General features: G+C 45.1%; 1 protein-coding gene across 3 annotated transcripts; it reads right to left on the reverse strand.

The window, feature by feature from the left end:
- Positions 1-7,350: 7,350 nt before the first annotated feature.
- On the reverse strand, positions 7,351-205,290 carry SLC2A9 (solute carrier family 2 member 9). 3 transcript variants are annotated; one of them, XM_054484722.2, is made up of 12 exons: positions 205,036-205,289; positions 202,702-202,800; positions 180,572-180,732; positions 164,244-164,368; positions 158,069-158,214; positions 119,909-120,041; positions 99,031-99,215; positions 86,637-86,747; positions 69,078-69,179; positions 66,008-66,083; positions 17,109-17,236; positions 7,351-8,809 (listed from the first exon to the last, which is right to left on the reverse strand). In XM_054484722.2, exons 1-12 carry the CDS (start codon positions 205,183-205,185, stop codon positions 8,525-8,527), a joined length of 1,701 nt encoding a protein of 566 aa, XP_054340697.1. In that variant the 5' UTR covers positions 205,186-205,289; the 3' UTR covers positions 7,351-8,524. The 3 variants fall into 3 exon arrangements, with proteins under 3 accessions (XP_054340697.1, XP_054340698.1, XP_054340699.1); XM_054484723.2 differs by lacking the exon at positions 202,702-202,800 and having other exon boundaries at positions 205,036-205,290; XM_054484724.2 differs by lacking the exon at positions 17,109-17,236 and having other exon boundaries at positions 8,591-8,809.
- Between the last annotated feature and the right edge of the window lie 61,660 nt (positions 205,291-266,950).

The raw sequence follows: 266,950 nt of genomic DNA on the forward strand, positions 1-266,950 counted from the left end.
AATCTCTCTGGAAGCCATGGGTGACTCCATCCTGTTCTGCAAGAGAAGCAGACAATCCCTGCTGCCAGAGGCCAAGCTCGACCAATCACTGGCTTTGTCTCTCTCTCCTGTTTGCTGGTGTTTAGCAGGGCAATTGTGTCACATTCTTGGATTGACCAGTGAGTATGTGGCTAGGCACTATTTTGAGTGACTGCCTTCCAGTGATACATTACTTATAGTTTCCCAAACTGTAAGACAAATTGGGGTTGAGGATTATAGGTTCACTAGTCACCTCCTTGTCAGAGGCCCAGCATCTTCAGTTCCCTTTATTGTCTGCACTCCAGAGATGGATGCTGGATCGTGGATGACCCTAGCCATGCTGAGCGGGTGTCCTTTGCAAGACTTTCATCTCCATCTGACACTGTGTATGGGGCCAACCATTATGTCCTTCTCTTATTTCTTCCTGGATCTGTTAAACAGGAACTTCTGCCCTTTTTACTCACTCCTGCCCCAAGCAAGGAGGACTGATCTTCTGGCTCAAGTTTTTGTCTGGATAAAGTATAGAGCTGTGAGTATTGTCGAAGAAAAATTTCACTGGACAGACTGAAACAGGTAAGGGGAACTTTATTCAAAACTATTGCAGTAGGTGTCAAGACTATTGCAACAGGGGAGACAGCTTGAATTCAACTACTCAACTCTGATTACAACATGGCCAGCTGGGGATTTATAGCAAGGAGCAGGGTGAGGGAGTCAGTGAATGGAAAATTACTGAGAGAGCCTTGGTTAGGATTCAGGGGCAGGGGGTTTTCACTAAACTGGCTTAGCAGGATTCTTGCTAACACTGGGGCTGCAGGCCAAGGCTAAGGCCTAGTGGAGAAGAGTGCTCAGAGGAGCTGGGCTAGAGTTTGGTCAAGGAGGAAGTCCCTGTCACGATTATTATTTTCTCTGTTCTGGGAATTGCTTGCCACAGGATTGACACAGTCTCTGTTCCTCCATCCAGGGATGGGCTAGCCCTTGTGAGTGTGTGTGGGATGGGGGCAGGTGAAAAGTATACAGGTCTTGGGCTGGGCAAGGTGGCTCATGCCTGTAATCCCAGCACTTTGGGAAGCTGAGGTGGGCGGATCATAAGGTCAGGAGATCGAGACCATCCTGGCTAACATGGTGAAACCCCTTCTCTACTAAAAATACAAAAAGTTAGCCAGGCGTGATGGTGGGGGCCTGTAGTCCCAGCTACTCTGGAGGCTGAGGCAGGAGAATGGCATGAACCCAGGAGGCGGAGCTGGCAGTGAGCCGAGATCGCACCACTGCACTCCAGCCTGGGTGACAGAGTGAGACTTCATCTCCAAAAAAAAAAAAAAAAAAAAAAAAGGTATACAGGTCTTGGTGGGTACAGTCAGCTCAGGGGTTCAATATTAGGAAATATGCCTAAGATGTTTTCTCCAGTACAGCTTCAGTCAGTAATAGAGACAATATTTTGATCACCACTCCACTAGCTGTTTCTGTTTTTCATTCCCACCAGCCATCTATGGGAGTTAGTTCCCACTGCTCCACATTCTTGCCGACACTTGGTACTATGAGGATTTTTTATTTTAGCCATTGTAATAGGTTTGGGGTATCTCATTGTGATTTTAATTTTGGTTTCCCAAATAACTAACCATGAACCACTTTCTTCATGCTTATTTGCCATTTGTATATCTTGTGCCTGTTCATAGCTTTTGCCCAGCTTTTGAGTTGTTTTCTCATTGTTGAGTTTTGAATGCTCTTCATGTATTTTTGATACAAGTTCTTTGGTGGATATGTGTGTGAGAAAAATATGTGAACACATTTTTATTCCAGCCTGTAGCTTGTCTTTTCGTTCTTTTAACAGTATCTTTTGGCCCAGCGTGGTGGCTCATGCTTGTAATCCCAGCACTTTGGGAGGCTGAGGCGTGTGGACCACCTGAGGTCAGGCATTCAAGACCAGCCTGGCCAACATGGTGAAACCCCATTTCCACTAAAAATACAAAAATTAGCTGGGTGCAGTGATGCGCGCCTGTAATCCTAGCTACTCGGGAGGCTGTGGCAGGAGAATCACTTGAACCCGGGAGGTGGAGGTTGTGGTGAGCCGAGATCATGCCACTGCACTCCAGCCTGGGTGACAGAGCCAGACTCCGTCTCAAAACAAACAACAACAACAACAAACAACAACAACAAAAATCCCCAGTATCTTTCAAAGAACAAGGTTTTAAATTTCAATGAAGTGTAATTTACCAAATTTTCTTTTATGGATTGTGTTTTGGTGTTACATCCTAAAGCCTTTGCTTAAATTTAACAAGAATTTCTCCTAAGTTTTTTTTCTAAACTTTTTCTAATTTTATGTATTATATTTAGGTTTATGATTCATTTTGAATTCATTTTTAAGGAGTGAGATATAGCTTGGAGTTTATTTTCTTGCACTATTTCAGAACCATTTTAAAAAAGATAATGCTTTTGCACTTTTGTCAAAATTCTATTGATCATTTTTGTGTGGGTCCATTTCTGGATGCTCCATTTTATTCCACTGATCTTTGTGTCTATACTTTCACCAATATTGTAGTGTCTTGACTGCTGTAGAATTATAATAAATCTTAAAATCAGGTAGTATGAGTCCTCTAACTTCATTCTTTGTTTAAGAAACTGTTTTGCCATTCGTATACATTTTAGAATAAGCTTGTTAATTTCTACAAAATTTCTTTTCGGATTTTGATTGAGATTGTGGTAAATCTATAGATAAATTTAAGAAGATTGATCTTTTAACTTTAGTAAAGTCATTCATTCAATGAACACAGTATACCTTCCCATTTATTGGTTCTTTGACTTATTTCATCAGTGTTTTGTAGTTTTCGGCAGAAAACTAAAGAACATAAATATGTTTTGTTAGATATTTAACCAAGTATTTCTTGTTTTTGGAACTATTATGAATAGCAACATTTTTTATGTTTTAGTTTTTAGTTGTTCATTGGTAGTACAGAGAAATACAATGAATATTTGTGTGTTGAACTTCTATTCTGTAACCTTGTTAACTTTTTAGTTCAGGTAGATTCTTTGAGATTTAATATGTAGACAATAATGTAGGTGAATAGAAGGAGTTTTATTTTTAATGTTTTGCTTTTCAATCTGTACACCTTTTATTTATTTTTCTCACCTTGTTACATTGACTTGAACTTCCAGTATGATGGTGAATAGAGGTAGTGATGGAAAATATCTTTACTTTGTTCCTGATCTTAGGGGAAAAGCATTTAGTTTTGCACCACTAAATATGATGCTAGCTGTATGTTTTTTGTAGATACTCTTTTTCAGGCTAAGGCAGCTTTTTTCAATTCCTGGTTTGGGAAGTGTTTTGAACACAGAGGGATGTTGAATTTCGTCAAATGTTTCCCCTGTATCTATTGATATAATCATATGTTCTTTTCCCCTCAGTCAGTTAATATGGGGGATTAAATTGACTGATTTTGGAATATTGAAACAGTTTTGCATTTCTCCACTTTGTTGTGGTGTATTATCCTTCTTATATTGTTGATTTAACTTGCTAATATTTGATAAGAAATTGTGTGCCTTTGGATGGATGAAGCTGGAAACCATCAATCTCAGCAAACTAACACAGGAACAGAAAACCAAACACTGCATGTTCTTACTCATAAGGGGGAGTTGAACAATGAGAACACGTGGACACAGGGAGGGGAACATCACACACTGGGGCCTGTCAGGGGTTGGGGGGCAAGAGAAGGGAGAGCATTGGGAGAAATATCTAATGTAGATGACAGGTTGATGGGTGCAGCAAGACACCATGGCACATGTATACCTATGTAACAAACCTGCACGCTCTGCACATGTACCCCAGAACTTAAAGTGTATCTAAAAAAAGATATTTTGTGCCTTTGTTTATGACAAATGTTGGTCTGCAGTTTTATTTTCTTGTACTGTTTCTTGTATTATTTTGGTATCAGGCTTGTGTTAGTTTCATAAAATGAGTTAGGAAGCATTTCTCCCTTTTGAATTTTCTGGGATAAATTGTGCCGATATTTTCCCTCAGTATTTGGTAGAATTTTCCACTGAAACCATCTGGACCTGGAATTTCCTTTGTTGGAAAGTTTTAGCTAAGAATTCTGTTTATTTAAGTGAATATGGGACTATTCAGGTTATCTATTTTTTCTTGAGTGACTTTTGATAGCATCTTTTGAAAATTTATCTATCTCATTTAAAGTTGTTGGATTTACAGGCAGGGTTAGTAATAGTATTTCCTTATTACCCTTCTAATATCTGTAGGGTCTGTAGGGATATTGTCTCTTTCATTACTGCTCTTGGCAAGTTGTGTCCTATCTTACTTATCCTCTCTGTTTCTCCCTCCATCTCCCTCCCTCTCTCCAACATCACTTCTTCCATACTCCCTCTTTTGGTTAGCCTGGATAGAGATTTATCAATTGTATTGATCTTTCCAAAGAACCAATTTTTGGTTTCATTGATTTTCTTATCTTGTCCTGTTTTTGATATATTTCCATTTTTGATTTTATATATTTTATTATTATCTTTATTATTTTCTTCCCTGTGTTTGCTTTTTGAATAGTTTGCTTTTATTTTTCTAGTTTCTTAAGGTGAAATTTTAGATTAATTACTTGAGAGCTTTCTAGCTCAACTGACCCATTTATAACTACATAATTTCCTCTTTATCGTGGGTAATTCCTCTTGTTTCAAAGTCTACTTTTTCTACTACTAATACGCCAGCTTTCTTTTGATTTGCATTTGCATACTATATCTTTTCTCACTCTTTTACTTTTAACCTATCTACATTATTATGTTTAATGTGGGCTTCTTGTAAATAGCATATAGATCGGCCTTCAAAAAATTCAAACTGGATTGACAGTTCTTTCAGTATTTAAAAAAATACTGAGATATTGTTCTAGTCTCTTCTGGCTTATTTGGTTTCTGATGAGAAATCTAAAGTCATGCAAATAATTTTCCACTCTATGTAATGTTTTGATTTTTCTAAGGTGCCTTTCAAGATTTTTTCCTTTATATTTGATTTTCATCAGTTTGATCACATTTTTTCCCCCAAGGCCATCCCTTTCCTGTCACTCTGGGAAGGGATCGAGGCAGGAGATGTCTCCTGCAGCATTTTCAGTCCATGTCCATTGCACAGTTTCCAAAACTGCCCTATCTTGGAGTATAAGCCAGGAGATACTCACTGCTATATTAACCATCCTTTGGGTTTTGATTTCTCTCTTCAATTTGCCTGATATAATTTATTTTTCTGAGTCCTTACATGTTTGCATTATGATTCTGTCCAGGGTTGCTAGTTATGATCAGTGGGAGAAATAGGGTGGAGTGCGCTTACTTAGCCAGAACTAGCAGCTGGAAGAGTTACTTTTAGTGAACCTGAAAAGAAGAAATATAAACCTCCATGGCTTGGAGGTGAGAGAATATGTAAAATAGTAAGACAAGGGCCTAATCCCCAACTACTGGTCAGGAATTAGGAAAGGAGACTTGTTAATTTGACTAGAGATTCTTTTAGGGTCTGTGAATGGATACAGGGTGCTGTAAGCGGCTAGTACCTTTCAGCCAAGAACCAGAGCCTGTGAAGCAAAGCTTACGAAAATGTCTGTCTCTCTGACTCGGCACTCCCCATTACATTTGGGTATCTGGAAAACAACTTTTTTTTATGTCACATGTATTTTATTTCATTGAATATCATATGAAAATCGGGAAAAATGTGAGACAACAAATCCTAGATTATCAACATAGGTAACAGAGAGGAGAAAGGCCCAAGCAAACATAAGAAAAAAGTTCTGTACTGAAACACAGCTATTCCAGTCTACTCATTTGTAAAGTTAAAGTGTGAATATTAGAAAGTAATACAATATTAAGGACACTAAAAGAAAGAATACCCCCTAGATTTGTGGTACAAGTATGTGGCTGTGAAAAACAACTTTATACATGAAGAATTCACTGGAGTGAATATCAGAGTATAAACAAAAGGGTTTGGAATTGAGATGATGCATTTGATTTAATATAAAGTGGAAAAAATAGAAGATAAGAGACAAGATGATTGTAATTGTGTTTCATGTATTCTGTGATTCCAACTGGATGAATAATAAGCAAGAAATGGACAGAACTGTCTAAAAATTAAATTGCTTATGTTGGGGGAGTAAAGGATATGAGATTGTGGGTGTCTTATTCTTTCATTTTTCAAAAATTTCCTTAATGTGGCTGCTATGGTTTGAATGTCCCCTCTAAAAGTCATGTTGAAACTTAATCCCCAATGTGGCAGTATTGAGATGCAGAGTCTTTAAAAGGTAGTCAGGTCATGAGAGCCCTCATGAACTAATGGATTAATGAGTGAATGAATGAACGGGTCATCATGGGAGTGGGACTGGTGGTTTTATAAAGAGAAGAGAGACCCCAGTGAATACAGTTAGCCGCCTCACCATGTGATTCCCTGTGCTACCTCAGGACTGCAAGAGTCCCCACCAGTAAGAAGGCACTCGTCAGATGTCCCTCTGACATTGAACTCTACAGCCTCGAGAACTGTAAAAAAAATAAGTTTATTTGTCTATAAATTACCCAGTTTCAGGTATTCTGTTATAAGCAGTAGAAAATGGAGTAAGAAATGGCTCTATGAGCTTTTCAAATAAAATAACATGTAAGAATAATTCCTGGCCTATTGCCTGACGGTCATAGTGTTCCCCATTCTATTTCTGTCACTTATTTGGGAAGGTTTTCCTGATTCTCACCTCTCACCCCAGTCATCCCTGTGGCATGTTTCTATATCACTGTATTGATGACAATTTACTGTACTGTAAAGTACAGTACTGATGACAACTTTACAGTTAATGCTTTGATTTTCTACCTTCTCTGGTAGACATGGGCTTTTGCAGGTGAGGGCAGTATATTTTCTTGCTTACTGACACATCTTTAGCATGTAGCTAGTGCCTTGTCTATGATAGGTACCTAGTAAATATTTATTGCCTAAATTCTCAAGTCTCCAAATAAAATAGAATACCAAAAAGCTAAGACTTTTATTTTACACTGTCTTTGGCTCTTTTGGTCTCAGGCACTTTTGGAACCCACACCTCACTTTCTCTTCATCTTGACAAACACTGTCCAAATTTTTCAGCAAACCCAAAGCTGGATGGCATGGTGCATTGAGTTGGCAATTAACCAAAGGAGTGGCCCAGTGATGAAAGAATACTCCACAGAAAAGGAAAACAGAACTCAAGTTTTGGCTAAGGCTGCCATCGTCAAGAATGATCTGAGGAAACCCAAGGGATTATGGCCGAAAGGATTCTAGTGGTATTGTTAAGTCAAGTCCTCTCTGGCCCCACTCCTATGAGATACCAAATTCAAACACACTGGTGCTAATTCAAGTGCACTTTACTTTACTTTAGGACACGTTGTTTCATTTTAGAAGCAAGTATAGGAAATCGCCCAAACCACAAGCCACACATTACGATGGCAGGCTGTAAGTAGATCTTACTCAAACAACCCTAGCATGTAAGAGTTAGAAGTGCCCTTCAACATATCTATTCCAAACACCTTCCTCCAAAGTTGACACAGATTTTCTTGGCAACAGTCAAGATGAGTAATCACCCAGTCTTCCCTTGAGCACTTTGAGTGATGGTGAACTCCCCATCTTTCAAGACAGCTCATTACCTTTTCAGAGAAATCTCTTGTAGACTTGGTAAACATGAGGTACATGTGCTGACACTCTGAGCCCCACACTTGTGGCAGAGATCACCAATTAATCACAATGTTTTTTTTCCCCCACTAAGCCTAGGTTTAGCTTTAGAATCATCCTCAACATTGTTTTTCATTTGGATAGAGGTCAATTTTCAGTCCCTGCTGCAGTTACGAGAAAGTTAAGTCTTCCACACATTGCTCTTCTTCATGTTCTCTGTGAGCACACAGGACTCTAATAGTCTGGGGTGAGGACAGCGTCAGCCCTGAAGTTTTGAGCCCATTCCTGGAACACAGTTTGGGAAAGACAAAATCTGCAGGCTGGTGGGTTGGCATTAGGATCTCCAAAACCTGAGATCCACAAGGTCAAATATTGGAAACAGGCATTTCTTAGGCACTATGAATAATCTTTCCACTGACTTCTGAAAGCCTATATCAGGGATGGAAGCCTAGGGTCATTGAGGCACTGGGACCCAGGTTGAGGGCAGGTCAAGGCTGCTTGTGGTAAAGCTGGGACTAGAACCTCAGTCTGTGATCTCTAATCCATTGAGTCCCCTATCAGACCAAATTTATTTTTCTTTGATAAAGCATTAACATACTATTTCCCCAATTTCATTTTGAAATCATGGGTTGAGTCATGAAGAAGGCAGGTCATCAACCTATATGGAAGAACGGTGGGTCTACTGAAACACAGAGTGATTCCTTGCAGCTTCCAGAAGAGTTTGGGAGATTCAGTTGTGAATAATGCTAACATAGTTGCAATGTTAGATTAGTACAGGTTTACTTTTAAATATTTAATAATATAAAAGACTTGCATAGCTTCAATTCATTTAAGCCTCCCAATAATGGGTAAATTTTAAGTTTCCTGAAAAGTGAGATCATCCATGTAGACAATCCTGTTTTTGACATAATTGTCCAACGTGGAGGAGGAAACTTGTTCAGGCCTTCCTTTTGTCTTACCATCAGTGACAGCTGAGTCAATTTTCTCTTCTGGTGGGTATGCTTTGTTCCTTTTGGAAAATGCCTGGCTGATTTCTGCATAGGTTCTGTTTTTGGTCTCAGGCAGCACAAAATATAGGTAGATAGCACCTGTCATACAAATTGTAGCAAAGACTAGGAAACAGTAGGTGTCCAGACTTTTCTGTGGAAAGGCAGAGACAAAAACCATCAAATAGATAATCAGTAAACTTGCTGTTAAACCATCTCTACACAGATTTTTAAAATAGCTCCACATTCATATACCAATACTCCTAGACAAAACACCATGTGTGATGTTGGCTCTATAAGGCAAGTGTGCCCTACATGAAGTGTTATCACATAAGGCTTGAATAAATCAGCTTCAAACTCTCGGAAAGATGAGAAAATGGCACTTTTTTGTTGTTGTTGTTGCAAATTTGGCATTTAAAAATTAATCATCATAAAAGCAAAATGGAATGCTTGCTGAATATTAGCTTAAGCTTATATTTACAATTAACCACATTGTCTCCATGCTTCTACTATACACATGAGACAAGAATGACATCAAAAGGGAAGAGAAATGCCTTAGTTCATAGGAAGAATGTGGAGCATAGAATAGGCCAAGGTAATGCCAGTTTTTCTAATATGCAAATGATCTAACTCACTAATTGATACTCTGAGACGGCCTTGCACAAATAAGAGAGATGAGAAAAAATAGAAATGTTCAATGCAATCACTCTGTTTTATGTATCCTGATTAGTGCTTGGACTAGAATAACCCTGCCAACTGCACTAGACCTTGAGCTTCTCAGTGACTCAGTCACCTCTGTAGCTCCTGTGCCTTATAGGAGGTACTCAGGACATGTTTGTGGAATAAAAGGCTTGAAATTCTAGCCTGAATCGATCTGCTTGCTTTGGTCTCCCAGGTACTGGGATTATAGGCATGAGCCACCATTCCAGAAATAAAAGACTTTCTGGGTCCCAGCTGTCAGGATTGTGACTATTATATGCAACAAACATCTACTGATCCAAAGATAAGGTGACACTGTCTTTGAATAATATTTCCCAAGAAGCAATATCCAGATTTTAGTCAATTCCATTCTATTCTTTGATTTGACAAACATTTATTTTTGGAGAATGGCAGAGTGCTTAAGCTTGATCCCTGGATCACATCCTAGATCTACCATTTACTAAATCTGAGACTCTTTGTCCCTCAGTTTCCATGATTGAAAAAGAGGATAATCATGGTACATGTAGGGTTGTTGTATGAATTAAATGAGACATTCCCTTTAAAGTGCCACATGCAGTAAATGTTCCACACCTGGGGGTGCTTAGCTCTTGAGACTGTGCCTTCTGCTCGTACAAAGACTTCAAGAGTAGTGTGGAGAAGGGGGAGAGTATGGGCTCTGAAGCCAGTTGAGTGGGATTCAAATCCTGATCCCATTACTCACATGTTGTTCTAACACTTATGATGTGCCATTTAAGATAGAATTTCAATCCACTGAGCATCTGTTTCCTCATTTGCAACATGGTGATATATACCCACATATTGTTTTGAAGATGAAATGAGACATATCAATTTTTGCATTCAACATCCTCCACACCCCCATCTGCAGGCGGAATGGACATCTGACTTATCAAGTCCAAAGTGGAGCCTCTAAAACTGCCTGCTCTAGCCGTCCTCATCTCTGCTGATGGCACCTCCATCCTTCTGATTGATTATGCCAACAAAAACACTTGGAGGCAGGCTGAGCTTCTCTCTCTCTCTCCCACCCACATCTGCTCCATCAGGAAATCATGTTGCTCCACCTTGAAATGTATTCCAAATCTGAGGGTTTGTCATCACTTCTATTGTAACCTAATTTTGGTGCAAGCCACCATTATGTTTTGCTTGGATTTTTGCAATAGCTTGTCAACTGATTTCCCTGCTTTTCACTTTAAGCATAATCTTAAGATTATTCTTAACAGACAAGCCAGAGTGATCCTGTTAAACAAAGGACAAAACTTGTCACTCCTCTGCTCAAAACCCACCATGACTTCCTAAGTCACCTGCAGGAAAGCCAAAGTCCTCACCATGGCCTCCAAGGCCACCGACCATGTGTCCCTCTTATTTCTCTGATCTTTCTCTCCTCACTTTCTTTGCCCCAACTCCACTGCCTTTATGATTTCCCTCCAGTATTAGGCCTCAGAATCTTTGCACATGCTGTTCTCTCTTGCTGGAATAATCTTTGTTTAGGCCTCTGTGTATCCTGCTTTCTTTCTCCTCTTCATCCGACTTAAAGGTCATTTTCTCAGAGAGGTTTTCTTTGACTCTCATTTCGAAATAGCCCCTCCCAGCCCTGCTTCATTGCCTTCAAAAACACTCATCACTATGCAGCATTATAGTGTGCAACTGCCTGTTTATTAACCTTCTCCCTACCAAGAGGTAACTATCTGAAGGCAGGAGTCATCATTTTTCTTGTATTCCCAGAGCCCGGAGAATGTCTGATATACAGTAGATGCTCTGAGTATCTTAGTGAGTGGATGGATGGACTGAGGCTCAGAGAGGCTTCCTGCCCTATCCCAGGCCACACACAGGGCTTCCTAGGACCTCTCTGACACCCACACAGCTGCCTCTTGCTTGGCTTTCTTTTCCCAAGGGACCTGATGGGTGTCGTGAGGATTATTCTCACAGCTTCACAAAATTCAGTCAAGAACACGTGGCTCAGCCAAGCACAGTAGCTCACGCCTGTAATCTCAGCACTTTGGGAGGCTGAGGTGGGTGGATCACTTGAGGTCAGAAGTTCAGGACCAGCCTGGCCAACATTGTGAAAACCCATCTCTACTAAAATTACAAAAATTAGCTCGGCATGGTGGCAGCCGCCTGTTATCCCAGCTACTTGAGAGGCTGAGGCAAAGATTAAAACTGGATCCCCTCCTTACACCTTATACAAAAATTAACTCAAGATGGCTTAAAGACTTAAATGTAAAACCCAAAACTATAAAAACCCTAGAAGAAAATCTAGGCAATACCATTCAGGACATAGTCACGGGCAAAGATTTCATGACAAAAATGTCAAAAAAAAAAAAAAAAAAGAGCAACAGAAGCAAAAATTGACGAATGGGATCTAATTAAACTAAAGAGCTTCTCCACTGCAAAAAAAAACTATCATCATAGTGAACATACAACCTACACAACGAGAGAAAGTTTTTGCAATCTACCCATCTGACAGAGTTCTAATATCCAGAGTCCACAAGGAACTTAAACAAATTTACAAGAAAAAACAACCTCATTAAAAAGTGGGCAAAGGACACAAACAGATGCTTCTCAAAAGAAGACATTCATATGGCCAAAAAACATATGAAAAAAAGCTCAACATCACTGATCATTAGAGAAAGGCAAATCAAAACCACAATGAGATACCATCTCATGCCAGTCAAAATGGCAATTATTAAAAAGTCAAGAAACAACAGATGCTGGCGAGCTTGTGGAGAAAAAGGAATGCTTCTACATTGTTGATGAGAGTTTAAATTAGTTCAATCATTGTGAAAGACAGCATGGTGATTCCTCAAAGACCTAGAGGCAGAAATGCCATTTGTCCCAGCAATCCCATTACTGGGTATCTACCCAAAGGAATGTAAATCATGGTATTATAAAGATACATGCATGCGTATATTCATTGCAGCACTATTCACAATAGCAAAGATATGGAATCAACCCAAATGCCCATCAATGATAGACTGGATAAAGAAAATGTGGCATATATACACCATGGAATACTATGTAGCCATAAAAAGGAATGAGATCATGTCCTTTGCAGTGACATGGATGGAGCTGGAAGCTGTTACCCTCAGAAAACTAACACAGGAACAGAAAACCAAACACTGCATGTTCTCACTTATAAGTGGGAGCTGAACAATGGAACACATGGCCACATTGAGGGGAACAATACTGGGGCCTATCGGGGGGTTGCAGTGGAGGGAGAGTGTTAGGAAGAATAGCTAATGGACTCTGGGCTTAATATTAACACCTAGGTGATTGGTTGATCTGTGTAGCAAACCACCACGGCATGTGTTTACCTGTGTAACAAACCTGCACATCCTGCACATGTACCCCCAACTTAGAATAAAAGTTGAAGAAAAACAAAAAGCTCAGAAAAAGTTTGACTAGCCCTGCCCGTCTCACTCTGCTGAGGCACTCAGGATATGACCCAATATTCTTCAGGTTGAAAAGAATAATTTGCTCTTTTCCAGAATTTATTGAACTCAAACTGCATTTTACAACTCGAGTAGAATCAAAGAGGCACACATTTGCATGCAATTTTCTCTGAATCGGAAAATATTGGCACTCCACACTGGAGACCGTTTTTCGCAGGCTTTATAACAAATGGCCCAAGCAACACTGATGCTGACCACAGCAAATGCTGCCAACAGGATCCCAGCGCCAGAGTGTGGAGGTGAGCATGAAGGGATGTGGGCTCCTCCCCACAACCACAGTGGCCTCCTTTCTCTATTGGTGATGAGAGGGCTAAGGATTTTCCCTGTTTTACAGGTGAGGAAACTCAGGCTTGGAGAGGAAACCCATGCTTGAGGAGTATGCCCAGGGCCCTCCGCTAATACATGGGCTTCAATACAGGCGTGATTCGTGCCGTTGTCTGTGGCTCTACTGGTTCAGACATTTTATTCTGAGGAAGAAGTCCAGGCTTCTTAGGGGTCTGTTTGGGGGCTGGAATACATTTGCCACTGACACTTATTGGAATAAGTGAAACAATCAAGATGTGTGAGTAGTTTCTCTTGGTGGCTGCTGTGGGCTGAACTGCGTCCCTCCTGAAATTCATCCATTGTGTCCTAAGCCCTAGCACCTCAGGATGTGATTAAGTTGAAATGAGGTCATTAGGGTGGGCCCTAATCCAATATCCTGCTGTTCTTATAAGAGACGAGATGAGGACACAGATCGACACAGAAAGGAGACCATGTGAGGACACAGGGAGAAGACAGCTGTAAGGAACATGTTTGTGCTTTGGTCAAGGGTAGGCTGAGTTAAACATCCAGAGTGACTTAGTGAGTTTAGAGGGCAGGCGTATAACTCCACCTGTTATCACAGCCATGTAGCCATAACATGGGAAGGGCATCCCTTGGCCCTACACCACTGTTGTCTGTAAAAGGTATAACTGCCCTGCTGACACTGTACCAGCACTCTCGCGCTGGCGCCCAGAGAAAGAGAAAGAAAACAAGAGCTGTCCATCTGCAAAATGGAAACAGGGGAGCTAGGACATAGCTCGAGTTCCGGTGCCCAGAGAAAGAGTTAAGCTGATGACCTTGAAGGGCAAGCTGGCAGTGCAGCCACATGTGGGAGCTGCTGGACTAAGCAGCCAAGACAAGGTGGACAGTGTGAGAGAACTAGTGTGAGTGAGCTGCTGAGAGACTACACTGCAGCTGCCTGCAGCCCCCTGAGTGTTCTTCCAGCTGTCTGCTCATCCACCCACTGCCTTCAGACCTCAGCATAAGCTGGAACCTGACCCTGGGAATAGCAATTGGTGTAGTTGTGAACTTGACAACAGCCATTTACAAGCCAAGGAGAGGGGCCTCAGAAGAAATTAACCCTGCTAAGCCCTTGAGCTCAGACTTCTACTTTCTAGAATTGTGAGAAAATAAATTTCTGTTGTTGAAGCTCCCTAGTCTGTGCTATTTGGTCATGGCGGCCCAAGGCCCAAGTAGATGAACATAGTAGCTCTTGATTGTGGCTGAGCTGGTTTTCAGAAGGGAGGTAGGTCAGAAATGGTTCATGTATGGCATCTACAACACATACATGTTGCTCCCGTGGGCGGGTATGGGTGGGGCTGTGGTGGGCTGGGGTTGGGGGATGTGACTTAGAACTTGTTAGCCCTGTATTTCTCTAATGCATTGATCATTGCTCATAGCAGCCCCCTAAGCCCAGCTCTCTAACTTGCTAAGCTCCTCTCTAGAAAGGAAATTAAGCGTGGCTGCCTTCTTAGGCTTGGGTCAGGAAGCTGACATTTCACAAAATACTAAACGTAGCTACCTGCCCAGCGTCTCCATCTGTATGTCCAGCCTGGCTCTTCCTGCTCCGATGAAGGTTCATCAACAGTCACACCTGCAATGTTTCCCGAATGACCCCTGAAAACCCAGACACCCTGGACATACCCAGCTGCTCAGGAACTGTTTCCAGAGGGGATTTGTTTCGAAAATGCCCACAGGCATAAGAAAAGGCTCATAAATGACAGGCAAGAGAAGCAAGAATAAAGCAAAGAATTGATCCTAGTTTTTAGAAATACAAAAAAATCTAGGTTTGGAAGTGCAGTGACCTTGGAAGTTACTACATCTCTCTGAGCTCATCCCCTTGCCTGTCAAAGGGCGTGATACAGGCACTACCTCCTAGCACAGGCAGTGGTAGAGTGCTCTGGGCACACAGCAAGCGTTCAGTGAACACTATGCTAAAGTGGCACGTTGGTGCTGTTAACGCTCAAACTGTGGCAGGCAAGCAAGGTCTTTCACACCCCACACCCCCGAGTGGCTCAGAAGATAGTGGCCTGCTTCTCGGACATACAAATCTCAATACTGGGCCATGTGAAGGTGCTGGAGCTTCTCTACTTAATTTATAAATGTGATGGGGGAACCGTGTTGACAGAAGCAGCTTGAAGTTAACTTTTGCCACAATGACGACTTTACTGACACCTGGCTCTGCTGGCTTTGAGCCAAACTGTAAAAAGCCACTTGAGGTTTAAAGTCAATTGAAAAGATAACTTGTTATGTTCTGACTGCAGCCACGTGAAGGTGTCCCAGGATGGGAGTAAATGGGTGTGGGATCTTGAGTAACTCCATGGCTCATGGAGCCCCCAACAGCACTTATGTTTCAGAAATAGAGTGGTTGTTGCTAAAACACAAAGATGCCTTGAAAGTTCTGGGTGTGGCAACCTTCTAACCCTCCTCCGAGACGAGGAGGCTGTAGCAAGTGATGGATGGAGAGGGAAGTTGAGCACGAGGTGGTGAAGTGGAGAAACTGGGTTTGATGCTGATTGTGGGAACTGGGCCGACCATGTCTGCTTCCTGGACCTCCTTGCCTGTACAGTGGCAAGGATCAGAAACTCCACCTCAGGACTGTGTGAGGGTGATGTGGGCACAGAAAGACATGCATGGGGGAGGGGGGTGGCACAGAGCAACTGCTCCGTAACTGTGAATGTGGGAACAGCCACCATGCAGGCTTGGAGCTGGGGTGGCTGGTGCCTGGAGTGCCCCATACTGGGAGTTGGGTATTGGAGTGCAAATACTGACCTTCGGCTCACCTAAGCTGGCAGCAGAATCTCTGGGATGTGTCGGGCTTGGCACTAGTAAATTAGCAGGCAGACTTAGAACTGAGTGTCCAGAACAGTTGGTGAGGGGAGGAAGACAGGTTTGAAATAGCTCCTGAGAATGGATGGTGATGTATCTGACGGATTCTCACCTCCTCCAGGTGGTACCACCCAGCACTGAGGGCAGCAGGGAGCCCTGGTGGGCATTTGAGCAGGGACGCTTCATCCTCCTTCTGCAAATGCTTCCGGGCCCCTTGCTCTGTGCAGAAGGCTTGCAAAGCCTTTTGTGTTCCTGCTCCCAGATAACCCTCTGATCTGATCCTCTATCTTGCCCATCTTTCTTGCTCACTCTGTTTCAGTCATATAGGCCTCTGGGTGGTTTCTTACACAGGCCAAATATAGCCCTGCCTAAGGGCCCTTGCACTTGCTGTTTTTCTAGCCAGGACTTCACCATTCCCAGACAGCTCTGCTCCCTCACTTCACTCAGGCCTCTGCGCAACTGTCACCTCCTTCCAGAGCCCTTCACGACTGCCCCATTTAAAATAGCACTTCTGCCTCTTTTGTTTCCCCGTTCAGCTCCAGGACCAGGAAACACAGGCTTTGTTACCACTGTATCCTCATTGCCTAGAATAGTGCCTGGCACACAGCTGGGACTCAACATATATATGTGTTGAATTAGTGAATCCAACGAATAGATTCTTTCCCTACCCAAAAAGACTTGTATCTGATTCTTGAGTATGTGGGCATTTTCCTACTGATCACTGTCACCCTTGGGACAATGATCCCATTAGCTGTGGTTATGATGATGACAATGAGCATGCTAAATGGGTGGTGGTTTGCAGTGTGCACTGGAACTATTAGATGGAATTTGTTTTACACAGTGATGAGCACATTGCAAAAATGATAAGTAGGCTGTAGGTTTGAGTTGCTAACCTAGGAGTCCTTGCATACCGTCAGCAATGGGTAGTCCATGCCCTCTGAAGCAGCCCACAGCATTTAGGGAAGCTCTAGGAAGGCATAGGAAACAGAAAGGGATGAAAGGTTTTGCCCGAAACATAGTTTCTTCCTTCCTTAGGAAAATAGCATGAGTTTCCAGTTGAGAGGACAGAGATCAACCTCTGCTCTATGAATCACCCCTCAAGGGCTGCAGAATCAAAGGGAACCCCATGGGCAAAAGACTCCTTGTCAGTCATACCTGAATGAATGGGAAGAGGAGCCCAACAGCAAAGTTGGAGAGCCAGTTGACGGTGCCTGCGATGATGAAGGCAGCCGGCCGCTGAGATTGCTGGAAGAACTCACCAGTCAAGATGAACGGAATGCCACCTGCAATGTGTGAGCCAGGACACGGAATTAATCACTCTGAGGAGGTCATGCCTCCAGCATCCATCTCCATCTGCCACACTTTAGAGCCCCCCGCTGCCCCTTTACTGGATGTGTAGTGGGCCCCAGTTCCTGAGTCGCCCTTGTGGCTTAGTGTTACTCAGTGGAGATATCATTGATATTGGGGTGGGACAAGTCTTTGCTTTGAGAGACTGTCCTGTGCAATTGCAGGGCATTTATTACCCTTTACTTTCTGATGCCAGGAGAGCCTCCAGTCACCACCACAACCCAAGCTACCTCCACACATTTCCAAACTCACATGTGGTCTGAGGTCTATACCCTTCCATTCCTCCATATCCTGTACAGTGAGACCGGTGATCGCGCCCTGTGCCCAGACTGGGACCTAGGACTCAGCATGATTGCTGGGATCCCACTTGAACCTCCTCATCTCCAGCTGGAGTCACCACTCTGCCAATAAGATCTACACCTGGGTGTTTCTCAGACAAGACAGAGTGTGTACTGGATGGGAAATCCCTCAGGGACTTTTACTAAACTCTAGAGAGACACTGAACACAATTTGGAAATTACTAGGCTGGAGCCATTCATTGTGTCAACATCCAACAATTATTTATGTGCTGGGGCTGTTCCTACAGTGAGGTCAAAAGCAACATGTCTTTGCTTTCATGGGGAACCCTTGTCTGCTGGGATGACTTGTTCATTAAAATGGGAGTGAGTCCAGGAATGGAAAACCAAACATCGTATGTTCTCACTCATAAGTGAGAGCTAAGCTACAAGGATGCAAAGGCATAAGAATGATACAACTGGGGCCAGGAGCAGTGGCTCATGTCTGTAATCCCAGCACTTTGGGAGGCAGAGGCCGGTGGATTACCTGAGGTCAGGAGTTTGAGACCAGCCTGACTAACATGGTGAAACCCCATCTCTACTAAAAATACAAAAATTAGCTGGGTGTGGTGGTGCATGCTTGTTATCCCGGCTACTCGGGAGGCTGAGGCAGGAGAATCGTTTGAACCTGGAAGGTGGAGGTTGCAGTGAGCCGAGATCAAGCATATTGCACACCAGTCTGGGCAACAAGAGTGAAACTCCCTCTCAAAAAAAAAAAAAAAAAAAAAAAAGATAAAGAATGATACAACAGACTTTGGGAACTCGGGGGAAAGGGTGAGAGGGGGGTGAGGTATAAAACACTACAAATTGGGTGAATGTATACTGCTTGGGTGATGGGTGCATCAAAATCTTGGAAATCACCACTAAAAAACTTATTCATGTAACCAAACACCACCTGTTCCCAAAAAAACCTACGGAAATGAAAAAATTTAAAAAGGGGAGTGAGCAAATGAATAAATAAATATAAATACAAAATGTGATAAGCATTCTGGAGGAGATGCACTGTCTATTTTGGCAGTGGGTGGAGAACGATGCTCTGGGGAGGAGATGGTGGAGATGTGGATTGAAGAAGGAAAGGTGGCTCCTGAAGATCTGGGGAAGATCATGCCGGGTGGAGGGAGGGGCCAGCACAGGTCCTACAGGTGAAAAGATTGGGCCAAGGTCTACAACAGGGGCCAATCTGTCCAGACACCTGAAGGAGGCAGAGATGCATGGGGTGAGGTAGCAAATGAGAGCAGGGCCAGTGAAGCAGCCTCTTGTAGATCAGAGGGGTTTGCAGTTGAAGAAAATCACTTTGGGCTGCTATGCAGCAGTTGAGGTGATCAATTTGCATTTCACAGAGGTCACTCTGTTTGGAGAAAAGCCTGGAGGGTGTAGCAGTGGATGCAGTGGGCTGTTGGAGCAGTCCAGGGAGGAGGCAATAGTTGTTTAGGGGGGCTCAGATCACGGCAGGTGAGATGAAAGGAAGGGGCTGAATTTGGAGACAATTGTTTCATTGAGGTAAAGCTTTCAAGGTAAAGCATTGCACATACACAATCACTTAGCAAGCTGACCCAACCAAGCAGCCCAGGGTGACAAAGCCACAAAGCCAGGGCCAACTCAAGTCTGAATCTCTCCAGACCTTTCACTGTTATCACCCCACTATGTTGCCAGCAAGGCTTGCACTCCAACAAATCAAAAACGACTTGGAATGGACCGTCCCCTCACCTCCCACTACGCTGTGAGCCCCACTGAGCAGGCACTATTTCCATTTGCCTGGCATTTCCCACAGAGTAGATACTCCATCAATATTTACCTACATAAATTAAATGCTCAGAAGTTGATTTTGATAAGATTTGATATGCTGTTCACTACAAAAATACTAGACTCTGTATCTTAAAGTTATCTATTGAACTGTGTGAAACAATGGTTACATGCTGAAAAGTAATGAAACCAGCCTTTGGGTCTGCAGAATATTTCATTGTCAGAAAGTGTTTGTGTCACACACTCAGTTGGTCCTGCAGCTAACACCACTGGGAATCAGTTCACAGCAATTCCGAAGCCTGAACAGGGTTAGGTGATGATGTTTCACTTTCTGTGTCTTTCCTGGGTGTGTTTTTGGAAGCACCTGTGGATAACTCAGTACTTCTGATGCTGGTACAATGGAATGCGGTACAACAACGTACAATGCAGTAGAACACTGACAAATTGCCTCCTGGTACATCTCTTTGTTTCTTCAGAGCTTGAGGCCATGACTTGTTTATTGGTTAAGGCTCCTGATCCTAGCACAGTGATGAACACATACCAGGTGCTCTGTAAGTGTTTGCAGGATTGATGAAAGAATAAATGATTAGGATGCCAGGGAATTCGTGGTACATTGATATCAGATCCTCTCTTTCACTAGGCCTTCAGACCAAGCCCTAAGCAACCATGAGGAGCCTGCACAACGCCATTGTACACAGGTGTTTTCATTCCTGTTATCTCCTTTGATCTTCACAATCAGAGAAGGTGGTAAAGCACAGTGGACTGGAGCTTGGGCTTTGGTGTTAGTAAGATCAGGTTTAAGTCCTATCTCAGCTAAATCTTTCCAGAAAGGAATTCTCTCACCTGTAAAGTGATGATAGTAGGAGCTTACTACTGGGGGTATTTGTGAGCATGAAATGAACTACTACTAAATGCAAACACTTAGTATAAGTCTTGCACACGAAGGGCACTCAATAGGTGTTAGATACTATAATAATAATCATCAAGACTCCTCTGTATTATATCCCCCATTTTATGATTAGTTAGCTGAAGCTTAGAGAAGGGGAGTGATATATGCAAGGTTTCTTAGCAAGAAGTGATGGTGATGAAGAAGATGATGATGGTAATGATGATGATGATGGTGCTTCTGTAGCTGCTGGTGAAGATGATGATGGTAACTGTGACAGGCATTATGAAAAGCACTTTACCAGGTCTCTAGAAGGAGAACTACAAACCACTGCTTAAAGAAATCATAGATGGCACAAACAAATGGAAAAACATTCTATGCTCATTGATAAAAAGAATTAATATTGTTAAAATTACCCACAGCAATTTATGAATTCAATGTTATTCCCATTACACTACAATTGACATTCTTCACAGAGCCATAAAAAACCATTTTAAATTCATATGGGAACCAAAAAAGAGCCTGAATAGCCAAGGCCATGCTAAGCAAAAAGAACAAAGCTGGGGGCATCATACTACCTGACTTAAAACTATACTACAGAATTATAGTAACCAAAACAGCATGGTACTGGTACAAGAACAGATACATAGATCAATGGAACAAAATAGAGAACCCAGAAATAAGACTGTGCAACTACAACTATCTGATCTTTGACACACCTGACAAAAACAAGCAATGGGGAAAGGACTGTATTCAATAAATGTTGTTGGGATAAATGGCTAGCCATTTGCAGAAGATTGAAACTGGACTCCTTCCTTACACCATATAGAAAAATACACTCAAGATGGATTAAATACTTAAATGTAAAACCCAAAACTATAAAAACCCCGGAAGACAACTTAGGCAATACCATTCGGCAAATAGGCAGAGGCAAAGATTTCATGACAAGAACACCAAAAGCAATTGCAACAAAAGCAAAAATTGACAAATGGGATCTACTTAAACTAAAGGGCTTTTGCACAACAAAAGAAACTATCAACAGAGTAAACAGACAACCTATAGAATGGGAGAAATTTTTGCAAACTATGCATCTGACAAAGATCCAGCATCTATATGAAACTTAAACAAATTTACAAGAATAAAATCCATTAAAAAGCAGGCAAAGGACATGAACACTTTTCAAAAGAAGACATACATGTGGTCAAAAATCATATGAAGAAAAGCTCAATATCACTGATCATTAGAGAAATGTAAATCAAAACCACAATGAGATACCATCTCACAACAGTCATAATGCCTATTATTAAAAACTCAAAAAATAACAGATACTGGCTAGGTTGTGGAGAAAAACGAACATTTATACACTGTTGGTGGGAGTGTAAATTAGTTCAACCATTATGGAAGACAGTGTGGCCATTCCTCAAAGATCTAAAGACAGAACTACTATTTGACCCAGCAATCTCATTACTGGATATATACCCAAAAGAATACAAATACAAAGATACATGCATGTGTATGTTCATTGCGGCATTATTCACAATAGGAAAGACATGGAATCATCCTAGATGCCCATCAACGATAGACTGGATAAAGAAAATGTGGTATATATACACCATGGAATACTATGCAGCCATAAAAAAGAATGAGATCATGTCCTTTGCAGGGACATGGATGGAGCTGGAGGCCATTATCCTTAGCAAACTAAACGCAGGAACAGAAAACCAAATATTACATTTTCTCACTTATAAATGGGAGCTAAATGACGAGAACAAATGGACACACGGAGTGGAACAACACACATTGGGGCCTACTGGAGGGTGGGAGAACAGAGAGGATCAGGAAAAATATTAATAACAAATAGGTACTAGGCTTGGTACCTGGATGATGAAATAATCTGCATGGCAAACCCTTATGAAACACATTTACCTATGTAACAAACCTGCACATGTACCCCTGAACTTAAAAATAAAAGTTAAAAAACGCACTTTATATATATATTATTTTATTTAATTATCACTATGATATGATAGTTACTGCTATTATTTTTCCATTTAATATATAAAGAAACTGAGGCTTGTGGAAGGTAAGTAATTTTTTCAAGAGCACATCACCAGTAGGCTGCAAACTCAGTGACTCTGGGTAACTCCACAGCATGAGTTTTAACTACTCCCGTGGGCCCCAAGCAAGTCTAAGATACTAACAAAACTTAAAATACTTGAAAAGAACTTAGCTATCTTCATAGTTTTATCTGAATGCTCTCCCAAACCCTGCAATTCATTTGTCTCTTTTACTGAAGGCATTGGCGGCCTGATTTCCTAAGAATCTCTCAAGGTCTCTTTCTTCCAATCCAAGGTAAAATGAGAAAGAATGGGGTTTGATAAAGAAACAGAATGAATTTCAGTCAGGCCTTCTTTTATTTTTATTTTATTTTTCAGAATGGAAATAGTTTTATTGTTTTTTTCTGACTTTCATAAATAATATTTGCTCATGTAAAAAAATTTTTAAAAGCATGCAACTTGACAAAGTATAAAAAGGAAACAAAAATTACCTCTAAGCCTTCCACCTAGAGATGATCTCCATTTGTATTTTGGTATTTAGCTTTGAGGTTAAATGTTCTGTGAAGAAGATTGGGGCTACATGGGATATTTGTCTTTTAGGTGTTTGCCTTTTTCTACCCAGAGCCCTGAGGAAATTGTTCTTTATCTTTGAAATTCATTAACTTAACTATGATGTTTTTGATTGTATTAGTCCATTTTCACACTGCTATAAAGATATGCCTGACACTGAGTAATTTACAAAGAATAAAGATTTAATTGACTCAGAGTTCCAAATGGCTGTAGAGGCCTCAGGAAACTTACAATCGTGGAGGAAGGCAAAGGGGAAGCAAGACACATCTTACCACATCAAAGGAGGACAAAGAGAGAGAGCAGGGGAAACTTCCACTTTGAAACCATCAGATCTTGTGAGAACTCCCTCTCTATCACAAGAACAGCATGGGGGAACCACTCCCATGATTCAATCACCTCCTACCAAATCCCTCCCCTGACATGTGGGGATTACAATTCAAGATGAGATTTGGATAGGGACAGAGAACCAAATCATATTCTGGTGTTGATTTTCCTATAACGACTTTTTGTAGAACATAGCATATCCCTTTGAGCTGCAGATCCACTCTTTATTTACTTCTTATGTTATACCTTTGAAAATGTCTTATATTCTACATGTTGGATTCTTTGCTTTAGCGACACCAATTATCCTTGTGTTGGATCAGCTTTGTTTCCCTTTCCTATTGGTCATCTCGTGAGCGACTTTGTTCTCTTGTTTTCTGCATAGATATTGTATGCTCTGGGAAATCTCTCTCTTCCTTCTTCTCTCCCTTTCTTTCCTTTCTTCTTTGTTCTAGTTTCCCAGGTTGGCTCTTTCCCTGTGCATTTTCCCCCATTTCTCTTATCCTTATTGGAGTGAGCTACTTTGTCCAGATTTCCACCTGCTGTGATATGGTGGAAGACCCATCTTTGACACCTTTTCTTTTTATTATCTTCTAGTTTATCTTGGCTTTCACATCACAGTTTGAGATCTGACTACTATCTTTCAGTAAGTTTTCAATGAATTGAGGGAAAATGTGGCAGGGGTGGGTTGGGTAGAAAAATTGGTTAGGGCTGTCAGCAGCCCTTTATGGAGGATCTGGGTTCTTCTCTCTCTCTCTTCTTAGATTTTGTAAAGTGACATGCACCAGAACCCATTCCATGTGGTCAGGGGCATATTCTACTCCAGTGGCCTTTAACTGGTTTCCTCAAATTAGGACATAGTCTTAGGAAGTGGCAATCCCCAGGACCCTTTCAGAGGGCTGCTTGGGGGGAAGGTATCTTCTTGATCTTTCTCTGCAATGGCTGACGCACCTGCTCATTCTGTCTCCCCCATAAAATCAAGGTGGTAGCGAGAGTTTTTAGGGTTCATAAAATCTCCTTCTCTGGTCAGTGATGTTTTCTTTTTTTTATTATTATACTTTAAGTTCTAGGTTACATGTGCACAACATGCAGGTTTGTTACATATATATACATGTGCCATGTTGGTGTGCTGCACCCATTCACTCATCATTTAACATTAGGTATATCTCCTAATGCTATCCCTCCCCCCTCCCCCCACCCCACAACAGGCCCCGGTGTGTGATGTTCCCTTTCCTGTGTCCATGTGTTCTCATTGTTCAATTCCCACCTATGAGTGAGAATATGCGGTGTTTGGTTTTTTGTCCTTGCGATAGTTTGCTGAGAATGATGGTTTCCAGCTTCATCCATCTCCCTACAAAGGACATGAACTCATCATTTTTTATGGCTGCATAGTATTCCATGGTGTATATGTGCCACATTTTCTTAATCCAGTCTATCACTGTTGGACATTTGGCTTGGTTCCAAGTCTTTGCTATTGTGAATAGTGCCGCAATAAATATACATGTGTATGTGTCTTTATAGCAGCATGATTTATAATACTTTGGGTATATACCCAGTAATGGGATGGCTGGGTCAAATGGTATTTCTAGTTCTAGATCCCTGAGGAATCGCCACACTGACTTCCACAATGGTTGAACTAGTTTACAGTCTCACCAACAGTGTAAAAGTGTTCCTATTTCTCCACATCCTCTCCAGCACCTGTTGTTTCCTGACTTTTTAATGATAGCCATTCTAACTGGTATGAGATGGTATCTCACTGTGGTTTTGATTTGCATTTCTCCAACGGCCAGTGATGATGAGCATTTTTTCATGTGTCTTTTGGCTGCATAAATGTCTTCTTTTGAGAAGTGTCTGTTCATATTCTTCACCCAATTTTTGATGGGGTTGTTTGTTTTTTTCTTGTAAATTTGTTTGAGTTCATTGTAGATTCTGGATGTTAGCCCTTTGTCAGATGACTAGATTGCAAAAATTTTCTCCCATTTTGTAGGTTGCCTGTTCACTCTGATGGTAGTTTCTTTTGCTGTGCAGAAGCTCTTTAGTTTAATTAGATCCCATTTGTCAATTTTGGCTTTTGTTGCCATTGCTTTTGGTGTTTTAGACGTGAAGTCCTTGCCCATGCCTATGTCCTGAATGGTATTGCCTAGGTTTTCTTCTAGGGTTTTTATGGTTTTAGGTCTAACATTTAAATCTTTAATCCATCTTGAATTAATTTTAGTACAAGGTGTAAGGAAGGGATCCAGTTTCAGCTTTCTACATATGGCTAGCCAGTTTTCCCAGCACCATTTATTAAATAGAGAATCCTTTTCCCATTTCTTGTTTTTGTCAGGTTTGTCAAAGATCAGATAGTTGTAGATATGTGGCATTATTTCTGAGGGATCAGTGCTGTTTTCTAAAGATTGGAGACAGAATCTCCTATGCTAGAATTATCCTTTATTAGCTGCTAGTTTTCTAGGTATGTGATATATTTCCTTGTTTAATTACTGCTGGCCATTTTTTTTTTTCAATCTGTGTAAAGGTTTGCTTTGTTGGTATTGTTACTGTTTTTTAATGACTCTTTTCCTGCTCATTTTCTTAGGTATTTGCAGGAGGAAGGTTCTGTAACAAGTCTATGCATGACCACATTTACCTAAAATCACTTGATTATTAGCTTTTCAAAGGTAAGTTATTGGTATTTCTTGTGGTAGGTGTGTAGGTGCTGCTCATCTGAAAATTATATCCTTCAAAATTGAAGAGCAGGAGAAAACAATCCCTTCTTATAAAGGATTTTGCCAAGAGAGTGCCTTCTTTAAAATTCTGTGGTTTGAGACCTTTACTTTTGTGGACTTTTTTATTCATAAAAATACTTGGCACACCTTATCTCATCAAATCTTTCTTCATGATCAAACTATGAATTATGAATTGTAATTACAGATTAGGAAACTGAAATTTCAGGAAATAGAGGGCCTTGCGCAATTACTAGTCCTTCTTGTGACTGGAAGAGATAGGACATGAAGTTGGGTCTTCTGACCATGTCTTTTTGACGGCACCTCTCATTTCAAAAGAACAGAAAGATAGGGAAGGTGTCATGTCTGTATCCAATGTATCTTGCACAGGGTCCTCTCCATATCACAGTTCTCAATATATGTTGCCCAACAGTCCAATATAGCTTAAACTTTGAAAATTAGCCCCAAATAATTATGTATGTGGGTCCACTCATCTTGTTATCTTATTAGAGTCTTCTTTGCTATCTTGTTTGAGTATCCTATTCTGGATTGCCTCAGAAGCAGACCCTGAGAAGCAGTTTATGTGCCAGTTGATCCCAGGAAATGCAGGAAAGAGTGCAGGAAAGTGAAGGAGGTGGACAAGGGGTATGTTATTAGCAACACCACCATGGGCAGCCACATCTTAATCCAACTGGGATCCTCGGGAAACTGTGGAAAACACATCTCAGACTTAGCCAATCTGAGGGGCAGGAGGGCTGGGTTATTTATCCACCATGTCTCATCAGTCACTCACTGAGTGTTACACTTTGAGCAGTGCTTTTGGCCTGCCACGGTGTAGGCTGAGAAGGCTGGGGAAGTCCTCAGGCAAAAAGCCACATACAGGAGCAGTTGCAGGTCTGTCCAGGAATCACAAAAGGGTGTGGACAAGGGGATTTGGGGAAGGTAACAAGAATCTTTGCTACTGCCATCTATTCCTTAAGTGTTTAACTTCTCAGTGACTATTGCAATAATCAGGTAGCCATTGCTAATAACAACAGTGAAGAAAATCTTTATATCATATACACCTAAGTACTAGTTTCAGGAGTTGGGGTATAACACTAGGGTTAAGAACATGGGGTGGAGGTCCCACACCCTAATTAGGAGGGTGGAGTGGGGGTCTTACCCTAAAGTTAGGGGCCTGGGGTGAGGGTATAACACTATAGTTAGGGGCCTGGGTGGGGGTCTGATACTATAGTTTGGAGCATGCTGCTTGAATCAGACCATCTGGGTTAGAGTCTTGGCTCTGCCACTTGCAGGCTCTGTGTGACCTTGGGCACATTAGTTCACCTTTCTGGCTCGACTTTCGTCCTCTGTAAAGCAAGGACACTGAAATTGATTTTATGGGGTTATTGCAAAGCTTAAAGGACCTAATGCAGATAATACACATTGAACTGTGTCAGAGGTGTGATGAACACTCAATAGCTTTTAATGATGATGATGATTATTCAGAAGAAGCATAATCCTGTGATCTGAGTAAGCTTCCTGGCTCCTGGATCCCATGGACACTGAGCCACACTGGTTGACTAACTGTTTTTCCTGAGTGGGTGGTTTGCCCGCCAATTTGCTTTGGCAGAAAAGGGCTTCCCCAATAACATATAGTTGCTCTTGCCTTAGTAGCACATGCACTGTAGAAAAGGAAACCAGATTTGAATCCATGCATTTGAGGCACAGAATCCTAGGATACTGCCTAGGACTCTAGGTGAAATAAAAACTCTTATTTTACAGGTTAGGAAAATGAAGCTCAGAGGGGGAAATGTATTTGCTCAAGATCATGAAACTTGGTGGAAGAGCCAGATTTAGTTAAAAAAAAAAAAAAGTCCCTCTGACTCCTTTCTTTACAGAATATCAAGAGGTGATATGGATTGAGGTATATGTCCCTCACCTTGAAATTATTTTATTCCCCTCTTTCTTTCTCCCCATCTCTCCTTCCCCCATTCATTTTTCTCCCTTCTTGCCAGGAAAATAGAAAATATGTGCTGATTAATTGAGTATTCTATGTAAAAACTTGCCAAGTAATTTAAAAAATTCTGTAGATATCCTAAAAATATTCCTAATAATTTTGAGACATTTATCTACTTCATTAATAATGCCATTATTTTTCCTTCAGAAATGTTCATAAGCAAAGAAATATTCTTCCACCTCATTGGTAAATTCCTAATAGTTATATTTAGTTATGTTCAAGTGAAAAGGAATTGAATTATGCACATTCTTCATATAAAAATTACTTTTTGAAAATTGCCTTTTCCTCCAAATCTCTGTTTTCTGTGAATCTGTGCTCAAGCTCCGCTTCTTCATATAAGAATTACTTTTCGAAAATTGTCTTTTCCTCCAGATCTCTGTTCTCTGTGAATCTGTGCTCCAGCTCAGCTGGTCTAACAACCAAGCCGTCTTGTGGCAACAGCTCCTTGGTGTCTATAGTGAGGAACAATCTGCTACCTTTCTTTCTCCAGAGATGAACCTGATATAAATTCCCATCACTTTACCTACTAGCTATGTGACCACATGTATCTATGGTTCTCAGTTTTCTCATCTATGAAATGAAGATAACAATAGTTCCTACTTAGTTTTGTTTTGTGCATTAAATGAGACTGTGCTTAGCAACGCGCACCTGTGGTATTTCTCTAAAGCCAGCTTTGTTATTTCTGCTTCCAGCAATGTTTCCTACATATTATCTTTAGGCCCTTTCTCCCTCCTCTCTATTTCCTAACTCTTTCCCACATACCCTAGAAAAGTTCAATTTTAATTTTATTTTTGAATAAAAGAAATAAAGGGCAGCTGCCCAAACTTTTCATTAATTCACATTTATTAAAGTGCTTCCAATGGAACCACGATCATCAATTTCTGAAGCCCTTCAAAATATCTATAAACCCCCTTAGAAATTTCCTTAAGTGTGTCCATATGTCACTTAATCCTTTAAATAAATTTTCTGTTAAGCACCAGGTTTAAAAATAGCTCTCTTCTTTTATTGAAATATAATCATTTTGAAAACTCTTCATGGCCATTCTGCTTTGTTTATGTCAATAGACTTAATCTTGTTCATCCATTCATTCATCCATTTCCATCCGACATTTACATGTCAAGTCCTGTGCTAGGCATTTGCAGACTCTACTAGTTGATGTAAGAACTATCTTGGGAGGCAGTTATTCTAACTGCATTTAACTGGTGAGGAATTTGCGACCCAGGGTAGAGAGTGACTTGCTCAAGGTGGCACAAACAGTAAATGATAGACTTGGCTCCGAAACCAAGAGATCCGGAGTCAGGTAAGAGACTGTCTCCTCTGCCCTTTCTCTAGGAGAGACATTTGAGAATTTGAAAATGCACAGGCTCCCAAACAGATGTGTTCCATGACAACAGCCAAGATATATCAGCAATTAGAACTCATGCCCTGCAGTCTGTTGGAACGGGTGGCACTGGAGTGCACACAGGAAGCTCTTCCCCTCACAGGATGTATGCAAGGTCTGTCCTGTCATTTCTGAGAGGGGCTTAGACACCCACCTCCTCAGGCATGTGCTTCCTAGGTAGGGAGGCAGGGGAGGCTGCTAAGCAACCAGGGATGAGGAGGTATGGCAGATGCTTTCTGGGGGCTCCTTGCAGAGCCTTGACTCACCCTGACTCTCAGTGGGCTCCTGTGGCTCTGCTGACCACCAGGTGGGAGGCTTTGGTCCTTCTCTAGACCTCAGTTTCCTTGCCTATAATCTCACTTAATGAGCTATTTAAAATCTCTGTAAAGTCGAAACCTTGATAGTGCTTACTTGGCACATGGCAAATTATTACCATGTGGAGGTGACCAGGCTAGTAGCTAAGACCACTGGCACTAACTCTTGCCCAAGTAACCAAGAGAAAGCTCAATTGTAATTTCATTTTTACATAAAAGAAATAAAGGGCACAGCCCAAACTTTTCCTTAATTCATATTTATTAAAATTATTCTAATGGAACCACTATCATCAATTTCTAAAGCCCCCCCAATCTCCTTAAAAATCTCCACAAGTGTGTCCATATGTCACTTAATCCTAGAGATCTCCTTAAAAATCTCCACAAGTGTGTCCATATGTCACTTAATCCTTTAGATATATTTTCTCTTAGTCACAAGGTTTAACCCAGTTTAAATTCCCACCTCTCCACTTCCAAGTTGTGTGACCACAGGTAAGTCGTATCTCTGGCTCTTCATTTTCTTGTATATAAAATGAGGATAGAACAGGAGTTCCTGCCTCTTAGGTCTGTACTGGGGATTAAATGAGATAATGTTTAGCAATGTATTTAATGTGTGGCTGTATTAGTCCATTTTCACACTGCTGTAAAGAACTACCTGAGACTGGGTAATTTATGAAGAAAAGAGGCTTAACTGACTTACAGTTCTGCATGGCTGGAAAAGCCTGAGGAAACTTATGCTCATGGTGGAAAGGGAAGGGGAAGCAAGTATATCTTATTGTGGCGGAGCAGGGGAGAGAAAGTGAAGGCAGAGATGTCATACATTTTTAAACCATCAGATCTCATGAGAACTCACTCACTATCATGAGAACAGCATAAAAGAAACCACCTCCATATCCAATCACCTCCAAACAGGTCCCTCCCCTGACACATGGGGATTACAATTTGACATGAGGTTTGGGTGGGCACACAGAGCCAAACCATATTGGCAAAGGCCCAATCAATATCAATGATTACGGCGATTCCTCTTCTGCTTGTCATTAATCCCCTCAGTGTTTGCTGGGAACGGACTACGTGCCAGGAACCTATGCTGGGGCATCAATGGTGGCAGAAAGCTGATTCAACTTCTGTCTTCAAGGAGCCATCAGCATCTGAGGTCCACTGAGTCAAGAAAACCAGCCCTGAGCACAAGATTAACGTTCTCCTTCATTGGGCAGTAATAATAAAAATAGTTAAAATTTATTGAGCACTTTCTATGTGTTCTTGAAAGGTTTTCCCTTTGTAGGGTTTCTAATTATTTTAGAAAAGGAGTGATAAAATGTCATCAGATATGGCATCGGACATTGTTGATCTTGGGCAAGGAAGATCAAATTATCAGGAATCATTGGTCTGAACTGAAAGAGCAAAGGAATTTTCCTCCTGTTGTATCCAGAGACACTGCAAAAGTTAGAGGCAGAAAATATCTTAGGGACCCCCTAGGCCAGCCCCAACCCAATATTTCAGGTGGGGAAACAGAGGCCAGAGAGGTGGAGTGAGACTCCCAATGTTTCTGCGGAGCAGGATCCAGGACTTCCAAACTAGCCTGACTGACTGCTCTACTGTGTCCTCCCTGGGAATTCCTGGTGCCCACCCATGCTTAGACTGTTCCCACTCTTGGAAATGCCCCTGAGCTTTGGAAAGATTTCAAGGCACACAAGGATATGGGTAATTTGCTTCACATGAGCTTGGCTCCCAGTATAGGATAAAGAAGCAATGGTGCCTTTCTCCCCTTCTACACAGCCCAACCAGGTAGCCAGCATAAGTATCTATGCAAGCCTGTAGTCTCACCACATGGGATGTGTTTTCTAAAAAAAAAAAAAAATTGAAAAGAGACTTCTCCAGGAATGGGCATGAGACATGAGCATGTATTTAATTAGGCAAAAGGGCGGGGGGGTCCCTCCACCACTATCTTATTCTCGATCACAGCCTCATGTTTATTTATTTCCATGGATTGCATCATCATCTTTGCATTTATCTTTTGCTTGTTCATTGTGCTCCTTGAGGGCAGGCATTTTGTCTCTTTTTCTCACTGTTGCTTCCGCCATAGCAAATCATGTCTGTCTCTTGGGTGTTTGACAGATGTTTGCTGAATGTGTAGATGAAGGGAAAATGATGATAGTTAAACAGATCTTTTAAGGATGAGTGGAAATTCTTTTTTTTTTTTTTTTTTTGGAGACCGAGTCTCGCTCTGTCGCCCAGGCTGGAGTGGAGTGCAGTGGCGCGATCTCAGCTCACTGCAAGCTCCGCCTCCCGGGTTCACGCCATTCTCCTGCCTCAGCCTCCCGAGTAGCTGGGACTACAGGTGCCCGCCACCACGCCCGACTAATTTTGTATTTTTAGTAAAGCCGGGGTTTCTGCATGTTGGTCAGGCTGGTCTCAATCTCCTGACCTCGTGATCCGCCCGCCTCGGCCTCCCGAAGTGCTGGTATTATAGGCGTGAGCCATCGCGTCTGGCCGGAAATTCTTTATGCAGTTGAGGAGATGGAGGGCTAACCAGGGTGCAGGTTCGGTGAGAGCCCCGGCTGCGATGGGAAGGTGGGACAGCAGAGGCGTCTTGTGAGGGGCCAGCAGGGGTGGATTCTAGGGTGTCTAGGAGGCCATGCTTGGGGCAGGAGTTTGCAGGCAGAAGCTGTAGGCCCGTTGAAGGGTTTTAGGAGGAGAGAGACAGGATCAGATTTGTGATTTGAAAAGTGTCCCTGATGCAGAGTGGGATATGGGTCAGCAGAGGGACGATGTGGAGGCAGAGGGGGACACTGGTTAGGAAACAGTAGTCCAGAACTCCAGAAACAAAAGGGAGGATGTTTGTGAAAAGAAGTTCCTGCCTCTCAGCATCGTTAACAACCGTACATGGTGATTCTAACTTGAATTTGTGTAGGATCAGTCATAAGACTTAGATTGTTTGCTGAACTCTGCTCTAGGGAAATGTAAAGTGGTTCTTCCTCTTGACTATCAATTAGCATGTTTTGACATAGACTTTCTTCCAGTGGGATTTAAAATCTGTGTTCTTTAGTTGAATCAATAGGCTTGAACATTACCATCCTGGACTGTCTGAGGGAGAGGATGTTTTTGAAGAGTCTCAGGAGCAAACAGGCCATGTAAGGCCAAACTGACTGTTAATTCTAATTAAAAAGAGGAAGCTGCTACAGCATAATAATGAGTGCGGACAGTTAATTAGCAGGTAGGAAAACACAATTAAAGTCTATCAGAACAAACCCACAGTGATTCTAACTGGTGGTGAGTTAAGCACACTCAGATGACCTGTTTCTAAGCTTGGTGAGGAGTTTCTGTTTCAATAAAGACGGAGGTCAGCAGTCTTGCTGGTAGGTTCTCATGGGCACATTTTAACATTCTTCCTTTTTGGATGAGCACGGGCTGGTGGGGTTGTTGAATAGAAAAGCAAGGGTGACTAGATAAAAGAGGGTCGAGCTAGGAGGAACATCTCCCACCGAGAGACCGGGACATCAGGAAGACTGGCACACTCAAGCCACATCCTCAGAGAGAAGGCATTGAGAGTGGATAGAGGGAGGATGCAGATGCTGGGCTGAAGCGGAGAAGTCTGGGAACCCTGCACAGGGCTGCTGAGCAATGGGACTTGTTTCCTGGCCCCCAGTGACTCCTGGGGAAGGGATGAGTTGAACAGGTGAGGAATGACCTGCTCTCACCATGGACCTCCAGAATCCTAGCAGCAGGAGACTCCACAACCCCCACAGACACTTGAGATGACAGGGAGAACTGCTTAGACAGGTGGCAGGGGCAGGACTCCAGCCTGTATGTTGCCCAGAGTGTTTGGTGTGGGAACATCTGCAGTGAAGCATGGCCAGTAATGTCCATTCCCCAAGGCTTGCCATGCTCCTCTAGGAGCATGACTGTCAGACCTGGACAGAGCAGGGTGGCCTTGCCTGTGGGATGAGGCCAGTACATTCTGAGTGCCCCCCATCTGCTGGACTCTCTTGGGGCCCCAGCCTGGCTGTGCCCATGTGTAGTGCAGTGTCAGATGCCCAACCAGGGTGCTTCCCCGGGGCCCTAATCATGGCTCCTTTGCCAGCAGACCATGTCAGACCATTGGAGAACTCTAGCAGACTGGCTCCCACTGGTGTGCACCAGTCCACCCACAGCCTCCCCTCACCACAGCCTCCCTTCACTGGCACACACTCGTTCATGCCCCACTCCCCCACCACCCCACCATCGCTTTGCCGGTGCACTGTGAGTGGACCTTGCCTCCCCCTCTTCCAGCACATGTGTGTGCATGCACCACATAATGCCACCACTGCTGGCATGTGCGTACCCTACTGTGCCCCCTACTGATACATGGGTACCCTGCCATGCTGCCACTGCCAGCATGAATGCACAAATGGACACTGGCAACCCTGCCCCTGCCAGTGCCCCACCCCCACTGGTGCAAGGGCTAGCACAGGTGCTGGCAACCCCACCCCCACCAGTGTCCCACCCCTGCTGTGCTGCTGCCATCACTGGCACAGCTACGTGCAGGAACACCACCACCCAACTCCTGCTGGTGCCCCACCCCAGGCAACGCACGTGCACCCCACTGCACTGTTGCAGCTGCTGGCACACGTGAGCGAGCATAGATCCCACTGCCGAAGTGCTTTGGCTGGCACACCCATCAGAGTGTTGTGGCCAATGGGCTGGGAACACCTCGGCCCGTTCAGCGTAGCAGGTTCCTAACCTTGAGGGGTCAGAGAACAAATCTAGGGGCCCAATGTCAGTCCCCCAGAGCCAGAGCATGCAACCCAGGAGTGCTGAGCTGAGCGTTGGCTCCCTAAAATCTTCCTGAAATGAAGACAGTCAACTGAACCCACCTCATGCTGCAATCAAACCCCCAAAGGCATCAAAGAAAATAAAAGCAAAAAACCCTGTCTAAAGGTCAGCAGCCTCAAAGATTGCAGGACCATCAGTCAACACAGATGAGAAAGAACCAGTGCAAGAACTCTGGCAATTCAAAAAGCCAGAGCATCTTTTTATCTCCAAATGACCACACTAATTCCCTAGCAATGATTCTTAACCATAGTGAAATGGCTGAAATGACAGACATAGAATTCAGAATATGGATAGGAATGAAGATCACTGAGATTTGGGAGAGTCAAAACCCCCAAGGAATCTAAGGAATTCAATAAAACAATACAGGAGGTGAAAGACGAAATAGCCATTTTAAGAAAAAACCAAACTTATCTGATAGAGCTGAAAAACTCACTTCAAGAATGCATAATATAATCACAAGTACTAGCAGCAGAATAGCCTAGGGTGAAGAAAGAATCTCAGAGCTTGAAGACTGGTTCTCAGAAATAATTCAGTCAACAAAAATAAAGAAAAAAGAATAAAAAGAATGAACAAAATCTCTGCGCAATATGGGATTATGTAAAGAGACCAAATCTATGACTCACTGGTGTCTCTGAAAGTGAGGGAGAGAAAGCAAGCAACTTGGAAAACATATTCGAGGATATTGTCCATGAAAATTTCCTTCAGGAAATGCAGGGAACCCCTGCGAGACACTATATAAGATGAACATCCCCTAGATACATAGTCCATCAGATTCTCCAAGGTCAAAATGAAAGAAAAAATGTTAAAGGCAGCTAGAGAGAAGAGGCAGGTCACCAACAAAGTGAACCCCATCAGGCTAACAGTGGATGTTTCAGCAGAAACCCTGTAAGCCAGAAGATACTGGGGGCCTATATCCAGTATTCCTAAAGAAAAGAAATTCCAGTCAAGAATTTTGTAGCCAGTCAAACTAAGCTTCACAAACAAAGGAGAAATAAGATGCTTTTCAGATAAGCAAGTGCTAAGGGAATTCATTACCACCAGATCAGCCATATAAAAGTTCCTGAAGGGAGTGCTAAATTTGGAAAGGAAAGACCATTACTGGCCACTACAAAAACACACTTAAGTACACAGACCAGTGACACTATAAAACAACTACACAATCAAGTCTGCATAATAACCAGTTAACAATATGATGACAGAATCAAATCTGCACATACCAGTATTAACCTTGAATGTAAATGGACAAAATGCCCCAATTAAAAGGCACAGAGGCCAGGTGTGGTGGCTCATGCTTGTAATCCCAGCACTTTGGGAGGCCAAGGTGTGCGGATCACTTAAGGTCAGCCTGGCCAACATGGTGATACCCCATTTCTACTAAAATACAAAAATTAGCTGGATGTGGTGGTGTGCACCTGTAATCCCAGCTACTCAGGAGGCTGAGGCAGGACAATCACTTGAACCTGGGAGGCAGAGATTGCAGTGAGCCGAGATTGTGCCACTGCACTCCAGCCTGGGTGACAGAGTGAAACTCCCTCTCAAAAAAAAAAAAAAAAAAAAAAAAAAGGCACAGAGTGACTAGCTTGATAAGCCAGACCCAACTATATCCTGTCTTCAAGACACCCATCTCACCTTCAGTGACACCCGTAGACTCAAAGTAAAAGGATAGAGAAAAATTTACCAAGCAAATGGAAAACAAAAAATCAGGGGGTTGCTATTCTAATTTCAGACAAAACAGATTTTAAACCAACAAAAATAAATAACACAAAGAAGTGCATTACATAATGATAAATGACTCAATTCAACAAGAATGCCTAACTATGCTAGATATATATGTACCCAACATGGAGTACCCGGATTCATAAAACAAGTTCTTAGAGACCTACAAGGAGACATATGTAACCACACAATAATAGCAGGAGATGTCAACACCCCGCTGACAGTATCAGACAGATGATCAGGGCAGAAAACCAGCAAAGATATTTGGGACCTGAACTTAACACTGACCAAATGAACCTGACAGACATCTACTAAATTCTCTATCCAAAAACAACAGAATAGACATTCTTCTCATTTGCACATACTCCAAAATTGACCACACAATTGGCCATAAAACAATATTCAGCAAATTGAAAAAATAATAAAATTATACCAACCACACCCTTGGAACACAGTGCAATAAAAATAGAAATCTTTACTAAGAAGATCACTAAAAACCATACAATTACATGAAAATTAAACAACATGCTCCTGAATGACTTTTGGGTGAATGATGAAATTAAAGCAAAAATAAAGAAATTGTTTGAAATTAACGAGAACAAATATATAACATACCAGAATCTCTGGGACACAGCTAAAACAGTTTAAAAAAAAAAGTTCACAGTGCTAAATGCCCACATCAAAAAGTTAGAAAGATCTCAAATTAACAACCTAACATCACACCTGGAGGAATTAGCAAACCAATCCCAAAGCTAGCAGAAGATAAGAAATAACCAAAATCAGAGCTGAACTGAAAGAAATTGAGACACACACACAAAAAATACAAAATATCAATGAATTCAAGAGTTGATTTTTTTTAAAGAATAAATAAGACTGATAGGCCACTATCTAAACTAATTAAAAAAGAGAGAAAATTCAAATACACAATCAAAAGTGACAAAGAGACATTATCACTGACCCCACAGAAATACAAAAAGCCCTCAGAGACGATTATGAACACTGAGAAGAAACTGATAAATTCCTGGAAATATACAACCTCCCAAGATTGAACAAGGAAGAAACTGAAACCCTGAACAGACCAATAACAAGTTCTGAAATTGAATTGGTAGTTAAAAGCCTACCAACCAGAAAAAGCTCAGGAACAGATGGATTCACAACTGAATTCTACCAGATGCATAAAGAAGAGCTGGTACTATTCCTACCAAAACTATTCCAAAAAATTGAGGAGGATGGAATCCTCTTCAACTCATGCTATGAGGCCAGCATGATCCTGATACCAAAACCTGGCAGAGACACATACATACACAAAATAAAACTTCAGGCCAATATCCTTGATGAATATAGATGCAAAAATCCTCAACAAAATCCTAGCAAACCAAATCCAGCAGCACATCCAATAGCTTATCCACTATGATGAAGTAGGCTTTATCCCTGGGATGTAAGATTCCTTTGACATATACAAATCAATAAATGTGACTCATCACATAAACAAAAGTAAAAACAGAAACTACATGATCATCTCAATAGATGCAGAAATGGCTTCTGATAAAAGTAATATCCCTTCATGTTAAAAACCCTCCACAACTTGGCATTGAAGGAACATACCCCAAAATAATAACAGCCATCTATGACAGACCCAGAGCCAACATCAATCATACTGAGTGGGCAAAAGCTGGAAACATCCCCCTCGAGAACTAGAACCAGATAAGGCTGCCCACTCTTACCACTCCTATTCAACATAGTACTGGAAGTCCCAACTGGAACAATCAGGCAAGAGAAAGAAATAAAAGGCATCCAAATAGGAAGAGAAAAAGTCAAACTATCTCTGTTTGCAGACAATATAATTTTATACTTAGAAAACCCCATAGTCTCTGCCAAAAAGCTTCTTGATCTGATAAACAACTTTAACAAAGTTTCAAGATACAAAATCTTGAAATGCACTAAATGCACTAAATGCACTAAAACCAGTAGTATTTCTGTACACCAACAACATCCAAGCTGAGCACAAGATCAAGAATTCAGTCCCATTCACAATAACCACACAAGCACACAAAATAAAATTCCTAGGAATACAGCTAACCAGGGAGGTGAAAGATTCCTACAGTGAAAATTACAAAACGCTGCTGAAAGAAAAGATGACACAAACAAATAGAAAAACATTCCATGCTCACGATAGGAAAAATCAGTATTGTTAAAATGGTCATAGTGCCCAAAGCAATTTACAGATTCAATGCAATTCATGTCAAACTATCAATGACATCCTTCACAGAATTAGAAAAAACTATTATAAAATTAATATGAAACCAAAAAAGAGCCCAAATAGCCCAGATCCTAAGCAAAAAGAACAAAGTGGGAGACAACATGGTACCTGACTTCAAACTATACTACAAGGCTATAGTAACCAAAACAACATGGTAGTGGTACAAAAACAGACACATAGACCAATGGAACAGAAAAGAGAGTCCAGAAAAAAGGCCACCTACCTACAACCATCTGATCTTCAACAAGCTGACAAAAACAAGCAATGGGGAAAGGACTTCCTGTGCAATAAATGGTGCTGGGATAATTGGTGAACTATACGCAGAAGACTGAAACTGGACCCCTTCCTTACACCACATACAAAAATCAACTCAATATGGATCAAAGACTTAAATGTAAAAACCTAAATCTATAAAAACCCCGGATGAAAACTTAGGAAATATCCATTCTGGACAGAGGCCCTGGCACAGATTTTATGACAAAGAGGCCAAAAGCCATTGCAACAAAAACAAAAATTGACAAATGGAACCTAATTAAACTAAAGCGCTTCTGCACAGCAAAAGAAACTATAAACAGAGCAAACATACAACCCAGAGTATGGGAGAAAATACTTGCAAACTATGCATCTCACAAAGGTCTAATATCCAGAACCTGTAAGGAACTTAAGCAAATCAACAAGCAAAAAGCAAACAACCCCATTTAAAAATGGGCAAAGGACATGAACAGACACTTTTTAAAAGAAGACATACACGCAACCAACAATAATAATAAAAAATGCTCAATATCAGTAATCATTAGAGAAATGCAAATCAAAACCACAATGAGATATCATCTCACATCAGTCAGAATGGCTATTCTTAAAAAGTAAAAAAATAACAGATGCTGGCAAGGTTGCAGAGAAAAGAGAAAGCTTATATACTGTTGGTGGGAATGTGTTAGTTCAGCCACTGTGGAAGCAGTTTGCCAATTTCTCGAAGAACTTAAAACAGAACTACCATTTGATCCAGCAGTCCCATTATTGGGCACACACTCAAAGGAATATAAATTGTTCTGCCATAAAGACAGATGCATGTGTATGTTCATTGCAGCAACTATTCACAATAGCAAAGACATGGAATCAACATAAATGCCCATTAACAGTAGACTGGATAAAGAAAATGTGGTACATATACACCATGGAATACTATGCAGCCATAAAAAAGAAAAAGATCATGTTTTTTGCAGCAACATGGATGGAGCTGGAGGCCATTATCCTAAGTCAACTAACATAGGAACAGAAAACCAAATACCACATGTTCTCAATTATAAGTGGGAGCAAAACATGGAGCACACATGGACACAAGGGAACAATAGACACTGTGGCCTACTTGAGGGTGCGGGATGGGAGGAGGGTGAGGACGGAAAAAGCAGGTACTATACTATGCTTATTACCTGGGTGATGAAATAATCTGTATATCAAACTCCTGTAACATGCAATTTACCTATATATCAAACCTGCACATGTACCCCTGAAACGAAAATAAAAGTTAAAAAAAGAAAAAAGTGTTCTCTGTATGGGTGCTGGAGTTATAAGGCTGCCTGAAATAGGGTCAAAGGATCCAGGGGACATAGCTCAGAACCTGGGTTCCCACTCATTCCTGTGATTTGAGGCCATCGCACCCTCAGCCTAGGTCTTGGTTTTCCCAGCTGCAGAGCATTTGTTTGTTCATTCAGTGAACAAAAAGTACTGAGTTCCTGCTTGGAGGTGGCGCAGGGTTGGAGACTGAAGATAGAGCCCGGAAGGAGCCACAGTCCCTGGGCCAGACAGTGTCTTAAATCCTGTGCAGTTCTGTTGTTCTCCAGCTCAGATCCTGGAATGCTGGGGCAAATGTGGATGACTGGTTCTTTACTCCATCTTCCCTCACCATCTCAGGCTGTCCCACATCCACCTGCCTGCTGGCATCCCTGGCAGAGGCTTTTGTTGGCTTTTCACAAGCCAGAAGGGCTGTGGAGCTGACAGAGCTTCTCTCCAGGATGGACTGAAGAGAGCTGGTGCCCTAATGCTTCCTGTGAGATGATGCAGTTGTCTTCCCCCACAGTCTCCCAGAACTCCCCAGAGGATCGCACTGCAGGTGCCCACAGCAGGAATTTGCCCTGAAATGCACTCCATGGCTGCCTGCCTGGCCCTGCCCTGACTCAGTGCCCACTCCCTCCTGATGTCTCCTGGGATCACCCCCCAAACAGACTGCCTTCACTGGAATCTGTGTCTTAGGGTCTCTTGGAGAAACACTTCCCAGCTTTTCAAAGTCCTGCTATCCCCTCCACTGAAGCCTACTCTGACATGCCCTTTACTGAACTCCTATTGGTTTCTAATCTACACTGCCACAGTACCTAGGGGAACAAACTTATTGTCCCAGCTTTAAAAATAGAATGTCCCATGTCTCAGAAACCCCTTCAGAGTCAGCAAATCAGAGCAGTTGGTCACTCTAATAGTATCACATTTAATTATTTCTTGATTACCTAAAAGGGTTTATTGTATTACGATATGGGGAGAAAGAACATACTGAGTTGTAAATGGTTCTGAGACACTAAATTGATCTGCATAGGGAAGCACTGAGTAGAAAGAGGGGAGGTGAGAGATGGAAAGGTACAGAGGTTCGAATATGAAGTAGACCTGGGGGCATGGAGTGGGCAGGAGCTGGACTTTGGCGGTAGCTTGATACTTTAGCAATGCTGAGGTTAATTGATGCTGTGAATGCATTTCCACATTAGTGTCTTTGTAACTGTCTGGGGTAGAATATAAATTTCTGCTTCTCTTTGTTAATGGACTGATGTTTCCATGCATGCACTTTATCAAGGCTGCTATGGTGGAAAGCAGTGGTATTTCCATGTTTATCAGGGTTTTTCCTTTGCATTCCCTTCATTCTCCCTCATAAAAGTCCTTGAGTGTGGCACTGTCCATTTTATTGATGAGTAGAGACACTATGCTGTTTACTTTCCAAAATCAGACATTTTGAGAGTGTAAGGGGGGGTGGTATTAATAATCACGTCAGGATGTCAGGCATAATCTGAGAGTGTCCCTGGCAAACTACTGATGAGGGCACAAGGTAAAAACTCTTAGCTAAGGTCCCACAGCTAGTAAGGCAGAGGCAGAGGTGGAATGATGGTTAATATTGAGTGTCAACTTGATTGGATTGAAGGATGCAAAGTATCGTTCCTGGGTGTGTCTGTGAGGGTGTTGCCAAAGGAGATTAACATTTGAGTCAGTGGACTGCGAGAGGCAGACCCACCCTCCATCTGGGTGGGTGCCATCTAATCAGCTGCCAGTGCTGCTAGAATAAAGCAGGCAGGAGAAGATGGAAGCACTGACTTGCTGAGTCTTCCAGTCTTCATCTTTCTCCTGGGCTGGATGCTTCCTGCCCTTGAACATCAGACTTCAAGCTCTTCACCTTTTGGACTCTTGGACTTACACCAGTGGTTTGCCAGGGGCTCTCGGGTCTTTGGCCACTGACTGAAGGCTGCACTGTCGGCTTCCCTACTTTTGAGGTTTTGGACTTGAACTGATCCACCACTGGCTTCCTTGTGCCTCAACTTGCAAATGGTCTATCATGGGACTTTACTTTGTGATCATGTGAGTCAATTCTCCTTAATAAACTTGCTTTCATCTATACATCTATCCTATTAGCTCTGTCCCTCTAAAGAACCCTGACTATTACAGGTGGGATTTGAAGCCAGGTCTATTGGGCTGTCCACGGGGTCCTCTCCGTCAAGGTGAACACCTTAAACAAACATATCTACCATGTGCTGACCACCTACAGTGTGGCCTTCCATGCAGAGCTATATTGATTGGTAAGACTCTTTCCAGGTAGGTGGTATTATCTCCAATTTACAGATGAGGAAACTAAGGCACAGAAAGATGGATTGCCTAAAGTCATTCACCTAATTTGTGGTAGAGATAGAAATTGATGAATGGTTTTTCTCCTATACCAGCCATGAGGCCAAGTGAGGGAGCATAGAGACTGAAGCCGTTGTTCAGATTAAAACAGGAGATCCTGAGGGTGATGGAATAGGTGAAGCGAGGCCTGCTTTAAGCACTCTGCGCACATGTGACCTCATCAGACTTTGCTACTGTTTCTGACTTCTCTTGGAACTTTCTTCCAGCGAAAAGTGAGCTTATTTTTCTTTTCCAGGTGTCTTCCTCCAACTTGCACAGCCTGCAGCTCCTATTGCTGCCACATATATTAATGCTGATATCAAAGCCCCTGCTGGAAGTCAGGGAGCACCTGCTCTCTTTGCAGAACCGGCAGTCCCAGGTGTGCTATCTTTCCCCAGTTGGCTGTGACAAGCAGCCTCTGCAAGGCCAAACCATTTCCAGATCCAAAAGCTGAATGCCCCTTGGCTGCACTCAGCCCCCAGCTCCTGAGGGTGTGGAGAGCAAAAACCTTCCTGCTGAGCCCTGACCGCTGCTCAGTCTGGGCCCCTTTCCACAGCCTGGCTTCTTCCTGCCAGGAGAAATTCATTTTTCACAGCAGAGGGAGTGAGGACAGCCTGCAGTTCCTGTTGGATGGCACCTGCTATCTCTCTGCCCCCTAGGTAGTACCAGGTGTTCTCCTCTGTGGGAAATGCCCTTCCTCCTCCTTCTCCTCCCTCCCTGTCTGCCTGAAAAATGACTCAACTTTTACAATTCACGCACATCACTACCTCTTCCCCGCCTTCGAGGCTGTTGGGGTCTTCCTCTGTTCCCACAGCCCCTGCCCAGCCATCTGGCACAGCCTCCTGCACACAGAAGGACACTACCTGTCATCCTTATGGATTCATGAGTGATGAAGCAACAGACCTGGCACAGATGAGGTACTTGGTGAGGGTGTTGAATGAAGATGGGGAGATGAATGGATGGGTGTGTGAACAGATGAACAGGAGTATTTAGAAATGAATTAATGACTGACACAGTAAACAAACAAACAGGTGAAGGAACAAGAACTGATGAGCTGAAACCCTGCCTTCCCCAGGACAGGACTGAATTTGAACTTGGCTTCAAGACTCATTCATTTCGTCCCTTTAGGAGTGACGTTGTCCCCTTCAGGGCCCCACCTTTCCCATCTAGGGCTGGACTCCAGGCCAGCCTGGCTCCCTTGTACACCTCAATTGATGGGCAACTCACTCCTTTTTGACAGAAAGAGTCCAGTTTTCCGATGGAGCCCAAATCTGAGTCTCGATTGTCTCCCAGGCCCCTGATCAGATATCACAACCCTGGGAAGTCCTCCCTGAAGCCTGAGGCTGATGCATGCACCTTCGGAGCTGCGATCATGAATGCTGAATGACACACGGGGCCTTTGCACCAGCTGCTCCTCTGCCTGGATTGCTCATGTGCAGATGTGTGCGTGGCTGCCTCCTTCTTGTCTCCCGATCTCTGCTCCATGATCAACTCTGTGGAGAGGCCTTCCCTGGCTACCCTAAGATAGCATCTTCTCCAACATTCTCCTCCTCATTTTGCATGACTTCTCTTCAGAGCACTTATTGCTACATGTATTACTCTGTTCTCCCATTGCTATAAAGAAATACTGGAGACTGGTAATTTATATAAAAAAAGAGGTTTAATTGGCTCATGGTTCCAACAGGCTGTACAGGAAGCATGATGCTGGCATCTACTCAGCTTCTGCGGAGGCCTCAGGAATCTTCCAATCATGGTGGAAGGCAAAGGAGAAGTGAGGTGTCTCACGTAATGGGAGCAGGAACAAAAGAGAAGGTGGGGAGGTGCCACACACTTTTAAATGATAGGATCTCATAAGAACTCACTATCACAAGGACAGTACAGGGGGGATGGTGCTAAACCATTCATGAGAAATCCATCCCCATGATCCAATCACTTCCCACCATGCCCTACCTCCAACACTGTGGATTACAATTCAACATGAGATCTGGTGGGGGCACAACTCCAAACCATATAATTACAGTATATTTTCATGTGTTTACAATAAGCCTCCCTCAACAGAATGTCCATTACTTGAGGGCAGGGATTTTTGTTTGTTTTGTTCCATGCACTGCTCCAATTTCTACAACATTATCTGCCATATAGGGGCTCCTCTTGGCATATTGGGCCTCTGTACCAACAGTTTCTGGTATAGGGGCTCAATAAATATGGATAAGTGAATGAATGAATGAATGAATGAATGAATGAATGAATGAATCTGGCTGTGTCCTCATCAGGAGAGTCTTATTCATCTTTGCATCCCCTGGGTCTAGTATGGAACCAAGCATGTCATAGGTGCTTAAAAACTACTTGCTGAATTAATGATTAAAGTATAGACACATCTTTCACATTTTGATCAAATCCTTCCTCTGCTTCAAATCTCCAATGGCTTCCCGTGGTATTGAAAGTAAAATTCCTGATTCCTTACCACGGAGTTATGAGATCTTCTATCCTCCGGCCCCTACTATCCTTCCAACTTCATCTCTTTCCTTTGCTAATATGGAACATCATAATATTCCACCCCAAAACACGAAGGGCTGTTGAGCTGAAGGCATTTAAAAAGAAGTAGATGCAGGAAGGCTCTCTGCCTTCCCTCTATTTGCCTAAAAGCAGGACATAGATTTACAAAGACAAGAGATATTCTGCTCCCACCCTCTTCTGCCAGGGAGAACAAAGGGTAACCACTGAAGACAACTTTGGATGCTTATAGGTCTGGAGCTTACACCAGAGGAACCTACATGAACCAGTTTCCCTAACCCACCTTGATCTGCTACTTATTTGTTTTCCCCCAAGTTACTGTCACTAGAGACTCAATGTTCTTTTCCTTTGTCTTGTTGCTTCTTTCAACATTTACTGTTCTTTCTCAAAGCTGGAATTTAAAGCCACTTCTTTGAGCACTACTCATTCCCTGGGTGTCTCCCATGTATATGTGAAACATACATGTTAATAAGCTTCTGTATTTTTTTCTCGTGTTAGTCTGTCTTTTGTTACGGGGTCTGTTTCAACTAAGGACCTGCGAGGGTTGAAGAAAATATGTTTTTTATCCCCTATGCACTGCAGCCTTTCCTGAGCCTTCCAAGCGAGTTCTGCCTCAGGACCTCTGCACATTCTTCCCCTACATCCTCACAGGGCGGTTTCCTTCTTAGACCCAAGTCCTGCCTGCAGTGCTAGCTTCTCATGGAGGCCCTTCCTGTCCACATCACAAAAGCAGTCCTCTCCTCCCATCACCCTAGTCCCTTACCCTGTTTATTCCTTCCTAGTACTGGTCAGTAATCCTCAATATTTATTAGCTTACCAGTAACGGTTCTATAAATATACATTCGCAGTGGCCTGTGTCATGTAGTGGGGTATCTCCTGTGCCTGGATCAACATAAGAAGTGCTTGATTAATACTTTCAATTAACAAATGTTCTTGCCTATCAACCTTGCTTTTCCAGCTCCTCTCTATTGCACTGGACAATAAAGCACAATGAATGTGCCCCACCCAGGAAGGCCTACTGTTATCAGTGGATATGTCTCCTTAATTGGATTATGAGCTTGACAGGGACTGGGAAATGTCTCTGACTCTATTTCTGTGTCAGAGTATAGTACCTGGTCCATAGTATGTGTTCAAAAAATTTTTTTGTTGTGAGACAGGGCCTTACTCTGTCACCCAGGCTGGAGTGCAGTGGCATGAACATGGCTCACTATAGCCTCGACCTCCTGGGCTCAAGCCATCCTCCCACCTCAGCCTCCCAAGTAGCTGGGACTACAGGCATGTGCCACCATGCCTGGCTAATTTTTAAATTTTTTGTAGAGATGAGGTCTTGCTATGTTGCCTAGGCTGGTCTTGAACTCATGAGCTCAAGAAATCCTTCTGCTTCAGCCTCCCAAAGTATCGGCGCCACTGTGCCCAGCTAAAATCTTTTGTTGAATGAATTAATTTGCGGCATGACTGAGAATATATAAAAGAGGAAAAATGACTGTGAATGATCAGCATATATTTCAGAAAATCCTGCACTAAAGCACATGCATTAGTTTCCTCATTAAGACAGCCTCCCCATAGGCCCTCTTAAGGCATAATTCTGACAAGCTTGATTTTATATTTTAATCTATATTTTGTTTCAAGAGAGAAGTTGGGCATGTAAAGGGAAGCACCTAAGGGGTGAGAGAATGTATGTCCGCTGATCACTCTTTTGCTCACTAGACCTGACGAATGAGACTTCACAGTGGGGTGAGAATTTCCATCAGAGGCTACGTGGGAACAAGAGTGACTTTATTTTAAATGCTAATCCACCACATAACTTCTGACTAACCCCAGGTCCAGGAATGCCTCCAAGAAGTCGAGTTGATGTATTGCTCTTTATGTAGAAACATCTATTCACCGCAAGTTTCCTCCAAAACAACTCTTGATGCTGTTGCAGAAATCGAAGACTGTGATGCCTGCAGCCACCTACACATTCCTCCCAGAGTACATACACCTTTTCCCCAGATCTAGGCCCTGGGACTGGGGGGTTGCCATACAGAGATCTACCTGTCTTGTGGCTGCCCAAGACCATGCTTCAGTCTGCAAATCCCCCTAACAAAGCACCCTATACCATCAAACTGGACTTGTCTGCCCCTTTCTTTGGTTTCTTGGCTTCTTCTTTGCCATTTGGGGATTGCTTTGTGTACACAGCCGTTTCAAGAAACAGGCTGCCACTGTCTTAGAAAAACAACCCCTGGCACATCCGGTGTGATGCCCTCTCAGAACCAGTTTTCTTCTGGAAGGCTGGTTTGGTTTAGCCAAGACACTCATGTCCCCAAAGCTTGTTGACAGCAAAAGTGACCTCCTGCAAGTGCCCAGAGCTGTAGAGCTGGAGGGTAGCTGCCCCAAACAGCCTTCTGCTCTCCAAGGGTGACTCCATCAGGGTTAGTTTCCCTAAGACAGAAGGCAGAACCACAGCTTAGGGAAATTCTTATCATTGTCGCCATTTCTTGAGTGCTTTCTATGAGTTGGAAGTTTATTGTCCACCTTACAGAGATTTGTTTTAAACTCAGACCCTGCAAACTGTGCATCATCTTCATACTATAGATGGGACCTGCTTTAAGGTCACACAGCTGTTAAGCAGGGTCCCAGCTCTCCAAACCCAAGCCTGGAAGAGTACAAATTCTGCAGCTTCTCTACAAGCTATCCATCTGGGAAGCATAAAAGAGAGAAAATGCCATTTCATATTTCCATTTTCTTCCTCTCCTTGTATACTTAGAGCATAAAGGATGCTGTGGTAGACAGAATAATGTAACCCCAAATCCTGTGCGTGTGTTGTCTCTCATGGCAAAAGGGGTTTTGCAGATGTGGTTAAGTCAAGGATCTTCAGATAGGAAGCTTATCCTTGATTATTCTGGTGCCTTGGACATGGTGCCTTGGCCAGGTCTTGGCTGGAAGCCAGGAGAAAGGTTGGAGTATCAACTGCTTCCACCTCTTCTTAGCTGTGAGCATAGACACTTGAGTACCCCCCTTTTTGAGTCACAACCCACAAGGTTTGAGACCAACTTGCCCAAAATCACAGTAAGTAGGAGGTGGAGCCAGATTGGTCTGAGTCCCAAGCCTATGCTTCTTCCAAAACACCAGGTTAGAACAGCAGTTCACAGCCAGGAGCGATTTTGCCCCCAGGGAACATTTGGCAATTCTGGAGACATTTTTGGCTATTACAGCTAAAGGTGGGTGCACCTATCAGCTAATGTGTAGAAGCCAAGAATGCTGCTCAGCATCAGACCATGCTCAGGACAGCCCCCAACAACAAAATACTTTTCAGTTCCAAATGCCAGAAGTGCTGAGGTCGAGAGACCCTGTCATAGAATTTTCTCTAGTAAGTCACGTAATGGCATCATTAAATTATCACATGCTCATCCTTTTGGTGGGTTTGTGAACAAAACAAATTTGTATGAGACCATTTATCATTTATTTCTAGAACTATGAATTTATAATTTATATTGTTACAGAGTATATTTAAATCTGCCTTAATAAAGGCAAGGAGGCAAAGAAGGAAATTCAAACTCACTAAGCACCTTCTGTGTACCAGGCACCATACATATCGCTTAGCAGTCTTTAAATAGTTCTTCTTGCATAATAGCTCTCAAGGTGGAGGCTTAGGGAGGCTGGTGACTTTCCAAAGACATCACACATGGCTGGAGGTGTAGCCTGTGTCTGACCCAAGCTCATGCCTTTCTCTCGATGCCACATGGCAGGGCTGGGTTTCCTACTCTTTCCAGGACATAAAGGAAGGGAGTGGGCAGGAGCTGGTTTTGTTTGACGGTCTTTGAAGATTTGCCACAATTGGATTGATGAGACAGCCCAAGGTCCCTGCAGTAACACTGGTTTGCAGGAATCTGGCCCTGGGGCCCATGATTTGCCATTTTGGCAAACAGAGCATTTCAAAGCACATGGCTCCCAGACGCAAGGATGTGATACAGAGAAGTGAGGCACAGCCGAGCACTTCACCCAGGACCCCTCCGCCTCCAGGTAGTGGTTTCATCCCTCAAGCGATTCAGGAGGGCAAGGAGGGACTTGTGGTATGGGGGAAAGGGCCCCAGTCCTTGCTTTGATACTAACTGCAATATGCAGGGCCTGTTACTTATTACCCAGCTTTCTCATCTGTAAAATGGGTGATCCAACAGAATGACGGATATGAACATGGATGCTAATTACTATTGTATTATCATTATTATACTATCATTATTATTATTATTATTATTATTGAAAGATCTGCCCCAGGGCAGCTCCCCTCTGTTGAGAACACTCTGGGCACACCTCCTCCAATATGTTAATCCACACAACAGCCCATGTGATCATTTGAAATAGAATTGAGATGAGGTCTGTCCTCAGATGCAAACACGCCAAACGTTTCCCATTGCACTTGGAATCCAGCTGCTGAACTGACCAAGCTCTGTGGCCATGGAGTTTGCTTCCTTCCTGCTCTCTGACTTGGTTTTCCTTCACTTTGACCCTGTTGATTCCATTCCAGTCACACGTGCCTCCTCGTTCTTTCTAGAACTGCCCAGTCTTCATGCTCAGGTCAGCGACAACCTGAGAACTGGGGAAGGAAGATGGGGCTGAGACCTGGGATCCCAGGCAAAATGGCACATCCATGGATACAGGGACGATGCTGCCATTACTCCTCCTCAGGCAGGAGCTGTGAGGAAGGCAGTGGCAGCCAGCACCTTGGACATACTCCGCATCCACGCGCGTCGGCTGCATCTAACTCGCTTCATGTATGTTGTCTCCTCACAGCACCTAGCGCCCATTTTACATGTGGGTAAACTGATGCACGAGGGGGGGAACAGGCCAGCACCACTCTACTGGTTGCATGGGGAATTCCAACCACGGTGGGTGGACTCTGAGCTCACAGTCCTCCCCACTTCATGTTGGCTCTCCGGGAAAATCATCTTTTGTTCTTTACACATCCACTTTTGGAGCCTAGAATCTCCTGAATGCTAGTCACACTGCTCCCAATACGGGGAGACGAACAGTAGTCCTTCACGAACTTTTTGTCAGCGTGAATCTTGCCTTTCCTCAGTTTAACAGAAAAACAATAGGCAGCGTGTGAATGCAATGGGCACGTTTCCATCCTAGCAGTTTATTTTTGACACCTCACAGAAGTGAATCATTGTCATGTAACCACATCCCATTTGCAAAAGTACAAATTAAAACAGAGTTAATGCCAATTCCCTCAGCTTCCACAAGAGCTTGGTAATTAAAGCTGCTAAAGAAGAAAGAAAGTGGAAGCAGTGTTTCCTTCAAGGCCTGGTTCCACCCCCCAACCCAGCCTGCACTCTCTGCAGCCACGTGGGTTTCTCATGTCAGCTGAGGCGGCTGGAGTGGAATGCCTCCCTTTCTTTCTCAACCAACTCTTGAGTTTCTTGTGAAAGGAGATAATGCAGGTAAAGTACTTAATTCCATGCTTGGCCTATAATAAGTACTCAATAAATAGTATTGGTGATAATGATGATAATGATGAAGAAGATGATAATGATGATTATTTTGACATTAGGAATGGAAGAGAAAGTGGGGAAGCAGAGAAGATTTCTGTAGAGATAGAGGGGCGGCTATTGCTAAGCCATAAGCCCCTTTCCCTCGCCCCATCATGGAGAGTGCAGGGGAGCCTCACTCAACCCAAGCCTGGGAAGAGGGACTCACGCTACCCCCTGAGAGCTGGGGACACCGTGGATGGAGGTCTGACTGCCTGACTGCCTGGGAGAGAGATGGGCTAATGATCAACTGCTTAAAAGGATGTAGGGGTTGAAATAATATTCCTGATATCTCATGGACTGTCCCCCTACGCAGGGGACTAAACATTAAGCCTCTGCATGCTGATCCCATTGTGTGAACCGGTGGAGTGAATTCACACATGCAACTCACATGCGTGGCCCCCCTACCCGAGGCCTGGAATGCACTGCCCAGACACACTCAATTACAGGCCTCTGAGAACGTGCCTTGCACAGTCACACCTCGGCAATTCCGCCGATGCTAACTTCTCCACCAGGCATGTCTTTCTCTTCTGTCAGCCTTGGAGATGAAAGATCCCCAAGTGGTGGATTTGCGCCTGACCCGGGATAGTCCCATGCCCTCCTCTGTTGTCCTCCAAGCCCTCTGCTATGTTCCTGCTGGGGAAAGTGGTCTGTTCTGGTGGGCATTAGTCAAGTTCTGTCTGTCTCCCTAACCAGAGCGCCACTCCTCTATGATGGGGCCATGCCCAGAGCAGGGGCTCAGGAGTGTTCTGACCTCAGAGCTGCCCGGCAGTGCAGCCTGGTGCCTTCACTAGTCCACTGTGGCAGGGCAGGCAGCTGTTCCCGTAAACTCCCTTGGGCAGGTGGCCCATCATGTAATTAGAAGCCAGGTGACCTGATAATAATCAACTCCTGCCTGGCTGGAAAGCCCTTGACTTTAAAGCATCCAGCTAACCAGGGCTTCTTCCCCCGAATTGTTTACTACCCTGAAGGGGAAATGCTATCCACCCATTTATTTCAACTGGGTACCTGCACTTTCATAAAATGGTATAAACTAAACAAGAAAATCCCTAGAGTCCTCTGCACCCCAGTTGTCACCTGTTGAGGAGCTCGTATATAGGGGATATGAGAAGTCAATTGTTTGTGGAGCTGACAGCCAGCTTGAAGCTCTCCCCCTGTCACCCAGGAACCCCCATACCTGTGGGATTAACTGAGCGCTTCATAAGCCCAGAGCAGAACTTCTCCCCTCAGCAATTTTGTGACTAATGCTGAAGATTTTGGAACAGAATGTTTATATTTTTTCAAGTTTGAACATTGAGATAACTAAGTCAGCTCATGCTTGCATCACATTTTGAGCAGTGATGAGGTTCCCAGGGGGAGAACAGCTCTGTGTCTGCAGGAACACCCCCCAAAGGCATGGGTTCTGATTCCCTCTAGGGTCAAAGTTGCTGACATATAAAGGGGAATGTTTTCCTTCCTCCAAGAGGTTATTCCCTGCTCAGCCAGGCTCCCTGATGGTTTTTATTTTAGTGTTTATTTAACCCACAAGTGAAGACAATGAAAATGGTCAACTAAATTCTATGTATTGACAGAGCCTATTGGCAATAATGATCTCATTTGACTCTCACACTAATCCATAAGAGAGAGACAGTGTAAGTTGGGATCTGGACTTTTCCACAGAGAAAATGGAGGCTGAGAAGTGGATGGAATGGGGGAGTGGTCTCCAGCCTCAGGTCTCAGCGTCAACCTCCGTCTCCACCCAGCTTCTAGAACCAATTCTCACATGCAAACCTGGTCAGTCCATGCTTCCTGCTTAAAACCCAACAGTAGCTTCCCACTGGCTTCAGGGCAGTTCTACACATTAAGGCCTTCTGTGTTGTAACTTCTGCCTACCTTTGCACTTTCACCAGCTGCTGGTTCCCATTTCCAGGCACAGTGTCAGTCTCCTGCCTCTGGCTCTGGGCTCCTATGCTCCTCCTTCCTCTTACAATGCCCCCTCCTCACATTTGCCCAGTGAACTCCTCCCTGCTCACCTTGCTAGACCATGGCCAACCATTTCCTGCTCTGGGACTCTTATCTGACACACCAGGCAGATGGGATGGCTTGGCAATACGTCAATTATCACTCTTATTTGATTTTACGCCAATCTTTCTCCCAAGGGTCTGGTGGCTGTCCTCTGCTCATCTCTGTAGCTTAGACCTAGCACAGTGACTGGCAGACAGTAAGTAGGTGTCCAATAGACTAGGATCTAACTTGAATGAACTGTTTTTGGTAGAGGAGGCCAAAGTGTTTACCAAAGCATATGAGAAAACAGATGCTTATCTCTAGTCCACTGCAGTGGGCTGAGTGGCGGCCCCACAAATGTAAGTCCATGTCCTCATCCTGGAGTGTGCAAATATTACTCAAATGGCAAAAATATGATTAGGTTAGGGATGTTGAGAGGAGGAGCGTAGGTCCTAAATGCAATCACACATGTCCTTGTAAGAGTGTGGAAGAGGGAGTTTTGGGATGCACACATAGGGGAAGGCCTGTGAAGGTGGAGGCAGAGACTGGAGTGATGCGGCCACAAGCCAATGAGCACTGGTAGCTGCCAGAGGCCAGGAGAGGCGTGTGGAAGGGACTCCCCTCAGAGCCTCTGCAGGGGCTCTGCATCCCTACTGAAGCCTCGATCTCTGCCTTCTGGCCTCAGAACTGTGGGAGAACACATTGCTGTCATTTGTGGAACTTTGTCACAGCAGCCACAGGAAATGGATACAGCCCAACAGAGGACTGTGTTCTCACCATTTCAGCAGCTGCAAGGAATAATTAAGTGACAAATTCCTCTGCTGGATTCCCAGGGATTGCCCAAGTGACAGTGAAGAGGAAGACAGCTGCTGACAGAAACCACAAGAAAGACCTATGAGCCTGGCAGGTGTCACTGATTTCAGGGACTGCAGAGCCAGTTTTGAGGTTTTCTACATTTCTGTTGAAAACCTCAGCATATGCACCAAAACTTTGAAGGGCTCAAAATCTTTCTCAGAACAGCATTTGCTTGGACTGCTTCTGAGGGGAAAGGTTTTCTGGAGGGTTTTGGCAAAAAAATCATAAGGAACACTGCCATGTTTTCGCATTCAAGTTTCAGGCGATAAGCTCACTAATTAACTCTGCCATAGGCTGCGGGAAAGTGATAAGTAGTAAAACCGAACATGTGAAAATGCAAGGGAGAACGGCTGGAAAAAGGAGACTTTGGAGTTGGGCAGACATGCGTTCAAATCCTGGCTGGGCCACCTAAACTATGTGCCATGAGATGTGGCCCAAGCAGGGCTCCCTGGAGCTGTGGTGTCCTCATGGGGAGAGGAGGGTCTCCTTGCGGATACTTTGTAAGAATTAGGGTGAGTGTGGCCAAGTATCTAGCACTGACCAAGTGCTTAACTTAGGAAGGTTTTTTTGGGGGGTGTGTGGGCTCTTGCTATGTCACCCAGGTTGCAGTACATTGGTGTAATCTTAGCTCATTGCAACCTTCAACTCCTGGACTCAAGAGATCTCCCTATCTTGGCCTCCCAAAGCATTAGGATTATAGGTGCAAGCCACTGTGCCTGGCTTGGAAGATAATATTATTAATTTTAAAAGTTCCCTGGTCTTGAAAAAGCAGAAAGTGCACCATAACCTTGGCAAGCAGCTTGCCCACCCACCATTGTTTGACATTAAGAGTCAGATGGTGGAAATCACTCATTTCCAAAGCCCTGGTACCCTGCATCTACAGCTATGTAGGGGATTAGGAAATACTTTCCTGCCAACTTAGTGGCTATATTCATTTTCTAGGGCTGCTGTCACAAATCACCACAAACATGGGGACTTAAGAGAACAGAAATTTATTCTGTCATTGTTCTGGAGGCAGAAGTCTAAAATCAAAGTGTCAGCAGAGTTGGTTCTCTCTACAGATTCTGAGGAAGAAACCATCCATGCCTCTCTCCTCGCTTCTGGTGCTGCTGGCAATCCTTGGTGTTCCTTTGATTCTAGATGCATCACTCACTCTAATCTCTGCCTCCACCTTCATATGCCCTTCTCCTCCCTGTGTCCTCTCCTTGTCTTATACAGGCACCAGACATTGAATTTAGGGCCCGCCCTAAATCCAGGTTGGCTTCATCTTGTGATCCTTAACTAAGTACATCTGCAAAGACCTTATTTCTAACCAAGGTCACATTCTGAGGTTCTGAGAGAACAAGAATCTTTGGGGGATACTACTCAACCCATTACAGTAGCTAAGAGCACAAACACTGCCAACCCACTGACTTCAGGGGCACCTGCCCCATAAAATCTATGAGTTATGACCTCTCAGAAACTCAGCCCTTCATGTGCAAAGTGGGAATAAGATGGTCTGTCTCCTGGGCTGCCATGAGGATTGAATGAGGTGGATTGCACAGCCACAGGGTTGGTAGATCTGGCCACCAATTCTGGAGGCTTCCATGCTCCAGAAAGTGGCTTGGGCTGGGATGGCTGCTGAGGAATCATTCAGGAAATATGTGGAAATGCTGTCCCTAGGCCTCTTCAGCAGAACCTGGATGAGGTCCCTCCTCATCCAGGGACCTGAGTGGGGGATGTTTCCCCAGGGAAGGGGGTTCTGAAGTGCAGCCATGTAGTTAGAAAGCCCTTAATCTGCTTCATCCCCTCATTTCACTGATGGGGAAACTGAGGCGAGAGAGGGACAGGGACTTGCCGAACTTACTGTAGATTTTGGGAAAGTCACAGCAAGATTCCAAGAGCATCCCAGACCATCTCTCCTGTGAGGTGGGGCAGGTGCAGTGGGATGTGGTACCTCTGTGTCCTGGCCAGGAATGAGGGCTCAGAAATGCCACGAATGAAAGTCACATTGTCAGGTCAAGGTCAATTCATCAAAAAGTAAAGACTGGTAGATGCATTTTTGAATAAAAATATGTTAACAAAAGAAACCCAATCTGTGAATGTGCAGCAATCCCTCTCACTATCTGAACCTTTGCTATCCAGACTCTTGTTTTCCAAATGCAGGAATGAATACATTAGATAAATGTGTTGCTATATCACTTGCTATCCAAATCCTATTTCCTGTTGTATGTATAAATTTCTGGAATAAAATGGATTTGGAAAGGGAAAGATATATATATTCTTATTGTGGATAAAAGTATATTTTATGCCACTTGGCTGAGGCTTCTCTCTGTTTACTAACCTCCAGCTATAACAACAGGGAACTGAAGCAGAAGGAACAACAACAAAAAAAACATTCTACAGAATTCACTATGCAGACACGATGAAGAACTTAGAAACTGATCAAAGCTGTTAGAACCATTCCATTCTATGCACAAAAATGTACAAAATTGTGTTTCTCTATGATTTGACTTTCAGCAATGTGACCTCTCAGTGCATTGACTTTTGATGAATTAACTTTCATTAAGTTGCTTTGTTTTCTTCACAGCTAATAGCTGGAGGGGTGGACCCTTGGAAATGACCATAATATGTTGAGACTGCTGGAATGGTCAAGGTCTTCAACATCCCCCTATAGCCTTCTTGCACCATAGCAATTTGTGTCCTTATTGAACATTCCTCAGAATACTCCAGTTTGAGTGTACCATATGTTCCCAGTGGGGACCCTGACCCATGACTGTTATTGAAGATAAGATCCGTAAGGACAGAGACTCTATGTGTGTGCACATGCATGTGAGTGTGTGTGTTTGTGTGTTTGCTCCTCCATTGCATCTCCAGGCCTAGAAAGAGGCCCACTTTCTAGTAGGCTCTCAGTGATTATTTGTGGAATGGGGGTAAATGAAGGAAAGCCCATAATTCTCATCTCTTGCCTATTCTACAGTTACTGCCTCCGGGCAATTGTGGAATAGCCACAGTTCTTTGCAGCCCCTCCACTGGGAGGGAAAGTCTTTCCCCATCCCTTGAATCTGGGCTGGCTTTGTGACTTCCTTTGGCTGATAGAATGCAGCAGAAATAGTGTGGAGTTACAAGCCCAGGCCTCAGGCAGTTTTGCACACTTCCCCTTCTTCTCTTGCAACTTTGCTACCATCATATAAACAAACCTGGTCTAGTCTGTGGGATAGTGATGGACATGTGGTCAAGTTACCCTTCGCAGTGCCAGACCAATGAGTGAGGCTACTTTGGACTAGCTGGTGCCCAGATGACCTGCCAGCTGGATGTAGATAGGAGGAAATCATCTAGCAGAGATCAAAGAAGCCTGGGCCAGAAGAGCAAAACTGCCACACTGACTAAGTCTTGTGAGCAATAATAACTGGTTGTTGTTTAATCCATGAGACTTGGGTGTTATTTGTTACACAGTGATAGCTAACCGATACAAATTCCTTAGTGATCTTTCTGAATTCACTCTTCCCAAGCCTCTCCCATATTCCACATTTTACCTCTGGTTTATTCCCTCCTCTGCAGACTTTTTAAACACCAGTGTGATAATGCTATGTCCCAGCTCAAAATTCTTTGGTGGCTACCCACTTCCACAAGGACAAAGTTTAATTATTTCAGCCTGTGAGGCCCACAATGATCTGGCAACCACTTTCCCTGCACCCTGATGTCCCCTGAGGCCCCTTTACTCCAGAGCGCCTCTCCAGTTTTACATGTGTCCTAGGCTTCCATTAGCATCCTCTCTGATGTCTGTCCTCTACTCAGACGTTCCTCCTTTTCCCTTTAGCTGGCTACCTCCAGGACCACTTCTAGCTCAAATGGCACTTTTGCTGTTAAAAAAAAATGTGCCCCTTTCTCAAATAAAATATTTTACAAGTTAGTGCATTACTGAATAAACAGAATGATCACACCCGGTGGCCTGGCCAAGACTTGCCAGGGAAGTTCTCCAGACGCCCTCTCTGATGGCAGCAGCCCTGCAGATGTACATGTGTACCCCCACAGCTGTCTGCTTACCCCACCCGTGAGCCAGTGTACACCTAGGCTCTGTCCCCTTCCCACAAAGTGGAGCACCATGCCAGTTTTGGAACCGCGCAGAGGATGAGAATCAGGCCTCTGAGAGTGGGCTAGAAAGGAAGCTCAGAGGCCATCTGGAGAATGGAGTGCACATGTGTGTATGCGCATGTGTGTGAATCAGTATATGTGGACGTTGTGTAATCCCAGCTGTGTGTATGACTGTTCTGCTTGTGGGCTGATGTAGGAGATGGTGCAGTCCTGTTGTGTCAGAACCTGGCTGGGAGACCTCATATCCCCACATCGGCACCCATGTTCTCATAGGTTAGTGTCTGTCTAAGATGGGATGCTGTGTCTTTAGAAATGGCCATAGGTTAGTGTCTGTCTAAGGTGGGATGCTGTGCCTTTAGAAATGGCCATAGGTTAGTGTCTGTCTAAGGTGGGATGCTGTGTCTTTAGAAATGGCCATAGGTTAGTGTCTGTCCAAGATGGGATGCTGTGCCTTTAGAAATGGCTTCTTGTGCAGTGCACACCCTGAGAACCCAAGATGCAGTATGAGCTGACTTTTTGAAGATGAGAAGCCACACCTCAAATGGATGAATAAGGGTGGTTGTTGCAAGTGGGGAAATAGCACATGCAAAGGCTGAGACCATGAAGTGGGGGGGGGGGGCGGGGGGGGGCAGGGGGGCAGCTGCCTGTGGCTCCAGATGGCTGCAGTGCAGGGAGAATGTGGGATAGAGAGGGAGGGCAGGCAGGGCAGGCAGAGCCGACCACGTAGGTCCCGTCAAATGCTGATACGCCCCTGCAGTCTTTCCAGGTGAAAACGATGTGATAAACAGAGGGGTCCCTTTTCCAAGCAAGGTATGTGCTGAGTAAGGCATCTTCCATCAGGACCGCTCCATCCTCTGGGGTGCTCAGACCTTAATTCGCACCTTGATAATGGCAGTGGCCTTACCGCTCCATCTTGTTTGCATCTGTCCACTCCACTTAAACACAAACTCCCCATAGAGGACTTAACTTGGTGCCAGGCACAGAGTCAGGGCATCATGTGATTTTTAAAACTAGAATTGACACATTTTGGCAATGATCTTCTTTTTTTAAAAGGTGAAGCTCTTTTATTTTGCCTCATTTATTAGACTTCCCTGCCACTGCCTTGCGGTTATGCACACAAATAAAATATGCGGCAGGAAACTGCCTCTCTTGTTTTCTTTCTTTCCTTTCACCTAATTTCAACTCCTTGTCAAGTCTTCTTACATCAACCTGTTCCTCACAGAGGCTGCCTCAGGCGGCCTCCTGGCCCTCTCCTGGGAGATCCATCCCTCTTCTTTAATCATGGAGAGCAGGCCAGTGAGTCTCTCCGCCATTCAGCTCTGAGCATCTTCCTGCCACACTTTCCCGGGTGGCTCCCCTGGGGACTCGCTCTTCCCTGTCCACTTAGGAAGATGCAAGATGGTCTCATAGTCTAAGTGGCAGGTTTCCTTAGACAGGTAAGTTCCCTGAGGCTTTAAACCGTACACTGTCAATGTGAGTTTAAATGAAGCTTCTAAACCCTGGCCAATCTTGTGGCTAAAGTCATTGCTAGCCAGCGAGGCCCAGGTGCTGGGTCAACACAGGAGGTTGAAGATGAATTGGGGAAGTGGAGGGCAAGGGCTGACAGGTGATCTGGGATTGGGAGGTGCAGGTGGCCTTCCCTCCAGGGAGTTCCATAGACACTGAGGGGGAACCCAGCATTTAAAGCCCTGGAAATGCAGCATTTCTATAGTCAAAAGAAAGCCACAGTTGCAAACACTTGGAACAGAATCAGGATCATTGCAAAAAGGCTTGGGAGGGCTTAGGAAAAAAAAAAAAAAAAAACAGAGAAGGCTAAGCTTGGTGATTTTGGTTAGCAAAGAACTTCAGGCAGATTTGCGGATGAGTCCAATCTGGCTTATTTGTGTGCATGGGTGGGGAAGAAGGTCAACTTTTCACTCAGATACAATGCTGACATTTACCGTTTCTTCCGGGAAAACAGCTGTTATGGAAAAAGATAACTCGAGAAGCACTGAATCACACCATGAAACGTACAGCTTTCTTGCCCTCATGACCTGCACTTATCATAGTGGCAACGCCCACGAGACCCTTTGCAGGGGCGGCACTGTCCCAGATAACTGCCCTGGGCTGTCTGCTCCAGGCCCCTGGCTGGTGTCTCTGCCTCCAGTTTCTTCTCACTGCAGATCTGCCCTGTGAAATTCATGTACACAGATTCCCCAACAGACCTCTAGGGAGTTCCATAAAACTGCAAATCCTTAGTGCAACCTCCAAGACACTCTGAGATTTGCTTCTAGCTTATCTCCTGACTCTTCCTCTGTGTCTCACCCTGCACTCTGGGGAGTGGTTCCTGACGAGCACTTAGCTGTCATCGGATGAGGCCTGAATATCAGTGTTTGCTTTGGTTTTCTTGAACTTGGCTGCACCTTGGAATCATGCGATGTTAGAAAATGCCAAGCCTGGGTCCTACCCCTCCAAGATTATGGCTTGGTTGGCCTTCAGTGCAGCCTGAGCACCAGGGCTTTAAAAGCTTCCCAGGTGACTGAGCAATGTTTGAGCACCACTGCTCTGGCTCTGGCGGTTTATTTAAGGTTTGTTTAACACGAACTTCTTCCTATATTCTGGCAGTGGCTGCTCTCACTGCCTGGAAATTCCTCCTTCCCTACCTCACAAGCTAGCCCACTCTCCCAAGTTCCAAATTTCAGAGCTGATGAACTATAGCAGGGGTTGACAAATGTTTAAAATAAAAAGTTAGAAAGAAAATACATTAGGCTTTTCAGGCCACATGTGGTCCCTGGCATGCATTCTTTCTTTCCCCCTTTTAAAATGCAAAAGCCATTCTTTGCTTGTGAGTCATATAAAATGGGCCAGGGACCAAATCTGACCTGTGGATGATTGAATTGCCTGTTTTGTGAGGCAGTGAGTTCCCTGTCAATAGATGCAATCAAGCCATGGCTGAAGGAATTCCTGGTAGGGAAACCATGACTAGGACTTAAGCTTCTGATAAATGACTGAACTAGAAAATCTTCACGGTTTTTTCCAAACTTGGGATGCCTTAATTCTAATGCATCTTAGCCCCTGGAAGATTTCCTTATCTGCCAGATGACCTCCCTCCAGCTCTGAAGTCATTCCCATGTCGTGTTCCGCCTCAGTTAATTGTGAAGGTCTGCATGTGTCAGCACAGACTTCATTTCAACACCAAGTGCCATGATTTAGGTGTCTTTGAATTTAAGAGACAAAGGCCAAAGATTGTTTTTGACCTCTGCATTGAGATAATACCTGAAGCAGGAATGGCTGGAACCATGAAAATCAACATGGTTTTAATTCACCCTCAGCCAAGCTGATCTGACAACTAGAAACAAATGACAAAATTATTTATTTCCATGTAGACACAAACAGGACTGATTTATGAGGATCAAGAGTAACCCCATCCTGGGAAGATAAAAACAGAAGCCTCCTCCCCTTATCCTCAATTCTCTGTGTAGGCCATTTCTCCTTGGAATAGTTTTTAATCTTGCAAGTAAATTTCAAAATGGGCATAATTCCACTCAATCTTTAGCAAAGAGCTGAGGTTCTAGGACAAGATGGTGAAGATTTAAATCTAGCATTTGCCTCTTAGCTATGTGATTTGGGAAAAATTATTGGATCATTCTGAATATTGTTTTTTTCATCTATAAGAGGCCAAGGCAGGCGGATCAGGAGGTCAGGAGATCGTGACCATCCTGGCTAACACAGTGAAACCCCATCTCTACTAAAAATACAAAAAAATTAGCCAGGCATGGTGGTGGAAACCTGCAGTCCCAGCTTCTCGGGAGGCTGAGGCAGGAGAATGGTGTGAACCCAGGAGGCGGAGCTTGCAGTGAGCCGAGATTGCACCACTGCACTCCAGCATGGGCAACAGAGCAAGACTCTGTCTCAAAAACAAAAATAAAATTAAAAAAAAAGGATTAGTTTGGGAAGGAAGGATTTAGCAGCTGATCTATAAACCATCTTCTATCCTCTAAGACAGACAGACAGAAACCAGGGAAATAAATGGCATTGTCCACATAAACTTCCTACCCCAACCTCATGATGGTGTTTATTAGCAGAATGATAAGGGAGAGTCCTTATATACCCAATGCTTTTAGTGGGCCTTACCTGGTCTACTTAGATTGTAAGGTTTAGCTATGGGGCTAGCTTGCTGGGAAATATCAGTGTTAGCTGAAAAATTATCTGAGTATAAAATGCAGAAAATAGCTTCTTTCATGGAAGTGATGCATGCATGTCCTTTTTAGAGCTCTCATATGTTAAATCTGGACAACTATGCATCCAAATGTGGCAAAGAAGAACTATCTTTGCAAAGGGAAGCTATCTACACACACACACACACACACACACACACACACACACACACACAGAGATTTGAAAATCTGACTCTATTATCTTATATTCACCTAGTATTTTTGTGAAAACTAAAGCACTTAGAACAGGGCCTGGAATAGAGTAAGTGCTCAGTAAAAGTTATTACCAGAGACTGGATTTGGGGACAGATGTGAATGTGCTATGGAAAGTCCAGGGTAGTGTGTAGAGGTGAATTTCTTATGTTTGTCGTGGAATGAAAAGAGCATAGATTTTTAACACTTGGGTTCACATCCTAGCTCCAACACTCACTAGCTGTTTCTTATCAGGGGAGCCCGTAATCCCTCTGGACTTCAGTTTCTTCATTTGTAGATGGGAGTGGTAATCCTAATTTGCAAGCCCATCTTGCACACTAGGGGTGATGTATGTAAGGCAGCTGGCGCAGTGTCTAAGTTAAAGTTGATGCTAAAGAAAGGCTAGTGGCTGAATGCCATTATGAGTGGAAACTGAGCAAGTGTGACAAGGACTGGGCAAAGAACAGGACAGAGGCTGGGAAGCCCTAAGCCACTGCTTCTGGGTTTAACCAATCACTTTAAGGGTGCCCTGTGGGTTCAGCACCTCCCAGTCCACATCTTAAAGCTTAGTGCCTACTCGGCCCCTTCTATCTGAGTTCCCTGGTCATGATTAAACCACCTGCAAATATGTCCTGAGAACCCTCTAGATCTCAGGCCAGGACTGGGCACTTTAGGGGAGGCTGGTGTGAAAGTGCCAACTCTGCATCCAGGGCTGGCCATGGGACTTGTCATCACCACTGGAATACGAGTGGAGAAGAGGGTGTTACCCCAGGTCAGGGCTCTTAAGAAGCTTTCTGCACAGTCTTTCTCCTTTTCGCCTACTGGATGCAGTAGACCAGAGACACTCGGGGTTGGCAGAGCCACAGCGCAGGAGGAAACTGGGTGCATGTGCTCATCTACCTGGGACAGTAGCCATGGCTGGTTCTATGAGTGAGACATGAATTTCTATTGTGTGAGGCTTCTGTCATTCAGAGACATATTTGTTAGGCAGCTAGCATTACACTGACCGATACATGCTGTTAGTGACTAAGAATTCAGACTGCACATGTAAAACATTCGAGGTGCCTGCTCAGGAGCATGTTACTTTTTTAAACAATTTTTTAAAAAAGAGATGGGCTTTTTTCTCTAGCACCCTGGCTAGAGTGCAGTGCTGCCATCACAGCTCATTGTAACCTAAAAATTCTGAGCTCGAGTGAGCCTTCTGCCTCAGTCTCCTAAATAGCTGGGATTACAGGTACATTCCACTACTACACCTGGCTAGAATTTTTTTTTTTAATTAGTACAGTTGGGCTTGAAGATACAAGACCATTTTTTGGGGGGTTAGCAATTAAGAAGCCGTTGGCCATCTGTGCAACAGTGTATTTGTTTGATGGAGGAAAGTGTGGGAGAATGTACGTGATAACAGACAAACCCTTCAGTTTTGACTTTAAGGTATTAAAAACCTGGTTCTGAGAAATACCATTTGACCCAGAAATCCCATTACTCAGTATATACCCAAAGGAATATAAATCATTCTATTATAAAGACACATGCATGCATATAGTCATTGCAGCACTATTCACAATAGCAAAGACATGGAATCAACCCAAATGCTCACCAATTATAGACTGGATAAAGAAAATGTGGTACATATATACCACGGAATACTATGCAGCCATGAGAAGGAACAAGATCATGTCCTTTGCAGGGACGTGGATGGAGCTGGAAGCCATTATCCTCAGCAAACTAACACAGGAACAGAAAACCAAACACCACATGTTCTCACTCATAAGTGGGAGCTGAATAATGAGAACACATGGACACAGGAAGGGGAACAACACACACTGGGGCCTGTCTGGGGTGGGAGTGGAGGGAAGGAAAGCATCAAGAAAAATAGCTAATGCAGGCTGGTCTTAATACCTTAATTGTTGTCGACAAGTACAGCAAACCACCATGGCACAAGTTTACCTATGTAACAAACCTGCGAGTCCTGCACATGTATCCCGGAACTTAAAATAAAAAAGCAACATGTATCCCATGAAAAAAAATCTGGTTCTATTTTATCTTCCTCCTGCCTCCCCCTGCTCTCCTTTCCCTCCAGCTTGGGACACAACAGGTGCTCAATAAAGGCTTGAGAAATTGATCTGAATGGAATTCAACCTTATACTTGTTCTTTCTCTGAAAAGAATCTTGGTATTAGCTTGACTAATCCTTTTGCTCCATGCAATTGGCTAGTGCCACCTTCATATTTTTCTGATATCATTAAGCCCCAGCTGCCTCTTCCCTGGAGCTCAGGGATACCGCAGGACAAGGGGTCTGCTCTCTCCACTTCTCTCCCCCAAGGTTTGTTTTGAAAAACCCTGCTGCCAGGGCAGGCTCCCGTGTTATGCTGCTCACAAAAGCACACATCTTCCCTGCCAGCCTCTGCTCAGTTATTTTATTCCCTCTCTAAAAAGTACTTGTGGAGCCTTACTATGTCTTCAGCATAGTTCTAGGTTATCAGGATAAGACTGTGAACCACACACCAGGCCCTTTCATGGAGCTTATTTTCTAGCCTGGAGGAGACACACATTAAAGACAGACTGCAGCACACAGGTCGCATGCAGCCCTCTGCCTGCTTTTGTAAATAAAGTTTTATTGGAACACAACCATGCAGTCCATTCATTTACTCGTTATCTATGGCTGTGTCCACACTACCATGGCAGAGGTGGGTAGTTGTGATAGAGAATGCATGGTCTGTGAAACAAAAGTATTTACACCTGGCCCTTTGCAGAAAAAATCTTCCCATGTCTGCGTTAAACAAATAAGTATGCAGGAAACCAACATGCCCGTGAACAGTGCTATGATGGGTGATGAGATAGAGGGTAGGTGTGCATGTGTGTGTGAGTGTATATAGTAAGTGTGTCTGTGCTGGTTTTAGAATAAGTGGCCAGGAGAGGCCTCACTGAGCAGCTGACATCTCAGAGGGGACTTCCACACTAGAGGCAAGCCCCTCTGGGAGCAGAGACTGCTCCTGTCTGGTTTGCTCACCCATGTCCCCAGGCTAGCATAGGGCCACAGGCTGGACACCTCCAGAGCACTGATGTGAAGATGTGGATGTGAGGTTGTGATGCAGATGCCCTGGAGGACTAACACATTTACTCCTCGTGTCCACTGTAAACTACAACACGTGCTGTGTGTTCATCCTCTAATTCGCTGCCCTGCCTGGAGGTGCTTTCTTTTTCCTGCAGCTGTTCTGACCACCCTCATAGCACTGTGTCTGTGTGTGTGTGTGTGTGTGTGTGTGTGTGTGCTGTGTGCATGTATGTGCACCTGATGCCCTCCCCGACCATTCCATGGCCCACCTTGCCATCTTATTATAACATCCCGATGTCCTGAATGGACACTTTCCAACCACCATGAATGCGATAGAACCTGGAATGTAATGGCTCATGAGAATCAGCAACACAAAGGGAGAAACAGAAGTTCAGTTCCCTTTGTTCCGATAGAAACTTACTGTTTGCATCAACCAAGAAACACAACCAAAGAACAGCCATGAACATCATCCCATGAGAGAGCACATGGCTGTGTCAGACCCTGCCCTGAGCCCCCCTTCTCAGTCTGACCTTGGCCTCTGCTGGAGGTCCCTGCTGGAGGTCCCTGCTGGAGGTCCCTGCTGGACGTGGACACAGGGCCAGGGAATGGTAGGGTCCTCAGTTGCATTGCATCCTTGTCGTTGTACAGATGGGGAAACTGAGGCTAACAAAGAGAAGAATTCTTTCCTACTGACCCATGGCTAGGAAACAGCAGGGCTAGAAGTGAGTCCCAGGTAAACTGAGGCTGGGATACTCCAGCTACACACTCACGCAGGTACCATGTAAGCTGGTGGTTGGGGCCTGGGCCTGGCAGTCAGGCCACTCCACCTACTCACTCATGCAAGTCACCTTCCATCTCTGTCTTCTTTGGAACTGTCCTGAGCCTTAAATGAGCTCACACAGGTCAAGTTCTTAGCCAAGTATAACACAAAATCAATGATCAATATGTCTTAGACATGATTATTGCCACATCTTTCACCATAGACCGTAACTGCTTAGGCACAGACTGTGACTCGGTTGTCTTTGATTCATCACAAACCAGTGTCACCTCTGGCTCAGAGCCCTCCCGCGTGTGAACTGCTCTCGCTGTGTGGTGGGAAATTATCTCCCACTCATCTTCAGGTGAGTCCATTTTCACCTTCTGTCGGGTAGACTGCAGACAGTCGGCTACATTTAAACTGGGCCAAAAGAAAGGCAGCAGACACACATCCCCAGTCAGGCTTTGCTTATTCTGGGCTCTGGGCTCCTCATCTGTATGAGGAGAGCCCCCCAGCTTGGTGATGCCAAGAGCCCCTGGGCGGGGCAGTGAGGAGGGAGGAGTGCCTTACCTGGCCCACTGCAGAAAGAGGCGATGATGGCCAGAATGCCCACGACACTCAGGTAGGGGACCCAGGGGGCGCGGTCCTGGGAGAGAACAGGGAGTGTTCAGGTGAGGAGGTGATGGTGTGTCCAGAGGACCTGAGTTCCCACCCCAGCTCCTCCTGCATCCATCTGTGTGACCTTGGACAGGTCACTTGATGTCCCCAAGCCCCAGCTTCAGCATCTATAACATGGGAACAATGATAACCCTTCAGTCATTCCATCTGCTTATTTTATAGCCATGATGAAATCAGATGAAGCCTGTGATGAGTTTGACATAGTCCTGGCATACAGGAAGTGGTAAATAAATCAATAACTCACATTGATTGAGGGCTTAGTTGGCAGCAGGCAATATGAGCAATTTTCACAGCTTTATCACATTTTAAAAAGTTCATCATTCTCAGCAAACTGACACAAGAACAGAAAATCAAACACCGCATGTCTCACTCATAAGTGGGAGTTGAACAATGAGAACACATGGACACAGGGAGGGGAACATCACACACCGGGGCCTGTTGGTGGGGTGGGGGACTGGAGGAGGGATAGCATTAGGAGAAACACCTAATGTAGATGATGGGTTGATAGGTGCAGCAAACCACCATGGCACATGTATACCTATGTAACAAACCTGCACGTTCGGCACATGTATCCCAGAACTTCATATATATATATATATATATATATATATATATATATATATATATATGAATGTTTCCTCATATACATTTTAAAGGCTTCTATATTTTGTTTAAAAGAAGTTATCTTAGTTCTGGTATTGTTATATAAAGGACCTTATTTGTACCCCTGCCATCTTGCAAGGTGTGAGATGCGTTAATTCATTTCATGGAATGTGTCTGGAGAAGCTGTCATTCATCTGGGGGTTGGGTGGCTTGGTGCTGGTTGCAAAAGGATATTTTGGGATTGCTCCTGCTCTAGCAGACTGGACGGCTGAGCATTAGAGCACAGTGTCACCGGTTCTGAGTGTGTGGGGGTGCCAGGGCTGCCCCAGGAGAGGTCACCTGACTTGAAGGGAAGGTAAGAGCCTGCGCTCACCTCTGTAGGCTGAGCCAGAGTCAGCCCAGTGGGAAAGGAAAGGAAAGAGGTTCCAGGAGGGGGTTCAGCATACACAAGGGCACAGAATCCTGAGAGGGCACCATGCGGGGGTGAGCTGCAAACAGTCTGGAGTGGAGGGCGAGGGGTACAGAGGGCAGACAGAGGAATGGGGAACTCCTTCCTTCCCCTTGTTCTGTGTCCAAATCCACTAGCTCTAGGGGTTGAGAGGGGCTTTGTGGACTCTTGCACACTGTATGGCTTGTTTCTGTACCAAGTCACTCACTCACTAATTCAGCTGATTGATCTGAGCTGCCCCTGGGTGCCAGGCACTGGGATGGGAGGTGGAAATGCAGATATGGTTCACTCATGGCCCTGGCCCTACACAACTCACTCTATTGGGAGAGAGACATGCGTCAACAGTGAAAGTCAATGGTCTATGGTAAGTGATCTCACAGGGTTCCCCCTTGGGGCTTATGGGAACACAGGAGAGGGCACCTCACCCAGACTTGGAAGCAAGGGGAGGCTTCCTGCAGGAAGAGGTGTCCAGGAATGTCCAAGGCCTCCTGAGTCCAGAAAGCAAGGAGAAGCTAGCCCAGCACAGAAGAGCCCTAGGAGAGGAAACTGCCAGGCCCCTTGAGGAGCTGCTGGGGGCAGGGGGTGGGGCACTGAGGGAGACAAGGGTGGCCAAGCCAGGAACAGCTCTGAAACCTTGTGAAGTGAGGCTTAGATAGGGTTCGTGGGCTTCAGGCTTTCCTTTTAAACTTCTGACACAAGTTTCAGAAAGATGATGGCCCGGAACATCGCCCAACTGGCTTCCTGAGAACTTCGAAGGACAAAGATGCTGGAGCTTGGGACAGCTTGGGCCTGGCTGTCAGGAAGAAACTGCATCTGCCAGCACATTGTCCCTGAAGGCAATGCGTCCACCTCCTGCCGGTCAGCATGCTTGCCAGCCCCACCTCTTCAAAGGGCACCCATCAGCCACCACCATGCTAATAGTGCCTTTTTCTAGAAACATTTGGGCCACTAAGACATTTGACAGGTGATCAAAACATGCACCTATCAATTTCCAGATGCATTTTTGAAAAATGCAAAGATTAATCAATTGCTGCAACCTTGCTTCATGCTTCCCATGGCACCAAGACAAGTTGGAGATACTGAGGCAGTGTTCAGTTAATGCAAGCTGCCCTGAGCCATGCAGGGGGCAGAAACCCAGGATCCGGGGATCCAATCACAGCTTGCCACCTTTTGGTGGTGTAACCTTGGGAAGCTTATTTATTTATATTTATCCCCCAGTTTCCTTATCTCCATAAAAGAAAAAAACACCGATGTTGTAAGGATGAAGTACATCATCACCCCTCCTCCTACATGGACATCCACTGAGTGCTTGTTCCAAGTGCTTTCAGTGCATTTTCTCATTTCATCCCATAACACCCCTGGATGAAGGGACGACTGTTCCATTTTAGAGATGAGGCCCAGAGAGGAGCTGACTTGCTAAAGTTTCATTACAAGTAAGGAAAAGCCGAGATCCACACAGGCTGTCTGCCTCCAGAGCCACTGTTCCTAAAATTGTGACAACTGCGGAAGTGGCTGATATGCAGCACCTGGCACTCATGCTGGGAGATGACAGCTGGAAGGGGCATCTTAGGGTTGTCTAGTGCAAGCTCTTCAAGCTCTTCTATTCCATAGATGGGTGAACTGAGGCTCAGAGAGGGAAAGTGTCTTGCCCAAGATCACCGGCTCATCAGCGGGAGTGACAGGACCAGAAGTCAGGTCTCTCATCTCTCATCTCCCAGTCCAAGGACCCCTCACCAAACTCTCTTCACTGAGACCCTAAGCAGCTCCAGAGATGAGATGCCCCCGGGGAGAGCTTTATCAAAAGTGTTCTTGGTAGAAGTATGAACCCACAAATCAAAGGCCCCAAAATGATGAAGCCAGAAGCCAGCCCCATGCTTATCTCCCTCAAATGTGACAAGCACATCGTCTCACCTGCAGGGTCAGTGTGATGGTGAGGGTCCCAAAGAAGAGGGCCATCAGCCCAAAGCCACCAATGAGGAGGGGTCTCCGTCCCAGGTGCTCAATGACCAAACCCTAGTCCAGGGTAAAAGAGAGAGAGAGAGAGCTATTATTTCATTTCTAACCACAACAGGGGAATGTGGCACTGGGAACTGGCAATGGCATCATGATTAAAAACCGGCTTTGACCCTGAGACAGTTGGGCCACCTTCTTTATGGCCACAGCCCTGAAGCAATGCTCTTTATGAGAAAGGAAAAAGTGAGGGAGAGAAAGTCACAATTCTTGAGCACCTACAGCATTAATAATGAGCACTTTCCTTCTAATATTCCTTGCTAGGGTGGACTCCTCCAACAGGGTGTTTGGGAGAAGGAACTGGATGGATATGGTCACCACAGCCCTTCTCCTCTTTCAGAGGCAGCCTGCATGGAAGGCGACTCCTCTGTGTCTCCATGTTGTGGGTTTCATAGGGGTAGGCACCCACAGCGGGGCACAGGGGTGTGAGCAGGCAGAGAAGCCCATGTCGTTTTCCAGTCTGCCTGTGTCTGGGGGAGTCAAGTTCATTGTGGGATGTGATGTGGGGAGTCCCTGGGGAAGTCCCTAAAGCTGTGTCCTCCAAGCCAGCTTCCCTCAGCCTAGGACTGTCACTGACCTCCATCTGGCTGGCCCCTGTGCCCCTTGTCCACTCGGTCAGGAAACAGCTGCCAATGACTGAAAGAGTAATTGTAGCCGAATGTCAGAGACAGGAAAACCTGGGTTTATATTCTGGCTTTACTACTTTCCAGATGTATGAACTTTGGCATGTGACTTCACTTCCCAAAGCCCCAGGGCCTTTATCTGTGACAAGAGAATCAAAATATCCTTCAACAAGAGTGTCTGGAGTGGAAGGGTGTGTTAAATAAGAGACTGCACTCAACACACAGGTTAGGTACTCGGATTATGTGAGGTATCCTCCTCTCATGCTCCATATCACAAAAAGAGAACACTGAGGGTCAGAGAGGTGAGATAACAGCAGACACCACAGAGCAAGCAGGTGAGAGAGGGCCAGAAATCGAGCCCAGAGTGACTCAGAATCCATGGCTTTTCTCAATGAGGCAATCAGGTGAGGCTTCCTGGAGGAGGCAGTAGCAGGCAGAGATGTGGAGAGCTTGTTAGGCAGAGGGATTAGTAGCGGAAAAGGTTTTGAGGCTGGATGGTCCCCATCACAACAGTCATTTGGCTTGGACAAGGGGAAGCAGTGATGCTGCTGAGGGCCATGAAGCCAGAGCACACATGGCTCCTGCCTGCCAGCTTCAGGTGATGGTGCAAAGGTCACAGTACTGAGAAACAGTTGCAACTCTGCCCCAAAGCCTCAGGGTTTCTCCACAATGGAGCCCAGCTGCAGGGACCCCAGTGCCCTCTGTTCCTCTTTCCTCATATCCTGCTCCTTAGAGGAGGGCAGGTGAGAAGCCATCTAGGCAATGGGCATTCTCCCCCCAAGCTTAGCATGGGCTGTTGTTCTGCTTGGCAGAGCCGTCACTGAGGGGTGAGTGACAGCTGCCTGTCCGAAGGGCATAGCCCTGTGGGTCAGCTGAGCACCCCGGCCATGTAGTGCTGCCTGGGGCCATGGACCTCTCAGTCACCTAGGCATGAATGTTGAGGGGAACGGAGGGTGCTGGCCCAGAAAGTCAGAGGCCTGGGAGGAAAACGTGCCTGGCTGATGACCACGTGTCTCTAAAAGCATCCAAGACTTCTGGTCAGAAATGCCTTTCTCCTGGTTGCTTAGGGAAGAAGGGCAGACTCACGCCTCTAAACTTGGCCTCCTAGAAACCTGGCCCAATGGAACAGAGCACAGATGACATCCAGGGGCACATAAGTCTGAAGATGGGCGATCTGAGCTCAATTCCTGGCTTTGCCACTTAGCCTTCTTTGCACCCAGGACAGGTTATTCAGCTTTTCCAAGTCTCAGTTTCCCCACCTGGAAAATGAGAATGATGATACCATTTTTGCAGGGTAGCTGTGAGATAAAGGGAAAGAACTCACGGTGCGTGAAACAGACTCATGAACAAAAGAGGTTGCCAACAAATGGCAGAAAATATATTATTCATTTTAACTAAGGAGTGCCCTGGAGGTCTGGTCCCAGCTCTTACCTGTAGCTGGCTGTGTGGCCTTGAACAAGTTAATTAACCCTTCCATGTCTTAATTTCTCATCTTTTCTGATGATAATGGAGTTAGTCTAGATACCAATAGCTAATGATCATTTACTGAGCACCTACTATGTGCCAAGCACTGTATTAAGCACTTTTCTTGCAGCAACTCATTTAATCCTGACAATAATTTTGAGCAGGTTCTATTATTTGCTCCATTTTACAGGTAAAAAACAGAGGCACAGAGTCTTTGGAAACTTGTCCAGGGTTACATGGCTGGTAAGTGGCAAAGCTGGGATCACCTACAAAATCTTTTCTGTTGTTGAGACATTACATTTTCTTGACATTAAACTAGAAACAGACAATGCCACCACTTGGTAACAGCCCAGTGTCCCACCTGGTCCAGCTCCTGGACCTGAACAAGGGCACTGATCACTTTTCTGCCCCCCCCCGCACCCCCGCTGCATTCCTGGCTCTCTGATTCTCTTTCTTCACTTGAAGGCCAGGAGCCTTCATTTTTGCTTTCCCAGAGCCTGGAAGAATACCTGACAGGTGTGGAGTAAGTGTTTGCCGAGGGAGGGAAGGTCTGTCTTTACAAGGCAGGCAGAATGATTCCCATTTGCAGGGGGAGGGCGGGGAGGGCAGTGAGGTTCGAGAACGCTGAGGGACAGTAACTTCACTTGGTGGGAAGTGGGGAGGGAAGTCAGGCCCAGTGAGAGTCATGAGGGAAGCAATGACCAACAGCTTCTGAGAAAGAGAGAGAGGGGGAGGCAGAGAGGGACGGAGGGAGGGAATGAGGGACAGAGGGAGGGAGGGAGGGAGATGGAGAGAAACTTGCATTTAAAGCATCCCTTCCTCCTAGGCCCTCATGAGGTGGGTTTCATCAAAGGGGAGACACTATGGGGCTGCTGTGCCAGGACCAGTGCAACATGGGCAAGGGAGCTGGGTCCTAGTGCCAGGAGGGACCCCCGCAAAGGTGATGGGAGAAAAGGCCCAGAGATATCAGAGGCTTAGAGAGATTATGAAATTATGGGCCCAGAGAGATTATGCTTATCTCTGTTTAACTCATACTAATTTCAGTGTAACAATGCAGCACATGTTAATCTCAGCGCAACACATGTTAATCTTGGCGTAGCACTCTCAGTGATCTAGGCCCAGGATCAGAGGCCAAGAGTGATTATGGGATTTATCAAAAGTCACCCAGGGCTAACTATTCAGAGAGAAGGAAGTGAGATAGATGCTGTTTTACACCAAGGGGCAGCTGCAAAAGTCCACACCCTTGGACTCACTCACCTTCTGGGCATTGATCCTAAGGAAATAGATGTTTGGTCAAAGATGCATGGACAAGGATCTTTGTTGGTGTGTTATTTATACTACTGGGGAAATAGAAGTAATCTAGAAATCCACCAACAATTAGTTAAATAAATACCAGAATATTTAGATAATAAATATGTAGAAATTAACATAATTTAAAGAATTGTAAAATGGTATAGAAAAATTCTCAGGGTACAATCTTAGGTGAAAAGAGTAGGACATAAATCTGTATATACTAAAACATGTAGTTATATAATATAAAATACAATTATGTTAAGCTTATACACCCTGGAAAAATATATGCAGAAATAGTTTATAATGGCTAACTCTGGTTGGGGGAATATGTGATTATTATTTTATTTGTCTGTCAGTTTTCCTGATTTTCTATGGAGAGTTTTGACTTAAAAACACCAAAAAGTAGATTTAGTTGAAGTGTTGGATGCAAATCTCTGTCCCCTGTATTATGTCTTTATTCTTTCCTAATCACCGAATATTTCCAATACCCTTACTGGTAACTTTTCATAACTGTGTAAAACATGGTTTTGGTACAATCTAAAAATGTCACAGCTTTTCTTGTGGCTAACAGGACAGAGCCCAAAGTTAAGCTGTTGCTGAAAATGAAGGTTGTTCATAACTGGAATATGCAGGAACTTTGTCTCCTAAGCTTCTTAGGGGAGTTGGATTAGAGTTTCCAGTGACCTGGTGCTGAAATGACAACAGAATGTGCCATGGAAGAGCATCACAGTTGCTGGGAGATATTATTACACTGCCATCAGCATGTGTTACATTGTCATACTGAGATCAGCACATGTTACATGGTTATGATGAGATTAATATGTGTTATATTGTTACACTAAGATCATCATGTGTTACATTGTTATATGGAAATTAATATATATGGTTACTGATTTCAGTATTTTGAAGTTTTTAAAAAAGAGTTTCAAGTGCACCACCCACAATTTCAGAGTCAGAAAGTGTGCTTACAAAAGTCAGTTGAGAACCATTATCTTACACCATGATGCTGATGTTCAAATGCTCTGGAAAGGGTGGGGTGAGGGACATGTGGCTTTTTGTTTCGTTTCCCTAAAGTCTCTTGATGAACCAGTAACTTAAGCCAATGAAAAGCTGAACACATTCTCCCTGATTTGGAAATGATCTTTAAAGATGGTCTAGGAAGACACCAGGGAAACAGCTTTGAAAGAGAAAGAAGGGATAAAAACAACTCTCCCAACTGACAATCAGTCTCCCGGCTCTGTTCTTCCTCCCTCCCTCCTTTAAGTCCAGTTAAAGCGCAGCCTGTTGGAAGGGATTAGAGCGAACATGGTATTTCCACTTGACATTAAAATCATGAGTGAAGACATTAACTCAGACGAACAGCAGACTGAAGGCTACTGATGTCAGCTGGGGATGACTGTCAAAATCCTAATGCTCCCAGGAAACCACCTCTGGGGACTCTGGAGCCATGGGGTCACCCATCCACTCAGCAGCCATTCACTCAGCACCCAGTGCCCTTCCCCATAGGGCTGGGACCTCTGGTGAAATAATAATGGGAACCTTTTGCTCTGGTTAGGATTTTAAGAAGCAGCTTTATAAAGGTGTAGTTTTCATTCAGTCTAATGTACCCATTTCAATTGCACAGTCTTGCATGTTTTGACAAATGTATATACCTTATATCCACAACTACAATTAAGACATTGAACATTTCCATCGCTTCCCAGACTTTTCTTGTGTCCCTTCCCCCAACCCAGGCAACCTCCAACCTGCTTTCCAGCACAAGGATTCGATTTATATTTCAAGCATTTCATATTGCTTATTGCAGTGTTTTTGAGATTCATCCTTCTTGTAGTACATATCAACAGTTCCTTTGTATTGCTGACCAGCATTCCATTGCATGGATATACCAAAATTTGTTTCTCCACTCACCTGTTGACCCAATAGCTGTTTCCAGTTTTCGGCTCTGAGAAATAAAACCATTATGAGTATTGAGTCTTCATGTAGACTTGTGCTTTGATTTCTCTTGGGTAAATACGTATGAGTGGAATGACTGAGTTGGATGGGTAAAACCTTTATAAGAAACTGCTAAAATGTTCTCTGAAGGGGTTGTGCCATTTTACGTTCCCACCAGCAGTGGCTGAGCCTTCCTGTTACTCCACATCCTTGGCAACACGTGGTATTATATCAACCATTTAAATTTTTGTCACCATTTTGGTGAACAATGGTATCTCACTGTTGGTTTTAGTTTTAATTTCCCCGGTGACTAACAATGTTGAACATCTTTTCATGTGCTTTTTGATGTTTTGGATCTCTTCTTTGGTAAAGCATGTGTTCAGATATTTTGCTCATTTTCAAGTGGGCAGTTGGTCTTATTTTTGAGTTTTAAGAGTTCTTTATATATTCTGAATTCACGTCCCCTCTCAAATGTGTTTTATAGGTATGTTCTCCATGTCTGTGACTTACCTTTTTATCTCCTTAACAATACCTTTTAAATAGTCACAGTTTTTAATTTTGATGAAATCCAATGTATCATTTGAAAAATGGTTTGTGATTCTGTATCTTTCCTATCCTAATGTTGCAAAACTTTCTCCTTTGCTTCTAGAAGTTTTAGAGTTTAGCTTTTATGTTTATATACATGGTCCATTTTGAGTTAATTTTTTGTATGGTATAATAAGGGTTGCCATTCACATTTTTCCATGTGGATATCTACTTTTTATGACACTACTTGTTGAAAAGACTATCCTTTCCTCATTGAATTACTTCAGCAACTTTTTGTTTTCTGGACTCCATTCTGTTCCATTGATCTGTGGGGCTGCCCTTATGCCAATCTCATGCTGTCTTTATTCCCATGTTTGAACACTGTTACAATCCTTGCTATGTACCAGAAATGGTTCTGGCTGCTTTATATATATTAGTAACTTAACTCTGACAACATTTTCTTGGGGTAGGTGCTATTATCATCCACTATTATATCCAGAACTTGAGGCTCAGAGAGGTTTAGCAACCTGGCTAAGGTTGCGCAGTGAGTCAGAATTCAAGTCTAGGCACTCCGGCTCCAGAATCTTGCTCTTAACCTTTGTGCTCTACTTCCTCTCTCCAGTGTTTCTGAGGCAAATACACATTCACATTTATCAAAAGAATATGCACATGCTCCCAAAGTTTTTCTCCCTTCATTTGTGTGAGCTGCCTGAGGTCACTGAGAGCCTCCAACGGCACTGGCACTGGGGCACAGAGAAGACACAGCCAGGAGTCTCTGCCCTTGGGGAGCTTTATGGGCTGAATTGCATCCTCTCAAAAAAGGAAATATTGGAATCCTAATTTCCTATTCCTAACAATGTGAACTTGTTTGGGAATAGGGTCTTTATTTTTAGGTGATTCAGTTAAAATGACATCATTTGGATGGGCCTCAATCCATGATGACTGGTGTCCTTGAGCCAATGGAAAAGGGAAAGTGTGGACACAGAGACAGACAGGCACACAGGCCTGTAATCCCAGCACTTTGGGAGGCCAAAATGGGTGGATTACTTGAGGTCAGGAGTTCGAGACCAGCTTGGCCAACATGATGAAACCCCGTCTCTACTAAAAAGAATACAAAAATTAGCCGGGTGTGGTGGTGTATGCCTGTAATTCCAGCTACACAGGAGGCTGAGGCAGGAGGGAGGTTGAATCGCTGGAAGTGGGACGCAAAGGTTGCAGTGAGCTGAGATTGTGCCACTGCATTCCAGCCTGGGTGACAGAGTGAGACATTCCACCTCAAAAAAACAAAAAACAAAAAAGACATACACAGACAGAATGCCATGTGAAGATGAGGCAGGGGTTGGGATGATGCTTCTGCCAATCAAGAAGCACCCAAGATCACCTGCAAGTTCCCAGAAGCTGGGAGAGAGGCACAGGACATTCCCCCTCACAGTCCTCAGGAGAAATGAGCACTACAGATGCTTTGCTCTCAGACTTCTGGCCTTGAGAACTGTGATACAATAAATTCCTGTTGTTTAAGCTACATAGTTTGTGGCACATTGTTTTGGCAGCCTGGGCAAACCAACACAAGGAGCTAACACCTGATGGAGGGCAGGGCTTGTAATGTTGCCTGCTAAATGATTGAATGTATGTAAAAAAAAGATGGAAGGTACTCCCCAAATATGTATAACTATTATATGTCAATAAACAACATTTTAAAAAGGAAGAGCTGGAGGGCAGGAAAATATCGCCTAAAATTTCATTTATTTCAAATTTATCTCAATTAAAGCTTCCAAATCTGATGTAATGTGCTTTCATATTATTTCACATACATTACTTTATATACACTTTATTTATTGCTCATTGTCTATATTGTATTCAATGTGTATATCTCTCTATATAAACTGCATGTGGTACTCCATGCATGGCAGGAGTTCCTGACTTTCTTAGAGACTACAGCGTCCTGCATGAGTTCATTGCTGTGCGAGGGTGAGCCTTTTGGTCATAGAAGATGCCCCATTCTCTGTGTCCAACTCCAGGCCGGGGCCTTTTTAAATTCTGCTGATTTACATAATCCCTGTCCTTGCCTGGCTTGATGCTTCTGGGTCTGTGGGCCATGTGGACTGACTGTGCGCAGGGGCCCTAGAAGCTACCAGGAGGAAGCCCTGTTGGTGGGGCTCTGCTTCCCTCAGGACGTCCTGTCTGACTGCTCCCTGCAGGGATCCCAGCCAAAGGCAAGAGCTCCCTCTTTAGTCAGCTGGTGTGATTTCCTCAATAGGCTTTACTAGAGCCGTTCTCCATTGAGCAACCATTAATGGTATTGAATGCATGACAACTACTATGGCCATTTCTTTAAACCTGATGCATGACACACACACTCTCTCTCCCGCCCTCCCTCTCTCTCTCTGTCTTTCTCTCTTTCAAATTTACATTTTAAAGCAACTCTATGAGGTTTCCCCTAATAACTCAGCCAAAGCGGTGGAGACAACTGAGACTCTTTCAGAGAGAAATGTAAATGCTGGGGCAAGATGTGGCCCAGATGAGGGCCACCCCGCAGGCACCCCAAATAGGTGTTTCCTAATCCTGACATGTTGGGATGGAGGAGTTCCTGAGGAACCCTTGGCACATGAGCAATTGGTGACTTTCTAGTCAGAAGTTGGATTATTGTCAAAGTTTTAGCTGCAAAAGGATGGGAGAAAGGAGCGGAGAATGGTATGATTATCACTGATGCATCTCCCTCCGCAGAGGAAAGAAGGCCAAGGTACGTTACATGAAAAGAAATTTCACATTCCAGTATTACTTTTAGCTGCTAGTAATCCTGTTTTAAACATGCAAAGGCTAATCTTTACTTTCACAAATCTCTCTAAAAAGAAGCCAAGACCTTTGAAAGCTGTGGTTATTGCAAGTTAGGGAAATTTTAAAATTTATGTTCAGAGGACTGAGTGCCAGAAATAATTTTCTGCTTGGGACAGGCTCTCTCTAAATTAAAAACGGAATATAATTCAATGAAACAAATTTTTTTTGAGAGTTTCTGCTTAAAAGATGAATGTGCACAAAAGATATCTGTATATCTGTTTGGGCCAAAGGTGTGAGAAGTGAGAGTTGCGTTTTAAATAATGATCATCCCAGGGTGGCCCATGATCCCTAAGTATAACAAATTAAAATGTCTTGAGATATTTCAACCAAAGTGCAAAAGAGACATGGGTTTTCCTTTCGTCCCATGCCAACTGGGATGGAAGGAAAGGCCGGCAGCAGACAGGCTTTTCCAAGTTCTCCAGTCCTGTGGACGTCTCCTCCTCTTGGGTGACTTTACAACCTTGGCTTGAGGCCGTAGCTTCCGCAGTTTCTAAGTGAAGCACTCCCCCTCATGCTCTCACCCTTCTCAAAAAAGGCAAAATGTGGTTCTAAACAGGTTTGTGAGGATACATTCAAATTGTTCTTGGAAATTTGGGCAAGTGGAAAAAAATTAGCTCTTCAAGGAGCAGAGAAAGAGACACTGGATGTCCAGATGACTTAGGAGTCAGAGATTCCATAGCAGGAGCATCAAGTTGGCAGAGGGCAGTGGGCAGTGGGAACAGCCACCACTTAGAACTGACACAAGGGGATGGTGAATGCTGTCTCCACCCCACACCCCATGAGCCACATCCGCGCTTTCCTTTGGTGAGTGAAGCTGGTGGGGCCAGTCCAGATACAGGGGAGCCAAAGGATGTTATCAGAGGGTTGGGGAATAAATCAGGAAAATTTGGTGGGAAGTAAAGACTCAGGAGCACATCCCAAGAGTCAGAGGGTGAGCTGCAGGAACGGACTTGTGGGTATGTCCTTGGTCAAACTCAAAAATAGAGCTACTTACTTAAAAGATATTATTCAGAGCTTGGGGTGGGTGGGAGTGGAAACTGCAGGGGAATGTGCTTCCAGGGCAAAACCCCACCTTTTCTGCTTGGGGATGCTGGGGCACTGACTCTGTTTCTTCCCTTCCTCATCCCCACCCAGTCCTCACCCCATGAGGATGACCTGTCATAACCAGAAGTATTAGTTCATTCTCATGCTGCTATAAAGAACTGCCGAAGACTGGGTAGTTTACAAAGGAAAGAGGTTTAATTGACAAAGTTCCACAGGGCTGGGGAGGCCTCAGGAAACTTACAATCATGGTGGATGGGGAAGCAAACTCATCCTTCACGTGGTGGCAGGAAGGATAAGAATGAGTGCCCAGTGAAGGGGGAAGTCCCTTATAAAACCATCAGATCTCATGAGAACTCACTCACTATCATGAGAACAGCATGAGGGTAACTGCTCCCATGATTCAATTACCTCCCACCGGTCCCTCCCATGACACATGGGGATTGTCGGAACTATAATTCAAGGTGAGATTTGTGTGGGGACACAGAGCCAAACCCTATCAAGGAGAGTCCGCACTTCTCTGCCTGCTTCTTGCTCAGGCAATGGTAACACTAATGCTTTTGATCTAAGCTCTGAACATGAAAAGCCATTTAGCCTGAGTTTTAACTTCTCAGATCTGGGGATGCCACCCAGCTCAGACTGAGCTCAGGCCCCCAGGGGGTTTGGGTTGGGAGCCAGGGGGAAAATCTAGCTTTGCTTCTGCTTGCTACAACCCTCATTTCTCCTAAGGTCCTGTAACATTTGTAAAATAAACTGGGGACTTGATCTAGTATTTTATTGGAGGAAGGGTGTAGTTTCTTCTAGTCTGTGACCTATAGAAATGCCATAGAATCATTACTTATCAAGGAAAAAGGAATGTCTGTCAAGGGAAATTAATTGAACTCAGTCCTTTCGAGGCCAGTTCTAGAGCACATGTCAGTCGGATGATTCACAGGGAAAACTGGCCTCTCTCCAAGCCTCGTGACAACGCTCTCTGTTTCTACCCTTGTCACCCTCTGCCATTATCTATTTTGTCTACAGCAGCCAGAGGGATTTAAAGCATGACCTGGCACTCTCCTTTTAACACCCCTGTCCACTAAAAGCCTTTATAGACAGCAAAGAAAACAATCAGCAGAGTGAAGAGAAAACCTACAAAATGGAAGAAAAGATTTGCAAACCACATTTGAATCCCCTCAAGCCCCCTGCCCTCCCACCAGCCCCTTGGCCCCTCAAGCGGCAGACACATCCTTGCCCCTGCCTTGGGCTGCTGCAGACATCCCTGTCACCTCTCAGATTCTTGCTCTCTGTCCTAGAGGGAGACCCATGGGCTCAAATCAACAAGCTCCCTGCCCTCTGACCTCTGGGTGGCTTCAGCAGAAATCAGAAATCAGCGGTCAGATATCAGAAGGCAGAAGAAAGAGAATGAGGCCAGGGGTTGGTTTGGTGATTCACTTTCTACAGGGACATTGTGCCTGGCTTTGTCCCTCTATCAAAGGTTGCAGCTCCTGATAGGTGGTGTACCCACCCTACATGCCCTCCGCTGCCCTGAATTAATCTGCCTTCAAGCTGCTCAGGTTCACTGTGTCCCTCTTTCCCAAAGGTTTTTCTTTCAGCCGCTTCTTTTGCCTGACATGCTTTTCCCAGACAGCTGGGCTCACCTGGAGCCTGACCACAATATTTAAGATGGCAACTGCCCCCGTCTCTCCAGTCCCCTTTCTCTGCTCTACTGTTTTCTCATAACATCCTTTACCTTCTAAAACACTGTGTGGGGTACTCCCTTGTTACACTGTCTGTGCCCCCTTGAGGAGCTCTCCTTCTCCACAGCAGAGACCTTTGTCTGTTTTGTCCACTGGCACACAGCAGGGGCCCAAGTGAGCACTTGCTGAGTGCTGGAGGAAGAAGCACCCTGGCCTTGGGCTCGTCTTCTAGTCTTTGAGAGGCAACAGGGCAGCTTCGGCATTTTCCATATCTGCTTCTCTTCAGGGATATTAATAACAAGAGTAACTGCGTGAGTTTGCCAGGGCTGCCGTGATAAGGTCCCACAGACAGAGAGGCTTCAGCAATAGAAACGTGTTGTCTCACAGTTCTGGAGGCTGGAAGTCCAAGATCAAGGTGTCTGCAGGGTCCTGCCTCTGGAGGTGCCAGGGAAGGGTCTGTTGCAGGGCTCTCTCCTGGCTTCTAGTGTGTTTTGGCTTTGAGCAGCACAATTCTAATTTTTAGAAGGCGTTCTGCCTGTGTGTATGCCTGCATCTAAATTTCCCCTTTTCATAAGGACAGTCGTGTTGGATTAGGGGCCCACCCTATTCCAGTATAACCGTATCTTAGCTTAACTAATTACAACTGCAATGACCCTATTTCCAATTCAAGTCACATTCTGAGGTACTAGGGACTTCAACATATGCATTTTGAGGAGGTGCAATTCAACCCATAACAATAGTTAACATTTATTGAGTATCTTCTCTATGCCAAGCACTGTGAATTACAGTATGATTCCAATGACAATACCTGCTGAGGCTTAGGTCTGTTATTATTGCCACTTTCACTAAGAGAAAAATAGGTATCAGAGAGGTTAAGTGACTAGCTCAAGGTCACCCAGCTAGCAGGTGCGGGGCCAGTATGACACAGAGCCCAGTTGCTCTATGACCCTACTTTCTCTCTTTTACCACGTTCTGCTCTCACACGGGCTGGATCCAGTGTCCTGAGTTCCAGCAGTAAACTCTGAGGCCTTTGATTCTGAAATTGTTGAATTTATTGGGAAGCAATGGAGACTACAGGCAACAGAAGCCATATGAATTTTTTATTTTTTTTTTACTACAACTCAAGAGCATACTCCATTCTTGCTAATTATGAAAATGTACTGCAATGAATCAGAATGACTTCCTGTGAATTCTGACCCCTGATTTATAAAAGCACAGAGTCTGTGCTTCTCAAGAGTGAGCCCTCACCCCACAAAGCCCCTGCCTCACATGGCCTGAATGACGCTCACTGGAAGTTCACTCATCAGAGAGTTAACACTGTGCCAGGCAAATCACTTTGGAAAACCAGCTGTTTCTGAAAGATAGCAATTATTTACAGTTGTCCAAGCTGATGACTGATGCCCTGAGCCAAAATTAATTGCAGATCAAATGAGCAAAGATGTCTTTCCCCTCTCAACTTTATTAGCCTCCTGAGCCATTTTAACAGACTGTCAAAATCTCATAAGAGGAATGAAAAAAATTGGAAAGTCTTTTTGGATAGGCAATCACTTCAAAGGGCTGGATGAAATATATGTATATGTATTTGTGTGACTATTACATATGTAACTGTATATATAAATATATATTTATTGCCTTGTTTTCAAATATATTTCAAGTTATATGTATTTTTGTATATTATATAAATATATAAAAATATATTTATATAATATATAAAAATATATCTACATATTTTATTTCCTTGTTTTCAAATACATAATATATAAACATTATAATATATTATGCATATTATTATATATATAACCTATATAAATATGATATTTTATATATACATAACTTTGGAAAGTGCAAGGAATTTACCTTATATTGATGCTCTGTGAGGAACAGGGGAGTGGCTTTCACACACTTTGGATTTTGTTTCCATAATTCTGTCGGAGGCTGTATTAGTTTCCTATTGCTGCTGTAGCGAGTTACCACAGACTCAGTGGCTTAAAACAACCCAGGTGGATTATCTTATAGTTTTGGAAATCAGAAGTCTAGAATAGATCTTGCAGTGCAAACACGATGGTGTCTGCAGGGCTGGTTCCTTCTGGAGGCTCCAGGGCAGAATCTTGCCTGTTGCAGCTTCTAGAGAACATCTGCATTCCTGGGCGTGTGACCCCTTCCTCACCTTCAAAGCTGGCAATCGCATCACTCCTGCCTCTGCTTCCACCATCACATCTCCTTCTCTGACTCTGACCCTCCTGCCTCCCCCTTTCACTTACAAGGACCCTGTGATAATACTGGGCTCACCTGGGTAATCCAGGGTTAGCTCCGTATCTCAAGATTAGTCCCACCTGCAACATTCCTTTGTGCCATGTAAGGTAATATATTCCCAGCTTCTGGGAATCATGGTATGGACATCTTGGGGAGCCGTTATTTTGCCTACCACAGGTGGGAATGGTTATGTCCATTTTACAGTTGAGCAAATAAATTCAGAGGTGTTGGGCAACGTTCCCAAGACCATGCAGCTGGTAAACAGGTGATCAGGATTTGAATTCAGAGTAGCCTCATCCTAAAGCCAAAGCTGTTTCTCCCCAGAACATTTTTCTATTCCACACTCTCAGCCTCATGCTGAATTTAGTCTCATGCCTTTCCAGGAATTGAGATCAATGCTACCACTTTGAGGACTGTTTCCAATGGACTAGTCTCCATCTGCCCTTGCATCTCCAGCTCTTTGAGAAGATGAAAGGGGGACAGACTACCCAATGCACTTCACTTTACCTAACTTCTGCTAGCCCTTCAGCTCTCAGGTTCCTGGTCTCCATCTCCAGGAATCCCTCCCAGAACCCCTTATTTGGGAGGGAAGCTTGTCTCAGTGTTGCATGTGGTAATTGTTTCCAGGTTTGCTTTTCTCTCTAGATCATGGCAACTTCACCTGTGACAGCTGGCACAGTATGAGTGCATCTTAGGTGTCTGTGGAATGGATGAATGCATGCCTGCATGAAAGAATCCACCACCCAAGCTCTGAAGCATCACTTCCTGCTCAGAGGAACCTCCTACACCGAGGTTCCTGCACCTCTAGAACAGCAAAACATCTTTTATCCTTGGGTCATAGTCAACCTCCTCCATTGGACTGTGAGCTCCTGCAGGCAGGCACCATGGCAAAGGCCCTCTGTAAGCCCAGCACAGGGTCAACAGCCTGACCATAGGAGGAGCTGGCAAGAGCTTGCTAAATGGCAGGGTACCAACTGGCCATGGTCCAGATGACTGAGATCCACCGGGTCCACACTTAAAGGAAGCGGCAGGAGCGCTCTCCAGAGGCTGTGACTCCAGAGAGTCACAGAGAACCAGAATCCAGAGGTTCTGATTTTAGAAAGGACTCCTCCTTCCCTTCCAGGACTGTGAAGTTATTTACCCTCCTTTCTGGGGTTTCCAAGGAATACTTTGCCCAATATTGTCAACTTTTAAGGAAGAGGATCTGCCTGCCAGAGCATGGGGACAAGAAGGAGTGGCTTCTGGAGTCTAGAATGCATAAGAATGGCTTCCCGTGAAGTTTTCTTGGACCAAGGGAAGAAGTGTAGCCACTTCCTCAGTGTGCTCCTCTTTCAAACAAGGGCAACCATTGGACTTTCAGGCATGAAGTGAGCATTCATGAGGTCCCATGTAGAACACTTTGGGGTGTCAGTGGCGGGGACAGTAGGAGTCCCATGATGTTCACTTTCCCCACTCTCTTGGGTTCTGAGCCAGCTGACTGTGTGACCCAGAGTAAGTCACTCCTTTTGGCCTTAGTTTCCTCAACTGTCAAAAGACAGCAAGAGTCCCTGTAAAATCCTGCTCTCTACAAGGATGTCCATCGTAGCCTTATGTAAAGTCACACATTATGGAAATCTACCTAAATAGGACAAGAATAGTTACCACTTACTGAGTGCATACCATTTGCCAGCCACTGCTGGAATCACTTAATGTATATTCTTTGGTACAATCCTCAGCCCATCCCTATGAAGCAGGGATGATGGCCTTTAGAAGTGGGGAAACTGAGTCACAGAGATGCTGAATAACTTACCTGGGGGTCACGCAGCTAATAAAAAGACACAGAGCTGGGACTGGAATCCTGAAAACATGGCACTGCCATCAGGTTCTGAGTAGAGACATTCAACAACCTCACCCACAGACAATGGTTAAGGAAATTATCATATAGAAAATTACTGGAGAAGGATAAATTGTTCAACACTAGTGTTAATTCAGGGAAGGTGATGATCTGCATGATTTTCTGCATATATGATACCCTTCAACAAAAAATACTTAATAAATAAGAAAATGGAGAATCGTTCTGACATAAGATTATGCGAACAAAAGCAGATTAGAGCTAGTATTTAGAATAGGATTACTGTGCTACTATGTAAGAAATATACATCTATGCATAGAAAGACAAGGGAAGAATTTGCCAAAGTTCCTTGGGTAGTATGATTGTAGGTAATTTCTTCTTTGTTCCTCTCTACTTTTCTGAATTTTACAAATTTGCCCTGATGAGCTGGTATTGATTTCTTCACAATACCAATAAAATACTTTACAAAAAACAAAAACAAAAATCTCCCGTACTTTCCCCATAATTTTCATCTCAGACTGTGTTTTTCCGTTGCTCAAAGTAAAAATTAATAAAGAAAACTGGGTGCAGTCTATAACTTGAGAATAACAAGAATGAATCTTGTGAAACTTCCAGAATGTGAAACGTTGAAATGTTTTCCTCTAATAAAAAGACCATGAAGTAGAAAAGGAAAGAGACAAAACATCATTCCTCTACATTTTTTATGGTATCTATTTTTTAAAGCATCTTGTTAGAATGACCCATTAAGCGCAAGGTGCAAAATGAAGTGTTCTGTCAACAAGAAGTCAGAAAGACAATTGCAAGCCTCTGCCTGTTTGCATGGGCATCAATCTTGTCAGTGCAAATCAGTGAGCAAGAGTGAAAATAAATGAACTACTCCATCAAGGTCAGAGAACGTAACTCTCTAATTTTAGCCCTCTCCTTCCATTTGGAAGGGAGCCTAACTGTGTGCTGTGTGCCTAAAATGTGAAGCACAGGCATAGCTACAAAAAAGAAGAGACACAAGCATCTCATAAAGAGGGCAACTGAAGCTCAGAGATGTTGAGTGCACTGCTCAGTGCTACACAGCCAAGAAGTGCTGGAGCCAGGATTCAAATCCAGTTTGATCTGATTCCAAGATCTGGAAATTTCTGCTAGGTTCTGAAGCCACCCAACTTTCCCCTCCACCAGATGTTTGTTTTGCATATTGGAGGTTGAGAAACAGTGACGAGCTCTACGCCTTCTTTTGAACATATTGGCTTATTATTAAGGTCTTCCTCTCTGTTATACTGGTCAAATGAATGTCCTTTCTCCTTTGCCTTGCAAACTCCCACATGTCTGGGGTAGTGAGATGACTGCTAATGGCTTTGAAACATTTTAAATGTCATGGCAAGAGATTGGAGACTCACGCCAATTCTCTGATCCGAACTCCTAGGGACAATATGGCCCTCTTTCACAGGGCATTCATATTTCATCATTTGTGACTAGGTGAGAATTCAAAGGATGGAGTTATTTATTAAAAGGAAGATGACAGGGAAGCAAAATATAGGAAAGAAATATTCTCTAGATGGGTAAAATGTCAGTGAAGAATATTCGCTACATGGGTAAAATGTCAGTGAAGAGCTGCATGATGAACTCCTAAAATCCAGCCCCCTTTGGCATGACAAAGGACATGCTCCTCAAACAGGACATGCCTGTTTGTTGCCTGAGGTTCCCACAGAGCAGTGCTGCCTGTCCCATGAGGTGTCAGGAACTGGGTGAGAATTGTCACTCTTCAGTATTCACTTTGAGGTTTTGGATCAATAGCCCGGACACAAATGATGTCTGGGTTCTCCCCATCCCAGCTATTTCTTTAAAACCAAGAGTTTGCTGAATGATAGAAAACCACATTGTTCTAATTGATGAATTCTGATGGGGAAACCCCCTGCCTTAAAGGACCTTATGAACATTCCCACTGTGCTGTGTAACCCCCTGTGGCATTCTCAGGAGTAACCCTCAGTTGACTTACAGAGAAGATGGCAGCCAAAGTCTCGATGCCCCCTGTACTCAAGGTGACGTACGGGATCTTTGCCAGAGGGATCCCAGCTTTTCCAAAGATGCTGTTGGTGTAGAACCAAATCTATAATGCAGGAAAGAACAAGAAGAGAGAACGGTCAGTGGAAGGACTTAATCTATTTTCTAAATCAAATTTGGGTATCAGGTGGTCTTTGGATTAAACTCAGAGTCCCAAGGTGGAGAGGCGTGCATGCTCATTTTTCACTTTCATCCCACCTTCTCCCTTTCTTCATTACTTTTTTTTCCTTATTTTATTATTTTATTTTTATTTTTTTTTAATTATACTTTAAGTTCTAGGGTACATGTGCACAACGTGCAGGTTTGTTACATATGTATACATGTGCCATGTTGGTGTGCTGCACCCATTAACTCGTCATTTACATCGGGTATATCTCCTAATGCTATCCCTCCCCCCTCCCCACATCCCACAACAGGCCCCAGTGTGTGATGTTCTCCTGCACTACTGGGAGTGCCCAGCTAAAAGACTACACTTCCCAGTTTTCTTGCAGCCAAGTGTGACAGTGAGATAGAAACAGTAATGTTGGTGGGGCTTCCAGGAAGTTTCCTTTTTTTAAAAGGAAATTTTCATCAAGGAGGTGTGCTTCCATTTTTGTTTTTTATTTTTGTTTGCCCTTCCTTCTTTCTGTGTCAGGATGGTGGAGGTGATGGCTGGAGTCTCAGCAGCCTTTTTTGGATTACTAGGTGACTTCAGAACAGCACTGCCATTAACCTCCATTGAAACTTTATGAGAACCAGAAAAGGCCCCCACTACACAAAACGCTTTACTGTCATCCACTGAAAAATTGCCATAGTAAATCCACAATGCATACAAGGTGAAAGATGTTCCCCAGAGTTGGGTAATGCACAACCTGTTTAACTATACATAGAGCCCCTGCGTTGGGATAAAAGCCACTTGTTTAGATGCTGGACCAGGAAGTTAGAAAGAGTTAGCCTGTGCCCTTACTGACTACCCTGGTTCTGTAATTTATTATCCAAACATGAGCACTTTTGAGAGTGCTGATAATTGTGCTGGGACAACACACTTATATTGAGTGTGTCCTGGGAAAACCACGATGTGTGGTCTTGGAGTTGCTATACCAGCCCTCACAACTTACTTCATGTGAGACTGAAAACCTTCCATCTTGTTGAGGTCTCTGTTGGGGTATCTGCCACATAAGGTTAGACCTAAATCCTAATTGACGCCCATGGCATCAGACAAGCACTGATTAGGAGTTTGGAGACCTGGCTCCATCTTGAACTAGCTGTGTGACCTCAGGCAATTCACCCTGCCCTGCGGAGATTCCTACTCCTCCCCAGTCAAATGAACATGACCATGCTTATTTTGCCTGTCCCATGAGGTGTCAGGAACTGGGTGAGAATTGTCACTCTTCAGTATTCACTTTGAGGATTTTAGCCTGGACACAAATGATGTCTGGGTTCTCCTCATCCCAGCCATTTCCTTAAAACTGAGTTTGCTGAATAATAGAAAACTACATTGTCCTAACTGATGAATTCTGATGGGGAAACCCCCTGCCTTAAAGGACCCTCTGAACATTTATGAACAGTTTAATCCCTATTCAGCGGCAATGTTAGAGCACATTGTTCATAACCTGTCAGGTCCAACGTTAGCTGGCCACACTCTTGCATTTTGCTCTTTGTTTCTGGATGAAGCTCTTGTTTCTATAGATCTGTCTTATTACAGATGTCTTTAGCAAAAATTATTCATGCATTGGGGGGAAGATATAGGACCTACTTATATCTACAGATGGCTAAATTTTGTGAAGAAAGCAAACCTCCATAAAGTTATGGGCATACTGAGAGATGCCAGTGAAAACTACGACACCCATTTCTTCGAGCTTGCAGGCATGGATACATCTATTGGCAAAAACAGGTTTTAATATTCGTGTAAAACAAGAACCTTCGTGTTCTGCACCTGTTTCTCATTTGAGCGAACGTTAGACTCCATCGTTAGCCTGAACCTTTGCTGTCACATCCATGGTGTACAAAGGTAGTGCCTAATAAATCCACTAATTCCTATTATTCTCAGGGCTGTGACAGAAGCTAACATTATCCTGAAAACTCTGTGTCCATTGAATATGTTTATACAATTGCTTCCGCTTTAGAAGGTAACTATGATCCCCAGTGCACCGTCAGGGTTGGATTCCAGAAGTGTAACAGCCTTTCTTAGTCATCAGCCAAATTCAGTGATTTTCAATGGCCAACGTTCTCTAGAGACCCTCTTAATGCCCTCAGGCTGCCAGGCTGTCACCCATGTGAAGGTGTCTGACATTTGTGTCATTCACAGCCGTGGTTCTGATCCCCATGGCCTGACCAGCTCATGGTCCTGAGGCTCCCAGCCCTAGATCCCACTTAATGTGAATCCTCTTATGTTGTGGCCAGCACCTCCTTCTGGCTCCTCTCACCCCCCACAACCCCGTCTTCCCTGGTTTCAATTCTCCCCATAGAGACCCTGCTATAGATATCCCTTAGTAGGTTAGTGAAGAGAGTCATTGTACATAAAGTTCTAAGTTCAGTGAGGGACAGTTATAACTTTTGCAGGGAAATGGATGAAGCTGGAAACCATCATTCTCAGCAAACTAACATAAGAGCATATTCTCACTCATAGGTGGGAACTGAACAATGAGAACACATGGACACAGGAAGGGGAACATCACACTCTGGGGACTGTTGTGGGGTGGGGGGAGGGGGGAGGGATAGCATTGGGAGATATACCTAATGCTAGATGACGAGTTGGTGGGTGCAGCGCACCAGCATGGCACATGTATACATATGTAACTTACCTGCACATTGCGCACATGTACCATAAAACCTAAAGTATAATAATAATAATAATAATAATAATAATAAAAGAAAGAAAAAAAAAAAAAAAAAAAACCAAACACCACATGTTCTCACTCATAAGTGGAAGTTGAACAATGAGAATACATGGACACAGAGAGGGAAACATCATACACCGGGGCCTGGCAGGGGGTGGGGGGCTAGGGGAGGGATGGCATTAGGAGAAATACCCAATGCAGATGACAGGTTGATGGGTGCAGCAAACCATCATGGCACGTGTACACCTATGTAACAAACCTGCACATTATGCACATGTATCCCAGAACTTAAAGTGTAATAATAATAATAATAATAAAGCAATAAATGCCATATTTATTCTTATATTCATTCATGAATCAAAAGGCAGAAATCAGCCCACAGATCCTCTCCCTCAGTTCAGGGCCTGCAGGGGTCCTGCCGGGCTGGCCCTGTCCACCCTGGGGCAGGCCTGGACATCACACTCGCTGCCAGTCTTATTCTGTTTGTGCCACAAAGCCACTGCCCTCCCCCTGCATCAGCTGATAGACTGGGAAGGTGACTGCCTTCAGCTTTACCTCTGCTCACACTGACGCTTATTTGATCGGACAGTTTGAGGTCGCTGTAAAATAAGAAAGCACTCAGGAAACTTAAGAGTGCATCCTGCCCCGGAGCCCCCCAGCCCCCATGGAGTGTGCTTTGTGTTGACCTAGTTCACCACACAACTCTGTTCTTTCAGCTTGCCCCCTAGCCTCCCCATGCAGCGTGGCAGGAGCAGCAGTTCTGGAGGCATGGAGTGGGGATTCCAGCCCCAGCACTGCCTCTCATGACCTGCGTGACCACAGGAAAGCGACTTCGCATCTTGGAATCTCTGTTCTCCAAAGAAAGGTAATAATACTTTGTCTTTCAGGGTTCTTGTAAAAAATTTAATGATGATAAAAGAAATGATCCAGGACAGCACCTGTTATAATTGGCATATAACAAGTGGTAGGTATCATTCTAGAAGGTTCTGTCTCTCCATGAAGATGTGATTGCTTCGTGGTTAAGAAGAGCATCTGGAACCAACCCAAATGTCCAACAATGATAGACTGGATTAAGAAAATGTGGCACATATACACCATAGAATACTATGCAGCCATAAAAAATGATGAGTTCATGTCCTTTGTAGGGACGTGGATGAAGCTGGAAACCATCATTCTCAGCAAACTATTGCAAGGACAAAAAACCAAACACTGCATGTTCTCACTCATAGGTGGGAACTGAACAATGAGAACACATGGACACAGGAAGGGGAACATCACACACTGGGGACTGTTGTGGGGTGGGGGGAGTGGGGAGGGATAGCATTAGGAGATATACCTAATGCTAAATGAGTTAATGGGTGCAGCACACCAACATGGCACATGTATACATATGTAACAAACCTGCACGTTGTGCACATGTACCCTAAAACTTAAAGTATAATAATAATAAAATTTAAAAAAAAAAGAAGAGCATCTGACAGTGGCACATATGCTATGGTAGGAATGCACCTCTGGGTCTCTTTTCAGCCTCCTCCTTGTGGGATGGGGCTTTGAAGAACTGTGCAGATAGTGGGTGTGGGGGTAAGGGCAGCAGGAAAGAATTTGGGTCTTCTCAAGTCCCTGCCTCTAATGCCCTGAAGCTCTCATTCTTAACTCACGTCATAGTATTTTAGAGACAAAGTGTAACATACATAATCATTTTTACCCTCTCCACAGTTGGGCATGCCTAAGGATGCCCAACATGTCTAAGAAAGCAGCATGTCTAAGGATCAGTCAAGGGTCCATAAGAGTAAACACCCCATTTACTTTTGCCTAGAACAAGGTGATGCTGACAAAGAGTATGCGTTTAATCTATGCTTTCTGGATGTGGTGGGCAGAACAATAGCCCCCCCGCCCTCAAAATGTTCACATGCTAATCCTGGGAACCCCAGAATATCTTAATTTACATGGCCAAAGGGACTTTGCAGATATGTTAAGTTCAGAGTCTTGACATGGGGAGGTTATCCTGGATTATCTGGGTGAGCTGTAAATGCAATCACCAGGGTCCTTAAAGAGGGAGTCAGGAGGATCAGAGTCAGAGAGAGAAGACGTAAGGATGGAAGCAGAGGTCAGAGAGGGAGAAATATTTGAAAATGCCATGCTGCTGACTTGCAGATGCAGGAAGGGGCCACAAGCCAAGAGATGCAGGTGCCATCTAGAAGCTGGGAATGTCAAGGAAGTGGATGATCCCTCTGGAGTCTCCAGAAGGAATGTGGCCCTGCCAACACCTTGGTTTTAGGACTTCTGAAGTCCAGAACTGTAAGATAATAAATTGGTGTGGTTTTAAGCCACCACATGGGTGGGGCTCCTTCAACAAAATAATGGCTAAGCTATTGTGGTAATTTGCTACAGAAGCAATAGAAAACTAATATATACTGGATATAAATATAATTAATATATATTATACATTTATGCATTTCCTGTGTGTGTGTTTGTGTGTGTGTGTGTGTGAGAGAGAGAGAGAGAGAGATAGAAACAGATAGAGAGAGATAGAGAGAGAGACAGAGAGAGTTGTAAACACAGAGGTGGCCGCCACAGACAAATGGTGATGTATAGGATCTATTTTGAAGTACAGAAGACAGGGAAGACCTTGCTCATTTATTAAACACTGTGTTCCAGGAACTGTGCTGATGCCTTACCTACTGTTTCCAGGGACCTCCTTTCCCTTCTATTTCCTGTTTCCATTTGGGGAGCATCCACTACGGAACACACCTTCCTCTCAACTCAAAGGACAGGGAGGTAGGGAGTGCCCTCTTGCATCCCCTGGGCTCTTTTTGTACCTGCCTCCTGCAGGAAGCTGGAGACCTGTCTGCTGCCTCCACCCAAGGAGGGGCTTGCCCTGTAGAGGGGTCTGGGGTTGCTCCTTCTGCCTGTGGCTGGGTCTAGCATCTTAAAGCTAGAGGTGCTGAACTAACTGCCACTTATGAAGCCATGCTGTCTAATCCAGCTCCACTCAAAATAGAGAGCTAACATTTTCATCCCCATCTGGTTCTTGTGCCTCTCTCTGTCTCCCCCTCTCTAATCTGTTCTGAATTTCAGAGAAGAAGGGGGCTTATCTATTGTAAATCCCCAAACCTATCCCCTACATGACTTAACTGCATTCCCAGCACAGCCCAGTGAAGGAGCTATCACTGCTCCATTTAACAGATGTGAAGCTGAGGCTCAGCCAGGTAAGGGTGACCCAGCTGTGAGTGGCAGAGCTGAGATCGAGCCCTAGTCATCCCAAACATTTCTACTGTCCTCTGCTACCTCTGGGTGGGAAGGAATCTGCTTTCCTTCCAGAGATGCTAGGGGGACGGTGCTAAGTCCTATGTAGCAGGGCAAGTGGAATCGCCCGAGAGGTGAGAGGAAACGGGGGCACCATGGACGAATCACTACCGGCAGCTGCCAAGCAAAGCAAGACCCTCTCCACCAAGGGCGGGCTGTGTGCTTCACGGCAATGCGTGGAAGCCCACTCTCTCTCAGCAGAGCTGCTTCATCCACAGCCCCAAGCAAATGTCAGCTCCCATTCTCATCAGACCTCGCTTCAGCTTGGCAATGGAGGCAGAGGAATGAGCTGACTCTCCCACGTCTCTCACTGGGACCAGTTGCACCCCGACTACAGCTGCACACCTTACGCTTCACAAGACAGGACCTGTGGGTTGCTCACTGGCCTTGAAGGGCTAGCTGGGCTTGAAGCTCTGGCCCCTGGTGGTTGAATCCCCAAGGCAGGGCAATTGACCATCTAACGTCCCCTCTCTGTGAGCTCCTATTCTTTGGAGGGATGGGAGTCTGTGGGCTGGACAGAAGGGATTTGACCCCAGCAATTGCTATGGTGGTGAGAACGTGAATGCAGATCTCAACCAACCTGGCCTTGCTTTATATCCTTAGAGCACATGTGAGCATGAAACTGGACAGCGTATCTAGATGCCCAACAGCCGGTCCATGCTCAGTAAGAGGCTGCTTCCTTCTCTGACCTCCACTGTCTTTCTTTATAAAAATCCAGAAGGATACAAAGTAAGGACTCAAACTTTAAGAGTGGCCAGAAAATGCTTGCTTTTAAAAGCTTTTCTAAGAGTGTTGGATCACCCAGTCTTGCTTCTCATCTTACAGATAAAAATCTAACCTCACACTGACCTAGCCATTAGCCCAATGATACCACCTTTCTGGTCTGGTCTCCTTTGAACTCCAACATGAGTGATTGAGGCTCAGAGGGGTGAAGTGTCTCACCCAGGGCTACACAGCTGGGAAGTCAGAGGATGTGGGCTGGAACCATAGCCTCCCTGGTGGTCTCAGTGTGGGGGTCCTTCAACAAAATAATAGCTAAGATTATGGAGCACCACCTATGTGACTGATCCCATGCTGAACTTATTTATTTATTTGAGACGGAGTTTCGCTCTTGTTGCCCGGGCTGGAGTGCAATGGTGCGATCTCAGCTCACTGCAACCTCCGCCTCCCGGGTTCAAGCGATTCTCCTGCCTCAGCCTCCTGAGTATCTGGGATTACAGGCATGTGCCACCATGTCCAGCTAATTTTCTATTTTTAGTAGAGACTTGTTTCTCCATGTTGGTCAGGCTGATCTTGAACTCCCAACCTGCCCACCCCAGCCTCCCAAAGTGCTGGGATTACAGGTGTGAGCCACTGTGCCTGGCTGCTGAACTTTAAATGCATCCTTTCATCTATCTTCACCACCACTTTACAGCTGGGGAAACTGAGGCACGGGGCAGTCATGGCAACTTGTCCAAGGTCCCATAACTCAACAGTTCAATGTTGCAAGTTGCATGCAGGCAGATGACTCCAAGCCTGGCACTCTTGACCACAGTTCAGGGTGGCCACATGGAGGGTCTCTTCTCAGCTTTCTCCCTATTCATCAGGACGTAGTGAATTGCTGCAGTGAGATGGTCTCCACTTTTATGATTACAGAACATTTTGGATTCTTCCAATTTGATCTAGGAAGTGACTTCAGGAGAATCTTTTCAAAACCAAAGTTACTAATAACTGCTTCTGAAATTGTAATTTGAGATTTTGTACAAAACTTGATTTGGGCTCCAGAACTCCTGATGATGGTTCAACAAATCAGATGGACATTCACGTGGTTCCAGGCCAAAACAGGGGGAAAGTACCACAGTTTTCTATAAACATATCTAAGGTTTTCATGTCTCCTTCCCCGCATTCCTCCCAGCCATCTCCCTTCCCTCCCTTCTACTCAACTGTTTCGAGAAAGCATAAGAAATCTGGGACTCTCTTAGGCACTAAGGTGACAGCAGACAACACAGGTCCTCGTCTGCCCTAGAAGACCTCTTAGTCTAGCAAGGAAGGGAGGAGTACACAACGATTTCCCAAGTAAGTGGTTAGAGGAACACACCAGGAACCCTGTAATGCGTGGGCATCCCACCAGGTGCAAAGACCCAGGCAGCAGTCCACTGCCAGTGAGCACCCAGAACCAATGTCGCCAGGCCCATATGGCTCATTCACAGCTGGCACTCTGATCCTCTTTGCTCTTATTTTATATCTATTTCTAACACACTTGGGTGTCCTGTTTCCCAACCAAGACTGCATATCAGGAAGCAGCAGATTTTGAAACTGCATGGCATTGAGAGAGGAGAAAACAATGCTAGAAACAGTCGTGCTGATGACAGCAAGGTTGGGAGGAGATTCATGCAAGCTGAGCAGCTGCCACCTGTGAGATATTTTACATAATTCCACAGATTCCTCACAGCAGTTGTGCAAACTGAGTATTATCATCCCCATTTTTCAGGATGGGAGACAGAGGCCCAGGGAAGTGACTATGATTGGCTTCTGCGTTTAAGAAAGAAGGAACCCCGAGGAAGGAAGGGTCATCGCAAGTAGATACGAGAACCACCGTGACCCTGGGCATTCTGGAAGATAAGGGAAGGTTCAAGGAAATGAAGGCTTCCCTACACTGGGCTTGACAATTGATATTGATCCAATTTTCAGCCCAAGAACTCCCTCTCTCCTGCCCTCGCCTCCTTTTCTCCCCGAGACACTCAGGTGCCCACCACGTGGCATAGGCTGCTCTGGTGCGGGAGACACAGGATTGATAAGATGCAGCCTCCATCTTCCAGGATGGAGACCCACTAATAGCTCTCTCTAGGTGAGGGGAGCACAGTGGAGGGGCAGGAACTGCTGTGGCCACCCCAGCAATGGGGACGGGGATGGGCCTAAGCCAGGAGCCTCTTTCACACTGGCAACAGACTGACACTCACACTGAAGCCTGGTTTTCATGCCGAGGACCAACTGCTCGAAAGGAAGGCAGCTGCCTAAAATAAGTCACTTTAAGCGACAGGTCTAATTTTAGAGAATGGAATTTGAAAGCTTATTGTGTGAAGCAGGGGGAAAAAAATCCAACACCAAAAAGGAATTTAGAAATAAATAATGGTGTTTATCCCAACTTTTGAATAATTTCTTTTTTCCTTTTTTTTTTTTTTTTTTTTTTGTGATGGAGTCTTGCTCTGTTGCCCAGGCTAGGGTGTAGTGGTGCGATCTTGGCTCACTGTAGCCTCCGCCTCCCAGGTTCCAGTGATTCTCCTGCCTCAGCCTCCAGAGTAGCTGGGACTACAGGTGCCTGCCACCACGCCTGGCTAATTTTTATATTTAGTAGAGATGGGATTTCACCACGTTGGCCAGGATGGTCTCGAACTCCTGACCTCAGGTGATCCGCCTGCCTCAGCCTCCCAAAGTGCTGGGATTACAGGCACAAGCCACTGCACCCAGCAAAATTTTGAGTGACTTCTAAAGTACATGAAAAACATTCATCAGCTCCTTAGCATAAATATACTGAGCCATCTGTGATGTTTGCTTGATACGGAGGTTCTCAGCCAGGGGCAATTTTGCTCCCATCGGATGTTTGGCAGTGTCTGGAGCCATTTTTGGTCGTCACAGCTGGTGGGTTAGATAGTGCTACTAGTACCTAATGGGAAGAGACCAGGGAGGCTGCTGAATACCCTAGGCACACAGCACAGCCCCTATGACAATGAATTTTCCAGCTCAAAATGTACATAGTTATGAGGCTGAGAAATGCAAGTTTGGTACAAAGTGCCTGGATGGGCTGTCCAGGGAGTGCACCCAACACCAGCAGGTGTGACTTTGTCTGTGCAGGCACCACCCCTGGGACCTTGGGCAAGCTCTGACCCTCTGTAAGCCACAAGTTCTTCATCTAGAAAATGAGGACAATACCACTTACCCTGTGGGGCTGTTTGGGGCTGGAATAAGATGACAAACACAGAGATGCCTGGAAGTATTTACGGATGTCTCCAGTGACAGGTCATGTCCCCCAGATAATGTCTGGGGAAATGAAGAAGACAAAGCAAGTCTTCCAAGGCAGCTGAAGTTTTGGATTCCAGGGGTGGTGCCTGCACAGACAAAGTCACACCTGCTGGTGCTGGTAGCTCTCTTTGTCCGGTGAATTTGGATGACAAGGCAGCAGGTACAGGGGAGAGCCGGACCACAGCGTGGCTGTGATGCTGGCATTTGCCACTAAACAGCATGGGTCTCTCTGTATGTAACACGGAAGAAGACTTGTCCCTGTGGCTGCCTAGGGATGGCCTGGGGACACAGCCTGAGTGACATGCATGGGGGTGCTCTGAGGGGGACCTTGGGCCAGATAGCTGGGGCTCAAATCCTTTTACTATTCCTCGCTGTTTGACCTTGGAAAAGTTTCTTTATGTCTTTGGGCCTAACAGTGCGGCCTAACTCACAGCGCAGCCATGGGGACAGCTCCTGGCCCACTCTGAGTGCTACATGCATGCGCACTTGATGAGGTTTGCAGCCCAGTGGGTGGAGGCCAAGCAAGGGGGAGCAGCTGGCCCGGGTTTCTCACTGCAGGTTTGTGTCCCACTGAGATGGGAAGCCAGGCCTCTGACTCTTGGTCCAGAGCTCTGCTCCAGGTCAGGTAAAGCACGCTCAGCTGGAAGTATTATTCCCAACTTAAAGATTGAAGATCATCAACATGGGAGGGCAGAACACTCTGAGGCTGGGGCCTCATGACTGCTGGCTTTGGGAGCAGCTGAGATTTTTTTCATCACATGCTTAGGCAGCGCGGCTTGCAGGTACACCATAGAGGAATTTATGAAGTTATATGGGGGATGCAAATGGGAAAATGATGTCCCTGTGGAGAAGTGAATTCTGTTTAGAACTGATGGTTCTCAATGTAAATGCCTCATTCACTACAGGTTCCATATTCGGTCTTTAAGGCTTCAGGTGTTAGCTTTAAGAAACAATTCACTCCCTCTCTCTACTCTCCAAGAACAAGGAGCGCCTCCTTGAGACTGTCTGGCACAACCTCAGTCTCGTCAACAGGAAGAGACAGCAGGACTCTCCCAGGATCACTCGGTTAATGTAGGTACAGCCACTGACCCAGGCACCTGCTCAATCTCCTGACTTTAACCAGACCAAGGAGAAAGGTAAAAGCAAGAAGCAAGGTGATCTCATTTCATCCCAGTGTTTCCGAAAATAGAACCAACAGTTGTTTAAAGGAGGTGGAACAACACTGTGGTTGTAGATTTCTATGCTGCTGTTTTTCCTTCTCTGGACAGGAGTGACTCCCCTTCACTTCACCTTCCCTAGACACCCCCAAACGCCCTCCCGGCCCGCCTTTGGAGGTGCTGGGCTCATGCTTATTTAGTATAAATGCAAGCTCTCTTACCTGGGGCCCTTCGGAAGGGTGCTGGCGGCTGCCCCTTCTCCCTCCCTCTGGGTTCAGCCAGTCTCCTCCCAAGTGACATGAGTGACCTCAGAGGCAGTTTGGATGCTTTATGCAAGAATCTCCTCTACACTCCCCTGCCAAGTGGTCGGCCAGCCTGTTTGCACACCTCCATAGATGGGGAGCTCACCACCCCTAGAGGCAACTCATTCCATTTGTCAGAAGCAACAATAACAATAAAGATCCAGACTCTGCCTTCCCTAAGTCTCCAACCAGAAATTCCACCTTGGAGTGCCCTCAAGGGAGAGGAGACTGCTGTGAACATCCATGCATCTGGGGAACCTCATGGAGAGACCTCCTCAGACTTCCCTGCCCGCAGCAGCTCAAGCCCCAGAACATTTCTTACTTAAAGCCTTGGGGTTTTTTTCAAGCCAAAGTTGTGAGTTGAAGACAGCCCAGCCAAGAGTACTTTTATTAAAATCATCTCAATGTCTCTCACCTCTGACTTCCTAATATCCATTTTTTAAAGAAATATGACTTTTAGACATGTCTAGGAATAATTAGTGATAGCATTTATTATAGGATATCTCTGTGGCTAGCGGCTGAACTGAACACTTCGCATGGATTGTGTCTTTCCATATTATGCGATCCCATTTTACAGATGAGGAGACTGAGGATCAGTCAAGTTACATGGTTGCCTAACAGCATAGAGTTTGTGGCAATGACAGAACTGAGATTTGAACCTGGGCGTCCGGGGCCCAAGCCCTGAACCTCCCCACCCTCTGATCCCTCCGGTCATGCGAGGATGCCCACCGGGCCCCAGGACTCACTGCGTTGAGGCCACAGAGCTGGTAGCAGGCCATGGTGACAATCACGGTGACCACCTGCCAGCGGACGTAGGGAGCTCTCAGCAGCTCCAGCACGGACACCAGGCGGATGCTCCTCTGCACACGGCTCTCAGCCACCTCCTCTACCTCTCGGGAAACGTCTGCTTTACCCAAGAACGTCTGGAAGGCTGCAAACAGAGGCACACATGGACTTTCAGCAGGGATTAGAGTGTCCAGCATGTCTAATGCTGGGCCCTGCAGGGACGGGTCCCACCTCCTAGCCACATACCTTAGCTGGGGGCAGAACTTGGCAGGGGCCTTTGAAACTATAGAGTCCAAAGCCCTTGTTTAAAAATGGGAAAACAGAGGCCCAGAGAGATGCCATGATTTGCCCAACATCACCCAGCTGGCTGGGAGAAAAGCTGAGAACGTGGGTCTCTTGACTGTCCCCAATGCAAGGCAGAGCACACCCAGAGTTCAAACCCATCTATACCATTGGGCAGTTGTGCCCCTGTTCATCTTTGTTATCATTCCTGCCTCCAACAGCTGTTGTAATAATTGCATGATACCATATACATTCAACCATGGCTCGGAGCTTCCCACACTGGAGCTCGTTTGCTGAATATTCACTAAGCGCCTCCTGTTTGCCTGTCTCATGAGTTCATCCTCATTGCAGGTGTCCTGAGAGCAGTAGGATGTCACTTGGCCAGGATGCCCTGCAGTGCATGCTATCGTGAAAAGAAGGATTGAGCTTAACGACTTAATGCAAGGCCCTTTCCATGTGACCCTCTAAAATACAAGAAAACTTGGGTGGAAATAGTCCCAAAGAGTGAATCTTCCCAGGATTCAAACCCACCCTCGTGATTTATGCCTTTTCCATGTTGAACACTGCAAACTTCCAGCCTCAGAGAACCCATCAGTTTTTTTTAAATGAAGACCTTAATTGTGCAAACCTCTATGAATGTATGCTTGAAGGCGGGCTGACTGATTAGACCCCTGAAAGCACAATAATCAGATCATGGGGTGCACTTTTGGACACAGATTTCAATACTCAGTGCTCTGATCCTTCTTCCTCCCGCAGGGAAAGGTGGCTATTGTGATGGCTCCTGTGGACAGTCCATTCTAGACACAGCAGGCAGCATCCCTAAAACATGGCTATGCCCCTCAGGGTGTGTGAAAATGCTCTTCTTAAGCAAATGCCATTAAACCTGCTCCAGATTCTCCAAGAAGCAAGAACCCTTCTGAAGGCTTTGGAGTGTTATTTCCAGCAGGGTACTGAAAACTGCTTCAGAACATCTTTTTTTATGAACTATAATTTAATGCTCTCCCCAGCGTTTATTAAGGGTAAATGAGAAAAGCAGCTGAATGAGCAATGTTTCTGTTTCATGCATTAAGTGTAATATTTCTACTATTTCCTCAAAGTTCAAAATGCAACATCTATGTGATAAAATAACTCTAGACTTTTGGGGTAGAAAACTATTTCTTTCCTTCATGACATACATATTTTCTATTATAAAATAAGGATAACTTCACAACCTATGTTTTTTTTTCTCTTTTCACCATGGCTGCCAGGAAGCTCTCAGACAAATGCAATGTTTAGCCCTTAACAGAATTTCCTGAAACAAAAAATCTCTCTTCTTTCTCTTAAAATTTCCTATCTTCCAGCTCCATCCATGTCCCTGCAAAGGACATGATGTCATTCCTTTTTATGGATTCATAGTATTCCATGGTGTATATGTGCCACATTTTCTTTATCCAGTTTCTTTATCCAGTCTACCATTGATGGGCATTTGGGTTGATTCCATGTCTTTGCTATTGTGAATAGTGCTCAGCAAACTAACGCAGGAACAGAAAACCGAACACCACATGTTCTCACTTATAAGTGGCAGCTGAACAATGAGACCACATGGTCACAGGGAGAGGAACACACACCAGAGCCTGTTGGGGGGTGAGGTGGGGGGAGGGAGAGCATTAGAAAAAATAGCTAATGTATGCAGGGCTTAATACCTAGGTGATGGGTTGATAGGTGCAGCAAACCACCATGGCGCATGTTGACCTGTGTAACAAACCTGCCCATCCTGCACATGTATCCTGGAACTTAAAAATTAAAATTAAAAACAAAATTCTGATCTTTTCTTAAAGCTTCAATTTAATCTTCCTATTGTATATATGTTCATAAAGTGGGTGATACTGTTTCAGAGTGACCCCCAGCCTATGAATGAGCAAGGAGGCAGTCCAAGGGCCCAGCCATTTCTGCCCAGTGGGGGACCTCCTGCAATGCACGAGTTTCTCCAGAGCTCTCCCCTGGACTTGCTGAGACTTTGCCAGGGGCACTGTGGCCTGATAGCTCCTCCTGCCCAGTTCTTCTCCCACCCTTGTCACTTCCCATGTGTTATTCTCCATTGAAACTTCTGCACTCCTAACTCGTTCTCAGACCTGCTTCCAGGAGAACCCAAACCTGCACCAAGGACTTACCTGCTGGGGCCTCCCACACCCTTCAGCTCCTGCCTTTTCAGTGCCCTGCAGGACCCTTGCCCAAGCGGGCCAGCCTTCTATCTCCCTAACTGCCAGGTAAGCCCACCCCCCATCCCTCCATGACTCCCCCACTATTTTCAATCACTCCTAACAACGGCCTGTTGGGATTTGGGCTTGGAGTCCTCCTTATTCCACATGCACCCTTTCTGGCTGAGGGCTCACAGATATTCTTTTGAAAATAGCAAACGTAGAAGACTGAGCTGGAGTCCTGAGCGGGCACCAAGGAGGGGGCATTTCAGGCTGCCAGAGAAGGCATGGGTACTCTGGGCAGGAAGCAGAAGGCTGGAAAGTTGCCTCCTATTCCCGGCACTAGGGAAAAGCAAGAGACATTCTGTAAGGTACATGGATGTGCTTTGGTCAAGGAATAGGTCACATCCAGGCCAGAATGACTCAGTGAGTTTAGGTGCGCAGGTGCATACTCCACTTGTTATATAATCTGTTTGTGTAAGTTCATACTTGGCTTGGAGCCACTATTGTTTGGGAAGGTATAACTGCCCTGCTGACACTGTACAAGGGCTCTTCGGCGTGGCTCCACATGACTCTTGTGCAGCTGCTGGCACCCAGAGAAAGAGACAGAGAGATAACCAGAGCCATCCATCTTGCAGATGGACAGAGGGGAGCCAGGGCAGGGTTCGGCACAGCACGGCATGGCACGGCTCACGCTCGTGCTCAGAGAGAGAAAGAGTTAAGCTGCCCACCCTGAAGGCAAGGGAGAGCTCGCTGTGCAGCTGAGCGTGGGAGCAGCCGGCTCAAGCAGCTGAGACAGAATGGACAGTGTATGAGAGCCGCTGATGAGAGAGCTGCTGAGTAAAACCATACTCACCTGCTTACGCCCCCCCGAGTGTTTTCTCAGCTACCTGTCCATCCATCCACCCTCCTTGGGCCTCAGTTGGGGCTGGAACCTGACATATTCATCTGCACATCTGGCTCTTTCCTCAATCTGGAATGTTCTTTTGAGCTTTCTGCACCTGGCTACTTGCCTCGTTCTTTGAGCCTTATCTCAGACACCTCCAGGAAGCCTTCTCTGATGCTTTCCTGGCTGGACGACAAGGGAGGAGCAAGCCGAGGAGGGCCTTGAGTGTTTGCACAGGGATGAAGTTCCTGCCCACAGGTCACAGGGGGTGGCAAGACCAATAGTTCTGAGAGCCCCAAAGGTGCCAGGCATGGGGCTTGGGAGCTGGGCATATGGTGATTAAAAAAAAAAACAACCCAGATTGTCCCACCCTTTGGTCCAGCCTCATTATCTTATGACCAACAAGGAACAAAGACAGAACCTGGTGCTTCAATTTGTGTCCCTGTAGCTGGCACTGCATGCCACCCATGTCTCTCCTGCACATGGACAGCTTCCTACGACCAGCACCTGTGCCTCTCTGCCTGCGGCTTTCCCTGGGCACAGGTGTGTGCTCAGCCTCAGCAGTTAACACCCCCAGGAGCAGCCCTTGGTTAAGACAAAGCTGATGTTAACAGAGGTATACCTAGCTTCCTCGCAGACACCTGAGTGAGTTCTACGCTGTCCCCCAGAGGTGACTGGGTGGGTGGGGTCCCAGTTGCCCACAGCTGACACCTGCTTATTATTGAACCTCAATGCCTCCTCCACTTCCCTGTCCCATTTCCCAGCTGGGGAAGTGATGCTTCCTCAATTGCACCTTCTGCTTCCCTGTCCCATTTCCCAGCTGGGGAAGTGGTGCTTCCTCAATTGCATCCTCTGTTTCCCTGTCCCATTTCCCAGCTGGGCAAGTGGTGCTTCCTCGAGTCACCTCTCAAATAAACTTCCCATCTTCAAAACCTTGACTCAGGCTTTGGGGGCACCTGACAACAATCACAAAGTCACCTAAAGTAGATGCCTGTGGTCACATAACCCAGACACTGCCTTCCGTGTCTGATTTGTCTGATCTAGTGACTAAGCCCCTTCAGTGTCTAGAGTCCATGTGCTCCTCTCTGCCTGAGCCCAGGCCTGCCTTAGTTCAGGCCTCAGCCTCTCTCCACTGGGCTCATTATCCCCATGCTAATCCCCAGGATAATGACTCCCACGGTCCCTGTGGCATCTGGAGGCTCCCCCCATCTCTCTTGGCTGCTGCTCTGGAAAAGGCACTCGTCCTCCATCCCACATACCGCCATGGCCTTGCCTCTGTGCCCTGCTCGTGCTGTTCCTTGTGTCCAGAACACCCTGCCACTTTGTTGCCTGCCTAGGACATCCTTTTCCAAGGATCCCCTCAGCAGTTACATCTTTTGGAGACCTTCCCTGCCCCCATGATGGCTAATCACTGTTACTCTCTCATCTGGGTCGCTCTTGCACCTGTGTCTGTCCCTCTTGGGCACTTTCACTCTTGTCTGGGGCATTCTGTCTGCAGACCTGCTGTGCCCACCTCTGGGAGTGCCCCCTGACCAGGGGCCATTTAAGGGATGCTGTGTCACCGTGGAAAGGGGTGGGCCTTGGAGTCGGAGCAACCTGGGCTTCACACCCAGCCCTGTCTCTGCTAGAAGACCCCAGACTAGTTACCTATTCTGCCTGCCCCATGCTTGTTCTTCCACGAAACAGAAATGATAAAACCTACCTATGAGGTTGTTTTGGGGAATAAAATCAATGTGTGTTAAGTGTTGGCACATAATTTGTGTTCACTAAACAATTATTATTATTTTATTTCCTCTCTGTTGAGCCTTGCATAGAATGGACATCCAACCCATGTGTTTTGAATGAAATAGTAAAAATCAAGACTCAGGTGACAGGGAAGGAGAAGGAGCATGTTATAAACATGGAAGCGGGGGTGGGCTGAGCAAACAGGAACAGAGGAAAATTATGCTAGATGTCAACCAAACTGAATCACCAGGAGGGCCAGTATCTGTTCAGTGTTCTCCCTACTGTTCTGGGCATGGTGTGATTTTCCAATGGCAGGCTCCCCATGGTCCTTAGACACCTTCAGAGTACAGCAGAGTGACAGACACTGATTGCTCACTGCAACCTCCACCTCCCAGATTCAAGTGATTCTTCTGCCTCAGCTTCCCAAGTAGCTGAGATTACAGGCATCCGCCACCACACCTGACTAATTTTTTGTATTTAGTAGAGACGGGGTTTCACCATGTTGGCCAGGCTGGTCTTGAACTCCTGCCCACACACGACTGCAAGGAGATGAGACGGAGTCAGCTAGTCTCCCTCGGGGTCCTCAGAGAGCCACGCTGTTAGCACAGGTGCCATCCTGGCCTGGAGACCCCTCCAGGTGTCTGTACACCTGCTGAGCCCACACCTGGGAGTGCCCCCTGAACAAGAGCCACTTAAGGGACGTTGTGGTACAGTGGGAGAGGGCAGGTCTTGGAGCTGGAGAAACCTGGGCTTCACATTGTCTCAGGGCCAATGGGTGCTCACTAATGCAAACACACATTGTCTCAGGACCAGTGGGTGTTCACCAGTGCAAACACACATAGTCTTGGGCCAATCGGTGCTCACCAATGCAAACACACATTGTCTTGGGCCAATCGGTGCTCACCAATGCAAACACACATTGTCTTGGGCCAATCGGTGCTCACCAATGCAAACACACATTGCTTCGGGGCCAATGGGTGCTCACCAATGCAAACAAATCCTGGCTGCACCAGTTTCCATCTAGTATGACACCAGGTGAATTACTTACTGTTTCCATGCCTGAGTTTCCTTGTCTGTAAAATAAACATAATAGCATTGGTGGTGTAACCAGTGTTCAATGGTGGCACACACAAAGTCCTCAGAACGGTACCTGGCTCTTGATGAGCAAGGAGCATTATGAATATATGTGCTATCACTGTGGGGTACTTGCTATATTCTCCCTCTCCCTTTCACCTTTAGCCTGGCAGTGGGTACAAAATGCTGGAAACTTCTGCTGTGGGTTAAATTGTGTCTTCATAAACATATGCTGAAGTCCTAACCCCTGGTAGCTGTGAATGTGAACTTACTTGGAAATAAGACCTTTGCCAATATAATTAAGATATAAGTTAAGAGGAAGTCATACTGTAGGAGGATGGACTCTGGATCCAATATGACCCTTGTCCTTACAAGAGGAGAAGACACACAGAGAGATACACACAGGGAAGGCAAGCGTGTGATCACGGAGGAGAGGCTGGAGTGATGCAGCTGCAAGCCAGGGAGCACCAAGGACTGCTGGTCACCATCGGAAGCCAGGAGAGGGAGCATGGCCCCGCTGGCATGTTGACCTTGGACTTCTGGCCTCCAGAACTGTGAGGGAATCCATTTCTGTTGTTCGATTTTTTTTATTATTTTATTTTTTTTTTTTTTACAGAGTTCCGTTCTTGTTGCCCAGACTGCAGTGCAGTGGTGCAATCTCCGCTCACTGCAACCTCCACCTCCCAGATTCAAGTGATTCTTCTGTCTCAGCTTCCCAAGTAGCTGAGATTACAGGCATCCGCCACCACGCCTGACTAATTTTTTGTATTTAGTAGACACGGAGTTTCACCATGTTGGCCAGGCTGGTCTCGAACTCCTGACCTCAGGTGATCCACTCACCTTGGCCTCCCAAAATGCTGGGATTACAGGCGTGAGCCACTGCGTCCGGCCCCATTTCTATTGTTCTAAGCCACTAACTCATGGCACTTTGTTATGGCAGCAGCCACACTTTATCACCTCTTTTATCACCTCCTGCTAGAGCAAAGTGCAGAACAACCCAGAGGCCTCTTCCCTCTTGTGATTAGGGGCCCGGGATGAGACAGGCAAAGGGACTTTGCGTGGAGCACAGGGCAATAGCCTCGTATAAGTTGCATGCCCAGAGTGGCACTGAGCTTGTTCTCTCTTACACAGTGCAGGCCTCATGCTTCTAAAAATAGGAGATTTCATCAAAGCATTTATTTTTCAACGACTAATGGAATTTAAGAGGAGGAAGTCATTGGGTTTTTTACTTAGGTTCAGTGTCTTTTTATTACCAACAGCAGTCAGATCCAAAGTAGGGTATGTAAGAAGGGTGGTAGGAGGAGATATTGGAGCTCCTATTTATAGCTTTATAACGTTTTATTGTGGACTGAACCTGGAGCCTTCACACGGCCTATGTGACTGGGGATCAGGGCTCCACTGTGTGGAGAAGCTGACGGGGTGCCTCTGATCTGTCTTTTGATATATTGCTGTTTACTTGTGCAATTTACCAGTTAGCAGATTTGGGAATGGTAGTATTTGGTTTCAATTGAATTAACCCCAATGAATGTACAGCTGGCTTGTAAAGAATCCCCAAAAGCTGAGCATAGCAGTACATGCCTGTATGTAGTTCCAGCTAATCTTTTTGGGAGGCTGAGGTGGAAGACCTTTGAGCCCAGGAGTTCGAGGCCAGCCTCAGCAACATAGCGATACCTCATCTCAAGAAAAAAAAAAACCCAAAAGAAACCACAAATTAAAGGTAAAACTAACAAGTCCCACACAAAGAAAGACAGGACAAATCAATAGTGGAAACTGCTATCTCCATTCCAGGTGCAAGCCTGCTGCTAGCCTCAATGACCATTCACAGTACGCTGCCTCCCAGAGATTTTCAAATTCAAGATGTAGTCAGTCTGTTGCTTCAGGATAAAGACGACATTTTAACAGGAGTCAGAAAGTAGCAATCTTTTATAAGAAATTGTTCCATAAAAAGAGATGTGTCTGCCATGTGGTTTGGTAGACAAAGTTATATACACAGATCACCAATAAAAACTCTTGGATCTCAGCTGGGAGTGGTGACTTTCGCCTGTAATCCCAGCACTTTGGGAGGCCGAGGCAGGCAGATCACCCGAGGTCAGGAGTTCGAGACCAGCCTGGCCAACATGGTGAAACCCCATCTCTACTAAAAATACAAAAAAAATAGCTGGGCATGGTGGCAGGTGCCTGTAGTCCCAGCTACTCGGGAGGCTGAGGCAGGAGAATAGCTTGAACCCGGGAGGTGGAGGTTGCAGTGAGCCGAAAGTGCATCACTGCACTCCAGTCTGGGTGACAGAGCAAGACTCCATCTCAAAAACAAACAAACAAACAAACAAACAAACAAAAAACTCTCGTATCTGCACATTCAAAAAGAAAAACTTGCAAGCAGTTTAAAAAAATTTCTGTTTAAAAATATTCCAAATGAAAAGTTTCAGTAGGTTTTGCTAAATGATTATTGTTAAAATATAAAAAGGCAACATCTTCTTACTACTCAGCAAGGACAGTGATTGATACTAAGGAAGATGGAAATTCACTGGCCTGCATTTTCAACTCCCAAACCATTTCATTCCTGATGGACGGGATTACAGGTTGAAGCCGCTTCATCAAGTTCAGCCAGCCTTGTCACCTGCTTCTGTTTGGAGCTACATTGTTTCATGAGGTTCATTTTGGAGCTATCCACATTGCAATTAACATTGGCCACCACTTGCTAAGGGTTCCCTTGTGTTTTATGTGCCCTTATTCATTTAATTCTCATATAACTATCTCCTGAAGTAGACACAGTCAGTATTCCCACTTTGCAGGTGAGAAGATGGGAGAAGCTTGCACGTGGGCGGGGACACTGGATGCCCTCGCAGCAGAGCCTGAGACACATCCTGGGTATGGGAAGTTTACAGGCTGGAGAGCAAGGCAGCCCAAGGTGCATCTCGGGGAGACTTCTATGGGCAAAGGGCATCAGTTCTGCGGGGCTTCCGAGCAGCACATGGAATACCTCCAGAACTGTCTCACAGGGGAGGCTGGGGCATTTATCTGCCAGCTCCTGCCCCCAGGGGTATTAACTCCCCGAATGTCTACACTGCGCTGCAGATGGCTGAGCAGCTTCCTGGCCATGGAGAGGGCCTGAGCATTTGGAGAGGCATGTGCTGTGCTTAAGGTGGGCAAACACTGGCCCATACCTGAGCCCACATGGACTGCCTGCTGCAGCAAGGCTGATATTAGAGTGGGCAGAGGGAGGGTGTGAGGGGGATACTAGAAGGGGCTAGTGCTGTCATTCAGCAGGGGAGCGGAGGAGCTAGAATTAGAACCCACACTGGGGCTCCAGAAGTATCATTTTCCCAATGTCCAGCAATGCTTCCTGGAAGCTCGGCCAGCTGGGGCTGCTATAACATCATACTACAGATGGGTGGTTTAGAAAACAGGCTTCACAGTCCTGGAGGCCAGAAGTTCGAGACCAGGGTGTCCACAGAGTCAACTCCCTGGTGAAAGCTTCTTCCTGGCTGCAGACACTGCCTTCTCACTTCTCAGGAGGCACCACACTTACCATCTCATCCAGCCCTCCTCACTTCCAAAGACTCCCCTCCAAAGACCATCATTCTGGGGAGCTGGGGCTTCCAGATAGAAATTAGGGGTGGTGAAGGAGCACAAACATTCAGACCATGACAGCAACTTAGAATCAGACCCTTCAGAGCTTTGGGATGCTGTCCTCCCCCGCCCCCAATCCTGCCTGTCTCTCTCCCCTCCCCTCTCCTTCCTCCCTTCCACCTTTCCTCCTCTCTCTCTCAATCTCATCTGAAATTGAAAAACCCTCATCATGCGCTCTGGCTTTCACCCAACCTTCCCTTCACCATCACTTTCATCAGAGCAAGATGGATGTCTGTGTCGCAAGTTTAGCAAATGCCAGGTCTTCCCCTAAAGACTGGTGGAAGGAAATGTAGCTCCTCACAGGCCCAGGGTCAAAAAGAGGGTAGGAGGGAGAGCCAGAAAGTCCTCTCTGTGCTTCCAACATGTCACAGAATTGGTGCTAAACTTGCAATTGCCTGTAGTGCAGTGTTGGAGGTGTGCTGTGATTGGTAAGTGGCCACACCTGTGCAGGCTCCTGTCCTCACAGTCCTGCCAGCTCGGGGCAGCGCTTGCACTAGGGTAAGGCTTGTGGCAGATGCTTCATGGGAGAGGCTGGTTTTCCTCTGGGTCTAGAATGCAGAGGTGCTCACAGCATGCTGGATGAAGGTAATGAACCCTACTCATATTTGCAGATGTCTAGTCTGGAGAAGGGAGTCTCCCAAGCGGACACGCCTGGATTGGATTTGCTTTCCTTGGCTCTGAGGTCAGAACAAGGGCCCCAGGCAAGAGCTCTGATGTGTGGGACCACAAGGAAGAACTTTCTGATGGATGTGTCCAAGGATGAACGTGTTTTTTGAGCAGTGAGTTCCCCATCCCTGAAGGTGTGCAAGAGGAGCCTGGTGACCACCTGTCAATCATATTGTGGAAGGGACCCAGGCATTGGAGAGGAAGATGAACAACAGGGTCGCTAAAGCAAGCCCAGAACCCCAGATGTGTGCAGGCTGTGTAGATGACTAGGAGGAGATGGGGCAATGTCACCCATGGGGTGGGAGGGGACAGAGCTGATACCTGCAGTTTAAACTGGCTGCCCTTGGAGAGAAAGGAAATGGCCTGGGAAATTGCTATCTATCAGCCCATTTAAAAATTACATGAGCTTATGGAAGGTAACTGTCTCAGAGGAGTTCATTCTCTTCACTCTCCAAGTCATTTAACAATAGTTCATCCAAGCCCTACCCCCTGAGTACATGTTCCCCACATTCTCCCTTCAATTTGAAAGTAAGAGGCCTTCCTATGGCTCACACCTCATGCATATTCCTAGCCATGTTCTAATCACTAACTCCAAAGAACTTGAAAGAGGAATGAGAAATTGCATTTCCCAACTGGGAAAAAAACCTCTGTGTAGCATGGCAAACTCCTGGGCTGGGAGAGGGAGCTGTTACATAATCAGATCTTGCCCCAGTTACAGATTCAACTTTATTCAAGAGGAGTCAAGAGACACTGAGCAGGGAAGAAGAGGCTAAGGTTTATTGTGTACCTACTGTATGCCAGGCTTTGTGTGAGGTGTCTTACAGAAACAGCCCTTCAAGGCGAGTGTGTTTCAGTCCACAGCTTCAGGGAGGTGAGGGAATGTGCCAACGTTCGCCCAGGTGAACAGTGAGGAGTTCATGCTCCAACCTAGATCTGTCTGATCTTTCTTTCCACACACCTCAAAAGAAATCTCAGGGCTGAGAGGCTAAGGAGCCAAATTCAGCTCATTTCCATTATCCAGCAGCTTGCGAGAGCTTGCTGTGCATCTGGCATGGGGTGCAAAGATCCACTGTGTTAAGGGAAGAATAAGGAACAGGTTCTGCTCCCAGGAGGTCTCTAGTGAGAGACAGACACGACTCACTACCACTTGAGTCGGTGGGGCTTGATGCCACATGGAGAGTGACTGCAGGGAGACCTGAAATGAGAATGACTATATATATATATGCCTTGCCTGACTTGGAAAATGTCATGGGGGCTAGCAGCCTACAAACTGCCTGTCCTTACTCCCTATAAATGACATCTCCTTACTCCCATGCTAGCAGAGTCCTGTTAGATTCCAGCAGTGAGAGGCACTGATGCATGGCTGAGTGTTAGAGGAAGAAAGGACCTCTTCTGCTAGTCAAAGTTCCAGCACCATCAGCTGTGGCTCCTGGTTAGCCTCAGAGGCTGTGGTTCCCACGTCATCTGTGCCAAGAACATCAGCCACGTTAGCGAGAGCAGCTCCAGCATCTGCCCTGCTGCCACGGTCATGCTTCCAGCAGTGTCAGTAAGAGATGGGATCAGTTCTTGAACCCAAACTCACCTGGCATCAAAACTGGCTCTGTAAGACCGCAGAATCTGGGATATGCATGGTGTGGCCCAAAAAGGAGGACAAAGTTTGACACAAATGGAATGTGACTGGAGGAAAGTAGCTGAACTCAGCCTCAGCGAAGAGGAGCTTCTTTTAGGCTTCAGAAGTTAGAAGTGAGCCAATGCCAATGCAACTCTTTCATTTTGCAGAGAGGTGAGCACTTTGAGGCCACTGGGCAGGCCAGTGGCTGAGCTGGGACTGAGCCCTTTCTCCTGGAAAGGGGAGGGAGTGAACACACGGGCTCCAGGGTAACTCTGCCCAACTCCTTTTGCTCTCCCAGCCCTACTGGCACCTCTGTAACCATTTCCGGGCATCCAGTGCCTCTCTGAAATATTATTTCCACTTTCCTGGGTGGAACATTGACCAATGCACTAGCTCTGTGACCTTGACAGTTCCTCACTGAGTCTTAGTCTCCTCATCTATAAAGCAAAAGGTAGAAAATTTGTAGACTTTTTAGTGGGGTGAGGACTAAGGTAATGGTTGCCATGTATCTAGCTCTATTCACTTCCTCTTGCTGCTACAGCAAATTACAATGGAGATTTATCATCTTCCAGTTCTGGCGGCAAGAATCCGAAGCAAGTGTCACTGGATTAAAATTGGGTGTTGCAGGGCTGTGTTCCTTCTGGAGGCTCTAGGGAGAATCCACCTGCTTGTCTTTTCCAGCTCCTATGATCCACCTGCATTCCTTGGCCCCTGGTCCCACTCCTCCATCTTCAACACCAGCAGCATTGGGCCAGCTCCTTCTCAGATTGCCACTTGTCTGGTTCTCTCTCTCTTTGCCTCCTTTTTCCACTTATAAGAACCCTTGTGATTGCAATGGGCTTACCCTGGTAATCCAGGACTACTCATTCCAAAGTCAGCTGATAAGCAGCCTTAATTCCATCTGTGACCTTAATTCCATCTGTGGCCCTAATTCCTTCATCATGTAACCTAACATATTCACAGGTTCTGGGAAGAAGGAAGTGGACATGTTTCAGGGCGGGGTGGAGGTCATTATTCTGCCTCCCACACTAGCATATAAGAGGATCAAAAAAAGGAAGCCATGAGATCTCCCAATCAAATCCCCTCTTTGTACAAAGCAAAATTCACAGCTTTGTCTGCCCACTGTACCACTCCACCTGGGTAAGCACAGAAATGATGCCAAGTAGACGAAGACACTATGTGTCTATTGGGGCCACTGGAGCAGATGCTTTCCTGGGTAGCTGGACACTTTTTTGGCCACAGATGGCTTTTTATTTTTTCTCAAACTACTTTGCCCTGCCTCTTGTGCCCTGAAACAGCTGTATCCCTAATCCCTCACTGTTCCTGGAGGAAGTTGCCATTCTGACAGAGGCCTGGGATTGATGCTGGAAGACCCCTTTGGTACCATCCAGCACTATCCTGGCCATGAGCAGATAAGGAAACAGTCATCTGGAGAGACGCAAGATGGCCAGTTAGTAGCAGAGCTGGATTTACCATGGGGAATTTTTTAATTTTTATTTTACTTTAAGTTCCAGGATACATGTGCAGAATGTACAGGTTTGTTACACAAATAAACGTGTGCCATGGTGGTTTGCTGCACCTATCAACCTGTCATCTAGGTTTTAAGTCCTGCATGCATTAGCTGTTTGTCCTAATGCTCTCCCTCCCCTCGCCCCCTGCCTACAGGCCCTACTGTGTGTTGTTCCCCTCCCCGTGTCCATGTGTTCTCATTGTTTGGCTCCCACTTATGAGTGACAGCATGCGGTGTTTGGTTTTCTGTTCCTGTGTTAGTTTGCTGAGGACAATAGCTTTCAGCTTCATCCATGTGCCTGCAAAGGATATGATCTAATTCCTTTTCATGGTTACATAGTATTCCATGGTATATACGTACCACATTTTCTTCATCCAGTCTATCATTGATGGTCATTTGGATTGGTTCCATGTCTTTGCTATTGTAAACAGTGCTGCAGTAAACATTTGTATGCATGTGTCTTTACAGCACAATGATTTATATTCCTTTGGGTATATGCCCAGTAATGGGATTGCTGGGTCAAATGGTATTTCTGGTTCTAGATCCCTGAGGAATCGCCACACTGCCTTCCACAATGGTTGAACTAATTTACATTCCCACCAACAGTGTAAAAGTGTTCCTATTTCTTACTGGGGGGGTTCTGAGCCCACTTAGCGCTCATTCTGTGCCATCTCACTGCCCCTCGGAGATGGAGCAATGACACTTATAACCACCTGCTGTGGGAGCCTGTGGGTGGTGGCAGAGCCCAAACACCTGCTTCCAGGAGCCTTGGGACTGACACTAGTCCCTGCCCCTATGTGCCTTGGTTCTGACCTCAGAACCTGGAGCTGAGCTGGTTCTTAGAGAGCATCTTGTTCTACCTCTGATGGCACAGGTGGAGAAACACAGCCCAGAGAGGCATTGTGACCAAACCAGAACTCCTGACCCCTGCCCAGTGTGCAACACTCAGATCTCAGTCTCTGCACCTGCCATGTGGAAGAACTCAACAAGACTGATGTCCAAGAAGTCACTGGTGAGGAAGCCCAGGAGATGCCGCATGTTGTTTTAGGACGTGTGACCCTAAACATATGCTCCCAGCACCGTCTCGCCTGCAGACGCGCCCAGTCAAACCTGATGGGTCCCAGGACCTCATGCTGGGGGCTTAACAGTTTCCATTCCACTCTTTCCTGCAGGAAGCTCTGTGGCTCATAAAACATTAAAATGAGCACTGCTGCCATTTCACGAAATGCCCAGCCTGTGAAGAATGGGTTAAGGGATTTTTGGGAGCTGTTGTGTCTGAACACACCAGGCTCATCTGGGAGGCACATCCATGAATCTCCTTCCTCATTAGCATGGCAGCTTTTCACCCTAGGCCCCCAGATGGGGCAGTTGTCTTACGCTGCCTCCTGTGAGAAATTGGAGCCCTTCTGCCAGAATACCATTGCTATGGGTGGAATGTTTGTGTCCCCCCAGAAGTAAAAAGTTGAAAATGAATCCCCAAACTGATGGTATCAGGAGGTGGGGCCCTTGGGGAGGTGATCAGGTCAGGGGGGCAGAATCCTTACGAACAGGACTCGTGCCTTTATAAAAGAGAATTACAAAGCACTCTGATATCCATGATCTGATATGATCATTTCCCTGGGCCCTAGAGATAAGCATTCACAGGCAAGAAAACTGAGCCTTTGAGATAATGGGCAGCTTTCCTGAGTCACACAGCTGTGGTATGGGGAAGACGGGGCTGGACCCCAGCTCTGCTAACTCTCAGCTAACCCTGGGCCACATGCTGTGACACACAGTAGGCCTTCCAGAGAGCCAGGTAGCATGATGATACTAGCAGCAACATTACCAGGTACAAAGAGGGGAAGAAAAGTGTGTCAACTTCATGGCTGACACCAGAATGTTTCTCAAGCACTGTCATGGCTAAGAAAAATATTTAGATGAATGTCTGGGGCAGAAGGTGTCTGCTGGATGTTTGCATGTGTGCTGGTTCCAGCTTCAGAAGGGGCGGGAAGGTGCTCAACATGCTAGAGGGAGGAGAAATCAGGGCTCCAGGGGCATCTAAGAAAGCAGAGGGGATGATGAGCAGAGATGACAGGGAGAGGAAAGAGGAGGCTGTGAGTGGCAGGATGGAGCGACTCCCCCCACCACCCTGAAATCTTTGATACGGTCTCTAAACTCTCAGGTGATTTGTTGTACATGGGTGCTGTTGTTTTTGAGAAAACCAAAGAAGGTACTGAATTTCAAGTTGGGACTATCATGGTCATCCCAAGAGCAACAGAACTGGTCCCCAAGAAGCAGAGGAGACTCAAAGCACAGGGATGCTCTGATAGGTAAAGAAATGTTGAACTTCCTTCCCTGTGCTGTGGAATTAAAGGTACAGTTGAGAGCTTCCTCCCAGCTCTCAGGGGCGCAGAGACCCCCAGCAATCTCAAAGGTTGCATGGGAATGGCACCCACCACAGGCACAACATAGAAAACATCCTCTGCTTCAGCGAAACCCTCAGCAATTCTCTAAATCTAAAGTGAGGCTAGTCCTTACAGCAAGAGTTGCTTGCTCTTTAGAACGAAGAAGTGTGTGAGCAATTTCTAGGCACGCCTTTGTGCTCTGAGGGCTGAAGGCTTTGGTAGGGTGGTCTCCGAGCTATGTTTTCCCACCCCTTTTTGGCCCTTGGGTTTTCTGTAGTAGACACTTATCTCTGTGGGCCGCTGTTTCTTCACTCAGCACCCTGTCCCAACAAGTTGTCTCTCTAGCCAGGGAAAAGGGAGTCCTGGGGCTTAGCTAGTCCATGGGCCAAAATGAGGAGACTGTCAGAGGCCACCCGTCTTGGCTCACATCTTAGAAATGAAACAGAGCAACAGTGAGGGAGGAGGGCGCTGGTCTTCCGGGAGCAGGTGACTGCCAGCAGAGACCGAGAGAAGACCTCTGAGGCAGTGCATTCCCACCTCCCTCTGCCCAGCTCCCTCTGCCCGGTTTAGGAGATGGGGACATCTTTATCATTGACAAGGGCAAGCATGGAACATTACACAGCCCCTCTTCTCTCCTCAGCCATCTCCCAGTGGGTATAGGTGAGCTGAGGGCCTCCAGATAAGGCCACCACAGACGGCAGGGCCTGAAGAGCTAGCTGATCACCCCGTGGCCTCCCTCCTGGGTTCTGCGTTGGTTGTTGGTGGGTGAGTTTGGTGCACAGAGGAGGGAGTAAACGAGGAGTTTACCTCTGTTGCCCCTCCCTCACCAAGAGCCTACAAAGCACAAAGCCCAGCTCCCTCACGCATCAGTGGCCTCCATTTGTGCCTGCATTTACCTGGGCCTGCCCGTATCTATGATGTCTACACTTCTGTGATCACACAGATTCTTTTATATTCTCTTTGTTCCCCCCGTGAACATTATGTCCTAAGCATGCCTTCATAATGCTACAATCATCTATAATTGCTTGTTAAATAAGTGAATTAAATTGGCATCGGGATACCATTTTCAGTTTTAAGTAGATACACGGTTACTTACCTAACTGCTCTTAGATGAAAGGGATGCAAATCTGGAATTTAACCCTGGCTTAATATATAAAGTCATAATATTTCAGGGGAAATTTTCTGTGTCTCCAGCCCAAGGATTAATGATCTTTTGCTATTTTTTTTTTTTTTTTTTTGAGACGGAGTCTCGCTCTGTTGCCCAGGCTGGAGTGTAGTGGTGTAAGCTCCGCCTCCCAGGTTCATGCCATTCTCTTGCCTCAGCCTCCCGAGTAGCTGGGACTACAGGCACCTGCCAACACGCCCGGCTAATTTTTTATATTTTTAGTAGAGACAAGATTTCACCGTGTTAGCCAGGATGGTCTCGATCTCCTGACCTCGTGATCCGCCCACCTCAGCCTCCCAAAGTGCTGGGATTACAGGTGTGAGCCACCGCGCCCGGCCGATCTTTTGCTATTATGGTTGTCTTTATGTGCACGTTATATCTTATAAATAAGAGTCACACACACGCTCAAGGCAGCACCCTGCACTTCAGTGAATTCAGGTTTGAATGAGACAAACTGAGTTAGAATCTCGCTTCTGTGATGAACTATCTGTGGTATCTTAGGCAAGCTACTCAGCCTCTGAGTGGTCATTTCTGTGTCTGCAAAGTTTTGGAGATGTATTGGAGATCACAGAAGCAAAGCACCATGTGTATTGCAGACACTGGAGGCTGGGATTCTCCTAAACTGACAAGGGTGGCATAAATAAATAAGACCCAGGGCCTGGGACTCATTCCCTGCCACTATGAACTAGGGGTGGGGATGGAGTGGGGATAGGAACATCCCGAAAGGGGCCTCTTGTCTAAAGTGATTGTGTTGATGGCCCAAGTTCGTGGCCTCCCTACGTTTATGTCCCCTACCCTAAAACTTTGTAGCCCCCTTCCACTCTGACTTTGGGTTAGCTATGTGACTTACTTTGGCCAATAGGATTTTAGGAGATTTCAGGCTTAGAGAAACCGCTTGTGTTTTCCATTTCCTCTCTGATTACCATGAGAATGTGCCCTGCTGGCCAGCTGGGGATGAGGTACGTTGAACAGAGCTAAGGCCAACCTAGGTCAGCCAGTTGACCACCAGACATGTGAGTGAACTTCACCTGGCCCCAAGAAGGATTTTAAGGTCAAGCCCTACTAAGATTAACAGAACAACACTGTTGACTTATAGGTTTGTGAACTAAGGAACGCTATTATCTAAAGCCAATGTGTTTTGGGTGTTTTGTTATGCAGCATTATTACAGTAATAGTTGACTAACACAGGGCCTCTTTTCCCCAAATTATCAACAGACTGGAGAAGGGGTATCTCCCACAGTGCCGAGCATGGTGCTAAGTAATAAAGTGCATTTTGTTTACATTCATAAGTTCCAGAGCCAGACTGTCAGAATTCCAGTGCTGTCATTGGCTAGCTAGCTTTATGTCCTTGGCCAAGTTATCCCATCCTCGTTTTTTTTTTTTTTTTTCAGGTCTTAAAATGGGAATAAAAATATGACCTACTTTCTATGGTTGTTGTGATGATTTAATGAGCTAATATATGTGAAGTGCTTAGAATGAAATAGTTTTCAATACAGATGAGCCATTAGTGGGTGTTTCTGTCCATCTCCCTTAACTAGACCTTCACCCTCCCTCACTCGTGGGAGGCAGGAATGTCATCTCATACCGCTGTCTTACCCTGTCACCTGGCAGAATGCCCAACATGCTAAATATCCATTGCTTGCTGAATGTCTGGAGTAAAATTAGCACTTTTATAGGTACAGATGAGAATTTCAATAAGCTATTTCAACTTAAGGCCAATATGTTTGTTCTTTTTATAGAGTGCACATGTATATTTATCATGTTTTGTAACTATACTTCTCCCTCACTCCCTACTGTGCTATGAAATAAAATTTTTGAAATCTTCTTCACTGTCTAGGATTGACATACACTATTCATTCCAACTGTACTTAATTGAAACATTTCTCAAGAGTTTTTCCTGAGCAGAGCCAGATGGGGTACAGGTTACCCTCCCAGGCCAGTAGAGACAGAGCTGGAGGCCTCACCCTCTTCCAATAATGTGCAGCCTAGGTGCATCTAGAATCAGATCCTCTTGGTTCTCTCTCTTAGTCACCTTCTTTTTACTCCAGAGACTCTGCCATCTGACAACCATCTGAACCAAACTTTTAGTTGGTTTTTCTCCTCACTGGCCACATGGGAAGCACCTGGTACAATAGCCACTACTTCTGTTTCTTGGTATCTCTCTGTGCACAAGGGGTGTTGAAGGAAAATCTTCCTTGGGTTCCAATCCTTTGGTTACTAACGGGTTTAAGATTGGGGGTGGGAGTTACTAACCAGGGTCCTCTGGAGAAAAGAGGGCTCAAGTCCTAGGTCTATCACCAAGCCATAGGCAGAATTTTGTGTATATGGCCACTGTATTGAAGAAAACACTATCATTTCCATCATATTTTCAAAAGCCTCTATAAATCTCATAAACCAAAACCCACAGCTTTGGGAAATGGACCTCATCCCTGTAAGCCTCAGTGTCTTCATCTGCAAAATGAAGGTAATAACAATTACCTTCTCTGACTTCACTTTAGAGAAATGTTATAAATGAGAAAATGAATCTGATCCATAAACTGCTAGACAAATAGAGGTAATTGTTAATATTTCATTATGCCATTTGTTAACTCAGAAAATACTTAGGTAGTGTGAATTTCAAAAGATGTTACACAAATTGTATACATAATTCTCAAGTTTTTTCCTGGATTTGGACATAGGTGAAATTTAGAACTAAAATGCACAGAGTTCTCAGTAATAATGATAGCAGATAATACTATGAACCTTATATGCACCATCTAATTCAATCCTCACAATGGCCCCACGAGGGAAGTTTATGTCATTTCCTTTTTACAGATGAGGGTTCTGAGGCTCAGAAAGGTTTAAAAAATTGCTCAAGGTCAGACAGCAGAGCTGGATGTGAAGGTAGTGCTGGTTATCTTCACATGCCTAACTAACCATGGTGCTGTCAACTGCGTCTCATTTTATAAAACTAAAAGAATGAGAATGTGATTGTTCATTCTGCATTGTTTATCTCTAGGTAAACATAATTCTCTCAAAAAACATAATTTTGCCTTTTCAGGGCTCTTTAGAGAGATGTCTCTCATTCCGAAAGCCAGGCTTTGAATCTGACTCAGCATCCCTCCATTTAGGGCATTTAAAGAAAGCTACGTGAGACAACTCCCAAGTCCCTTTGTGAGCCTTATTTTCCTCTCCTGTAAAATGAGTGTATACTCCTTCCTCCCTCGAAGGACTGCTGGCAAGGTCCCATGGGTCATTGTGCAGAAGCACTCAGACCAGTGCCTGGTGGGATCTGGTGTTCATTCTGTGCTTGCATCTTTTCCTTTCCTGGCATGTAAATATTAAGACAGAGGAAGTCAGCGAAGGGAGAAGGAGCAGAAGGAGGGCCGCCATGCACCTAAGCCACTCAGAAGTTTCAGATGGCTTCATCTCTGTGGCTGGGAACAACCAGAGAGGTGGTAGTGAGACACTATACAGAAGTGAGGGGATCTGCATCTTCTCTTGTCTGTTCTGGCTTTTCCAGACTCCCTGGGAGACTCTCTTGGTGACTCTGTGTCCCCTCTCTGTCCCCCAGCAAGGCTGTTGGGAAGATGAAATGAGAAGGTACCCTGTGACACCAAGCCCAGTGCCTGCAAAAAGGAACAATGACAACACCCCTTCCTGTGCCCATTGGCCCAGGTCCCAGCATGCCTTGCAGTGCTGACCTATGCAGGGGCTGGAGCTGTGCAGGAAAGGGAAGGGCCCTCACCTTTCACAGCTCTCGCCTCATTGTGCTTCTCCAAGAGCAGGTAGCGTGGGCTGTCCGGGAGAAAGGGAAGGCTCAGCAGCTGGACAACGGCAGGGACCACAATCACTCCAAACAGGTATGGCCAGGTACTCTCCTGCGGGAGAAGGAGATGCTGCTGAGTGCAGTGGCCTTTGGTCATTGTTGAGGGGACTGGGCCACTGGACCAGGTTGTTTCGACCGTGCAGAAGGTCTTCCTGCCCAGCATGATCCCAACGAACAAAGGCTGAGAGAAGGAACTGAGCCAGGTTGGGCACCAGTCCCATGTATATAGCGTTTTCCATGCATGAGTCCAGAGACTCCTCAGAGTCCCCTGTGAGATAGTGACCTGCGTGGTAGCTCTGAAAAGCAGGTGGCTCAGGTTGGCCAAGGCCACTCAGGGGCCGCTTGACCCCACCTCCCTGGGGAACCATGGTGAGCCTGGGGGATCTTAGGGTCTCCTTCTCTTCAACACCAGGGCTGCCTCCTGGGCTGCCCCAAGAATGGAGCCTGCATGTGGAGGTGACATGGGCACCACCACTAGATATCTAGATGCCCACGACATTCACCCATCTCTGTCTTGTCAGTGAGGACACAAGAAGGGCAGCTGGAGCTCTTGCAGACCCCATGGGAGTGAGGAAGAGGGGGCCTGTGGGGCACAGCTTACCCCTTAGGGAGAGGAGGCCTTTCACTTTCCAGCCAGCTATGAAAGGCAAACAGATCCCTATGACACACACTATTTAAGAGGCACTTGATGCACTCCAGACAGTGACATCCCCTGCAGTGCAGCTTAAATGCAGCCCAGAGCACATGTTACGATGCCCGTCAAGGTAGTGTTCTTCCTGATCTGCTTTCTTCCTACCCAGGTTTACAAATAAGCTCTCACTGTGCCACTGAAAGAAGAGAATCCCATTCACAATGCAGTTCTGATCATGAGATGGAGGAAAAACCAGGACCTCAATGCCGCATCCTTGATATGTTTATTTCCCACGAAGGTACAAGGAGATGGCCAAGGGCAAAATGAGACACACTCAGACCTGAAAAGACTTCACATGATGGGCAGAGGCTCTGTTGGCTTCAGGTGGGGCCCATGGGAAGGTACCCTCAGGATCCTGGGGCATCAGAACCGGCAAAGCCTGGGGACAGCCTCCCCACCTCTCCCGCAGCTGCCCGCTGGGAGGCAGGGCTTCCCTCTGCTGCTCTCCCAAGACTCGCTCCCTACTGAGGTCCATGGTAACAGAGACTTTTGCAAGTTCTAGGATCCCATGAGGGGACAGCAGCAGGGCCCCAGGGCCCAGAGTGAGTGGGGACGTGGCCTGCCGGGGGCACACGGCCAGCAGCTGGTCCAATCTTCATCTCCATCTAAGGGGTGCCTTAGATTTGATTCCCTTTTCTGTATCTAATAACAATTTTTATTCACAAAACTCTGGTTCCGTCAGCCGGCATAGCCCTTCCATCGCCCTTTGAGGAACTGGCAAGGCCAATATCAGCTTTCTAGTTTCAGGAGGAGCTCTCGCTAGAAGGCTGGGAGGGGTAGGCTAGGGCTGCTGGGGGGCTGGGAGGGCCAGGGACAGGGGAGTAGGGAGTGACTGCGCATGGGTGTGGGGTTTCATCTAGGGTGATGCAAATACCCTGGAATTAGGGAAGGCCGATGGTGGCCCGACTCCGTGAAGATACCAAAACCCACGAGTTGTATACTTTAAAAGGATGAATTTTATGATATGTGTGTCATAGCTTGATTAAAAAGAAAGACCAGGAAGAAAAAACCCCAACATACATAGGAGTGGAATTTCCACTAGGCCTGTGTGTGTGGTGGTGTTGATTTTATTTTCTCTCGGGGTTTGGCTGCCGTCTCAGTAAGGGTAAAAACAGAATCTGAGAAAACACGAGGGAACCAACCCCATGAAGCTCATACCACGTGCCAGGTGTGGTGTGAGCCCTTCCCACGGCTGTCTCCTTTCACTGCACAGCTGCCAGCCCCACATACAGGCAGCACTCCTGCTGCAAGTTAAAGGTGTGGGGGGCGATTCCTGTGCTGAGGCCTCCCAGCCAGGAGCCACACAGGTGGAAATCGAGCCCAATATTTTCCCACAGTATCATCACATAGGGGGCACTTCCCAGGGGTAGTGTTTTTGGAGCTGCCACTGGGTGGAAGGGCACCCCCAGCGTAGGAACAGCATGTACAACCACACAGAGGCATGATCCGCCCAGGCTCATTGGGGAAAAACAACTGCAGTGGAAACGCAAGGTCAGGGGATGCTAGAGATGTGGGAGCTGAGGCTGGAGGCTTGAGCAGAGGCCAGGTCATGGGTGGCTTTGCTGCTTTCCATGGCTCTTGGACTTGGCTTGAGGACAACGGGAGCCTTTGAGGGGTCTATGCACTAGCTGAGATGGACACTCTCTATTTCCTTGAATCTACAATTCAGTGTTTTTGGAATCTTATAGTCAGCGGGTATGTTTAACATTGCATGACTTATTCCTGAAAGGATGTTATCAAGTTTATGGCATAGCCTTTGATCCCTGGTGTCTTAAATACAAGGACATGTGGACTCTTTCTCAAGGTGGGTTGCATGGGTGACTATGGTCTTATTTCTACCTCTGGAGAAAAGGTGGATTCTTTAAATCTCAGGGTGGGCAGCCCCCGGATTGGGATGCCAACATTTCTGAACTGGGAAAGGACAATGGCAGTGGCCACTCTGCACACATCCCCGGGATGAACAGCGGAAAAGGTGAGGGTCAGGAGTGTCCAGAGTGGAGCTCAGATAAGAGTTTACTCCAGAGGGACTGAACTTGGCCAGCAGCAGAGTCTGTGAACTTGGCTTTTTCCAGCAAGTGTTCAGAGATTTCCTGGAGATATTAGCTGGCTGCAGGGAGAGGTGTTGTAGTTAGGAGAGATTATTCCCCTCAACTTCTACCAAGAAAAGTGCGACTGGGTGTGTGGGTAGGGTGTGTGTTGAATGAAGTGTTTCCGTCCATATTATACATGTGGCCCACCCAAATAATAAAAATAGCTAGGATGACCGGTACACACGTCATCTCAATGAGTAAGTCTGCCTCCCCTGCTCACTCATTCCTGCCGTGGGGCCACAATAAAGGCTCTGCTATGCCCTGTGCTTTATGGAAGAATTTCTGATAATGAACATGCACATCTTCTCTCCCAATGACAGTGGTAAAGATGTAATCGCCATCAGCAACCCTTACTGAGTAGGGGCTTGTAGCCAGGGTCAGGGCAATCTAGTGAGTGGCTATGGGCACAGCTCTCTTGCAGGCCGTCTGGATCTGAATTCTGCCTCTACCCCCACTCACCGTGCTGTGGGCAAGTTATCGAAATGCCTATGCCTCAGTGTTCTCATCTGTAAAATGGGGACAGTGACAACACGTATTCCTAGGGAGGATTGCTGTTGGGAGGATTTAGTCCATGAATGGCTGTCGGGAGTGCTGAGCACAAGCCTGCACACACTGTAGGTGTTCAACAGGAAAGAGTGGCTTTTATTACCAAGCACGTTGGATAGTTCATCTCTTCTCATCCTCACAACAGCTCACAGACAGAGAGCCTGTGATTATCTCCACTATACGGAAATATTAACTGCAGCACAGAGGGGTTCAATAGCTCATTGAGGCCACAACTCGGTCATAGAGGCATGACTGGCCACCAAGTCTGGGATCCCAGAGTCTGAATTCAAATCCAGGAGGCCTGATAAGATATACCTAGTGATCAGGGAGGAGCCACAAGGCCACCAGACTCAGGGGAAGAGCCAGGAGAGCTTGGTCTGAACTTCTTCCATCTGACCCAGGCCTAAGACCCTCAGTGGCCCTCGATGGAGCTCCTGGGCACTTGGTCCCAACACAGAGCTGAGGCCTGAGCATTTTACATTAGATGTGCATGGCCTGAAGGCAGAGACCTGCTAGCACACAGTAGCGGTTCAATACATGTCTATTGAAGGAGCAAATCAGCGTGGGAAAGGGCTTTCCTACACACTGGTCCCTTTCACAAACAGCCCTTGCCATTTTCAGACAGTGGCCTCTGAGTGTCTTTTTCAGGGGCTGTTCAAAAAGGAAGGCATATTACTCGCCTGACACAAGACCATGAGGTGCCACCAAACAACCTCAAAGATGAGTCTTTGTGGTGTCGGTCCAGCCTGCTGGGTTTGGTAAAGCCCTAGACTGTCCATCTAGGAGAACATGGGCAGAGTCTTTGCACCTGCTATTTCACTCAGGAGGAAAGAAAAGGATAGTCTTGTTGGCCAAGGTGATTTTTAACTCCCAGTCAGGTCAGGTGAATGGGCTTTGCAATAACTCTATTATCTTGTTCTTTAATCTGCAAGGTTTCCATGTTTTAAATAGACTTCTGGGTCATATTTTCCCCAAGCTATAGACTACTTTAGTCCATAAATAATATCATCCTGGACTATGATGAATCAGCAAAAAATGTTTAAGTAGAGTTGAAATCATTACTCTTACCCCAAGTCAAGTTCTTATAAAGGATGTTCCAATATGCTCATGGGCCCCCAGACAAGGGAGCATGGTGAGGGGGTTGATGCTGGCTGGGCCGCTTACGCCACTGACAGCAAAAGGGCTCCAGAGGTGGCCATTGCTCCATGCTGCTGGATTGGAAAGGGGAAGAGCAAGCCCTACCTTACACAGCTATTTGGGGGATTAAATGAAATGCTCTTCTTTATATTTCTTCATATTTAGGCTCTTATTCTAATAATGGCTGACATTGATCAAGTGGGCTCCACATGCCCAGCTCCCTGCTAAGTGTGTTACAAATGTAACCTTGTGTTACATAAGAACAGTCCAGAATGTCACCTAAATACAACCTTGATCTTTGTCTCCTTGTTTCTCGAAAATTTAATCAAATTTAATCCCTGGGGCTTTATTTCCCTGCCCCATTCTATTCCCATTCATGAGAAAAGGCTCATGTCTTTTCTGCTGAAACTGAGCAGAGTCCTATCCTAGAATCACAATTTCAATTTAGACATCAGAATGGCCAGTACAAAATAATAATCAAAATCAACCGAATTGAATGGATTGACTGACACATCTTCCATCTCCCATACCCCTTCCTCCAAGCCTGCTTTAGGCTAGAAGCCTGCAGTGGAAAGAGCTGGGGTGGGAGGTAGATGGTTGACTTCTCTATTTCTCTTCTCCTTCCTACCCCTCTTCCCCAGCCTTGCTAGCCAGTATCTGACCCCTGTAGGGACCAAGTGTGTGAGGCTGTACGTTGGGACTCTGGGGCCAATGGACATGTAAAACTGATATTGTTTCCTCATGAGCACTTTCTGAGGGTTCTGGAGTGTCCCAACCTTGGGACCACCCACTTGCCCCTGCAGTTGTCCTAGCCTGCAGGTTTGCAGGTGCTCTTTCTCTGTCTCTGCTGCAAGGTGTACATCTCTTTCTGTCTCTGCGCTGCAGCTCAAGGGATCCAGGATCAAGGCTGCTCTGTGTATTTGTGAAAGGTGCACTCAGTACTCAGCTCCCTGATAAGGGGGTAAGATGAGGCTAAATCCAGCCCACTCTGACTCCCAACCTAGGTGGCCATGAGGTTAGTGTATTAATATTAATAATGTTTTATGTGTTCTGTATTTTATTTCGCTTTCATATTGTATGACCTTTCTGATTTCAGAGAGACCAACCTTTCTTGAGCAGTTATTAATAGCAGCTCCCTAGCTATTAACAATTCTTGGAGCTAGTAAACAACCTGGGAGCACGCCTTTCCTATGCAAACCCACCATTCCAAAGTCTATACTCCAATCACTTCCTTATCAAACTCTCACATTCTGAGCCAACATTTCCCCTCCACAGGCCACTCCAGAGCCAGGTATCAGACAACTAGGGAACAGCCCTGTAGCCCAGAGCCTGGCAACATGATCTCAAGCCTGCCTCCCCTGCTCACTCTTTCCTGCCATGGGGCCACAATAAAGGCTCTGGTGCAGGCTGTCCCCTCCCTCTTTCTGCCTCCTGACTGACCCAGTGCTTCCCTGCGTGGCCCTGCATGGTGTGGTATGTCCCCTCCTCTAGGGAACTGTGAGTAATAAATTCTTCTTTCAAATACGGTTGCCTCCATGTCCATCACCTCGCCATACAGGATTAATACAAATTCTGGGTAAATTTTAGAACAGCTCGTTGCCCCTCCCACTCAGGCCTGTATGTTCTTGCTGTAGGTGGCCACTTACTTCTTTCTAAACACCACCCCTCCAACCCCTTACCTTCCATGACACACTCTCCCTGGTTCTCTTCCAGCTTCTCGGGATACTTATCCAAGGTTTTGAGGCAAGCCCCCCTCTCATTCGTCTCACACACATCCCCCAGGCAGTGATTCTTGAACTTGGCTGCCCATTGGAATCACTTGGAGAGTTTTTACAAACTACTGACACTCATTCCCTACTCTCAGAGATTTGGGGTTAATTGGTCTGGGGGTGCGGCTTAGGTGTTGGGGTTGTTCAAGCTCTCCAGGTGACTCTAATGTAGAGCTATTTGACGGCCACTGTCCTAGGGCTTCCCCCACACCTGCGTCACCTGCAGTGGATGGTGGCGCATGGCCCAGAACTGACAGGCTTGTCTTATAGCTGCTGGGAGCATTGCTGGCTGTGGACCACTGCTGGGCCTGTCCTCTTGAATTGCCCTTGAAGGATGTTTTCTCCACCAAGGCTACCCAGCCCTCCCCAAGAACAAACTGCATCCAATGGCTGACTGATGTGGAGGCATAAAGATCTGTTCCCCCACCTCCAAATTATCCCACTCTGATGGGCCATCCCAGCTCCAGAGCTCCCTGTGGGCTCAACTGAGACCTCTGTTGTGCCGAGGGTTGCTCACCTTTTCTCTCTGCTGAATCCAGGTCCCATCTCTTCCCCTGCAGGCATTGATCTGAGCTCATTCTCCAATCAGCTTCCTGTCCACATCTCCATCTCAGGGTCTCTTTTCTGGGGAACTCATCCTAAGACACATCTATGGGCCCATGATTTCAAATCTTCATGTCCATCCATACATCTGACAAAAATTATTTACTTGGCCAAACATTAGTCAGGCCATTGAAACTTCCCCTAGGCCCATCTGTGTACTTCCCTGTAAAATACAGCTTTAGCAAAGGATGCTCCTAGGCCATTTTAGCAAGAACCCCTTTCTGCAGCACATCTATCCACTCATCCTTTACATTATAGCATTCCCTCCTGTGGATGACTTCTCTATCTGGTACCAATTTCCATTAAAGCACTTGTTACTCTGCATAGCAACGTGCTTTTTATGGGTGTGTTTCCCTATAGACGGAGCTCCTGAAGGGCCACCTGTTGCCTTCTTCCTTTATTTATCTGCCCAGTGCCAGGTACAAGGCAGGTGTTTAGTAAATGCCTGTTTACTGAATGCATGTTGGGGAGGATAAATGACAGCACAGATAAGAGATGCTCCAGCTAGATACATAAATCCCTGAAACAATAGACACTCCTGCTCTTAAAATACTTTTTATGAAAATGCTAAAACTGTCCTATATGTTGCTCTATTAGAGGGCTAATGTTTTATAGTATTATAAATAATATTTTCCCACAAAGTATTATTATAATTTCCAGTCCAGAGAAGAGAAAATGGAGACCTGTAAAGGTCAGGTAACTCACGCCAAGGCACATGAGAAATTAGGGGGTCTGGCAGAACAAGAGCCTGGCTCTTCTGATCCCTGCATGGGGCTCTTTCCTTGACATTATTCCTCAGATCTGCAGTTCTTGGAGCAAAGCACTGCTGCCTTGCCACCTTCCCTTCCCTCGTGGTGGCAGCTGCTAGCTGAATAGGGAATTTATATGCAGATTCTACCAGGCTGAACCTGTCACACTCCTCTATGGCAGGTCCTGTACAGAACTCATCAGTGATCACTCAAGCTTGCCTCCAATAGCTCATGCTATTACGAAAACATCAAGACTGTGAAGCCTGCACTCACATTCCGTAGGGTTGCCTTGTTACATCTTTGAACGCTTCCTGCTTGTTTAGCAGTGGGACCTCACAGGGAAATAGCGACAGTCAGCAAATGTTCATGGAGCTTCTTTGACCTTACCATCCCTCCCAACAACCGCCCCCTGGGAAGGACCCTGCTGGCCACAGCTTTACTGAATCCTGGGGTGGGCAGCATGTGGCTGGTTGTGTTTGCCTTACCAACCTTATGTATTGGGCATGAGGGTCAATGTCACCCTCTCCATACCTGATCCCACAGAGCACAAGCCAGCTAGTAAGATGGCTCAATTCATTGCAGCAAATATGTTGCTCTAGAATTGCTATTTTTGGTGCGCATTGATGCTCTGATTCTATTTCAACACTAACAATAACAGGTATCTCAAGAACATGGGCTTTTGTGATTACCCTCTCATTTTTCTCTGTTGGAAATAATAATGAGATGAACTTCCAAGGCTACAACACTCACCACACAAAAGGTGGTTTTGAGAATTGGATGTGAGAGAAGCACCCACATAGAGCCCCACCATGGGTCATCTTTCAAGAAATGCTCCTCCCCCTATTCCTAAAACATTTTCTATTTTTCAAAGGGTTTGGATGTCCTCTGCCTTGCTTGGTTCTCAAGCAATCTTATGGGAAAAAATGCTCAATATCACTAATCATCAGAGAAATGGAAATCAAAACCGCAATGAGATATCATCTCACCCCAGTCAAAATGGCTATTATTAAATGACAAAAAATAACAGATGCTGGCAAGGATGCAGAGAAAAAGGAAAACTTACACACTGTTCATGGGAACGTAAACTAGTATAGCTGTGAAAGAAAACAGTATGGAGATTTCTCAAAAAACTAAAAATACAATTACCATTCAATCCAGCAATCTCACCTCCAGGTACTACTCAAAGGAAAAGAAATCCACACGTCAAAGGGATACCTGTACTCACATTTTTATTGCAGTACTATTCACAATAGTAAAGATATGGAATCAACCTAAGTGTCCATCAATGGATGAATAAAGAAAATTTGGTATATATACATAATGGAATACTATTCAGCCATTAAAAAGAATGAAATCATGTCATTTACAGCAACGTGGATGGCAGTGGTGGGCATCAACTAAAGTGAGATAAACCAGGCACAAAAAGACAAATATTGCATTTTCTCTTTCACTTATATGTGGAAGCTAAAAAATTTGATCATATGGATGTGGAGAGTGTAAAGACAGATAGCAGAGACAGAGAAGGGTGGTGGGGTGAGATAAAGAGAAGTGGGCTAAAGAGTATAAACATAGAAGGAATAAATCCAATGTTTGATAGCAGGGTAGGGTGACTAAAGTTAACAAAAATATATTATATTCAGGTGATGGATACCTTAAATATTCTGACTTAATCACCACACATAATACATGTAACAAAATTTCACACACACCTCATAAATTTATACAGATAATAAAGAATTATAATTGCCATATTCCACTTATGAAGGCTTGAGGAGTAAATGTCGAAATGTCAATATGGAATCAGAAAAGTTTATTTTTTAAAAAACAGTAATCATCTTTAGGAATTTGGCTTTTTGAGAACTGTCCTTTCTGTCTAAAGGCGATGTACTTCTTTTTAGAAGAATAAGCTAATAAAGATGTGAGAAATCAAATATTTTAAATGTTCCTCATTATTCCCAATGGAAAAAGGTGGTATGAAAGTTTTTGACTGGAATCTTTAAAAAGCTTGAAAAGTAAAATTGTCAGAAAAGGACAGGAAATTTACAAAAGATTCATTTAATGTTTGGATGAATGGTTGCAGAATTAGAGTAGCTATCAAAGCAGTGGGGTTAAGCTGACTGCCTGGAAGGCAGAGGCTAAAGCACCGTGGCTTCCACGTGCCACGGCTCAGCTCATAAGACTCCCAATGCCACAGAAGCCAAGAAAGAGTGCCCTCTGGAGTTGGCCCACCTCTGAGGTTGGGTCTTGAACCCTGGTCCTGCCACTTACTGATTGTGAGATAATAGATAAACCACTTCACCCCTCTACTCCTCAGTTTGCTCATCTGTAAAGTTTAGTCCACAGAGGAGTACCTCACATGCAGTAGGGGCTTTATAAGTGCTTGACATAATTAGAATATATGTCCCTGCCAACTCTCATGTTGAATTACAATCCCCGATGTTGGAGGTGGGGCTTGGTGGGAGGTGTTTTGGTTATGGGGTTGGATCCCTCATGGCTTAGTGCTGTCCTCATGATGGTGAATGAGTTCTCCCAAGATTTGGTTGTTTAAAAGTTTGTGGCACCTTCCCCTGCCTTACTTCTGCTCTTGCCAGGTGACGTGCCTGCTCCTGGAGGCCTCCCCAGAAGCTGAGCAGGTGCCAGTGCCATGCATGTACAATCTGCAGAACCATGAGCCAATTAAACCTGTTTTCTTTATAAATTACCCTGTCTCAGGTCTGTCTGTCTGTCTTTTTTTTTTTTTTTTTTTTTTTTTTTTAAAGACAGGATCTCATTCAGTCTCCCAGGCTGTAGTGCAGTGATGCAATCTCAGCTCACTGCAGCCCCAACCTCCTAGGCTCCTCCCACCTTAGCCTCCCAGGTAGCTAGGACTACAGGCACGCACCACCAAGTCCAGCTAATTTCTGTATTTTTTGTAGAGATGGGATTTCACCATGTTGTCCAGGCTGGTCTCAAACCCCTGGGTTCAAGTGATCTGCCTGCCACAGCTTCCCAGAATGCTGGGATTACAGGCATGAGTCAGGTATTTACAGCCGTGCAAGAATGGCCAAATACAGTGTTATAAATAATAGAAATAACAATGTCAGAGCTGTTTTGGAAGAGATTTCTGCATTCCAGAAGCGGTCAGGTCAATTTCTGCTACGGTGAATTTCTATTCACAGATTCTGTGATCTGAATGTCCTATAACTCTAACAAGCTGTAATTCTTGTGTTGTAAGATGCTTTGCAAAAGTCCTAGAATCACACACTTGTGATTTTAATGTTCTATATCCAAGTTTCTCTGATTCACAAGTTCTGTGACTTTAATTCTTCAGTCCTAAAAGTCTAAGTTTTTAGGAGGTTCGGTTCGCATCTTGGTCATTCCTGACTGGAAACTGGGCAAAGTGGGGCAAGCTTAGTTTGTGCTGTTTTCCAAATACCCACTGAACCCGCTATGCCTCTTGGCCGTGGGTAGGAGGTAGAGAACCAAAGCCCAGAGAGCCAGTGCTTCTCCTGAGGTAACATCGTTGGGCAGTGACCAGAGGTCCCATGCTGTATCATCTGCGTGTCTCAAATCTCAGCCACATGCTGTTGCTTAAAGGGCCGGAGCCACCGAGGGCCAGGTGGGCCCAGATGCGGGCATTGGTGCCTTGCCCATCTGAGTTTGAGTCCTCTCCTCACTGCACTGCCTGTTCCCTTTGTCATTTTGGACCTCAAATTTAAATTTAACCTCTATGAGCCTCACTTTCCTTATCAATAAAATAGAGATAATAAAACCTGCATTACTGGTTGTGCTGGGGATTCAATAGATTACATGTAAAGTGCTCAGCCTAATGCCCAGTTTTGGGGTTTTTTGTTTGTTGTTTGTTTTTTGAGACAGGGTCTCACTCTGTTTCCCAGGCTGGAGTACAGTGGTGCAATCACGGCTCACTGCAGCCTTGCCTTCCCAGACTCAGGTGGTTCTCCCACCTCAGCCTCCTGAGCAGCTAAGACTGCAGGCATGCACTACCGTGCCCAGCTAAATTTTGTTTGTTTGCTTGTATGTTTGAGACGGAGTTTTGCTTTTGTTGCCCGGCTGGAGTGCAACAGCAACATCTTGGCTCACCACAACCTCTGCCTTCTGGGTTCAAGCAATTCTCCTGCCTTAGCCTCTCGAGTAGCTGGGATTACAGGCATGAGCCACCATGACCAGCTAATTTTGTATTTTTGGTAGAGACAGGGTTTCTCCTTGTTGGTCAGGCTGGTCTCTTACTCCCGACCTCAGGTGATCCACTGGCCTCGGCCTCCCAAAGTGCTGGAATTACAGGCATGAGCCACCGCGCCCAGCCCTAATTTTTTGTAGAGATGAGGTTTTGCCATGTTGCCCAGGCCGGTCTCGAGCTCCAGAGCTCAAGAGATCCACTTGCCTTGGCTTCCCAAAGTGCTGGGATTACAGGCATGAGCCAATGTGCCCAGCCAATGCCCAGTTCTTAGTAACACTCACTCAAGTCACTGTTACAATTTCACACAGCCCAAAGGGCCTGGCTGTAGACATCGGGCTCCCAACTGGAAGACTTGTCTGAAACTATATTTGTTTGGACCCAGATTGGGCAGGAAGGGGCAACCCTTGCTCCCCACTGCTCTGGGCTACATAAGGAGGTCTTTGCCTACACACTACTGACCTCCTGCCCTGCCCTAACTTCATGATGGAGTTACTTATGGGGTTACTGGGTGACAGCCATTGGTCTATATTGGCTGGTGGCTGGCAGGTGGAGCCATACATGCAGGGGGTGAGACCTTTTTCTCTCTCTTCTTCTGGATCTGGGTGTGGTAGCGGCCCTAGGTGAGTGGGTGTCTACAGACTCTACAGACCCAAATGTTCCCTCGGGTAGAGGGTGCAAGGCCCAAACAAGACCTGCTTCCTGCTCACCTAACCAGGACCTACCATGACCCCTGATGAGTAAAAGAGGTAGTGTCTGACCCCTGCCTCTGTTACAGTGGGTAGTCAGGCATTCCCCACCAGGAATGTCAGGTGGCCATCAGGTGATGGTCAGGCAGTTGTTAAACTGTCTTGCTAAAAATAATAATTGGTCACAGCTGGCAATTATTGGGAAAGGCAGTCTCCTAGTAGAAAAAAACCTAAAACTGGTGATCGGAAGCTTCCCGACAAGATCTCAGGAGTTGGGTGAGTGGGCTCAAGCATACACACAAAGAGGCAAAATGTCAGAGTTTACCTGGTATATGGCCTTCCTCTGGAAACTTTTGACTGGTAAGGGAAAAACGCCTCAAGTCAGCATGTGCACAATGTCAGTAAACACACCGAATGTGCAGCCCCTCCTAAGTGCCAGCAGGCCACTGTGCTTGCAAACAGCCCAATCCAAGGGGAAGAATCAGGGAGAGGAGACGCAACCCCCTGGAAGCATAACTTATAAAACTCCAAGTCAAAGTTCAAACCGTGCACTTGATCTCTCAAGTTGCTCCCTTGGTGTTCTCCAACTGTACTTTACTTCCTTTCATTCCTGCTCTAACGCTTTTTAATAAGCTTTCACTCCTGCTCTAACTCTTGCCTCAGTCTCTCCCTCTGCCTTATGCCCCTCAGTCAATTTTTTTTCTTCTGAGGAGGCAAGAATTGAGGTTGCTGCAGATCTGTATGGATTTGCTGTGGCGGACAGCTCTATCTCTCAAAGATTCCAGATTTGGGTCAGTATTAACCTTTTGAGCTCCACTGGACATTCTCTAGGGATTCTTATTCAGAAGGTCTGAGGTAGGGCTCAAGCATCTGGATTTTTGTTGTTGTTGTTGAAGATGGAGTTTTGCTCTTGTTGCCCAGGCTGGAGTGTAGTGGTGCAATCTTGGTTCACTGCAACCTCTGCCTCCCAGGTTCAAGCGATTCTCCTGCCCCAGCCTCCCGAGTAGCTGGGATTACAGGCACCCACCACCACGTCTAGCTAATTTTTTTATTTTTAGTAGAGACAGGGTTTCATCATGTTGGCAAGGCTTGTCTCCAACTCCTGACCTCAGGTGATCGACCTGCCTCGGCCTCCCAAAATGCTGTGATTACAGGCGTGATCCACCCCACGAGCATCTGGATTTTTAAAAAGTATCATTGGCCGGGTGCAGTGGCTCACACCTGTAATCCCAGCACTTTGAGAGGCTGAGGCAGGCAGATCACAAGGTCAGGAGATAGAGACCATCCTGGCTAACATGGTGAAACCCCATCTCTACTAAAAATACAAAAAAAAAATTAGCTGGGCATGGTGGTGGGTGCCTGTAGCCCCAGCTACTTGGGAGGCTGAGGCAGGAGAATGGCATGAATCTGGGAGGTGGAGCTTGCAGTGAGCCAAGATCATGCCACTACACTCCAGCCTGGGCGACAGAGCAAGACTCCATCTCAAAAAACAAAAAAACAAAAAAACAAAAAAAAAGTATCATCGGCCATTCTGATACACAGCCACCTCCGCCTATGAGCCGCTTCTCTGGAGGTATTGAGAGCTTTGTTACCAGAGGCATTCACGTAGAGGCTGGGGGCTATTTGAGTCTCAGTCTCCCATTTATAATATGAATGCTTCAGGCTTTCCTTAAAGGGTTTTCTGGGGCTAGCATTTCAAATTGTGATCATTCTAAAATTTATTCATTTGAAGTTTCCTTGGTGCCTTTTGTGTATTGGGTACTGAAAAAAAATTTTAAGACTTCTTGATAAACAAGGCAGATTGTCCATACTGATTTATCTGATCCATTCCTTAAACGTGGTAGTACAGAAATTTCAAAGGTATTAAACACAAGGACATGGGAATGCAAGAAATGGCAATGGTGAACAAGAGGTTTTTGGCCCAGTTTTAGAAGATGGAATAGCAAAGTGGAGGAAGTGGCAATTGGAGCCTCTGTGGGGCACCGAAGGGAAGTGAAGACATTTGCCCCAAAGACCCCTGGTGGCTCAGCATGGAGGACCCACCAAAGACAGGGTGAGGGTGGGAATGAAAACAGAGTTTGGGTGGCAGGCCTTCAGGCCCATGCCCTTCATCCACTTCTTGATGGGAACCAGAAGATGGGGTTCATTCTCACAATCAATGGAACCACAGTCATCCCAGGCTTGGATATACCAGATACAGCAGCAAAACAGGAGGCCAAAAACATGAAAATAAATCTCAGAGCCCTCAGTCACCAGCAGTGAATCTTTTCCCAGAATAGGCATCTCCCATTTTTTGGAGGAGAATCCAAACCTCCAAAGATAAAAGGCATTCACACACTGACTTGTGGGGCCTTCCAATACAAATCCTGCTCATGCTCTCATCACTCTTGAGTGAAGCCTTGTCCCTCACCCACAGCTTTTGCTCACCTTCTTTTTAAATATGAATGGGAGAACCACACTTTTGAAAAAGTGTCTAACACAAAGGAGAAAAGCAAAAAGAAACCAACAGAAAGATAAAGCAATCTGGAGCAAAGAGACAAAAATGTAGCAGCAGAACAAATGCAGGAGACAATATACCCTATCAGTAATACCCTCTAAAATATAGTTGTAAATACTATATCTAAAAAACAAGAACAGGACTCCATGAAAAATGAACGGGGGCAGGGGGAAAGCCCTCAGAAATTAAAAATATGATAAAATAATAAAAATACAGTCGACAAGTTGGAAGATGGATTTGAGAAAATGTTCCATAAAGAACAAAATGATAAAGAGATGAAGGAAAGGACAGAAAATACTAAAATCAAACTTAGAAGAGCAGCCTATTATCTGACTGCAAGGAGTTTCAGAGAAAGGAGCAAGAATAGAAAAATGGGAGGTTAGGAGAAAATTATCAAAGAAGTAACATAATGATCTAGAATGAAAGGAAATGAGTATTGAGAATTCTGCACAATTAAAGAGAAAGATTCTCACCTATGGAAGTAATTATACAATTTCAAAACAAAGGATAAATAAGAAGATTCTAAAAGTTAACATAGAAACAACAGTTCACATATAAGTGATCAAAAATAAGAAAGGCATCAGATTTCTCATCAGCAATGTCAGATGCTACAGAACACCAAGCAATGCCTTCAAAATTCTGAGGAAAATTATATTCATACAAGAGTTCTATATCTAGCCTAACTATCTATTGGGTATAAGTATAGAATAAAGACATTTTTAGACATGGAAGGTCTCAAAAGCTTTGTCTTCATTGCGTGTTTTCTTCTTAGGAAAGTACTGCAGGAAATGATTTAGCAAAACAAGAAAATAAACCAAGAAAAAAAGGATGAGTTCATGTCCTTTGCAGACATGGATGAATCTGGAAACCATCATTCTCAGCAAACTAACACAGGAACAGAAAACCAAACACTGCATGTCCTCACTCATAAGTGGGAGTTGAACAATGAGAACACATGGACACAGGGAGGGGAACATCACACAATGGGGCCTGTTGGAGGTGAGGCCTAGGGGAGAAATAGCATTAGGAGAAATACCTAATGTAGGTCACGGGTTGATGGGCGCAACAAACCACTATGGCACATGTATACCTATGTAACAAACCTGCATGTTCTGCACATGTATCCCAGAACTTAAAGTATAATAATAGCTTAAAAACAAAACAAAACAAAAAACAAGAAGTGGAGGACACAGGATCCAGGAACCAGTGGTTTCTACCCAGGAGAGAGGCAAGAATCCCAGGACTGTTCTGCACCAGGACCTGTCCAGAAAAGACCCATTTAGATGAAAGCAACAGGCTAGAGGGCTGAGGTACAAAAATAAAGTGATAGAACATTTGTGATATACTTAAGAATTTTGTAAATTTATTACCAGGTGTTTAATGTTGGAGAATTGGAAAAAATTAATTGTAGGTACTTAGAAAACTAAGCAAATAAGAAAATAAAAACAATGATGGAATTAATAACTCCAGGAAAAACAAAAGGTTATATGAGAAAGGAAAGTAATTGGTACATAGTCATACCAATATAAATGTTAACCAGTGAACTAATAAAAAATTGTACTATATGTGTATTGGTAGGTTAGAGAAGGGAAAGGGAGGGATGGTGCTGGAAGAATGCTAAGGCAGGTGGATCACTTGAGGTTAGGAGTTGGAGATCAGCCTGGCCAATGTGGTTCGAGATCAGCTTGGCCAATCTCTTTAGTAGAGATTTAGGCCAATCTCTACTGAAAAACACACACACACACACACACACACACACAAAAATTAGCCAGGCGTGGTGGCGGGGGCATGTAATCCCAGCTACTCTGATGGCTAAGGCAGGAGAATCACCTGAACCTGGGAGGCAGAGGTTGCAGTGAGCTGAGATTGTGCCACTGCACTGCATTCTAGCCTTGGAGATACGCGAAACTCTGTCTCAAAAAAAAAAAAAAAAAAAAAAGAATACTAAGGCCTCAGTCATCAGGTTGATGTCTCAATCTTAGACATCAATGGATAATGTCTAAAGAAAATGAATTTAAAAGTTCTATCATCAATTATTTTAAAATATGGTGGAATTATCAAATAACAGGTAAAAGCATTGTAAGAGGTTGCCTCTGGAGAGCAGACAGGGAGCTTGAGGGGGTGGGACAATGGACCTCTGTTTGTCACTATAAGCCTTTTAGTAGTATTGAATTTTTTAAATCATTTGCTTGCATTGTTTTGACTAAAATAATTTAAAATTTAAGACAAATATTAGTTGAAATATGAATACTTTTCCTTTGGGGTTCCCTTACTGGAGTTTCAAGTGCCCCCTTGAGATTTGTTTTTGGTAGTGAATCCCTGGTCTACACTCTCAGGCTCCATTTGCTGTGACTGAGCCGCACAACCGGACTGTATCCTGGGCCTAAGAAATGTGGATGTTCTGGCTTTCGGGGAGGGGCTGAGTCACATTCAGGGTCTGACTTGATAGCTAGATGAATTTGGTGGTAGGCAGGGAGATAATTTATTTCCAAGCATTGTCCCACTTCAACACCACGCCCTTCTGGGCAGGAACCAGGGCTAAATGGGTTATATTCTCCCCCAGTGTTTAAAGCATGGAAAGGAATCATTATCAGTGGGCATTGCTTGGAAAAGCCGCAAGTCAAGGAAGTTATACAGGAGGGAAGCCTTATTGTTCCAAATATTAGAATTTGAAATCTGCCAGAAGCAACATCTGTCTCATCCAGTTATTGAAATGCAGCATTTGAATTTACATCTCTCCAGGGCTTTGCGCCTACCCAAGTCACTCAGGCTCTGCTAAAACTGCACACACTGGCACTAAAGATGTAAAATAGGCTTTTCTGCCCGGAAAATAAGCTCCCCCTTCACCAGCCCTAGGTATCACTCTCTATACAAATAAGTTAATACAAAATGCTGCCTGACTGTCCCCATCAAATACCTAAGTTGGTGGACAATATTAATGACGCCTACTCTATGCTGGGCAGCGCCAGGGGAGAAAGGGGAATCTGAACAGGAGCGGCCCAGCCCCTTAACGGTTTACAGTCAAGGTGAAGTCAGAGGGAAGCAAGAAGACACGGCTCCTCCCCATGTACCCCTATCTGATCAAAGGCACCCACAGCATGTGAAAATTCAACAGAGGAAGAGAAAGCTTTTGTCAGGAGCCAAAGCTCACGTGGCATTCAGCATCTCTTCTCGTTTCCATTTTCAGAAGGGTTGTGAAAATGCTATTTCTTTTTTGTTGTTGTTGTTTGAATTAGGCTTTTCTTGAAGGCTGAGTGACATGGATTGAGAGGGGTGATGAGAGAGGTGATTCCAGGCCCAGGGAGTGGCATGAGGATTATGGGATGATAGTCAGCAGAAGGGAAATGGGGGCAGTTGAATGGCACTAGAGGATAGAATGGGTTAAAATTGGAGACTGAACCCAAATTCAGGAGCCTTCAAGGCTAGACTGAGGAATTAGGGCTTCATTTGGTGGACACAGGATCTGTTGTTTGACTGAATGGCTCCCATTTGTAGAAACAATATAAAGTCCTTTACATATAGTGTTTCTTTTAATCATTGCATTAACTCCATGGAGTATGTATTAGTATTATTGTCCTCATTTTACAGAATCAGAAACTAAACCTCAGAGAAGTGAAGTAACTTGTTCAAGTCATACAGCTAGAAAGCAGCAGAGGTAGAATTCAAACCTTCAACTTCCTAACTTCCAAGTCAGAGCAATTTCCGTCATGCTATGCCCCTTCCCACAGAGAGGATTGGAGTGACCCAGCCAAAGCACAGTGCTAGAAAGATGTCTGAGCAGCATATAGCCAAGACAATCCTAAGCAAAAATAACAAAGCTGGAGGCTGGCTTCAAACTATACTACAAGGCTACAGTAACCAAAACAGCATGCTACTGGTACAAAAACAAACATATAGACCAATGAACAGAATAGAGAACTCAGAAATAAGACTGAACACCTACAACCATCTGATCTTCAACAAACCTGACAAAAGCAATGGGGAAAGGATTCTCTATTTAATAAATGGTGCTGGGAGAACTGGTTAGCCATAGGCAGAAAATGGAAACTGGACCCCTTCCTTACACCTTATACAAAAATTAACTCAAGATGGATTAAATGTAAAACCCAAACCTAAATGTAAAACCCAAAACTATAAAAACCCTAGAAGAAAATCTAGGAAATACCACTCAGGACACAGGCATGGGCAAAGATTTCACGACAAAAACATCAAAAGCAAAAATTGACAAATGGAATCTAATTAAACTAAAGAGCTTCTGCTCAGAAACAAAACCAAACAAAAAACTATCATCAGAGAAAACAGACAGCCTACAGAATGGAAGAAAATCTTTACAATCTATCCATCTGACAGAGGTCTAATATCCAGAGTCTACAAGGAACTTAAACAAATTTATAAAAATCAAACAAACAACATCATTAAAAAGTGGGCAAAGACATGAACAGACACTTCTCAAAAGAAGACATTCATGTGGTCAAGAAACATATGAAAAAAAGCTCAACATCACTGATCATTAGAGAAATGCAAATCAAAACCACAGTGAGATACCAATCTCATGCCATTCAGAATGGAGATTATTAAAAAGTCAAGAAACAATAGATGCTGGTGGGGCTGTGGAGAGATACGAATGCTTTTACACTGTTAGTGGGAGTGTAAATTAGTTGAACCATTGTGGAAGACAGTGTGGCAATTCCTCAGAGACCTAGAACCAGAAATACCATTTGACCCAGCAATCCCATTACTGGGTATATACCCAAATGAATATAAATCATTCTATTATAAAGATGCATGCATGTGTATGTTCATTACAACACTATTCACAATAGCAAAGACATGGAATTAACCGAAATGCCTGTCAGTGATAAACTGGATAAAGAAAATGTGGTACATATACACTATGGAATACTATGCAGCCATAAAAAAGAACAAAATCATATCCTTTGCAGGGACATGGATGGAGCTGGAAGCCATTATCCTCAGCAAACTAACACAGGAACAGAAAACCAAACACTGCATGTTCTCACTTATAAGTGGGAGCTGAAGAATGAGAACACATGGACACAGTGAGGGGAACAACACACACTGGGGCCTGTCAGGGGACCTAGGCAGGGGGAGGGAGAGTAAACAACCTAATGCATGCTGGGCTTACTACTTAAGTAATGGGTCAGTAGGTGCATCAAACCACCATGACACCGTTTACCCATGTAACAAACCTGCACACCCTGCACATACACCCCAGAACTTAAAATACAACTTAAAAAAGGAAGATGTTTGGGCAGGTGTGACTGAAACTGCAGATGCGTGCAGAGGCAGGGAGTGGGTGGGTGTGGCCCCAGCTGACCATCCACCTCATCACTTGTTGTCACCTCTGGCACTCTTATTAAATCACTCTCAGTTTCTAAATGTGCTGAGCTCCCTCTTGCTTTTTTTTTGTTTTGTTTTTGCACTGGCTATTCCCTGTGCCTGGAATGGTGTTTTTCTTCCCTTCATTTGGCTAATTGTCCTCCAGACCCCAAGGTGGATGCCACCTTCTCCAGAAAGCTTTCCATGGCCCTCTCTGACTGCATTAGGGCTATTAGGAAAGAGGTTTAACAGACTTCCACAGTTTAACATGGCTGGGGAGATCTCACAATCATGGCCGAAGGCAAAGAAGGAGCAAAGTCACATGTTGCAAAGTCACATGTTGCAAGAGAGAGCATGTACAGGGGAGCTCCCATTTCTAAAACCATCAGATCTCATGAGGCTTATTCACTACCATGAGAACAGTATAGGGGAAACTGCTGCCATGATTCAATTATCTCCACCTGGCCCTGTCCTTGACACGTGGGGATTATTACAATGCAAGGTGAGATTTGGGTAGGGATAAAGCCAAACCATTTCAGGACCATTAAAAAATTCACTAATCAGGGTCTTCTTCATAATTCCAAGGTCAAGGGCAATGTGTACCTTCCCTCCACATTGAAGGGGTATCTCAATGCTACAGACCCCACGGTCAGCTCTATGTTGATACAAAGATAAGAACTTGGACTTTGGTCCCGGGGAAAGGTAGACACGCGAATGACCACCTGACCACTATGTAGAACAAAGCAAGTCTGTGAGACAGGAGTACTGTTTGTGGGAGGCAGAGATGGGGACAGCTGATTCTAGTGGCTGGCAGGAGAGAGGGTCTCTCAAGAGGCCCCTGCTCGCTGGGTTTTGCAGAATGACAACAGTCAGGGAATGTAGAAAAAGGAGGTCGGGAGGAAGAAACAGCAAAGGCAGAGGCTGGGAGGTGGGACCCGCATTGTGGGGTCCTGGAATGGGATGTGGAGCCACAGTGGGATCCTCTACCTTTTGTGTGTGCAAGAATCACACCCAGGGAGTCTGATAAACAATGAAGATTCTTGGGGAACCACCTGCTTCAAGATTCAGATCTTGAGGTCTGGAATGGGGCTGAGAAGTCTCATTTAACAAACACCCAACATGCTTGTTAATTCCAGTGTGCTGTCCACTGGGCTTAGCTGCTCTGTGAGGTGGAGGGGTGGTTGGGTGGAGAGAAAGAGCCTGGAGCCAGGTCATGCGGACCTGGCATGTCACCATCCTGGGAGGTCTAAATCCTGCAGAGGGAAATCAGGGAGTCAACAATGAATATCGAGGGGGAGACATTCGAGAATTCTTACAGAAGAGTTGCTGAATGTTTATTAAAGCCAATTTTGGATGCACCTGGGTATACAAAAGAGTTTGAAATTATATATGTTGTGTAGGTTTCAGAATCTTGGTTCAACAGGGATTGGCCAGGGCAGGGATGAGAATTTGCATTTCTAACAAGTGCCTTCCCAGCTGGTGCCAATTCCGCTGGTCCTGGGAACATGTTTTGAGTACTCTGGGTGTTATTTAAAGGAGTTCGGGCATTAACCTGTGAGGGACTCTGAAGTGGCAGGAAGAATGCAAAGGTGACAACCTCTAATCTTCTTTTCTCCTATTTTCCTTCAAAGGAAATTCATCATGCAATGGCCCTCAACCCATCTGAACATTTTCTCTGGCTACAGAAAATGCCTGGGTTGTGCCCCAAAATGAATCTCCTTTTCAAAGAGAAACGGTAGGATTTACAGGTCAGTGGAGAATAAGGATGATGTTGCTGGGTGGCTGGGGCTTAAAATCACTTTAAAATAGATGAGTACATTTCTTCTAATATTTTTGATAAAAATCAAAAGTTCTTCTCTTCCTGGACTTGAATGAAGTCCAGAGAGTTCTAAGTCAAAAAGTTCACAGAAAACAAGTGCTTTCACACACTTAGGGTCTGGATGAGAAAAATATGAGGCTGCAAAGGACTGTTTTGCTCAAATTCATATACCAGACTCTAAGCTTTGGGGACAGCCCTCTTGCCTCCCTATCAACAAGTCAGGACGTTGGTCCTACCACAGAGAGATTATGGGCTGCAAAACCAGGAAGCTCAAGTCCCACTGCCTCCCTGCTGCAGACATTCGGAGTAATTATCACCCCCCTCTGAGACTGAGCTTTTCATCTGTAAAATAGAAATTTCATAACATCTTTTCTAAGTACTGCCACATGACATAAATGACGTGATGACTGACATCAATTTGGCACCAGTTCCAGGCACTGTTCCAAGTGCTGAACATGTATTCTCTTTCTTAAGCCTTACAAAATCCCCACGAAAGAGGTCCCATTATTAATGCTATTGTATAGGTTAACAAATTAGGCTCAGAGAGGTTAGCAACTTGCCCAAAGTCCCACAGCAAGTGTGTGTGTGAGAGGTGTGGGGAGCTGGGATGCAGATCCAGGCAGTCGGGCATGAGGGCCCAGGTGCCCACTACGCAGCCCTGCAGAAGCTGTTTTGGGCCTTTCCCTTTGAAGCTCATTTCTCTCTCATAGAATCACACATTATCACCCTTTTTTAATCTCATGGGAAAACTTTCTGTATTTTACGGATTAACCATAATTATTGGGATATAATAAAAATCATTTTGTAATTTTGGATCTGTTTTTTACCATTATAAAATGGTAAGTGCTAAGAAAGAGCTGCCATCCTTAAGCAAACATGGAATATTAACAAAAGGTGATCACAAACTGACCACGGAATAAATTATCATATGTTCCCCAAAGAAGAAACTTATGGATGACCTTTCTTTATGCAATAAAACAAAACTGGCAATGAATGACGATAACAAAATCCCATCTACAAAATCCCAAAATCCCAATTGAAAACATTGTTCTAAATAATTAATCTGTATTCATTTGTGTGTTTTTTATGGTATCTGTTTTTACATTTGATTCTTAAAATCATTTCAGTTATTTTTTAAATGGTGTAAATTTATATAGTTGTATGCTAACAAATTTGAAAGTTTTGATGACATAGGGTGACTTTATTGAAAAGACAAATTAATAAAATCGACTCAAAAGAAAACAAAAATAGACTTTTAAGAAAGTAGTTAAAAGATATTCAAAGGATTTTTTTTCCCCAAAAGACTCCAGGGTGAGATGGTTTTACTAGTGAGGTCTTTTAATACTTTGATTATCCACTAACGAAATGTGAGAAATTACATTTCTGTCTCTGCTGTGGTTACTTGTTACAGCATCAACAGGAAACAAATATACTTATAAGAAATTTTCATCTATTATTTTTGCCTATCAAATACCAAAGACTCATTTAAATGCTTGTGGATGACATGGGCAGAGTGAGACCAATGCCCTTGTGCCCTGCCAGCGGGAATGGAAATTGAAGCAGACTATCCAAAAAAAAATTGCTCATATGTACAAAAGCTTTAAAAAAATTTACACTCTTTAACCTGTTATTTCTATTTCTGAAACACTAAACTACATGAATAATTACAGATTTGAATAATGATTAATGTAGAAGATTATTCATCTCAAGTTTACAAATCACACTTTTTCAGTAATAAACACACCGGAGGCAGGGCACAGTGGCTCACATCTGTAATCCCAGCACTTTGAGAGGCCGAGGTGGGTGGATCACCTGAGGTCAGGAGTTCAAGACCAGCCTGGCCAACATGGTGAAACTCCATCTCTACTAAAAATACAAAAATTAGCCAGGTGTGGTGGTGAACGCCTGTAGTCCCAGCTACTCGAGAGGCTGAGGCAGGAGAATTGCTAGAACCTGGGAGGCGGGGATTGCGAGCCAAGGTCTCGCCACTGCATTCCAGCCTTGGCGATGGAGTAAGACTGTGTCGCTAAATAAACAAACAAACACTGGAAACAATCTAAATGTCCAGCAAATAAAAGAAAAATGAAGCAAATTATAACTCATAAATAGAAACTAGTACAATTATTAAAATATGGTGTAATGTAAGCATTGCTTTGGTCTTTTTTCCTACCCTTTTCTCATTTTTTCCTAAGCTATTTATTAAACCAAACAACATTTCCTCTGTTGATTTTTGAGGTTTCCTTTTGCACACATTAAAATCATACATAGAAATGAATTTTCTGCTTCTGACCATCCCTTAGTGCCTTTGATCTTTCCATTCTTGTGCCCATGCTGCATTGTTTTAATTGTTGTCACTTTATTACATGTTTAATGTACTCACTAGTGTCCATTTTCAAAACTATGTCAGAAACATACACTTGCTTATTCTCTTGTGGGAACTTTAGAACTCTTTCCTCATTTTCCGTCACAAACAAAAATGTCATTGAACTTTTGATTGAGATTGTATTAAATGAATACATTAGTTTGAATACAACAGAGATTGTTTTTTAAAATTCATTATTATCATTATAAAATTAGTAAAATTATCACAGCAAATAATTTTAATGACTTGTTCACAACATCAGGTTGCAAAATAATCAGAATACAAAAAGTTATAAATGGAATGAACCAAATTATGTGCTTCTTAAATTTTATAAAAGACTAAATATCATTGGGCCTATTAATACACATTAAAATTATGTTATGTTGAAACATGTTTATAAAACTAAAAAAGATTTCATCTATAAAATATTTGTATGTGATAGTTTAAAACTTCTTTCTAGATTTTCACTAAAAATTAACATTAATAAGAGTTAAACATTCTGATTTCTACATATAATTCTTTATGTAAAATGTACCAAAAAAGTAAGAACTGTTTTTAATTAAAAAATTATAAGACCAAATATGTACTTCATTTAAAAATAATTTTGTTTAAATTAAAAGGTTATTAAAAGTTGTGTCAAAATATGGATTTACAAAGAAAATATAAACAAAAAGAATCCAGTAAATAGAAAGAGATATAAAGAAAGTTATGGGAATAAAGATATATTTCTGGTAAGAAAGATTTAAGAAAAGAAAATAACTTTACATTAAAAATTCTTGCCTGGTAAATGTTTTTTCCTAAAATAAAGTGACTGGTTATTTAAAAATAAGAAAGTATAGAACAAAACAAAAGTTATAAGCATGTCATGAAAGTTATGAAAGTCTGTGTAAGTTGTAAAAGGTCTGAAAAGGATAAATTTACAAAAGAAATTTTGTATGTGATCAAGTTGACTATATTTAAAAGGGAATTATTTATAAGCCTTTCTAAGGTTTGAGTTTTGATATTAAAAATACACCAACACAAAACTAAAAATTTGGTCCCTTATGTTAAAGCAACAAAGTTTTCTTGAAGTAATGATCTGCTTTTAGTAAAATTTACAAGAAGTTTTGATTTTTAACTCTAAAAATTTTCAGCCACTTTCTAAACTGTAGCTTATTTTTTTTGTTTGTTTTATAGTCTCCATTTAATTTAACTAGTTTTTAGTTTAAAATGTTATCTTCTTCTTAAAAATGGTATCTTCATTTCTCAAGGTGGAGTTTTCCTCTTGAAGCTTCTCAGAGTCCTATCTCAGAAGTTCAATTTTAATGTGTCTCACAGCATAGCATGTGCAGTTCATACTACATTGCCTTCTGGTCTTTCACTTTCTTCCCTTGAGAAGGCACATCTTTTTGCTTGGCTGGAATGTTAACTTTCTCCTTCAACTTCTTTTTTAGCTCCTATAACTTTTTCCTCTCATTCTAACAGCTATTGAGGCCTGACACTAAAAATGTTTGTCTCAAAGACCTAGAAAAGCAATGTTTCTTTTTTTCCAATATAACTTGATTCTGTACTTAGCTTTTCTTCATGTGTCTACATTGTTCCATGTAACCAGGGAATTTCTCATGCTTTTACTAAGAGCCATATATCCCCCTGCTTAAGGTAATACTTTTCTTGTTTATGTTCCACAGTGTACAGTCATAGCCTTGGATACACATTCTGAATAAATACAAGTACTTTTTCATCAGGCTATCTAAACAGGCTTCCCATGAGGTGAACCAATCACACAGAATGAGGTTTTTCTTTGCCTTTTTAGTAACTGGCCTAAGAAACAAATATTTTATATTTTATCAAGATAATTTCCTGTGTTGCCTTTACTAAATTTTTTTATTACTTTAAAAAAATGGAGACTTTAAGGGTTAAAGTTTTTTTAATATCTATATAACTTTCTGTATTGCTTTTAAGATCTATAATTATCACTCTAATTAAACAAATGACTATCACACAGTGCCCTGTGATACTGTTTTGATCAGGTATTTTAAAACTTTTGGCATCTTTGATGGACTTCCCCAGCATCAAAATGCTAAATTAAATCTTTTTGACATAAAATTAACTTTGAGATTTTCCAGTCAGGCCCCTAGAAAGCCTCAAAGGACTTCTCTCTCATCTCGTAGAGATATTAAATAATTAGGCTTATTTGGTAAATTATATGGGAAATATCAAATGCTAAGTGATACTAGATCTTTCAGTTACATTTATGGATATGTTATTGGTATAAATGTTCTAAAATGATAATAAAACTCTTAAAATCTTCTATGTTATCAGTCATAATTTTGGTTATTGTATTGTAGGCCACAAAATAACTAAATTTCCTTGTAAATTTCTGGTTATGGGGAACTTTCATCCTATTTTCAACTATGGTTGTTTTAAATTTTTGTCATTTACAGTTATTTTAAATTTTTCTCTAAAGGTATCTGCAATTAGATTCATTACAAAGACTTTGACAAGTACTCTTAAATACAAGTTTCAAAAAACTTTAAGATCAATGTGGTTTTTTTCCCCCCAGGATGGCAGATTAGAGGCATTGTTAGCATGCCTCTTGTATTAGTCCCTTTTCATGCTGCTGATAAAGACATACCTGAGACTGGGTAATTTATAAAGAAAAAGAGGTTTAATAGACTCACACTTCCCCATGGCTGGGGAGGCTTCACAATCATGGCAGAAGATGAAGGCATGTCTTACATGGCGGCAGGCAAGAGAGAGCATGTGCAGGGAAACTCTCCTTTGTAAAACCATCAGATCTCATAAGACTTATTCACTATCATGAGAACAGTATGGGAAAAATCCGCCCCCATGATTCAATTATTTGCCACTGGGTCCTTCCCACAACACATGGGAATTATGGGAGCTACAATTCAAGATGAGATGTGGGCGGAGATGAAGCCAAACCATATCACCTCTCATACTTGAAAAGACAAAATAGTGTATAGAGACTCATGCTATAATTTTTTTCCCAAGAAACACCACAGGCATTTAACCAGAAAACTGAAAGAAACCACAGACTCTTTGAAAGAAGTAGTGGCAGCAGCCAGGTGGAAAACTGTGAGTCATCAGAGTGTGACAGCAGGAGAGACTGCCTCTGTGACACACACTCCCACTAGGGAACCTGATAATATAGGCCATGGGGGATGGCCTTGGCCCCACCCAGCACTGGAGCTGAGCAGTGGGGAATGTTGAGAAGGAGCAGCATTGGACATGCTTTGTGTGCACTCCAAGATTCCAGTGGGGATGGAGAGAAGACATTCCTGACTCTACTTCACAGGGAGCCTTGCAGAAGTCAGCCAGCCAACTCAGGCGGTAGTCACAGGTTGAGAGAAGGTCTCAACTGTGATTCACGACATAATCTTGAGCGGGGATGAACTCCCTTGGCCAGAACTAAGGGGCAAGTGGGGGTACTGTAGTCACAGGTACAGAAGCTGGGCACCCCTGCTTTGGGGTGGACCAGGAGGGGCATAGCCTGAAAACCACAGTTTCTGTCTGGGTGGGGAAAGCTTACAGCCTGTGGCAATTTTGAGTTCCCAGTGCAAGGTTCCTGGAACCCAACCAGCTGGGTTAAACAAACAAAAAGAGTTTGTGCTGTTGCTAATACTACATGCTATACTTGGATAAATTCCCCTAGAAGAGTTAAGACTCAAAGACACAAAATTAAAAAAACAAAACAAAACAAAAAAATGCAGGTTACAATGAGGGAAGAAAGAGACCCTCTCATATTGTTTTATACTCAGTACCTGTTTTAAGAAAAAAACAAGGAAGTGAAACCAAAGGCAGGCAGCCCAGCGCCAGGCACCAGACCCAAAACCAGACCCGAAACCAGGCCTGGGCCTGCTTGGCCTAAACCTAGTAGTTAAAATTCCACCCCTGACCTAGCAACTGATGTTATCTATAGATTCCAGACATTATATAGAAGGACATTGTGAAACCTCCCATTCTGTTCTGTTTCACTCTGACTACCAGTAGGTACATGCAGCCCCTGTCACGTACCCACTGCTTGCTCATATCAATCACGATCCTTTCACATAAAATCTTTAGGGTTGTGAGCCCCTAAAAAGGACAGAAATTGTGCACTCAGGGAGCTCGGATTTTAAGACAGTAGCTTGCCGATGCTCCCAGCTGAATAAAGCCCTTCCTTCTACAAGTCAGCGTCTGAGAGGTTTTGTCTGTGGCTCATCCTGCTACAACAACAAGTTTCGCCTAATTTCTCATGGTCATTTAATTAATTAAACTAATTAAATTTGTTTAACTGGCTGCTTTTAAACCTAAGTTCATGGATCACAACTATTACACAAGCTGAGATTGTCATATTACTATTAATTTTACTTTGTATTTTTCTTTTAAACCTTGTACCTATTGCTTGTTAAATTTCTACAGAACAGCTCTTCACAGAATAATGCTGGCCCAACACTTTCAGATAATAGTAAATGTCTACAGAATAGACAAAAACTTAAACTTAACTCTTGATTTTAGGTAGATGTAGCCTGAGAACCACTCTCTCCAAACCCCTCTTGTTGCTCAAATGTAGCTAAAAGAGTTTAGACACTAACTCCAATTACACCCTCCAATGTAGGACCAACCAACAACATGAGACAGGTCGATCCCAGCTGCCTCACCTAGGGATAATCAAAACCTAACTACAAAATGGTTAACCAGTGATTTTTTAAAAAATCTTGATCAAAAAAGGAAATGTGAAAGTTGTCAGAATAAAAATAAAGTCACCTGTGTTAAAAAGCAAAAATAAAAGCAAACCCCTGGAAAATGAAGCTAGGGAAGGTCATGAAAGGAAGAGTCTCATATACAAATGCCTGCTGACAAAAACTATTGCAAAAGACTGCAAAAACCTTGCACAAAGGCCACTACAACCTTACACGAGAAAATACTGCTGCGAGAACACCTGCCTAGCAACTGCCTGTCCAACCTTGGACTGATGCCACCCTTGTTATTGATCCTTCTATTCAAAGATAACTATTTCAAAAACAATTACATAATTCTTCTCATTTTTTCTTTAAAATCCTTTGTCTTCTTTTACCTCCCTGAATATGCACATGGTTTACTATGGCACACCTATGCCAATTGCAATGCCCATTCCTGAATAAACATTGTTTTCTTTCAGAAAGTCTCCCTGTTTGTTTGTTATTTAGATTGAAAAAATTTGCAACAATTAGAATATTTCTTTCCTTGAGAGGAAAGAAAAGTGGGAGCTCAAAGTTAATCATTCTTATCTGAAATAAATGTTCTTCTGAGCATATAAAATCATTCCTTTATGGCCTCACATCATTCCTAATCTCTGTTCTCATACTTTTGCCTGTAATTTTCATCTAAGTCTATTTCTTCTTTATCTTTGCAAGAGAAATAGCTAATTGATTTGTTTTAAAAAAATATATCATTTGGAGTCACATAAATGTTCAGCCACGACAATTGTTTTATGATGTATCTTTGATTAAATTCATGGAACCATCATTAATTCCTACATTTATTTCCCTTTCTTGCCTTCTGGCAGCCTACTCTAAAAGCCACCTTCATCTACCACAGGTTCAGCCATAAAGCAAGTTTCAATAGATTCAAAAGAATTAAACTCATACCAACCATACTCTCAGACCACAGTGGACTAAAATTAGAAATCAACACCAAGAAGATCTCTCAAAACCACCCAATTACATGGAAATTAAATGACCTGCTCCTGAATGATTTTTGGGTAAACAATGAAATTAAGGCAGAGATCACAAATTATATGAAATAAGTGAAAACAGAGATATAACACACCAAAATCTCTGAGATGCAGCAAAAGCAGTAGTAAGAAGAATGTTTAGAGTGCTAAATGCCTACCTCAAAAAGTTAGAAAGATGTCATATTAATAATCTTATCACCACTCCTAGAGGAAGTAGAAAAACAAGATCAAACCAACTCCAAAGTTAGCAAAAGAAAAGAAACAGCTATAAAATCAGAACAGAACTGAACAAAATTGAGATCCAAAATCCATACAAAGAATCAATGAAACCAAAAGTTCGTTATTTGAAAGGAAAAATGAGATTAATAGACCACTAGCTAGATTAAAAAAGAAAAAAAGAGAGAAGATCCAAATAAGCACAATCAGAAATGATGAAGGTGACATTTTAACTGATTCCACAGAAAAATAAAAGATCTTCAGAGACTATTATGAACACTTCTAGGCACACAAACTAGAAAATCTAGAGGAAATGAATAAGTTCCTGGAAACACACAATTTCCCAAGATTCAATTAGGAAGAAACTGAAACCCTGAACAGAACAATATCAAGATTTGAAATTGAAAGAGTAATAAAAAACCTACCAACCAATAAAAGCCCTGACAAGATGGATTCACAGCCAAATTCTATTAGATGTACAAAGAAGAGCTGGTACCAATCCTGCTGAAACTATCCCAAAAAATTGAGGAGGGACTCCTCTCTAACTTGTTCTATGAAATCAGCATAACACCAATACCAAAACCTGGCAAAGATACAATAAAAAGAAAATGTGGCACACATATGCCATGGAATACTATGCAGCCATAAAAAATGAAGACTTCATGTCCTTTGTAGGGATGTGGATGAAGCTGGAAACCATCATTCTCAGCAAACTAGCGCAAGGACAAAAAACCAAACACCGCATGGTCTCACTCATAGGTGGGAATTGAACAATGAGAACACATGGACACAGGAAGGGGAACATCACACACCGGGGCCTGCTGTGGGGTTGGGGGAGGTGGGAGGGATAGCATTAGGAGATATATCTAATGTTAAATGATGAGTTAATGGGTGCAACACACCAACATGGCACATGTACACATATGTAACTAACCTGCATGTTGTACACATGTACCCTAAAACTTAAAGTATAATAAAAAAAAAAACAGAAAACTACAGACCAATATCCCTGATGAACATAGATGAAAAAATCCTTAACAAATTACCAGCAAACCAAATCCAGTAGTACATCAAAAGTTAATTCACCATGATCAAATAGGCTTCCTTCCTGGGATGCAAGGTTAGTTTAACATATGCAAGTCAATATAGGTGACTCACCACAATAGATGCAGAAAAATGTTTTGATAAAATCCAACAAGCCTTAATGATAAAACCTCTCAAGAAACTAAGCATTAAACAATCATACCTCAAAATAATGAGAGCCAACTATGACAAACCCACAGCCAACATCATACTGAACAGGCAAAAGCTGAAAGCATTCCTCTTGAGAACTGAAACAAGACAAGGTGCCCACTCTCACCACTCCTATTCAGCATAGCAATAAAGTTCTAGCCAGAGCAATCAGGCAAGAGAAAGAAATAAAAGGCATTCAAATAGGAAAAGAAGTCAAACTATCTCTCTTCACTGATGATCTAGAAAAGACTCCACCAAAAGTCTCCTGGAACTGACAGGGGATTTCAGGAAAGTTTCAGGATACAAAATCAATGTACAAGAATCAGTAGTATTTCTATACACCAATAATGTTCAAGCTGAGAGCCAAATCAAGAATGCAATCCCATTTATAATAGCTGCAAAAAAAAACTAGGAAATAATCTAACAGAGGAGGTGAAAGATTTATATAAAGAGAACTACAAAACATTACTGAAAGAAATCACAGATGACACAAATGGAAAAACATTCCATGTTCATGGATTAGAAGAATCAATATCATTAAAATAGCGATACTGCCCAAAGCAATCTACAGATTCAACACTATTTCTATCAAGCTACCAATGTCATTTTCCACCAAACTAGAAAAAAAATTCTAAAATTCATATAAAACCAAAAAAGAGCCCAAATAGCCCAAGCCATCCTAAGCAAAAAGAACAAAAGCCAGAGGCATCATATTACCTGACCTCAAGCCATACTATAAACCTACAGTAACCAAAACAGTATGGTACTGGTACAAAAACAGACACATAGACAAATGAAACAGAATGGAGAACACAGAAGTAAAGCTGTACACCTACGGCCATCTGATCTTCGACAAAGTTGACAGAAATAAGCAATGGGGAAAGGACTTCCTATTCAATAAATGGTGCTGGGATAGTTGGTTTGCCATATGCAGAAGAATGTAACTGGACCCCTACATTTTACCATATACAAAAATTAACTCAAGATGGATGAAAGATTTAAATGAAAGACCTCAAACTATAAGAATCCTATGAGAAAACCTAGGAAATATCATTCTGGACATTGGCCTTGGGAAAGAAAATCGCAAAAGAAATTGCAACGAAAACAAAAATTGACAAGTGGAATCTAATTAAACTGAAGAGCTTCTGTAGAGCTCTTCAATTCAAGAAACTATCAACGGAGTAAACAGACAACCTATGGAATGGGACAAAATAATTGTAAACTATCATCTGACAAAGGGCTAAAATCCATAATCTATAAGGAACTTAAACAATTGAACAAGCAAAAAACAAATAACCCCATTAAAAAATGGGAAAAGGACATGAACAGACACTTCTCAAAAGAAGACATACAAGTGGCCAACAAACATATTAAAAAATGCTCAACATCACTAATCATCAGAGAGATGCCAATCCAAACCACAATGAGATACCATCTCACACCAGTCAGAAGGGCTGTGATTAAAAAGTCAGAAAACAACAGATGCTAATGAGGCTGCAGAGAAAAGGGAACACTTATGCACTGTTGGTGGGAATGTAAATTAGTTCAGCCACTATGGAAAGGAGTATGGAAATCTCTCAAAGAACTTAAAACAGAACTACCATTTGACCCAGCAATCCCATTATTGGGTATATATCCAAAAGAAAATAAATTATTCTACCAAAAAGAGTGATGCATTCATATGTTCATGGCACCACTATTCACAATAGCAAAGACATGAAATCAGCTTAAGTGCCCATCAATGGTGGACTGGATAAAGAAAATGTGATACACATACACCATAGAATACTATGCAGCCATGAGAAGAAGCAAAATCAAGTTGTTCGCAGCAACACGGATGGAGCTGGAGGCCATTATCCTAAGTGAAATAACACAGGAACAGAAAACCAAACACTGCATGTTCTCACTTATAAGTGGGAATTAAACAATGGGTACTCATGGACATAACGATGGCAACACTAGACACTGGAGACAGTGGGATAGATGGAGGGGAGGGATAGAGGGGAGAAAAGTTGAAAAACTATCGGGTAGTATGTTCAGTAGTTGTGTGATGGGATAAATTATACCCCAAACTTGAGTATCTCTCAATATACCCAGGAAACAAGTGTGCACATGTACTCTCTTAATTTAAAATAAAAGTTGAAGTCATAAAATAAATAAATAGCTACCTTCTTGGTAACCTCCTTCACCCTCTGTGTTTCAAAGCAATTGCCTGCATTGAAGCCCAGTTTTTCTCTCTCTTTTTTCGAAGCTTGGTTGTCTCAGTCTTTGAAGGTAAATGGGAAATATGATTAAAATAGTGAAAATGAAATTCTGACGCTTAGTGAAATAACTGTGAATTTCACTTGGCTGGAACACTGCAAATCCCCAGAGACATGAATAAAAATTTCCCATTTGATGTTCTTTCCTGGACCAGAAGACCTAGATCCACATTCCCAGAGCATAAATTTGAAAACAAAAGGATATTTACAGGGTTCCTCACCCATCTTCCTGGCCAGGGCCAGGACTGTCTGGAAACTCCCATCTGATGGGAAGAGACAGCCTATAGGGACCAATGGTACACCTTTTGGCTAGCTCAAGGCCAGAAGGTGGTCACGGGCAGCTGTGCCCCTCAGCTGGCATCATGTTCATGAGCCCTGTTGTCCCTGGGAGAGAGTGTCCCAGCCTCAGAATCTAGGTACCCAGGTCCTTGAATCAGCTCTTCCTTCCAGTTGCTCTGTGACATGCACAGTTCACGTCAGTGAACTTGTCACCTTTTCCCCCGCAGAGCTATTCCTCCTCTTTCACAGCTCCCTGTCTTAGCATCTGGTACCACCACTCTATCTGGCTGATGTGCCAGACGCCTGGGAGTTATTTTTGACTCCTCCTCTCTGGGACACCACATTCCATCACCACTAACCTCACTCAACCTCATCCACCTCTCTCCATCCACACTGCCATTACTCTGACTCAACTCATAACTGGACCAGTCAACCCCTTCAGTCCTGGCTGGGATCCAATCCTTTCTCCATGCTGCAGCCCAAAAGCCTTCTTGAAGCACTCATCACAACCTCAATGATGTCCCATTGCTTTGGGGTACAAATAAGCCTTCACAGGTACACACTCCCCATCAAGGTGTGTGAAAGGTGGCCCTAAGGCTGGACCCAGCCCACAGGTGGGAGGTTTTTTGTTTTTTAAAGGTCAGTTTCCAATATTTACAAATTATGAAATATGACAAATCCGGATTTGTAATGTCTCTTGAAAATCAGAAAACCTGTCATCTCTAGGCCAGTGTCTGTGATGGAAACAGTAGGGGATGCCCTTGTCCCTCAAGCAGCCACAGGTCCTGGGAACCCCTCACCTTGCCCATCCTTCCCTGTGCTCATTTACAGCATAGGTGTGGCCCTCTCTGCTGTCTGCCTTGCCAGTGGTCTCTCCCTCTCCCTCTTCCCCTCCCCCTCCCCCTCCCCCTGCTCTTGACACCTGAGTTTTTCTGCCTCTGAACAAATGACAGGGCCTTCCCCCATACTGTTACCTTTGCTGGAACTCCCCGCCCCCATTGCCTCTCTCTTTCTACAGACCCGCCCAGATAAATCCTACTCATCCTCAAGCCATGAGTTTAGATGTCACTGCTGCAGGAAAACCACCCCCGATGCCCTACCGGAGGTCAGTGCCTATTTTCCTATCACCTGTGGCCATTGGTCAATTGCCCTCCTGTGAGTTCCCAAGGGCAGGGCTAGCCTGACGACCTCACCACTCTACCACCAGCAGCCAACCCAATACCTGGCACACAATAGAAGCTTTCTACACATTTGTTGAATGACTGGATAAACTTGACGCCTCTGGGTTAGTGTGCACACAAGTAAGATGCCATCGACTGGCGGGACAAGATGCGGAAGCAAACGGAAATCAGTGTGGGAGAGGCACAGGTGCACAGTGTCCTAGGATATGCTGAACAGTCACTATTTGCCAGTGATGTTTTCCCAGAGGAAGTCAAGCTTGAGTGGGGTTTGGGAATTTGGGACTTGGAACTATGCCTGCTACTGAAGAGGACACTGGGTCAGAGAGGTGAGTTGACCTGCCCAAGGTCACAAAGTCCTTGCAGTCTGAGTAACAAAGATGTGGGCTGTACCAGCCGTGCTCAAAGCTGTAGCTCCAGCATCAATTTAATGTTTAACAAATGTGGTGAATGAATAAATAAAGGGTGAAGACAGAGGTTGAAGAAAGATCTTATGGACTCAAGCAAGAGAAATAACTTGATATTGATTTATAAACAAAGAGGAATTTGGAAATGATCCCCAAAGAGAAAAGTTTAGCTCTACTGAGGCAAATATTTATTTACTTTTTTACTCCTAAAGGACTATAGCACTCTTCATTGACTTTTAAATGTATTTTTGTTTAGGGAGCTGAGGCTGTTTTCTTGTTTTTATTGTCAACACGTGGTGGTTATTTTGAGAATTTTAAAATATCTTTAAAAACAAAACGCAAAAGAGTCTCTTTAGTTTGGAACCTCACTTAGGTTGAGAAACTGTTTCTAACACACTCGCAATTAATTATAGAAATCGTCATGCATACGACAACCACAAACGTAAAATGTGAGCTGTTTCTGTTTTTGCAAAAGAAGAAACTAAAGTCATAGCCATAATAACCCAGAATGGTCATAATAAAAGATCAGAAGCAGATGCCTCTGAGGTGACCTCGATTGGCTGAAATATAAAAAGTTACTTATAATACCACAGAAAAGTACACTTAAGAATGGTCAAAATGGTAAATTTTATATGGATTTTACCACAATAAAAAATGTTCAAAACATTTAAAATTTGTTTTAAAAATGTAATGCAATGATTCCTCCACTTATAAAACCTTCCACTGAATGAGAAAGTAGCTGGCCCTAGAGTCAGTGAGGCTCAGCAGCTGGGACAGAAAGGACCCTGTGGGCAGAATTAACCCCTTCTCTCCAGAGCGCCCACATTCCCAGAAACACCAGTGTGTGATCCATCTTTGTATGTATAAGACACACTCCATACGTGGCTTTGAAAGCACACAGACCCGGGTTCTGGTTTCAGCACCAATATGCCCTTGTTTGTGAGAGCTCTGTCCCTTACCTCTCTCTGCTTGCGTCCAAGTCTGCATATCTGAGCTACTCACAAAGTAGCTGTTAGGATTTGAGCAGCATAACAAATGAGTTTTTTACATAACTGCTCTAGGACTTGCAAATTTGTTATGTTTGCCCCCTGCTGCTAGAATTCAGCTCCACAGGGAGCTGTTTGTCTGTTGCGCACTGTTCATGCCTAGAACAGTCTGGCATGCAGTGGGCATTTGACCATCATTAGTGGTTTACTCTCTGCCCGCCCTCCTGCCCTGCCTGTGTGAGTGGGAAGGGAGCACCCCTGCATCCCTGGGAGGCATCCCTTGGGAGGAATCCCAGCAAGTCCAGTGGCCTCTTTATCCCCATGTCTGCCACCTCAGTCACAGCTGCATCCTTCCCTTACCATGTGTACCAATAGCAGCAGCCCTCTGCCTCTCTCCTCCCCACCCTTCCCACTCTAGTCTACACCCACCACCTCCACCCCAGAGCCACCTTCTAACTGATCTGGCCATGTCACCCTCCAGTGCCAGTGCCACCCAGGGCTTCCTATTCCCCCAGGGTGAAGTCTGTGGTGGCTCAGTGAACAGACGCTTCATCTCTCACCACCCGCACCGTGCCTGCTTTCTCCTCAGCCCCAAAGCCATCTGAGTTCTTTCCCAGCGCTGTGCCCTATCTCGAGCCTTTTCTTTACTGATTTCCTTTCTCTGGTATATCCTCTCTCCCAATCCCCGTCATCACCTGCCTAACTCCTGCTTACCCTTCAGGAGTCCATTTAGAGGCCACCTCTTCTAAAAAGCCTTCCTTGATTTTACCCCACCCCATTCAACCTGAGAGAAGTGTTTCTTTTCTCCCTGCCAAGGCCACACAGCAAGTAAATCATTGAACTGGGATTCAAATTCAGGCCCACCTGCTCCCAAAACAGCAAGCCAAAACTGGAAGACTCTACTTAACTTATTTATTCAGGAAAAAAGAGACTAAAGAATGAGGTAGAGCTAAGCTAACATCTTGAAAAGATGCCCAAAATATATTAAATGAAAACACCAGGTTGTAGAACAATGTGTACGGCATAATTCTATGAAAACCACAATAAACTATATATGTTTATATAGGTTTTTAAAGCACAGAAGATGCCTAAACAAACACAAATTGAGCTATTAATGATAATTACTGGATGGGTGAACTTAAACACTCTATAAAGTTTCAATTTGTTATGTATTCTTTATGTCCTTAAAAAAAAATAAACTCAAAGGAACTCCACAACTTTTCTCCAATAATAAGTAAGAGGCTTGAATACCAGAAATTGCAAAATACAGGGACCAGCTTTTGGAGAAAAGCCTCCTTCCTGCATTGGTAACATGAGATGAGAGCAGATGCGGTTGACAAGGGAGCCAGACTCACCTTTCCCAACAGCTCGGGCAGGCCCAGAAGCTGCCCAGTGAACACACCAATGCAGATAAAGATGGCGGTCACCTGCCCCAGAGAGCCACGGATCTCCTTGGGTGAGATCTCACTGAGGTACATGGGGAGCACACTGAGGGCGATGCCTATAGAGAGAAAGCACAGCAGCAGTTAGAGAGGTGTCTTCCTGAGGGAGCTGCACTCTGGTTACAATGCCTCTCTTGGCTCTGCTTTGCCCTGGACATTACATAGCACTATAGCCACAGCATCTTTCCCAGCACTTTGCACAAATTGCCAAAGCTTTCCCATGAACTTTATAATTTAATCCCTAAAGTATGACTGGAGGTGCATTTCAGAGGACAGGACACAGATGATGGTGTTGGTGGAGGTGATGGTATTGATGGTGATGATGATGGTGATGGTGATAATGGTGGTCATGATGGTAGTGGTGGTGGTGGTGATAGTGATGGTCATGATGGTGATGATGATGGTAGTGGTGATGGTAGTAATGGTGATGGTGGTGGTGGTAGTGAGGGTAATGATGGTGATGGTGACGGTAATGATGGTGATGGTGACAGTGATGATGGTGGTGGTAATGGTAGTGATGGTGGTGGTGGTGATGATGGTGGTGGTAATGGTAGTGATGGTGGTGGTGGTGATGATGGTGGTGGTAATGGTAGTGATGGTGGTGGTGGTGATGATGGTGGTGGTAATGGTAGTGATGGTGGTGGTGGTGATGGTGGTGGTGGTAATGGTAGTGATGGTGGTGGTGGTAGTGACGGTAATGATGGTGATGGTGACAGTGATGATGGTGGTGGTAATGGTAGTGATGGTGGTGGTGGTGATGATGGTGGTGGTAATGGTAGTGATGGTGGTGGTGGTGATGATGGTGGTGGTAATGGTAGTGATGGTGGTGGTGGTAGTGACGGTAATGATGGTGATGGTGACGGTGATGATGGTGGTGGTAATGGTAGTGATGGTGGTGGTGGTAGTGACGGTAGTGATGGTGACGGTGACGGTGATGATGGTGGTGGTAATGGTAGTGATGGTGGTGGTGGTGATGGTGGTGGTGGTAATGGTAGTGATGGTGGTGGTGGTAGTGACGGTAATGATGGTGATGGTGACGGTGATGATGGTGATGGTAGTAATGGTGATGGTGGTGGTGGTAGTGATGGTAATGATGGTGGTGGTGGTGATGATGGTGGTGGTAATGGTAGTGATGGTGGTGGTGGTGATGGTGGTGGTGGTAATGGTAGTGATGGTGGTGGTGGTGATGGTGGTGGTGGTAATGGTAGTGATGGTGGTGGTGGTGATGGTGGTGGTGGTAATGGTAGTGATGGTGGTGGTGGTGATGGTGGTGGTGGTAATGGTAGTGATGGTGGTGGTGGTAGTGACGGTAGTGATGGTGACGGTGACGGTGATGATGGTGGTGGTAATGGTAGTGATGGTGGTGGTGGTAGTGACGGTAATGATGGTGATGGTGACGGTGATGATGGTGGTGGTAATGGTAGTGATGGTGGTGGTGGTAGTGACGGTAATGATGGTGACGGTGACGGTGATGATGGTGGTGGTAATGGTAGTGATGGTGGTGGTGGTAGTGACGGTAATGATGGTGATGGTGACGGTGATGATGGTGGTGGTAATGGTAGTGATGGTGGTGGTGGTGATGGTGATGGTAATGATGGTGATGGTGGTGGTGCTGATGGTGATGGTTGTAGCAATGATGATGGTGATTGTGATGGTCGTAGTAATGGTGATGATAGTGATGGTGGTGATGGTGGTGATAGTGATGGTGTGGTGGTGGTGGTGATGGTGATGGCAATGATGGTGATGGTGGTGATGGTGGTCACAATGATAACAGCCAATACACATAGTGGCTACCAAGTAACAGGAATCCTTCTCATCTCTTTATATGTATTAATGTATTTACTTTTAACAATAGTCTTCTGAATTAAATAAACTGTTACTATTTCTCTTCTAAAGATGAGTAAACTGAGACACAGAAAACTTGAGTAACTTGCCTAAATCACCAAGTAATGTCCAGAGATGCTTAAAAAAATTATTTTGCCCAATAGAGCCCCAGTGGGTCTCTGATCTTAGAACTTGCGCTTTTCCCACCAGCTAACATTGCTTCTTGTCATAAATTATGGGACTCAGTTATGGCAGATGCTATTATACTCATTTTATAAAAATATAATTTTTTTTTCTCTAAACCTTCTAGATGAAGAACACTCCAGGAAGATGCCCTGTTGTCCTATTATGGTTTCAAATACTCCGGGAGAACCTGGCTGGATTAGCAAGTCTTAGAGCCTTCTATCATCTCAAAATCCTTCAGGTTTATCATTTGGCTTTAAATTCTTTTTTTTTTTTCTTTTCTTTTTTTTTTTTTTTTGAGATGGGGTTTCGCTCTTGTTGCCCAGGCTGGAGCACAATGGCATGATCTCGGCTCACCACAACTTCCACCTCCTGGGTTCAAGTGATTCTCCTGCCTCAGCCTCCTGAGTAGCTGGGATTACCGGCATGCGCCACCATGTCCAGCTAATTTTTGTATTTTTAGTAGTGACGAGGTTTCTCCATGTTGGTCAGCTGGTCTCGAACTCCTGACCTCAGGTGATCCGCCTGCCTCAGCCTCCCAAAGTGCTGGGATTACAGGCGTGAGCTACCGCGCCCGGCCCGGCTTTAAATTCTTTATTACAAACAGATCAGCCAGTTCAGGTAGTAGCAGCAATATTCCTTTCTTTCTGACCAATTGTCTCACCTTAAGTGCCCTTGAGTTCCTCTCTCTGCTTTGAGAGGGTTGTTGAGAATACATGACATGAAGTCTCCAAGTCCTGGCATACTCCAACAGGCCACGTGCCGCAAGTCGGAAAGATCGAAGTTTTTTCTTTCCTTCTTGTTCTTCTTTCTTTCCTGCTTCTTTTTGAAAAGCTCATAGGAAAAAGCATCTAAAAGACATTTGTTCTATCTCTGTGGTTTTGTAAAGGGTCCATCTTGGAATGCAGCTTATTTTTAGTTAAGGAAATTCAGAGATCAATTAGTTATATGTTCGAAGGGTCAACTCCCCAGATTAGTCAAAGCAACAAGAAAGGGGATAATGGATAAAATATAAAACTGCCAAACTGAGAGAAACTCAGTCGCCTCCACTAGGAAAGGACTTCCCAGATGATCCACTGCAACCTCATCTAGCCTTTCTCCAAAGCAGGCAGGGCCTCTGAAACCCAAATCCTAGATCTGTACTTTATTAATTAAGAACATAAATAACAACAATGACAATAATACCATCAGCATTCCTGGAGTGAGGCACTAAGTGCCTGGAACTACACTAAGTACTTCACATACGTAGAACATCGTTCGTTTATTTATTTATTTATTCATTTATTTATTTATTTATTTACTTACTTTTGAGATGGAGTTTTGCTCTTGTTGCCCAGACTGGAGTGCAATGGGTGATCTCGGCTCACCGCAACCTCCATCTCCTGGGTTCAAGCGGTTCTCCCACCTCAGCCTCCCGAGTAGCTGGGATTACAGGTATGTGCCACCATGCCCGGCTAATTTTGTATTTTCAGTAGAGACAGGGTTTCTCTACGTTGGTCAGGCTGCTCTCGAACTCCTGACCTCAGGTGATCTGCCCGCCTTGGCCTCCCAAAGTGCTGGGATTACAGGTGTGAGCCACCGTGCCCGGCCCATTTAATTTTCACATCACCCAATGAGGGAGGCCTTACTACTAAGTTGCCATGCCAGGTGGGAAAGAGGCCAAGACTGTGAGGTCAATGGTTGCTGCGGGTGGTCCCTGATTTGTACCCCCTCCCTGGATCGACATGCTTGGGGAGTTAGTCCTCTCTGACATTTATTCTGCACCTGGCCATGGGACTTGCTTGGGCCAAAGGGACATCAGCAAACGTGCATGCAAAGTGCTTGCACATTGTGCGCATTGGGACTTTCTCCTTTGGCCGCTGCTGGAAGCCCAAGAACTTTATGTGAGGCAGCCCAGGCCCCCCTGGCCCAGGGTGGGAAGCCAAGAAGTGAGGTGGCCCACTGACAGCCCCTGAGACCAGGCCACCTGCTGACACCCAAACACCGGCGTGAGACCATCCCAGGTCATCCAGCCACTGACCAACCTGAAGCCACTGCAGACCCATGAGAAGGCCCAGCAGAGATTGGCAGAGCTGGCCCAGAGCGGAACTGCCCAGCTGACCCACAGAAGTGAAAGCACAGGAAAATGGTGATTATTTGAAGCCATTAAGTTTTGTTTTGTTTTTTAAGAGACAGGGTTTCACTCTGTAGCCAAGGCTAAAATGCAGTGGTGCCATCATGGCTTAAGTTTCGGGGTTTTTAAATGCAGTAAACCTAACCTATACAGATAAATTAATGAAATTAATGGGAGCAAGTGACAGCATTCAGGCAGTCTGACTCCATAGTCTTCACTCTTAACCACTTTCCTGCTCCAGCTTTCTGAGCATTAGTGCCCCCATTTGTAAAATGAGCATGAAAAAACAGTCTTTCATTATAAGAGGAGATCAAAAAAGATGAAAAGCATGAACACAGTTGGTCAATTATAAAACATTACATAGACACCAGCCATTATTCTTATGGATAAACTCTCAATAGCCATCAATAGAAGGAGTCTATTCAAGTAGTATAGACTAATGAATAGACAAATGATTGAGGAGTCATTTCATCTTGAGTTTGGACTATTAGAGAGGCCTAGATTGTTCACCTCCAGCAGGGCAACAAAGGTAACTGAAGCCTCTTCTCAACCTTACTTCCAGGCCCCCACTCTCCTGCTCACCTCTCCCTGAGACATTTTTGTTGTTCATCTCACTCAGCTGAACAACTTGGTACCCTCAGCTTTTAGGACATCGACAAGGAAGGGAATTAGCCTTTAAGAAGCTCATGCTAGGTTCCAGACAGTACGTGTGTGTATGTGTGTGTGTGTGAGAGAGAGAGAGAGTGTGTGTTTCCGTTCAGCCTTATTATAGCCTTTCGAAGTAGGTATCATTACCTCCATTTTACAAATGGGAAAACCAAGGCTCAGAGCCATTAAGTAACTTGCAGCAGAACTGAGATCCAAACTCAGGGATTTCTAATCCTAAGGCTTGCAATCTTTCCACAAATGCCTAAAAGTGATACTTTATGGATTTGCCTATTTAGAAAGAGAGCAGAGTTTGCCTGACAATATATCTTAAGTCTCCTACTCTCACTCCCACAGCCAGGATCTGTCCCCTTCTCCGCAGCTCCCCGCCCAGCCCAGTCCCTTCCCCTGAACAGCTGGCTCCTCTGATTCCACTCCTGGCTTCCCCTCGTACTCCCTTATTGGAACAAACCAGTCCATGTCACATTCATCTCAACCCTCCCTGCATACTTGGCACAGGCCCACAGTCCTCACCATGGCCTACAAGGTCTTATGTGATCTGGCCCCAGCTCCTCTTTGGCCTCATCCGCACCCACACATCTCCTTGCTCTTTCCCAGATGGGCCATGCCTCCTTCCACCTCTGAGACATCATACTCTTCTCTCTGCTGGGAACAGTTCTCACCCTTGGCTCCTCTGGTCTCTGCTCAGGTTTCCTTCTCTGAGCAGTCTTCCCTGATTGGCCTTTCTAAAACAGCCCTCACCACCCTCCTGTCTTGCTTTGTTTTCTTCCTAGGACATGCTACTATCTATCTCATGTATTTGTCTGCCCACTAGAATGTAAGCTCCAGGGACAGGGTCTTGTTAATCATTGTGTCTCCATTGTGTCATCCTATAGTGTGCCAGCCCTCACAGGTGCTCTACAAATGCTTGGTGAGTAAATGAAACAACGAATGAGTCAGAGGCCAAGAGAAGAAACACCATCCTCATAAAAGCCCCCTGAAAATGACAAATAACCTTGGAATATTAACGTTATGATGAAGGTGACCAAACAGAAGGCATGACATGCTGAAGACCATCCAGGTCTTTGGGGTAGACTGCGGACCCTGCCCAGCATTCCTCAATTAGGGGCTAGAGCATCATGAATGGGATGGTTCATCCCATAGGACTGTCCCACTTTATGCAGAGTTCCAGTATCCTTGGTCCCTGCCAACTCAATGCCAGCAGAGAGCCCCAGTCATGTGACAGCCCCAAACACCTCTCACATTTTGGGATACCCCCAAGGAGTATGTTACTGTTCCCTCCCCGTCATGGTGAACTCTCACCTCCATCTATGCCCATGATGAAGCGTCCAATGATGAGCATTTCAAAGGCTCCTGCCTGGAGTGAGCAGGCCATCAGCAATGCAGCAGAAATTGCAAACCCATTATTGGCCAGCAAAGTGTGCTTCCTGGAAAGAAAGGAGAGATTTGATGAAGTCTCACCATGACGCATGTCACTGAACTGTCCATCCCAGGAGCAGGAGCCAGGCCCTTCTGAAGGGTGAATAGAGCAAGACTCAGGCACAGAGTAGGGAGCACTGGCCTTGCCACCTCTGGCTGTGTGACTGGGTTCAGCCCTGGGGTCTACTAGGTCACTTCCAAAGGCACCATCAGTCTTGACACCTATGAATTTCCTGTGGTAGTATTTTACTGCATTAATTCTAAGACTATCATTTAACATTTCTGAAGTCAATGGTCATCTTACAATTCATGGGTCAGGGTCTAGGCAGGAAAATGGAAACCACTCTAGGTATTTTAATGGAGAGGATTTAACATAGGGAATTGGTTAAGCGGATATTGGAGAACCAAGATGTCAAAAAGGAAGACCTCTGAAGAAGGGGTGTTTCCCATGTGGTGCTGACACCTCAGGGGCCTGGAGGAGGGCCCCGAAGACCTCTGAGAGTGGGCACTGTCCACTGGACTGTTTCCTCTGAGGAGCAATATGATTCTGGTTCTGGAAATGGACAAAAGTTGGAAGCTGGAATCAACTGCCAATGTCATCACTGGGACTGGCAGGAAGTTCAGACAAACATGAAAAAGCAAGTCTCTTCTCTCTCCTCTAGTGCCCCTATTGGCAAAGGACAAATGGGGGTGCAGGTCCCAGCCCCAGCATCAGAGAGACAGATCCCAGAAGGGTAAGTGTGGAGCTGGGAGACAACAGCTTGACAACCAGCACAGCGTTCTACAACTTTAGTTGGCTCCTTCCCTCCTTCCCTCCCTTCCTCTCTTCCTTATTTCCTTTCCTTTCCAGTGGCTCATAAAATAACAATACTCCTTGGACCTAATGGCATCTTAGATTTGATGAACTACAGTACTAAGTGAATGGCTGGACTAATCCTCTCAAACAAGATCAGGGAAATTTCCATGGCAATAATTATTATTAACAGCTCTGTGTCAGGACTGCCATCACTGTTCTATAAACACATGCCTAAGACCTCATGGTTCAAATACCTGATTTGTTTGGAGGCCTGGGGACCTGGATTCCTGCACCAGCTGTATCCTTCAGGAGCTAGGAGACTTTGAACTTCATTTCTCTGTGTTTTCTTTTCCTCACTTTTGCAAAGTGATCCTAAAAGCCCACATTTATTGAACTCTTGCTATAGGACAGACCCTGTTTTAAGTACTTTGTATTAGTAGCTCATTTAATCCTCAGAATGACCCAAAGAGATAGGTACTCTTATAATCTTTATTTTATAAACAAGTTAACTAGGTTTCTGGCAAGCTAGAAACTTGTTGTATTTTTAATTTTTATTTTTGAGACAGAGTCTTGCTCTATCGCCCAGGCTGGAGTGGATTGGCATAATCTCTGCTCACTGCAGCTTCCACTTCCCGGGTTCAAGTGATTCTCCTCCCTCAGCTTCCTGAGTAGCTGGGATTACAGGCATGCACCACCACACCCAGCTAATTTTTGTATTTTTAGTAGAGATGGGGTTTCACCATGTTGGCCAGGTTGGTCTCGAACTTCTGACCTCAGGTGATCTGCCTGCCTCAGCCTCCCAAAGTGCTGGGATTACAGGTGTGAGCCACTGCATCTGGCCTAGAAACTTATTTTAGGTCATACAGTCAGTGAGTCAAGGAGTTGGGGAAACATCTTAGCCCTTTACAGCTTATTTTTTTCCTATAGACTCAATGAGTTAACAGATATTAAATTGTTTTGTAAATTGTGGGAAGCTAGGAACTTGATAGGGGGCCTTTTTAAAATTACTTTTAGGAGTTAAATCTCTTGACTTCTAGTCCAGAGCCATATACACTCTTTCTGATTTGTTTCAAACTTTCCACTAATTTTTCTTCTTTTTCTAGATCTTCCTGGAGAATTCCATGGTCAATAACTTTTGTAGCTCAATGATGACAGTACAAAGGTTGTTCACTGCAGTAGCGGGTGGTTGAGACAACCCAAGTGTCCATGAATAAGGGACTATTTAAATAAATTATGATATATCCACATGGTGGGACATGATGCAGACATTAAAACAGAGGCAGCTTTCTATGTTCTGACATGGAAAGATCTCCAAGATATACCAAGTACAAAGAGCAAGGTACAGAAGTTTTGTAAAATATGCAACAACATATGTAAAAAAGTGTCTGTGTGTGTGCACCTCTGTGTGTCTCTGTGTGTGTAGATTAGACATAAACCTTGGAAAAGACATACAAAAAACTGGTAACACCAGTTGCCTCCAGGGAGGGGAGCAGAATGTCCGGAGGACAGAAACGGAAAGGAAACCCTTCACTTTATATTCATTTGATCCCTTTGAAAGTTCAGCCACAGCAATGTATTAATTATTCAAAAAGAAATATAATTTCGTTTTTAAAAAATTAATTTAAATGGACCTCATGGTAGAAGAAACTCATTAACTTGGCAGACACTTAAAACCTCCATTCAAGACTCACGTCTCTGATTGTGTGAGGAAAGTCACAAGCTCTGGTGCAATCAAGATGAGCCTGAAGGTATTCATTTCTGTTGGTGGAAACTCCACACACAGCGGCCACACACAACACTGCTCAGAGTTCCTGGCCCTCCCTGAGGGCCTCTAAGGAACCTCCAGTTTCCTTATGGAGAAAGCAGGGCAGTGGGTGAGAGGAGGGGTGGGAGATAAGGCTTTGGAGTGGGGAACCTGGGCTGAAAGCATGTTCTCCAGCTCAGTCAGTAAACAGTGTCAGACACTGGTATTCCACTGGGAAAAGGGAGTCATTCCTGTTCTCACCTTATGGACTTTACAGTCTAATTAGGAACACAGGCATCAAATAAATTGTCACACAAAAGCTTATTAAAAAGCAATCCTGACTTGTAGAAGTAAAGGCATCGAGGCTATGGGCGTGTACACCTGGGACCCGTGCGTCTCCTGCCTGCTTGTTCTCCAGTATCTGCTCTGTTTCAAAGGGAGCTGCTCTCCCTGAATCCCCTGCCTTCTGGCTTCATTCCAAGAGGAATTCCTGGTAGGATTGGCCACTCTTGATAGGGTTCTGGCTTTCTGGGGGCTGGGGTGTTGACCAAGGAGAGGCCTTCATGGAGGGCTGGGATGGGGAGAAGCAAGCTGCCCCACTCCCACCCTCTGGGACCATCACAGGTGCAGCTCCTCTGTGGCTCCAGCCTTCTCTCTGTGGTCCCCGCCCCCTGCCCCCTCCGCCACATGGCCCTAGCTTTGGGCCCCAGAAATGCTGCCTCTCTCTTTGACCTCCCATCCAAGGGGCAGAAGCATCCTGACTGCAAAAAACTTTTTTTTTTTTTTTAATTTCTCAGGACAAGCCAAAATATTCTCCCTGGGGTCTGTGGGTCTCCGTTCTACCCGTTGAGGCCTCACAGGGCAAATCTTCATTGCTGTAGATTCTGGGTTAAGAAAAGTTTGTGATAAGACTGTCGAGATAGGTCAGGCAGGAGAAGAATGCAGCAGCCGGATTCTGAGGGTTCTTGGAGGTTGGGCAAAATGATGTGTTCTTTAATCTGTAGACAGTGAGAATAAAGGGCTGGCGAGAAATCAGAACTCCACCCCCTAATCCCGTACACCATCTCCACTGCCCTGCGACAGGCAAACTGGACGTTGGATACTCAGATAATATTACTGATGATCTTAAGAGTAATGTGAGCCCCTCTGAGGCACTCTCAAGCCCGACTGCTTACTGGATTCACTAAACACTTACAAATATCTAGATTCTTGGACCCACCCCTTGAGGCTTGCGCTCCCTAGGACAGACTCAGTGTGAGACCTCTGGGATAGTGCAAGAAAGCTGACAGCTGTTATAGAGACTGTCTCCTTTAACCTTTGACACTTGTACCTGTCAGTGTTAATGATCAATTCACAGAGGGGGTGGCAAAGGCTGTTATCAGCTGAGGACGATCTCCTCCAGCCACCCCAAACTTGCCTGCCTACCTGCACCTGGATAAGCTCTCCCTGCTCTGATCCAGGGTGTGCCAGTCTCCTCCTGCATTGGATCTCACCTCGTCCTTCCCAGGCAGCCTCCAATCCAGTAAAGAATTCCTTCCAGTCAGGTGAAGTGGCTCACACCTGCAATCCCAGCGCTTTGAGAGGACAAGGCGGGAGGGTCGCTTGAGCCCAGGAGTTTGAGACCAGCCTGGGCAACATAGTGAGACCTTGTCTCTACCAAAAAAAAAAAAAAAAAAAAGAAAGAAAGAAAAATAAAAATTATCCAGATGTGGTGATGCACACCTGTAATCCCAGCTACTCGGGAGGCTGAGGTGGGAGGATTGCTTGAGCCCGGGAGGTCAAGACTGCAGTGAGCCGTGATTGCACCACTGCACTCCAGCCTAGGTGACAGAGTGAGACCCTGTCTCAAAAGAAAAAAAAAATTCTTCCCTCTCAACTCATTCACCCCTGCACAAACACATCTCAGTACACATCTCAGTACTGTCTCTACTGGCCCTTGCCTCTGCTCCTCTCCAAGTGAGACTCCTCGACAAACGTGGCCCCAGCTGTGTCCTGTCCTCACCCCCACGTGAATTAGGTGTTCCCACCACTCCATGGAGACTGCCCTTCTGAAGGTCATCAACATCCACCTTGACAAATCCAGTAGCCAATTCTCTCTTTCCCTTGTACAGCCTCTCAGCAGCATGTGATGTGTGGACCACTCCCTCTCTGTTGAAACCTGGTCTTCTCTGGACATCTGGGGTCCCACTCTCCCCTGTTTTCTCCCTCCCAGCCTCTCCTCATGTATTTAGGCTGGTTTGCCCTCACCCCTCAACCTTGGGGTGTCCCAGAGCTCCAGTCCATCTCTCTAGTCACATTTCTCCCTATATGCCCTCCCTAGGTGGTTTCATCCAGTCACATTGTCTCAGATGATGACAATTCCCACCTATGTCCCTGACCCGGACTCTCCTCTCAGCTCCAGACTCACATATTTAACCACCTCCTGGAATTTCCACTTGGAGGCCTAGGAGGTTTCTCAAAACAAGCATGTCCAAAACAGCACTCTTGGATCCCCACTACTAACCAGCCCCTGCCACGTGTACCTGAACTCTTCTTTCCACAACCCTCCCATCTGAGTAAATGAAGCCTCTGTCTTCTAAGTGGCTTAGGCCAAAAACCTGGGAATGATATTTAAATCTTTTATTTTCTCAACAACCATATCCAATCCATCACTGAGTGCTAGTTGCACTACTTCCAAAATATATCCTAAACCAAACCACTTCTCCCATCTCCAGTCCCCCAGTGTGGCTGTGATCCAGCCACCATCAGCTCATTCATTTCCAGTCACATCACTTGCCAAGTCCAAACTCATCAGCCTTTTCACAGTCCCCTGAGTGCACCACGCTGGCTCCTGACTCATGGCCCTTGTCCCTGCCGTCCCCTCTTCTTGTGACATCACTGTCTTATCTCACCAGGGTTTTAGCTTACATGTCACCTCCTGACACTCTGTCTGATGGCTTCTCCCAACTGCAGAGCCCCTTCCCCTCAATCCTGTCACCCAGTTCTATTTTCTTCACATCCCCAACAGCATATGAAGTTATTCTATAATTTATTTTCATATTCATTGTCCATCTTTACCCTCTAGAACGTAAGCTCCATTAAGGAGGACAGGACACAGCTGGGGCCACGTTTGTCTTGTCACTGTAGTTCCAGCCACTAAACTAGTTCCTGGCACATGCAGGCGCCCCACACAGATTTGTTGCATAAACAAAGTAATAGGCCAGGCACGGTGGCTCATGCCTCTAAATCCAGCACTTTGGGAGGCCTAGGTGGGTGGATCACTTGAGCCTAGGAGTTTGAGACCAGCTTAGACAACATGGCAATAGCCCATCTCTAAAAAAAAAAAAAAAACAAACAAAAATTAGCCAGGCGTGGTGGCACGTGCCTGTAGTCCCACGTAGTCCTAGCTACGCAGGAGGCTGAGATGGGAGGATCGCTTAACCCTGGGGAGGTGGATGCTGCAGTGAGCCACGATTGCACTACTGCACTGCAGCATGGGTGACAGAGGGAGACTCTGACTCAAAAACAAAAACAAAACAAAACCCACAAAAGAATAAATTCTAGGAGGTAAGGCATGGTGGCCTGGGCTTCCTTCATGTGGCCAAGCTCTGGTCTGTCCTTAGTCTCAATTCAACTTCTAAGTCTCTGGGCAGGACAAATGTTTCCCCGAATCCACCTCCCATAGTGTCCCTGCTTGGACAGCCCAGCCATATTCTAATTGAATGACTTTGGCCAGGTTCCTTATACTCTCTGAGCCTTGCTTTCCTTACCTGTAAAATGGATATAATAATGTCTACCTTGTAAGGTCCCCGTGAGAATCAGAATTAGATAATCTATGTAAAGTGAATAGGGTGGCACCTGAAACATATTTGCAGCCTCAATAAATTAGAGAAGGAATTTTAAATAACCAATGGTAACAGCTAATATTTACTGAGTGCTTAAGCCAGGTTAGGCATGGTTTTGAGTACTTTCTACACGTTGTCCAAAGTTACCCCATGAGTTCAGTGATCTTGTTACCCCACACATGGGGAAATATATCTGAAAGTTAAGTTCCTCGGTCAAGGTCACCTGCTATTAAATGGAAGATCTAGCATTCTATTAACCATGCTACTAAGCTACTTGCAATGGTAACTGTCATATTTATTCATAGCCACATTCTTTCAACAATCATTGATTTGTTCAACTCACACTGATTCATTCAACACACATGTGAGTATGCCCTGGCCGCTGAACACCATTCCAGGTCCTGGCATATAACAATGAACACAATACAGTCCCTGCTCTTATGTTCTTCCCAATAAACAAGAAAAAAAAATGCAGCATGTCAGATGGTGATAGGTGCTGCTGAGGCAGAGAAGGGGGTGTGATTTCACACAGCATGGACAGGGAGGGCCTCCCTGAAAAGTGACATCTGAATACAGACATGAAGGAGGAGATGAAAGGGGCCGCATGAGTATCTGGGAACAGCACCCCAGGCAGAGCACTACTGGAGCCAGGCTTGTCCTGTTACAGAAACATCAGTGATGGGGCGTGCAGATCACCAGAGGTCAGGAGTTCGTGACCAGCCTGACCAACATGGCAACACCCCGTCTCTACTAAAAATACAAAAAAAAAAAAAAAAAATGGTGGCGTATGCCTATAATCCCAGCCACTCGGAAGACTGGGGCAGGAGAATTGCTTCAACCCAGGAGGCAGAGATTGCAGTGAGCCAAGATCATGCCACTGCACTCCAACCTGGGTGACAGAGTGAGACTCCATCTCGAAAAAAAAGAAAAGAAAAAGAAAGAAAGAAACATCAGTGAGGCCAGCCTGGCTGGAGGCAGCGGGGAGCCAAGGAGCAAGCAGTAGAAGGTGAAAGTGTAGAAGAGAAAAGAAGAGCTCAGAGAATCTTCTATGCCACCATAAGAACTAGGGTTTCCCCTCTGGGGAGGGAGATGGCAGCCACTGGGAGATTCCAAGGAGAGGAATGACACCGGCTAATACTTGAACAAGATCACCCCGTCTTGTCTTCTCTGTTGCTCCTGGACTGCAGGGGGCAAGTGTGAAAGCAGGGAGACCAGCTGGGGAGCTACCACAACAGCTGAGTCAACCACTGGTAATGATTTGGACCAGGCTGGGAGCAGCGCACTTAGTGAGAAGTGCTCAGATCCTAGCATATTTTGAAGAGTGAGTTGGTGGGATTTGCTGATGGACTGGACAGAGGTGGAGAGGCATAGAGGAGCCAAGGATGCCTCCAAAGGCTTTGGTCTGAACCCTTGCTTTGGACATGATTGTGTATTTTGTGCTAATGTTAAAATTGCATGAAAGGTTTGTGAGAATGTTAAAATTACATGAAAGTCTGACTTGAAACATGTGCAAATGGGACTGCACACTCTCTGGGCAAGTTTATCATGTTAATATATTCCTTCCCAAAATAACCCTCAGCATGACAGCATTGCATTGAGGATGGAAATATGTGCAAATCCTTTGCAAAGCTGACTCACTGGGCTTCAGAGCAGGACTTTAATCATTGTTTCCATTTGTTTCCTGTGGATGAATAGCAACATAAACAAGGGAGATCAATTCTGAAAGCAGAACTCCAGTGTCCCCAGAACTCCACCTGGGATACCTGATTCATTGTTTTCAGCTTCTCCAATAGTATAGAATCTTCCCCGTGAAACCCAGAAAGTCATCGGCTCTCAAGGGGAAAAAAAGACCAAATACAAGGAAGCATAGTAGGGTGATGAGGAGATTGGAGGGCATGTCCCTTGAGAAGTGTCAAAGGGGCTGGAGACATTTCGCCTGGACAAGAGGTCAGAGAAAGCATGAGAGCCACCTTCCTTCATGCCATGCTTTAACTTGGTGCAGAGCACCAGGATGGATTGGGGGAAGACATAGCGAATTCTATTTCAGTTTGAATTTGGAAAGCACTTCTCATTAAGCCCTAGTAGACCAGAGAATCTATGGAAATAATGTATTTCTCCACAGACCCTTCCAATAAATCTTCAGCCTGACTGGGCGTATAAGCCAAGATCATGCCTTGTTTCCACATCCCTCACCCTCCTCGTGTCCATCCATTCCTGCATACCCAGCTTGAATTCCTTGGCTCATCCCTTTAAACATTTATATGCCCATCCACCCCCTTTCATTACATATGCCTGGCAAAACCCCAGCTGGTTAAATTTCTGTCTACTGGGCATCTACAAAGCTCAGCTTGGCTGGAGAAAAACATATGGCTGTGTTGTCCTTTCTCACCTGAAATTCATGACCACCAACCTCAAGAAGGTTTAAGGCTCCCCTGCACTGAGTCTATAGATTCCTGGTCCATCCAACACCCTTCTCTCCTAGAGGACTATTTCATATGTTTTCTCTCTCTCTTCAAATCCCCTTTTTATCATTCTCAGCTGATGACCATGCTTTCTTTTTCTCTGAGAACACAGAGGCAATCCCAAGAGACCCTTCCCACATGCCCTCTGCTTGTATTTCTGCACCTGCATCTGTGCCCAGACACCTGCCTTCCCTTGTTTTCCAACCCTGGTGCAAACCATGTCCTCTCTCACCTGGGCTATTGCAAGGTTCTCCCAACCAGGCTCTGAGACCCCCCTGATAACAGCACACCTTTCCAAATGCAAGTCAGATCAGTTCTTAATACGTTCCAGTGACTTCTCATTTTGCTCACAGGAAGAGTCTCAACCCTGGCCTGCAAAGTCCTCAAGATCTGACTCCAAATATCCCATCTAGCTTCCTATGATTATCTCCACACTGACCTCCACTCTCATCTTCAAAGAAGTGGAGCCTCTTCTTGCCCCTGGGCCTTTGCACCTGCTGCCTCCTCTGCTTGGAGAGCTATTTCCCAGGGATGAGCGTGGCTCACTCCCTTGCTTCCTTCAGTGCTCCCTGCACAGGTCACCATTTTAGAGAATCCTCTAAACAAAGTGGTGAGCTCTTCACCCTCCCCAGCATCTTCTGACCTCCTTGAGCTGCTCTGTTTTCTGCATTGGTCCTTGTCACAGGCCGAATGGCACAGTCTGCATGCTTGTCACTTGGCTGTGCTCCCTGCTTGGCTGCATGTTTCAGGAGGACAGGGACTTTGGCAGCTTTGCTCGTGCCTGAGTGCTTGGCACATAGAAAGTACTCAACAGATACGTGGTGAGTAAATAAACGGATGAGGGAACGGAAAGTGTGCAAGCATACAAGGATGCTCAGATGCAAGCAAGGATGGCCACACTGGGGAGATGTGATAGAAAAATTCAAGCATCGAGCATTCTCCACCCATCCTTCCATTTATCCAACAAACGTCTACTGCTTGCCTGCTGTGTACAAGCTGCTGTGTTGGGTGCTAGGGGCCATAAATACATATGGTTCTTATGTCAAAGGGCTCCCTTATCAGGGAAGAGACAGGAACATAATGAAATGAATACAACCCAAAATGCCAAGTGACGTAACACAGGGAACCAAAAGTCCTGTGTGAGCTCAGAGAAGGCCAATATTTAGTTCTGGTAGATGTGTCCTAGGCAGCGGGGGATGGGGGTGAAGATTTCTTATGATTTCTAACCCTGCTTTCCCGGCTCATGCGTCTGTAATACCAAAGGGGTTGTGTCTATAATAAAACAAATCGGTGATGCAGGGACAGCTTGTAACATTGAAGCCTCTTGTTTTGGATGTGGTGACTCTGTTTTACACTTTGGAATCCTGCCATCCCGAAGTCTTCTGGTCTTATCTATCATGCCCAGGCTTTCTCCTTATTCCCATTATGAACCCAAGTTTCCTTCTTCCAGAGTTCTTGCCATTCTCACTATGCTTAGAAGACTAGTCAAGTCTTCTAAGGCTGGGAGAAGCAGGGTTGAGGATCAGGCTTCCTGGCTGGCTGGTATCTCCCTATCCCCTCAGGGATTCCCCCAGCTCAATGAATGCTGGCTTCTAAAGGCTCAGGGTTGACTCTTCTCCAGAAGATTGACATTGGCTCCGAAGGTGGATCTCCCTCTCCCAGGGCTGCCTGCAGCAAGTGACAGATGAGTGGTAGGGGTGGGTGCAGCCCCCTTACTTCAAGTTGGGTGACTCTTTGGTGTGATTATGCCCCAGAGCTCCCCCAAGTGAGGCTAAACTTGACCGGGGAGTGCAGCCTTGCCTGGCTCCTTCCCCTGCTGCTTTCTGCTTTCCCCACCTTAAAGATTACTCCTGAAGAGCCCTTCCTCCACAAGCCATGTGTGCATCCCAATCCCTGTCTCAGGCTCTGCTTCTGGGCAATTGACTTTCTGAGACAATTCCAGCCTGAAAGAAGAGGTTGTCAGCAGCACAGTGCGTTGCTCAGTCATGGACTAAACTATGTGCCTGCCCCCTGGCTGAGAACCCTTGAACGCATGTAACCTTGCTCGGGCCAAGGAGATTCATGCCTGGGACTTTAATTACAATGATTGGAAGGAGAATTTCCACGAAGCTGGGGCCATCTTGCACCTCCACGGAAGAAACTGCCTGACAATGAAGCCAACACAAAACAAGCTGAGCTGAGAGGTGGAGAAAGAGACAGATTTGGATTTTTTTAAGGCTCACCTGTTAAAGCCCTAACCCCTAATGTGACTGCATTTGGGGACAGGGCCTTTAAAGAGATAATTAAACTAAAATGAGGTCATAAGGAAGCGGCCCTAAGGTGGGATGATTGGTGTCCTTGTAAGAAGAGGAAGGGACACCAGGGATGCACACACACAGGGAGCACACAGCGAGAAAGCAGCCATCTGCAAGCCATGGAGAGAAGCCTCGGGAGGAAAAGACCTGCCAACACTTTGATCTTGGCCTTCCAGCCTCCAGAACTGTGAGAAAATGAATGTCTGTTTGTTGAAGCCACTCCATCTGTGGTATTCTGATATGGCAGCCTGGGCTAACCAGTGCATGCTTGCCACATACACTGCAGGCTCCTCCAGCAGGCACCTAGAGAGACACAGCTATTTTCCACTACTATAAAATACAGATGCCTTTTAAAGGGTTGAAGTAGAAAAAGATGACGGGAACAACAGTCCTTTTGAGAACTGCTATTTCCCTAGAGTGATGTATGGGATGCCTGTTGTTTGTGCCTGCCCAATCTCCATCCTTCTTCTGGGAGGAGTTCCTCAAATTTCCACCAAGAAACCTTCCTGCCTGTCTCCACCTAGCCATGGCTTCAGGAGTGGATGCGTGGTACAGGCCTGGCCAGTCAACATACAATCACTCGTCATTTTCAAGGCATTTAAGATGTGCTTTTTGAAAAGCACTTAATCCAGAGTGTTAGAATGTTATTTGCCAGGATTTTCTAACCTTGGCACTATTCACATTTGGAACTGGAAAATTCTTTGCTTTGGGGGCTGTCCCGTGCATTGTAGGATATCTAGAGGCATCCCTGGCTTCTCCAAGATGCTAATAGCACCCTTGAGTTATGAAAACCAGAAACATCTCCTGGCATTGTCAAATGTCCCCTGATGAGGCAACATTGCCCTCTGGTTGAGAACCCTTGAACGCATGCAACCTTGCTCAAGTCAAAGAGATTCATGCCTGGGACTTTAATTACAACTATTGGAAGGAGAATTTCCATCAAGCTGGGCCCATCTTATACCTCTGTGGGAGAGACTGCCTGACAATGGAGCCAACACAAAGCAAGGTGAGCTGAGAGGTGGAGATAGATTTGGATTTTTTAAAAGCTATCATCTGAGCCACTGGATTCAACCAAGTTATATTTTAGTTATTGTGAGCCAAGTAATTCCCTTTTGGGCTTCAGCCAGTTTGCTTTGGGTTCCTGTCACAGGCATTCAAAAAGCCTCCTTAGTGACATGAGACACTGTAAATTTGATCTCGTTCCACCCTCATAGCTGCTCCCTCAGGTGGGTTTGTTTATCTGCACTTTACAGATTTAAAAAGTAAAGGGCATAGCAGCTGCCTCTTTTATCTCTACCATCCATTCACAGCACTGCTCAGAATCATAAAGACTTGCATAATGAATTACTCAGGGGCTGCCTCCCTTGCCCAAGCAAGGGAGCCCCAGTGCCAAAAACAGTACCTTACTCCTTGTAGGTGCTCAAGAATGTTTGTTTGGATAGATGAATATGGTTACATGGCTTGTCCAAGAGTCTGGCCCAGGATCAGATTTCAAAGCCCATGTGTGTTTTCCTATAGTTTCTTATATGTTTTTTCTGTTTTGCTCCAGACGGAAGAATTAGATCCAATGATATGTGTAAGGAGAATCATTTCAGTGCAATTGAAAGAACAGATGCACAATTGACTCTGTCAAGTGATGGAATGACCCATCTCAAATAAAGCCAATGAGGTTGGTGATGGTGAAGATGATGATGATGATGATGATGCTGATGACACTAGTGAACAAAGGCTGGGCGAAGAGTCTGGGTCAATTGCAGGGATGAACACTTCACATCCACCATTTCATTTAATCTTCACAACAACCCTCTGACATGGCCATTCTTTATCTTCATGTCATAGTGAACTAAGTAAAGGTCAAAGAGTTTAAGAAACACATGTACAGCCCCATGAGCTGTGTGTATCAGAGCCCAGACTTGAAGCTCGGCCCATAGCTAGTGTTTGTGTACCAAACACAGTCACTGTCCTGTCTCATGAGGGAAGGAGGGTCCTGTCACTGTGGCCATGCAAGCAGAGGACAGAGGATGCTAAATGGGTCACTGAGATTCAACCAGAATTCTTGATCGCTGAGAATTCCCTCAGCCAGAGACTCCAAGAGGTGAGGAACCTGCATCTGTGTGAGGCCCAGGTCATGTGGTATGGCCCATCTCCAGAGATTCTTCCTGGCCCCCTTTGCTTCCCTGCCCTCCTTTGTCACCCAAGTCACAAACGAGCTCGACATTCCCTAGCTAGGAACAGCCCCACTGCTGGAGCAGCCAGTGACCAGCCCCACCGGAACTCTTCCCCACTTCCCTGGAATGTCTCCCCCAGCTATACCTTTAAGCACCTTCCACTGGGCCTCCCAGGCTGCCATTGCAGTTTCCTCTCCCTCCCTGACAATCCCCATGGGAGAGGAATAACAGAGCATCAGGAAGGCGTTTCAAATAGCATCATGTCACAGGAAGAGTGCTGGCCTGTGGTCAAACACACACAGATCTGAACTTCAGTTCAACTCCGTTTTGTAACCTTGGTCCAATTGCCCACTGGGTCTTGGGCTCATCATTTGAAAAGTGCAGGCAATGATGCAAACATGGAGTTTTAAGAAGTAAATGATATATGGGATGTCAAGGACAAAGCAGGAGGTCAATAGATGGTAGCTTTCTTTTTCAGTTATTGCTCCTTTTCTCCTCAGCAGAGTTGCTCTTCAAGCTGAAACTTCAGCCCAATTCAACTTTTACTCTCATAATGATGAAAAGGAAACTGGCAGTTGCTTGGGGCATAACAACCAACACCCTTTGATCTGATCTTTTTCTGCATCCTCACTTCTTGACCACTCCTCCATTATTTAGAGATCGAAGGTATTTTCAAAGATGTTTTCTCTTTTGCTTTCCTTTTCCTTTTCCTTTTTTTTTTTTTTGCTGCCATGCCAGTGAGGGTAGTAAAGCTACTTTCATTGCCCTCATTTTATAGGTGAGAATAATGCTGGCTGAGAAGTGAGGTGGCAAAGTCCCTTGGAACACACCTGATACACAGCAGAGTCAGGACTTGCTGAGCCACAGCATTCTGACCTGATTCCAGTGTTCCTTTTCCTATTCCATCTGCTTGGATTCAGAGCCTCCTTGAGGAGCAGCCTTGGGGTATAAGTGCCATGGTCAGGTATAAAGCAAGGAGACATCACAGGCCAGATCCTGGGGCATGGGGAGTGACTCCATCCAACTAGGACAAGCAAGAGGACAATGGGCAGGGTCTGGCTTGGGCAGGAGGCTTAGTGACCACGCCTCAGGGACCCTGGCCAGTGATGCCAATCTGGGTGCCAGCCTGTTGTCAAACAGTCACGGTTTTACAGTACATTCCCAGCATTGGGAATTGGCCCCTAACTAAGATCTGCTTGGCATAGTGGAAAGATCACGATTCCAGCCTATGCTCAGCCACAGTGCGAGCTAGCTAAGCTTGTGCAGATGCCCTCACCTCTCTGACCTCCCGTTCCACATCTACAGACCCCACAGAGGACAGAAAATTAAACAAGAGAATGTGTGAGTGCCTGGAACCTTGAAGGACCTCAGACAAGGGCATCTCTCACTACATCATGCAGTAGTTTTACTTCCCGGCCCTGAATTCCCATTAGTTACTGCTCTGAAAGTGGGCTTGGGGACAAGGAAAATGTCAGCACCTCCCCTACCTCACGGGTATCACAGACCCTCATAAGCACCACTTGGATGTTTTCAGGATGGCTTCCTGTCCCAACTTTTGGAAATCTTGCTTTGAAACATCGTCAACTCTAGTTTTCTCCTTGTTGGGCTGTGAGGAAGAATGTAAAGGGTTAGATCATTTCAGATTGTGAAATGGGCTCCTTCTTAATAGGGTTTCTGTAGTCCCATGGTCTGAGGAGATTTTCTGGAGTCTGATAAATCTCCTCTTCAACTCACATCAATGCAATATGGAGTTTTGTCAAGTACTTACTAGGTAGTGATGTCAAGGTGATGATGAGGGAAATGTCAAATAATGTGGTCAATAACAAGAATTTTTATTTATTCAGCTACAACTCATGGCCATTCTCCTTCCAATCATTTGGTCTAACTCTTGTAACATTCTCTGCAGGTAGAAACTATCATCCCTGTTTTACAGATAAGAAAATTGAGGCTCAAATAAATTAAATGATTTGGCCAAGGCCACACAGCTAGTAAGTGGAAGACACATGATTCAAGTTAAGACACGAATGTTCTGGCCCCATCAGATTGATGTGACGACTCCTCCATCACTTGGAGAAGCTCTACTCTTTCCACACACAGCTCACTGGCTCCCAGGATGCTGTTGTTATGAACAAGAATACAGAGAAAGCATTGTTTGTGGGGATTCATTGATAAGTCAATCTGCTCTGAGAGAAGGATTCCTGTCTAAAATAAGTGAGGAATGAGGCTCACAAGGTCAAGTGAGCTGATTGGAGAGGGCCTGTGTAGGAAAGGCTGATATGAAGTTTTTGATTCTCACTGCTTCCTTATTTGTAATGTAAATGATCTGAAATGACCTAAATGTCTATCAGTCAGGGAGTGTGGCTAAATAAATGATGAGACAGCCATATAGTGGAAGACTGTCTAAGCAGCCAATTTTCTGGAAAAGCAGATCTGTATGTACTTACATGTAACAATTTCCAAGGCACTGCACTGTGTTTTCTATTTGCCCCAACACCCAGATCAATTCCCCTCCCCTCCCTGCTCTGCTCTGTGCCCCAGGAGCATCTCCTGGATGGCAACATGGCTTCCTGGTTTACTGGCTTTCACATGGGTGTGACCAGTGTGCACCTCTGCAGCAAGATGGAGGGTGGGAGGAGGGAGAGGTCAGGGCATTTCTTCCCTGCTCCTCCCCCATGTGGGTGCTGTGGCTCTGACACAGCTCAGTCCCTACACGCTTCTGCTGCTGCTCATCAGCCTGCAGTCCATGGCTTCAGTTATCTTTGGGCCTTGGTCTCTGATTTCTTCCTCTCTCCCCTTTGGGCATTTGAATCTCTCCAGTTGAACTGTCTGAGTGGAGTTCTGTCGCCTGTCAGGACCCTGACAATGACACAGATATATTATGAACATGGAAGGCACCCCCAGATAGAGACAGCCTCCTACTGACCTCCCAAGAACCTTTCCAATCATCTTCACCATTAACGTCCCCACAAGTCCACCGATGGCGAATATGGACACAGTCACAGACCAGAGCAGAGTCAGAGTGTCTGGGTCTATTGGACGTCCATGCCTTCTTTCCCATGACTCATTGTAAAAGGCCTTGATGTACTGAAAATAAACAACAAACCATGTTATTTCCTTCTGTTCTGTCCTGCTGCTTGAAGCAAGCCAGTGTATAAAACAAAACAGCTTTTATAGAGCATTTTCATGCATAGCACTTTGCTAATTTCTGTTTGAGCTTTATCTGATTGGCCTCTTCTAACAGATTTTGGGAAGAGCAGAAGATGTTAATCTTTATTATATTCAAATGAGCATTTTTTTTCTTTTATGGCTAGTTTTTTTTGTGTTTCTTGCATCTTTGCCTATCCCAAGGTACTTTTTTTGTAACAAAATGTTTCCTCTTTTTACCTCATTTTGGAGATAGGGAAACTGAGGCTCAGGGAGACAAAGTGACTTGCTAGGTAAGTGCTAAACCTGGGAGCTGGACTCAGATCTGACCCCAAGCTTATGATGAGCTTCATAGCTGGGCTTCTCCAATTCTAGTGCACCATAGCATTGCCGTGGAGGTGTGTTAAAGGGTACATACCGGGTGGGCGCAGAGGCCAACGCCTGTAATCCCAGCACTCTGGGAGGCTGAGATGGGTGGATCACTTGAGGCCAGGAGTTCGAGACCAGTCTGGCCAAGACGGTGAAACCCTGTCTCTAATAAAAATACAAAAATTCGCCGGGCGTGGTAGCATGCACCTGTAATCCCAGCTACTCAGGAGGCTGAGGCATGAGAATCTCTTGGACCCAGGAGGCGGAGGTTGCAGTGAGCCAAGATTGCGCCATTGCCCTCCAGCCTGGGTGAAGAGTGACACCCTGTCTGAAAAGAAAAGGAGGGGGGGGGCACATACCTAACAAAAAAATAGGCAAAAATGCAACACACACAAAAAAACTAGCCATAAAAGAAAAAAAAAAACGCTCATTTGAATATAATCAAGATTAACTTCTTCTGCTCTTCCAAAGATGTCATTCAGAAATGAAAAGACAACCCATAGACTGAGAAAACATATTTGCAACACATAGAACTACAAATAAATCCTATCTATGATATACAAAGAACTCTAACATGTCAATAAGGAGGCAAATGATACAATTAAAAATGAGCAAAAATTTGAACAGACTCCAGAGAAAATACAAATGACTGGTATGCTAATGACAGAATGCCTGACATCATTAGTCAACAGAGAAATGAGACCACAAGGAAATACAACTTCACATTCGCTAGAGTCTCATCACTGCCAATTTTGATTCAGTGTGTTTGCGACAGGGACTAGGTGATTCTGATGTACACCAAAGACTGAGGTCCATGGCACTCAGCTCCAAACAGAGTTCAGTCCCCAAGGTACTTAGAGTTCCCTGTTGCTACCCAATGTGAGCCCGCAAACCTCAGCTGAGCCAGTACATGACACTGCAGAAAAAGCTTAGGTTCAGGTTGCTCAGACCTGGGCTCAAATCCCAGCACAACAACTTGGTAATGATTTAAATCAGCTGAACCTTGGTTTTCTTATCTGCAAAATGGGAATGATGACATTGACCTCTCAGGGCTGTTGTGAGGGTCAAATGAGAGCTTGAAGCAGTGGCCAGTACTTGAGTGGAGCTTACAAAATCCCACACAGGCTAATAATTAAAAGATCTGGTAAGACTGAGGAGTGACAAGCAGTGTGTAGTCTGCTGGTAGGAGTTTGACTTGTACAGCCATCTTGGAAAACAGCTTTGGCATCATCTAGTCAAAGGGAAGATGCCTGTAGCCTACAACTCAGCAAATCCACTTCTGGAAAACTCCCCTGAAAAACTGTTTCCGGGGAGCCCTAGGATATATGTACTCAGATGTCCATGGCAGCATTGCACATAATAACTCCAGATGAGAAACAGCCCAGGTGCCTATGGTCGGTAGCAGGGATAAACAAATTGCAGAATCATCATCATATGAAACATCACAGCCACAAACATGAATGAATATAGCTCTGTCCAAACACACATGGTAAAACCTGGCAAAAAGAACACCGACCAAAAGCAGCCGAAAACAAGACATACACAGTCTGATTCCATGTGTAAAACCCCAAAGTATGCCAAATTAAAATTTTTTGGAGAATTATATATAGACGGTAAAACTACAAAGAAAGAATTATTTCAAATGTCAGGTCAGGGGTCATCTCGGGGGATGACAGAAGAAATAACTGGGGAGGGGCACTTGGTAGGTTCTTCTTTTTTTTTTTTTCCAGGCTGGAGTGCAGTGGCGTGATCACAGCTCACTGCAGACTTGATCTCCTGGGGTCAGGAGGTAGTCGTACTTCAGCCTCCCGAGTAGCTGAGACAGACGACTACAGGTATGTGCCACTATGCCTGGATAAATTTTTTTTGTTTGTTTCTTGTACAAAGGAGGTCTCGCCATGTTTCCCAAGGCTGGTCTCAAACTCCTGGGCTCAAGTCATCCTCCCGCTGCAGCCTCCCCGGACCTTTTATTCTTAACCTGGATTGTGACATGAGTGTTAGATTTATACTGTCTTTAAAGTGTGTGTGTGTGTGTACGTGCACACAGGCATAATGCTTATGTGTGTATTTTATATACTCTTCTGTATGCATAATACATGCTGCCATTTAACATGGAAAAGAAAAATGGTAGGAAAGTGTTCCAGGCAGAGGGAGAATTATGCCAAGACAGCAGGACAGAAGAAAGCTTGGGTGGCCATGGAATTGCAAGGAGGCCAATAGGGGAGGAACAGGACCAGAAAGGGAAGGAGTGAGCTGGATGAAGTTGGAGGGGCAAGAAAGGGCAGGTCATGTGGGCCTGATAGGTCATGGAAGTTAGCTTGGTTTTTACTTGGATTCTACTCTAGATGAAGTGGGAAAGTATTGGAGGGTTTTTGGCAGGGGGAGGACATGGTGTGGCTTGCATTTTCAGAGGATCCCTCTGGCAAGTGGATGAAAGAGGAGCTAGACAGGAAGCCAGGCACACTTGGGGGGCACTGCAGTGGTCCAAAGATCATGGTGGCCTTCACTAAGCAATGGAAATGAAGAGAAGTGGATGGATTTAAGATATATTTTGAGAGTAGAATAGGCAGGACTTCCTGGGTGATTGGCTCCAGGTTTGAGAACAGATGGTGTTGCAGAAAGTGAAAGAAGAACACAGAAGACTCCCAGATTTCAGACATAAGCAAATGGTCTGATGGAAGGAAATGAGGTGAGGAGGGGAGACACCCTCTGCTTGCAAGGTATTTATCTTCTTTCTGTTTTCTCTTTCTTTCTGGCTTCACAACTATCTTACTCATAGCATGGAGTGAGGATAGAATATATTATCAATAGCTACAGCTATTTCTATTGATGATGAAGTTTCCAGATCTCAATGCGCAAGATACTGATCTGCATCATCCACTGACTCATTCAACAAACATGTGCTGAGTACTGGGCCCTGAGATAGACACAGAGATAAATGGAACATAACCCTGGATCTCAAAGATCTTCCATCCACTGGAGCTGATAATGCATTGTATCATTTAAGGATGCTCTTGGCAAGTAACAGGAAACCTCAACTCAAAATAGCTGAACAATGAGGACACTTACAGAAATGCAAATTTACAGGAGTGGTGAGCTTCAAGGATGGCCCATTTGGTGACTCAGTAATGGCCAAGAATCCAGGTGCCATCTGGTTGCTTCACTCTGCTTTCCATAGTTTTGACCTCATCCTAAGACAGCATGCACTCACAATTGCAGGATGGCTCCTAGTAGCAGTTTTGGCTACATGCTTTTCTATTCATGCATGGCTGGAGAGAGTAACCTTGGCCTCTCATAGGTCTCTTGGTGCTAAGAGGAACCTTCCCAGAAGCTTCTAACAAACTTCTCTTTATGTCCTACTGGACATAGTTGGGGCACAGATCCCTTACTAAACCAGCGTGGAATGGGACCCATTAGCCTGTACCTCTGCCCCTGAATTCCTTTCCTTTATTTGTTCCTCCCTACCTGAGTGAATGGGACCACCATTCTCCAGTTGCTCAGCCAAAAACCATGAAGTCATTCTTAACTCCTGCCCTTAATTCAATCTCCTCAACTAATCCACCCTCACTCATCCCTGACTGTTAGGGTTGAATTGTATCTAACGTCACACCTCCAGATTTATATACTAAAGTCCTAACTCCCCATACCTCAGAATGGGTCCTTATTTGAAATGAGGTCATTGAAGATATAATTAATTAAGAAGAGGTCATATTGGAGTAAGGCCCACCCTACTCCAATATGACTGGTGTCCTTTATAGGAAGAGGACACAAAGACAGACACTGGTACAGAGTGAATTTTGTTCCCCTCCAAACTTCATATGTTGAAGTCCTAACCCCTAGTACTTCAGAATGTGACCTTATTTGGAGACAATCTTTACAAAGCAAATAACATTAAAATGAGGTCATTAGAGTGGGCCCTAATCCAACGTGACTAGTACCCTGATAAAAAGGGGAAATGTGGAGATAGACAGGCACAGGAGGAAGATGATGTAAACAGGCATGGGGAGAAGATGGCCATCTGTGAGGCAGAGAGAGAAGGCTGGAACTGAGCCTTCCTTCAAAGCCCTCAGAAGGAATCCACTCTGCCAACACCTTGATCTTGGACTTCTGGCCTCTAGAACTATGGAATAACACATTTCTGTTCTTTCAGCCACTCAACCCATGGCACTTTGTTACAGCAGCTCTAGAAAAGTAATATATTGCCTAGCTTCCAAAAGCTTCTCACCACTTCCACCATTCTACCACCCAACCAGTCCAAACTGCCATCCCCTCACTGGGGCTACCAGGACACTGATTCCTGAGCCTTCATCAGGGTGCTACCAGCAGCCTTCAGAATGGCCACTGTGTTCTTTCTTAGTGGCTGGATATTTACCTGACATTGACCATTTAGTCAATGTCAAGGCTTTATGTCCTCTATTGGACATTTATCTGCCTTTTAGGCTCGCCAGCATCAGAAGCCCTCTTCCCGCCTGGGAGACTTTCCTGCCTTAGAATCCTGAGTGGGAAACAGAGGACACATAACTACAGAAGCCAAACATGCCAAACACCCGCTCTCCCAGTATCCTCTGCAGCTGGAAGTGGACATATGACCAAGGCTCAGCCAATCAGACGCTGGAACTTTGACCAAGGTGCTACTGGGGCTAAGACATGGGGCTGAGGAGGATTCTCCAGCAGCAAAGGGAGCTCTGGTGGGATTGGCTTTGGGGGCAGCAGCAGGGGAGCTGCAATGTCCTGTGCCAGCGGTGCAGTCAATGGCAGTGGTGGCTGCAGTGGAGACCATAGGACCAGCTCTGGGAGTGATTTAGGGTAGTATCTCCAGCTACAGAGCTTCCAGGCCTGGCTCTCCAGCCCTCCCACTGATCCTGTGAGCAACCCACTCTTCTCAACAACTTTTTTGGCTTTAGTTGTTCCTTACAACTATGGAAATACAGAAACTCTAGCAAAGCACATAAATAATCTCACTTCACCCTCACGACAACGCTAGTGGTAAAAGCCCTCATTTACAAACAAGGGGCCTGAGAGTTATACAACCGACCCACAGTCACGGCTTATATGCACTGGAGAGGCTTTTGTGCTGGAGCTACCAAACTTCAGGGCACAAATACAACTGCTCCACAAACTGAACTCTTGAACTCACGATTAAGATGTGAAAGTTAAGCAGATAAAACTAATGGTGCATTTATTGATTAAAGAGTAAATATTGGCTGGGTGCAGTGGCTCATGCCTGTAATTCCAACACTTTGGGAGGCCAAGGCGGGCAGATCACCTGAGGTTAGGAGTTTGAGACTAGCCTGGCCAACATGGTGAAACCCCATCTCTACTAAAAATAGAAAAATTAGCTGGGTGTGGTGGCGCACGCCTCTAGTCCCAGCTACTCTGGAGGCTGAGGCTGGGGAATATCTTGAACCCTGGAGGCAGAGGTTGCAGGGAGCCAAGATTGCGCCACTGCACTCCAGCCTGGGTGACTGAGCGAGACTCCATCTAAAAAAAAAAAAGAGTAAATATCAACTATATCAACTAAGCCTTTGCTTGGGCTGGATACTCCGTCAGACCCTGGTGAATACAGCAGCAACCACCCCCAAGGAGAACAGAGTCTAGTGGGAGAAACAGTGATGATTGCTAAGCGCAAGGATTAGAGGGGCCACAGCAAGACAGGGGGTAGAGGCTGCCCCAAGAACTACTGCAAGTATGTACAGAGTAAAGACCCTTCAGAGAAGCTGGCATAAGTAATGAGTATCCAGGACTTCACAGACACCCCTCCTGCCACCTGATAAACAGGAGACCTCCACATGTGCAAGGTCATTCTTCCATGTGAACTTGCTCCCTATGGCACTCTTATAGTAATTCAAGCAATTGCAGCTGTCTTGCAAGGAGTCAGGCTGATACCCACCCTGGAAGGCCTCAGTAATGACTGGCTTCCCAGAATTAATGTAAGGAAATGAAAAGGATGCTGATTGGGAGGAAATTTTGTCTTTTCCTTTGTGTTGCACTGCACTTAGGAGCCTGGTGGGAAAAGAGAGGGTTTTCAGCTCACCCACTGCCAAGCATTGCTTTGGGAGTCTGTGGAAGTTTCTTACTGTGATGTTGGGAAATGGCCGACAGAAGCCTCTATAGACTCTGGAGGGGCCGGAAGACTTGCTGCATAGCCTGGGCCCCCTGCAGGAACACTTTTCTCAAAAGTTCCCTGAAAGCTGTTTGTAAGCCAGTGCTTTTGGCAACTGAACGTTTGTCTTCCAGGTCTGAATTCAGCAATAGCCCAGGTGAAAGGCCTTGTTACCACAAGGCTGAAGCCAGTGATGAAGTTTGCTCAGAAAATTCACTGCACTAACATTCCCCAAGCTTGAGATTTGTGAACCTCACCTATGGGAACACATGACTGGTCATGCATGATACAGAATGGGTGCTTAAATAATAATTTGTTTTGAGTTTCTGCTGTGTGACAGTAACCACATAATAATAAAACAGGTAACCCACACATCATAGTTACAATATGCCATGTACTATTCGAAGAACTGGAGCATACTGACTCACTTCTTACCCTCCACAAGGGTACTATTTGTTACCTCTGTTTTGGGCAGATGTGGTATCTGAGCCACAGAGCCACAAGGGGCCCTCCCAAGCTCACACCATTGGCATGCAATGTCACCAGGACTCAGCCCCAGGGAGCCGAGATCCAGAGTCCATCTCTTAACCATTACTTTTTTCCAACTCTAAGTGTAGAAAATACAAAGATGATGATATCAATACCTCTGTTTTAGAGGAGAAGAGGAGACATGGAATGAAGATTGGTTGACTGCTAAGTATGTATCAGACATTTGGATATCTCATCTCATTCAACCCTTGTAGCCATCCTGAGAAGTTTCATTCACAACAGAGAACTCTGGAGTGGAGAAACACATCCCATAGCCATGCCGAAGATGGTAGAACTGCAGGGCCTACTAGACCTCACAGTGCTCTCCTCTTCCTGGACATACTGCCAGGCCACCTTACCCAGTTCCTTGCATCTAGGTGGGGCCGTATGACTACTTCTCAAGCAAGGAGTGTAAGTACAAGGGACAGGTGTGACCTCCACCAAGACACTGAGAGTGTGTTTGCCTGCTCCATGCTTGCTCCTTTCAGCTGGCCAGCCACAGAGGAACCAGCAGAGGACTCCAAAGTCCTAGAGAATGGTGGAACCACTTCACTTAAGGAACCTGGGTCCCTGAATGGCTTCATGGAGCAGAGTGTTCCTGCTCATCTCCTTCAAATGAGGTGATATAAATGGGAATTTTCATTGTGTTAAGCCACTGAGATACAGGGCTTATTTATTATAGCAGCAAGTTTGCCCTGCTGACACAATCAACCCAACTACAGAGCCTATGCCATCACAATTGCACTGTGACCTGAGGCTTCAAGAAGGAGGAGAGATTTAGGCCAAGTCATGAAGGCTTGGAGATATAAACCCTTACCTAGAGCTTTCCTTTCTTGTGTTGGGAGAACTTTATCCTGTTTGAAGAAAACATTCTGCATTAAAAATTTGCTTTAAGACCACTGTGGTAGGTAACCTCTAGGCCTGCTTTGGGACATCTCACTCATTCCTATCTTACTTGGGATTCCTTGTTTTACTTTTTCATTCAGCCAACGACCATGAGGCACATTCTTGTATCTTTCTGTCTGACTTTACAGGTCTGCTTCCTCACTACCAGGGGCCCAGCTTCCCATCCTGTCTTCTAGATACAAATTCTGCTGTTTCTTGCCTTCAAGGAGTTCAAGATCTAGTGGAGACAGTAGTCAAGTAAACATACAATTATAACATGGAATAAAAATGCCGTGACAGTAGGAAGCCAAGAAAGGCTGTGGAATCCAAGTCAAGCAAGCAAGAAGGGCAGATGGAGTGGGCTCAGTTAGAGGATGACAGGCAGAGTGAACAGAATTCTTGAAAGTGCAGAAACCAGAGACCACAGGTTGCCACACAGGAGCTGTAAAAGACGCAGTGGGTTGAAAGGTGGCCCAGTAGAAGGTTGGAGGCTGCCTGTACCTGGTTTTCCCTGCCAGCCTCAGGAGTCTACAGAAAATTCTATGGGCACTGGGGAGCCATTGGAGGGTTTTAGCATGGAATTGATAGCTCTAACTTGTGGTTAAGAATGTTCTTCATAGGTGCAGTGTGAAGGACATTGCAGGGATTAGACTAGAGGCGGCTAGGCCTGTTAGGAAGCTCCTACAATTGGTATGAGATGATGAGTCTGATCAAAATTGTTATGAGTTGCTCCAGAAGCATTGATGTTATGGCTAGTACTAACTATAGCCTAAACTGCAAACAACTGAATAAAAGGCTACATGGTTAAAGCAAAGGAAGCTTAAGAAAGAGCCAAGAGTTCTGGGTTTAACACTTGCTTGTATCACTGAGTCTTTCTGTGGCCTTGGGTGATCTTAAGCAATCTGTGTGCCTCTCTGGCAGTGCTGTCAATGTTAAAGGTACTTGGAATTGGCTTTTTTCCACTCTCAGCTCTGCCACATCTTTGCTGGGTGACCTTGAGTAAGTTGCTTAACCTCTCTGTGCCTCAGGTTCCTCATCTGTTAAATCATTGCCCTCCTTGAAGAGTTATTGTGAAGATTTAATGAGAGAATGAAGATACAGCACAGTGCTGGGTCGATATGAAGTACACAATAAAAATCGGAAGTTGGGGTGGTTGGTGGTAGTGTTGTTGATATTTTTATTTCTATATTTGCAAAATAAGGGGCCTAGACTCATTTATTTGTCAGATTCAAGAATCCATGAATCACTTACCATTATCTCCCAGGCCAGGAACCTGGGGACCAAGCTTCTGGACATAAAATTGAACTCTGCAATTCCCAGCCAAGAAGACTGGCTTAGGGCATCTCCAAATAATAAAAGAAATTGCCAGACAATGGGAGGCAAATTACCTTGTAGCGTGTTTAACAATATTAATGTGCCTTACTGATTCACACAAAGCCTGCCATGAACTCACTTGGAACGATTCTCAGGAGTGCTATAAAAATACACGGAAGTAGAACACTTGGTGGCTGGGTCAGAGTACACACACCATTGCATAAGAGAGGAAGTCATGCCACAATGCCTTAGGGCTTTATAAAGACAGTCTGCACCACTGAACACACTGGCACAGGGAAGAACGCAGTCCAGAAGTCCTTAAAAAAGTACCCATGCTGAACCACGCCCTCTGAAGTTAGGGCCACACAAGAACAAAATTCCACAACCCCAGCAGTGCTACCTAATGTCGCCTGGCTCCCCGAGGTAAGGCCTCCTGTGTAGAAAAGAGCTCGCACAGCAGGCCTGAGACTGCTCTTCCTAGAAAAACCTGCTGCAGGGTAAGCCCCAGGCTTGCATCTGGGAACTTGGATGTTGGAAGTGTTGCCACCATTCCCAGATCTAGTAAGAGTGACTCACTGTACCTAAACTGTGCAAACAGTGTGGTTTATGCTGTCTCAGTGTGGTTTATATCTGCTTTCTTTCTGGGAATCTGGAATTTTCCGCTTGCCAAGTAGAGAGTGCCTATGTGACCACCCCCCGATAAAAACCCTGGACTCCGAGTCTCTAATGAGTTTCCTTGTTAGACAAATTTCAGAAGAGTTGTCACAACTTGTTGCCGTGGGGATGAAGCGCACATCCCCTCACGGGACGTGAGGCTCTGCTGGAAGAGTTCTTTGGAGCTTGCCCGTGGTTTCCTCTGGACTTCACCCCTGAACCTTTTTCCTTTGCTGACTTAGCATTGTGTTCCACCACTGTGATCAGTCATAGCTGTGAGTACTACCTCATTCCTGTGCCAACGCCTGTGACTCATGCCAGTGAATTCTCCTACCTGAAGGTGGTGTTGGGAGACCCCAGTACACCTCCCTTGTCCTAAGGAAAACACTTAGCTCCCATTTTGGCTTGACTTGAACATTAGGTTTGCAGGTTTGTGGTGTTTTTTCCTCCTCCCCAAGTGATTCTCCCAGAGGAGCCTGGCTGACTCACTGGGAAAGAGGCTCTTGTGCCTCCAGACACCTGAGACTATTTTGTTCCCACAGCTAGCTTTCAGAATGAAATGAAACATGATGAAAGAGGAAACATCAATTACAAGCAACAGCCAGGCAAGTAAGGCTTTCAGAGCCTCCTGGGTTTCCCCTCAACCACCTTTGCAGTGAGGGGGCAGCCAAATGCTTGGGTTTAATTAGATGAAACATAAAGAAGTTAAGTTTCTTTGTCTATTTGACCCCAGGCAGAAGCAGAGAAGTGAATGCACTCCCAATATCGTTCTTATTCAATCACAGTCCTGAGCCTTCCTCCTGCTGGAACATTCTTCTGAGAGGTTGCATAGCTGTGTTTATAGGGGACAGTGCATTTACGCAGACTTGAAATGATATTTTGCTCTCCTTTTTGCATATCCTCCGGTTGGCCGGAATGAAAAGGGCAAATTGTTTTCATTATCAGTCAAATCACTTCTGGCTGCTTGAGGTAGCAGGGGCCCCATCTGCAACATCAATTCTGGAATAACTCATTTATAGAATGGGAATAAGAACCCCTAGCTTGTAGATGAGACTGCCAGAAGGATGAAATGAGGTGTGTGAAGTCCCGAGCATGATGTCAGCATAGAGCAGGTGCTCAATAAATTTCAGGGTCTTCCCCTGTGGGTCAGAAATAGGGTGCTTCTAGTTTCACTTGTCTGGTTTGTTCACATCAGCTGTGCCACTCCAACATGCCCCTCCAAGTTTCCCCACCTCCCGTCTTGCTGGATCAGCTATCCCCAGCTCTCTGGCTGCAGCAACCACTGCCCCCACTGCACTAAGCTAAGCTTCCTTGAGATTTGATGGGACCGGGTTCCTTTCCCCATTTGGCTCAGCAAAGGCATTTTTCTTGGAGAAACTTTATGAAATGAGAAAATTCTACATCAAAGAGGCAGGTTGTCCAGCTCTAATCGCTGGGACCTCCAGGGCATGGTGCAGGGGGAGTTGGCACCCACAGCCTGGGACACCTGGACACCAACGCCCCAGGCTGGAAAAGGTCCCTGGGCCCTCATCAGTCAGCAGCTGTGCTGGCTCTGATCAAACCAAACCAAACCAAACCAAACCAAACAATGACTCACAGCTCCCAATTTAAACAATGCAGCAGCATCTCATATTAGAGAAAAATTGGAAACAACCTCAGAGGCCCACATTAGGAAGATAGGACATCACAGGAGGCAGCTCCACACTGCTGTTAAACATCCTGGTGATGGAGAACTTCCAATAGCATAGAAAGGTACTTACAAATAAATAGTAAGCCAAAAAAGAGAGTATTAAACAGTATATATGGATGATCTTCAGAAAAAAGAGTGGATTTAGATGAAACATTAAAAGCGGCCTCTGGATGGAGTCTGGGTTTTGACTGTGTTCAGGCCGAAGTGTACCATCTATTAGCTAGGTAGCCCTGGGCCAGTCATTCAATCTCTTCCTTATTTGTAATATGGGGTTATCAGCATAATATCTGCCATGTGGGGCTGGTATATAAATGAGACAGATCATCTCTCTCTCACAGAAGAATGTTTGTATGTATAGCTTCATTATCAAATTTCTGTGCTGTGTTTTTTGTTTTTTTTTTCTAATGGAAGTCTGTTGCATTTATAGTTACTGAGATAAAGTGAGACAACAGCAAGAGTAAAAATGAAAAGAGCGGGGGGTGAGGGGACAAAACTCTGGGATTCAGAGATACCCATTTCATAGACATAATTGCCCGTTGTTTCTGCAGTGACAAAATGCACAGGGTCTTCCTGTAATCTCAGCCCTCTTCCACCAAAGTCTTGAGCCCTGCTATGCCTCCCCCTCACCCCAATCAGAACTTATGTCATTTGACACAGTCTCTGCTCATCATTCCCTCCTGGTTTCCTTGAGAATGGGTCCCAGGCCACACCAGAGGCACCTGCCATGGGACATGCTTCTTTCTCTAAGAGCGCCTGGGTTCCCAGAGCAGCCTGCTAAGATGGCATTGGGGGGATTAACTGAAAGCACCAGAACTTGCTTTTGGGTTCTCTCTCTGTTGGTTCACTTGAATCTTCTTTGATCAGGTTCTAACATCTGTGGCTAATTGGGTAGCTCTACCCTTATAGAGAAAAACGTTGATTTTGCTTTTTATTACCATTTGTTTATCTGCCTTTAGGGAAGGAGCAGACAGGAGAAAATAATAGAATATATCATTTATGCTGGGAAATGTATGAGGAGTCAACTTAATTGCTCTACAGAAACCCTGGGCTTAAATACTAACACCACGGAGGACAAGAGTCTGTGTCTCCCCTCCCAAGAAGACAAAACATTGCTAACTCAAAAACCACTGGAAAGGTGAGTAATTTCTTATCAAAGCCAAGCCATTCAGTATTATTTGTGTGGCTGCCAGTGTTGTTTCAAATAAGTCCTAATTTATATTGGATGGTGTGGGGCCAATGAGTTAGACTCCTAAAGTTAAGTTCTCATTCATTCTTTCTCACTCCTTCCTTCTCTCACTCACTAATTCATTTAACAAACATTTTTTGAGTATTTTCCGTTTATAATATGCATTTGTGTAATGTAAATCTTATATATACAGTAGACAACTGTATAACAAAATTTGGCTGGCCTTTTTCCCTGGTTCTTGGGATGTAGCCTGTGAATTCTTGGGATTTCTCGAGTTATTCATGGCAGACCTCTCAGAACCCCTTGATAGTGTATGTTAACAAGATAACTCAGGATGGGGGTTGGCCATGCCAGAAAGACCAGCCATGTGATAGAGGGTCGGGGCTTTGAGCCGAGTGACATCAGCCCTACCTCCAGGGAAGAGAGGAGGACCAAAGATTGAGTTCAACCTTATGGCCAATGATTTGATCAATCACATCTACATGATGAAACCCCAATAAAAACTTGGAACACTGAAGCTTGGGTGAGCTTCCCTGGTAGACAACACTCTGTGGGAGGAGAGAGAACACCAGAGCTGGAATCCTTCCAGACCTTACCCTGTGATCTCTTCTTGTGGCTTATTCTGATTTGTATCCTTTTTGCTATAATAAAGCTGTAATTCTAAGCATAGCACTTCCTGAGTTCTGTGAGTCATTTGAGCAAATTATCAAACTGGAAAGGGTAGTGAGAACCCCCAAATGTGTTACCATATGCTCAGGGAACCCCTGAGCCTGTCACTGGCATCTGAAGTGAGGCCAGTCTTGTGAACGGCTGTGCTCTTAACCTGTGAAGTTTGGCCTAAATGGCTAGTTAGCATCAGGAGTCATGGAGAAGCTGTGTGCAAGGTACTTTAATAGACACCACAGAAACAAATGAACAGTGTTGTTTTGAGTAACACTTTGATCTGTACAATCCTGACTGCTATACTTTTGCTAAACCTCCAAGCATTTCCCCCAAGCTACAGGCCAGGAACTGAACAAGCAGGCACCAAGTTCACTGTCTATCCTTGTGATTAGCCCTGAACTGTCCCTCCCACCTCACCTTCTGTTCCCCCAACCACTGCATTCCATGTTTGCTTTTTAATTTTTATTTTCACTCATACCTCCTATTCAACACATTCATTATCTCAACTTTGGTCCTTTTTTCTTGGCGACTTTTCTTAATGTCCATCTGCCAGTGGTCATTCTGCCTAGGCTGACTGTTCTCTTGGGCTCACTGCAATGTGGGATCCTCCTACAATCATGGGAAATGCGTGAGTCCTGGGTCAGGAATCCATCCAGGTCCATCACCTCAATAGTTGCTTCTCATGGATCAGCTACTCTTGAACCCCACACCCTTTGGCTTGTTTTTTGTCTTGGTTGGGCCCTTTTGGATTGAAGTCTAGGCTCCATATTGTCCGCCCTGCCACAGACCTTGCATTTCTTTAGAACACTGCTTCCAGAATCTTCCTGTAGGCTCTGTGGACAACACCCATGAGCAACAGGAACTTTGACTCATGCTTTGCCCAGGCACCATCATCCCACCTAGGCCTGTATCAGCCCTGTCTGCCCATTTCAGTCCCCAGAGAATGGCCCTTGGGGCTCAGAACCCCCCACTCCAATCTGTGGGTCTCCATCCAGCCCTCAACAACTTCTCAGTTGGATTCTAGACACTGGGTGCTCACAGGTACCAAGAGGACATCTTTAAGCACAACTCTGGCAATCATCCCAGATGATTCTAGCAGTATAATGAAGCAGGTTCCAGGCACTGCAACATTTTCCTACTAAAGGTCAACTATTACAATGGCATAAATCTGAAGCCATTTGGAAGGATTCAGATTAGCACATTTGCATGCATGACTGTCTGAAAATTCAGGCTACATTTCATTGGTATGCAAATTAGCCCTAAATTTGGCAGTCTTTTACAATAACTTCAGGATGTTTTAGACAGACAGGTAGGTAGGTAGATGGATAGACAGAAAGATACAACTATGCCAGTTAGAGCTAGTCACTGGAAACAGAAAGGACAAAGCCTAGACAATCAGCAATACATGAACAAAAGAAAGGAGATTAGAAAGCAAACATCTTCAGGAAGATTTAGGTGCTCCTATTTAGATGCTATGCACCATAGGCTGTGGATTAATTATTCAGCCAGCCAGCCCTCTGCCCAGAGGTACTAATGACACAAGGAATCTACAAGAGCCTCCTCCCTTTCCTAAAACCTCTAGCACAGGGGTTAGTCAACAATTGGCCAGCAAGGGAAATCCTAGACCACCATCTGTTTCGTAAATAAAATGTTATTGGCACATACCCTTGCCCATTCATTTACATATCATCTATAACTGCTTTATCTCTACCTAGCAGAGTTCAGTAGTTGCAACAGAGACCATATGGCCAACAAAGAAAAACCACGCACTATCTGGACCTCCACACAACATTTGCTGGACCTTTACAGAATGTTTGCTGATTCACAGAATGCAGCAGATCAGCCTAGTGGAACAGAAAGAAGGGATACTCGGGAATTAGACAGACCAGGGTCCAAGTCCCCATCTGTGAACATGGTAGAGGTGGTCCTAGAAGTTTTCCATAGGACAGACTCACAGCTGGCAATTTGTTTGAGAGTGAAGATACCTAAGGACTTGCCCTGGACTCACTTTAAATTTAAATTTATCCATTTGCTCATTTAGCAAATATTTTTTATAAATGCTTACAATGTGACAGACATTGTTCTAGGTGCTGGCACTGCAGAAGCAAGGAACTTTCTAAAGTGAAGGGAAGGAGGACAAGAAGTAAAGGAATACATCATATCTCAGGTAGTGTTAAATACCATGAGGAGAAATAAATTCGGTGAGGGCTAAAGCGTGATGGAGGGGCGCCATTTTGGATAGGCTGGTCAGGGAAGACATTTCTGAGGAGGGGACGTCTGAGCAGAGGCCAGAAGTAATCAAAGGAGGGTGCGCAGGAAAATCAGGGGAAGAGCATTGCAGCCAGCAGGAGCGGCACGCACAAAGGCCCCGAGGTTCCAGTGTGCAGTGTGTTTGCGGGGCAGCAAGTGGGGAGAAGGTTGCGTAAATGGAGAAGAGGGAGTGAGGGGGGAAATGTTGATGACAGAGTGGTCACAAGGCCCCAGGTGCCGTGTAAGTCACCACGGTCTGGCTTGCTTTCTAGATATAGTGGGTTTTGAGCGGAGGGACAATATGATCTTCCTTCATTTGTCAAGGATCCCTTTGCCCTTTGGGTGGAGAATGAACTGTAGGAACCAGAGTGGAAACAGATAAACCAGTTAGGGTTTAGTCTAGAGAATGAATAGAGCCTAGCTACTGTGGTGTTCATCTTGGTGATCAACGTGCCAGCACAGCACAGATAACCCTGATTTTCAACAGCTGAGGACAATAAGAACCTCTTGGCAGTTCATGCAAAGTCCAGTGTGTGTTTAATAGTTCTCTGCCATCTGGAGGAAGAAAGAACTGAAGATCTTTCTTCAGTGCTGCCATAACCAGGGATGCTGCCATAAACCAGGCCTCACGTGGCCTCTCAGCACCTCTGTTCACATCCCATCCACCAAGCTGACCAAGGACCCTTGTGGATGCACGAGGTGCAGGTGTTCTCTTCCAAATGGGGCATGAAAAGTAGTCAGATCCTGGGGATTCTTGGAAAGTTGGGTGGCCAGGAGGCACATCCAGGTGATCGTGTTGAGGAGAGGCCAGTGGGAATTTTTAGGAAGTGTCCCACCCCTGAAACTTGGATGTATTGGCTTCCCTCAGCCTCAGTTTCCTCGCCTTTAAAAGGGGGTTAGTGATCGCTGCCTTGCAATATTGTAACAAGGATCCAGTGTGCACACAATTCTGAACCTGGGCCAAGTGCAGAGCTGGTGCCCAGAGGTGAGTTATTTTCATTTTCGGCATTACAGAAAGTTTCCAAATATCTGAGGAGAGAGGAGCACCGAGCGTTTTTAAGATTGAGGCTGGGTGGCAGCAGGGCCAACGGCAGCTACTGCATGGATTGTTCTAACGGTGCAAGCTGCCTGCCCTGAAGGTAAATGCCCACTGCCTGGAGTCTGTGCCCTGATCACCTGGGCCCCCAGTTATCCAACAGCTGGAGAGGTGAAGCTGGCTGGGCGGAGGACTTACAAGCCTGGGCTAGTGCCTTCCCATAGGGCAGCATCCACACACCACCCCCTGGTGGCAGCCTTTGTTCATCACCTCTGTGAGCAGATACCCTCCCCGCACTCCAAAGCAGCACTAATATCTGCACCTCTTCCGTTCCAAGGGTTTCTTTCTCCTTCTTGAGAGCCCAGAACCCCAGGTGAAGCCTAGCTCTCACACCACAAACCCCTGCCAGGCTTGGGTCCTTCCAGCCTGTGTTAGATCCCATTCCTTAGAGTCTCTGCTCTGTTCCTGGTCTCCCTGGTTCTGGGGCTGCCTCACTCACCCGTTCCTAAGCCCACTGCAAGGGGAAGAGAGAATTCGAGGTGATCGCTGGACACTGGGCTGAGCTCCTGGACCCGTGGCTGAGCATCACGTCTCCTTTCATTTCGCAGCGACCTCACAAGGGGCTGAACACCAGCCCTTTACAGAGGCACCTATGTGGGGAGCTGGGATTCTGTGCAGGCCTGCTCAGCTCACACTCAGGGCAGTTTCCACCTCGGGAGGGCCTCCCAGGGCGAGCCTTGGCCCTCAGGCTGCTCATAGCCTGGGTGGTGCTGGATCGTGCTCCTGTTCTCACCTCTGCAACCTTTCTGGTCTGGCTTCAGCTCCCCTTTCCAGCCTCTACTTCTCCACCCCCCTGGACCCCACATCCAGCTACCATTAGGTCTCCACCATTCCCAGAAAGCCTTGAGCTCTCTCTTTCAAGCCCCAGTGAGGCCCCACTGACCTCCCCAGGTAGAATAAAGTCCTTCAGCTGTCCTGTGGCTCCATGCAGCCTGCCTCACTGTCTGGTGATTATTTATTGAGCCTCTGTCACTGCTGCTGGTCTTGGGGCACCTCGAGGACATGGATGTGTGTCGTTTTCATCTTTCTACCCCAGATACAGCAAGGTCAACACCCAGGGAAGGGCGCTGAAGGATTGCCTGAACAGCTACCCCTCTCTTCTCACAAAGCAGCACAAGTAAACGTAAAACATCAGGACCTTTAGGCAGAGCAGGAAGAGGTTACATGACCCCACACCCCATAGGGAGGGGAACAGTTTGGGGAGTGATTCTAGCTAATGATAAAGCCATCTTTGGTTTCTCGGTGAGATCAGGTCCTTTGTGAGGACTGCTCTACAAGAACCCCGAGGCAGGGAGGGGTCGGGACAGGATTCAGACAATCACAGGTGCCTACTTGTAACACGATGGCAGCATCATCCACCTTGTGCTTGAGCCCCTAGGGTTGTTGCAGTGAATCCTTGCCCTGTCTTTTGGTTGGTAGATGGACAGGTAAGCAGCCCTGGGCTTGCTGTGGCTCCTCCCATCTCCCCTTGTTCCTCTTTGCCTTCTCTGATCATGCCAAACTCCCCCCATGGCTGGACTGTTGGCACCTGCCATTAGTGGTCGGGGGTAGGAAGGAGAGGCAGAGAGCATGGCATGGATCTTGGATTCAGACAGACCTGGGTTTGAATTCCAACACTGCCACCTCCCAGCTGTGTGATCCTGGGCAAGTTGCTTAAACTCTGAGCCTCTGTTTTTTGGTTCACGAAATGAAGGTAACATCAGTAATTAACTACCTTGAGCTGAATTGTGTCCCCTCCAAAAATGTTGCATGACATTTTTGTTGCAAGAATAGGGCATGTTGAAGCCCTAACCCCGATGTGATGGTATTTGGAGATGAGGCGTTTGGGAGGTTACTGGGGTTAGCGGAGGTCATGGGGGCGGCCTCATGGTGGGATGAGTGTCTTGCTCCCTTGCACTCTTCCTCCCTCTGCCATGTACAGATAGTGAGAAAGAGGCCATCTGCAAGCCAGAAGGAAGGTCCTCGCCAGACAACGAATCCACCGGCACTTTGATTTTGGATTTCCAGGTTGGAGAAGTATGGGAAAATAAATGTCTGTTGCTGAAGACCCCAGGCTGTGCTGTTTTGTTACAGCCAAAGACTCTGATGTCTCTGTATTTCTGAGAATGGAATGCGCCTGGCATGCAGTACATTTTGGCAGAGTTGATGAGCTGGCCATCACAGTCTCTGCTCCTCTTCAAAGGCAGACAGCACATGCTGGGAAGTAGCTACCCAATTGGGGATGACACTTCCCAAGCCCCGGATCTGGGCAGATGGCTCAGTCCTGGACTCAAGGCCTCCTCGGGGTGCTTGCCCTGGGCTCCGCTAAAGTATGCATGACGAGCCATGGTCTCAAGGTTCAAAGGACACCAGGCTAAAAAGCACCTTGTGATGTCTCAAGACTGAACACCTTGCTGCGCATGCTGGCCATAGAGGTAGAGCTCCGATATTCCAAACAAGAAGTCTCATGGCCTAACACTGCCTGGCACAGAAAGGATCTGTTTTAAAAATGACTGAAAATGTGTCTGATGCCCGGGAAACCATAAGCCCGCCCAGGGCCAAACTCTGGCTCCACTTATTATGTGACTGTGGGCAAGTCAGTGAACAGCGTGCCTCAATTTCCTCATCTGTAAAATGGGGATAATGATGATCCATACCTCACAGGGCTGTCATGAGGGTGCAGTGAGCTGATTAATGCATGAAAAGTACACGGAGGAGGGCCGGCACCTCGTGCGGGCTTTTTCCATCTGTGCTGTTACTGATGCTGCCATAATATGTGTTACTCATCTTAAGAAAGGTAAAGGCCACCCTAGCTGTGTAGGTCTTCAGAAATCCCCTCCTTTCCCGAAATGGAGAGAGGGCACGTTAAACTCTCTCTGTTTGGCTTACCATGGTCTTTCCCATTAAATACCTCTAAGCTCTAGCCCCTCCTGTCCTTCTCACTGACACCAAAGTTGCTTTTCTAAAAAACAGTGAGCATATTAAATAAGTAAATAAATAAGGAGGCACGTGTTCTCAGGACCTCCTGAGGTTGTGTCCCGGTTAAAGAAAAATAAATTTTAATTAAAAAAATGTGAGTTGCAAAACCCCATCCCCATGAATCTGCCATGGCTCCCTAGTGCCCAAGACTAAAATCCTCCTCCTCAGCCTAAGATCTTAGGCCCTCTTCTTTTGACTCCATCCTGCTTTACCACCTCTTCTTTCATCCCAGCTCCCCATTCCCCCTAGGTACTGGCACACCACACGCTACTAACTTCCCAATATGCCACCATGCGGGCACAGCCAGGCCTTCGTGTGTGTGCTTCAGCTCCCCACCTCCCTTTGACACCTGTGGAAATTCTACACATCCCTCGCGGCTCAGCTCAAATACCACCTCTTCCAGGTTGTCTTCCCTGATGCCCAGAGGTGGACACATCATAAACTCTCAACAATGCTTGCTGAATGAATAAGTGAGTAATGGGATTGCTCCTTCCTCATGTTTCCACAGTCAGTGCTTGAACTCATATCATTCTATCCCAGGTGTAAGTTTCACATATCTCTGCTCCACAAGCCATGAGTGCAAAGGTTCTCCCCGCCCCCTCACCTGGATGTTTTGATGAACTTTCAAGATGAAACAAGAGTCCAAATTCAAGATGAAACAAGAGTCCAAATTCCTAGCCCTCTTTCAAAGACAAATATGGGCAAGTCAGATCCCCATCTTGGGATGACGTCACAATGACAAAATCAAAGATCACTGACTGTTGACAGTGCTTACTGAAGCCATCTAGGCCCCCTGGTTTTCAAACTGTTTTTAGCAACAGAACTGAACAATGTCAAATAATTAACAGACTTTTTAAACATAGAACTGACCTGCCCAAATAGTGCTTAGATCCCTGAGGCACCTCTGCAAAATTCCAGGGCTCCTGGGAACCTCTGAAACTCACTGACCCAGTCTTCCCCTATGTTTTCCACACAAGGATGTTGGACTCCCAAGCAAGGAAAAGCCTGGAAGGCACCCAGGGCTGTCCTTGGCCTGCTTCTTGTCTGCCCCCAAAACAGCTTGTGCTCCAAGAACCTGGAGCTCCCCGCATTTCCCCAGATGTGTCCTACATCCGTGTCCCCAAAACAGCCTGTGCTCCATGAACCTGGAGCTCCCCGCATTTCCCTAGATGTGTCCTACATCCCGGCCCCCATCCATCACTCCACCTTCCAAACTTGGTCAGGCATCACTTCCTGCAGGAAAGCTTCCCTCAAGCCTCCAACCTGCCCTTGCCTGTGGGTGGTGGTAGGTCAAAGCCAAAGCCAGCACCCACAGGATAGCATCTAAACCTTACAGCCTAGGTAGGCGGTACCCAACCTTTAACTGCAAACCAGAGGCACAATGTGAAGAGGGCCTGGGAGAATTGCACCTGGATCTGATTTCAGAGTAAAACACAAGCCAAAGATGGGTCTTATCCAGCAGATGCCTGAGTGGCCTCTGGTTGTAATTTAAAGTCAACAACACCAGGCCGGGCACAGTGGCTCAAGCCTATAATCCCAGCACTTTGGGAGGCCAAGGTGGGTGGATCGCTTGAGGCTGGGAGTTCCAGACCAGCCTGGCCTACATGGCGAAGCACCATCTCTACAAATACAAAAATTAGCCGGGTGTGGTGGTGCATGCCTGTAGCCCCAGTTACTCGGGAGGCTGAGGCAGGAGAATCACTTGAACCTGGGAGGCGGAGGTTGCAGTGAGCCGAGATTGCACCACTGCACTCCAGCCTGGTGACAGGGTGAGACTCCATCTCAAAGATAGATAGATAGATAGATAGATAGATAGATAGATAGATAGATAACAACAACAAAACAAATCAAGAAAATGTCCAAGTTTCCATGCATAAGGCCCCTCCTGCTTCTTTCCCCGGCATTAGGGGCCAGAGGATCGCCCCTGACCCCACCCCGGGACTTCCGAAGCCCCCTCTCATCTAGTCTCCCAACGTTCTCCCAGGACACCCACCCTGCAGCCGCAAGAACTGTCATCCCCCCGCCCCTGTCCCCGTGTCATCATTGTCTGTTTCTGTGCCTACCCTCTCCCCCCAGCGGGCGCTGGTCTCTGTCCCCGCTGTGTCCCGCGCCGCGAGCGCAACGGGAGGGGGCGCTGGAGCCCAGGGCCCTTGCGCACCCGAAGGTTTCCGAGGGGCCGCAGCGCCCTCTGCCGGGCCTTGGCGCGCACTCACCGGGGTGGGGGCGTTCACCACAGACAGATTGTAGCCGTAGAGGAAGGAGGAGCCGAAGGCGCCCGCGAGGGAGGCCACGAGGAGCGAGCAGGACCAGTCCTGGGGGGAGAGGAAACCACGTCAGAGCCGGCAACGGGCGCGCAGCCAGGGCCGAGGGAAGACCTGGAACGTTCCCTCAGCTGGGGGAGGCCTTCGTGGGGAGAAGTCTTTGTCCTTGGCTGGGCTAGAGACAGAGAGAAGAGACGCAGGTTGGGGACCTGCAGATAGGGTTCCAGTCCAGGTCCGCGTGCGCAGGCCGGGCGCCCTCAGGTTTAGCGGCCACGCCCTTGCGTTCCTTCCGGGTTGCGTGAGGATCCCTGAAACGCAGACCTGAAACGCAGTTTTCAGCAGATGCTGTGGGCAGCTCCACGCGATCCTTTTAGCGAAGTTGGCGAGTGTCTGAACCAGACAGAAAAAAGCAAAGCCAGACTCCAAGCGCTATCAGCCAGGTGTGATTCTAAGCACTTTCTGCGCATTGTCTCTGAGTCCTTAGATCAGTGCTGTTATATCCTGTATTACAGGTGAGGAAAGAGGGGCACAGAGCGTGGCTGGTGCTGTCTAGGATGGGGACTGAAGTCCAGGTGGCCTGGCTGCAGTGCCCCTCTAGTCACCACTGCACTGTCCCCTGCTGACCCGTCACCTGAGTGCGTTGTCCAAGGGCCTGAGACTGCCGACAGCCACACAGATGTGCACACACGCTTACATGCACATACTGTTCCAGGCTGAGGCGTCAAACTACAGGGGCTGGTCCAAGCCTCGGGACAAGGACCTGCAGACATAGAGATGCAAGGTTTGGCACAGAGAACAGGGCGCCTGCCTTGGTGTTGTCCTGCCCTGCAGCCCCATCTAAGGACAGCCACCACCAGTACAGGGCCATAGGGCAGAAATACCTGGATCCCTGGCAAAGGCTGACAAGCTGGCATGAGCCAGGGCAGGAGGGACGGCTGTCCTCAGCTGGTCAGGGAATATGGGCCAAGTGGGCAGGGACCAGGTGCTCCGGAAGGCACCTTCTTTGCCATCATTTGACATATTTGTGAGTGTGTGTGTGTGTGTGTGTGTGTGTGTGTGTGTGTGTGTGTGTGTTGTAGGCGCCAGGCCCTGACAAAACTGTGGGGATGCAACAGTGAAGAAGACATATGGATCCATGGTTCAGGGACCCAAATCAGTCAAATCCCGTCTGGAAAGGAATGTGGGTCTCTTGATGGCCACTTCCCTGCTCTGCTCATCTCGTTTGTCTCCTCTAGTGCCACCAGCCACGAGATAGAGCTTTGGGGCTTTGAGCCAAGTGATATCAGCTTTACCTCCAGGGCCAGTCCCTTCAGCTTTAGGAGTCTGAGCAAGTGACTTGACTTTTCTGGGGCTCAGCTTGCCCACCTGTGAAATGGGATCTTAATAGCAGCACTGGCTGCATATGTTGTTGAAGAGCCTGCTGCAGAGGAGGTGCTCCGTAGAGTCTGCGGACCACATGCGGGGGCAAGAGGGAACATTTATAAGCCTTGGGGATGGGTGCTGCCAAGTGAAATGTAGGACCAGAATATTTTTCTGCAGTGAGAGGAGCTTGAGCTGAATGGGGATCCCGGATGGAACAGAATCACATTTCAGATGAAACGCCTGTTCTCTATCACTCTCTCTTTAAACCTATCCTCTGAGTCTCGGCACAGATACCACTTCTTCTGAGCCCCTGGGCTGTGCTGGGCATCGTTTCTGTGCTCTGTGCCTTCTTTGCTCCCAGCCCCGATGACCTTAGAGGACACAAACTCCTTCCTCGTCTGCACTCCATCAGATTGGGAGCACCTGGTGTGAAGTGCCCCTGCCAGAGGCTGGCGAAGGGCAGGTGGGGGCTGTCTTCTCCTGCCTCAGCTGTGCTCCCTGGAGCCCCCTGCCTGTGTGGCCCGCCTGTGCCCTCCACCCGCTCCCCACTCACTGCAGGGGCAGAGGGTGCCCACTGACCGACGGTGCTGCTGCCCGTGCCATGCCCTGGGGAGGGTAAGAAGAGGGACACCACCATGCAAGTGCGGGGCAGGGCAGCCTGCCACCATAACCTCGTTCCATGTACACACCCAGTCTACCAGTGACGCTGTTGGCCCAGTCAGCTGGGGCTTGGAGAGAGCATGCCAAAGTCACACAGATGGAGAAGTGCAACTCAAACTGGGGCCTCCCTGCCTCAAAGCCCCAGATCCCCCGATCCCCCAGCTACACGCTGCCAGGCTGGGGCTGAGCACTGTCACACGGCTGCTACCCAGGCCTGCCTTCCCCACAGCCCTCCAGCCATGCAGAAAAGCTGTCCGTAGTTACCTTTCTTCTCCTCCCATCTGGCAGCCCGCTCCTCAGGTGGTCACACTCCAGCAGTGCCCTCCCTGGCCCTGGAGGCCCGGCGTGGCTTGTGTCATCTGCGAGGGGAGCTAGGCCCAGTTCCTTGGAATTCCTATTTTGTTTCCTTGCCATGGGTCTCAGTGACTCAGCTGATGGCTCGGCCCAGGGACCCCGGACTCTGCCAAGGCATCTCCGTGAATGAGGAGGCAGAGTCCACCGGAAGGAGGGTGGGAGTTCCTGACAGGAAGTGTGGCAATTTGATCATGCCTGAACAGGCAACAGGGCAACATTTTTTTCTCTGCTCCTAAGTTATCACAGCAACGAAACAGTCCAAAAAGGGAAATCTGTCCTCTCCAGGATTACCACCCAGGGGGTGGATTTTTTTTTTTTTTCTTAGCATCTTTTTATTTTTCTCTCTTAACAAAGCCTGGAGCAGGGTGACTGCCATTAACCTAGGATACCTCCCTAATGGTTGGAACAGAATGGAGAGGTGGCTGACTTTGACTCAGAAGCCTGAATACAGCTCTGCCCCTGACTCCTCCACATTTTTTTTTTTTTTTTTTTTTGACCGAGTCTCGCTCTGTTGCCCGGGCTGGAGTGCCTTGATGCAGTCTCTGCTCACTGCAACCTCCGCACCTGGGTTCAAGCAATTCTTCTGCCTCAGCCTCCCAAGTAGCTGGGACTACAGGCGTGCACCACCATGTCCGGCTGATTTTTGTATTTTTAGTAGAGACTGTGTTTCACCATGTTGGCCAGGCTGGTCTTGAACTCCTTACCTCAGGTGATCTGCCTGCCTCAGCCTCCCAAAGTGCTGGAATTAGAGGCGTGAGCCACCACGTCCGGCCAACTCCTCCACTTTTTAACTGTGTATCCTCAGGCAAGTCACTTTATTCTCTGAGGTGCCACTTCTACCACTGCAAAATGGAATATTGACCCCACTCTGACTATCCTGCAGACTTATTCTGAAGCTCAAATAGAAAACAGCCAGCCCTGAGTGGCGTGCTGGAAATGAGTATGGGCTGTCCTGCAGCCTCGAACAAAGGCAAGGGCTGTGGGTTTGGAAGAAAAAGCATTCGCCTTTTAGTCATTACTCTGTCCTGCTCATTCAGCACTGGCTGAGGGGACATGTCCTATGTGCCAGCCCCAGGCTGGCTCAAGGACAGTACTGAGAAGGCAAGGGCCTCATGCACACCAGGAGGTTGTTCATCACATGGCCATGTTGCCTCAGACGCCAGAGAAGCACCTTCAATTTTGGCTGGAACAGTTTGCTCCCAGAAGCAGAGAGCAGTGCAGAGGTGGGGCCAGAGCCAGGGACAGGCTTGGTGAATGCAGAATGTCCAGGAGGCAAGGTAGGGCTCAGTCCACAAAAGAGAGACTGAAAAGTTAGCAAAGTATGTTTAGTAAAAAGCACACACTAAAATAAAAGGTGTGGAGTACGGCAGACATGCCAGGAACCTGGAATGTGAAACGCACACGGAAACATCCAGCCCCGAACTGCACGGTGGTGAGAATGTGGCTGCTCAAAGCAAGTGGGGAACCAAGACTTCCAAAGAGGAAAACCACCCTCAGGAGTTAGGCTGAGGATGTACTGAGCACACCAGTCATTCAGTGCAATCGTCCTTCTGCATGTTAATCAGTCAGGCACGCCCCTGGGAGAAGTGGTATTTCTTGAACTGGATTTCAGCTATGCAGCCTGGTTTCCTCACTGAGTGGTGGGCCTAGAGCAGCATTCTGATGTGCAAATCTTAATTATAACATGAGCTAAAAAGGCAGAGGATTCCCCAGGACAGCTTGGAGGAGGCACCACTCCAATCTCAGCTGGATCTTGGAGACCCCCTGGAAGAGGCGGCTTCTGAGCAGACAGAGAAGGATATAGGGTGAGAGGGCAAGGAGCAAAGGCCTGCAGGCACAGATGCCTGCAGTGTGTGGAAGTGAAATTGTCAGTGAAGCATGGTTGGGGCCTGAAGTATAGGAGATGGGCCGAGGAGGGGCAGGGACAGCTGCATCCCTGTGCATGGAGGGCCCCTCTGCCCCTATGCTGTCCTGATAGGGACTGCATTTTCATCATCTCATTTACCCCTCCTCATCCCATTGCTGTGACTCCCCTCTCTATACCCTCCCTGTTTCCTCATCTGTAACAGTGGGGACCTCACCAGATTTTGCTAAAGCTCAAATTGGATCAGGTGACCCCTCATCCTGTTAAAAATTGCTTCGTAGTTCTCTGTTGGGATTGAAAACTCAAAAGGCACCAGAAATTAGGCAGTGGACATGAATGTGCAACTACAGTAAAAGTAAAAGAGAGCGGGGATGGGTCCCTCCCGAATCCAGATGGCAGCTAACCAGGGCTCCTGGTAGCCAGAGCACCTGCCTCACTTTCAGCTCATATTACACGTGCACAGGGCTTTCCCAACTGTGTTCACGTTCATGATATTATTTAGTCCTCAGAGGAACTATCAGACCTACATTTCGGGGCAACTGAAGTTCAGGGGGAGCATGGAGGAGCCCGCCTCCAAAGCGAGGGCCGGTTCCCCATTCCACAGGGCCATCGGCCCTGCACTCCGGGCGACTGCTAAGGAAGCGACTCCTATCACAGATGAAGTCATAAGACAAACATCCCCAGATGTTCTGGGCTGGGGCACGTTCTGCCTGCTCTGACACTCACTGGTTCCTTCATTCAGTCATCACTTGCCTGTCTTTATGAAGCTCCTACTCATTCAGGTTCTCCTGACCTTGCTCAGGCCCTCCGTTCTGACTGCCCTGAACTGTGCTCACCCTTCAGCGCTTAACTCCCTTGCCAACCTCTTCCCAGCAGCCTCCCCAACCTCTCGCTGCCTCTGTGTTCCACGTGCTGCTGCTCACATGTGCCTTCCCCTTTGCACGGGAGCTCACCGTGGGCAGGGATGGTGTGCGTCTCAATGGGCTGATTGTGTCCCCCCAGATTCACATGTTGAAGTCCTCACCCCCAGCACCTTACAATGTGACTGTATTTGGAGATAGGGTTTTTGAAGAGGTAATTAAGGTTAAATGAGGTCATATGCATGGGGCTGTATTCCAGTATGCCTGGTGTCCTTATAGGAAGAGGAAATGAGGACACAGACACACACAGAGGGAGGACCACGTGAGGACGCAGGGAGAAGGCAGCCACTTCTGCCAAGAAGGGAGGCTTCAGAAGGAACTAACCTGCTGACACTCTGAGCTTGGACTTCTGGTTTCCAAGACAGTGAGACAATACATTTCTGTTGTTTAACCTGCCCAGTCTATGGGACTTTGTCTTGGCAGCCCCAGCAAACTCACAGTGTCCTAAGCCTCTTTGTATTCCTAGACTTCCTCCAGCCTGGCTCAGGGACAGGGTCCAGTAGATAGGCATCACTTCTGGAACTGACCTTAAACTGTCCTCCGGATGATTTCCTAAGGCTAAAAAGTTGTCTTGGACAACGTGGAAATTTTCTAGCAGGGAAGAGTTGGAAAAGAAGGGGGGTTTTCTCTTGAGTGTCATTTAAGCAGAATGTTTGAAATGACTACATCCCTTGCTTCATTACACCAAATACTTAGACAGTAGATCCTTGACTCACCTAATGTAAGCACCAAGAAAAGATATAGCGTCCACTTAGAGGGAACTGCTGTCTATTTGACATTATTCTTGCGTGGGGTCTTGGGTAACCTCAAACAGGTGACTGCACCCTTATTCTCCATTTCACACCTCTATGGGGACAATGATGTTCAGCTTGCCAATTTCACACTTTCTTGACAACTTGGTAAATGGACTTGTGTTGATCTCTGTCCTACCGAATATAGGTTTATTATAAATACAAATACATTTTCCCTGGAGTCACAGTAGCTTCCACACCCATCACAGGAGACGAGGCACAGATAATCCAAGGTTTAAGAAGGGCTCAAACCTGTACTAGCCACATAGCCTTGGACAAGTGGCTTCATCCCTTTCTGAGCTTCAGTTTATCACCTGTAAAATAGGCCAGTGATGCCTTCACCATGGTTTGATCCAGAGAGAACCATGTGAAGAGTCTCTCTTTAAATGGGAGCCCTGTGTAAAGGTCCAGCACAGACTAGGCACTCTCTGGCTGTTCTTGAATCAGGCTTAAAAAGAGGGTCTGATGAGTCCCAAGAAGAAAGAAAGTCATTCTATTAATAGGTGCTGAGGACTTCCTGGAGGAAGGGGCAGGTGGACTAAGCCTTGTGATGGATTAAGGGGGTGGGTTTTAGTGTATCATCTTTAATGATGATGACATAATCATTGTCAACCTCAATGTCCCCTTGTTGAGAAATGACCTTTGTAATGGAGACTTTTGCCCCAAGCCCAGAAAGTCACCAGCAGATCAGGACTGTCCATTTCACTCTTCTGAGCCTCACCCCATACACTCTACAATCCCCATGGCTCCTTCCCACAGAACTTGGCTTTCAGCTGCTGCTCACTCTTTTCTCTGCCCAGCTTCACCTTAACAGCCTCCCACTGATCCAGGGGAAGGGAGAACTACCCCCTGGGTGACCAGAATAGTCATATAAGGGAGACAGAAAAAAAAAAGGACTGACCAATTTCTTTTTCGCTGAATCACTTTCTTCGTCTTCTCCTCGGTCCTTTTTACTGAGCTTCATGGTTCACTTTTCAGGTTTTGAACTTTTGTTGTTATTGTTTCTGAGAAAGAGAAAAAGAGAGAAGCCATTAGACAGCTGCTTTCTCAGATGTGCAAGTCAGGGGAGGTGGCCAGGAGCAGCCTTTGAAAGGTTTGCTGTGAGGAGCTCTGGCTGGGATGCCAGGATGGGACAGAGCAGCATCCTCGCTTGGGCACCTCCCTGCTCTCCTCTGTCCTCAGTTCTCTGTTTTTGAGTGCAGGGCTTCCCACACTTGCCTTGTTGCTTATTAAATACAGGCTGCTCTCTGGAATATTTTCATTCAGATGGTAATTCTTATGATGAGGCACATTTTGAAAACACTAGGCTAGCTGTCTCTAAGATGTGAAAATAAAATCAGTGCAAATTAAAACAAAGTGCCAATCTCACCTGTCAAATTGGAAACAGTTGCCAAAATCATACCCTGAGTCACTGGCATGCAGAAGTAGAACATTCCATAGCTTTTCTGGAGTTTGGAAATATGTTTCTAGAACCATAAAAATATTTCTGCCCTTTGGCCCGACTACTACACTTATAAAAATGCATTCTAAAGCACGAATAAAAATGTGCACAAAAAGTTAAGGTCAAGATGTTCATTGCAGCATTTGCCATGTCAGAAAAATGGTTTTTATAATAGGATAAAAAATATCTAGCAGAAAAATGTGGATAAATTGCAATCCATCGATATGATGAAATCTCACGGAGTCCTTAAAAATTGTTATAGGCTTGGCTCGGTAGCTCACGCCTGTAATGCCAGCACTTTGGGAGGCTGAGGCGGGCAGATCACGAGGTCAGGAGTTCAAGACCAGCCTAGCCAAGATGGTGAAACCCTGTCTCTACTAAAGATATAAAAAATTATCTGGGCATGGTGGCGCACACCTGTAATCCCAGCTACTCAGGAGGCTGAGGCAGGAGAATCGCTTGAAGCCAGGAGGTGGAGGTTGCAGTGAGCCGAGTTGCACAGTTGCACTCCAGCCTGGGTGACAGGGTGAGACTCCATCTCAAAAAAAAAAAATTATGTTATAGGAGAATATTTGATGTGAGGGGGAAATGCTCATAATAAATTCTTACTTGACAAGAAAAAGGAAGATATATAAACAAACATTATTCAACATTAAAAATAGATGCAATTATTAATAGATTCACAAAATATATGTACTTAAACTATGTTCACGTGTCTTTTTGCTTAAACCTAAAACATCATATTTATACATTAAATTATTTATTCAACAAATATTAAATGCCTCATATTCTAGGCTATGGGGATACAATTCTGAAGAAGGTACACCTTGCCCTGCCCTCATGGAGCTCAAATTTTAGGAGAAGAGGTAGTTTCAGAAGAGCAAACAGACTATGCATAGATGAGTGGAAATGGAGAGCCCTGGCCCAGCACAGGACAGGAGAGCAGCAGAGACCGGTCACGGAGATGAGCAGAGGACAGGTGCATATTTATGAGCATGGAAAATAGACTGTCAGGAATCCGACCAAACCATTAATAGCAGTTACTGCTTGGACGGGATATTCTAGCCAATTTTTATCTTATTATTTGTTTTCCTATAGTTTTCTGATATTTTGCAGTGAAAAAAAATACTTCTATAACTAAACAAGTTTTTTTAATTGCTTTAAATTAAGAAAACAAATTGATGTAAGATTTAAGCCCTTAAAGTCTAAGGTAGCCAAGTAGAGTTAAAATAATGCTTGAATGTCCTGCTTCCTAGGGCAGAAAATACAATTCTGGAAGAATATCCGTTTCTTACAGTATGATGGGCTCTGAGCTACTGATTTAGGCTCAGCTGGTCTGACAAGAATGATGGTTGCTGAACCACTGGGGCCAAACTTCACTGTGATGTTTGAGGCCCTGCAATGAGGGGCCAGCCCTTCCCCTCATATCTCAGCATGCATGTGAGGGGTGCACCAGCCTCTGGACCTCCACGTTCCGGAAGCCATGTGCTTCTCAGGCCTGCCTTCCATTGCATAGGCTGCACCATTGGTCTGGGATGTCTTTGCTCCTTTCTCTGTCTCACCTTAAAGGCTCACCTCCTCTGTCCATTTGTCCCTTCTGGAAATCTGAATCCCTCCTCCTGTGCATCCCACAGCATATCCATTAGCCCAGCAGGAACCAGAAGTTACGGGCTGACTGTTCTGTCATTTGTGTCCTTGCCACTGACTGGGACCTACTTGTAATGGTTCATTTTATGTGTTGAGTTGGCTAGGCTGTGGTGCCCAGTTGTCTGATCATACATCTGGAGAATGGTCCAGATATTGCTGTGAAGGTATTTTTTTCAATATGATTAATGTTTGCAATCAGCTGATGTCAAGTAAAGCAGCTGGCTCTCCATAATGTGGGTGAGCCTCACCCAATCAGTTAAAGACCTTAAGAGGAAAAGCTCGAGTCCCCCGAAGAGGAAGGATTTGGCCTCAAGACTGCAACACAGAAATTCTGCCTGTGTTTCCCAGCTTCAGACCAAGACTGCAGGCAACATCAGCCTTGCCAGAAGTTCTAGCCTGCTGGCCTGCCTTGTGAATTTTCGACTTACCAGCCCCCACAATTGCATGAGCCAATTTCTTAAAATAAATTTAACTAGATAGACAGACAGATAGGATGTGTGTGTGTGTGTGTGTGTGTGTGTGTGTGGTGTGTGCGTGCATGTGTATTTATTTATTCATCTTATTGGTTCTGTTTCTCTGGAGAACCCTGACTGATACACTCCTATACTCCTTACGCTCAAGGGCCATAACAGATTCATCTCTGCATCACAGTCTGACAGAGTTCCTGGCCAGAGGTAGGCAGGGTAAGCAGAAGAGATGGGGTGGAAGAGAAGAGAAGAGATGAGACAGAATGGAGTCAGGTGGGATGGGAGGGGACAAAGAAAGCCAGAATGACAGTAGTCATGGCCACCACCCTGCCCGCCTTGAGAGACTAACTCTTGTTCTAGTTTATGTGAATGACTGTCACTACATAACTCCAGGAACTGCCATCCTCACAGATGACATGGTAAATGTCCCCTTAGAAGTATGCAACATGGTGGCCTTATAGGTGCCTAAGGATGAAAGTTGTCTCCAGATTATTGAACAAGAGTCAGGATTTGAAAAGATGTGAGTGGAGCAGAAAGAGCAAGGCCATTAGAATCAAAGACCTGAGTCTCCCTCCTGGCTTTGCCACTGTGATCCAGGGCAAGTGACTTAACCTATAAGTTTATTTCCTTATCAGTCAATTGAAGATAGATATCATTCTCTCATATCATGATTGTTAAATGAGGGATACAGTATCTAAAAGATCCTGGGAGATGCCTGACAAATCCTTGTTACATCATTAATGGCAACTATCATTCACTGAGATAGAGAAGACACAGAAAGTAACAGATTTGCATGTGGGGGAAAATGAAGAGTTCTGGTTAGGAAATGTTGACCTAGAAATGTTTGTGGGACATCAAATCATACATATTGCTGGGGCAGTTGGAAATAGGAGTGGTGCTCAAGAAGTGGTCTGGGCTGGAGATAAATCAACTGGTATTTAATGCCATGGGGTTAGGTGAGGTCACCCATGAAAAGAGGGCAGAAGGAGAAACTTTCTAAGGAACTCCAACCTGGAAAGAAGCTAGAGATGGTAAATGGCAAAGGAGACTGAGTCAGAGAAACAGGGAGAGCAAGGTGTCAGGAGTGGAAAGACAAGAACTATAAGGAGATGTGAGTGAATATTAATCAGGGGTCACGTAAGAGGCATGATGGGCATCCATGGCACGTGGCCACATGGAGGTCCTTGGTGACTGTAACAAGGGTGCTTTGAGTGGAGTGGTTGGGGTCAGGCTGGAGAGCCTGCAAGAGGAGTCTGTGTATAGAAAGTCATCAGAGAAAGTTAACGTGAATAGGAGCAGAAGAGGTGATGGGGATGTGAATCAATGTGTGGGACATGGGTCAAAGTACAGCAAGGATTGCAGATGTGGAAGGGGTGAACATGGGGGACTTCCATCCAATGGCATCTGTATTGAGTCCAATGGTACCCACATGAAGGATAAGGAAAAGCAATCAACTGCAGGGGAAAGAAGGAGGGCGATGGTGGCAGGAGTGAGAAGCTGGGAAACAGCCACTGGGGAGTGTGGAGAGCTGTCTTAACAAGCCTGGTCAGGATGTGGGAAGGTGTTGAGGGCCTATTCCTGGCTCAGTAGTGGAGAAGACAGTTGGGGGGAAGATGGTGGGTGTCTGGAGCTAACACTTTAGATCAAGCTTGTCCAACCCTTGGCCCGAGGGCCACATGCAGCCCAGGACAGCTTTGAATGTGGCCCAACACAAATTCGTAAACTTTCTTAAAACATTATGAGATTTTTTGAGGAGTGATTTTTGTCTTTTAGCTCATCAGTTATCATTAGTGTATTTTATGTGTGGCCCAAGACAATTCTTCTGCTTCCAATGTGGCCCAGGGAAGCCAAAACATTGGACACTCCTGCTTTAGATTTGAGAAGAACTGAGGGAAGCTGTGATGTCAGCTGTGGTCCGAGCATGGCTTTCGTTGGGATATGCCATGTCCATCCCAAATTGGGACACCTAGAAACTGAGGTCAGAGCAGATGAGCAACCACAAATGTAGAGGAAGAAGTGAGTACAGAAACGGGGGGAAGGAGAAGAGAAGGCAATGAGGGGCATTTGCAAAGGATATTCCTGTAGGATGTGACTAGGAAAAGGTAACATGGCCACAGGGCGGGTGAAGAGTGCTCAGCAGACCCCAAATGATGAAGCCTCTGTGCTGGGAGAGAGGAGGCCGAGGACAAAGAGACACTTATGCATTCTTCCCGGAAATCATGTTGCAGATAGAGAGCATTGTCAGCTCCAGGAGGATGTGGGTGGTGGGTTGTCCTTCCTGGGTCACTGTCAACTCCCATCTTCTCCTACTCCTGATCGGAAAAAGCAGAGGGTTGTTCAATAAGAACCCACTGCCAGGGGAGCTGTATCCAGCAGAGGCTCAAAACTGTGTGCCTCACTCTTCAGAGATCACTACAGAGCTGAAGACACTTTCATTGTCCCTGGGATGTCGCAGTGGGAAACTGCCTGCCTGTGCAGTGCAAGGCCACGTACAGACAGTTTGCATCCCAGGCATGGACTCTGAAGCCATGGGTTCAAATCCCAGCTCTACAGCTTACTAGCTGTGTGATGGGGAAAATTACCTCACCTCTCTGTACCTCCATTTTTTAAGATTTCAAATGGAGGAAATAACAGGACCCACCTCAGTTGGCTGTTGTGAGGATCAAATGAGTTCATGTATGTGAAACACATAGCAAATGCTAAATGCACCCAAGCGATCCTCATCATCCCCAGAGACACAGAAACTAATAGCCTCTGTGGAACACAGAGAAGGTGCTCCTTGTTCATAAGCAGCTCGTGGAAGGGATGATGTCTTAAAACTGGTTTTAAGAAAAAAGGGGCTGGGTGCCATGGTTCACACCTATAATCCCAGTACTTTGGGAGGCCAAGGTGGGTGGATCACCTGAGGTCAGGAGTTCATGACCAGCCTGGCCAATATTGCAAAACCCCATCTCTACTAAAAATACAAAAATTAGCCAGGCATGGTGGCACACACCTGTAATCCCAGCTACTCGGGAGGCTGAGACAGGAGACACCTCTCTTGAACCCGAGAGGTGGATGTTGCAGTGAGCTGAGATCGCATCACTGCATTCCAGCCTGGGCAACAAAGCAAGATTCCATCTCAAAAAAAGAGAGAGAAAAAGGAGAGGGGCCCATTTGGTCTTTGACTAGAGAACCCTAAACTTCCTCAAAATAATTTTCTAAGGCTTAAATAAGATAATAAACAAATAAAATCCATAAGATGAAGCACAACCTCCGTGTATGGTGAGAGCTCTGAACATGCTAGCTCTCTGTCTTTCCCATCCACAGTAACAATACTAAAATCACTGCTATTCAAGACTAATGCTCTGCTGGTGCCCACAGGTGCAGTCATGCTGGTTCTTAAAAGATCAAAATGCTGTGCCTATTGGTGAATAGCCACCTCTCCAGGTCCCCTGAATGCCCATTTGCAGCCTAGGCAGCCCATGCCCCTTTCTGCAGGGCCTCCCCACAACCTAGCAGCTGCAAAGTTAATATCCAGTGCAGCAGAGGATGAGGACTCTGCTCCAGGCAATCTGACTGGCCCCTACCTAGGCTGCACCTGGGATTAAAGATTTAGAAAATGACTTTTGCTGCTGCTAATAAGACCTTGTGTCTGATGCTATGCTGGACCCATGTTAGAAAGAAAACAACCAAAGCTCGGAGAAGTAACTTCATCCACCCAACCTGTCACAGAGGTTGGATCTGAGCCCAGACAGCGGGAAGGCAGACCCTCACTCAGAAGCTGAAGTTGGGTAGAAGGACCAAGATGAAGAAAAGACACTGATGAGCGTCAGTGTACCCAAATGTCGGCAAACTGCGAACGTGGACTTGTTCTCCCAATCCTGGTTCATGCCAGCTGGAGATCACGCTTCCTTGAAGTGCGTGTAGTCGCTGCCTCGGACACTGTCCACTCTAAGATGTGGCACTTCAGGGCAAAGCCATGTGCGTCTGACAAGTCCCTGGCCAACAGCTCTGGACAGAGAACCCCACAACACACCCAGGGCCCCGAGTTCTCTGCTTCACACGTGGCTGTGATTTCATTCTTAATTTTCAGGGTTGTCTGCTGCCTTTGGCATGAAACTAAAGTAGATCCCAAAACAGGAAATTGAAAGTGAATGTAAAAAATAGAGCAGCTTTAAGGTAGGGGGAGAGAGAGAGAGAGGGAGTAAGGTGCAGGAGAGGAGGAAGAGGGGGAGGAAGGGAGGGAGAAAAGAAAGAAGGAAAGAAGGGAAGGAAGAGAAGAAAAAAGAGAAGGAAGAAGAGAGAGACAGGAAGAAAGAGGAAGAGAGGAGAGGGAGGAGGAGGAAGAAGGGAGAGAAGAAAGACAGAGAGAGAGGTAAAGGGAGAAAGGAAGGAATAACGGGAGTGGAGTGAGAAAGAAAAAAAATGATTACCAGATTATCAGACACTGGAATAATTACTGTAGCCATAATCACTCATAATCAACTTCGTTTTCTGGATTAACACTTGTCAGATACCACACTAAGCACTTTATGTGTGTATTCCCCCTTAATCTTCACCAGAATCCTGTAAAGTTGATTTCAAATCCCTCGGTTTTCAAATCTCTCATTCCTGCTGTTCTGTAACAATCTCGGTAATTCTTGAAATCCTCTTTGAAGCACACCCAGGTCTGTGAGAGTGACTGACCTGTCTCCCGGGGTTTCCCTTGCCTGTTCTAGTCTAAAGAGCAAGCGGAATACGTTTCATATATAGATGGGCTGTCAATGTAATCAGATGTAAATCCAGGAAATTGTCAAGGAAAGCAACATTGATTAAACTCCATCCAGCTGTTACTGTAAACATTTTCTAATGCCCATCTTGATAAGTGATTAATGGCTAACTATTGATGGCTAGTTCAGCTTATTACAAACATGCTCAGGTGTGCATCAGCATATTCTAGACTGGGAGTCTGAAGGCAGAAGCATGTCAGCAAAACCACTGCTGACTAATGGATTCACCTCAGCTTCACCTCCCTGGGGGTCAGATCCATTGTTTTTAACATGAGGATGTGCCCAGCTCAGGGCCCACCTGCCTGGTCTGAGGGGAGGATCAAGTAAGTGGCATGGAAGAGTGGTAAAGCAGGAACCAAGAAGTAGGTGGATTGAGTCCTACATCCAAATGAGCAGGACGAGAGGCTGGCGCTTGCTGCCTGGTCCATGCAGCAGGAAAGTCAGCTATGGGGAAATAGCTGATCACCATCACTCGCAAAATGCTATGCTCATGGTCACTGTCATTGTTAAATTCTATCAGTGCCTTGTTGCCCTCTTTCCCTAGCTCAAAGGGCTGCACACATCCGAGCTCTTCGCACTCTGCAGCAGCCTGAGAGAAAGGAGGGCTGAGTGTCAGGGAGATGGGATGGAAACAGGTGAAGGATCTGGGAGTGTTGCTGGGCAGCCCAGGGCAAGATCCAACCAGCCACGGGCTGAAAAGCCTCCTTTGGACCTGTGCAGTGAAAGAGGTGAGGGCATGGGAAGTGAAGGGCAGGGGGTTCTCTGGGAGGAGCACAGAAAGATGGGTACCATGGGAAAGGGAGGTTGTGCCAGCTCAGGCACAAGCTTAGGCCCTGGGTGACAGCACTCTCTCAGGAACCTGGAAAAGCTCACTCCAATTCCTTGGCACTGATTCAGAGCCGTCGGGAAGCCTTGTCATGGCTAATTCTGTTTCCCTGGTGTGCTGATGTTGACAAAGGGGTGGCCTGGAGCAGAAAGATCACCCAATCCCTGGGAGACATCTATGTGAAATGTCTTTATCAACCAACCTCCAACATCTGACACCACCTGAGCCCGGAAAGATGGCATTTCTGTGCCCAGGGTGATGTCAGCTGTGCTTAAGGAGATGCAAACACAGGGAGGTAGAGGCTGCCTGTGGGCGAAGGGATTGCTTTTCCAGGAAGTTCAAATCTTCCCTAAGTATCCAGCTAGTGCCCACACCCTTTATTCACATGGTCAACCAACCTCTTTCTTGACATCTTTTTTAGGTGCAATAAGTTATTCTCAAAACAATTATGTAATCCTCTTATTTTATTCCCTTTAAGAAACCTTTGTCTTCCTTTACCTCCCTGAATATGCACATAGTATACTATGGCATGTGGATTCTCACTGCAAGGCTATAACCCCAAATAAACATATATTTTTTTCTCAGAGCCTCTGTTATTTAGGTTGACAATAGTATACTATAATGACTAACTGGAATTGATGTGAGACTTCCAGGTCCAAATCCCAGCCTGCCCCTCCCCAGCCTTGCCACAGCAGGCAAGTCACTCCCCTGCAAAGTGGGGACAAGGGGTATTCACCTCGAGGTCATGTTGTTCAGATCAAAGGAGACGCTGTCCTTTGATTGCCTGCCACACAGCAATTGCTCAGTAATATTTGCTGCTGCTGCGATTGTTGGGAAATCTCTTTATCATTATTTTAATTTTTGTTTATTGATTTATTTTCAAATGTTTATGGAGCACCATGTGCCTAACATTGTCCCTAGATACTAAAAAGGCCACAAAGAAGAGCAAAGCTATTATTTCTATCTGGTAATTCACAAGCTAGCCTAAAGGAGGAGTTGATGGAAGGGACCTACATTTAGGAAGCACCCACTAAATGCCAGACACATGTTGTGCACAGCCTCATTGAATCCTAGAGCAGCCCACCGACCTAGCGAGGCTTTGTTATCTCTATTCAATGGCCTAGGATACTGAGGTTCAAGAGGTTATACCACTTGCCCAAAAGCACCATGTCTGTGGGTGAGAGTCGAGGTTTAAAGAGAGTCTTCTGCTCATATCTTTCTCCTCCCCATCCCCCATTTATGCTGCTCTATGGGAGGGCCCCTCACTAGGAGGGGACGAGCTCACCAGAGTGAGCCTCAGAGCCTTAGTGTCAGAGATCTTTCTCTTTTTCCTTCGGACGGTCCAGCATCCAAGTAGACACCTCATTCTGGAGCATCCCCCATTTTGAGGGTCTTGTGTCCCCCTCACCTTCCAAAAATTTCCCCCCAGCAATGATCCCATTCCTCTTCTGCATCATCAATTTCTTTCCCTGTATTGGATCTCCCCAGGCTATGTACAAAAATGTCCTCGTGTCACCCGTATTTAAAAAATAAAAAATCAACTAAAAGTTGTTGGCATGGATGTGGAGAAATTGGAACCCTTGTATAGGATTCTCTTTGCTAGTGGAAATGTGAAATGGTTTAGCCACTGTGGGAAATAGTTTTTTTGTTTCTCTAAACATAAAATCACCACATGACCCAGCAATTCCACCACTACGTTGATGCCCAAGAGGACTGAAAGCAGCTGCTCAAAGAAAAACTTGTGCACGAATGTTCACAGCAATGATATTCCAACGGCCGAGAGGTGGAAACAGCCCAAGTGTCCTCCATTGAATGAATGAATAAGCAAAATGTGGTCTATCCATATAGCGGAAAATTACTCAGCAATAAACAGAAGTGAAGCGCTGATACAGGCCACAACACGAATGCACCTTGAAAACATTCTGCCATCTGAAAGAACCCAGACACAGGCCGGGCACGGTGGCTCATGCCTGTAATCCCAGCACGTTGGGAGGCCGAGGCAGGTGGATCACCTGAGGTTGGGAGTTTGAGACCAGCCTGGCCAACATGGTGAAACCCTGTCTCTACTAAAAATACAAAAATTAGCTGGGTGTGCTAACAGCCACCTGTACTCCCAGCTACTCAGGAAGCTGAGGCAGGAGAATTGCTTGAACCCAGGAGGCAGAGGTTGCAGTGGGCTGAGATCTTGCCACTGCACTCCAGCCTGGTCAACAGAGTGAAACTCCTTCTCAGAAAAAAAAAAAAAAAGAACCCAGACACAAAAAGCCACATCTTTTATATGAAATGTCCAGAATTGGCAAATCCGTGGAGACAGAAGGCAGATCAGCGGTGGCCCAGGACTGGGGGAAGGGGCAGTGGCTGCAGCAGCCTCACAGATAAGCAGCAGTTGCCCTTGGGAGTGATGGAAATGTTTTGGAACTGGATGGAAATGGTGGTTGTACAACAATGTGAATGTAGTAAATGCTGCTGAATTGTTTACTTTAAAATGGTTAATTTTACCCTATGTGATTTTACCTCATTTTAGAAAAAAAAGTGTCTTTGATCCCGTTGCCTCCTGTTAACCACCCCATTTCCCTGCTCCCTGTTACAGCAAAACGATCCCAAAGAGAACTCACTTCGCCAGCTTCTATTCTCCCCTCAGCACCGCACCATTAAAATTGCTCTGAATGAGCTCATCAACAAGCCACATCTTGCCACAGCCAACAGTCAATTTCCTACAACCTCCCGGCATCTTCAGTGAGGTTGACCTCTCCTCTTGGTGGTGTGGTGGTGCCATGGAGCTTCTATCACAGTGATGGCAGCTTCTGTTGCAGTGGTGGCAGCCTTCTGAGTCTGGGGCATTGGGGCCGAGTGTCCTTTGGTAATGGGGGTAGAACTGCCTACCCAGGCATTTTTTTTTTATTGATACATATTAGATGTACACATTTGGGAGGTACATGTGACAAGCTGATACATTCGTATAATCAAAATCAGGGTAATTAGGACAGTCATCACATTAAATCTTTATCTTTACACTAGAAGCATTCAAATTCTCCTCTATAGTTATATATAACTATAGTTACCCTGCTGACCTACGGAACACCACGCTTTATTTCTTCCATCTGTTGTATCCATGAATCCACCTCTCTTCCGGGCTGTTTTCTGCACACTTCCAGAGCCTGGATCTCCCAATTGATTTGCTCACGAGCCTCCCATTAAATTCCCTTTCTGCCTGGGCCCCTCCAGGAGGGTTTCTGCTGCTTTGACCAGGAACCCAGCTGCCCAAGCAGCCCCTTCGAGCTGCCGCACCAGGCCACTCTACCCTCAGCTCCCTCATCTGGTTGATCAGGGGTCCCACAGGACCAAGCAATTTCACGGTGGGTCAGTCCTGACATGGATTTGACAACTTGGGTAAAGAAATGATTGTGAGTAACGTGACTCCCTTTTCATGAGAAAAGCCCATAAATGCGAATGCAGCACTCGAAGTCCCCTCAGAATTTCAGTGGTTGAAAAGTGGAGCTGGATGTTCTAAGACTCAGACCCTCATCCTGGCTCCTCGTTTGGTTTAAGAAGGAAGAACAAGGCCTTGACACCCACATTGGCTGAGGTTCCAACCCTGGGTCTGCCCCCAGCCAGCTGTGTGAGCTCAGGCGACTGAGTTAACCTCTCTGAGCTCAGCTTCCCTACCTGCATCACGGGAAGGACAACATTATCCCTGCATAGAGACCAATAATAATGCATGGACATCATACACAGCACCTAGCAGAGACTTGTAAATTGTAGAGACTTTTAATATCCATAAGTCATGGTGCCTTCTAGGAAGGGGGGCGGTTACTTACCATTCTGCAATCTGTCTAAACTGAACCTTCCTGCAAGATGCAGCCCAGGGAACACTCTTGCCAAAGGCACCCTGGCATTAGGTCGGGGGGCTGCCTCTGCCTCCTTCCTGTCCTAGGGAACCTGCTGGATGGGCTCAGAGAAGCGTTGCCTCCCAAGCACTAATCACAGGGCTTCCCCCACAGCACACCCAGCACTCCCAGCATTGCAGCCTCTGTCCTCACCACCCTGGGGTGAAGCTTCAGCCCAATCCCTTCCAGTCTTCAAAGTCCAAAGCACTAATCACAGAGCTTCCCCCACAGCACACCCAGTGCTCCCAGCACTGCAGTCTCTGTGCTTCTCACTGACCTGGGGTGAAGCTTCAGCTCAATCCCTTCCAGTCATCCAAGTCCAAATGACTGATGACATCCTCAGAGGGCTGACATCTGCCCAGTCTCCTCTATTGGACAGATCCACATGGTGTCTCTGTTTTTCCTGGGGGTGGTGTTGACCTTTGTAACATGAGCGGCTCCTGAATGCCTTCCAGAGGACTAGGACGAGGTTGGCTGATGAGGACATAGATTTTCTAGGCTCAACTCTTGGAATTCTCATTTAATGGATCTGAGATGGGGCAGGACATCTGAATTTCACCAAGCACCCATCTGCCCTGTCCCCGATGCACAGTCTCCAACCAAACCATTGGCTTCTCAGTGCCTCCCAGACTCTAGCCTCGGCTTGCCACCTTGATGATGGGATGCCTTAGGTAGCTTTAGCTATCCTTTTACTTGGTTATGTCCTAAGCCAGGGGTTCTTACCCTGGCTGTTCATTAATGTATAAATGTACAATGTATAAAATCCCAAAGCCAGGCTCCTCTTTGGACGAGAGGATTTTTTTTTATATTTTATTATTTTATTTTATTTTATTTTTTATTTTATTTTATTTTATTTTATTTTATTTTATTTTATTTTATTTTATTTTATTTTTGAGATAGAGTTTTGCTCTTGTTGCCCAGGCTGGAGTGCAATGGCACAATCTCATCTAACTGCAACCTCTGCCTTCCGGGTTCCAGTGATTCTCCTGCCTCAGCCTCCCGAGTAGCTGGGTTTATAGGCACCCGCCACCATGCCTGGCTAATTTTTGTTTTTGTTTTTGTTTTTTTAGTAGAGATGGGGTTTCGCGATGTTGGCCAGGATGGTCTCGAACTCCTGACCTCAGGTGATCTACCTGCCTCAGCCTCCCAAAGTGCTGGGATTACAGGTGTGAGCCACCGTGCCTGGCAGAGAGAATTTTTTTTTAAAGCTCCTTGGGCAGTTGCAAGGTGTGGCGCTGTTTAAAGTAACCACTATCTTAAGTAATGATATGCATGAAATCTAATGGTAAAATATATACATAAAAACCCATGCATATATATGAATACCCAAAACATGTTCATGTCTATCAAAGGGAACAAAGTCTCCATTAGACAGGAGGATAAGTTTTCCTAATCTATTGTACAGTATGATGAGCACAGTTAATAATAATATATATTTCAAAATTGCTACAAGACTAGATTTTAAATGTTCTTACTACAGAAAACTGGTAAGTAGGTGAGGGGATGGGTTAGCTTGATGGAATCATTCTATGTTGTATCTAGATACCAAAAGATCACATTGTACCACATACATATATACAAGTATTTGTCAATCAAAAATAAATCAATCAATAAAATACTCTGTATGATACTGTAATGGTAAATAAAAGTAATTATGCCTTTGTCGAAACCCACAGAATGTACAATACCAAGAGTGAACCCTAATGTACAAAATGACCTTTGGGTAATTTGGATGTGTCAATATAGGTCCCTTTTACTTGTAATAAATGCAGCATCCTAGGGGGATGTTGCTCAGGGTGGGGGTGATAGGCCATTCAAGTGTGTGGGTATGGGGGGCATGTGGGAAATCTCTGTACCTTCCTCATAATTTTTCTATGAACCTATCATAAAGCTCCTCTAAATACAAAAACAAAAACGTGCTCATCCACAACCAACCAAAAGTCATCCTGGCTTTCGTGTTTTGAGAAACTCTAAACTAGATGCTAAAAGGCCTTTCCCATCTTTCTGGTCCAAATCTAGGAAATGACAGGATTCTTCTTATCGAGCCCCTCTTATGTATTAGACCCCACCAGGCCACTTTGCATGTGTGATGGCATGGCGCCTAACAGCAGCCCTCAGCAGAGGTCATGATCAGCCCTATTCCATAGACCTGGAAACTGGGGCTTAGGGGCTCCCAAAGCTGACTCTTCTAAAACTAAGAAGTTAGCTGCAGAGAACTCAACCCCAGCTGCATGCCTCTGCTTTCTATCATGTCAGGTGCAGAAAAGTGAGTGGCCCTGCCTTTCAGGGGGCTTAGATTGAGGAGCTGGGATTCCATTTGTGTTACTGGTTTGTAACATCAGCTAAGCAGAGGCCTTCCAAAGGACTGGCACCAGGGACCAAGAATGCTCAGATGAGCACGTCACTCTGCAGACAGTCCAGATTTAGCACTGTCACCCATGCCATTCCCTCCCTCTGATTTCTTCCAACATGAGACACAAAAGGATAGAGTTTCACTCATATAAGAGAGGCCCGGCTTTAATAATCAGCACTGTAATGATCAGAGTTTTCATTATTCAATTGTTTGCATGGCTAACAGGCTGGCCCATGACCTTTCATTCCCGGCAAAGCCTAATTGCATGAAAGTGCCACACAGTTTGAAAACAGGCTGCATTATTTACTGATCCAATCTAATTAGCTTGCAATTCCCAGACCAGCTGTAGATCAATGAGATGCATTGTGTGTTCTCCCACGTGGGTAAGGAGGCCTGACTGCTCCTGGGCAGCCCAAGACAGCTCTGTAGTCAGAAGATGAGTCTTTGATGGCTTCCAAAGCATCGTATTAATGGGCACAGTAAGATGCTAGAGGGGATCCCCCAAATCTATTTTATTTTTAAACAGAAAAGAGTGAAGGTTTCTGCTTATGAAATTCTGGAAAGTTAGTCCTAGCCAGGAAGGGGCCGGAGGACTCCTGTTGCAGAACTCCTGCCTTGTGGAAATCAGGAAACCGAGACTCAGAGTGAAGCAGCCGGTTAGCAGAGCTGGAGAAGGATGTCACATGTTCTGAGACTGACCCTATTCTCAATCCTGAGCACTGTAAATACTGTGCCGATTAAGATTTAGCCACTGTCCCCTGGGAATGCACTGGGAACGAGGGTCACCAAGAGGTCACAGGCATAAAAAGAACATTCCTGCATATTGTTATTTGTGCTCTGACAGAGGCAAAACAGTGCGCTGGAAAGGAGGCAGCATGTTTGTTTTAACTTCACTCATTCATGTGTTCACTTATTCATTCGATGGTGTATATTGAGCACCTACCTTGTGTCAGGCCCACCCTATTCTAGGCATTATGGACCCAGAGCCAACAAGGCGGGGAAAGTCCCACCTCCAGCTCCTCACACAAAGTGGGGCATCAGACTAATTAACCACACACTTAAATTGACGTTCAGGTACCATTATAGCAAACTCTAGAAAGTGGTGTAAGGTGATGAGAGAGGCAATATCAGGAAATTCTGATGTGATGGGAGGAGTGGGAATTAACTGAACACGTGTAGATGTGGGGTTGTGGGTTGGGTGGGGGTCCAGGCAGAAGGAGCAGCAAGAGTCAGGGCTGGAAAGAGCTTGTGTGTGAGGGTTTGAAGGACTGGTGTGGTGGGGTTTTCAAGGCCTGCCTTGTGATGAGGTTAGGAATGTGGGACTGCAGCCTAAGAGCCATGGGAAATCTAGATGGTTTCTGTGTTTGGGCAAGGGGGTTGGAGGATGATCGGGGGAGCTCTTTACAAAGATCTCTGTGGTAGCTGCGGGCTGCTGGGCTGTCAGGGTTAGGGAGAATGGGGGGATGGTGACAAGGTGGAAGCAGAAACCAAATTTGGCCCACATAAAAGATGATGCTTATACCAAGTCAAGGCTACTAATAGTAAACTAATCCAAGGATCACAGGAGACAAGCCCTGCCAAGTCCTTCATGCACACAGTCCCTGGCCATGGTCGACAGGAGACCTGTGTAGCTGCTGTCATTACCCAGCCCGTGCAGCTCTCACACCCTGCTGGACAGGTGACGTTTATCCTCTTTCAAAACTCTCCAGGAAGTATCTTGTGGGAAAGTAGTGAACTTTGGCTTCAATGGCATGGTGAGGTTACAGTTCTGATGACCTAACCATGACCATGGGCAAGTTATGTAACTAAGATGAGTCACCAATTCTTTGTTCATAAAGAAAAATTTGAGTCTCTCTTTGCAGGTCGAGTGCTGCAGTTAAAAAGATGCATGTAAAGCCGGGCACTGCCGAGCTGTTCACTAAACCTTAGTCCTCCCCAAAACCCCACCTATGCGCAGACTCCTCCCTCATCCCTTTCACTTGCTGAGGAGTCTCTGAGGGTCTAACTCAATTTCCTCCTTTTGTCCAGGGCTCCATGAAAATCAAATTTCTGCTCTTAATGGCTTATTATCACTCACTCGAGAGTGTTATGTGGGATTGTGTTACAGGAAAGAACTAAGGTTGTTTGTCTTGCAACAGATGAGATAAGTAAGTTAGAGCTTCGGTATGTCACCCCCACTGTCTATCAGCCTGGCTGCTTCCCACCTTCCTGTCTCCACTGGAGGCTCATCTATCTACTCCCAGGCGGCTTCCTTCTGACTCAGATGGCTTCCCGGCAGCCGAAGCATGAATCTAGAACACCCTCTTCCCCCCCTCTCTGCTTCTGTGAACACACTCACCCCTCAAAACTTAGCCTCGGTCTTGCCTTTTCCAAGAAATCTTCAAAATCTACCCAGAAATCTTCTGGATGAGGAACAGTGTTTGATAAACACTGGGCTAAGCTATCCCAGCCTGGCTTCCTCTGAGCATCTGGCCCGCTTAAAATATGTATGTGGGACAAGCAGCTGTGTGGCTGAAGTCTTGCTCCATGTCTCAGGGGCAGACTTCCGTGTTAGTTACCCCAATACAGCCACTCTCTGCTTCAGTGAGCAAGCTCTCTGCACTCGCCCGCTTACCCACTCACTCAGCAACACCTGCAGCTGCCTGGCCGACCTGGGTGGGGCTGGGGACGCCGAGGTGGGAAACGGGTCTGGCTGTGCTTGTGGACTACCATCCTGGTAGTGGTGTCTGAAATCCAGGGTGAGGGCCACCCAAACTGTTCCCTTAAAGAACCACATGGGCCCTGTGTCCTTAAGCCCCAGGGCTAATGTCATCCCAAGCCCTTCTGCCCCGCAGAGCTTTCCGCCCTCTTCAAGGGATTCCCCAGCCAGCCCCTTTTCTCCTACTCTGTCCCCGGGGATGTTTTTCTCTTACTGACTCTCTCCCCTCGGCAGCACCCCCAGCACGCACCAATCTACCCTGATCTGAGCCAGTCCTGACATATACACCACAGAACGTCCCCTGCTGGATCAGCTTCCTACATCCCCTTGGGGGAATCAAAAGAAGAAAAGTAACAAATCTGGAGAACTATTACTATTTCATGATTCAAAAGAAATAAGAAAAGTATGGAGTCAAACTGAAGCAGACATTCAATACACATTTTTCCAGGTTTTAATCATTTCATTAATTAAACCCCGTACATGAGCACACGCACACAAGGAGCTGATGGACACAGAGACACGCCCTGCAGCCCTCCTGTGACCCCGCACTTGTCAGCCAGGAATGTCCTGGCTCACCTGCAGTTTCGGGGTCCCCTGGAGGATCAGCATGGAATCAGTTTCTGGCAAAGCCAAGGCCACAGCCGTGGGGTTTGCCTTGGGAGATGGTGAGAGGGACTGTGGCCAGAACTCTCACTTGGCATTTTCTGCCAAGTGCATCCTTACAGCCAAGACAAGGGCATCCTTACAGCCCTTGTCTTCATACCAGGGCAGCTGGAGCCTGTTGTGAGCAGTGCAAGACTCGGGGCCAGGCTCCCTAAGTTCCGATCCTGCCTCCTCCCTTTGTTCACTGTGGTGTGAGGCAAATCCCTTCCCCTCATGGGGCTTCTGTGTCCTCATCCATAAGCAGGTCTGCAGACAATGATGCCAGCCTCATAGGAGTGTTATGAGGATTGAAACAGTAGGTACACAGCTCCTAGAACAGCACCTGGCACTAGAAATGTTTGATCATCAGTGGGGGAATCAAGGCTCAGAGAGGTGAAACTACTAGCCCAAAGTCACACAGCAAGAAAGAAGCAGGATGACATGTGAGCCAAGCCCCCTCTGCCACACTAGCTCTGGAGGCCATTGGCTCTCAGCTGATGGGTTTTCTTTGTACCTGGACATGGGGGTCAGGAAAGCTCCAGTGTAGCTTCTGACCTTTGACCTGAAGGAATCTGGGATCTCTCAGATGGGGAGTCTGCCATCAGTCTCAGCAAAAACACTACCAATCAACAATTCCATCGCTGATGTCTGAAACACTCTGGTGCAGGACGTTTCACCCTCTCTGGTTTTGTCGAGTTGGCCCCCTCCTGGTAGAACACTGCCAACCTGCAGGTTTCCAAGGGCCAAGTCCTGGTAGTACTGAGAGTTGACCTGCTACGCTGCATCCTAGGCACCCAGTCTGGGCTCGGGCTGCTGTGTCACCAAAAACCCTGGTCTTTGTACCATTGGGTACAAAGAACACTTCTCAACAGAAGCAGAGCGAAGTCCTCTTTCCCTCGATGACACCCTTGGCCTGGTGCCAGCCCTTCTGTTCACTCTCAGATCAGGGATACTCTGGCCTCTTGGGGGACGTAAGATGTTCAGGAGCTCATCCTGGGCCACCCGGAGGCGTCCCAGCTCCTCTCAATGCTGGTTGCTTGGCACTGAGCCATAACTGAACCATTCCAGACTTCGCCTTCTGCATCTCTAAGGTGGAATAAAGGCAATGAACCCCACCTCATGGGCTGGCTGGAGGGATACCTGCATGGATCCTGGGTGTGATGGTTAATTTCAGGTGCCTGAATTAAAGAATCCCTAGAGAGCTGGTCAAGCTTCACTTTGGGGTGTGTCTGTGAGGGTGTTTCTGGAGGAGACTGGTGTGGGAGTCTGTGGACTGAAAGCGGCAGATCTGCCCTCCAGTGGGGGCAGGCACCATCCAATTGACTGGTTGTCTAGAGCAAACAAAACGGGCAGAAAAAAAAAGGCAGGTTTTTTTGTTTGTTTTGTTTTATTTTGTTTCTCTCTCTGTCTCTCTCCTGGAGCTGGGATACTCTTCTTCTCCTGCTCTTGAACATCAGAACTCCAAGCTCCCTGACCTTTGGACTTCAGGACTCGCACCAGCGCCCCATCCACTGCTCTGGTACTCAGGCCTTTGGCGTCAGACTGAGAATTACCATTGGCTCTCCTGGTGCTGAAGCTTCTGGATTTGGACTGAGAAGTGCTGCCAGCATCCCAGGGTCTCCAGCTTGCAGATGGCCTGTCATGGGACTTCTCAGCCTCCATAATCACGTGAGCCAATTCCCATAATAAATCCCATCCATCCATCCATCCATCTAGCTAGTTAGCTGTCCATGTCCTGTGTATATAGACAGATTATAACACATATTCTGTCTCCCTGGAGAACCCTGACTAAACTACACTTGAGAAGGCCCAGTTCCACCCCTTTGGGCTTGGGTTCCATCACTTGCAAATTGTGTGACCCCATATGCATTTCCTTAAACCTGAGCCTCAGTTTCCTCATTTGTGAAATTGACCAAAAAAACAGGATAACTAAGTCCCAGACTTTGGGTCAAGATGAAAAGAGATAGTGTACGAAATGTCTGATCACAGTGCTGAAAGCGCTTATCACAGAGTAAAATCCAACCAATCCATAAGGCCGTCGCTCTTCCATAACACTGTGGCTGGGCTGCTATTGGGTGTTTATGCTACACACACAATTCCATGTGGTGGTTTCAATATTCTCTTTACCCTTTGTTGTCCTGATTTTTCCAGTTTCCATTCCAGTGTATTTTTCCTCAACATTAGCATCATTTTACGTGGCTGTTTAACATTCTATCTTTTACTCGGCCATATTCCATTTAACCAGTTGGTCATTTGGGTTGTGTCCCTTTTTCCAATACTACACACAGATCTGTAGTGAGCACATATGGGTAAATCGTTCCTCCATCATCCGGATTCTATCCTTAGCATAGATTTCAAGAAATGGAATTATTGCATCAAAAGGCAATGCACAGAAACAACAGGCGGTGCATGCTTTTAAATCTCTTGATGCGTGTTGATCTTTCATGTTCCAAAAAGGATTCTAGTCTGGGATTTCCACCCTGGTAAGTACCAGGAGGCCCAAGGCTCCTCCTTGGGCTTGCTAAGGAGCAACCGGGGCCTCTAGACTTAATTCTTCCCATTCTCGAATCCTGCTGCACCATCTTGTTTAGAAATACTGCCTGTCTTTGAGTCATTCACTCATTTATTTAGTCATTCAGTGCTTAATTCTCAATCCTCACCTTACTCAGCTGTCTTTCTTTTTAACAGCCTTGTTGAAGTGTGATTTATGTACCATAAAATGCACTCATTTTAAGAGTACAATTTAACGGTTTTTAGTACCCTCACAGCAGTATGCAACCATGATGACAATCTAATTTTGGAGCGTTGTCATCATCTCAAAATGAGACCTCAGCCCCTGGCCACCACTGAACTGTGTCCTGCCTCTCTAGATTACGGACTTGCCTTTTCTGAACATTTCATAAAAATGGGATCATACAATATATGACCTTTTGTATCTGGCTTCTCTCACTTAGTGTCACGTTTTTGATGTTCATCCTGTTGCATTAGCCTTCTTCTGGGCAAACCTTTTTCTCCTGGCCTCCTCGACACAGTGCTCTTTCCATTTTCTCTACTTCCTCAGTTGCTCCTCCCAGAGCTGAGGCTGGGGTGAAGTGACCGAGGCAGTTTTCTGGGAATCAAAATTAAAGGGAATACTGAAAACTCAGTCATCAAGGTAAATAATAATTAATGCAATAGTTTAAAAAAATAAAATGAATGAAAAAAACTAACTTCATCACAAACAAAATGTCAACATTTTAAATAAAGGCAGGGGCTGGGCACAGTGGCTCACACCTGTAATCCCAGAACTATGGAAGGCCAAGGTGGGCAGATCACTTGAGGTCAGGAGTTCAAGACCAGCCTGAGCAACATGGTGAAACCCTGTCTCTACTAAAAACACAAAAAAATTAGCCAGGCGGGTAGTGCATGCCTGTAATCTCAGCTACTCGGCAGGCTGAGGCACGAGAATTGCTTGAACCCGGGAGGCGAAGGTTGCAGTGAGCCGAGATGGCACCACTGCACTCCAGCCTGGGTGACAGAATGAGACTCTGTCTCAAAAATAAATAAATAAATAAATGAAGGCAGGACCCACGGTAGCTGTGATAAGGAGGAGGTGAGTGAGGTGAGTCTGGCAGGAAGCGCGTTGGCCTTGAGACAAGGTGTCCCCATCACACTATCTGGACAATGGTCCTCAGCACTCTGGGCCTCTTTCTTGCTTTAATTTTTCTCCCTAAGACTTTCCGCTTTTGTGAGTCCCTTACACAGTATGTGTATATTTGTGGAGTATGCCTTTAAAAAAATTAGTCCAGGCCAGGCGCAGTGGCTCACACCTGTAATCCCAGTGCTTTGAGAGACCGAGGCAGGCGGATCACCTGAGGTCAAGGAGTTCAAGACCAGCCTGGCCAACATGGTGAAACCCGGTCTCTACTAAAAATACAAAAATTAGCCGGGTATGGTGGCAGGCACCTGTAATCCAAGCTACTAGGGAGGCTGAGGCAAGAGAATCACTTAAACCCAGGAGGTGGAAGTTGCAGTGAGCCGAGATTGCGCCACTGCACTCCAGCCTGGGTGACAGAGTAAGACTCCATCTCAAAAAAAAAAAAAAAATATATATATATATATATATAAGTTCAGACAAGTGGGTACAGCCAGGCCAGGGAACAAAGTGTTCCTCTATCGCTTGGATTCTTCCCTTAAAATAGATTTCAATCAATGGAACTACTGCGTCAAATTCAAGGCACAAGAACTAAATGCAATGGACATTTTAAAGTCACTTGATGGATCTTGATGTTTTACACCAAGGTTTTACGCAATGACGTGGAGCATGTCTGCTTCACATCCCGGGAGAGCCTCGGACAGCAAGCTAAGGATCCTGAACTTGATTCTTAGGCATGGAGGGCTTTTAGGCAAAGAGCACCAAGGTCCCTCAATCACTGTCAAACACTCATTCACACAAAACAGAGATGGCAGCACACTAGAGCAGGGTCAACATTTTTCTTAAAGGGCTAGGTGGCTAAATAGTCTCAGCTAAGCTAGCCATGGAATTTCTGTTGCTCTCACAACTCTGCCGTTCTAGTGCAGAAGCAGCCATAGACAATGTGTAAACAGATGTGCATGATTGTGTTCCAGTAAAGCTTTATTTTAAAAAGCAAGGAGCAGGCCCAGTTGGCATGTGAGTCAAAGTTTGCCACCCTGCTCTAGAGTGTTCATGTCAGCTCAATGAATCTCCGACTTCATGCTTGCTGCAGAAATGGGCCTGGAACATCCCTTAACAGTTTTCAGTAGAACTGCCTTACTCAGAACTTTTCTCTGACAGTGTAAGTGCCACACACACTTAACAGTGCCCAGTGGAGCACCCTCATGCACATGCAGTGTGAGCCTTTTGGAAGCTGGTGGAGGGCCAGTGCATGGAGGAGGGAATGAATGAATGTCCATCTGTGCTCAACAGCAGATGGTGCAAGGTGGGATGTGATGGGCCAGAGGAAACTGGAAGGTACGCAAAAGCCACTTCCTACAAAACCTGCAGTTTCTCATGAAGCGAACACTTGTTTTCCCCTGCCTCCTCGTCCTCCTCTATTCTCTATCTTCATGAACAATAACATCAAACACCTCCCTCCTGCTTATGCTAGGTGATGCCTAAATAACTTGCCTCATCCTCCTTACTGCCTTCCTTCTCCTGGATCCCCACATTCAGGGGGTTCTATCTCTGAAGATGGCTCTAACTTGGTCCCCTCCATCCCCACTGTCATCCTCCTGGTCCTTGTCTTCTCCAGCAGGCTGGACATCAGCCTGCTGACTGGTCTCACCATGGCCAATCTCCACCCTCCAGTCCAATTCTCTACATCATCCCTGGAGTCATCTTTCTCAAAAGCAGGCAGTATCATTGCTTCTCTGCTCCAAACCCTTAGATGGCTTTTAGTTGCTCAGCTCTAGATTAAGCCTTGACTTAAAGAAAGAAAGAAGAAAGGAAGGGAGGAGGGAATTGCAAGCATTTGTGATGAGCGCCAGTTCCAGGGCAGCACTGGGCCAATGACATCTCCTCTGCACCCATCTGCTCCTGGCACATGACCTGCAGACACCACCAGCTCCCAGCATAGAGAGCTCCACTTTGCTCACACACCTCGCCCTGCTCCCGTCATTGCCTTGGCATTCAACATTCCCCCAACTAGGAGCACCCTTGCCTGTTTTCTTGGCCTGACCAATTCCCACTCACATTTTCAGGTTTTCCTCCAGTTCGAATCTTCCTCTGCATCCTTCAGGAAGAGTTTTCATGGCCCTCTGGAGTCCAGAATGTTTAATTCCAGTGCCTGGTGCCAGCCCTAGAGCCAACACTCAGCCAACAGGAACTGAGTGAATAAATGACAGTCAGCTTCTATTTGTGAGAACTGATGTTGACCAAGTTGAATGGTAATTGTTTGAGTAACTCTTCAAAATTAATCATCGGGTAATGCCAAGCAAAGAAACAGAAAGGGAGATTCACACTGCACTATGCCATTAAGTAACCCTCTTTCCAGGTGGCTGCTCACATCCCCAGGGAGAAAACTGACTTTTGATTACCTGTTGGTGTAAGTGCTTTCTATGTGTTGTCTTGTGTACTCCTGTGATACAGAAGCTCTGCCATTCCCATTTTATATATTCAGAGAGGTCAAATAACTTGCCTGAGGTCACACAGCCAGGACCTGGAACTGAAGTTCGGCAGCCCCCATACCCTTGATCTTTCCCCACGCTTAGCTATCCACAGACACAAGAGAAACTGCCGTGCAGTTGCTCTGTGTTCTCTGCAGCAACCCAGTAGTAACCGCAGAGACACACTCCTTTTCTGAAGCTTAGGGGATTTTATCTGTGAGAGCTGGGAAGTAGCTCTGGGGGACATTGGAGGGTCAGCTTCCTGATCATTCAGAGATTTGAATGTCCAAAGAATCCGGAGAAAAAGAACATAATCTCTAGTATCAGAAGCCTGGAGATTAGTTCCACTGTGTTGGTGAGGAGCCTTCTAGAGGCTTTTTAAGCAATAGGCTTCTTGCCTGACATACAGTATCTGATGGCTGTTGGCCTAGCCACAGACAAATCTCAGTTCAACATCTCCCTTCCCACAGTGAAGTAGGTTTCAGTCATTACCCCTTTGTGGCTTGAGTGGGAGGTAGCTGAAGTTCCCACTGCAAACAGCACTCAGGGAGCATCACCTTAACTTCATGGCATCTGGGACCCAGATTTCAAGCCAGGCTCTTTTCTCTGCGTGCTGAAGAATGAAGCACTGCCAATCACTTCTCCATTTGGGGGTGTCAGCCCCTGGAGCTACTGCTCCTTACCATAGCTATTGGTGGTTGGCTTTCCTATGCCAAGGCAAAAATCAACAAACCCCACGTTTCTGACCCCGGTTTTTGGTGAAACACCTGCTGGGTCTTCTCATTACAACCAAAAACCAGACCAATCGTTCCAAACACAGGAATTGACCTTTCCTTCACTTGATTCCCAAGAAGGCCAAAATTGAAAAAGAGGAAAATGCAATGAGACCTGGTTTTTCAGGCAGAATGGGGAATGGGGCAAGGCAGGCCAGAAGGCCATAGAATTTGCAGACAACTGAACAATTTGAGTAAAAGCTATTAGTGACATGCCATTTTCTTCTTGCCAAGAACAGTCTTCCATTCATAAATATCTGCAGGGGCATGACTGAAGTAAACAGGTGGTTTGTAATAATTGTATCCCTTTTACTCCCTGGTACAGCCAAAGTGCTTGATAAATAAATGAGTGATTATAAGCCACACACTTGAGAAGTTAGAAAGAAAATAAGAAAAATGTTCACAGTATTTTCTAGGAATGTGTTTGGTTTTGATTTCATATAAATTTTCATGGTTTTTTTCTAATTGTTTTTCTAATCATGGAAACATTATTTTGAAGTGAAAATTAAACTATTTTAAAATAAGGTGCTTACAATGATTTGCAGCATTCACATTGCCTTTAATTCTGTTCAAAGCAGGTTACACTCTATTTCATTCAATAATCCTTTTGAAACCAGTATGATAATTATATTTGGCATAAAATGTTCATATATGCCTTGATAATACATGACTTTAAAGACTTAAAAATACCAAAAAATGGCTGGGCGTGGTGCCTCACACCTGTAATCCCAGCACTTTGGGAGGCCGAGGTGGGTGGGTCACGAGGTCAGGAGATCGAGACCATCCTGGCTAATATGGTGAAACCCCGTCTCTACTAAAAAATACAAAAAAATTAGCTGGGTGGTGGCGGGCGCCTGTAGTCCCAGCAACTCAGGAGGCTGAGGCAGGAGAATGGCGTGAACCTGGGAGGCGGAGCTTGCAGTGAGCTGAGATCGTACCACTGAACTCCAGCCTGGATGACAGAGCGAGACTCCATCAAAAACAGAAACAAAACAAAACAAAAAAACCAAAAAATTGGATAACCTAGAAGAAATTAATAAATTCATAGAAACATATAGCCAACTAAGATTAAGTCATAATGAAATAGGAAATCTGAGCAGATCTATAACTAGTGAGGAGATTGAAGCTGTAATCAAACAGCTCCCAACAAAGAAAAGCCCAGGACTGGATAGATTCACTAGAGAATTCTACCAAACATCAGCTCTTCTCAAACTCTTCCAAAGAATTGAAGAGGAGAGAACACTCTCAAACTTATTCTATGAGGCCAGAATTACCTTGATACCAAAACCAGACAAAGACACAGCAAGAAAAAAACACTATAGATAATACCCCTGATTAATATTGATGCAAAAATCCTAAACAAAATACTACCAAACCAAATTCAACAGCATGTTAAAGGGATCATATACCATGACCAGGTGGGATTTATGCCTAGAATGCAAGGGATGGTTCAACATATGAAAATCAATCAATGTAACAAAATGGAGGACTAAAACTACCTGATCATCTCAATGGATGCAGAAAAAATATTTGACAACATTCAACCCCCTTTCATGATAAAAAAAAAAAAAAAAAACACTGAACAAACTAAGAATAGAAAAAAACTACCACAACATAGTAAAAGTCATACATGGAAAACCCACAACAGACATCATACCCAATGGAGAAACACTGAAAGCTTTTCCTCTAAGATCAGGAACCAGGCAAGGATGCCCATTCTCACCATTATTATTTGACATAATACTGGAAGTTCTAGCCAGAACAATCAGAAAAGAAAAAGAAATTATTAAAGGCATACAAACTAGAAAAGAAGACTTAAAATTATTTCTATTTGCAAATTTCACAGTCTTATATGTGGAAAACCCTAAAGATCCTACCAAAAAACTGCTGGAATGAATAAACAAATTTAACAAAATTTCAGGATACAAAATCAACACACAAAAATCAATTGCGTTCCTATACACTATCCATGACCAATTGAAAAAGGAAATTTTTAAGAAAACAAGTTCATTTACTATAGTTTCAAAAAGTATAAAATACTTGGGAATAAACTTAACCACCACGGTAAAAGACTTGTACATGGAAAACTACCAAACATTGGTGAAAGAAATCAAAGAGGATACAAATAAATGGAAAAACATCCAATGCGCTTTAATTGGAAGGATTAATATTGTTAAAATGTCCATATTACCCAAAGCAATCTACACATTCAATGCAATCCCTGTCAAAATCCCAGCTGCATTTGTTGCAGAAATTGGAAAAAAATACTAAAATATATATGGAATTACAAGGGACCCCAAATAGCCAAAATGATCTTTAAAAAGAGCAAAGCTGGAGGCCTCACACTCCCTGATTTCAAGACATACTACAAAGCAACAGTAGTGGTACCGGCATAAAGATCAATATATAGATCAATGGCAGGAACAGACAGCCAAGAGACGAACCCCTGCATTTATGGCCAAATAATCTACAAGAGTTCCAAGACTACAGAGTGAAAAAAGGATAGTCTGTTTAAAAAATGCTGTTGGAAAACCTGGATATCCACCTGCAGAAGAATGAAGTTGGACTTTTCCCTTGCAGCAGATATGAAAATCAACTGAAAATGAATCAAAGACCCAAATCTAAGGCCTAAAACTATTACACCCCTAGAAGAAAACATAGGAGAAAAGCTTCAGGACATTGGATTTGGCAATGATTTCTTATATATGACACCCAAAGCACAGGAAACAGAAACAAAAATTGGCAAATAAGACTACACCAAACTCAAAAACGTTTGTGCATCAAAAGAAACAATCAACAGAGTGGAAAGGCAACCTATGGGAGGAAATAATTGCAAATTATATATCTGATAAGGGATTGCTATGCAGAATATATAAGAAATTTCTACTACTCAACAACAACAACAACAAACAAATAAGACAATTTTTAAATGGGCAAAGGATTTAAATAGACATTTCTCCAAAGAAGATACGAGTGGCCAATAAACACATGAAAAGTGCTCAATATCACTAATCATTAGGGAAATGCAAATCAAAACCATAATGTGTTGTCACCTCATCCATCAGGATGGCCACTATCAAAAGAATGGAAAATAATAAGTGTCAGCAAGGATGTGAAGAAGTTGGAATCTTTATGCACTGTTAGTGGAAATACAAGACAGAAAAAAAAATACAGAAGTTTCTCATAAAATTGAAAATTGAGTTACCATATGATCCAGCAATCCCACTTCTGGGTTTATATCTAGATGAATTCAAAGCAGAATATCAGAAAGATATTTGTACATACATGTTCAGTACAGCATTATTCACGATAGCCAACAGGTGAAAGCAACCTAGATTCCCATCAACAGATGAATGGATAAAGAAAATATAGTATATACATACCATAGACTATTACGCAGCCTTAAAAAGAAGAAAATCCTGTCACATGCTGCAACATGGAACAATTTCAAAGACATTATGCTAAACACAAGGAGCCAGCTGCAGAAGAACAGATACTGTAGGAATCTATTTTAATTCTGTAGTATCTAACATAGTCAAAATTATAGAAACAGAAAGCAGAAGGGTGGTTAACAATGGCCAGAGGGAAGGGAGAAGGGGAAGTAGTGTCTAGTGGATATAGTTTCATGGTTGCAAGATGAAAACGTTATAAAGATCTGTTGCACAATAATGTGAATATACTCAACACTACTGAACTGTACACATAAAAGTGGTTAAGAAAGTTTATTTTATTTATTTATTTTGTATTTATTTATTTATTTATTTTTTGAGACGGAGTCTCGCTCTGTTGCCCAGGCTGGAGTGCAGTGGCATGATCACGGCTCACTGCAGCCTCCGCCTCCTGGGTTCTAGCGATTCTCTCTCCTCAGCCTCCCGAGTAGCTGGGACTACTGGTACACGCTGCCATGCCTGTCTAATTTTTCATGTTTTTAGTAGAGATGGGGTTTCACCATGTTGACCAGGCTTGTCTTGAACTGCTGACCTCAGGTGATCTGCCCGCCTTGGCCTCCCAAAGTGCTGGGATTACAGATGTGGGCCACGGCACCCGGCCAGAAGGTTAATTTTAACTCTGTGTATTTTTACCATAAAAAAGAGCAAAAAAAGTAAACACACCTTTCTATGAGATAGTCATATAAAAAGACTAAATCTCTGGGTTGGAATATCACAAAGTCCAAGTGAGGAGGTTTGAATGAATAAAGCTCACTGTCAATGCTGTGACATGTTTCCACATCTCAGTAATAATTAACACATTCCATGTTGCTGACTCCAAGAATGGTATTTCATTTATGGCTCAGAAGACCCTTGAGTTTGTGGTTTCTGTAATCATTTGTCTTTGGAACTATTTCAAATGGAGAAATGCCAATAGGTCAGAATCTTCTAGTTCAAAGTGTCTCTACCTTGAGGCTGACTAATCATCTCCATCTGAATGACTATCCATTCCAAGACAAGCAAGAGACTGTTACTAGTGACCTAACTAGTATAGGAAACAATAATTTGCTGTGCTTTTTTCCTTTCAAAAATATCTTACCATTCATCATCTCATTTAATTTTCACAGCAATATGGTATATTAGTCTGTTTTCACACTGCTGTAAAGAACTGCCTGAGATTGGGTAATTTATAAAGAAAAGAAGTTTAACTGAGTCACAGTTCAGCATGGCTGAGGAGGCCTCAGGAAATTTACTTTTTTTTTTCGAGGTGGAGTCTCGCTCTGTCACCCAGGCTGGGGTGCAGTGGTGCAATCTCAGCTCACTGCAACCTCCACCTCCTGGGTTCAAGTGATTCTCCTCCCTCAGCCTCCTGAGTAGCTAGGACTACAGGTGAGCAGCACCACGGCCAGCTAATTTTTGTAATTTTAGTAGAGACGGGGTTTCACCATGTTAGCCAGGCTGGTTTCAAACTCTTGACCTCAGGTGATCCGCCCGCCTCGGCCGCCCAAAGTGCTGGGATAACAGGTGTGAGCCACTGCGCCTGGCCGAAATTTACTTTCGTAGAGGAAGGCAAAGGGGAAGCAAGGCACATCTTACGTGGTGGCAGGAGAGAGGGCAGAAGTGCCACACACTTTCAAACCATCAGATCTCATGAGAACTCACTCACTATCACAAGAACAGCATAGGAGAACTGCCCCCATGATCCAATCACCTGTCACCAGGCCCCTCCCGCAACGTGTGGGGATTACAATTCAAGATGAGATTTAGGTGGGGACACAGAGCCAAATCATATCACACGGTAAGCCATGACGTCTAGAGTTTATGCCTGTTATGGGTTGAACTGTGTCTCTTCTAAAAGATATGTTAAAGTCCTAACCTCCAGGGCCTATGTATGTGCCCTTATTTGGAAATAGACTATTTACAGAGGTAATCAAGTTAAGATGAAGTCACTGGGGTGGGCCCTAATCCAGTATGACTGGTATCCTTATAGAAAGGAGACTGTGACACACAGGGAGCTCTCCTTGTGTTGTCCACATGATGACAGAGGAAGAGACTGGAGTGATGCAGCTGCCAGCCACAGGATGCCAAGGGCCCATGGGCACCACTAGAAGCTGCTAGAGGGAAGGAAGGATTCCACCCAGAGGCTGCACGACCCTGCCAACACCTTGATTTTGGACTTCTGGCCTCCAGCACTGTGGGAGAATACATTTCTGCTATTTGAAGCCACCTGGTTTGTGAGACTTTATTACAGCAACCCTAGTGACCTCATCCAATACTGCTTTTGTTTGCTCCATCTGTGACTGTGATGAGCCACTGACACTTTAGCTTCTCCCAAGTTCAGCAGCCCTCTCTGTTCTCCTCTTTTAAGCCAGATCCCAGATTTTACCTTAATATCCACCCTTACTCTAAACTCTTCTGCCTCCCTTCCTTCTTCACAGTTTTACGGCCGCATTCCAAGCAGAGATGGCTCCAACTCTCCACTTTCTCTTCTGCCTTGTGGACAGGCCAGCCTGGAAGATGGATTCTGTGATGGTTTAATTGTATGCATCAATGTGCTTGGACTACAAGGTGCCCAGGCATTTGGTCAAACACTACTCTCAGCATTTCTGTGAAGGTCTTTTTGAATGAAATTAGCATTTGAAGTAGCTGACTGAGTAAAGCAGGCTGCCTTTCCCATGTGGGTGGGCCTTGTCCAATCAGCTGAAGGCCTGACTGGAAGAAAAGGGCTGACCCTCTCCCAGGTAAAGAGGGGATGCCTCCTGCCTGACTGCTTTTGAGCTGGATCATTGGTCTTTTTCTTGCCTTTGGATTTGAACAAAAATGTTAGCCCTTCTTGGGTCTTGCACCTACTGGTCTTCAGATGAGAACTACACCATTGGCTCTCTTAGGTCTCAGGCCTTCAGATGCAGACTAGAACTACACTGTCAGCTCTCCTGGGTCTTCAGCTTGCCAACTGCAGACCTTGGGACTTATCAGCCCACCATCATTTCATGAGCCAATTCCTTATAGTAAATTTATGTATCTCTCTCTATCTTTTTATTGGTTCTGTTTCTCTAGAGAACGCTGGCTAATGCAGATTCCATCACAACACATGTTGCCATGCTCAGATGGGCGCCATGCTATCCAAAATCTCATTCTCTAAAAAGTGTTTCTTGGGCCTCCTTTGATTTCTGTAATTCTGTAACCTCCCTATCTATCCCTTGCCCTCAGCAGATGCCTGGCGAATGCTACTGATATTCCACCTGCAGCCCCTCTGTTAGTCCATACCCCAGTCCCTTCCTGCTAGAAATGGTGCTGATAGAATCTCACAGCTGCTCCCTTTTCCACAGAACAGCCCCCAGCCAACAGGAAGCCTTACCAGGAAGGCCACCAACCTTAGGCTTGGCCAATGACTTCCTGGTACAAGGCCGTAAATGGCAGGTTCCCTTGCCTCAAGGTAGAACATGAAGTAGAGACAGTAGCGACTCCCTCATTTAATACCCCTAAAGACCCTGTGACCACTTACTCAAGTAACCACGCACTAGGGGAAAGTAACAGATGTTTCCAGTGCTGTTGGAATTGATGCTGGTATCCAGGAATCCAAAACATCACCCAGGCTCCCCTGTTATCATTGGCCATATGGGAGTCAGGTAGCAAATAGAGCTCTGGCCTAGTTGTGTCTCATGGTAGTGCACTGAGTCCACAAACCCACCCCATGCTCATTTCCCTGGGCCCTAAATGATTGTAGGAAGGACACTCTTAGCCATCGGAAGGACCTTCACTCTGCCCCTGACCCGCAGTGTAAAAGTTATTACAGTAGAAAAGACCAACTGGAGCCCTAGAATTTCAACTTCCTGCCAAGATAGGGAGTGATCTTCTCTTCTCTTACGTGGCTAAGAGAAGGAGGAACGATATTGCATCCCAGGAAAATGGCAAGGGCTAGTGCCATCCTCAGAGTCTGGAAGCATCCAGGAGCAGTGGTGCCTCTTATATGCTATTTGATTCACTAGCCTGATCCTATGAAAATTATATGGATCATAGCCGAAGACCCTGGAACTTTAGAAACATAGCCTAGTGGTAGCCCCAACTGCAGTTGCTGCCTGATGTGGTGTCTTTTCTAGTGCATATTAACACAGCCTGAGGCATATTGAATGCAGCCACTGATTGGCAAGTGGAATTTTAAATCCCACACCTCTCAGAAAGGCAGATCAGAAGTAGTTTACATTACAAGGGACAAAAACTATACCAGAATGTCTAGTCCAGACAGCTCCCCTAAGCTCCAGACCTGCATATTCAGTTATGTACCTGACATTACCACGTGGTGACTCACAGACTCTTGAGTTTCTCCACCGAAGTCTTCTCTTATCACTGGCCCTGTGATTGCCCCAATATCTCAGTAGATGACCCCACCAGCTTCCTTGTTTAGCTCAGAATCACCTTTGATTCCTTCTGCTTCCTTTTTAACCTCATCCATCCATCAATCTGGTATTGAATCTGATCCAAGCTGTATCTCAGCTCTATCTCTCTTCCTGCGTGACTGCCACTCCCAGCCCAGCCTTCATCACTCTCCTGCCAGATAGTCCCTCAGTGCTTCTCATTGAACTTGGAGGACAATCTGCATTTCCACCACGTCCTCCCTTCATGCCCCAGCCAGCGCATGGTGTATTTGTCATTCTTGACAATCATTTTGTCTATTGACAAAAGCTCAGCACGAGGCAGAACTGTGTCTGTCCTATTCACTGTTGTATCCCCGGTGGTGTCCAGCTCGTAGAAAGAACTCAATAAAATCTCGATGCCTTAGGACTTAACATATAATGAAAGGATGGCTGAATTACTACCAAAGTACGTTCTTGTGCAACACTCAGATCTGGACAGTACCAGCCACTGTCGTGTGATTGAAGCCCTTTTATTCCATGTTTTCAAAATAGTGGGTTGTGAAGTTTAATGCAACCAGAAGTGCAGTGCAAGAGGCCAGAGGGAGGAGAGGCAAACAGCCTAGTGAGGTGCCCCCTTGAGAACACCTTTTCTCCATGGTCCACCAGGGTGCCATCCTGGACTTTCTGCAGAGGAACCGTGGCCCTTGGTCAGCCACAGCCCCCAGGGATCACCATTGGGGAAAAACATTCCAGCTGTGGTCTGAGGGCTATAGAGTGAGTTTGTGTGATTGAATCTAGAATCTAAAGGAAGAACTGTCTTGCCTTTTATCCACTTTATATGCCAACGTGTTAGCTTCCAGCCACAATTCCAGACTTTGAGAGCGTGCTGAATTTTGATCCTGAAACTAAATAGCATTGTGTCATCACAAAACAGTTAATAATGGCACATGCCATGTTTTGACTGATGTGTTTGATAGGAGGAGGTGAAGGACAGGCAGTCTGTATCTTGTAGAGATGATTGTATGATGTATGATGACGGTGCCCTATACTCACTGTGTGACCTTAAGCAAATAACACAACTTCCTTGTGCCTTCTTTCTAAAATGGCAATGATAGGAGCACCTGTGTCCTCAGGCTGCTGTGAGGAATGAGTTTCCACACACACAGCTGTTAGAACTGTGTTTCACATGTTAAAAGCGCTATTGTGAGAGACAGGAAGAACCAGTCTCTCCTACTTTCCCACACACACCACTCACCTCTGGTCACCAAAAATGCATGAGGATTTATCCTCACTAGCAACCAATTCTCCAGCAGACACCAGCTGGGCGTCCTCGAATTCAATTCAATTCTGACATTGTCTGCCTAGAGAGCCTCAGATCCCACAAGTTAAGGGCTCAGTCCCACAAGACCGCCCCTTTTTCAGATGCCAGTCACAAGCCCTAGGTTGTGACCTGTACTTTTAACCAACTGGCTATAAATTGGGGTTTCCTGTGACCTGTTCCTCAGGTTTGATTAATTTGCTAGAGCGGCTCACAGAACTCAGGGAGACACTTGTCTTACGATGACCCATTTATCATACAGGATGTTACAAAGGTTAGAGATGAGCAGCCAGATGGGAGAGATGCATGGGAAAAGGTGTGGGGAGGGGACAGGGAGCTTCCATGTCCTTACTGGTGGCGCCTCCCCACCTCCAGGCATCCCCACATGTTCAGCTGCCTGCAAGCTCGCCAAACCCTGTCCCTTTAGATTTTTATGGAGGCTTCATTACTAGGCATGACTGATGACATCACTGGCCATTGGTATTCAACTCAACCTCCAGCCCATCTCCTCTCCTCAAAGGGTGGGGATGAAAGTTCCAACCCTCTACTCACATGTTTGGTTCCCCTGGCAACCAGCCCCCCACCCCGAGGCTATCGAGGAGCCCACCAAGAGTCACATCATTAGAACAGGAAATGCCCCTATCACCCTGGAAATGCCAAGGGATTCAGGAGCTGTGTGTCAGGAACCAAGAGGCAAAGACTAAATCGATTAGAACAAAATATTCTCCTAGCACCCCTATCTACTAGGGTTTTAGGACTCTTATTTCAGGAACTGAGAGCAGAGATCAAAATATACTTCTTATCATATCACAAATCACAGCTATGTAAGCGTTTGCTGTTGTTTTTAGTATTATAGTAACATTACCTCTATCATGTTTGAGATAGTGAAATGTCATGTCAGAGACTTCAGATAACCTGTCCCAATCCCAGCACTGGAACAGCAGAGTAGGGTTGCATGCTGTTTCCTCTGGCCCCACAGCTCATGCCACTTCCAATAGGAGATGTCTAGGTTAGCTGACATCTCCGTCTCTTTATCTGTCCTTCATTTGGGCTTTGTTTTCACATCTAATGGCGGAGAGAATCAAGAGAATCTGTTCCCCCATGACAGGCATTCAGGCATTTCAAGAGAGTGTTCAAGAATCCCTAATCCAAATGGTCTCTGCTCCAGGCTAACCAGCCCCTCCCTTTAAGGAGACTTTGTTGGCTCAGGCAGAGTCTAATCCTCCCTGATCCCTCCATTTCTCTCACCTGACATGTACTCTGTCTGCAGCGCTATGGGTTCCTCTACAAAACAGATCCCGCGGCTGCCTGTTTTCATTACTCTACCCTCAGCCAGCCAAGATGCCTTCCCACCAGCTCTCACAGCCTCCACCCTTGTCCCCCGCAAACCGATCATACTCAGCAACAAAGATGATCATTTTCAGCATCAATCAGAGCATGCTGCCACCCTTCCTAAAGCCCTCCAGTGGCTTCCCATTTTCCTTAGAATTAAAACCCAGGGACTGGGAGTGTTGGCTCAAGCCTGTAATCCCAGCACTTTGGAAAGGTGAGGCGGGTGGATCACCTGAGGTCAGGAGTTTGAGACCAGCTTGGCCAACATGGCGAAACCCCATCTCTACTAAAAATACAAAACTTAGCCAGGCATGGTGGTGCGTGCCTGTAACCCGAGCTACTCGAGAGGCTGAGACAGGCGAATTGCTTGAGCCCGGGAGGTGGAGGCTGCAGTGAGCTGAGATCACACCACTGCACTCCAGCCTAGATGACACAGTGAGACTCTGTCTCCAAAAAAAAAAAAAAAAAAAACAAAAAACAAAACAAAAAAAACACAAAACAACAACAACAACAAACCCCAAACCACTTGGCCCATAACGTCCCAGTAATCTGATCCCTGCTTTGGTCACCATCATCTCCCTTCTCTGACCCCCTTTTCACCTTTCCCCGGCAACACGGCTGGCTTTCTGGCAATTCCTTGCGCATGCCTTAGGGCCTTTGCTCTTGCTTCCCCCTCTGCCTGGATTATTCTGCTCCAGATCAGAGGCTCCTTCTCAACACCCAGGTCTCTGCTCTGTTATCACCTTTACAGAAAGGCTTTCCATGACCATGCTCTCAAAAACGATCACACTACACCCCTTAACTCTCTATCCCTGGACCATATGATGTCTTCTTGTATCACTTGGTACTACTTGATATATATAACTACTCTTGGAGAGCTGTCTTCCTCTCTAGAATGCATACTCCCTGTGGGAAGACAGACCACCTCTGATCCGCCCCATGTATAATCAGCACAATATTGGCACAGCCTAGGAACTGGTGGGGCAGGCATGTTAATGCTTCCCACCTGCTCCCAAAAATGTCCACATCTGAATCCTAGGAGGCTGTGAATATGTCACCTTACCGGGCAAAGGGAAATTAAGGTGGCAGAGAATGAGTGTTGTAAATTGGCTAACCTTAAAACAGGGAAATCATCATCACTTTGGGAGGCTGAGGCAGGTGGATCAAGAGGTCAAGAGATCGAGACCATCCTGGCTAACATGGTGAAACCCCGTCTCTACTAAAAAATACAAAAAAAATTAGCCGGGTATGGTGGCGGGCACCTGTAGTCCCAGCTATTTGGGAGGCTGAGGCAGGAGAATGGCGTGAACCCGGGAGGCAGAGCTTGCAGCGAGCCTAGATCGCACCACTGCACTCCAGCCTGGGCGACAAAGCAAGACTCTGTCTCAAAAAACAAACAAACAAACAAAAAACAGGGAGATCATCCTGGTTTATTTGGGTGGATCCACTGTCATCACAAGGGCCCTTAAAATCAGGAGAGGAGCTCAGCCTGGTGGTCATGCCTGTAACTCCAGCATTTAGGAGGTGGAGTATTGCTTGAGGCCGGGAGTTCGAGACCAGCCTGGGTAACATACAGAGATCCGCCCCTAAAAAATTTTAAAAATTATCTGGGCATGGTGGTGCATGCCTGTAGTCCTAGATACTCCAGAGGCTGAGGTGAGAGGATCACTTGAGCCTGGGAGGTCAAGGCAGCAGTGAGCCGTGTTGGCCGAGCACTCCAGCCTGGGTGACAGAGTGAGACCGTGTCTCAAAAAAAAAAAAAAAAAAAAAAAAGGTGGGAGAGGAGACAAAAGAGAGGCAGAGAGATGTGTCAGAAAGATATGACACGGAAAGGACCCAGCTCACCCTTGCTGGATTTGAAGATAGAAGAAGCCACAGGCCAAGAAACCTGGACAGCCCCTAGAAGCTCTAAAAAATCAAATAAACAGACCCCACCCAGAGCCTCCAGAAAGGAACAGCCCTGCTGACATCCTCAGTTTAGTCCAGTGAGACACAGTTCTAATTTCTCCAGGGCTGTAGGATAATGAACCTGTGCTGTCTAAGCCACCAAGTTTGTGGGAATCTGTTACAGCAGCCACAGGAAACTACTTCAGCACTTACAATGATTTGCTGAAGGAATGAATAAGTGAATGAATGGAGACAATAGCGAGGGACCCTGTCACATCACCCAGGGCCCCTGTAACCTCTGCATCTGTCCTAGCGTGTGGTGCCCAGGGGGCCCAAGCCCATCCATGCCGTTGAGTGGAGCCACATCTGCCCTCTCCTTTCTAGTGCCCCTACTAGGATAGCCAGAGGACTCACTAGTTTGATTCAAGGTAGCCACATTGCACTTGCCTGGTATTGAATCGGTCATACATTAAGATGCTCAACTGGAAATTCACGTGCCCCTGGAGCCACATGTTGCCCAACCCGCTTCTGTGCCTCTGGTTGAGTGTGTGTTTGTTGGGTTAAGGTACATTCATCTCAACACAGCTCTACTTTTCCATTTTTCTTTGTTTTTTAACATCATCCAAAGACAAGAGAGAAGAAAAGCAAGAGAGAAGAACATCAGAGGAAACTTAATCTTTTTCAATCACTTGAATATGTCATCCCCATGGATTCACACAACTTTGTTGTAATCTCTCCACTTACAAATGAAGAAACAAAAATATTATTTATTTGTTTAGTACCTAATTCATTTTTCCCACTTACTCATGAACTCTTTTAGTAAACCTTTACTGAGGAAACGAGGCATTGTGTTCTGAACATCACACATGACTGCTACTGCCTGGATGTGTCCCAATTTTCGAAAGGTTAAAATGTGAAGTCATGCACATCTTATACTCAGAACAATAGGATAATTCTTAGCAGAGAGACAGCCAGTCTGGCATCCTAGTTCTCTGTACTGGGCTCCTCCAGAAAGTTTATCAGATTGCTCCTGATATTTAAAACAACAACAATAACAGCTGCAGCAAGAAAACACAGATGGCCACTCACCACCTCGGGTCTTGCACTGACTTGGTGCTAGAACTCTTCATGGGCAGAGCGTCTGATTCATGCCCACACAGCTATGTAATTTAAGCCACACATTCATGTCCATGAAGCTCCCATTGGCTAGACTCCTGGTCCTACCTCCAAGGTAAAGCTGGTTTCTAAAGAATTTCTCCAACGTGTTCTGGCCTTGCCAGTAATAGTTTCCTCCAAGCTCTTTTTCCAGTTCATTAGAAAGGTTCCTGTTGGCCAGTCACAGTGTTTCATACCTGTAATCCCAGCACTTTGGGAGGCTGAGGTGGGAGGATCGCTTGAGCCCAGGAATTTGAGATCAGCCTCGGCAACATAATGGGGCCCCATCTCTACAAAAAACACAAAAACGTTCTTGTTGCCTCTTTAGGGCTCCCTCCAAATCACCTTTTGTGAGATCCCAATCACCTTTTGTGAGATGAGAAGTTAGTTTCCACAATGACGCAGTGTTTCCTCCGCCTAACACAGAGTTTCTCAGCCTTGGCACCATGACATTTTAGACTGGATACTTCTGTTGCAGGGGCTGTCCTATGTACCCTAGGATGCTGAGCAGTGTCCCTCACCTGTGCCCACCAGATACCAGCAGCACCCCCATTCAGTTGTGACAACCAAAAATGTCTCCAGACATTGCCAAATATCCCCTGGGGGGCATAATAGCCCCAGGGTTATTTCTAACTCTAGCGTTCTATTTTAGTTAGACCAGGTGCTCTGTATTGCCCCCGGCAAGGTTGAATATCCTGTGCTTCTATGACACTCATTGTCTACTCACGGTTTTCAAAAGAAGCCACAGTGGTGATATGGTTTGGCCCTGTCCGCACCCAAATCTCAACTTGCATCGTATCTCTCAGAATTCCCACGTGTTGTGGGAGGGACCCGGGGCGGGGGGGGGGGTAATTTAATCATGGGGGCCAGTCTTTCCTGTGCTGCTCTAGTGATAGTGAAAAAGTCTCACGAAATCTGATGGGTTTATCACGGGTTTCTGCTTTTGCTTCTTCCTCATTTTCTCTTGCTGCTGCCATGTAAGAAGTCCTTTTCACCTCCTGCCATGATTCTGAGGCCTCCCCAGCCATGTGGAACTGTAAGTCCAGTTAAACCTATTTTTCTTCCCAGTATCAGGTATGTCTTTATCAGCAGCGTGAAAACAGACTAATACAAGTGGGATGCTTTGTTTATGACTGTGCTGAGTAAGAGGCCAGGTTTTATCATGGCAGTGTTTTGTCAGGGTTCTCCAGAGAAATGGAACCAACAGGGTGTGTGTGTGTGTGTGTATGTATATACAGAGAGAGAGATTTTTTAAAAAATTGACGCACATGACCAGGTGCAGCAGCGCATACCTGTAATCCCAGCATTTTGGGAGGCCAAGGAGGGAGGATCACTTGAGCACAGGAGTTCTAGACCAGCCTGGGCAACATAGTGAGACCTCATCTCTACAAAAAATACAAGAAATTAGCCAGGTGTGATGGAGTGTACCTATAGTCCCAACTGCTGGGGACATGGAGGTGGGAGACTCATCTGAGCCCAGGAAGTGGAGGCTGCAGTGAGCCATGATTGCGCCACTGCACTCCAGCCTGGACAACAGGAGTGAGATGCTGTCTCAAAAAAGAAAAATTTGTGCACATGATTGTGGAAGCATGGTAAATCCAAAACCTGTAAGACAGGCTGGAGTTCCAAGGAAGACCCATAGCCCAAGTTCAAAGGTTATCTGCTGGCAGAATTCCTTCTTGCTTAGGATAGGGTCAGTCTTTGTTCTAGTAAGGCCTTCAAATGACTGGATGAGGCCAGCTCACGTTATGGAGGGCAATCCGCTTTATTCAAAATCCACAGATTTAAATGTGAGTTTCATTAAAAAAAAAAAAAAAACCTTCACAGAAACATCCAGATTAATGTTTGACCACATGTCTGAACACTGTGGCCCAGCCAAGTTGATACATTAAAAATAACCATCATAGGCAGCAATGGACAAATTCATTTATTAACAAGAGAGAGGTGTGTGTGAGTTCATCTAGAATTTGGGCCAGGTTTCCATGGTTACCGCCTGAAACGTCAGTGTTATAGATGCCGGAGTGAGGCCACCTGTGGTTCTCATCCCTGGTCATGACAACCACATGGAGAGCTGTGAAAAGATGCTGAGGTCAAGCTACCCTCAGAGCGTCAAAGTCATTTAGTCCAGGGTGGGGTCAGGCATCGATAGACATTGTTAGAGAACCTGCAACGTTCCTCCATGCAGCCAGGGTTGAGAACCTCTGGGCCGAGTAAATCCTCCCTCCAGGATGGTGACTTGGGGAGGTGAGCACGGGCTTTGCAGGGAGGTGGGCTGGATTTGAGTCTCACTTCAAGTTGGTAATGGGATGCTGGGACTGCCATTTCACCTCCCTGAAGCTCTTGATAAATAAGATGCTGCCTAGAATGCACGCAGCCCCGTCCCCCAAGGAGGAAGGAGGCCTGGTAGGTGTCATTGTCCCCTGCTGCCTGCTCCTGCCACCCCGCATGGTGTTAACAACTTGGGGTCTCCTCCCTTTCATTTTAAGTTCCTATTAAAATATAACAATGATGATGCTTTATCAATAAACATATTCAGCTTTGAGTTGGACACAGTGCTAAAGCATGTATTGTCTTATTTAATCCTCACAATAACCCAACGTGGATTCCATGATGGCTCCACGTTCCAAATGAGGAAACTGAGGCACAGAGAAGTTAAGTGACTGGCCTGCAGTAGATGCTGACAGTCTGAGATGTATGACTCTGATAGCTAAAGCTTTTTATGGAACTTGGGTCCCTGAGACATAAATCAAGGTTATGGCCACTGAAAAGGAGGAAACAAGAACTGGCATAGTTTCCAGATCTCGCCATTGTGTTTGTAGAAACCCTAAAAAAAAAAAAAATACAAACTCTTGGAAAATTAATGGTAGTTTTTAGCACAGTGGCAAGAGACTTGGTGCATATCCAAAACTCAGTCATGTTCCTGGTTAATAGCCCCAGTCCATGGAAATCTAAAAATAAACAGTCCCATTCACAATAGGAACGAAAATAAAATATAGGAAAAATTTGGCATGAAAAGTGTAGTACGTGAATGAATAAAACTACTAAACTTTATTATGGGGTCAAAGAAGATTCAACCTCTGGAGATACGGTCTGTGTACATCATAAATATTATAAAAATTGTATTTCTTTTTAAATTGCCTATAGATTAAAAGAATTCCTCTTTTTTTCCAAATCAAAGTTGGGCATGGTAGTAATTTCTAAACAACTTGAAAATTTCCAAGTACAATATAAAGAGTGCCTTCTGAGTTCATGGCAACTGCCAATATCTCAGAAGTGAGGAGTCAGTCATCCTGGGCACCTGAGTCAGTTCTAGATTTTATTTCAGACTCAGCCATCGATGGCAGTGAGATTCTCTTTGCTTAGATGTATGTGGGTGCACTCAGATCTAAATTAATCAGTTAAAATAATTGTGTCACAGTTTCAAAATATTTAAATTGTGGAACCTTTCATAGGTTTAGAAATACCTATCGAATGTATACGTACAATTAACAAATAAATAAACACATGTAAATGAACACAGAGCCCCTGAAATCTGAAATTCTTGTGCTCTGGGATCCCCTGCCCGTGAGTGTGGGCAGAACATGTGACCTGCCTCTAGTCATACAGGGGATGGTAAAGGTGAGGGGATGTACGTGTTCCACATGTGATTATGTGTTATGTTACATAAGATTGTAACAGGTGTCTTGGCTGGGTGTGGTGGCTCACATCTGTAATCCCATCACCACGGGAGGCTGAGGTGGGTGGATCACTTGAGGTCAGGAGTTCAAGATCAGCCTGGCCAACATGGTGAAACCCCGACTCTACTAAAAATATACAAAAATTAGCCGAGTGTGGTGGTGCGCACCTGTAGTCCCAGCTAATTGGGAGGCTGAGGCAGGAGATTTGCTTGAACCTGGGAGGTGGAGGCTGCAGTGAGCCAAGATCGCGCCACTGCACTCCAGCCTGGGAGACAGAGACTCAGTCAAAAAAAAAAAAAAAAGATTGTAACATGAGTCTTGCTGGAGACTCTCTGTCCCTTGCTGACTATAAAAAAGCAAGATGTCATGTTGTAAGCCACCTTATGTGGTAGCCACATAGCAGGAAACTGAGGGGCAGCCTCCAGTCCTCAGCAGGCAAGAGACCAAATGGTGCTGACCACCACATGAGCTTGGAGGCTGATCCTTCCCCAGTTAAGCCTCAGATAAAACTGCAGCCCAACCAACCAACATCTTGATTATAGCCTTGCAGAGACCCCAGCTAAGCTGTGCCCAGAGTCCTGACCCACAGAAAATGTGAGATTATAAACATCTATTCCTTCAGTTGCTAAATTATTTGTAATCTTATTATTCACCAAAGATAAATAATATAGCCACTACTCAAGTTAAGCAATAGATTTTTACCAACACTTTAGACTCCCTCATGTACCCTTCCTAATCACAGCTCCTTTTCTCCTCCCCAGAAGCAAGCACTAACCTGATTTTTGTTTTGATCATTCCTTTGCTTTTCTTTATAGATTTAATACCTATATAAGTATCACTAAATAGAATATGCTTTGCTTTGAAAATATGAATATCAAGCACAAACCTAACTGTAGCATTTTTTAAAAGGTCAATGGGATAATTTTTAACTTGAAAATGTAACTTTGAAATTGACCTTGAAAACAGTAATGACAAAATATCTTGAAAAAAATTACTATAAATTAATTGTGACATCATAGTTTTTTTAAAAAAGATTTTTTTAATGAAGTAGCAAGTTAAAAATATCTAGTTGAATCTTCACCTCACAGTGTGCTTGTGGCTGCACACACACACACACACACACACTTATGCACACAGTGTCACACATCCACACACTTCCACATTCATGGTTGATTGATGGATAAGGAGAAAGTAAAATCACAACACAAAAGAAAATAAACGTGAATATTCTTCTGACTTGGTAATTAATTTTCTAAAATTTCTAAATTTAAAAGAAATAAGTCATGGAGAAATTTACTGATAGATTTGACTATATAAAGACTGAAGTCATTTTACCAGTCAGCAACCTAAACATTATTAGAAAACAAAATTTAATCCATGAGGCATATTTATGACAAATATAAAATAGTACCAGCTCCTGAATACACGTATGAAGAATTCACACTTCAAAGTCTAAGATATTTATGTAAGGAAAAACATAGACGAATAATAAATACATTAAAAATGATCAAACTCGGCCTGGCGCAGTGGCTCACGCCTGTAATCCCAACACTTTGGGAGGCTGAGGCGGGTGGATCACCTGAGGTCAGGAGTTCAAGACCATCCTGGCCAACATGGTGAAACCCCGTCTCTACTAAAAATACAAAAATTAGCCAGGCATGGTGGCAGTTGCCTGTAATCCCACCTACTCGGAAGGCTGAGGCCGGAGAATTGCTTGAACCCGGGAGGTGGAAGTTGCAGTAAGCCGAGATTGTGCCATTGCACTCCAGCCTAGGGGACAAGAGCGAGACTCCGTCTCAAAAAAAATAAAATAAAAAAATTAAAAAAAAGACCAAACTCACCCATGTAAATTGAATTGCAGTGCCATACTAGCAAAGTTTGTTTCAAGTTATGATGCCTTAAGTTGATGAGGGTGGGATGAGACAGGCTCACCGTTGAAAGGAACACAAATTAATAGAATATTTTTGGAGAGCAGTTCGGTAAAATTATTCCTGTCTTTCAAATGTGCATAGTCTTTTTCCCAGCTATTCCATTTGTAATAATCTCTCCTAACGTATTAATCCTAAATACAAGGTTTATGTTAAAACACATTTATCAAGATATTTGATTGGCAAACATGGAGATAATGTCGAAATTAGGGGAATAATTAAATAATGGTTTACTTGTTGAGTAAGATGCAGATATTTTAAGATGAGGTTTACTCATAGTTTTTAATGACAGAGGTAACTCATGGCCATAAGTTAAAACAAAACAAAGTTGGAATCCTGTAGTAGACTCTAAGCACCAGAGAGTTTTTTGTGGTGTTAGATCAGGATCAAATCCCCACTATGCACCTACTTCCTGTGTACCTTTGCGGTAGTTGCTTAATCCTTATGAGCCTAGTTTTTTTGCTCACAGGTTTGTTTTAAAGCTCCAATGAGATGACTAAATATAGGAAGTCTTGCCTATTCCAGACACTTGACAAATGTGTCCTGCCTCCTCTTGTTAATAATGCTGAACATGGGATGATGTGACACAGAGAAGGGGACAGGATCAAACATTACATATAGACCGATTCTAAATTTAAAATACATGTTTGTCCACAACACGTTTGAAGGATAGAAGTAATTGTTTTAAATTTTTAATTGAAAGGAAGTGAAAGTGTTGGCTAACTGTACTTCCGTAACAGTGTGGCTTCTGTCTTGGTAGGGACTGTGACAATCTTGTTCACAGGGTCCTTGTCCATAATCTTAACAGGTGGGAAATCTCACACCAATCTTATTCCCTTAGGGACTGATGTATGACAATCTTGTGATGTTCTACCCCAGATGGGAAATGGGGTTTGGTGTGATTTGGGGGTTGACAAAATGACCCCCTCACAATCGCACCACCTGCAACCCTGGTAGTCAGTGTGCATTGGCACCATCAGGGATGCAAAATGCAGATTCGTAGAGAGATTTGGGTTTGGTAGGTCTGGAATAAGGCTGGGAAGTGCGTGCGTGCGTGTGTGTGTGTGTGTGTGTGTTACAGATAGTAAAGTTTATAGATCTTAAGTATAGAGCTCAGTGCATTTTTACATAAGTACGTGTGTAACCACCATTCAGATCAAGATATTGACCATTTCCAATAACCCAAAAGGCTTCTCGATGCCCCTTCCCAGTCAATAACTCCCAGCCCCGCTCCAGGTAACATTATTCTAATTTCTGGCCCTACAGAGTAGTCGAGCCTGTTCTTGAGCTTCCTATAAATGGAATCACACAGCCGATACTCTATGTCTGGATTCTTCTGCTCAATGTCATGTTTATGAGATGAATCGTGTTGTCTGTATTGGTGGTTCCTTCACTTTTATCGCCCAATATGGATAAACCACAATCTGTTTGCTCCTCCATTCTCCTGTTGATGGACGCCTAGGTTGATTCCAGTTTGGGACTATTGAACAATGCCACTCACATGTTCCTAACCGTATCTTCGGCTGGGCATAAACGCTCCGCTCTGCTGTATATTCTTAGCCACGGAATTGATGGGTGCAGAACAGGCATATGTCTAATTCTAGTAGACACTGCCAAACAGTGGAAATCCATATTTTTAAAATTGAAAATTATTTGTAATTGACACACAATAATTGTACATATTTATGGGGCACATATTATATTTTGATACATGTATACAAAGGTATAATGTTCAAATCAGGGTAATCAGCATATTCATCACCTCGAATATTTATTATGTCTTTATGCTGGAAACATTCAAAATTCTCTCATATTTGAAACCATTATTGAAAACAAATTATTAACTACAGGGCCATAGAATGCTATAGCTTATTCCTCCCATGTAGCTGTAATTTTGTATCAATTAACCAACCTCTCCCTATCCTCCTCTCCCCATCATCCTTCCCAGCTTCTAGTAGCTACAGTTCTACTCTCTACTTTTTTTTCTTTTTTTTGAGATGGAGTCTCATTCTGTCACCCAGGCTGGAGTTCAGTGGCATGATCTCGGCCACTGCAACCTCTGCCTCCCAGGTTCAAATGATTCTCCTGCCTCAGCATCCCAAGTAGCTGGGACTACATGTGTGTGCCACCACGCCTGGCTAATTTTTTGTATTTTTAGTAGAGACGGTGTTTCATTGTTAGCCAGGATGGTCTCGATCTCCTGACCTCGTGATCTGCCAGCCTCGGCCTCCCAAAGTGCTGGGATTACAGGCGTGAGCCACTGCACCCAGCCTATTCCTTACTTTTATAGGCTCAACGTTTTTAGCTTCCACATACAAGTGAGAACATGTGGTATTTACCTTTCTGTGCCTGGCTTATTTCACTTACCATATGATCCAGTAATCCCACTACTGGGTATATATCCAAAGGAAAGGCAGGGAAATCCGTTTCCCAGAGAGATGTCTGCACTCCCATGTGTATTGCAGCACTATTCACAATAGCCAAGATATGGAATCAACCTGTGTCCATCAACAGATGAGTGGATGAAGAAAGTATACATACACTATGGAATACAAATTTGGCCACGAGAAAGAATACAATCCTGTCATTTGTGGCAATGTAGATGAGCTGAAGGAAATCCGTATTTTTATAAGTCGTCACAGATAGGGGTGGTCTTGGACCACACTTTGAGAAATGCTTCTTGGATAAAAGCCCCATTATATGGACAAATATATTTCCTTTAGTCCTCAGTTCAAGTAGAGAAGGGCTTGCTTATATGGAGATACCAGCTAGGTGATTTGGGGAAGTGGGGAGAATGAGAAATCAACTGAGTGCCACCCATCAGCACCCCTTTGGAACAAATTATTGCAATTTACTTCTTCTGCCCAAGGGAAAGAAGCTGAGAACAGAGAAGCTTTGATAGGATTTGATAGGGAGAGTGAGGCGCCAGGCCACTCTGTCCAGTTGGCCATGAGCTAGAATAATGCTCACTGATTTGCTGGTAAAAGGAGATGGCTTGGGGACTTGGGTTATCCCTGCAGGGAGCAACTATCTCCTCTGCTCATCTTAAACAAGATAATTGCAAAGCGGTTCCCTGCCATCCCATCCTCTTAACAAAGAAGGTGAGATAAAAGAGATGGCATTCCTCCTGCTGGGCCCAGCAGGCTTGACAACCAGTGCCAGTTATGGGGAAAATGTCCCTTTCAGCTAACTCAAGATCTTTCAAAACAGACCCAGGCAGTTTCTTTGAGGGCTGAAAGCCAGGAAACAGGGGTTCCTGTTGGCCGAGGCTTGAAAGGAGGGCCTGCCTGGTCTGTTGGCCCATACCAGGCTTCCTTCGCGCCTCTGCTAGGAGCCAGTTATCCTGCAGGCTGACTCAGCCTCTGCCCAGCCATGATCTGAAGCTGCTCTCTGCTGTTTTAAGCTGAGCACTGCAACCAGGGACCTCAGACACCAAAGACAATGCAGGCCTCCAGAAAGCAGGAGAAGGACTTCTAAATCAAGGCTGACAGGAGGAATGGGAAATGGGCATTCAAGGACTTGGCAGTATGCCAGGCTCTGTACATCAGGACCTCATGGAAACCAGAAAGGTAGGTTGATAATTCCTACCCATCCCAGGCTGGGCCTCATGTCCCTCATTGGGCTCCCACAGCTGTGTGAGCATTCTTTACCAACACGGCACTTCTCTCCTGGAATCCCTTGTTTAACCTCTTCTCCACTGCTCTATAAACGTAGTGAAATTTCCAGGTGCGGTGGCTTATGCCTGTAGTCCCAGCACTTTGGGAGGCCGAGGTGGAAGGATCACTTGAGCCCAGGAATTTGAGGCTGCAGTGAGCTATGATGGCACCGCTGCATTTCAGCTCAGGTGACAGAGACCCTGTCTTTAAAAAATAAAATAAATGCAGTGACACAAGACAACCTATGTCTGTTTTATTCCCAAAGCTGCGTGTGTCCCCAAAGCCAAGTGAGGTGTCTGGGCCTAGTTAATGACCAATGAACATTGGCTGTGAAGGAGTGAAATTACACCACTCGGGCATATTGACACTAAGTTAAAGCCACTTGAAAAATAGCAGGTGCGCTCGGTGTGGTGGCTCATGCCTGTAATTCCAGCACTTTGGGAGGCCAAGGCGGGCGGATCACGAGGTCAGGAGATCGAGACCATCCTGGCTAATACAGTGAAACCCTGTCTCTACTAAAGATACAAAAAAAAAAAAAAAATTAGCCTGGCGTGGTGGCGGGCGCCTATAGTCCTAGCTACTCGGGAGGCTGAGGCAGGAGAATGGCGTGAACCCGGGAGGCAGAGCTTGCAGTGAGCAGAGGTCACGCCACTGCACTCCAGCCTGGGCGACAGAGCAAGACTCTGTCTCGAAGAAAAAACAAGAAAAAGAAAAATAGCAGATGCAAGATCACTCTGACCTTCATGCCATTTGTTAAAAGCAAAAGACGAGATCCCTATGTGAAAGATGCAACAATCTTATTCTCAAAGATGAGAAGCTGAGATGGAAAGAATTCTGTACCAACCTTGTGAAAATAAGTCTTACCTTTTAAGCCTCCCCACATCATTTAGTTGCTTCTTCACAACTTACTATTATTTATCCAATTCAGTATATCTGTAACTGACTATTTCTTGAGGACTTTATTTCCTTATGAGGGTGTCTGTGCTACATAAAACTTGTATTTAAAAATGTGCATGCTTTCCTCCTGTTCATCTGTCTTATGTCAGTTAAATTCTCCAGCACAGGCAGGACCCTAAGAGTATGGAAGTGGAATTTTGCTGCCCCTACAGTTGATTACATGAGTGAATAAATGATTGAGTGAATTCTGAATTATAATGAAGAAGCTAAATATCTCAGTGATGGTTTTTCTTCCTAAGAAAATTAATCTGTTAAGATCACAGAGTTGTAACGCTCTTCTACCTAACAACAGCAACAAAAACCTAGCTCTTTAAAAATAAAAAGGAACTCTTTTCTGAATTAGCAACGTCCGGAGAGATTTTTGGTTGTCACGACCGGGGCAGGGGGTACTACTGGCATCTGATGGAGGCCAGGGATGCTGCTGACACCCTGCAATGTACAGGACAGCCCCCATACAAGGAACTGTCCCACTTGAAATGTGAGTAGTTGGTTGTGCTGAGGTTGAGGAAGCCAACTCAAGGAAGTCACCCACCAGATGGATGCTGTCAACACTGCTTGCTACAGCAAAAGCTACTGCTGAGAATGTGCTCCAGTTGAGAGTAAAGCCTGAAAAACTGAAGAGCCGGGCACGGTGGCTCACACCATAATCTCAGCACTTTGGGAGGCTGAGGCGGGCGGATCACTTGAGGCTAGAAGTTTGAGACCAGCCTGGCCAACATGGTGAAACCTGTCTCTACTAAAAATACAAAAATTAGCTGGGCATGGTGGCATGTGCCTGTAATCCCAGCCACTGGCGAGGCTGAGGCACAAGAATTGCTTGAACCTGGGAGGCAAAGTTGCAGTGAGCCGAGATTGTGCCACTGCACTCCAGCCTGGGCAACAGAGCGAGACTCCAGCTAAAAAAAAAAAAAAAAAAAAAAAAAAAAAGAAAAAAAAAGAAAGAAAGAAAGAAAAGAAAGGAAAAACTGAAAAGAGCAAGAGCCACTTAGAAGCCAGGTATGGTGGTGCGTGCCTGTAGTCCCATCTACTCAAGAGGCTGAGATGTGATGATCCCTTGAGCCCAGGAGTTTGAAGCTGCAGAGAGCCATGATCACACCACTGCACTCCAGCCTAGGCAACACAGTGAGATCCATCAAGTTTTTTTAAGCCACTTAGAGAAGGTTTTACAAGTTACATGAGCAAAAGCTAAATAACTAGTACATCCATGTGCCATAAAGTGAAGAAACGGATGAGGTCTCTATGGGACATGTCAGCTATACCCAAGAATGTGTTTGTTTCTTGTGGCTGAGACAGTGATCAAGGCAGCTTTCCTCCCAGGGCAAAGACTGGTTTGTTTGTGGCCATTTAATTTGGCCAAACCTGAGTTTTGATGAATAATACTTTGCAATCTTCAAATAATACTCATTTTGTTCCCAAATCCAATGAACTAGAGGCTGTAATTGAAAGAAGGAAGAAAGGGAGGGAGGTAGGAGAGAGAAAGGAATAGAAAGAGGGAGGGCAGGAAGGCAGGCATGAAAGAAGGCGTAATTGTCAAAAATCCAAGTTATTTGAGGCGTACTGCTTGACCTGACTTTATGCAGTACAAACAAAATCAGGGTAAGCTAGAATTCAGAAGACAATGGTGCCACTGTGTTTCTCTATGGAGTGCTCTCAGAAGTGTGACCTTTTCTAATCCCAAACTGCTTAAAAAATGATGTCTCCTTGGGGTGCCATTTAGATTAATCTGGGACGGGACCAGAAGTGAGCTAAGCTGATGATTCTAATTCAATTGCCAGTGAGATGGTGTCTGTCTCCATCTGTAAACGTCCTCATCCTGCTCTCAGTGGGGCCACATTGATGGCTGCAGCCAGCATTATCCTTTACAACCCTTTTAATTTTTCGGCTGCATGATGTGATCTTCTGTGAAGGCAGCACTAGTTCAAATGAAAGTATTTCTTATACAAGAGCACAAACCCTCAGTTACATTCTTAAGAACTCATTCCTTGCCTGTGTGCCTAAACCACCCTAGCTAATAAACTCCCCCTAAATGTGGCTTTCCTGCATCTCACCAGCCTGGTGGCGTATGTTGGGGCGGGGGCATGTCATGCCATTTTATGCATGGGGGATCAGGGTCTATGATTACCTTGTCCAAGATTAATCAGTGGGTAAGAAGCAGGTGCAGGACCCCGGGCTATTCTTCTGTTCACAAGGTAGTGCTTTTTTCCTCAGACAGCACACATCTCTATGGCAGTGTGTTTGAGTCCAAACTGTATCTAATGTAGAAGGTGGGCCCCGAATGTGCACTTCAGTTTATACCAGCCACTCAGCCCGCATCTGCTTGCATCAAGCTTAAATGTGTCTGACTGCGGCCATCTTGGCTCCCTCAAGGCCACCAAAGCAAGTCCTGCGGTTGCTTCCTTTTGCTATTGCGAAAACCCTTCAGAGTCTACTTCGTCCTACTGCAGTAGCAGTGAGGCCCATCCATCAGGGATGCTGGGCTATGAACCGGGCTTCTTGTCTTGCAGCCACTTTTATCATCCCAGGGATACAAGTTACTCCAAACCTAGCTTCCCTGCAATTCCATTTCCCACACCAAAACACGGAAAGGATAATGCTGACATCCCACCAGTGCCTGTGGGAACAACCGATTTTGTTGTATGACTGAACAGCTCTCTTTGCCCTCTTCAGGTCCCTATGAAGGCACAAACCCTGATAACCATTTATACGTAAGACACTAGTATGATGAGCAAGGAGGTTTTTATCCTTCTTAAAAAAAAATAGGGGAGTGGAAGAGTGGAATGGTCATTGTACCAGATCAGGTTATAATCGCAAAATGCTGCAAAACAGAATCTAAGCGAAAAGACCCAGTTTAGGGTCCCTGGGGCTAGCCTAGCTCGTGGGACAAGAAAACGTGCCTTCTTGGCATAGGGTATCTAATGTCTTGGGACGTCTCTGGAATGTTTCATCTTAGATTCTTTTTTCCTTTTAAAGTTAATTAGCTGATTAAGAATTAATCACATGAACTATTAATTTGTATTGCTATTTATTAAAATATTAATATTTACATAACTTATTGATATAATATTCAATTGCTTGATAGGTAATTAATAAATTCCAACTCACCCAGTAAGAACATTTTTGTGGCGACAAGGTAAAGAGTAGGATGATAATTGGATGACCCAGAACTTAGAACTCAATAAGTGAAAAACACGTGTTGTTATCAATGCTCCTAACTTCTATCATTATCTGACAAGATTTTCTAGGCAGTGGCACCCTTAGAATCCTATCTTCTCTCAGTTTCCTTTTCCTAGTAGCTGCCAATTAGGATGCCAATCATCCCTGATTTTATGTAGGATGATGATAGCCAGGGGCAAATGAGGAAACTGAAGACTCACAGAAATCTAGGACTAAATGTAAGAATTTTAAAAATGGTAGATTTTTATGGTAAAGAATGTGAGGTTTGTAGTTTTTTGATCTCCACAGGAGAAATGAACAAATGATTCCATGTAAGAACACTGGAAGATACTAAATTCCACCTTGATATTTTCCAGGAATGTCACATCCTGAGTCTTGGTTGACTTCCTGAAAGTGTCCTCTCCAGTTTTGAGGGACCTCCTGCTCCAGGAAGCCTGCCCTGATTTCCTAGCCAGAGATGGTCCTTTGAATTTCCCCCGACCTTCACCTGGCTTCTCTAGGAGCACAGTCACAATTCATTGTATATTATCACTAATTGGATACTTATTTCATGTCCTGTGTTCACAGTGGTAACTAGCATGTATACATTACTTACAGTTTGATAACAGCCTTTCTTTCACATCTACAAAAACAACAATTCCTAATATTAATTATATTTGCTGTGGGTCAAGTATTCATTTAGGGCTTTACTTGGAGTATTTCATGTAATCCCCATGCAGCCCTATATCTCTACTAAAAACAGGAAAAATTAGCTGGGTATGGTGGCACCACCTGTAGTTCCAGCTACTCAGGAAGCTGAGGCAGGAGAATTGCTTGAACCCGGGAGACGGAGGTTGCAGTGAGCCGAGATTGTGCCATCACACTCCAGCCTGGCTGACAGAGAGATTCCGTCTAAACAAACAAACAAAAAAAGCTTTGCTACTCTAAGCACTAACCCCTTCCTCTTCCGCCTTCCCTTCTTAGCTTTCCTTCCCAGAATGCAGTTGCTACCCTGGAGGGCGAGCTGCCCAAATGGGATGTGGAGGCAGCAGCATGACGACAAAAGATGCAATCTGAAGCTGGTGGAGCCACAGACGGGAGCTGGACAGTGAGGGTTTCATGGAGACCGTGCACAGGACTGCCCCCATCTGCAGGGACACTGTGGTTATTCAGTCTTGCTGTGCACCTAAGGGCAGTTGCCAAGTGGTGGCAGCTACAGAGATGGGGAGGGGCTCTGTGAACCAGGGCCTCCTATGGCTCCTGTTGGGTTTGGGCCAATGGGAGGCTCCAAGATACACCCCAGCCTCGCACTCTTGGCTCCCATTCTTGGTGGGTACAGGTTCCCTCCCCTTGTGTCTGCAGGCCCAGCATTGGGAACGGCTTCCTTCTGAGCTACTTCCTGAGTGCTTTCACCCCTTCCTGGCTTCCTTAATCCTACCTGCGCCTCTCCAAAGGATCCCTTCATTCAGTTATCTTCGGTTTAATCCTTTGAGCTGCCATCCATTTGCTGCACACAAACAGGCACAGGTGGCACACTGCTTCACAGGCAGCAACCATACAACTGCAGCTTGTCTTCCTATGTCTTCTGCATCTGAAATAACAAAGAACTTCCATCAGGGCTCAGTGTCAGGCAGAATTAATTTCAAGTCTCTATTCTACTTCCTGCAGGAATTCAATCATTTGCCCAAAATTACCCAGCTGGTAATTGTCTGTTTCATTATCTGCTACATGGGGATATAACATCTACTCCTCATAGAACTATTGTGAGAATAAAGTGGAATAACAATGTATGTAACATGGACAGATTTTGTTAAAAAAAAGTACAGGATGCCCAGTTATTTAAATTTCAGATCAACAATGCTTTTAGTATGCCTGTGCAATATTTGGGATATACTTGTATTAAAAAATTATTTATCTGATATTCATATGTAACTGGATGTCCTGTATTTTATTACTTTATTTACTTATTTATTTTTGAGATGGAGGATCTCACTCATGTTGCCCAGCCTGGTCTCAAACTCCTGGGCTCAAGCGATCCTCCCATGTAGTTGAGATTACAGGTGTGTGCCACTGCACCCAGCCTACCCTGTATTTTATCAGGTGAACCTAAACATCTGTGAAGTGCATAGCACATCGTCTGCACATTACTTAGCCTCTAGTGAATAGTAGCAGCTAATATTATTATAATTTGTAATTCCCATATTACCAACACCTAACCTAAAACAATACCTGACATAATGCTCAAAAAAACAGCAAAAATGAATAAATGAACAAATGGAGAAACTGAAAACCACGGGGGCATTTTGTCTGCAGCGAAAGATGCCCAGCTGACGATGGCAGAGGAGAGTCTGGAATTTAAGTGTCCTTGATTCGAGCCCAGTGTTCCTTCCTCCAAATCGCATCGGGAACAAAGTGAAAGGAACTGCCAGAAGAGGCAGGTGACCAAGACATGGCAGCGAGTGGACCCCCAAAGTTGCTGAAAAAACCTTTTATCTTTTACCCATCAAAATAATTATGTCCTTATTTTTAAATGTTTAGATTACAGATTGGGACTGAAGCTTCCTATCATGGACATTTGCAGTTTTGTATCAGTCTCAGCAATTTCATGTCCATCTCAATCTCAGTAATCAAACATTTCTCCACTTTGTTTTTGCTGCAGAGTAACTGCATTGAGAAAATCCTGGTTTGGGCAGATGAGCACTTGCAATTGATAAAATATTTTTAAAAATTCACCTTGCAATCCAAGGATACTGTTAATAGAGATGTCAGGAAAAATTATATTCCCAGATCTTCTCCAAAGCAACTCAAGCTTAGCAAGGCAAATTAATGTGTCAAGGATGTATTATATTAGAATTTGGCTCACGAAGGGTGGGCTGACTCTCTTCTCTCTCCCCTGGAGCAAGAGTCATGGCTGGGCCTGGGGCCACCTAACCAGGGGCTGCCAGCCTCCTACTCCAGCCACCTGCCCCTCCAAGGTACATATGCTCACCTGACTAAGAGTTCTTCATAAAATAGGAGTAGACATGGTGGGTGTGTGGCCCTCAAGACTGCACGTGTGCCTCTGCCACACTTTCTGCCTCTTCTCAAATCAAAATGTAGATGCAACTCAGCCTCAGCCTGGCAAACAAGACAGATGATGGGAAAGCACGAGGACACACACCCCAGGACCTGGAATATTCATTTGGAACTTCAAGTTCCGTGAGCCCAGTGGGTTCTTAACAGTTAAATGATGTTTCTCTCGAGATTGGTGGTAACCTGTAGAAATGTGATTTTAAAAAATACTTTCTGAAATTTGTCCACATTTGAAAGATTAGCGTAACTCAATGAATCACTTTTTTTCAAATAATCAAAGAATGGCACAAAATTGTGCACAGATAAAAGTTGTGTTCCAAGTGGATTTTGACAGAGGGGCTAAAGATTCACTGATAGAGTTTCAGATTTCACACTGCATGAACCTTTAAGAAATTTTCACTTGTTGGATTTTGGTATAGTGCCAAGGATGAAAATCCAGTTCTCTGAAAATGCTATTCAAGTTCTTATTCCTTTTCCAACTGTGAATCTGTGGGAGACCATTTTCTTCACGTATTTCAAAAAAAAAAAAAAAAAAAAAAAGTATTTCACACATTGAATGGAGAAGGCAGACGTGAAAGAGATTTTCCAAAATGTAAAACAATGTTACTCTTCTACTATTGTTTTGAAAAAGATTTTTCTTTCAAGTTTGCTATGGTAACATGTAATGGGTTTGTAATTGGTAGAGACATTAATAAATGTTTAAAATTTTTTGTCTTTCCATTTTTGGAAAGACACATAACCAAAAGCTCTTTGGGGTATTCAATAATTTCCTAGTGTCAAGAGCACCACATTGTACTGGTTTACAGCACAAAGGGGCCCCCAGCTCTCAGAGGTCCAGATATGACACATGAGGTTCTAACAGGCTCAGGGTCAAACACTGGCCTAAGGTTGAACCCAAGAGATCCTTTTGCTAACACAGTAATCATCTGAAGAAAAATTGTTATGCTAAACAATGTCAGTTTGATGATCAACACATTTTTGTTAAAGCAGTGATCAGCTGTATATGTGAAAACTCTGCAGCAGGGATTCAATTCCACCATATCCTGTCAGTCTGCACAGGTGCACACACACACACACACATTCACTTTTCAAAAACTGATCCAATTGTTCAAATGCATGTTATCTACATGATCATTTCACAAGGGCGGTGCCCTAATGGAAGCAGACTTTGTTCTATATCCCCAAGAGGCTCTTAGGATCTAAGTCTTCTAGTTGAGCTTCTTCTTACCAAAAGGTCGGTGTGTCAGAGCTGGAAACAGAAGCCAACATCCCTTAAGTCTGGCTTTCTTCTCACTGCACTGCTTCCTCTAGGGCGAGTGCCAGGTCTGCAAATCTCTAAGCTGGCCGATGAGCATGACAGGAGATGCCTGCACCCTCCCCTCCCCTCTCCATCCACAGGTGTTGATCCTTGCTGGTCATTGCTAGTTAATCTCAGATCAATGTCTAGTTCCACTGCAGCCTGAGGTCTTGGAATCCTGAACAGTGTTCCAGGTAGCCAAAGCTGGTCTGCAGAATGAAGCTGATGTGCACAAAGATATTCTGCCTTGAACGGAGGTGTGAGGATCGGCTCTGTCTGGGTCACGCCTGGAGTCCAGCTTCTCTCCTCTCCCAAAATGACTCCAGTTTGGTGCTCAGCCTTGTGATTATGGATTGTCAACAAACGATTAGCTTGAAAATGCTGCCTGCATTCTTTTCTCTCCAGGGATAAAAAGTGGCTTTAGTTTTCTCCTTTAAAGCGTACTTGTGAGCATAAAGATCTTCCTCCTTGAAACTGATGCAGATCCTGGGTAGAGATTTTTTTAAGCCTTTAATTTCATTGCATGAAGGAACAAGAGGTACCTCCCTTCTGCCTTGGATCTTCTAAGCCTCAGGGCCTTGTTTGTATCTTGAGTCTGTGGCTTTTTTCACAAATGGAGCCACACTATCTGCATTATCCTGTAACTTAGTTTTTAATCATATGTTTTGAAAACTTTCCCATATACAGACATAATATCCATGAGAAAAATTTAACCTGTATTAAAGACAAATTATGTCAGGTGTTAAATGACCACATCCTTTGGTCTAGTACATGTTGAAAGTTTTTATGCCATTTGTCTTTTTTGATTTGGGACTGGTGGTTTTTCCCTCTTCAACAGATTTTAAAAATATAGTCAAATGTATCACTTCTATTCTTTACCATTTTTGTCATTCTTAGAAACACTCGCGTTTGTGTGACTAAATTCAGTATTTTCTTGCCCTCTTACGGTTTTTGATACAAAGACAAGGTAAGCAAGACTATTTTTGTCACCCAGTTTTATCATCACCATTTACTGAATGGTTCACCATTCCCATTGATGTGAAAAGTATCTTGTTCCTAACCCAAAGTACACATAGGAACAAAGTCATTTGTGGACTTAATATTAAGAGGCAGCACCAGCTTCAGATGTTATAGACTAACATTTTATCCCCTGACTTTTCCAAGAAGGAGTATCATTAGACTCTTTGAAGATTTTTTTTTTAATTGGGATTGCAAATTTAGACAACTTTACACTTGTTACAAAAGGCACTTTCAAAGAACAGTGCCTTTCACTTTGCAATGAATTTGGATGTTTGGGAATTTGATTTTTAATATCTAAATGCATGTTATTCCTTACCTGAAAGCTATACAGGCTGCCAAGAATTTGAGAAGTAGATGGGATACAGACATCATCTGGTCCAGTGTTTTCAGTTGACAAAGAAACTTAGGCCCAGAGAAGGGCAGGG

This window comes from Pongo pygmaeus, chromosome 3 (assembly GCF_028885625.2).
Source record: "Pongo pygmaeus isolate AG05252 chromosome 3, NHGRI_mPonPyg2-v2.0_pri, whole genome shotgun sequence".
Taxonomy (NCBI): domain Eukaryota; kingdom Metazoa; phylum Chordata; class Mammalia; order Primates; family Hominidae; genus Pongo; species Pongo pygmaeus.

Coding starts and splice junctions, on each gene's coding strand:
- SLC2A9 (XM_054484722.2), bottom strand. CDS start 205,185: ATGGCAAGGAAACAAAATAGGAATTCCAAGGAACTGGGCCTAGCTCCC. Junction 180,733..202,701: donor TGGTGAACGCCCCCACCCCG/GTGAGTGCGCGC, acceptor GTTTATTTTCAG/TACATCAAGGCCTTTTACAA. Junction 17,237..66,007: donor CTCTTTCTGCAGTGGGCCAG/GTAAGGCACTCC, acceptor CACACATTGCAG/GTGGCATTCCGTTCATCTTG.